The sequence below is a fragment of the Emys orbicularis genome, chromosome 1, assembly GCF_028017835.1.
Source record: "Emys orbicularis isolate rEmyOrb1 chromosome 1, rEmyOrb1.hap1, whole genome shotgun sequence".
NCBI lineage: Eukaryota > Metazoa > Chordata > Testudines > Emydidae > Emys > Emys orbicularis.
In genome coordinates this window covers 288428958-288717315 of record NC_088683.1, presented here as the reverse complement: position 1 = coordinate 288717315, position 288358 = coordinate 288428958, and the positions used below count along the sequence as shown (strand labels likewise).

The 288358-nt window shown below is 42.2% G+C and overlaps 2 protein-coding genes across 5 annotated transcripts; both read right to left on the bottom strand.

Annotated features, from left to right (window-relative positions):
- Positions 1-100907: 100907 nt before the first annotated feature.
- On the bottom strand, positions 100908-257550 carry TBC1D4 (TBC1 domain family member 4). Of its 4 annotated transcripts, XM_065404648.1 has the most exons (21): positions 257080-257550; positions 166771-167361; positions 165223-165312; positions 160483-160587; positions 156136-156268; positions 153610-153701; positions 151863-151973; positions 150454-150573; positions 142624-142698; positions 141259-141485; positions 138857-138994; positions 126994-127154; positions 125849-126058; positions 123116-123118; positions 120401-120559; positions 119386-119544; positions 117789-118033; positions 110368-110527; positions 107232-107401; positions 105203-105379; positions 100908-101141 (listed from the first exon to the last, which is right to left on the bottom strand). In XM_065404648.1, the coding sequence occupies exons 1-21, from the start codon at positions 257548-257550 to the stop codon at positions 100908-100910; spliced, it is 3831 nt and encodes a 1276-aa protein (XP_065260720.1). The 4 variants fall into 4 exon arrangements, with proteins under 4 accessions (XP_065260720.1, XP_065260711.1, XP_065260728.1 ...); XM_065404639.1 differs by lacking the exon at positions 123116-123118; XM_065404656.1 differs by lacking the exons at positions 123116-123118; positions 138857-138994.
- Positions 257551-277819: 20269 nt separating this feature from the next.
- COMMD6 (COMM domain containing 6) lies at positions 277820-286023 on the bottom strand. Its single transcript, XM_065421616.1, has 7 exons — positions 285964-286023; positions 284369-284427; positions 283659-283724; positions 283456-283532; positions 282756-282924; positions 281088-281240; positions 277820-278700 (listed from the first exon to the last, which is right to left on the bottom strand). The coding sequence occupies exons 1-7, from the start codon at positions 286010-286012 to the stop codon at positions 278650-278652; spliced, it is 624 nt and encodes a 207-aa protein (XP_065277688.1). The 5' UTR covers positions 286013-286023; the 3' UTR covers positions 277820-278649.
- Between the last annotated feature and the right edge of the window lie 2335 nt (positions 286024-288358).

Genomic DNA, 288358 nt, shown 5'->3' with positions numbered 1-288358 from the left:
GTTGGCTGGCAGGCTTATTCCTTTTGCTGATTTTAAAACATTATTAAACTCTATAGAGCTGCACAGTTCATAGCTTCTGTAAAATGAGTGCATTGCACCAGGATTGGTTCTAGGGGTGGGCGAGCAAGGCAGATGCTTTGATGCCTTGAGCACCAACTTCCAGGCAGCACCGTATCACCGCTTTTTGTGTTCCACATAATTGGCTAGCTGTGTATTGGGGGTTTTTTGGTTCGGCCACGGAGGATGTGCCACAAAAAGGTTTTCTCCCCGGGCTTGTAAAATGACTTGGGTGCACCCACTAATGGCCCATTTCATCTCTCCATTGCCCCCTTCAAACTCCCTGTATGCCACCCTTCCATGCCCCTCTGTACATGTGACAATGTCTTGCCACTTATGCTGGGGAAATTGGATTCAGCAGCAGAGGAATCCATCAGAGCAGCCACAACAGTTCTGGGCACTGGTACTGATGAGAGGTGAAGAAGTGGGCCTCAGAACATTCTTCATTAAAGAAGAGTATCAACAGGGCAGGGAGAAGGGGCTCTTGCTTCTCCAAGAGGTGGTGACTGGAGAGATTTGGACATCCCTCTTCAAAGATCTGCCAAGGTAACATGACTACAGGTTCAGTCCCCCTCAACTGGGCTGGCCATCAAAGTCTAACTCCAAATGTTTGGATGCTTAACCAAACCTAACATTATTTTTTTCATATTTGTCCATCTCTGCCAATTACCACAGTGTAACAGCACGAAGATGTAAGGAGAAACTGTCCATTTTTTATTTCAAAGAGTGTACTTGAAGGCCAAATTCTGATCTTGGTCAGACCAGCTTAAATCTGGAGTAACTCCACTGAAGTCAGAGGAGCTAACCTAATGTAAAACCTCTATAAGACTGACCTAGAACCCAGTTGGTTACAGCTCTCAGATTTTCTGTCCCAGCCCTGGTTTAGATTAGGGCAGCCTGGGGAATTCACTAACTTCTACCAGCTGGGCATGAACAGCGCATGAACCGCTAGCTGGGGGAGGCTGCCCCCAAGCCCCGCTCCTTATGCCTGAGACCCTGCCCCTTCCTCACCCCCAGTTGGATCCCAGAGCCCACCCCCAACGCTGCACCTAGCCCCGGAGCACCCCCAGCCTCCCCTCCTCAGCCCTGGAACGGGCGGCACAGCCCCAGCCTCCCCAGCCCTGGAGCACCGGGAGGGCGGGCTGCGCTGCCCTAGCATCCCCAGCCCCAGAGTGCCGGGGTGCGGCCCTAGCAGCCCCAGAGCAACGGAAGGGCAGGCAGTGCATGGCCCCAGCCTCCCCAGCCCCGGAGCGCGAGGAGGGTGGGCGGTGCGGCCCAAGCCTGGGCCACCCCGGGAGACTGGAGCTGCACCGAGTGGAAGCGGGGGTGGAGGAGAGGGGGGACAGGGGGCAAAACATGGGTGGGGCCACACCTGGGTGTTTGCGGAGGCACTGCCTACCCCAGCCTATGATACCCATCGCCCATGCAGACTTCATATACCAGCTGGGGAATAGCAACAACACCAGAGGTGAAAGTAAGCCGGTACGGTCCAGTATGGCGTAACGGCAAGAGCCAGTACACCATGCCGGACCGCACCGGCTTCCGCCACAAGAGCTCCGGGCCCTTTAAATCCCACCCGCAGCTCCGGTGGCTGGGCTGGAGCCGGGATTTAAAGGGCTCAGAGCTCCCCGCCACAGCAGGGAGCCCAGAGCCCTTTGAATCCCGCCCGCAGCTCCGGCAGCCGGGCTGGGGCCGGGATTTAAAGGGCCCGGAGCTCTTGTGGCTACGGGCAGCCCAGAGCCCTTTGAATCACGCATGCAGCTCCGGCGGCTGGGCTGGGGCCGGGATTTAAAGGGCTCGGGGTTCCACGCAGCCGCTGGTGCCTGGAGCCAGCCCTGCCCGCACACACCCTATGCCTGTACCAAACACACCTGCTACACCAGACTGAGTGGAAGGAAGCAGATGCTGAGGTCTCCCCAAAATGAAGGAATCACCATCAGGGGATTTGCATGTAGTTTCCAACCCCTTTGCACGGGAAAGGGACAAAAATCTGTTTCCCAAAAGCTTAATTTAAGGTGACTCAGTGTACCCTGTCATTTGCTGCATTTATTTGAATACTAATTTATTTGAAATTTTTAATGCCATAAAGATTAAACATCTGTATTTTCATAATCTTTGTATCTTGGCCCCACAAGCTTTTCTGTTCTGATAGAGAGAAGATCTGATTTCACAGCTGTCAATAACTTAAAGACTCTGTTATTGAAGTCTTTCTTCCCCCCCTGCCCTCCTTCCCCCCCGAGAAACTGTTCATTACAGTGTTAACAAGCACTCACTTAGTAAACTGTCCTAACACAAAGCTAAGGACAAGTTAATGGTGTTATAAATTAGTCGTTATGTTAAATGATCAGTTTTCACAGTACAGTATTATTGCTTTATTGACTCCTACTTAAAGATTTATCACCATAGCTTTTATTGTGCTTACAGGCCACACAGTTGTAATGCAGCCCAGTGTATTTCAGTTTATGCTCCTTTTTATGTTTAACTGTATTACAAACCTGTTGTGAACAGAGGGGAAAAAAGTTGGGGCCACAACGAATGAGAATGCAAGAGCCCAGCTACTGTATGGAGATGATCAGCAGGATAGTAAAAAGTTGGGTGTGGAGGGAGGAGAACACATCCTCCTTTTTCCCATCCCATGGTTGCCTCTGTGTTATTCTTCTGCAGGTCAGTTATATTATTGCCACTTGACAGCTCATTTTCTTGCATGAGGGCCACTTTCAGCTCTCACTACACCAGCATGCATGCAGAGGAGCTCCAAATTATACACTGGTGTGACTGAGAGCAGCATCTGGCCTCAGAGTTTTAAATCCCCAAACTCAACCTGGGAACATAGTCAAATTGTGCTACCCTGATCCATGCAGAGATGGGCCCCTTCATGTGTAGATCTCTTCCCTTCTGTGTGGAAGAGGGGTGATTCATCCTCCTCTGTGACAGCACTGTCCCTTCCCTGGAATCCTGCAGAGGGTGCTCCTTAGGCTGGGATCTGCGGGGAGGAAGGAGACTGAACAGGCTAGGGCAGGTAGCGCACTGTCTTGCAGTGATTGGAGGTGAGGCAGTGGATGTATGTTGTCCCTCCATTAATTCTGCAGAGATGATTTGGGAAAGGAATAGAGCCTGGGGGAAGAGTGGGCAACTCCCAAAGGCAGCCACGTCCAGGGGACTTCCTGAAAGGCACTGCACTGCCAGAGAGTGGTGCAGAATAGTAGGCTCCAGAGCCAGTGCACAGTCACAGAACCTCTTCAGAGATGTCTCTGGCCTCCTATGGATCCCTAGGATATGCAAAGTTGGGTAGATGGGTCCTGACAATCATTTTCGGAAAGGGGAGCAAACCATATTTTCCCAGCTAATGGAAGGTGAGAGAAATTTGACAGGGAAATCACCACTGAGTTTTCCTCCCATTAGCCAACTCCTCTGGGTTTCACTATGTGAGAGGGTGGTCCAGCCTTTCCCTTTTTCTTTTCATCCCTGAGTACTTTTACATGCTGGGGGAGCTATATAGCATTACCATTTATTCCTGTCCATGGCTTGTTTCCCCATTAAGCCCAGCCTGGTTATGTCCCTGTGTACAATGTCCTGCCATCTTGTCAGTGGTCGACCTTGTGACACTATACTTCAGAGTAGCACCCTGAAACCCCCATATTCACCACTGTCATATAATTATAATATGTTTTGTACAAAGTATCACTTGTGAGGTATTATTTTAAAAGTCTTGATCTGTTGAACATTAATATCTTGGCAGGTTTCAGAGTGGTAGCTGTGTTAGTCTGTATCAGCAAAAACAATGAGGAGTCCGTGTGGCACCTTAGAGACTAACAAATTTATTTGGGCATAAACTTTCATGGGCTAAAACACACTTCATCAGATGTGTGGAGTGGAAAATACACTAGAAAGGTATAAATACACAGCATATGAAAAGATGGGAGTTGCCTTACCAAGTGTGTGTGGGGGTCAGTGCTAATGAGTCAATTCAATCTACAACCTATCCTGAAGGACGATCCCTCACTCTCACAGACCTTGGGTGACAGGCCAGTCCTTGCTTACAGACAGCCCCCCAACCTGAAGCAAATACTCACCAGCACTACACACCACACAACAAAAACACCAACCCAGGAACCAAACCCTGCAACAAACCCTGGTGCCAACTCTGTCCGCATATCTATTCAAGGGACACCATCATAGGACCTAACCACATCAGCCACACCATCAGGGGCTCGTTCACCTGCTCATCTACCAATGTGATGTATGCCATCATGTGCCAGCAATGCCCCTCTGCCATGTACATTGGCCAAACCGGACAGTCTCTATGCAAAAGAATAAATGGACACAAATCTGACATCAAGAATTACAACATTCAAAAACCGGTAGGAGAACACTTCAATCTCCCTGGACACTCAATAACAGACTTAAAAGTGGCAATTCTTAAACAAAAAAACTTCAAAAACAGATTCCAATGAGAAACTGCAGAACTGGAATTAATTTGCAAACTGGACACCATCAAATTAGGCCTGAATAAAGACTGGGAGTGGATGGGTCACTACAAGAACTAATTTCCCCCTTTTGATACTCACACCTTCTTGTCAACTATTTGAAATGGGCCACCTTGATTACATTGGTCTCATTTGCACTACAAAGGTGATTTTTCCTCCCTTCTTGTCAACTGTTGAGAATAGCCCACTTCCACCTTAATTGAATTGGGTCATTAGCACTGACCCCCCACTTGGTAAGGCAACTCCCATCTTTTCATATTCTGTGTATTTATATCTCGCTACTGTATTAATATCCTGTTGGATTGTATGTGCTATCATTAAATGTGAAGTATTGCTGTAGGTGTCACTGAAATATGATGTGAGGTTGGGAACACCCACAACCAGCCTTTCAGGTACAACAATGGAGTAGCCAGACAGTGGTTAATGGCTCATCAACATCCATTAAGGAAAGAAGACACTATCCCAGAAACTGTATACAATGGAGACTTCTCAAAGAGAGTATGTATGCAGTGGAGACTGCTTGACCAATGAGGACTGACTGACCTGCATGTCACAGCATAGATCTTTCCAGCAAGCTGGAAGAAAGTATAAAGGAGGAGAAGTGACATCATCACTTGGCCTCTTCCCCCACCCCGCAAACTCAACATCTGGAAGAAATCTCTGAAGGACAAAGACTTTGAACTGGGGAAGGGTGGTCCTGTGCTGGAATGCAGTTTCAGCCTGTCTACTGAGGATCCGTGACCTGTTTGTACCATCTGTCAGGGTGAGACACTGCTTGATTCAAATCCTGTTTAGTTTGTAGAACTTAGACTGAGAACTTATTTTTATTTCTTAGGTAACCAACTTTGATTTCTATGCTTGCTACTTATAATCACTTAAAATCTATCTTTCTGTAGTTAAAAATGTGTTTTATATTTTACCTAAAACAGTGTGTTTTGGTTGAAGTGCTTGGGAAATCTCAGCTCAGTTTACAAAGGCTAGTATGTGTCCATTCATACTGAGGGAGTGGCAAACTGGATAATGAACTTACACTCGCCAGGCTTCTGACCAGTGCAAGACGGTACATTTCTGGGGTGCAATACTGGGGATCTGGGGGGAATTGGCTGGAGCCTCTATATTGTTGGTTGATGAGTGGCTGGGAGATCATTCACGTAACTCAATTGGGTGTGTCCCTGCCTGTGGATGGCTGTGTAAGTGCATTAGCTACCTGAGGTTTGTAGCTTGACATCAGCATCACAGTGTGAGAGGCAACCCAAGTTGTTGGGTTTGAGGGTCTCAGCAGTCGCACAGTCCAGGTTGCACCGCAGGGACCCTGTCACAGGCTTCTAGTACAGACTGACCTTGCTTGTGTTTGCATTATTTTCTTTGGCATCCTATCTTCTGTTTGCGTTCTGCAGTGTCTCCACCATCAACATTTTTTTGATTGTAGCCAATCCTGTACCCCAGTGATTTTACATAATATACCCCTTCTAACTTCCTTATTTGTCTTAAAATTATTCCACTTAACACTTGCCATCTTTCAAAGAATTCTTCTCTCTACTGCCTCCATCCACCCTTCTGATATCTGTTTTATTCAATGCAGTGGTTTTCAGGCCATAGAGTAATGGCTGTAAGTACACTGGTTTAGTTAGTACATTTTCACTTTGGTACCAAACAGTGTTTTTAATCAGCCCATAATTTCTTCAATTTCTGTGCAGAACTTGTAAGGCACATCTCCATTTAACCTCATCCTTGATTGAGCCGTCGGTACTGGTCAAGCTTCGTAGGTACACATAAGAGTATACTTGTTCTATGATTTCATTGCTGCTGCATTTCAACACTTTATCTATTATGCCTTTTCAAGATGCATCCACTTCAAGTTCTTGGCATTATTTGTAAGGCCAAGTTGACTACCCCAATTTTTCCAAGGTAACAAAGGGTATCATCATTAATTCAAACATGCCTGCCAGTTGTACGATGTCATCTGCATAAGTTTAGGAGCTTATCTCTAGATCACCCAAAGTCACATCCTCCAACTCATCTAAAATTCCTAATGTCCAATTTAAGAACATGATTAAAAGTGACTGCCATTTCCCTTTGTCTCACACCAAACTTCAACCAATTTTTATGGCACTGGAGGAAGCTTCAATTTTTATAATTACAAATATCTTATTTGGAACTCCAAATGATTTTGCTTCTTTCAAACCAAATCAAATACCTTTGTGAAGTCGATGAAAACAGCAAACATCTTTAATCCCCATTTTTGCTTTCCATCCCACCCCTCATCAACTGTCAGAATGGGAACATTTGATCAATGCAACTTTGGCCTGGTCTCAAGACACACTGTTCCTTGCCCACTATTTCCTCTAAAACTGGCCATAATTTGTTGACAATTACTTTTATCATGATTTTCCTGGATATAACAATAAGCTTATACCTCTATAATTATACGGATTGGCAGGATCTCCTTTCTTCAAGATTGGTACAACTATTGCCTTTAGCCAGGCATCTGGTACCTTCTCTAGCTCCCATATCTTCTTGTATATTTTTCTGATGCTTTGAAAGCACTTGTTCCACCAGCTTTAGCAGCTCAGCTGTTATGCTGTCTATTCCTAAAACTTTCCCATTTTTAATCGCTCCACAACTCTTTCTATTTCTTCTTGTGATGGTGGTTCAGTGCTGACATCCATTCAGCCTTGCAAGTTGCCCTGTGCACAGGGCCGGCTCCAGCTTTTTTGCCACCCCAAGCAGCGAAGCAGGGGAGAAAAAAAAGAAAAAGATAAAGCCGTGATCGGCGGCACTTCGGTGGCAGCCCTACCGTGCCGCTTCATTCTTCAGCGGCAATTTGGCGGCGGGTCCTTCGCTCCAAGAGGGAGTGAGGGACCCAACGCTGAATTGCCACCAAAGACCCAGACGTGCCGCCCCTTCCCACTGGCCACCCCAAGCACCTGCTTTCTTTGCTGGTGCCTGGAGCCGGCCCTGCCTGTGCATCTAGCATGTCTAAAATGGTTGTATCTGCACATTGTCAAAATGCTCCTTCCATAGTTCCAGCACTTATTTGGCATTTGGCATCAGTTCACTGGTAGCCTTTTCTACTTCTTGCACCATACCCTCCATCCCAAGGTCCATAAAATTAAATGGCAAAAAAACTTTGCTATCACAGAGTTATGGTTCCCAACGGTATCTCATAGCCTTCAAGAATGTCACTTTCAGCACAACATTGTTGTGAAAACCAAGAACTACAGAGTTAAGGCTGCAGGTACCTAAGTTACCTTAACTCTGCTCCCCTGGAGCTGGCAGTAGCCACTGGGGATTATCTGCATCCACTCCAGTTGCATTCACTGTGTTAGGTCTAGCTGTATTGAATGGTGGAAGAATTTTCTGGAGCAGCTTGGAAGAGATGCAGTTGCAATCTGAGTGTCTGTGGCCCGCTGGGAGTGTATGTGAGTTCCTCTTCCTAACCTCTGTGTGTGTGTGATCACAGGAAAGAGGTACATGTGTACCCTGAGAGATTCAGAATCCCTCATTTCAGCACTGCATTGTGTAGGTTGTGTCACTAGAAGGGCACAGACATCTTCGTGCCATGGGGATTGTCAGCAGTTAGGGGGAAGATGAGCAGATATGGTGTTCTTTCTGTGGAGTAGGTTAAGTAACTGAGTCTAGGTAACGCCTGTTGAGTACAGTGAGAGGGATGCTAATGTAGTTCCTCTGGTTATCAGCCCTTTGAAGTCACCCCCTGAAGAGGTTGGCATGTACTAATTCAAACTGCATTCTCTAGGGACCAACAGACAAAGAAAGGATTCTTGGATAAATAGCCTGATTTTAAACAGGCTCATGGCCTTCTTCCTCATCCAGCAAATTGGGGGCCCTTTTGGAAGGGTTGGAAGGACTGGGCCTACTGAAGCCTCCTGGGACTGAATGCTTGTTCTGAACTGAAGCTGTAATGAACCTGTAACCATAAGGAATCCTGTTGGGTGGGCATTTGAGGGACTGCTCCTGCCAGAGCCCATGATAGGGTTGGGATGATATCTGTAAGCTTATTAGCATATGTGTGGGCTCTTTTATAGTTTTTAAATCTGTTTTCTCTGTAAGAATTTTTTTAACCTTAAGAATAAAATAGGCTTGCATAGAAGGAACTGTGTGGTAACTTACAACTGTGGACAATCACTCTTATCAGTCTCTGAAGAGAAAGCAAGCAGGTGTGCTTGGGCAGCCTGTCTCTGCTGGGAATAACACAGTGAAGACAGCAGGCAGGGAACTGTGCAGCCTGGAAATGCCTTGGTCAGAAGGGTGTGAGACACAGGTCTCCAACCAAGCGAGGCAACGGCTTGGGAGCTGGAAGGCAAGAGCAGGTGCCCTGGCTGGACCACTGAGGGGAAATACAGGTACAGTTGTCCTGAACTGTGACACTGAGCACCACAAGCAGCAATGTACAATGAGAAGATGGAAGCTACAGCTCAACACAATAGAAACATCTCTCTCTGTGGCAGTTAATTGGCTTGTGTCTGAAAGTAAAACCGAACATGTGCTACCCTGGCTGTATTACAGTATATACAGTGATAGTGCTTAACTATATACAATTTGCAGTTAACCAACTTCAGTATGTGCAATATTTAAACTATTTCCTATAGTAAGTATAGAAAAGTACAAGGATTTAAGATAAAGGATGTACATGCCTAAGCTGAGTAACTATGTAATCATGTTGCTGTAGCTCTCTTCTTTCATCAACCCATTTTTCTCCCCCTCCCCCCCATCACATTTTGTCAACCTCATTCATGTCAAGTCCCATAAATTTTAAGATCAGAAGGGACCATCATGATCATCTAGTCTGACCTCCTGCACATTGGAGGCCACAGAACCTCACCCACCCACTCCCATAACCTCCGGCTAGATACTGAAGTCCTCAAATCATGATTTAAATAAGTTACAGAGAATCCACCATTTTCACTAGTTTAAACCCGCAAAAACACCAGGGTCTCTGCCAATCTGACCAGGGGGAAAATTCCTTCCTGACCCCAAATATGGTGATCAGTTGGACCCTGAGCATGTGTGCAAGACCCACCAGCCAGACTCCTGGAAAGAATTTTCTGTAGTAACTCAGAGCCCTCCCCATCTATGTCCCATCACTGACAGGTGGAGATATTAGCAGTCACAGATCGGCTACATGCCATTGTAGGCAGACACATCATACCATCCCCTTCATAAACGTATCAAGCTCAGTCTTGACGCCAGTTAGGTTTTTTGCCCCCACTACTCCGCTTGGAGGGCTGTTCCAAAACTTCACTCCTCTGATGGTTAGAAACTTTCATCTAATTTCAAGCCTAAACATGTTGATGGCCAGTTTATATCCATTTGTTCTTACATTTGTAGTAAAGAAAGAGCCTGGAGTACTGGGCATGTTGCAAGATTTGAGGCCTGAGCCAGAGGCTCTGAACCAAAGTCAGGCCATGTGGTAAAACAGATGCTTACAAGTTCACTGTCCAGTACATGAACTTGGCATAGTTGTTGTTAGATTACTAGGCATTAGATATTGATGTAAATACTGTATATTCCAGTTAGTATAGATACATTTTAATCTAGTACAAGATCAGATGGTTTGACAACATGATGAATAGGGATGTTTGGTCCAAAATATCAAGAAGAAGGGGAAGTAACAAGCAGATGGCATGAAATAAAAAGGTGGTGTGTAAGTTGTGTATTCTATTTGTTTGCCTCAGCCTATAAATGTCAGGGTACTTCACCTTAACCCTTTGTCCAGCCTAAGGGGCAGCGGAAAGTCCCGCTGCTGACTGAGCTGAGTCCATTGTAACGAGCATACATCTGTTAGTGTAGACATTGACCCCGGGAGCTAGTACTGTGCTTCACTGACAATAAACCTGGCCAAGCACCTTCACCACTGAACCATGCCTGTGGTCTTCCTTAATAAGTAACATTGAGGTCTGCCGAATTAACGTGCTGCACTATCTACCAATACCATTGGAGCCCCAAGGTCAAAAGTAGTGAAAAACCTAAACAGCACTACCAAGGCAACAATATCCAGCCTCCAGCACTTAACCACACTGGATAGAACTATCGAGGTCTGCTGAACCAGCTGTCTATGCAGAGCTGGTACAGCGTAGGGAAAGAACACACACACACAATTTACAATAGAGTCCACATTGACACTTAAATAACTCCTCTCCCTCCCTGGTATTTATCCCTCTGATGTGTTTATAGAAAGCAATCATATCTCCCCTCAGCCTTCTTTTGGTTAGGCTAAACAAGCCAAGCTCTTTGAGTCTCCTCTCATAAGGTAGGTTTTCCATTCCTCTGATCATTCTAGTAGCCCTTCTCTGCACCTGTTCAGTTTGAATTCATCTTTCTTAAAGATGGGAGACCAGAATCGCACACAGTAATCCAGATGAGATCTCACCATTGCTTTATATACTGGTACTAACATTTCCCTGTCTCTATTGGAAATACCTCTCCTCATACATCCTAGGACTGCATTAGCCTTTTCACAGCTGCATCACATTGGTAGCTCAGTCACCAGTGATCAACCAATACACCCAGAGGTCTTTCTCCTCCTCTGTCACTTCCAACTGATAAATCCCCATTTTACAGCAAAATTTCTTGTTGTTAATCCCTAAATACATGACCTTGCACTTTGCACTATTACATTTCTAGCACTAATCTTCTAGAACCTTCTTCTGGCAGCCTGGCTCCTCATATTATAGTGTACCACACCTCAGCTATTTTTTAATATGTTTTACACCATTGTTCACTGGAGATGAGGTTGAAATTCTATGCCAGGGATCGGCAACCTTTGGCACGCGGCTCGCCAGGGTAAGCACCCTGGTGGGCCGGGCCGGTTTGTTTACCTGCCACGTCCGCAGGATTGGCCAATGGCGGCTCCCACTGGCCGCAGTTCACCGCTCCAGGCCAATGGGGGCTGTGGGAAGCGGCGGCCAGCACATCCCTCGGCCCGCGCTGCTTCCCGCAGCCCCCATTGGCCTAGAGTGGCGAACCGCGGCCAGTGGGCTGCGATCAGCTGAACTTGTGGACACGGCAGGTAAACAAACCGGCCCGGCCCGCCAGGGTGCTTACCCTGACGAACCGTGTGCTAGAGGTTGCCAATCCCTGTTCTATGCTGTGCCTCCAGGAGCACAGGGGAAGAGAACAAAAGGGTATCTTTTTGCTACCTTTGTGCCCTCAGGATTCTGGGGGCTTCTCATTGCTCTAATTTAGAACCTGAGCCTTAGGAAATCTCCATAGACCCCCCATGCTACAGTCCTTCCCCTAGAATCCCCTGTTCTGGGATTTGCAGGGGCTAGAAAGAGACCCAGCATACGGCTGCCTTGCATGGGGCATCTAGAGGCCAGATTGGGGTACAGAATCTGTCCCAGAAACACTGGTAAATACACAAAATGTGAGCCTGCAAGCTGACAAAAATGCAATAAAATAATAAACAACAAAAAAGAATGGGAAGGTTCACATGGACTAGTTTCTCACAGGCATGTGCCCTACACTTGCTCAGCCTTTTGTAGCTGCTGTAATCTGAAAGGGAAATGTTGTGAGAGAGAGACAGTCCATGTAGATATGGCAGCTGATCTTGAACATAAAGCCTTGAAAAATCAGGGGCTAAAGCTTTCACAGACTAAAAGGTTCATACATTTAAAAAAAAAAAAAAAAAAAAAGGTTTTTTCCTTCAACCCCCTACACAACTGCTTTTGCAGGGGGCAGGGAAAAATCTAGCTCTGCATTATTTTTATAGCAATGAATTTTCCATGATGTCATGTTCTCAAAGCAATGGGGGGATTTTTCCACCACTCTGCTGCAGCTCTTATTCTACCTGTATGTAGAGAAATATTGTTCTCTGCTCTTTTGGCCAGTAAAGTCACACACTATTCTCCTGCATTAAATAGATTGGGTGTTGAATTATCCACTGTAGATGATTTAATAGCTATGGCTTATTCTGGAGGACTTCTAAACTGATTTAAAAAGTCATCCAAAGGCATTTTTCACCTATAAATTTCTACATTAACCTAGCCAAAGGCTTGCAGGTCTGCTGAAATTTCTGAGGTACATGGCCTCTAACATCCCCTTGCAAAGAGAAAAATAAAACCTCATCCACTGTATTAGATAGGAGTAGAAACTTGGAAGCCTATCCTTCATTTCCTAAGACCTGTCAAATAAGGAGCCTCTTGGTGAAACCTTGGAAATGCAAAGTTTGAGAAAAGTTGTTTTTAATAGACTGATCCAACACAAATTACACCCAATAATTCACAGTGATAACTAATGACAATCACTCCTCTGGCTACACCTTAGTTTATTAGAGCTGTGACGGGGTGGGGAGACCCCCAACCAGAGAGGGGTGAGTTTACCCTGTCCTTCAAGCTGCCCTCTGTCTCTAGGCAGTGAAACCTAAGGGCTAAAGTAAATAGGGTTTTCAGGGCAGCAAGGCCTAGCAACCAGAGTCAATAAAGTTGTCCTCCGGATTGGGGCTGTATGGCCTAGTGGCCAGAGTCAATAGAATTGCTCTTCAGGAGGGGCTCTCTGGCCTAGCAGCCAGTTGGGGTGTGTGGGCCACAAACTGGGGGAGGGGGTAGCAGCCAGGATAGGAGGACCCAGGCCCTCCCTGCTCCACCAGGTCCCATCCCAGGGGCCTGTCAGTGGTGAGAGTGCCTGCCACTAAGTCAGCAGGGATCCATCTGCAACACACTGACTATCGTCAAGACAATAGCTAGACTCCCCAGGCTGCTTCCTACTGTGATACTTGTGGTGGTAGTTTGTGCATCTTTGGGGTCTCCAGGTTCCTCTGGTGGTACCACTCCCTATAGCTCAGACCTCCCTAGGGCATCCACAGGTAGCTGGATGCCTGCTTGGGTCTCGGCGCCTTTGACTTCCTCGGTCCAGAATGCCAACTGCTCCCAGGTGGGAGCCAACAAGGAGCATCTTTCCTCTCTGGCAGTCAGCCCAGTCTGAGCTGGGCTGCTCACTCTTATACTGGTGCTACACCTGGAGCATGCCCAGTAGGAACCTGGAAGTGTGGCTTCTTCAGCCCACAGTGAGGAGTTAATCCTTCCCCATCCATGCAGGGTGAGTTCACCCCATCACAAGAGCATATTGATTAACAACTGTCTCAATTTGCGTTCACCCTAAAAATATCAACTGAAAAGGCCAGATCACCTGTTGGTCTAAATCAGGGTAGCCAATTTACACCAGATGAAAAATTTAAAATAAAATAAATTAATGGAGATATCCTATCTCCTAGAACTGGAAAGGAGCTTGAAAGGTCATCAAGTCCAGCCCCCTGCTTTTACTAGCAGGACCAAGTACTGATTTTGCCCCTGATCCCTAAGTAGCCCCCATAAGGATTGAACTCATAACCCTGGATTTAGCAGGCCAATGCCCAAACCACTGAGCTATACCCCCCCACCAAAGCTTGTTTTTTAAAGAGCTAAGATAAAATCTCTTAATACTTCTCTTAGAGCCCATCGAAGCCCAGTCTTTGAACTAGAGTGAATTGAAAAATAGGGTTTCTTTCCCTTCCCCAAAAGATTTGACAAAAGTATGTTTTTCTCATTTTCATTGCAATTTTCCATGGCAAATATCAAACACATTTTGGCTGAAAACCAAAAATGTTTGGGTTTTGGGGTGTTTGGGTTTTTGACGAAACATCAAAATTTCCCCTAAGAAGCAGAAACCTTTCATGAAAAATTGTATTTAGTTGAAAACCCAATTTTCTGTTGAAAAACAGTTTATACAAAAAATGTCCGACAAGCCTTAGTTTAGAATCTACCATACAAACTGCACTTTAATAGTCCATCAAATCAAAAATGATGTGTGAATAAGTGCTTTGCTTTTAAACTGTCACCTGTTCCTTCAAATAGTTAACTCATAGTTACAGTGGGGATGCAAAATATAATAGTTAAGTCTGGTGTGTGAGCTTTCTTTTCTTACTTTCACATACCAATGGTATTTTTCTTTTGAAATCTTTTAAGGCTACATGGAAAAGAATGATGGTGTGCTGAGTAGAGTTGGAAATTCTGATATTAGAAGTGCTCTAAATGTATCATTCAAATCATTTTTGTATGAAAAAATGGCCTTTCTTGAGATTTTTTTAACAGAAAATGTTTATTTCTTTCAAAATGTTCTAGTTTTTGTAGAAAAAAGCAAACATTTCAGTTTTCAAAAAATTGAACCATTTCTAGATTTTAATACAAAAACAGGTAAATTTCCTGTTTCTAGATTTTAATACAAAAATACACACACACACACACATTTTTCTTCTTTGGAAATTCTTTGCATAGAATCCATTTTCCTATGAGCTCTAGTTAATGTACAGATTGTTCTTTGTAAATGAACTGTATGAATTGGTATGTGTCAGAACTGCATTTTTTGTTGTATTTATATATTTATTTGGATTGAGGGGAAATGTGGAGAGTAAAAACAACGATAGATTGCAGATATTTGGGCAGATTCTATGCCCCATTCCATTCCTTTTGTGCTGCTCACCTGTGATTGCCCTACCAATTCTCTGCCACTCTCCCTGCAACCCCCAGTGCAGGGAGTATGTCAGGGCAGAGAGCGGGTGTGATTGGAACTATCCCCAGCTGGTGTTGGGTCCCTTGGGAACCATTGCCAGCTGGCTCCAGTTAGAGTTGCACCCTGGCTGTTCTAACCCGGGGCAAAGAGTCAGGACTGAGAATCAGGGAGATGTAACTGGCTCCCTGATAGCACTCTGAATGCAGTAAAGGATGTGGCCCTTTCTCTCATTAAGATGCTGTTTTATTCCCTCTTCTCAAGTATTGTTTCCAGGTTCTATGATACTTTAATATTTTGGATTCTTGCTATATTGTCACCATATCTATGAACCACTAACATTTTTTTTTAAACTGTCTTCTGTTTGCCTCTACAAACTGCAGGCACAATTTATGCCATTTGGACATGTAACTTTCTGATAGGAACAAAGAATGTAGGCCATACTTACAGAGTGGGAGACACTGTCCTGGAAAACAGTGACTCTGAAAAAGTTGTGGGGTCATGGTCACATAAATTTCACAATAATATTATTATTAAATAATATTTCACAATATTATTTATTATTATTATTTATTATTATTAAATTTCATAACAATATTATTGATCAGTGTGTTATTTGTTTTCAAATGATACCTTACAAGGCATATTTTGTACAAATATCATTGCAGTAGCATGTAGGGTGTGAATATGGGGTATCTTGGGTCACAGAAGCATAAAGAGGAGAATATCAACTAGTAATAAAGAGGTTATTTTATCTCTGTGTTTGTCACTGGTCAACTGCTGCTGGAATGCTGTGTCTGGTTCTGGTGCCCACAATTCAAGAAGAATGTTGATCAATCGGAGAGGGTTCAGAGAGGAGCCACAAGAATGATTAAAGGATTAGAAAACATGCCTTATTTTCATAGGCTCAAAAAGCTTAATCTATTTAGTTTAACAAAGAGATAGTTAAGGGGAGACAGTCTAGAAATATCTACATGGGGAACAAATACTTAATAATGGCCTCTTCAATCTAGCAGAGAAAGATATAAAAGCTAGACAAATTCAGACTAGAAATAAAGTGTACATTCATATTTACAAAACTTTTGTAAATATGGTAATTAACCATTGGAGCAACTTACCAAAAGGTCATGGCAGATTTTCCACCACTGACAAAAAATTTAAATCAAGATTGGATGCTTTTTTCTAAAAGCTCTGCTCTAGGAATTATTTTGGGAAGTTCTATGGCCTGTGCTATACAGGAGGTTAGAGTAGATGAACACAGTGGTCCCTTCTGGCCTTTGAATCTATGATATATAGGTGCAGTCAAGTGAGCAAACATATGGGACATTCATTGTTAATTCTTCCCACAAATGTGAGGATGCAAATAGAGGGTTGGGCAAAAGAGATGAGTTAAGGCTGTACTGAAAATCATACCTTATATATAGTTTTCCTTATATATAGTTTTCTATATACCATTTGAGTGATAGTGACATAAATGGCAATTTCCTGCAATAAACTTAAATCAACAAACATTTTCAAGGGTAAGTAACTTTGGAGTCCATTGTATTAAATATATTAAATTATGGCTATGTATTATTGAGGGCCTGGATGATCAAAGTACTACATTAAACAATGTGGCAGAATGGTCTCTTGGGACAATACCTGTGAAGTGGAATTTCTTGGAAACATCTAGGGTGAGGTGAATGCAAACCCCTTCCACTGGTTATTGATAAATGCAACCTTTTGAAACTGCACCCAGAGAAGAGAACAACTGTCTATAATCACCTGTTCCTAAAGTTTGGAGCTCAAAGGCCCAAGCTATATAAGGAAACAGCCAGATTTGCGCAGTCTGGGTGCTTGTTCTGAGCTGAGACTGCTATGAACTTGTAACCATAGAAAAAACCCTTGGGTGGTGTGACAAGGGTTGTGACCCATAACAACTTAACAAGAGGTATTACAATTGTATCAGGACAATTCACTTGTATGCCATTGGGAGCTACGATCAGCCGAATCTGTGGATGCGGCAAGTAAACAAACCGTCCTGGCCTGCCAGGGGCTTAACATGGCGGGCCGCATGCCAAAGGTTGCCAATCCCTGCACTAACCCATTCATTTGTAGTAATAGAATTCAAGGGTAGATGTTTGTCTGTGTACCTGTATCCAGTTAGAAGTTTACCAATATAACCAAATTAACTTTTAGATGCTAAATCCTTTTCATGACTTAATTGCCTTACATTATGTATGTGACCATGCTCAGTTAAACTTAGGATCAAAGATGTGAGACACTGCAGGAAACTAATAATATCTACATTATCTTCAGCTTATCTATCACTGGTATAATGAATGACTGGCTGTTGTCTTATGTAGATGAGTGTAACTAAATTACCTATGTATGTGTAGGAAATTAAATGTTAACTTCAAAGTGGTAGATGACAGTGTGCTCAACAAAGAAGAATTCTCAGTCACATACTGTTCTCAAAATACTTGACAGCCTGCTTCAGCTATAAAAGTGAAACCTCTGGCCTGATCCTGCATCTCTAGTCTGCTGAACTTTAATCAGGAAAAGATTCAAGCCGTAGGGCTGGGATCTCCAAGTAGATACTTGGAATACCCTGTAAAATGCAAGGAAAGACTAAGAGATTTTACATCTAAGCTGCATTTGGATTCTAACCTTTTGGGGTGATTCCAGAGAGATTTTTGCAAGCCAACAAATTCATCCATCACTGCTACAAATCTGATCTTCGCCTACCCCTCGATGTGAGGATGATGTCTGCCAAGGGGGTTCATTGGTGAGTTTTTAAGTGGCTGAGGAGCCCAATTCTTGCCCTGCAGATTTTCCCACATAAGTGACCGGTGTAATCTTGGAGGAGACATAGTTGTTGGCTGGACTGTTGTGCCCTTTCTTTCCTCCTTTGTTGCTTCTCTGTCTCATGAGCACATCTGTTCTCCTCCAAGTGAGCTGTGGCTTGGTGCATGGTGTGGCGCCACTGTGTTCCATTCAGAACATACTTGTCGAACAGAACAAATCTGATATAAGGACCTTGGAAGTATTTGTAATGTATATAATTTTTTAATAATTCAGTAACTCTCTTCTCTTCTTTTATTAATAAATCTTTATTTGGTTTACTAAGGATTGGCTGACAGCATGGTGTTTAGGTAAGATCTGAAATATATATTGACCTGAGGGTATATCTGATCCTTAGGGACAGGTAGAACCTCACATATAGTGAATTGGGTTTTCAGTAATCTCTCACTATATTAGACCAATTTGTTTGGATGGGAACCAAGGGCTGGAATGCCTAAAGGGGACTGTGTTTGGTTTCTTGTTAGCCAGTATGGTGCTACAGAAGCTCTTTTGCTACTGGTTTGGTGAATCTAATTATAGAATAAACCACCAGTTTGGGGGGATTGTCTGCCCTGTTTCTTGAAGTCTGCCCTGAGGTGGTCCATTCCAGGCACGAGTCACAAGGGGTTCAAAGAACTGACTCCAACCAGAGCCCTGGTTGGAGTTGGAGGGTGATCTCTGGTAAGAACATAAGAACGGCCATATTGGGTCAGACCAAAGGTCCACCTAGCCCAGCATCCTGTCTTCTGACAATGGCCAATGCCAGATGCTTCAGAGGGAATGAACAGAACAGGTTATCATCAAGTGATCCATCCCATGTTGCCTATTCCAGCTTTTGGCAAAGAGAGCCTAGGGACACTTCAGAGCATGGTTTTGCATCCCTGCCCATCCTGGCTAATAGCCATTGATGGACTAATCCTCCATGAACTTATCTTGTTCTTTTTTGAAACCTAAGCTTATTAGCATACCTGTAGGTTCTTTTATGGTTTAAGACAGAAAATTAAGAGTAAGGTATAAAGCTTCAGATTTGTAAGAAGTGTCTTATTTTACCAGCAAGGTTACTTGGAACTCTCCCACTTCTTAAATTAAAAAAACTAATTTAGGGGGAGGGATAGCTCAGTGGTTTGAGCATTAGCCTGCTAAACCCAGGGTTGTGAGTTCAGTCCTTGAGGGGGCCACTTAGGGATCTGGGGCAAAAATCAGTACTTAGTCCTGCTAGTAAAGATAGGGGGCTGGACTCAATGACCTTTCAGGGCCCCTTCCAGTTCTATGAGATAGGTATATCTCCATTTATTATTATTATATTATGTTGTTCTTTGCCCTGTTCCACTCTTCTGAAGTAATTTCATAAGGCCTAGATTCAGGGCCGCCCGGGGGGGGCAAGTGGGGCAATTTGCCCCAGGCCCCGGGCACCGCAGGGGCCCCTACGAGAATATAGTATTCTATAGTATTGCAACTTTTTTTTATAGAAGGGGCCCCCGAAATTGCTTTGCCCCAGGCGCCCTGAATCCTCTGGGCGGCCCTGCCTACATTTACCATAATATCAATAAGGGAACCAAGCTTGTTAGGCAAGGTAACCAGATAGAGGTGTAATTAAACAGAACTAGTTGAGAGTTTCTCTCCACTCATTTTCCAAAAGCCATCTGAAGCAAGTTAAAATAAATCTGACAAGACAGAGTGAAATAGTGACTGCCCTGTATTTTGCCAGCATTCCTGGAAACATAGCTCATAAAACACACTGACTCCTATAAAAGCCTTCAAGGGTTCAATAAGGGGCAGAGAAATTAATCTTTTCTTCATTTTCATCTGTTTTACTATAGCGATGAAACCATACTCCTTCTATTCTTCTACAAGGTAAGAATCCTTATTCAAAGAGGACCTGATTCTGAAACTCAGTCTTGTTGAGTAGCTCTTCAATGGGATTTCAGTGTGATAGTTCACATGAGAACGTACCATTCAACATGAATAAGAGTTGCAGAATTGGGCTTTCAGCTTTTGTTGGTGGTGTTGTCATTTGCAAGCTGGCAATCACCCGGAATTTGAACTGTCAAGGAAAACATTTTTTTATCCCCAGTTCAGCAATCCTCTAGAGACTGCATGCCATGCCAGCTTAGGGCAGCCTTTGCTTAACCTAAAAGATGCATAACAATAATACGCTATCCTGTACAAAAATAATACAGGACAGGGCCGTTCACTATTAGAGTATGAGCAAACAGAAATTTGAAAGACTGCATTGCACAAAGCTGCCAAAATCCATCTTCTTGTCTACTGTTAAAAAACAAACAACAGGTATCATTACATAAAGGGGTCCTTTTTGGAGGTCATGTGAGCATTTCCTGACATTTCATCCATCATAGAAGGAATATTGTCATACATTAGAGAGCTTTCTCCATAGTTCTTTGTTTAGAAAGTAAATATTAAATCCTAAAAGCAGACATCAATTATGACCTGAGGTACTGTGTGATAAACTGGGAAATATCTTTATATTTAATGAATATTGTTATGTTCACAGCATACACACAGAGATGTTAGATAAAAACAGAACATATTCTTGCTGGAAGGTAGCAATATAGTACTACTTTATTTCTTAGAATTCAGAATGATAACAAACAAGAACCAAAAAACAGAAAGAGACAAAGCAGGCTGCTCCCTAAAACAGCTAGACACAATTCACCCTATCTTATGCTAGGCTAGCTCTCTTCAACCCCCAAACTAATGTAGAGAATCATCTGCATACTAAGGACAGCGTACTACTTCTCTGTTCAACTCTGGTGAGATGACACCTAGAATACTGAATTTATTTTTTTTGTTCACCTCAGTCCCAGAGAACTGTAGAGAAAAAGTAAGGCGTTCAAAGAAGAGCAAAGGATGATGTTTACCTGTGTGTTTGTACAGCACCTAGCACAATAGGACCCTGATCCTGATCAAGACTATGGCTATCTCAACAGTAAATCATCGATTCAATTTATTTCCACTGTCTCTTCTCTAATTCTATTGGCATTCACAATATTAAAACTGACGAGAATTAACTTTTGGTGCTAATGTGTGTGTCATACAAGATACAGTTTCATAGAAATTCAGCTTTTGTTTAGCAATAATAAATATTTATTACATATAAGCAGCAACTGATATTTTGCATTATTATTTATAATCTCATCAAGCATTTATATAATTATAAGTACATATGTTTATTTAGTTAACAACCTAGAATACTATGTGTAAGTCTTAGCTTTCTAGCCCAATTCTCTCCCTTTTTAATGGTACATAACAGATATTTAATATCCCCAAAGAGTACACTTCACTCTATATTTTGGGCTAAGCATCTCAACATCCACATTACTGATTTGTGCTATTTTTTCCGTTACTGAATTCCAAATCACCACATAGAATAGACTCCATTGCAGAGACATGAATAGCTGTTAATGGATAAATGATTTATACTCTACCACAAGAGTGAGTGAGCATCACATCAATGAATCAATGTGTCCAAGAAAATATATGGCATAAATTACAAACATGATATCATAAAACTAACCCGATTAAACATTTGACACTTCCAAGCAGCCTGCACCAGTACCACTTCCAGTGAGAGGCACTCCACTCCAGCGGAAGTTAGAGGGGATGGCTGGGTCAGAACTGTCGGGCCACTTCAAAAAGCACCTTGTGCTGCATTTCAGGACGAGCTGATCCAAGTTCAAGAGAAAGTAGAAATGTAAGAGGAAAGTAAAATATGAGATGAAAGAAAAGAGAACAGGAGATGATCCACAACAGAGTGGGAGAGGCTTCATTTTTTAAATATGGAACCCTAAACTACAGATAAATAAATAAGGCTATGGGCTTATAATCTGACATGTTGATGTTGTTGGGCCTCTCACACTTTCATATGCTCCCTCATGGCCAAGTGTTTGATAACAGTGGCCTTGCCTCAGTTTCCCTTTCGGTATCAATTCCAAAATGTGGCCTGTAAAGCTTAGTCTCACTTTATGACCCCAGCCCTCTGGCTAGGTCAGTTGAGTCCCCACCCCCTTTCAGAGCAATAAGGGGTCTCACCCCAAGGTCCTAAGGGTCTTGTGATAGGCCTCCAATCATTAGTCCTGGTGGACAGTTGGCTATGGCTATTTTAGTCCATCTGTTAGGAGAATCTATAGAAAAGACCAAAGCAACAGTTGTTCCTGTTACCGTTGTTATAACCATTGGCATATTTCAGCAATTAGGCTGAGGAATGCTTGGTCAGTATGAAGACCAGATTGTGTTCTTAACACTAAAGGTGCGGGCTATTCAGGTCAGAGTTCAGACACACAAGTAGATCGATGTAGTGAGCCTCACATTGTTGCTGCCCAGGATATACCAGTTTAGTGGATAAGCTGAGGACTACAGTTTCCAGCACTATCATAATAGGGGCAGCAAGACTGTATGCAACACTTGGGGCAGGGACAATCTTTTTGTTCTGCGTTTGTACAGTGCCTAACACAATGGGGTCATGGTCCATGATTGGGGCTCCCAGGCACTATGCTAATACAAATAATAAATAATAATAATAATATTTAGCCATCAACTTACTTCTTTAAGGCTTCTGCAGGTCTGGGCTAGGCGTCAAGAAATTTCAAGCAAATTTTTGTCATCTGTCATATTGAAACACTTGACTGATAACTAGAGTAAAGTCAGATCATCACTGTACATTTGTCTCTATTTTTGTGTGTGTGTTTGCACAGCTATTCAGATGAGAAGAAACAAGACAAGGAAGCCAAATTAAATTAAATCAGTTGTTTTCATTTTGTTCAATCCATTTAAGAACAGTTCACATTATACATTCCAGAAACTATTGTGTTCAGATCAGTCAAGGGTCTAATAAACATATGCTATCTTTTAATAATCTGTGAACAAGATGGATAAATCTGCTAGCAAATTTAAATCTGGCAGAAGCTCAAAACCTGTTCATATGAAGGTTCATGTACTTTGGCTTCGAGAAGTGTATCTACAATCTGGCTTTTAGAAATGCTCTCATTGATTATTTCCATGTAGTATACGACTTCTGTATTGCGATAGTGCATTTTTTATAAACTTTGTTCTCTAATATATTCTTTACACAAGCCACCAAATTGACTGGAATCTTGTATGTATAATTGCTCAACATATTATTAAGACTGCAACACAAAACTATGGCATGCACTTACACAGCAAAGAGGGAGTTTTTTCCTAAGCCTTTATTATACTTCCTTTAAAGAAGCTCCAACTACAATTGAAAAGCTTGGGCTCCAATAAAAATGACAACACAAATCAGACAAATAGATATTTGCCATAAAAATATCACTGGGATCAATTCAGCAGAATAAGGCTTCAAAATAACTGCAATAAACAACATGTAAGACATACAAAGAATGTCCATTGATAAACTGCACTATAATTTTAATTAATGTTATCTTACAAAATTGTGAGTTTCTACCTGAAGTACTTTGATTAAGGTCCATCTTCATTTAAGTAACAGAGATGCTATATTTCATGCCTAGATAGCCGTGAGGATGTCAAGGTAACATGTTCTTGCCTTTCCCCGTATGTTCTTATTTTTAAAAAAACAACTGCATTTCCTCCATGAATATCTCCAGCCAAGACACTAATATATTTTCAAAGGTTGTTAGGTTCATTTTCTGATGCTAATATCCCTCAGTGGCTACAAAGAACCAAAAACAGGGTGAGTGACAGAATAACGTTTATAGTGATTTTATCTGTCAATCCCTATTTTCATTGAATATATATAATGTTGATTTTACTATTCCTTATTAGATTAATTTATATTCAGCGTAGAAATTATAGTATAGCCTCTTAACCGAGTGTTTTTGCTATTTAGATGGACTATACAACACGTTGTATGCCTGCAGAATAATAATGTGATAAATATTTGCCAATGTGAGGCTGTTAATAAGGATAATGTCAAATAAGCTATTTTCATTCTTTGGTAAGATGTTGTAAGAAGTTCAGGGAACCCAAAAGTCATATCTCAATTTTGAAAAGGCATTTAGTGCTACATAGTATTCATTTGGTACACCTCCTTTGCCACCTTCCCATTCCTTCTCTGTTTCAATTGCTCTCCCATCTGCGTGTTCCTCCCTTCTATATTTCAGAATGTTTTCATTTCCTCTGTCCTAAAAAAAGGCCCATTTGACCCCTCTTCCTCTCTAACCATAGGACCATTTTCAGTCCCCCTCCCCCAGATTTCCAGACTGAGGTGTCATGTGGATGGTAAAATACTGACGTGCTTGTGTGTGGTTTTGATAGGGTTTGCAATATAGACGCTATTTCTGTCTGTGAGCTCAATACAGAAGCTCAACTTTTCATGTATGAACAAAGCCAGTTTTTCATCTCCAACATATGCAGAAGCTTCAATCTTCTCTTTCAGCTGGGAACATTGTCTTGGTGAACTGTGCCATGGTGAGCTTTAAGATGGATTACTATATTGCTTTTTCTTTGGGGAAATCCTAAAAGTCACTTCCACTGGAACACTGAGAAGAAAGCTGGTAATTGACTGGATACTAAGTTCATAAGGGAATCAGAAAATGGCTGTAAGCAAGGATGGGGAAATGTTAGCTTAAGTGTACAGGGAGGGAATTTACCATGTCTTAGCCTGTAGTATAAACCATATTTTCAGTGGATAAGGTTCAGGAAACCAGTTGTAGCAGAGGCTGCATTCTATTGCCAGGAGCTTCTGGAAAGTGCATTTTCTAGGCATCCTGGGTGAAATTCTAGCCCTCATAAAGTCAGTGGTAGTTTTCCATTGACTTCAATGAGGCCAGGATTTCACCCCATGAGATTTGTCTTTGAGGGGTCATGGAGACACAGAAGCTACGTGTCTGCAGGAGGCAGCAGGGCCTAGAGAAGAGTGTAATGCATAGGAAGAGAACTGCATATGAGGAAAGCTGAATGTGGCAAGAAAAACAGAAGTCAGCTGCAAATAGGTTAGGGCACTGACTGGAGCTGTGCAAACCTGGCCAATAAAGAAAAAGTCACAATTTTTGTCTCTGTTTTGTTTCACATCCCAAAATGTCTCAGTATGTAAAATGGGGATAATGATGTGCCCTTAATACCTCACAGAGAACATGGCCCTCTTCCTTAATACAAAGACACCAGTCAGTTTATTGGTATTTTTTACATTTGTTGACTTTGGGAGGTGTATGGGAAAGACATTTAATCTCACAACTGAGATAATAATACCAACATCAGTTGGGCAACAATTTTTCATCTACACATTGTTTCCAATGAAAAAATGTCTTTTCAACCACAATTAAAAATTTCTCAAAAATCATCATCAAAAATAGAATGTTGCCAAAAAATCATTTTTGAAAACCAAATGTAACTCAGGTTTCAGTTTTTTGACCAGCTCTGCTGTTTTGGGCTCAATGAACCTCTCTAAAATAGACAAATATCATTCCCATCTCAGATGAGTGTCGGGAGACATTACAAATGTTATCTAGTTAAGTGTCATTATTGCAAAGTATTTTTAGAACTGGTCAGTGGCAGAGGTTAGAAAAAATACCTTGGGAGGTCCTGGCTCCCAGTTGTGCGCTTCAGTTGCTGAATACATATGCCAGCCAGGCAGCAGTTGATCAAAAACATCCAAAGTGTGGAAAACATTTACTGCCTAATTTTGTCCAATGCTTTGCAAATGTGAAAACTGCTGCATGAAATGCTATACTTTGGTGGAAGTTTCAACAGGTCAGTCCATTCCACTGAAAGAAAACATTTTGCTATGAATATTTTCCCCAGCTCTAGGAGTGACATGACGTCTCACAGGGCCAAGGGAAAAGCCATCATAGGCCACAAAAAGAGGTTGGAAGGAGCTTATAAGGCAATTCTCTGGAGGCCCAGAGAAGCCCTGGGCCGAGAGATAAGTCAGGCTTGCAGGAAGGCCGCCTCAGTGAAGCTGCAGCAGGAAGCAGGGCAGGACAGCAGACAAGGGAGCTGAGAGCTCAGCATGCATGAGACAGAAAGAGTCTGGGGAACCTAGCATAGCAGCCATAAACATACAGACACACACACTGTATAACAATTAGTATGGACTATGAATCAAACCCATTGCAGAAATCTTTACATGTTCAAAGAGCACATCCATTCATTAGCATAGTGTAGAGGGTCTCAATGGGGTCGCCAGGGCTGGCGTTAAGACTTGCTGGGGCCTCAGGCTGAAGCTGAAACTTGAGCCTCACAGCCCAGGGCCAAAGCTGAAGCCTCAGGGCTTCAGCTCTGGGTGGCGGAGCTCAGGTTACAAGCCCCTGCATGGGGCTGAAGTCCTTGGGATTTGCATCCCCCCAAGATGGCAGGGCTCAGGCTTCACTCCACCCTCCTGGGGTCATGTAGTAATTTTTGTTGTCAGAAGGGGGTCGCGGTGCAATGAAGTTTGAGAACCCCTGGCCTAGTGGATTCTTTGGTTTGCTGAAAATCAGCTTTAACTGACATTTGGTAATATGAAGTTTGCACTTTTTTTCCATGTGAGAGAAATACGCATAAAGGGTAGCTGTTCTATTAGATGCACTTTTCCTTTAAATATTAATGCATACGCACCACAGTACCAGTATTTCTCACATCTTCTTCCAGGCATCAGCACCGGATGCCAGAAATGCAAATGAGCATCTGCCCTTCCCAGCCCTTATTTTGGGTTTTATATAGTTGGGAGAATCTTTAGACCTTAGAGCATATTTATTCTTTGATTTCTTTTGGTAAAACAGTCTGCAGCCTGGGTAAACACTGACGAGGGAATTGAGCCAAACTGTCTACAAAGCATTTTGTTTCTCTAGTTTTCAATAAGATTTACAGCAGAGTTTTTGTAAGAGGGTCATGCACCCTGATGAATCACTTCCATCCCACACAACAAAACTGAAATCAGTGAATGTGCCATCCCACTTCCAAATTCAACCTGTTCAATTGTTCGCACACATCACAATGATGATCTGTGCAAGCTCCTGTACAGTTCAGGCTGTCAAGTGCATTCAGTGCAATCCTACCCACAATAGGCCCAATTCTGAACTCATACCAGTTTCACACTGATTTCAGTGGAGTTACTCCTGATTGACAGCAGTACCTAGGAGCAGAATCACACCCAAGATTTCCATAGTCAATCAAAGAGAGTACCATCTGTTACATCACTCTGCCTTACCAGTAAACATTTGAAAAAGCTTCATTTAGCAAGTTATTTAAAATCTTGCCCTTTAATAAGAATGCTGATATCCTCCACCTTGAAGGTGAGGCTATGTAGATTAGTGATTGAAGCTTGAGCCTAGGAGTCAGGAATCATAGGTTTGAGTCCCAGGTCTGTCATATATTCTTTTGGTGACCTTGGACTGCAGACGTAAGGCAGCGCTCGCCTCCCAAAGCCAACTCTGCTCCCTGACAGGAGCTTCTGGAATGTGCCATTTTTTTGCCATTAAACTTTAAGGGGGCCAGGATTTCATCTCATGGTTCTTGGTTTTGACAGAGGCTGGAAACACAGAAGCTGCAAGCCCCTCGCCTCATTCTTTTTCTGTCCCCCATCCAATGGTGCCAATTAGAGTGGGTTGTGAAAGTGGTGAATGCCCCCGCAAGGTTTTTGCACTTACTCAAATTTCCATAGGCCACAGAGACAGGGGGCGGGGAGGGTGGTGAAGGGGCATGGCATGATCACTTTTAAGAAGAGTTCCTGTACTAAATCAGCATGGTTGCTGACGGAGCAGTCCAAAAGCACTGCTCTGGCTGCTTGGTCACAACACCAGTGAAATTTGACCAGGCCTCCCCCCTGTACAAATGGAGGGGTGGCCAGGCCAAATTTCAGTGAGTGTCATTGTGACCTGGTGTACAGGATCACAAGGCCACTCAAATTTGGCCCGGTTATTCCTCCATTCAGATGGAAGGGTGGTCAGGCCAAATGGTGTTGCAGCCTGGTGCATGGGATGTCTGCTCTTGTAGGGTGGAGTGCAGAGGAGTCTGCAAAGAACTCAACTCCTAGCGAGAGAAGGGAGGCTGGAAGGAAGGTGAGCAAGGACTGCAACAGGTCCCTGCCGGTGGAGGTAGCGGGGACCAGAATTTGCTCTGCCCCCAAGAAATATCTCAATTGGTGACATGGCTCCCATCCCACTCTCTCCCTTCCGCCAAGGTCACCAAGAGGGAAGCAGCGCCCTGATGGTCCCAATCCAACAGAGTGGCACTTCCCTCCACTAGACCTTAGTGGACCTGTCAATTACAGAAGGTGCCTAACCACATCAGACGCCAGAGCCATCTCTGTGCCCTACCTCTTTCAGTTCAATGCTCTTCTCATGACCCACCCAGCTCTGCCACACAACTCCTGATAATTCCAAAAGGCAGTGAAGAACTCAAGCACTTAACACTTTAAGTGCAATTGCCTAGAAAATTTTAAACACTAAGTGATTTAAATTTTAATTGCTAAGTGCCTGGTGGAGATCCAGTCTATTCTAATGAGCATTGTTATATAGAGAACAGGATGGATCTCTTAAGCATCTCTCTATAATGAGGAGGGGAGCTGTGTTATCGGGGAGGGGAGAGGAGTTCAATCTAAAGGACATATGCTGAAAGTCTTGTGCTGCTAGTAGTAAAACGTCCTTGGAGTTAGAAAATTATCATCTAGAATTTTTACAAACAAAAAATCACATCCAAAAGAACATATTATATAAGACCACATTCTGATGGATAAAAAAGAATTGATCAATTTAATAAACATTAGTGATTCTAAATTCTCACCTCCACCTTGTCTATATGCATTAGGATACAGTATATAACTATATAGTCACATACTACTTTTTCAGTGCACAGGAGGGATGCTTACGAGGGCAGAATTAAGGGTGCACAGGATAATGAAAATCATGCACTTCCTAACTTGCAAGTTCTTGACTTTTGCAACCTAATTAATTTTCTGCTAGAGTAGCTTTTCGTCTGTAATGTTCACATATATACCTTTGATATAGCACTCCTGTAACATTGTGCACCCCATTGGAAAGCTGAGTAGCTGCCTTTTCCAATGGCACAAAGTTCCCATATCTAGCTCTGCAGAATTTCAAGATATCTGATATAAACATATCATTGGTCCAGGATTGAATATTGTCTGTGTGGTGTGCTTTGAGCCAATATTATTTTTGAGGGGGGTATGGGGATTCTTCATTTGGAGGAATTAAGAAAACATTTGTGGTAAATTGATTTCTTTATAAAAAATGGCAGACATTGGAAGCTTTTCAGAAGTAGAGAATGTTCAAAGAAGTCCCAGCGGAAATGCATTAGTGGGCAGATTACACTGGTCTACAATTTTTGAGAAGTCGTCTGCTTCAGAGACAAAATGTGCTATTTATTATGTATTTTGATGTGCTGAATTCAAATATGACAATTAAAACAACTGATTGGCTACTGTTTCTAAGATATTTAAGTTTTTACATTTTATGTCTATGTATATTGTGTAGATAGTAGAGTTTTAATCATAAGTTGTAAACCTAGGTCTTTTCATGTGTTTATGGTTGCTTTACATGATAATATTTCACCTGTCCTGTTTATGTAACACTTTAAAAATCAGCAAAAGGGTTATATAAATAAAATGTATTATGAAACAAAAGGCAAAAAACTATTATGTACATAGTTTAGTCCTATTCAGTGTCTACTCGGCGCTTCTTGGCTTGTCTCTTGTATTCATTAAATGGAGCATCTCTTGTCACTGTCCAGCAATAGTCTGCAAGCATTGATGGGCTCCATTTGCCCTGATAGCGTTTCTCCATTGTTGCAATGTCCTGGTGAAATCGCTCGCCGTCGCTCACTGCTCCGCAGTTCGGTGGAAAAAAATCTAGATGAGAGTGCAAAAAATGTATCTTTAGTGACATGTTGCAACCAAGGCTTTTGTATGCCTTGAGGAGGTTTTCCACCAACAACCTGTAGTTGTCTGCCTTGTTGTTTCCGAGAAAATTTATTACCACTAACTGGAAGGCTTTCCATGCCGTCTTTTCCTTGCCACGCAGTGCATGGTCAAATGCATCATCTCGAAGAAGTTCACGAATCTGAGGACCAACAAAGACACCTTCCTTTATCTTAGCTTCACTTAACCTTGGAAATTTTCCACGGAGGTACTTGAAAGCTGCTTGTGTTTTGTCAATGGCCTTGACAAAGTTCTTCATCAGACCCAGCTTGATGTGTAAGGGTGGTAACAAAATCTTCCTTGATTCAACAAGTGGTGGATGCTGAACACTTTTCCTCCCAGGCTCCAATGACTGTTGGAGTGGCCAATCTTTCTTGATGGAGTGGGAATCTCTTGCACGACTATCCCATTTGCAGAGAAAACAGCAGTACTTTGTGTATCCAGTCTGCAGACCAAGCAAGAGAGCAACAACCTTCAAATCGCCACAAAGCTGCCACTGATGTTGGTCATAGTTTATGCACCTCAAAAGTTGTTTCATGTTGTCATAGGTTTCCTTCATATGGACTGCATGACCAACTGGAATTGATGGCAAAACATTGCCATTATGCAGTAAAACAGCTTTAAGACTCGTCTTCGATGAATCAATGAACAGTCTCCACTCATCTGGATCGTGAACGATGTTGAGGGCTGCCATCACACCATCGATGTTGTTGCAGGCTACAAGATCACCTTCCATGAAGAAGAATGGGACAAGATCCTTTTGACGGTCACGGAACATGGAAACCCTAACATCACCTGCCAGGAGATTCCCCTGCTGTAGTCTGGAGCCCAACAGCTCTGCCTTACTCTTGGGTAGTTCCAAATCCCTGACAAGGTCATTCAGTTCACCTTGTGTTATGAGGTGTGGTTCAGAGGAGGAGGATGGGAGAAAATGTGGGTCCTGTGACATTGATGGTTCAGGACCAGAAGTTTCATCCTCTTCCTCTTCCTCGTCTGACTCAAGTGAGAATGATTCTGGTGCATCAGGAACCGGCAGTCCTTCTCCGTGGGGTACTGGGCATATAGCTGATGGAATGTTTGGATAATGCACAGTCCACTTTTTCTTCTTTGACACACCTTTCCCAACTGGAGGCACCATGCAGAAGTAACAATTGCTGGTATGATCTGTTGGCTCTCTCCAAATCATTGGCACTGCAAAAGGCATAGATTTCCTTTTCCTGTTCAACCACTGGCGAAGATTTGTTGCACAAGTGTTGCAGCATATGTGTGGGGCCCACCTCTTGTCCTGATCTCCAATTTTGCAGCCAAAATAAAGGTGATAGGCTTTCTTAACCACAGTGGTTATACTGCGCTTTTGTGATGCAAAAGTCACTTCACCACAAACATAGCAGAAGTTATCTGCACTGTTCACACAAGTACGAGGCATCTCTGCTCACTTTGGCTAAACAGAAATGTGTCCCTTTGCAAAATCAAAACTGACAAATAAGAGAGCACGACACTGTATGATTTCTAGAGCTGATATAGGGCAATTTGTTCAGCAGAGTGCTGTAAGCTTCGTTATGATTGTATCATCCATGACTTCTAGGAATAACATGATGCAATTCATATCATGTATGATGCAATACCAGCTTCAGATTGCATCATTCATTGTTTTGCCTAAAAAGCAAGTACTATCCAAACCCAGTCATAGATTTATTCATAGATCCAGTCAAAGATGTATTTTAGTCATTTCTGGTTTAAATTGAGATCCCTTCCCTTTATAACTCACTTATTCTCCGCCATTCCCAAGTCAAGGGTCGTATATACTGACCCAATAGTCAGGGCCGGCTCTAACTTTTTTGCCGCCCCACGCAAAAAAGAAGAGTGCCGCCCCCCCACGAGCGCCGCGCTGCCGTACCCCCTCCAGTGCCGCCGAAATCCCCGCCCCCCCAGCACCACGCCGCCTGAATCCCCGCCCCCCAGAACGCCACGCCGCCCGAAGCCACGCCCCCTCTGAGCACCGCGCCAGCCCCCGCCCCTCCTCCGAGCGCCAGCCCCCGCCCCCCCAGCGCCGCGCCGCCCCCACCCCTCCTCCGAGCGCCAGCCCCTGCCCCCCCAGCGCCGCGCCAACCCCCGCCCCTCCTCCGAGCGCCAGCCCCCGCCCCTCCTCCGAGCGCCGCGCCGCGCCAGCCCCCGCCCCTCCTCCGAGCGCCAGCCCCCGCCCCCCCAGCGCCGCGCCGCACCAGCCCCCGCCCCTCCTCCGAGCGCCAGCCCCCGCCCCCCCCCCCCAGCGCCGCGCCGCGCCAGCCCCCGCCCAATAAATAAATAAATAAAAACCTGAGCGCCACCCCGGCCCAAGGTGCCGCCCCAAGCACGTGCTTGGTCGGCTGGTGCCTGGAGCCGGCCCTGCCAATAGTATATCTTGAAAACTAGAGCCAATCAACAATTTTAAGCATCATTTTCATTCTCAGTGACCCAGAATTAGTAAAGTTTGACTACATTTATTTCAGAAGCATTTTGGCTGTAGAGCAGTGTTATAGGTGAGGCTGTCAAATGTGCATGATAAGTGCAATGTATCCCTACCTAACTGATAAATTTATGGCTGTTGACACCAGTATATATTTATGTCAAACAGTCTTTGAAGGTAGTAAAATAAGGACATTGCATCTAACAGGTTTATTTCCCTTGTAATCTTAGTAAATATCATGGGAAGAGGGAACCTGTTAGTGCTACAATAGGACCTTCAAATGCACATAGCTTATAATTATCTGTCAAAATTAAATACATATTCTATTTTGTTTCTGGGTGAGTGTGCTTAATACAGTTACTGAAAAGATTCCAGGCAGTGGAGGATAGATAGATAGATAGATTAGATAGATTCCTGCAGGCTTTTTGGCCTAGAAAAAATTAATAAAATAAAAAAGAGCACAGACAGTGCTTTACATGCATTCTATAGAAAGGTTAGATTCATACAAGTCTATTCATTTTCTCTGTATGCATGCATCGCTGGCTATGTGTTGGAATACACGGGATAGCTGATAAGAGAAGTCCTAAGTACTGTGTAATAGATAACTGAAAAAACACAATTTAAATTCTGTAGGACTTTGGGGAAGAGAAAATCAATTTCATTTCATTCAAAAAATATTATTGTAATAGATTTTCTGCAGAGGTAAACTAATCCTAACCATTAGCATCATAATGTCTCTATTTTCTTAAGGCTTTGTTTCTCTGAGTCGTAAAACGAAAGGCTGCTGTATCATTTTCTTTCTGCTGCCTTGGGTAATGTTAAAACCACAAACAGATGATCACAGGAGACTACAGAATAAAATCATGGCAAAACTATCAACCCTGGGATATGTCTCTGTGAGACGCATACTTGAGAGATGCTGTTGGTCTCTCCCTTTTGCTTTTTTTAAGTTTGAATCCACGTTAAGTCAGAAAATTAAATAATTTGGTGTGTGTCAACTTCTCTCCTGGTAGACTACAGCTGTTTCTCAGTAGGCCTGTTCCATTATCATTTGAGAACTTCTGCCAGGACATAAAAATTCCAAAGAATTTAAGACAGACTATCCCAGTGGCACTTCAAAGGGAAATAAGTGCTTCCTCACCTTGCCCGGCCATTGTTCGTTGTTGACAATGAAGATGGCATGCTCCTTTGAAATTATGAATCAATACCACCACTATAACTACTATTATTAAGATTCTTAATAAGGATCTGTCTTCATGAGTCCCAATGGGCAGCAATAGAAGTTTAAATGTGGGCGGTAGAAAAAGCAGACGAGAAGTTGGGAGAAAACGGAAGGGGAAGGTTAACAAGAAGAGGGAGGAAGGGAGAGGAAGAAAGGGGAAGAAAGAAAGGGGACAGAGCAAAAGGCGAAATGACCATGTTAAACTGGAGAGAAACATTTTTAGGGATGGTCTACACCCAGAAATTGCACCACTTTAACTGAGTGGCTCAGATTCTGTTAACTCTGTTTCTAAATTGATATGCTTAAACCAGTGAACACTCAGATTGGGTTAAGAGTGGCTAAGCATGATTTAGCCTAATTAAACTAGATTGACGTTAGCCACTCAAATTGATTTCTGAGTACCAACACAAGGGGGTTGCACTGATTTAGCTACATGAATTTAAAAACAAATGTAAAGTGATACAATTTCTGGATGTAGAGCAGCCCTTACATGCCATAATTGCATATGCTTGCAGCACTAATAATAGATGGCTCTGGCCATTCTCCATTTTCAGTTTTGAAAAAAAGCTGTAGCTTAATGATTTTGAGGAGACAGAACTTGGTTTTTTTTTCTTTCTAATGAAATTTAATCTTTATTTTATTTTCCGTTTTTGCTTAATCAGCACAAATCGTTAAATTTTTTAATGCATTTTTAAGGCATTAAATAGAGAGCCAGTAACATAGCACATGGTTCCATTCTTCATCCTCTTCTTTGGATAGCCATCAGAGAATAACATCTTGAGGCAGAACCATCTGCTTACATGGATACTTCCCTGGGCTTTGGTATTAGTTTGATTGTCTCAAGGTCTGCCATGTACTTAGTATGCTGATAGAGTGCCTGGATTTTTCTACAGACTGATTTTGTGTTTACTATTTTTTAAAATAGCTTCATTAGATCCCTTGTGGGGCATATATAAAACCACTTTGATGGAAAACACTTGCTGGCATAAGCAAAATCCAAAGAATTTGTCTTTTAGGATTTTATTTCTATTAAAAATAGCTTTGTTACTTAAAGTGTGGTTCTGTTCTGTAAAAAAGACTGTGTAAAACTGGCAAACTCTTATTCCATAGATCTGCTCCCTCTGTGCAATCAGGGTCGGGGTTCTTCCCTTTGGTGACAAAAATAAGTTTTTATCACCTTTTTTAACTCTTCTTGGCCCTGCAGAGCAAACACAGAGAAGAGAGAATGAGCCCAACTCTGCTGCTTATTGTGTATCAACAGAATTGTTGGACAAGTTCCAAACAGGTACACTTGTGCAAGCCCAGTGAAGACAATGGGGGTTGAACACATGTCAAAGAGGGCAGAATTCGGCCTGCACTTTTTTTTAATTAACCAGTAGTGATATAATAGTAAGAATGCACACTGTTTGCCTTTCAAATCTCCGGCTGAGTTTGCAGCGTTGGCAGCTGGAAAACTCCACCTTTTAACTCATAAATTGAGCACATTTGATGTGGAAATTAACAAGAGGAAAAAATGTGGAACCACATGGTGTCATTTTTCAAATTAGAACTTCATTTTAAGCCAGAGACTATCACAGGCTATGCGTTCCTAATGGTAAAATAAAAAGGAAAAAACTAAACAATATATGAGCAATCAGAGTATTTGTGAGGTGTTATCACACATATAAGTAGGTTCCTGAAGCTAAAAATTTGTGTTGCTCTCTCTTCATTGTCTTTCTGCTCCTGTATATTTAGCAACAGTTGTGGTACCTTCCCACTCCCAGGGAGGCAAATGAATAGCTGTCTCCAGTGTCCATAGCCATATTGAACCTCAGACAACAAGTTACCCTCCTCTGCTGAGACAAAGTGTAGAAAAAACAAGTTGGCCTGACCTGGCTTGGGGAAGATGACAGAGAAAGAATATTGCTAGCTCTGCAACATACTACCCATTCTCTCCCTCTCCCAGTGCCCCAATCCAATACAAGCTTCTGCACAGGTGTTGCGTGGTGATCGGCATTTTAAAGGGAGAGGAACTGCAGTACCAGCCCCTACCACCAAACCCATAGATCATCATGGCATAAATTAGTTCTGTGTAAACACCAACCAATAGTTTCCATGGGTTTCCCCTCTCTACTATGACTTACCGTACCCCGAGGGGCACTGAGGAAACAGCAACTAGTGAAGGACCTTTCATGAAGGGCATGGGTTGCAGTTTGGAGGCACAGGGCCTCTGTATGAATGGTCGCATTCTACTGTGTATCTCAAGGAATCTGTGGTTTTTGTAGGCTGTACCACCTGCCACACCTGCAGGGGTCAAATCCCACCCTCCTACTGAGGGAACAAAGAAGAGGAAACTCCATACATGAGAAAAAGCTATGCAGGGAAGCTTCGGGACTCTAGGTGGCAATTCCTGGCTATGGGAATGTGAGTTATCTTGGTAGTTAGCTAGATGGCACTAGACCTCATGTTGCTGTAATAATGTGAGTGTTTAAAGTACAATCCTTGCTTTCCTAGAAGAAAAAAGATTGTTTTCCTGTTGCTGTGTCCTAATTACAGTAATTAACAATGGTCTCTGTGATATTCCAAAAGCTGAGGAAAAAGTTCCCTTCTCACAAACCCCCTATCGACAAAGAAAGTACTACTTGCTATTCAGTGGCCTGATTTGAGGATGTGATAATTTGCATTAAAACTGATTGATCATCTGGAGAAAATGGATTGATAGCTAATCTACATGATTAATATTTTTGTACAAATCAACTGAGATTATTTTAAAATCATATTTAAAGTTTTCCCCTATTTAAAATTAGACTGAACAAGGCATTAGAAAAATATACCCAGGGGATGATCCTGTGCCAGCAGGATGATGGACTGCATGCTTCCTATATCTTATTTAAGTTATTCTGTAATTCCTTAGATGGTCATTGACCCTGATGGGAAGATTCTTGCCACACACTGTATAAAATAATTTCCTTCAGAATGATCTATAGAGAAAAAACTCTTCCTTTGTAGTAGCTAAAGACTGTAAAGCAGTGGTAAATGCAAGATTGCTAGAGTAGCAGTCAGGGGTGCAAAGACACACAATGGATCAAAGCTTCACAGACTATTCTATAAAAAGGGGAATGACAATAAATACTGTGTAATCAGGTTTTTCACTTTTATGACTATCCACATCTTAGCCCCTTGGACACAAAACTGCACTATTTAAATGGAAGCACTGGACAACATCATAAAACGACAAGTGGTTTTCAACTGCCTCACATTCCCTGACTGATATTTTTAAAAATAAAATAAAAGAGTTGATCAACATCGAGTGTAAGCTTAGCCTAGCACATTGAAGGCTGAATCGTGATTATTGGCAAGGCATTGCAAAAACCATGGAATTGAATTGTTTTACAGGAAAATCACACACACACACACACAAAATCAGTGAGTATACAGAGGGGAGTTTTGCACCTCAAGAAAGTTTTTGTAAGCCTTATTAAAGATTTTTTTTAGAGTGAGAAGAGGGAACTTGTCATTTCTGCAGTCATTCTTCCTCTCTGAACCCATAACATCCCCTCTGCCACTCCTCCCACAGATATCTCAGTAAATAAAACATGCTTTGTGAGTGGGTAGGATTTTTCTGTAGTCCATCATTTATAACTGCCCATCCCCAAAGTATTGCCGAGCAGAAGAAAAATCTGCAAAGTCTGGAAAGCCCCAAAACAATACATTTTTCAAAATTTCTTAGCTTCATTTTCTCTTTCTCTGTCCTGATATTGTGAAGTATTCAAAAGGAATCTGCACTATGACAACTGGCAGAGTAAAGACTGACAACTCAAACAGTAATATTTTTTCTGTCAAACAGGGAGGAAAAGTTCTCTATGTGAACAGAAATGGGTAATAAACCCCCAATGTCTGATTTTTACTGGGACCTCAGCACTTGGCCCAGATTCTCTACTGCATTCATAACCCCATCACACTGCTCAAGGGGCACTAAGCGGCTGTAATCTGGTCACATATATCCAGCAGAGAATGGCCCTGAAAGAGGGGAATCCCTCCTGGCACAAGCATGCAGTTGTCAGATCCTGTGCCTGTGCCCCGTTCCCCCCCTCTCCTGCAGTGAAGGGGATGTGCTGAGGGATGGAGGGCGAGTGCACACAACACCAACCTCCACTGGTACAGGATCACTTAAGAACTCTTGCCAATGGCATAATTTAGAGCAGCCCAGAAGCTCATCTAAGTCACTTCAAGGCAGAGACAGATCCTCAGACTCAGGAAATCTTAACTGGATCCCCGTTATATCCCTTCTTCCCTCCCCACACCATCCCACCCCACACACACCAAGTGGTGTTCTGGCACTGGAGAGAATATAGCTATGTAATTTTAATTCTTGCAGACACAGCTATTAGTACAGGAAAAGTAAATACACAGCTGGACCAAGGTCTGAAAACAAGGCCTATGTATCCATATGCTTGTGCTGATTTCTGCTAAGATAATGATGTGCTGGAAGGAGCTCATGGAAGCTCCTGGTTAATATTCAATTTCCCCACCAGAAGGAGCTGTGCAGCTTTACACAAGGCCATCAACAGGAGAGACATTTTAAACTCCAGTTCTCTCTACAGAGATGAGGTAATATCTTTTATTGAACCAATTTCTGCTGGTGAGAGAGACAAGCTTTCAAACTACACAGAGCTCTTCTTCAGGTCTTCTCCTCTCTATAGGCCAGAAGTGGGCAAACTATGGCGGCTGGTGGGACCCTCCTGCCCAGCCCTTGAACTCCTGTCCCGGGAGGCTAGCCCCCGGTCCCTCCCCTGCTGTTCCCCCTCCCACGCAGCCTCAGCTCACTGCGCCACTGGCGCAATGCTTTGTGCAGAAGGGCTGCGAGCTCTTGCTGGGCAGCGCAGCTGCAGAGCCCGGCCTGACCCAGTGCTCTGTGCTGTGCTGGGCGGCGCGGCTGCCTGTCCTGCTGCTCTGGGCGGTGTGGCTGTAGCACCGCCAGCCACCGGTGCTCCAGGCAGCGCAATAAGGGAGCAAGGAACGGGGGGCATTGGATAGAGGGCAGGGGAGTTCGGGAGGGTGGTGGTGGTCAGGGGGTGGGATTGTGGATAGGAGTCGGGGTGGTCAGAGGGCGGGGAACAGGGGGGTTGAATGGGGGTAGGAGTCCCGGGGGGGGCAATCAGGAAGGAGGGGGGGTTGGATCGGGCGGTGGAGGGCAGTCAGGGGCAGAAGTTCCGGGGGCGGTCAGGGGACAGGGAGAAGGGGTGGTTGGATGGGGCAGGGGTCCCGGGGGAGCTCAGGAATGAGAGGAGGGGTTGGATGGGGCATCAGAGGGTGCAGTCAGGGGCAGGAGTTCTGGGGGCAGTCAGGGGACAGGGAATGGGGGGGGGGTTGGATGGGGCAGGAGTCCCGAGAGGGCTGTCAGGGGGTGAGAAGCAGGGGGGGGGTCGGATAGTGGGCGGGGGCCAGGTCACACCTGGCTGTTTGGGGAGGCACAGCCTCCCATAACCGGCCCTCCATACAATTTGGGCAACCTGATGCGGCCCTCAGGCCAAAAAGTTTGCCCGCCTCTGCTATAGGCACTGGCAGCTGCTTCCAGGGGCGGCTCCAGGCACCAGCACACCAAGCGCGTGCCTGGGGCGGCAAGCCGCAGATGGCGGCCTGCTGGTCGCTGTGGGGGCGGCAGTCAGGAAGCCTTCGGCGGCATGCCTGCAGGAGGTCCGCCGGTCCCGCGGCTTCGGCGGCAATTCGGCAGCGGTTACGCCAAAGCCGCGGGACCGGCGGACCTCCCGCAGGCATGCCGCCGAATCTGCATTACCAGCGGACCTCCCGCAGGCGCGCCGCCGAAAGCCGCCTGACTGCCGTGCTTGGGGCGGCAAAATACATAGAGCCACCCCTGGCTGCTTCCTCTCTGCCTCTGCTCACCTTCTTGCTAGCTCCTCTGCTCTCCCCTCCCCTTTGCCTTTCACTACAGCACAGCAAGTGTGGAGGTGCTGGCAGAGGGAGATCAGAGAGGAGATAGCTGGCAGCATATGACAATATCAGCTGACCTCAGCTTATCAATCCAGTGTTTGGAGATGTGGGAGGAGGTAAAGTTCAAATAAAGCTGCTCATTAGGTAAGGGATGGAAGAGGGCAGGGGGAGAAACACCCTTTGCCACTGAGAATACCAGAGCCCTAGTTTTTAGCATGTTTCATAAATCAGTTTATAAAGAGTTTACACCTGTCTAGCTGGCCAGAGAAAATGGTGCTAGCTTGCTAGCAACAACTGTATTTAAAATGAGTCTAACTAATGTGAATTGAATTAGAGCACATGTAACCGTAAACTCAGGCGACAGATATTGACCCCTATCATGTCATGGAGGTACATCTTTTTGTAACTAACTTTTGTAAATATCATTCTATTACCAGCATCCCTGTGTGTCACACTTTTATTGCAGTACACAACAATACAAACACACTATTTATTTTCTTGAGAACTGGCCTTGTGCTATGGATCATACATACCCCATGTGGATACTGGTTCTTTGTGTAAAGTATGTATGTGCTTTACTAATGTTCAGCCCAAACAGAAAAGAGGGCTGAATTCCCTGCCTCTGATAGAGCTCAGCAACTTTCTGCAAAGTCGAACTTTTATCGGTGGGTTCATAAAGCTGCTGCTGAAGAGCAAATGGTTTGCTTTTGGAATGCACCATCTTGCAGTTGTCAGCTATTTTCAGAACATTTTCCTGAAGCCTCCCATCCTTCAGTTTTCAGGATATCCCAGGGCCACCCTACAAGCATTTCTCTCTCACACAGCACTTCAACTGACACAAGTTGAGCACTATGCTCTACTTCCCATATAATCAGCATATTTTCTTTTCAGGAACAAAGCATAAACATTTCGAGCCTGTGCGCTTATGGCCAGTTGTTTAAATGTCCTCAGCACTCAGCAGCTCCCATTGACATTAATGGGAACTGCTAGGTGCTGACCCCTTGAAAATCTGACTCAACGTATTGCAAGTTGGTTTTGGCAAGTGAGGTGCCTCCTGGGTGGTTATGAGACAATGTGTTTATTTAAACTGGAAAATGATAATAGAGTCCCAGTCCCTCATCTTTCCTGTCTACAAGCATCTTCTCTCCATCTAGGAACTTATAGCATACCCATCCCTCTGGTATCTGGGTGCCTCACCATGGTATCTGAGCACACAGTCTTAGTACAAGGAAAAGTGTGGCGGGGGGGGGGTTGTATTATTGTTATTTTGGAGGGAAGAGGACTTCTTATTAAAATACTGGCAGCAATTCCCGGCTAGTGTCATGTGGGTTCTGAAAACACAATAATACTTTTGTAGGTCTGGGAATTCCCCTCCCTCTTGCCCTCCACCCCCTTCACTGTTTGGTTGCAGATGACGTTAAAAATCAAAATCTTGCTGCTGGAGGGAATAAACTGTACCTCTGTTCCCAAGCTCAGAAATTACTGAAATCAGATTGTTTATGGCTCTACAAGGACATTTCCTTGTTTTAACAGTCAAAGGCTAATGCCAATGCTGTCTTCTTCCTGTTGTAGCTATAGTACTGCTTTTCCTTTTTATGTTAGAAAATTATTGCACTGCATTTTGGTCAACAAATTAGTAGGATGTATTATGTGGTATAGCTGCTTAATTATGCATATAAGTCTTCAAAACTATACCTTTCAAGTCACAGGTAAGGCTGTTGCTTACATGAATTAGCCTGATGGAACACACTCATGTATCAATATAAGGCAATACTTAGATCACAGTATCACGGCATTCACGGCACATTACATCAGCATGTCACAGTGAAATGTGATGGCAATGCAACAAAATGATGCTATCTTGTAGTGACATTCTATCAGCCCTAAGATTTGCATTCAGCTACATTCCACTAGCTAAGTTCAGGATCACCCCCGTCAAAATCACACTCATCCTAGATGAGTGACAGCTCTAAGGTGCATTTCCAGCACAAGATCATCACCATATAACACTTGTTGGTGGGCTGCCATTCTGGTACCTTAAAATTGTCCCTCTCTAGTAACAGTGAATTCCTGTAAAAAGGTACTCCCTCCCTCTGGTCGAGCAGAATTTTAAAGCTATAGGACTATGTTCAATGGTATAATGGTCTCGGGGCAGTTCACATGGTGAACTGCCATCACAGTTGATATCCTTCAGAGAAGTCCAAACCCAGAGGCCAAAGACTGAACTACCTTCTCACTCATAAATTTGGCCCGCTCACTATGAAATGAGGCATCTGGATGGGATGGTGCATGGAAACTGGCACTGCCACTTCCCGTGTGGTACATGTTCTGAGGTTAGAAGAATTCAGTTTCCAATGCCATCAGTCTGGCATCTTTCACAAATGGCACTGGAGACTGAGTTATACCTATGAGATCTCCTTAGTGTTTCAATTGCCCAAGTTGCACTGAACATTGGAGGGTTACTTGGCAGTTATCAGAGTCCTCCTTGATTTTTTTCTACGAAATGAGTCCATTTTGTTGGACAAAGAATGTTATGCTTCTCAGAAGCAACTAAGTTCTAAATGATTTTCCTTCTTGGCCCATTAGCCTGTTCCTGCTGTTAAGAAAGGACACCCCTGCTCATGAGTTAAATGTCCACACGTGATGAAGAACGCTAAAGAGATTAGCTTGGTTCATCTCCATTTTGTCCACATTTTGTATGAAATTTGATGTCCTTGAAGATGACGAATTACATAAAAGTCCTTGAATTATTGCCAAGCAATGTCTTGAAGGGTGGCCTGTGTGTTGTGTAGCAAGCCAGATGGGCAGGACAAAGGCTGAAGCAGAGAAGCAAGATAAAAATAAGGGAGGGCAGTACAATAGTAGAGTGATAATTAAATAAAGCAGCAGTACAAGACGCTGAGGACTCAATTCTGTCTTTAATTAACATGCGTGTGCATCCTACTGACTTTAACAGAAGTTACACTAGTGCAACTGAGCACAGAATTGGTCCACTGAGTGCAAACAATGGTGTAGTAAGAGTGCCATTCTTCAACTGGCCAGACAGCATCTGAGAACTCGATGAAGTAACCACCAATGGCTTTAATTTAATGAACTTCGTTGTGAGATACTTTGATCACCATCTTTGTCCATCACTCCACTAAATGGCAATAGCATTGCTTTAAAAACAACCACGACCAACAACAACCAGAAAAGGTTTTTTAAAAGATGGGCCACAGCACAAGGCTCAGTTTACACAGGGACCTCTCCCTCCTCCCAGTGAAGAAAAAGGATGGCTTTTAAGAAGCAGTTTCCTAGTGTGAAAATTAAAGACAAGGGTTCCTCCCTCCTACTTCTAAAGGTTTGACTGGGTATGACCTGGTAATCCCGGGTTCAGTTACAATTCACCTACAATTCCAGTATATTTTGGGGGAGACACATTTTATTCACATTTTCTAATATGTGGAAGAGAAATATTTCCTCTTTTTTTCAGCTCTTACGTAAAACTATTTATTTATTTTTCCCTGCTGACAGAATTTTTTCCCCTTCAACGGGGATATTAAATGTAATTGGCCAAATTCTTCTCAGTTACACCACTCTAATAATAAATAACAAATGTGTAAAGCACCCCACCCCCCACAAAAGTGCTCGGGGAGGTGAACAATCATAAAAACAATTTCTCATTAACTAATAAAAAGAACTACCCCAACCTCAACAAAAATTCCAAACAAGGGAGAGTAAACAAAAATCAGTAACAACAATAAAATAGCAACAGTGGTTGTAATTTAAAAACAATGCTGAAAATAATAAGCATTTAGGTATTTGTAAATGTGGGGAGAGATAAAGAAAGCCAGATTTCAGCAGGGAGCAAGTTCCACACTATCAGGGCTACCACAGCAAAAGCTCAATTGTTTACCGACTTCAGGCACGATGGCGCCCCAGGCACCGAGATGTGAGTGCAAAACTGCGTCAGGTGGAGGCTCCAGGAGAAGATCTCAAATCTAGCCAGGGCCATTCTTCCAAACTAGTTTTCTGTTCTTACCATCAAATAAAATCTGTTTATAGCTACTTTTGGATTTGAATCAATCTAATAATCACACTGGTTTCTCCATTTACAGAAAATGAGCACGTTTGATGGATTACCTGACTCTGTGGCCTTCATAAAACACCATTTTCTATTAAATATAGAAAAACCAGGATTTATTACTAAAATTATTAGTTAAGATGCAAAAGCAGATTGTGACTATGATTGCTACTTCCTTGTAACCCTAAAAAACAAGGAATATCTATCCTACTGATAGAAAGAACTTGTAATAGATGTATTCATAATGGACTAAATTCATCCCCAGCGTAACTCCATTAGTCAATAGATTTACATCAGGGATTAATTTGGCTCATAATGTTTACGTATTACATGGATATAAATTAATGTAATCTGACAAACATATTGGTGATTAGCTCAAAGCCTACAGTGGAAGTCCACCATAGCCACTAACACTCTGTAGAAAACAAAAATTAAACAAAACCCATAGCCCTTCATTCTCTCATCGGCTATATTTTATGTGTTTGTGTTGTAATGAATTTTATTTATGGGCCCATCCTAAAAATCCTTATCCCCAAAGTAGTCCTTATTCCTGAATAGTTGCATTGATCTATTGGGATTATCTGGGGGCAAGTTTCTGCAGGATTGAACCATTAGGCCCCAATCCTGCAAATGCGTGACTTCAGTTACACGTGACTCAGTTACTACTCAGATGCATAAAGTTAAGCAGGTGCATAAGTGAAGGACCGGAGCCTTAGTTTATAAGCCTCTAGGAGCAGGAATGTTGCCTTCTTACATGTTTTGTAGAGAGATGAGCACACTATGGGGGATAAAAAATCTTTTATGTATTTCTATGAAAATTTAATAAAGAGATAATGATGTTTTAAAAAAATTAAAAAGAGCCCTCTGTCCTCAGTGAGACTGGTCTGTCATCACTGCACTGCTCTCAGACACACTCCCATGACTCACAAGTAAACTGAGGCCAGTCCTACCTCCACAGCCCTCATCTTATCATCCTATGCTGAGTGCTAGGCAGACAATACATGACACCTTAAAACCAGGACACAGCTATGAGCAGACAGTATTACCGGTTCCTGTATATATATTAGACTGAGACAGAAATCAGTGAGCAGCTTCAGTTAACCCGCAGTGTAATTCATCATGCTGTATAGCAATGCAGCGAAGGCAGAGGGGAATCTGAATTTAATTGCTACAGCAGCAGAGGACCCTAGCAAATAGAGATGAAGGGCAGGGTTTAAATTCATTCAGCAGCACATCAGTATTTAATACCATAGCCAAATATCATTCCTTTACTTCATCCTACCATTCCAGCAAAACAGAGGGTTATTTGTTTTCCCATAAACATGAGCATGGTCCGTTTTTTAAAAGGCAGAAAAATGGAAGGGGTTTAGGGGTGCGGTGTGTGAGAAGCAGTGTAAGAAACAAACAGACACAGTGTAAGGGCCTGATCCTGACATTTTTACTCACATGAGTTATCCTTATATACACAAGTACGTTCCACTGAAGTCAGTGGCACAGCTCTCATGTGCAAGGATTTCCCGCAGGAGTAAGAGTTGCGGGATCAGGCTCTAGTATTTTAAAAATGAAAAACAAATCTCTAGTACATCCCATCTCCTTTCTCTCTCTTACACACACACACACACACACACACACGCGCGCGCGCGTATTGTAAATGCAGGCTTTGTTGCTGCTTCATGTTTTGGAATCACCAGTTTTAAAACCAAACCTACTTTAAATTATTATTTTTTTCAACGCTTGAAGGTATGGTTAAAAATCCTGCGAACCACTGGTGCACATCTAATTATGTACAATAGTTAGTGCTGTGATAGTAACCATTTAAAGGCAATGATGATTCTGTTGCACAGTAGGGGAAGTACAAAAAGGTCTGATTTTCAGGAATACGGAAAGTGCCAAATGAATGTGACTTGAAATAAAATTCAGCTTTAACGCTGTTGGAAGCCAACCCTGTGACCTTCTGTTTTGGAGTACTGCACCACCACACCCATAGGCCTCCATTTCATGTTTCACCCTAGACAGTCCCCAGGATACCACAGCTACAGAATTCCCTCCCATTAGCTGCAGGAATCCAGGATATCCATGGCAACCAGTCTCTAACCCCAGGGAGAAGGCAGCAGAATTGAAAGGCTCCATTCTGTTTCTACATCTACAGCTCAGTAAATTGACAGCATAGTAGTTTCCTAAACTGCATTAGATTAGGATGTACATTTCTATCTTTTCTTTGTTTCCCTCAGCCTCTGCAGCTCTCAGCATAGGGTGGTGAATTCTTCACTGGAGTGTTTTCCTAAAAAGTCCTCATACTGCTAATTTTGCTGGATTGGTTTATGTATAACAAAGCATACTTTTTCCTGACAGTCTTTTCACACTCTTTCAAAATTAGTATTTAATAGGCATGCCTTGCAAATTACTGACAAACATATAGGCTCCAACCATGCCAAGTCTTTTGTAGTGCGGCTCTTATAAACCATGCAGCTACATAATAAATAGGGTTTTATAACACAATTAAATTGCAGGATCAAATAACTGTAATCATTATAAAGTGATTGTTTATGCCACAGATATTTAGACAGGATAACAGATTGCACATTGCTTTCTCTGTCTTTGCCAGTGTAGCCTGAATAGCTAATTTGCACACCATGGCCCTGTGGATTTGCAGCTGAGACCCCAATGGATTTGCAGAAAACCTGTCAGCAATAGACCATTCGGTCCACAGACTCAAAGAACTCACTGCTTTAGGCTTTAGCATTGATTTCTGTTCATTTGTTACATCAGTGGCCCCAGAATAACAGGACTGCCAAAGAATTCTGAACTCTGTTCAGGAAGTTTTTTGAGCTTTTGTTCATTATCTGATATTTTTGGATATCTGGCTAAATCTGAGTTTCATTTAGGATTTGTATTCCTTGAATGGCACTTTTTGTTTCACTCTGTGACACTTCTAGCCAGCTTTTTAAAGAAAAAAAGCAATTTAATGTGAATATAGCCTCACCGAGCAGTCCTGACTCCCTGAGCATGCAGCAAGTGATAACAAACCTCTGTGTTCTGTCAAGGTTGGTTCTGACTTCCGTAATGCATCACTTTAAAGGGGACTGAAAGTCAGACATCTTAGCTTATCCCTTCCGGGGGAGAACAGTGAAAAAGGCTTTTGGAATTACACACGCAAGAATTTGACATTCCTTTTCCTAGTTCACACAAAGTACAGTACATCTATGCATACTTAATGAAGCACCTCTGGTATTAATCAGGGGCAGGGTAGACCATTAAAAAATGTGATTCATGCAGCCTTCCTGTCTCACCCCTTAAAAAGTTATTAACTATCTTCATTATATCTAAGGGTAATGGCTGGCTAGAGTTCTTGCTATCAACTATTTTACTTTGCTGGCACTGCAAATTAGGGCTTCAGGTTGTCAGCAAAAAAATTGGTTTAAGGAGCTTGGAGAAGGAAAGTATTAGATGTGATGTTTGCATAAGAGCTAAAAATAGAATCAGAGTGACAGTCATGCCTGTACAGGGAGCTAACACAAGAGCTACATATCCCAGTTAAACCCTTAGGGCTTATAATTTATTGTGTTATCATTGCCCCTTTTTGACCCAAGCGGCTAGTCAAGTTCAAGGCCCTGGGGATGTTCCAGATGGAAATAGTAGTTGATGGAGTCTGGTATTTTCTTTGATGCAATCTTATTTATGTACAAGGAATTTATGAAGTCCTGTGTCTCTGAACACAGAAGGAGCCAAGAAGAAAAGGAGCAGTTTCTTAGGCCTGGTCTACACTAGGCGTTTATGTCAAATTTAGCGCCGTTACATCGAATTAACCCTGCACCCGTCCACACCACGAAGCTATTTAGTTCGACATAGAGGTCTCTTAAATTCGAATTCTGTACTCCTCCCCAACGAGGGGAGTAGCGCTAAATTCGACATGGCCATGTCGAATTAGGCTAGGTGTGGATGGAAATCGACGCTAATAGCTCCGGGAGCTATCCCACAGTGCAACACTCTGTTGACGCTCTGGACAGCAGTCCGAGCTCGGATGCTCTGACCAGCCACACAGGAAAAGCCCCGGGAAAATTTGAATTCCTTTTCCTGTCTGGGCAGTTTGAATCTCATTTCCTGTTTGGACATCGTGGCGAGCTCAGCAGCACTGGCAACGATGCAGAGCTCTCCAGCAGAGATGGCCGTGCAATCTAATAGAAAGAGGGCCCCAGCATGGACTGATCGGGAAGTCTTGGATCTGATCGCTGTGTGGGGCGATGAGTCCGTGCTTTCCGAGCTGCGCTCTAAAAGATGGAATGCAAAGATCTACGAGAAGATCTCTAAAGCCATGGCAGAGAGAGGATACAGCCGGGATGCAACGCAGTGCCGCGTGAAAATCAAGGAGCTGAGACAAGGCTACCAGAAGACCAAAGAGGCAAACGGACGCTCCGGATCCCAGCCCCAGACATCCCGTTTCTACGAGGCACTGCATTCCATCCTAGGTGCGGCTGCCACCACTACCCCACCACTGACCGTGGACTCGGAGGATGGGATATTGTCCACGGCCGGTTCCTCGGACATGTTAGCGGACGGGGAAGATGAGGAAGGAGATGAGGAGGACGAGGCAGTCGACAGCGCTTGCAACGCTGATTTCCCCGACAGCCAGGATCTCTTCATCACCCTTACAGAGATCCCCTACCAACCGTCCCCAGCCGTTAACCCGGACACAGAATCAGGGGAAGGATCAACCAGTAAGTGTTTTAAACATCTAAACATTTATTTTTAACAGAACAGGAATATTAACAATAACAACAATGTGTTTCTCATGATTAGTTTGCCCTAGGCGCTTAACGTTTCAGTCCTGGGCAGTGCAACTATTCAAAAAAAATCTAACAATGTCCGGTTTTGCATGATTGTTCTGCCCAAGCTGCTCTACTGTTTAGTCCCTGCCAGTGCAGCTACAGTAAAATGCGGTCTACATGTCCGGGGATAGAGCAGAAATCCTCCTGGGACATCTCCACGAAGCTCTCCTGTAGGTAATTGGAAAGCCTTTGCATCAGGTTCCTGGGGAGAGCGGCCTTATTGGGTCCTCCGTGGTATGAAACGTTTCCGCGCCAGGAGACAATCAAGTACTCCGGGATCATTGCCCTGCAGAGCATGGCGGCATACGGCCCTGGTCTTTGCAGGCTTTCCCGAAGCATTCTTTCTTTATCGCTGTCTGAGATCCTCATGAGGGTGATGTCGCTCATGGTGACCTGCTTTGAATTAGGTAGGGGAATGTTAGTATTGGGACTGCTTGCCCGTTCCTTTACAGAACTGTAACCGCCGGTTTACAGCCACGCGGTGGAGGCGGGAGAGGGGCGGCATACAGGGATCTTTCCCTGGGACAGCCGCGAGGGGGTGGGACAGGGGCAGAGTTCATGCTTGCCGGATTGCTGGCAGCAGGGACTGTCATTGCTTTCAATGTGAAAGGAGGCCAGTGCTACTATTAAAGTTTTAAGCAGCCACAAGTCTACGGCTTACCATGTCTGCCTGCTACACAAATTCCGGTGTCCTGCCCCGCTTCTCAGATCTGCAGTGCAAGACCCCAGGCACTGAATGCGAGGGCCGAAAATTCGACCTTGTCCTGAGTGCGCATGTGATAGGTTAGGTGCTGTGCATGGTCTTGTTCACAGAGAAAGACTATGTTCTTTGTTCACAACTAAATTTATCTTTCTGAGGAATTCACTCCCTTTTTCCCATTCCCACAGCCACATCTGCGACTGTCTCCCAACCCAGCCTGGCATCACACTCCCAGAGGCTAGCGCAGATTAGGCGGAGGAAGAAGAGGACACGGGAAGACATGTTCTCGGAACTTATGGGCTGCTCCCGAGCCCAGGCAGCACAGCAGACCCAGTGGAGGGAGAACTTGTCCCAAATGCACAGATCACACATGGAACGGGAGGAGAGGTGGCGGCAGGAAGACCAGCAGGCGACTCAAACGCTGCTTGGACTACTGAGGGAGCAAATGGACACGCTCCGGCGCCTTGTGGATGTTCTGCAGGAACGGATGCAGGAGGACAGAGCCCCGCTGCAGTCTATCTGTAACCGCCATCCCCCGCCACCAAGTCCCATACCCCCCTCACCCAAAGTCCAAAGAAGGAGGGGCGGCAGAGTCCGTGAAAACTCTCACTCCACCCCTGCAGACTGCTCTAGTACTAGAAGGCTCTCATTCCCCAAAATTTGACAAGTCCCTTCCTTCCCGCCTCACACAAGCCCCCGTCCAAGTTTCACCCCCCAGTTTCATGTGTAGTTGCTAATAAAAAATACGTTTCTGTTAATTACTGTTTCCATCATGTTCTTTTGGAGGAGAGTCTGTCTGAAGGGGGGGAAGGGGGTTGGTAATTGGACAGGACAGTCACCTTTAGCAGGGTACAGAGGCGGGGGCAGGTCCAGCAGCAGGGCACATACACAGTGCAGTCACTAGTTACCCTGGTCAGTATGGGAGGTGGTTTTCATGTTCTGGGCGGGGGGGGTTGCTCTGTGACTTTGTGGCGGGGGAGGGCAGTTAGAGATCTTATGCAGCGGTCCTTATCCTGGATCACAGAGCCACGCAGCAGGGGATCTGTAACCGTCCTCCCCCTGCCACAAAGTCACATAGCCCCCACATACACACAGTCCGGATCAGGAGGGGTGGCAGGCTCCGTTGCAACAACCAGTCCACCACTGCGGAGCCTGTCATTCCTGGAGTTTAGAAGCGTCATTTGTATCAGTACACTACACCCGCTCCCCACCACAGTCTGCGTCCCAGGTTTAAAACATTCCCGCGAAAACAGTAATAAAGACAACGGTGTTCATTAACAAAATAGAAGTGATTTTATATTTTTGGAAGGGGTGAAGGGGGTATGTAACTGGAGAGGATAGTCAACATTAACTGGGTAAAGAAACGGGGGCAGGTTCAGCTTCTCTGTACACAAACTGAAAAGTCACTGGTTACCCTGCTCACTCAGGAACCTAGCTTTCAAAGCCTCCCGGATGCACAGCGCGTCCTGCTGGGCTCTTCTAATCGCCGGCTGTCTGGCTGGGCGTAATCAGAAGCCAGGCTATTTGCCTCAACCTCCCACCCCGCCATAAAGGTCTCCCCCTTGCTCTCACAGAGATTGTGGAGCACACAGCAAGCTGCTATAACAATGGGGATATTGGTCTCGCTGAGATCACAGCGAGTCAGTAAGCTTCTCCATCTCCCCTTGAGACGGCCAAAAGCACACTCCACCACCATTCTGCACTTGCTCAGCCGGTAGTTGAAGAGTTCTTTTTCACTGTCCAGGGCGCCAGTATAGGGCTTCATGAGCCAGGGCATTAGCGGGTAGGCTGGGTCCCCGAGGATCACTGTAGGCATCTCCACATCCCCAACAGTTATTTTGTGGTCCGGGAAGTAAATACCTTCCTGCAGCCGTCTAAACAGACCAGAGTTCCTGAAAACGCGAGCGTCATGAACCTTGCCCGGCCATCCCACGTTGATGTTGGTAAAACGTCCCCTATGGTCCACCAGTGCTTGCAGCACCATTGAAAAGTAGCCCTTTCGGTTGATGTACTGGCTGGCCTGGTGGTCCGGTCCCAGGATAGGGATGTCAGTTCCATCGATAGCCCCACCGCAGTTTGGGAATCCCATCGCGGCGAAGCCATCTATGATGGCCTGCGCGTTTCCCAGGGTCACTACCTTTGAGAGCAGTACCTCAACGATTGCGTTGGCTACTTGCATCACAACAACCCCCACGGTAGATTTGCCCACGCCAAAGTGGTTCGCGACTGACCGGTAGCTGTCCGGCGTTGCAAGCTTCCAGAGGGCTATGGCTACTCGCTTCTGGACAGTCAGGGCTGCTCGCATCCGGGTGTCATTGCGCTTCAGGGCAGGGGACAGCAACTCACAAAGTTCAAGGAAAGTCCCCTTCCGCATGCGAAAGTTTCGCAGCCACTGGGATTCATCCCAGACCTGCAGCACTATGCGGTCCCACCAGTCCGTGCTTGTTTCCCGGGCCCAGAATCGCTGTTCCACAACATCCACATGACCCATTGCCACCGTGATGTCCTCGGCGCTGGGTCCCGTGCTTTCTGACAGGCCTGTGCTACTCTCAGACTTCAGGCCCTCACCGCGGTGCCGTAGCCTCCTCGCCTGATTTATCTGCATCTGCCTCTGGGAAAGGTGGATGATAAGCTGCGAGGCGTTGACAACGGCCACAACTGCAGCGATGGTCGCAGCGGGCTCCATGCTCGCAGTGCTGTGGCGTCCGCACTGTCACTGACCAGAAAAGTGCGCGAACTGCTTTCCCGCCGGCGCTTTCAGGGAGGGAGGGCGGGAGTGACGGACGGATGACGACAGTTACCCAAAAGCACCCTCGACACATTTTTGTACCCAGAAGGCATTGGCGGCTCGACCCAGAATTCCAATGGGCAGCGGGGACTGCGGGAACTGTGGGATAGCTGCCCACAGTGCACCGCTTCCAATGTCGACGCTTGCCCCGTTAGTGTGGACTCACAAAGTCGAATTACTGTCCTTAGTGTGGACACACACGTTCGACTTTGCAATATCGATTCCACATATTCGATTTAAGTAAAATCAAAGTACTCTCGTAGTGTAGACATACCCTTAGCGTACATCCTCAAAGCCTCTTTAGCCAACGCCAGATCCTAAAGCTCTTGCTCTCTAGCTTTTTCCAGGGTCACACTGTGCTTACAGGCTCCTGCTTGACTTTCTTGTTTCTCCTTTTCTCTCTGTTCTTGTTTGTTCTCAATTTCTGTGTGAACTGTCTTCCCTGTTACCCCACCCCACCCCCACTCACACATACCCAAAACAATACTCAGCCAAAAGTTACTGGGAAGGTTCACTCACACACCTTTTGTCTTAGGTGGGGGTTTAAGCTTCCAGTTATATTAATTGAAGGGTGAGTGCACACCTATCAATCTCAATGGAGTTCTAACTCAACCCATAACTAGGTTTTGCCCAGCTCAAAATACCACCCCCATCTCTGCTTTGCTCAGCATCCTGATAAGGCCTAAAATTGTTACACCCACCAACCCATCCCAAAACAGAAAGAAAAGAAATAATTTAACAAATTTAAAATGATACAAGATTTACTGTTCACATATATACAGTGGCTTTCTGTCAAGATGTTTTCACATAATTGTGACATACCCAGGGTACAATCCAGACTGAGCAGGTGTGTCACCCCTGTCCTCCAACCTGGGGTGCCAATTACACTGCTTTGCTGCTGTAGCTTCCAGCCTGGATTGCTCACAAACACATGTATGTCACTCCCACTTACGTCTGTGTGCATGCTTCAGCCAGCCAGCCAAACCAAGGCTCTTACCAGGCTGAATTATACTGCAGGGTAGCCCCAACACCAATCCCGGATTCCCCCCCCCCCCAAAAAAATGTATGTCCTCTACTGCCCAGCCCTCTCCTGGACAATACACATTTAAATAGGTCTGCTGTTTCATCAATGGAAAAGGTATGCACACATTTTGCTATCCTCAATGGAGTTTCCTAAACACTTCAGTTTAAACACACTGGATTAGATAAAACAATAAAATTAACCACAAAGAGATAGAGAATACAAGTAATAAAGTGTAAAAGTCAGAAATGGTTACAAGGGGAAAAAAAGATAAAACGCAACTAATTTCTAACTTAACAAACTATGTGGAACTCAAAGCAAAGTTTTCCTCACCACATGCTCTCCATAGTCTTACTGGCCAAATATCTTCAGTCAGGACCCCTTCTTCTGTTAAGCGGCTGCTTCCTTTATCCCTTCACATGCAGTGAACTGATGGACAGAAAGTGAGAGAAGAGGAGGGTTGTCTTGGCGTGATTGTCTCCCTTTTTGTAGGGTCAGTCCCGTCCCCCCCCCCGGAAAACATTTCCAGCTGAGATTCAGGAGATAGAAAGTCTACAGCAGGGTTTGGCAACCTTCGGCATGCGGCCCACCAGGGTAAGCCCCCTGGCGGGCCGGGCCAGTTTGTTTACTGGCCGCATCCGCAGGTTTTGGCTGATTGCGGCTCCCACTGGCCGCGGTTCGCCAACCCAGGCCAATGGGGGCTGCTGGAAGTGGCGCGGGCTGAGGGATGTGCTGGCCGCCACTTCCCGCAACCCCCATTGGCCTGGAGTGGCGAACTGCAGCCAGTGGGAGCCACAATCGGCCGAACCTGCAGACGCGGCAGGTAAATAAACCGGCCCGGCCCGCCAGGGTGCTTACCCCGGCGGGCCGTGTGCCAAAGGTTGCCGATCCCTGGTCTACAGGAAAGGATGCCCCCTGCTGCTTTTCCTCACCTGTTGGCAGGGCCGCCCAGAGGATTCAGAGGGCCTGGGGCAGAGCAATTTTGGGGGCCCCTTCCATAAAAAAAAGTTGCAATACTATAGAATACTGTATTCTCGTGGGGGCCTGGGGCAAATTGCCCCACTTGCCCCCCCACCCCCCGGGGTGGCCCTGCCTGTTGGAGGTTCTTTTGCTTCCCTTCCTGCTTGATGACTCTGTTTACTGCTTAAATGCAAATTAAGAAGAGCACACATTTCTTTCTTTGAGACAGACCTGTTTGCCTCAGTTTGGAACATGTGTTGAGAACAGCATACAGTGGAATGTTATAACTTCACATACAATGTTGCCACACGTTTTATCAGGAGAATATTGACCAGCAAATTATGACTTTTCAGATGATACCTTGCAAGAAGACATACCTTATACAAAGATTATTACAATCAGGTGTGGACACAGGGGTACATTCTGTCACAATCACCAACCCAAAATGAATTTTATTCCCATCTAAATCTCTGGCTTTCTCTCTGTGGATTTCTTTTCAAACAGCCTCTGAGGAGTGACTATTGTAGCTGTGGAATTTGGTGGCTGAGTCAAATATTGATTGCCAGCCTCTGTTTCAGGAAATGGTGCAAGAACATCACTGGAAATGTGCTCCACTGGTGCCCCCACAAAATACTGCAGCAAAGGGCCTCTCTCAGGTTTTTTTTTTGGGGGGGGGGGCTTCTTAGCAATGCAAGCATCACATTTCCTGCACCACTTTTCTACATCCTGATTGTGTTTTACCCAATAGAAATTCTCCCTTCGCTTAGCTTAGGCTTTTGCAACCCCAGAAGTGTTCAGTAGTTTTAAGATCATGACATCACCTTGGTACCTCCTTTTTCAATGTATCTGGTACAACCAGCTGGCACTTGTATTGCTCACCCACTGGTTTCTCCCATCTCCTATATAATATTTCATCTGTGAAGTACAAGTTTTCCCACAGTGACCAGAAAGCTTTTACTGGGGTGTTGTGAGGGGACACTATATTCCAGGGTGGCTGCATTTGTTGACTGATTTTCCAGTCACACACACTCCTGATATCAGGTTCCTCTCTTTGGTTTTTAGTTGATCTGGGATCCATTCCTGCCACCTCATCCACATTGCTTCAGTGGATGGACCAGGACTATGGGCTCTGGGAATTAGAGGAGTGGAGGGACACTTATCCCCTTGAGCATCTAATTCATTGCTTTCTGCTCAAGGAAGTGCTTGCAATTAGCCACCCACAAGGCTGTCTGAACAAGAAACCAGCATTCTCATGCTCATGGCCAGACCTGCAGTTTTTCCAAACACCTGGCAAGCTGTCCCTCAGGATTCCTGAATCTAAAGAGTCATTGCAGGGAAGCATGATCTGTCTACAGATTTAACCCAGGGGTCGGCAACCTTTCAGAAGTGGTGTGCCGAGTCTTCATTTATTCACTCTAATTTAAGGTTTCGCGTGCCAGTAATACATTTTAACGTTTTTAAACGGTCTCTTTCTATAAGTCTATAATATATAACTAAACTATTGTTGTATGTAAAGTAAATAAGGTTTTTAAAATGTTTAAGAAGCTTCATTTAAAATTAAATTAAAATGCAGAGCCCCCCGGACTGGTGGCCAGGATCCAGGCAGTGTGAGTGCCATTGAAAATCAGCTTGCGTGCCGCCTTTAACCCATACTAGGAGTTCCTTTCACATACTGCAATAATTTCTCTCAGGGATTTAGACTTTTGCTATAATAAACTACCACCCTTTCACGTTGCTTGCGTCCTTATGTCAATAGTGCCCCCAAACCATAAGCACTAGCATCTGTGTTCAATATGAAAGGGGGGTTGAAATATGGATAGGCCAAGACAGGAGCAGTCACCAAAGCATTTTTCAAACACTGAAAATGGTAATCACACTCTATTGACCACTGAAATAGTTTCCCTCTCACTCTACCTATGCATTGGTTTTGCAATATTAGCAAACCCAACAATAAACCTTCTGTAATAGGAGCAGAGCCCTGTAAAATGTGAGTGTTTGGGGAGCTGACCAGCTCTGGCCAGCCTCAATTTTCTTTTTCTCAATGGAAATTCCCTCCTCACTAACTGTGTGCCCAAGATAAATTACCTCTTTTTGAAGCATCTCACATTTCCTTGGGTTCAATTTCAAATTGGCTGCCTTCAGCTTCTCACAGACCCTTGGTAAATGTTTTAGTTCCTGCTCGAATGTTTTAGCATGCACCAGATATTACCTAGATGATACAGACAGGCTGAGAGAGGCATGAACGTGGCTGATGTGTTTCACAAGTCCAGAGCCATCACTTTAAATTGCCACCAGCCTTGTCCTGTTGAGAAGGCAGCTTTTCCCTGTCTTTTGGATCCACTTCCACTTGCCAATACCCACTTTTAAGATCCAGCGTGGAAAACCAGATTGAACCTGCTGCAGCATCCAGGCTATCACATATTTGTGGTAATGGATAAGAATCCTTTAAAGTGACTTCATTAAATTTTCTACAGTCCACACAGAGTCTGGTTCTGCCATCTTTTTCTTAATCAGAGCAATGGGTGAGGCCCCAGTTATGCCCTCCTGATGCATTTTCTCGATGGTCTGTAGTGCCTCTTCCCTTTTTGCTACTGGTAACCGTTGAGGTGGATGTTTAATGGGTCTGTTTCCCCCCATATCAATCTTGCCTGGATCAGTATTGTGCAACCTATATCTTTGTTGGATCAAGAGAATAACTGCTGATTCCTAACCAAAAAGTCTCAGACTATTCTGCTGTTCCCCCGTCTGGTAGATGGAGAATGTGTGTGTGTGTGTGTGTGGGGGTGCTCTGCACTTCAACTGTAAAAGAGCCGCATGCAGCTCGTGAACCACAGTTTGGCCACCCTGATATATAATGTTATGAGCTGGGTAACACCTAGTTATGGGTTAAGATAAACCCTTTGAGACTGGTAGATGTGAACTCACCCTTCAATTAACATAATTATAAGCATAAGGTGTGTCTGAAGCTACCCAGGATTTTTTGGCTGAGTATTGTGTTGGGGGGGGGGAGAGATCACACAGAAAGTGAGGCCATGGGGGGAGGGATAGCTCAGTGGTTTGAGCATTGGCCTGCTAAACCCAGGGTTGTGAGATCAGTCCTTGAGGGGGCCATTGAGGGAACTGGGGTAAAAATCTGTCTGGGGATTAGTCCTGCTTTGAGCAGCAGGTTGGACTAAATGACCTCCTGAGGTCCCTGATATTCTATGATTCTACACTACAGAGTAAAGTCAACTTAAGTTACATCTACTATCATAAGTGGCTTTAATTATATTGATTGTGCACATCCACACAACATTCCTTATGTTGGCAAAGCGCATCCACAGTTGGTAGTTTTGCATGTACAGAGAGAGCATTCATCACGGGTAGCTATCCCACTGTGCAACTCACCACTCTTTGCCTCTTGGGAGCTCTGGGAATGGATCATGGTGCATCATGGGGGCATGCTTACTGTCCCATATGCAGTTCTTTCCTGCCCGTCATTCCATGGGCTTCCAACTTCATTTTGTGCCATTTTACAACAGCCCTTGTTCACTGTGCACCCACCATCTCTGCCTCAAAGCATGGATCCTGAACTGCTGACCAGTCTGGTGATGAGCGTTAAGAATACAATGCATCTGGTCCTGCAGTATTTCATGAGCTGTGAATCACAACGTAAATCGGTGGTGCCTGCCCTGCTGTGTTCCATGGAAAGAAATAATTCATTATCGCTGATGGCATTCAAAGGGTAGCTGCACATGGTGGACTGGTGATACTGGGCTCAGGAAAGAAGCACTGAGTGGTGGGATCACATTGCGATGCATGTATGTGATGAGAATTGGCTGCAGAACTTTCAGATGCATAAATCCATCTTCCTGGAACTGTGTTCAAGGACACCAGAATGAGAGCTGCCCTCACTGTGTAAAAGCGAGTGGGCATCGCTGTGTGGAAGCCGGCAACTCCAGACTGCTACCAGTCAGTTGCTAATCAGTTTGGAGTTGGAAAGTCCACTGTAGGGGCTGTGGTGATGCAAGTGTGCAGGGCCATTATTCACATCCTGCTATGAATGACTGTGACTCTCGGTAATGTGCAGAAAATACTTGATGGCTTTGAGGCAATGAGATTCCCTAATTGTAGCAGGGCGATAGATGGATCACGTATCCCAATTTTGGCCCCAGACTATCTTGCGATGGAGTACATCAACTGGAAGGGCTACTTCTCCATGGTCTTGCAGGTGTTGGTGGATCACTGGGGCCATTTCACTGACATCTATGTGGGATGGTCAGGGAAAGTGCATGATGAATGCATCTTTAGGAACACTGGACAGTATAAAAAGCTACATGCTGGAACTTTTTTTTCCAGACCAGAAGATTCAAATGGGGGATGTGGAAATGCCCATAGTGATCCTGGGAGACCTCACCTACCCTTTGCTCCCATGGCTCATGAAGCCTTACACTGGGAACCTAGATAGCAGCAAGGAGCACTTCAACAACAGGCTCAGCAGGTGTCAAATGACCATTAAATGTGCCTTTGGCAGATTAAAAGGGCACTGGTGCTGCCTTTTTGGCAGGTTAGCCCTCAATGAGGAAAATATTCCGATGGACATTGCAGCCTGCTGTGCTCTGCATAACATTTGTGAAGTGAAGGGGGGAAAGCTTCCCCAGTGGCGGAGCGCTGAGGTAGATCATCTGGCTGCTGATTTTGAGCAGCCAGATACCAGGCAATTAGAGGGGCACCGCGTGGGGCTATTCGAATTAGGGAGGCTTTGAAGGAGCATTTTGACAATGATTCCCAGTAATGTGTATTTATGTGATGCATTTGGCCAGGCAATGTTTACTTGCTGCCTTGAATGACCCCTGTAGTGCTTGCTTCCTCCGAGTTAATTATACTGAGCAAATATTCCTGTCTATAGTCACTGTGTTTGAACGTTAGCACTAATTAACGTGTGCATGGCACAAATAAAGACTCATTTTATTTCAAAGACTAAAATTTAATAACAGGACAAAACACAAAAATGTTGTCAAACAGGAGACATGGTAATGAGGAACAGACTGTCAGTTATGGCTCTCACAGCTGTGTGTAACTCCAGCTTTCATTGTGAAACCAGCCCCATGGGTAGAGTGCATGGGGTGTAGCAAGGGACCAGGAACATGCGAGGAATGTGGTCGGGGAGTTTGGGGAGAGCATGGAACCGAGTTCTGTGTTGGCTGCAGGGGGATTTGTATATGGATGTGCTCATACTGCAGTGTAATGAAGGACTTGAACACCTTTGCATGGCCCTCCAGCAGCTTTATCATCTGCTTCTGCCCCTGTGTCCTTTCTGAGCTATCCAGCCTGAGTCATTCGTTGATTGTCTCCCTCCACACTCTTGTTTTGCTATGTGCTACATCTATTGACTCCAGAACATAGATGCTGTGTGAACTGTCCATGATGAGCAAACAGGAAGAGGAATTTCAAAAATTCCTGGGCCTTTAAATGAGGGAGGGTTGCATGCTTGTGTACCTTCAGGGCAGCAGAGTTCAAATTGCTGACTAGAAGCGGTCATGCTGGGCATTGTGGGACACCTCCTGGAGGCCAATTAGGGCAACATAAAGAAGCGCAGTGTCTACAGTGACACTGCATCAATCTAACTTTGTTGCAAAAAGCTCTATGCCTCTCATCGAGGTGGTTTTATTTTGTTGACATAGGAGAGTTAAATTGGCGGGAGGAGCATTGTAGCATGTACATCCCCACTGTTCTGTTGACAAAACTCTGTCATGTAGACAAGGCCTGAGAATAAACAACATAAAGAAAGAGAGGGAGAAGCAAGAAAGTCAAGCAGGAGTCTATAAGCTCAGTGTGACCTGGAAAAAGCTAGAGAGACTTTTTGGGTCTGGTGTGGGCTAAAAAGGCTTTGGGGGCTGTAAGCTAAAAAACTGCCCCTTTTGTTCTTGGTTCCTTCTGCATTCAGACATACAGGACTTTGTAAATTCCTTGTAAATAAACAAGGCTGCATCAAAGAAAATACCAGATTCCATCAATTTCTACTTCCATCTGGAACGTCACCAAGGCCCCTGAACTTTAACTAGCTGCTCGGGTCAAAAAGGGGGCAACACTGTAAAATGGATCCTGCATCTGACACCAAAGAGATAGAGGGTATTCCTGTTGACCCAAGCTGGAACACATAATGGAGGTGCTTGCAGAAATAAAAAATAGCCAGCATTATTTAAAACAAGACCTGAAACACAAGCTGGAGGCTTCACAAAAGGAATTAAAGCAGTAACTGTAGGATTCCCAGAAAGGGCTGAGGGTTGAATTACAGATGAGCATCAAATCTCTGTTGGAGCAACAACTACAAAGAATCTGGACAGGTTGGGAAGCCCAGCTGCAAAGCTCTCAGGCTGGAATGGCAAGACAGTCAAGTTGCTGGTCATCTCATTGACCTGCCATAGGCCAGAAGTTTTTCCATGAAGTAGTGGGGACCAGGTAAGATTTAGCAACCTTGGAACTTGGTAACAGAGATAAACTGCAGCAAGGAGTTAAGGAGCTGAAAATTCAGCTCTAGAAGCAAATCACAGTGGAAGGCAGCTGCTTGGATGAAGAATTGAGACAGGTAGAGGACTAGGGTAAGACTGGACATTTATGACCCTTTTCTACCCTGTTTGTAACCCACAGAAGCCCAGAGGGAAGAGGTCAGGCTGTCTCAGCTCAAATAATGCAAAAACTTGATACCTTTAAGGAAATTCTCCCTTATTCAGCTCAATGCAATATTATAGCTCAAATCAATGGCTGGGAAGATAGACAGAAAGGGGGGTTACTAGCAGTCAACTTGGGTGGCTCAGCTCTGGAGAAGTTATCCCCAGAGAAGAGATGGAGTTATCCAGACCATGTACAAGCCCTTCACATGCGGTATGGAGCTAACCATCAATCTGAGCTGGCCAGGGCACAGTTTAGAGCTAGAAGGAGTGGGAAAGAAGAAACCTCACCCGAACTGGCAGAGGACCTGAAGAGATTTATGTTCCTGGATATCATGAGGTGTTCCAGGATAGACTGGCAATGGACCAATTGATAGATGCTCAGCTGGACTTGGACTTGCAAATCAAGATCAGCAAAAGGAGGCCACAGATACTTTGAGAGGCTTGGTTTGCCACTTGAATCTTTCCCTGTAGCAGTTCACCAGAACAAGAAGCAACTGCTAGTGAGGAAGAGTGAAGCTGATCGCCATAAGCCCTGTAAGTACAGCTCTGTGTCTAATATGTATGATGAAATAGCTGTGTAAGGACCCATGGAAGCAGGTCCTTGGTTTTGGAACATCTTGAACCCAGGGTGGCGGGGACCCTGGGTCTCTAACGCTCCCTAGTCACCACCAAAGGAGATAAACAGAGCAGCACCTCAGGCTTACCTCCCAACACCAGCTCCTGCTCTGACCACTACGTATGACCGCCCAAGCCCTGGTTCCTAACGGGGGAGACAAATCTGGTTCATGACAATTTTGAACTATTAGAACAGATGATAAATTTGGTTTTTAAAACAAGGGAAATTAGTAATAATGCAAAAATTAAAGGAGACAGTTTAGATAATGCTGGCACAATGACAAAACTGGCCACAAAAAGGAGGATTGTAATAAATTGAAGTTAGGCCAAGACTGCCTGTCACAGGCGTCTAGTGAAAGCCACTCTCTCAGTTTGGGAAATGGGGGAAGCTGACGGGGCAGAATTTGGAGGTACAAGCATCAACCCCGCAGTTTTTGTTTAGATCTGAGCGGTTCAACAACAACAATGGGAGTTGGGCTATCGAGTTTGTAATAGGATCTGTGATGTGTATAGGAGATAGTTAACCCAGGCTCAAACTTATTTTTTATTAGACCATTCAGGCTCAAAAGGCCAGGGAACAGGGGATCCAAACCTGAATTGCCTAATTGGTCTGAAATGGAGACAGTGACTAGGGCAGGGGCATCTATCCAGAAACTGAGACAATTGAGTAAGAAGTCTGTGTTACTGAAATAATGGATGAGCTAATAATTGGCTTGGATTTCATTATGGCTAATAACTGTGAATTCAGTGCCAGGACAGGTGTCTTACAAATTCAGTCTGTGGAAATTCCCTTTAAAGATATGGCCCAGGTGAGACACATGGTTTGTAGGCAATTGGTTTGCAATTAAGGAATTTTCCTGCCCCCTAGGGCAGAAACCATTATAACAGCTACATGCTGCGGTAGCTTTCTAGCAACAGGAGTGGGGCTGAATCCCCAAGCAGGTGCTTTCCATGAGCTGAAGCCCCAGCAGGTGAGCCCCAGCTCTCGACCTTCTGAAGATTGTCATATGCAGTTCCATGGGTCAGTAAGTTTGGCCACCCCTGTTATATATTATGTATTAGTCCTTAGAATGGAGAGAATACCACCCTTTGAGAATAACTTACTGACTTGGATGTACATAGCATTTACTCTACCATTGCATTGGATCTCTTTGGAGCCAATGTCAGCATACAGTAACACCTAATACTGGAAACACAAAGTGCATCTAGCTCTAGAACCCTGGAGGAGTCTCTACAAAGGAATTTCCTTGTACAAGAGGAACAGCTATTATCAGATAGCAGAACATGGGCTATGGATGTGATTATTTTTCTGTGCTAGAAACCCAGTTATAGAGCTAGCCCACTTTCATGTTGTTGTTTATTATTTGTATTCTGGCAGTGCCCACTAGGTGTTAGTGTGGCCGCACATCCACAAAAACACAGAGCTTAATTTTCCCCTGTAGCTGAATTCAGCTTTGACACAGGATGGGAGTTTGCACAAGTCTGGTGCTGGTGTGAGTTAGAGCAGCCACAGGACTGCTATAATGTACACCACTAGCATACAGTATAAAAGGGGGGGATCTCTGCCATGCCCTTCTCCACCCCCAGTGTGTCCCCTGTGCTGAAGGTGAAGGTCGGACTGCCAGGCTGGGTACTAGATTCCCAAGATAACTTACTACAATATTTCAGAAGCACTAAGATAAATGAGAAACACTGTATGCTCTAAGTTAACTGTATAAGTCTTGGTTATACAGCAGCTGTACTCAAACTTCCAGCCTCATCTGCCTCTGCAACCTGACCTATGCTATGGCAGTCAAAGTCCTTGGCTGCCTAGAGAAGATGTGTAAAGTTTAGGGATGTAGGAAACACGGATGAACCAGTCTCTACAAGATTAGAATCAGCCTTAAGATTTATCTAAAATTTGAACCTTTGGCTCAGAAGAAACGTTAACAGTCTGGGGGAGGGGGAGAACTAGAAGTGGAAGCACCAAGCTACCACAAGAAAGGTTACTTTCAATCTAGCCCAAACCTCGCCCCTTCCCTTTGTTTACTAGGCTCCAAGCAGCTTGAGGCAAAAACCTGTCATTGTATTTGTCTGTGAAGCATCATGCACACCCATAGCATGGTATAAATAATAGAACACTAATAGTAATAACCACAGTACAAATCCCTTGTGAAAGCCTGTTCTTTGGAGGTTTCTAGACCAAAAAAAGACCAATAAATTTAGAAAGCTTCAGATAACCATCCAAAGGTTTTCCAGGACTTGAGGGATACACAAAGATTTACCAAGCATCATAAGTGGGATTTGCAGACTGGGACAAAGATAACAAAAAGAATACTTTTCGCTATATATGTAGCAATTTGATTTTGACAATAAACTTTCTATTTTTCTCCCCACTGTTTTGGAAGGCATTGATGTTCTGTAAAAAAGTTTTCCCTGCCCAAAACTGAGCTTCTTCTCCTGCTTGATCCTGCAGTGAAGTCAGCATAATCCATTATTAGGACACCACAGTCTGTTGCCATGAAAATGATCACAGTGTCAAATTCAGCATTGTAACTTCACTGCGGAATGAAGGAGAGGGTGACAGGGCTGTCAGAGTGAAAGCAGTGGATGAAGCAAACAAATCTCTGATAATTAGCCAGAGGGGCATGAAAAGAAAAAGATCAAACCTATGAGAAGGTGTGCAGTGACACAGGTCAAAGTTGTCCCCAGTGTGAAAGACCTTTATGAGATGACTTAGAGCATTTAAGTCACAAAAGACATGTCTGCACAAAGGGTGTAACATATGGAAATTTTTGCTATTAATTAGGGTGTGCCCACGGCAAGACCATTACAGTTGGATTTGCTTCATTTCAGAAACATTCAGTTCAGCATGCTGTCTGTGAATTCAGAACAGAAACCCAAATGCATTTCTTCAGTGGCAGGGCTAGCAGAGCCATATGCACCCCGGGTAACAGTCAGGAGGATGTAAAATGAGACAGGAAAGATACTTCTACTTCCAAAAATTTTGGGACTAATGGGAGGCAGCATTGTTTAGTGTAGAGGACATGGAGTCAGGAGATCCAAGGTCTGTCTCCAGCTTTGATGGTGACTCCATGTACCTCAACCTTGCTGTGCTTGGACCTAATGATACTTATTTACCTTTATGAAGTGCATTGAGATTGGCAGCTAAAAAGTGAGAAGTATGGTTTTCTCCATTTTTGCCAGCACTCCTTTATCAAGGTATGAATCTAAGATGTTTGGTTAGGATGCCATAGTTCATAATAAAGTGAAATTAAGTTGCCCATTTCAGTCCATACAAAATGCTGCCAGCAGGATCCATTCTTTGTCCATTGGCTTCCTTTCATCTGTTGTAAGAAACTCAAGCTTGGAGTCTTGCCCTCAAGCAGGGCTGCCCAGAGGGGGGGGCATGTGGGGCAATTTGCCCCAGGCCCCGGGCCCCGCAGGGGCCCCCATGAGAATATAGTATTCTATAGTATTGCAACTTTTTTTTATGGAAGGGGCCCCCAAAATTGCTTTGCCCCAGGCCCCCTGAATCTTCTGGGCGGCCCTGCCCTCAAGATCCTGAATTCTTCTGCCCCCACCCTGCTCCTTATTACATTGCACCCCATGAGAATATAGTATTCTATAGTATTGCAACTTTTTTTTATGGAAGGGGCCCCCAAAATTGCTTTGCCCCAGGCCCCCTGAATCTTCTGGGCGGCCCTGCCCTCAAGATCCTGAATTCTTCTGCCCCCACCCTGCTCCTTATTACATTGCACCCCATCCCATCTGCTTTGCCAATGATGCCAGTCTCAGCAAGCTGATTGTCCCCTGCTTCATCAAATATCTCTGTACTTTCTTCCATGCTCTCCTCTACTTGTAGATCATCCTGCATATAGCCAATCCTCAAGGCCAAGGCACGCTTCTCTTCCAAATCCCTCCTACAGAACCACTTCAACCATGATGCCTCTAAGTAACTAGCTATCCAATAGCACCATGGTAGAAATGAGTTGGAGTAGCCTACATAACTTTATACATTCTATGTAAACAAAACCAACCAAACCAAAAGCCATGTCTTATTTGACATAGCCAATCACATCACCTTACTTGTTTGTTGTTCCCTTTTCCTCCACCAATCATCTCCATCTTGCTTTTATCTTTTCTAGAGTAGCTTCTTTGGTGCAAAGATCATGCTATCTTTCTGTAACACATTGTGGGTAGTCCCAGAAACAATAAAAATCAATATAATCCAAAATATGAAACACATTACACAGTGGAATAGTCTTCCAAAGGACATATTGAATTCTCAGTTGCTGGAGACATTTAACTATTGAATGAAATGCACTGGTCCCTGCAAAAAAAAATAATAATAATAATATTGTATTGACCAATCATGCACTAGATGAGATAATAAAACTTTCCCATATTTAACTTCTTCGAGTCTATGATATACTCCAATGAAATTCCCGGTAGTTAACTGCTAATTAATGCAAGGTCAGAACATATGGATAATATAAATGATAATTTTGTCCCTTCAGTGACATCAGGAGCCTTGCACAATTTTATTTTCTTCTTCAAGTTCAGCTTTAATGAGAACTAAAGCTCTTCATACATTTGTGACTTTATGAGCTACTTTATGGGCCTGATGCAAAGCCCAATGAAATCAATAGACTTTGGATTTTGTCCAGTGTGAATACATCAGTGGTTAAAGTTTCTGCATGGCTCATATCATTTTCAAACTATCCATCATGTATCTTATGGCCCTGATGGGATGAAGCAATATGGTGCGTGGGGGCCAACATCCCCAGAAGGTTAAAGACCTTCAACTAGCCTGCAGATTTAGCAACAGGGAGGGAGGTCTATGAAATTACATTCTAAGCAAATAGCCATTTTAATTGAACCCCATCACCTGAGCTTGAATTAGTCCAGATTAACATTTTAAATGAGATAATTTGTCGCAGATCCAAGTAGGTGATCAATCACACTTTATCTCAGTCTTTCCAGGGAAAGGGGGTGAATGAGGCTGGGGCATCAATAGAAAGAACAAAGAGAGAAACTAACAGAAGTGCCAACTTTGCTTACCTGAGCTCCTGAATAAAGAGAGGGAGACTTTGGAGAGTCTCCATTACAAGGATATGCTCCTTTCGAGAGCAACCTTTGCCTATAGCTTGTAGCTTTCAGATTTGCCATGATATGAGAGGTGTGAATCAAATGAGGCTAGGGTGCTCTGAGATGTTCCTATCTGCCAGGTGCAGTCAACAGCAACAAAGGCCAGGTTCAATATCCCAAGATTCCTCTTAATACAAAAACAGAACTGGCTTGAATCCCCACCTAGTAATCTGGGAAAATGTAATCCTACCCCAGGGCGCCCCTCAGGCAATGCAGACTCAGTGCCTGCAAGTGGGGAGGTGTGTAAGAAAAGGGAGCTTATTAAAAGGGAAAGGAAACCCAGCATTAATTTGGGAAAACACCACAACCACATTCAAAAGCATCTGACCATAAGCAAACCCAACCCCACAGTGAGTTGGGCAGTGTCCCTTTACCTCAGTTTCCCACCTTGCAGTGGGAAAGTCCAACGAACAAACATCCCTTTAACACATCACTCCTCTCTCCCTCCACTGCACCCCATTCACAGTTAGCTGTCCTTGGTTAGTGAAGCTCCAGAGTTCAAAGGTGCATTCCTGGGGTTCACCTTCCACCTGGAGGGGGCAAGCGTTGAGCAATGTCTCTGCAGCTGTTTCACTGCTGCCACTTTTCTCTGCTGCTGCTTCTCTGCCACGACTAGCCGCCGCCGCTTGTTGCTTCCACAATGTCATGTGCCGAGGTTCCATCACTTAACCCAGCTCTCTGTGATTTCAGCAGGTAGCGGGGAACCTCTGTCGTGGAAAAAGTCACCCACGCATTGATTTTAGTTCACAGACTCAAGCCTGAGGCTAGTTTATTGCCATACAAACCAACGTTGGGGTGATCAGTCCGAGAACTGTCACACCCAGCAGCAGCTCGCAGGCTGCTTTATTTCGTCAAACCGCAAGCATAGCACAAACAATACGTCATTTATACGAATATAAGAGATGGGGTCTGTCCTTTTTCCTGGTAGCTTCCCTATTATTTTACGAGAATTGGGTGCCTACTGGGTGAGGGGTTTCTTGGTGGTTTCCGCCATGGGTGGTACTTGGCACCAGTTGGAATGCTTTTCTCGTCAAAGTACACATTATTTTCCTGGGGTTTTACGGTTAAGGGCATAGGGGTTTATCACAGATCGCCCAAAGAAGAGATATGATTGGCTGGTTTGGCAGCTAACTGGAACTATAGGAGAAGTTGGCCTTTACTAGAAGTGGTTTCTTCATATGAGCGGTTATTATATTTCATAAACAAGCGGTTATTATGTTGCTAAGGCGGTTATTAGGTTGCTGAGGCCTTTTGCTTTGTTTTTCTCCCCCTCCCTCCTCTGATCATAACCCTTGACCGAACTTGGCAGGGAACCGTGTATCTTAGTTTTGTTTAGGCTCTGGCCTGTACTGCTTTCTATAAGGACAGTCTGTGTATCGAGCTTCTGTTAGAGGGCCTGAATTTGGGCCTTCGTCACTATCTTGTCTGTCATAAAGAAGGCTACCCAGTTCTTTTTCCTCACACCTCACAGCCAGTGCAGTCTCTATGCTGTCTTTCACTGTCCCCACACAAGCTCAGCAGTGATGTCAGCTCTGGGAATCACCAAGCAGAAACAAGAACTCTCAAGTGAGTCCAATCAGCTATGTCATTAAATGCTAGAGAGGGACCTAGGACTTATTGGCCAGAGTCTACACCAGCAAGGAGGAACACCTGTCTCACCCACATTTCTCCCCACTAGGATTTGGCATCCCTATCCCCCACTTAGCAAGTGAGGTTTGGTGTAGGGTGACCCCCTCATTCAGGGCATGCTAAGCCCAGTCTGCTGCCCTGTACTCGTACAATAAGGATAATATCATCTCATTACCCCTTGTGATAGGGCCACTCACCTCACAGGAGAGCCCCTCCCAGCCGGGTGTGTCTGCACCTGCACTCTCTCCTTGCTGTGACCCCTGTTGATAGTTAAACTTCTTGAGCAGGTTTTCATTGACTTGACCTTCCAGCTGACTCATGCACAGTCTGTAGGTGTACAACAAAACAGACCTCTTCCGGGATACAAAATCCCACAGTGCCCTCTGTAACATCTCAGTCCATAGCTCTGTCTCTAGGCTTGGTTCTCAGTCAGTCTAACAGGGCCTATCACAGCACCCTGATTAGCCTCAGCCCCTCCTGGGCTAGCTTCCAAACTGTCCCCCCAGCTTCCAAGGTCCCTCCCGGGTGACACTTTGCTCTGTAGCAAGCCTTCCTGACCCCCAGCTCTCCAGCTGAGTCACTAGTTCAGTTCGATCCCCTTGCGAGGTTAACACAGTTCAATTAAATGCTGACCCTCTTCAGGGTCTTCTGCCCCCTTATCTGGGTTTGGTTAAGCTCCCTTCCCTTGGCTCAGGACACACTGCCTGTAGCCGGTGGGGGAGGGGGAAGATAACCCGAGCCTGTCCACTACTCTGGGTCCCAACCCAGGGACCCTCTATGTAGCTCCGACTGGCTGCTTCCCTTTAACTACTTGCTGCTGTGCTTCTCTGGGCCACTTCCCGTCTTAGCCCCAGCACTTTCAGCTTCACCCTTACCTTAGGGCTCAAGTCTTGCCTGAGTCCCAGTCATCAGCCAAGGACACCTTCCTTGCTCCTCTGGCTTCAGCCAGCCACTGCTCTGTCCAGGTACTGCAACTCCAGCACCTAGCCAGGAGCACCATCCTTGCTCCTCTGGCTCTAGCCAGAACTGATCTGCTCTGTCAAGCAGCTTTTTATATGCGCCTGCTGGGCTCTGACTAGTTGCTCCCTGCAGCCTTTCTGTGATTGGCTTCTTCCCCACAGCCTCTCTAGGCAGCTTTGAGGACCCACCTCTACTGCTCTTTCCTGGGACGTGGTATGGTAGGACCACAAGGCTTCCAAAAGGGGACCTCAAAGGACCTGATACACCCTGCATTCAAATACTAGAGTGATTTGTAATGCAAAACCAGCCAAAATTGGTCATTTTGGCAAAGCAGCTCTGTCTGCTGTGCCCCTAGACAGACTAGGCATGTTTATGCAAACATGGCCTGCTCCTGAAGTCTTTTCCCCCAGTTCATCCCTAGATGCCAGGGGAGAGCTCATTCAGACCCCACTTAATCATGATTATCTTGTATATAGCACACACACAGTAATTTAAGAATTATTTGAGAATCTATGCTATTTAAGTGGATCTGTTCGTCCCTGTTAGTTGGGTATCCAGGACAATGCTTAATACAAACTCCAGTGCAAAACGTTTGGTCTCATTACAAGAGGAGATGTGGAGACTGCACAAGAGGCGTGCAACCCCAGTATATCCAATAAGATCAGGCTGAGTCCGATGGACTAGATGAAGACATCACTATTTTCTAGCAATATTGCAATTTTGTTGTTGTAATGATTTAACAATGCAAACCTTTGTTAAGTTGCACAAGATCTTCCAAAAATAGTGTTCACTGATAAAAACAGATGTACTTCCATACCTTGTTATATCTCAAACACCATCACAAATACAAATAATGGACATTATAGGCTGATCTCCAGTCTATATCTCACCTCTGTAGTGCAGCCAAATACACACAGTTAAATTCATTCTGTGGGCACACATTATTAAACATGGGAATCCAGAGAAAGACACTTACACTGATCTCAGGAAACAGATCAAGGCAGCAAAGATTATGCAGGCAAGCAACTACTGTTTTTGATCTGATTAAGAATAGTCAAAACATTTTTTAAATATGGTAGTAACAGAACTTTTACCACTTTATATGTATTATAGGTAGGGCTGTCAAGCGATTAAAAAAATAATCGCAATTAATCGCACTGTTAAACAATAATAGAATACCATTTATTTAAATATTTTTGGACATTTTCTACATTTTCAAATATATTGATTTCAATTACAACACAAAATACAAAATGTAGAGTGCTCACTTTATATTTATTTTTTTATTACAAATATTTCCACTGTAAAAAAAACAAAAGAAATAATATTTTTCAATTCACCTAATACAAGTACTGTAGTGCAATCTCTTAATTATGAAAGTTGAACTTACAAATGTAGACTTATGTACAAAAAATAACTGCATTAAAATATAAAATAATGTAAAACTTTAGCGCCTACAAGTCCACTCAGTCCTATTTCTTGTTCAGCCAATCGCTCAGACAAACAAGTTTGTTTACATTTGCAGGAGATAATGCTGCCCGCTTCTTGTTCACAATGTCACCAGAAAGTGAGAACAGGCATTCGCATGGCACTGTTGTAACCGGCATCGCAAGATACTTACAAGATTCATATGTCCCTTCCTGCTTCATCCACCATTCCAGAGGACATGCGTGCATGCTGATGACAGGTTCTGCTCGATAACAATCCAGAGCAGTGCAGACCGACGCATGTTCATTTTCATAATCTGAGTGAGATGCCACCAACCGAAGGTTGATTTTCTTGTTTGGTGGTTTGAGTTCTATAGTTTCTGAATCGGCGTGTTGCTCTTTTAAGACTTCTGAAAGTATGCTCCACACACCCCATCCAGATCAGATTTTGGAAGGCACTTCAGATTCTTAAACCTTGGGTCGAGTGCTGTAGCTATCTTTAAAAATCTCACATTGGTACCTTCTTTGCATTTTGTCAAATCTGCAGCAAAAATGTTCTTAAAATGAACAACATGTGCTGAGTCATCATCCGAGACTACTATAAAACATGAAATATATGGCAGAATGCTGGTAAAACAGAGCCAGAGACATACAATTCTTCCCCAAGGAGTTCAGTCACAAATTTAATTAACACATTATTTTTTTAATGAGCATCATCAGCATGGAAGCATGTCCTCTGGAATGGTGGCCGAAGCGTGAAGAGGCATATGAATGTTTAGCATATCTGGCACGTAAATACCTTGCAATGCCGGCTACAAAAGTCTCATGTGAACACCTGTTCTCACTTTCCGGTGACATTGTAAATAAGAAGTGGGCAGCATTATCTCTCGTAAATGTAAACAAACTTGTTTATCTTAGTGATTGGCTGAACAAGAAGTAGGACTGTGTGGACTTGTAGGCTCTAAAGTTTTGCATGGTTTTGTTTTTGAGTGCAGCTATGTAACAAAAAAAATCTACATTTGTAAGTTGCATTTTCACAATAAAGAGATTGCATGAGGTGAACTGAAAAATACTACTGTATTTCTTTTGTTGATCATTTTTACAGTGGAAATATTTGTAATCAAAAATAATCATATAAAGTGAGCACAGTACACTTTGTAATCTGTGTTGTAATTGAAATCAATATATTTGAAAATGTAGAAAAACATCCAAAAATATTTAATACATTTCAACTGGTATTCTATTGTTTAACAGTGCGATTAAAACTGTGATTAATCGCAATTAATTTTTTGAGTTAATCGCGTGAGTTAACTCTGATTAATAAACAGCCCTAATGATATATATTTCCCACACATACATACAATAAAATTATATACAGCATATGCCTTTGAGATATCCAGTAAGTGCAGAAAAAGTATATTTCTTCTTAACTACTTACTTCATCCTCTCTTTCTACCATGCTTCAGTTAGTCTCTGATTTTGAACAGTTTATTCTAAGATCTAGTGTCACATGACCAGAAAAAAACAAATATTGTGATGGGCATGTGACAAGGGTTGGAGGTTTCATTCAGATAAGGCTGGAAAAATACGGATATTTATGAGAAACTTATCTAAACTTTTGGGTAAAAGTAGATATTGGAGACAAAAATACTTTAAAAAAATCTATACTTTCAAGTTTGCCTTGTACTTCTGCCACTAACCACATATTCTAAAGAACTCAAGTCTTTCTGAGAAGACACTAGACAATTAATGTAGTGTATTTATGTTCATTGCCACCAATACTAAGCAAATGATTTTTCTCTGAAAACAAATTAGGCAAAGAAATGTTCATTTATGGCAGGGTTCATTTCTGATCAATAAGTATGCAGCACGGTAGATTAAGAACAGTGGTTCCTCCACATTTGACCCTATGGGTGTATTATTTTTCAGTGACCATCAATTGATTTCTCATTGTCCGCTGCTCTGTCTACAGGGGTTGGTCAATGCTGAAGTAGTAGATGGGAATCTGCTTCTCTGCTGACTCCATGCAGGAGAAAGAAAAAGAAAGGAGCTGCTCATCTGAAAATAATACCCCGCTTCCTCAGTTACAATGTCTACAGTTCTCTTTTGTGTTTGTAGGATCAACTGATCAGCAGCTGTTTGTGGTAAAGAGTTGCTCAAAGCAGGATACTTTTGCTGCTTGTGTTCCCACTTGTTTTCACCTCTCCCTCACACCCATAACAGATCAAACAGACACTGTAAGCCTTGCATGCAGCTTTGTGGAAGCCCACTAAGGTCTCCTGCAGAGCTCCTCCAATTCACTCTCCCATTTTCTTTCAAGGGAGTTATTTTTTTCCTCAGGCTGCCCCATCTTTCCTCCCTGCCCCCAGTCTGCGCCACATTCTAAAGATACACAGATACTTTTTTCTCCCCCAATCCAGCCTCTGCTATCAGTCATTTGCACCTGAGCAAAGTGGATGTAAAATGCTACCATGTGTGGAAGTGAGTGGAGGAATCTCGTTTGGTGGTGGTTGTACACTCTCTTTGCATTCACTCTGTAAAGGTGTAAATGACTACACAAGGGGTAATGCCGGCCCTTTCATCTAACCCAAAGAAGCGGATCCTCATTTTTTTTTTTTATTTGAGTGATTCTGAAAATCTCATCATAACTGTGAAATCCAGATTGCCTATTGTTCCTAGTGGGCTCAGTCAGAACATCGGGTTTCTGATAAAAGTAAATCCAAACAGATGATCAAGTATCTCCCTTGGCAAGGTCTCACAAAGGTAGAGTTCTTGATATCAAGGAACAAAAAATATGCTTTTCTATTGATCCAAAGACCAGGACTAGGGAGGAATTACCACTACCAAAATAAACAAGCTTGGGAGGTAGAAGGGGTCATATGGTACCCTAAAAGATTTCTGGTTACTATTTGGATAAAACTACAACACAGTGAGAGGATTAAATTCTAAACTAGATCCACCAAGCTGCACCCTGGACTTCCATTGGGCTTCACACAGGCACAAGGCCGGTGCAACCATTTAGGCGACCTAGGCGGTTGCCTAGAGCGCTAGGATTTGGGGGGCGCCATTTTCTTCGGCAGCGACCGCGGCGGCCGGATCTTCAGCCGCCCCGGTCGCCGCCGGCATTTAGGCGGAGGGAGCTGGGGCAGTGGAGCGCGGGGAGGGCCGCCTGCAGTGGGGGGGGGGCAGCACGCAGGGGAACACCCCGCCCCAGCTCACCCCTGCCCCGCCTCCTCCCCGAGCACGCCGTGGCTGCTTCACTTCTCCCGCCTCCCAGGCTTGCGGTGCCTAAGCTGATTGGCGCCGCAAGCCTGGGAGGCGGGAGAAGTGAAGCAGCCACGGCGTGCTCGGGGAGGAGGCGGGGCAGGGGTGAGCTGGGGCGGGGGGGGGTGCCTCAGGGTGGGGGGTGCGGAGCTGCCACGGGGGGGGGCGCCTCAGGGCGAAGGGGGGGAGCTGCCACGGGGGGGGGCCTCAGGGTGGGGGCTCGGGGACGGGGGCGCAAGGTGGAAGTTTCGCCTAGGGTGCAAAACATCCTTCCACCGGCCCTGCACAGGCATGCCCCCTGCACATCTTGAACTCACTGGTGCATCCAATTTCTGGATCTAGCCCAGGTATTGTACCACAAAATCCCAATGACTACTATACGAAATTGGATGCAAACATGACTAATAAAATTAAAATGGAAGAAGTGCATTTTCCTCTCCCAAATCCACTGTTTTATGATACCACAACACATACAAAAATAAGTTTTTGTTCAATGAATATTGTGACTATGCATGTGTGACTTCAACATTAGTGACTTTTGCAATGTTCTTGAATTGAGCATTCATTTACCTGGTTGACATCCTCAGTATCATAGCTAGCCACTCTGTGGATTATCATAGTGATGTCCAGTGCTGGTAGCTTCCAGCTGCCAACATCAAAATGGAATTATATTCCTGCACATTTTATTTGTTTGAGTCATTCTAACAGAGTGATATAAGCTACTTCATTAATTCTGAGACAAGCAACAACAATCTTTCAGTGATCTGTAAATAGTGAGTGTATCCTGGAAAAAAAAAATAAGTGAAGGACTGTAGAGGAAATTGCAGCAGACAAATTTACACTATTTTAATACAAGGATATTTCTTAGTCCCCCCACCACACTGTTAAAGTTCACCAAACGTTTTCAAGGCAGATTAAAATCTGAAGCATACAAAGGGTACTTTCCATCCAAACATACTGAGTGTGTCCAAGATCAAGTGCAATATCTATTTAATACAGATACATTCTTTACCAAGGGACTATAATTCTGCACTTGCAGAGAGATGGATTCAGTATAGCAGGTCTTTTCCCTCTGTAACTTCTGTCATCCTCTACATCCCAGGTGTACCCAAACATGTTAACCTCTCAAACATTAGGCTTCAGAAACAACAGGAGAAGATTTTTTTTCCAGGACTGGACACAGCTATAAATATTTACCCACAAGGGAATGCATGTTAGAAGAAACATAAGATAGAATAAGAGAAACAAGTAAATTCACTGGATGCAGTGAAGAATAAGAGGGAGGGGGATTTAAAAACAACAAAAAACAAAATCTGCTGATTTTTCAGGAGTCCAACCAATAACTGCAGTGAGAAGACAAAGATAATTGAGCCTGAATTGTTTTAGCCGTTCTTTCAAAAGGGAATAACAGGTCACAGTGACGTGTTCCATAGAAGATGTAGTTTCTTAATATTCTCCATGATATCAAGAGTGAATTCCCATAGAAAGCCATGCCCTTGTAAAAAGGCATGAAATCTTCTGTTTAATATTTACATCTTTACAGAGCGGTAATATGGAAAACAAGCTTGGGGAATGTAAAAGCAGGCAGCTTTGGGAATACTCTGAACTAACTGAAACCAAGCAACTGAAACCCTACATAGAGACATGGAGCCATCTACAGGCATAAAATGGAATTCAAGAAACAGCACCGGTTTCCCAGAAGCTGCCTCGATAGCAATTCATGCCCCAAATTAAACAGCTTTGCTTGACACCAGACTATTCATACTGGCCAACATCAGAACAAACCTGTCTCAGCAAATATATGTTTCTTCTCCCCGCTAACATGTTCACATAGCATCCAGAAATAATCAAAGGAAGATGATTTTAGTAGAAGTATATGATGTATAGACATGTTGGAGGTTTTCAATTTCCAATTGTGAAATACTCCCCCTCCCCCCTGCAAATGTGCATAGTTGAATTCACAATGAATCCCCACTGACCAAAATGCAAAGAATTCTCGCAATGAAGGACAGTTAAAGGACACCAGCAGTGCAAATTGGAGCAATGGGATTACACTGCAGGTAGCCAAATATCATATTATATGAATACCACAGCCTAAGATAGATCTGAATAGTGCCCACCTGGAATGAGAAAAACAAAAGCCTTCCTTTGTGTTGTGCGTTTCTGCAAAAATCAAGCACAGCTCCCCTTTGTGGCAGACCAAGGCTTTCCCCAGGAACAGGGAGGAGACAGCAAGCTCTCCAGGCTGCCCCCAGGGAATGGCCTATTTTAAGCCTGCCTGCAAACATCTCCCGTGTATGCGCTGTACTTTCACGGAAGAATAATTTAATCTTCATTGCCATCATTAATTTTTGACGGAGGACACGGTACAACATCCTGTTTACAGCCCACTAAATCTCTATTATGTAGCCCGCGCTTATAGAAAGAGGAACAATTTGAAGAGCTGTGTTAACTTTTATGATACATTCCAGCACTGAAATACAAATGCATGATTAAAGTTACCCCCAAAAAATTAATAATACTGCATTAGCATTTTGTTATACTGCTACCAGAGTCCCAACCAGGAAAATCTTATCTAAATAAACTGTGTAATGCAGCAAGTGCCATTAAAAATAGTGTCTAACATACCAGGATTTATCTTTACTACAATATTTACTGTATTGCCCACACTTCAAATGGGAGGTATACCAAGGGAGTGGTAAGTGTCCAGTACTTGAGAAGTGGCCATTATAGCAAAGCAAACATGCTAAAAGAGATGTGGAGGGTTCATCCTAAAGGAAGGGGTTTTGCTAACATTTACTCCTGCTCTGATTCCTGTACATTCACACTCAGAGTTCTGCACCTAATTGCTGGTTCTGTCATTCAAAAAAACACAGTGAAAACTTCTGAGTTTCATCTAGTTTTACGTGGGGAAAAAACACATATAGAGCCATGAGTGTTTGCTACAGCAACATAAATCATTCTAGACCATGAGCAGGGCTTGTGAACATTTTGACAAATCCAGTCTGAGGCCTTCTGTACATTAAGGAAATTTGTTCCACTAACTGCATCTGTGTAGCTACATCAGTGCAAACCCCTGCACTGACACAAAGAGGGCTTATACTGCTGCAGTGTCATCTGCTCATAGGCCAGGACGGTGTTTACATCTGTATGTTTCCCGATTAAGCGGCAGCATTGTCAGCCCTGGTTTTTGTCAATGAAGCATGTCCACACTAGATATTTGTGCTGATGTAATTACACCAGCGCGAATTTCCTTAGTATACAAGAAGGCTGGTTTTCAAGTTCAGAAGTAAACTTGATCCCAGAGGAGTTTAAGTATTTCCAGGCTTATTGAGAGCATGTCACGTCGGTTGTTCTCCATAAGGTCCTGGTCCTCAGAAGTGACAAGCACTTGCAATTCCATTTGTTACAGGAGAAAATGGAAGTCTGTGGATAGGAAGAGCATCTCAGAAGTGTGAATTATTCCTGTGGGAGACAAACCATCTCCATTTTGTTTCTAAATTTTACACTGTTTTTCAATCTCTCCTCCTAAGTGGTTTTAAGTCCAGGCCCTTTCAGCAAGAGCTGAAGGCACTGGTGCCATTTCCCCCAAACAATCCTATTCATAGTTTTAAATTATGGGTGGCCATGCAATTTTGTACATCTAGTGTCCTATTGTCTTGTTATGTATTCATTTTATTTCAGAGGTTTGTGAGCCTTTTCTTATCATGGACACCTCCCCTCCACATTGAGAAAAAACGTGTCAGTTTAATATCTGATATATCCTCTGTCTGGGGACTCTATCGTTTGTTTACAGAGCATGGACTCAGTTATGTAGCAGGAATATTTAACCATTGTACAAATCAATGTTTTTGTGAGTTAGACATTCAGACCCAGTAGATAGGTCCTACTCTATAACACAGAAGGTATGCAATACAACATTACAATTCCCCTCCACAGCCCCATCACTTTCCTTTCCTGCACACAAGAGCACATAATTAAGGGTTTGGCTAGGCTACCTAGTGGCTAGGCAAGTGGCCAGTAAGTAACTGAAATCTATTTTTGTTTATTTCTTATAGTTAAATTAAAATAATAAAAATGTTGAATGAGCTAAGACTACCTACATGGACATATAGCTAGTCTCTATAACCATGTTCTTAACCGGTAACACATAAATCCTTTTGTTTACTTGTTTGTTCGTTACAACTACTTGTTGCATCTTGCCTTAGATATGATTGTACTTCCTCAGGCACAACATGTCTCTTATTCTTGGTTTGTACAGCACTCCGAACGATGGGGCCCTGATCCTGACTGAAGCCTCTGTATACTACTGCATTGCAAATAACAAATATATCCTGCAAAGTTCACGTTTGCCAACTAGCACGTGAAACAAGGCACTGTAATGATGCTTTCTTTTCTCTGGGTGCCATGGTTCATTCAGGTGGTACTAGAAAAGATAGGATCAATTTATTGTGTGGAATAAGTGGGACAGATGTTCAGAGGCCAAAAATACTCATAACTTGGCAAGGCCGCCTATTGTTATTATGCTGTTTGATATATCCATGCAAATGAATCAGTCAGTCTAACACCAAAAGTCCTTATGCTTTCTTATGGCTTTTCCGCCCTATTTCCATTTTTTCATCATCACCATAACCAATTCACCCACCCCAACCTTTCCCCACAAACCAGGAAACAAAAGTTTACTCTGGTGCGGTCTAACCATGGCAAGCTCATTTTCACTGAGCGATGGAAAAAAGCACCACCACGGAGTGGGTTAGTTAAATTTGCATCAAAATCCTGGAACTTTAACAGGGAGCCAGCTGTCGTGCATATAGAGCATCATCTTCTATTGCTTGTGTGTAAACTCAGCATGAGTATGCCAACTATCCCTGAGTAACTGACAGACAAGGATATCTGCCTCTTCATAAGCGGGGCAGAAATTCCAATGCCCAGGGTGCTGTCAGAAATAGAATTCTCTGGATGCTGGATGTGTTCTATTTAGAGGTGTCATTGTGCTCCCATAGTAGGAAGCAGGTAAAGTCAGCACAAATCAAAGAAATGGCCAAAAAACCTTGGCTATTCTAAAGCTTTCTTTTCCCAGCCCTTCTGAAGAAAAGGAGAAGGGGAAGGCTGCACAATTGGGGAGCAGCTGTTCCAGAAGGGGGGAGGGGACCACTACAGACACACAGAGAGCAGGAGAGCTGAAAGCAAAAGATCAGGAGGCCAGAAGGGAAAAGGAGATAGGGTCACAGGAGAAAGGACAGAGCATAGAGAGAGCAACAAGCTGGACAATTGGAAACAGAATGGGAAATAAATTGAAAAAAAAAAAAGACATGAAGAAATATTTGACTTTCAAGAAACAGAAAAGCAAAGACAAGCTAACGGGGGGGATAAAGGAAAGGAAAAATAGAAAAGTACAAATAAATACTGTTGAAATAAAGCAGATGACGACATCTGAGAATGGAGGAATTGGAAAACAGGGAAGAGAGGGACTTGTAAGTTAGTACATTTTATTTTGTTTGTACATGTCAGTGAGGGGAAGAATTTAGACTTTGATCAAACCAAAGAAAAGGGAGTTGGGAGATTGGGGGTCTATCCCTGGCTCTCCCACAGACCGTTCATAACATAAGTGCCCCATTTCCCCTAGCTATACAAATGGGAATATATATATACATGTATATACACATACACCTACCCCAAGGGGGTGTCATAACGTTTAATTTATTAACGTTTGTAATGAGCTGAAAGGAGGTTTTGATTTTTTTCCTCCTTAGTATTTGTGAAAACTCCTTCCTTTCTCTTAGGTCCCCTTACTCAAAGCTTTAGGCATCTCAGCAGCTAAAATAAGTGACTAGAACCTTTCCAATTGTTATTTACATAAATATGTTATACCAGAAAATAACTTGGTAGATTCTCTCTCATCTGTATTTACCTCAGCATAATGCAAGCTGCCTCCACAATTTTTCTCTCAACATTATTAATGTGCAACAATAATCGTAGGTCCACCCACAGCCCATCCATTTCAGCAAAGTGCAGAAATAGACATAAAACCTATAAATGTCAGAATTTATCTTCATGGCAGGCATTAACATTATTTAAATTAGGCTTTGAATGGTGTTCCCTCAATGCGATACCTTTCAAAATGGTGGTATATTGCACATGACCTGCCCTAGACCTGCTTTAAGCATCTTCAGCCCATTAGTCGTGGCCATAATTTGGTGCTCTCAGGAATGCAAACACATCATAAAGTAGACATGGTCTCTTTGCTTATGTCCAGAAGTCCCCAGGGAACCACTGATGCCATAATTACCTGAGCGTGAGTCGAACATTATGGCTTTGTTTGGTAGGCAAACATGCATCTCTCTCATCATCCAGACACATTTAGTCATAGCTGTGTCTTTAGAGTTATAGCAATTGAAGCAGCATCTTGTTACCCTGAATGTGTTTCCTGCCTTTTAAAACAGATGCAACATCCAAAGCCTGTTCTTTTTAAAGCTGAGAATAAATTTAAATTGTAAAACGAAACTGGCAAGTGTTGATTGCGCAGTGGTCTCATGAAAAAGGGTCGGGAGGAAATTCCTAGATTTTGCTCTGATCAGTGAAAATGACTATGAATTAATGAAAATAAAACTTGGGGAGAATGCCCAACTCTTTGAAAATGTTCAGTACCCCCTATGTGACTCAAAACAAAGGGAATCCCACTACAAGTAGAGCCTATGAATGTAAGTGTTCTAACGGGAAATTACATTGTTAAAAACCTGTGTAAGGCCTTCATCCTACACTATAGAAGTCAGTTGGGGGCTTTGTCATTGCTTTCAGTAGGGACAGTAGGGACAGCATTAGCTCCAATGCCATATTTTTTCCCTCCTCTGTGGATTCCTCATTTCCCTTCAGAATACAAAGCTCTCATCTTAATTCATAAATATTAGTGAATTGGAAGCTAACTACCTTAGAGGCCACCTCATTCTCCACGTCTCCACAGGGACAGTGCAACAGGAGATACCAGGTTCAGAGTATTGGTTGCTGGTGGAGAACAGTGTTATCTGTAAGAGGACCATCTGTATACAACTCCTTGCCAAAACACATCAGGTTGAACCCAAGCCTGACTGTGTCTAGGTCCAACTGTAAAGTACCCTCTTTCTGGAAACCCTTCCCCAGGAAGTTCCTATTAGCAAAACAATTATTTGACCAATAGAGCCACATTGTACAGTATTGTGATAATATAAATAAAATGTTATATCCATCATACATGAAAATAAATGGAGTGTCTTGTTTAAAGTGGAATCTTGGTGCTCCGTAAGCACAATATGTGGAACAGTAACTAAACTAAATTTTCATGAAAAGAAAATAAAGGAGACAAGGCAGGTGAGGTAATATCTTTTATTGGACCAACTTCTGGTGAGAGAGAGAGTTTCAAGCTTACACAGAGTTCTTCTCCAGCTCTGTGTAAGCTCAAAAGCTTGTCTCTCTCATCAACAGAAATTGGTCCAACAAAAGATATCACCTCCCCCACCGTGTCACTCTAATATCCTGGGACTGACACAGCTACAACACCACTGTGAACATGAAAAGAAAATGTCATAAGTAAAAACAACAGTGACACCTAATGGCCAATTTAGGGATAAAAACTAGTTTGAAAGTACTTTATGGCCCTCCCTTTGTACCATTTATTTTTGCTGAATTTTCAGGATTCATTGTTAGGAAAATTTTGATAATACTGCAGACACCTAGGTAACCTTGTCTACTAAGGCAAAATTGGAAAGTTTAAGGACAAGAAGCTAAATTAATAATGTTAGTTGTAAAATACATTGCTAAATCATTAATTCCAGTAGGCAGGCTTAAGAGAACTAATTTATCCAATTGTCTTTGTATAATTGTACTCATTAGAATGATCTAGAAATATGAATTTTAAATTCCCCATTATCAAAATTTGGGACCATACAGCCTAAATAGCTTCCAAATCACTGGACTTGTTACTGTGGGGGAGTGTGCTGAAACTGTCTGCTCTCCCCGATAGTCCAAAACACCATCTCAGAAATCCAATGCATGAATCATATTTTAGGATAGAGATCAATATTTGTAGTACATAGAAACTGTGGAACTGTAAAGAGATTTTATTCTGGTACAGGTTCACATAGACCATGAATGAGCCTCCATCTTGGCAAAACTTGTTCCCACACTGGCTGGAGCATGCTCAGTAGAGTCTTAGGGTTTCTGAGGGTATGTCTACACTACGAAATTAGGTCAAATTTATAGAAATCGATTTTCTAGGAAGCAATTTTATACAGTCGATTGTGTGTGTCCCCACTAAGCACATTAAATTAGTGGAGTGCGTCCACAGTACCGAGGCTAGCGTTGACTTTCGGAGCGTTGCACTGTGGGTAGCTCTGCCACAGTTCCTGCAGTCTCCACCACCCATTGGAATTCTGGGTTGAGCTCCCAATGCCTGATGGGGCAAAAACATTGTCACAGGTGGTTTGGGGTACATGTCGTCAGTCGCCCCTCCCTCCGGGAAAGCAAAGGCAGACAATCGTTTTGTGCCTTTTTTCCGTGTGGGCGCCATACTGCTTTCAGCAGACGGTGCAATAGGACTGTTAACCGTCGTCATCGAACGACCGCTTCCGCTGCCACTCTGCTCTCCTGCTCTGGCCGCAGACGGTGCAATAGGTCGGAAAAACTGGTCTTCCAACCACCGCTTCTGCTGCCACTCTGCTCTCCTGCAATTGTCTCGATCAATAGCGAATTTCTCCCTGTTGGCTGTCATGGGTTCCCACTTCCACTGCAACTCTGCTCTCCTGCTCTCATGAATCCACCTCGCAGGTCCTCTCGTCGTTCTCTATAAATATCTATTCTCATGGCATCTCTCTATAAATATCTATTCTCGTGGCATCTGTCGTCAGCCACCGCTTCCGCTGCAACTCTGATCTCCTGCAGACGCCATAGCATGGCAAGCATGGAGCCCACTCAGATCACCGCAGCAGTTACGAGCATTGTAAATACCTCACACATTATCCTGCAGTATGTTCAGAACCAGAACCTGCAAAAGCAGGCGAGGAGGCGTCAGCAGCGCAGTGACGAGAGTGATGAGGACATGGACACAGACTTCTCTCAAAGTACGGGCCCTGGCAATTTGGACATCCTGGTGGCAATAGGGCAGGCTCATGCCATGGAACGCTGATTCTGGACCCAGGAAACAAGCACAGACTGGTGGGACTGCATAGTGTTGCAGGTCTGGGATGATTCCCAGTGGCTGCGAAACTTTTGCATGCGTAAGGGCACTTTCATGGAACTTTGTGACTTGCTTTCCCCTGCCCTGAAGCACAAGAATACCAAGATGAGAGCAGCCCTCACAGTTCACAAGCGAGTGGCGATAGCCCTCTGGAAGCTTGCAGCACCAGACAGCTACTGGTCAGTGAGGAATCAATTTGGAGTGGGCAAATCTACTGTGGGGGCTGCTGTGATCCAAGTAGCCAACACAATCACTGAGCTGCTGCTATCAAGGGTAGTGACTCTGGGAAATGTGCAGATCATAGTGGATGGCTTTGCTGCAATGGGATTCCCTAACTAAGGTGGGGTGATAGACGGAATGCATATCCCTATCTTGGGACCAGACCACCTTGGCAGCCAGTACATGAACCACAAAGGGTACTTTTAAATGGTGCTGCAAGCACTGGTGGATCACAAGGGACGTTTCACCAACATCAACGTGGGATCGCCGGGAAAGGTACATGACACTCGCATCTTCAGGAACTCTGGTCTGTTTGAACAGCTGCAGGAAGGGACTTACTTCCCAGACCAGAAAATAACCATTGGGAATGTTGAAATGCCTATAGTTATCCTTGGGGACCCAGCCTACCCCTTAATGCCATGGCTCATGAAGCCATACACAGGCACCCTGGACAGTAGTAAGGAGCAGTTCAACTATAGGCTGAGCAAGTGCAGAATGGTGGTAGAATGTGCATTTGGACATTTAAAAGCGCGCTGGCGCAGTTTACTGACACGGTTAGACCTCAGCGAAACCAATATTCCCATTGTTATTGCTGCTTGCTGTGTGCTCCACGTTATCTGTGAGAGTAAGGGGGAGACGTTTATGGCGGGGTAGGAGGTTGAGGTAAATCTCCTGGCTGCTGATTACGCGCAGCCAGACACCAGGGAGATTAGAAGAGCACAGCAGGGCGCGCTGCGCATCAGAGAAGTTTTGAAAACCAGTTTCATGATTGGCCAGGCTACGGTGTGAGAGTTCTGATTGTTTCTCCTTGATGATAACCCGCCCCCTTGGTTCACTTTATTTCCCTGTAAGCCAACCGCGCCCCCTCCCCCCGATCACCGCTTGCAGAGGCAATAAAGTCATTGTTGTTTCAAATTCATGCATTCTTTATTAATTCGTCACACAAATAGGGGGATAACTGCCAAGGTAGCCTGGGAGGGAAGCACCAGGTGGGGTGGTGGAGGAGGGGAGGAGGGAAGGACAAGGCCACACTTCACTTCAAAACTTATTGAATGCCAGCCTTCTGTTGCTTGGGCAGTCCTCTGAGGTGGAGTGGGTTGGGTGCCTGGAACCTCCCCCAACCCCCCGCATTCTTGGGCATCTGGGTGAGGAACTTGGGGAGGAGGGTGGTCGGTTACACAGGGGCTGCAGCAGTGGTCTGTGCTCCTGCTGCCTTTCCTGTAGCTCAACCATATGCTGGAGCATATCAGTTTGATCCTCCAATAGCCTCAGCATTGCATCCTGCCTCCTCTCATCTCGCTGCCACCACCTCTCCTCTTGCTCCCACCACCTTTCCTCTTGCTCATCCCTCCTGTCCTTGCGTTCATTTTCTGCTTTCCTGGACTCTGCCATTGTTTGCCTCCATGCATTCTGCTGAGCTCTTTCAGTGCGGGAGGACTGCATGAGCTCAGAAAACATTTCATCACGAGTGCAGTTTTTTCGCCTTCTTATCTGCGCTAGCCTCTGGGACGGAGATGATAGGGGGGGCGTTGAAACATTTGCAGCTGTGGGAGGAAAAAAAGGGAGAGTATTCTTTAAAAAGACACATTTTAGAGAACAATGTGTAGACTCTTTCACGGTGAACCAAGCTGTTAACATTACATAGCACATGTGCTTTCAGTACAAGGTCGCATTTTGCCTCTTATATTGAGGGCCTGCTGGTTTTCGGAGGGGCTGCAGTTTTTGGGTTAACGTGCAGCACAAACCCAACTAAACCGCCCCCCCCCCCCCACACACACACACACAATTCTCTGAGATGATTGCTTCACCCCTCCCCCCACCGGGGGGCTAACAGCGGGGATGATTTCTTTTCAGCCACAGGCACACAACCCAGCAGGAATGGCCACCTCTGAATGTCCCCTTAATAAAATTCCCCTATTTCAACCAGGTGACCATGAATGATATCACTCTCATGAGGATAACACAGAGAGATAAAGAACGGTTTTGCTTGAATGAATTCCAGTAGCTGTACTGGCCGCGAATGCATCCCAAGTCTTCAGGGCAAATTAATCATTAAACACGCTTGCTTTTAAACCATGTATTATATTTACAAAGGTACACTCACCAGAGGAGCCTTCTCCACCTTCAAGGTCCGGGAACCTACCTTGGGAGGGTTGGGAGGGTATTGGCTCCAGGGTGATAAACAGTTCCTGGCTGTCGGGGAGAACGGTTTCTCCACTTGCCTGCTGTGCACTTCCCTCCTCCTCCTCCTCCTCATCCCCAAAATCCTCATCCCTGTTGTGTGAGACTCCCCCCTTGCAGAAGTCCACAAACAGGGGTGGGGTAGTGGTGGGGGCACCCCCTAGAATTGCATGCAGCTCATCATAGAAGTGGCATGTCTGGGGGTCTGACCCGGAGCGGATGTTTGCCTCTTCGGTTTTTTGGTAGGCTTGCCTGAGCTCCTTAAGTTTCACGTGGCACTGCTGCGGGTCCCTGTTATAGCCTCTGTCCTTCATGCCCTTGGAGATTTTTTCAAATATTTTGGCATTTCGTCTTTTGGAATGGAGTTCTGATAGCACGGATTCATCTCCCCATACAGCGATCAGATCCAGTATCTCCCGTTCGGTCCATGCTGGAGCTCTTTTGTGATTCTGGGACTCCATGGTCACCTCTGCTGATGAGCTCTGCACGGTCACCTGTGCTGATCAGCCTGCCACGCTAGCCAAACAGGAAATGAAATTCAAAAGTTTGCGGGGCTTTTCCTGTCTATCTTGCCAGTGCATCTGAGTTGAGAGTGCTGTCCAGAGCGGTCACAATGGAGCACTCTGGGATAGCTCCCGGAAGCCAATACCATCGAATTGCATCCACACTACCCCAAATTCGACTCGGCTATGTCGATTTCAGCGCTAATCCCCTAGTCGGGGAGGAGTACAGAAATCGATTTTAAGAGCCCTTTAAGTTGACAAAAATGGCTTCGTCGTGTGGACGGGCGCAGGGTTAAATCGATCTAACACGGCTAAATTCGACCTAAACACGTAGTGTAGATCGGGCTAAGAGTAAATAGCTCTTCTCACCTTGGCCATCAGGTCGTGATAAGCATAACAGAACTACTTACAACATTACATTCCTCCCCCTTTAAATTATTAGTAATCCTAAACTTTAAACATCAACAAAACAAAATAAAACATCCTAACTAAGAGGTTGGGGTAAACTACCCTAATCCACAGGAAATTACAAGATTAATCTGCCCTCTCTAGCATAATTGTCTTATTACTACAAATCCAATCTGTCTCTAGTTTAGGGAGATCTTCTGAAATGGCACAATGGAAACACGTGTGGTCCTTGATCAGGTGCAGAAGGGCTCTCTGATACTACAACCACTTCTACAGCCTTATCTTCCAAGTCCACTGTAGTGGTTTGTATGTGGTCCTCCACAATGTCACTATTACTGGATGTAGCAATTGGGTAGTCTAATGACTCCGTAATACCTGGTATCTCAACATCCAAATGAGAATTCTCTATAGGCAATTCTTCACGGTACCACAGATGAACCTGATTCTGTTGCCTTTGAATGTGCCTCCCCACCCTCTGGTAACTCAGTCACCCAAAAAAGTGGTCCCTCATGTCCTGCGATGCAATCTGATAACCAGAGCGGGCCATAGCAAAAATTAAGAGCATATACTACATTACTTACACCTGATGTTCTTGGTGATGCTCGTACTGCATAATATAACTTTTGGGCTGCCTGATTTTCCCTCACCTTAGCAGCTTCATCAGGGTGTAGAGAGTCCACATAAGTTCTCATTAAGAGTTCTGTAGGTGACTTTCCTGTTGTGGACTGTCACAGCAAACTAGAAAAGAAGCCTGCTCAGGTTGGCTTCTATGCTACCATGTGTCGTCATCTTCATTCCCTATTTTATTATTTGCACAGCCCGCTGTGCTACTGCACATGAAGAAGGGTGGTATGGCTCAGTTCTAACGGGTTTGATGCTGGGTTTTTTCCATAAATTCTGAAATACAGCATCAGTGAACTGGATACTGTCTCAGGCAAACCAAAAATGGTAAACTGCAACTCACATTTGCCAACTGTAATCTCAGCTGCAGTAGAGAGCACTGTTTGCACCTCAATCCATTTTGAATGGAGCATCACTTATTAAAAACGTAGTCTTCAGGGTCATTTAAGCCACTGCCATGGGTGCAAAGGAACTTTTAGTGGAGCATGGCAGCTGGACTGACAAACCATTCCCTGTCACACAAGTCTTGATTTCCCAATCTATTCCTGGCCACCCCACACAACTGCATGGTAGCCCCTTCATGCATACAATGCCAAGATATGCTTCATGTAACAATTTTAGCACCATCAGTCTACTTACAGGAGGTATGATCACCTGGACACTTAAAGACTTGTTTCAGGAGTAATAAGATTGGAATTCTGTACTTACCCTCTCTGACCAGCCATTTGTAACCATTTGTTGCACTTCAAACAATAATGGGTCTCTCTCTCTTTTTAGCTGTGCAGCATCAGTTAGAGAAGTAGACAGTAGTTCAATAAGGAGGATGGCTTCTGCAGGCTGAGGTACTTCTGGGGGTTTGCCTAGTAAAGGATTACTAGTCAGAGCACCCACATTACCCAGTGCTTTCCAGGATTATAATCAAATTTGTAGTCATAAGCTGATAAAAGTGAGAGCCCATCTCTGAATTCTGGCAGATGCTATAGCAGGTACAGACTTGCTCTCACCAAACAGACCTTTAAGTTGCTTATGATCTCAATGTAAAATAAAATGCCTGCCATATAGGTAAAAGTCCCAAAAGTACAACATCCCAACAGTCTCTTGAGTCCAGCAACCCAAAAATCACCCAAAAGTCCAACAAGTCTCTGTCCCTGGTCAGTGCAGCCCCAGAGTTCAAAAGTTTATCTACAGAGTTTTACCTCCCAGCCTTGGTGGAAATGGGGGGGGGGGGCGCAGGGGTGTTAAGAGGCACCTTACGTGGTCCAAGGCCGACTGCCCCACCTCTCCGTGGGGTTCTGCTGCAGCCTTCACTGAGAGCCGCTCCGCTCCACCAGCCATCCTGTGAGCCGCTCCAGCCATCCCGCGAACATGCTCCGCTCCGCTCCGCCAGCCACTCCGCTCCGCTCCACTCCAGCAGCCATCCTGTGAGCCACTCCAGCCGTCCCGCAAACTGCTCTGCCAGCCACTCAGCAATATATCTTCAGGGGCCCCCCACAGCACTCAGCGATTTCAGCTCTTACTAATTTTAGCTCTTTAGTGATTTCAGCTTGTAGTAGGGGAGCCTCAGTGCTGGTGCACCATTGGCCCAAAGTGAATTCAGCTCAGCAGCCTGTAACTAGACTCCTAATGGAATCAAAATTAGCTCTGATATTCCACAGTGGAGAGAGGAGGAGGTGCAATTGGTGTTTCAGGCCCTCAAAAGGGGGTCCATACCATCAAGTACACATACCTGTCCCCGGCCTCTCTCAATTTACTGGGTTTTGGAACCCATGTCCCTTGTCTAGCGAGTGCTACTTAGTTGATGGCGAGTCCCTCTGTCATAAAACAGTTCCACTGTCCTTGATCCACATAATCAGGGTAACAACACTTTATTCTTCCTGCCCCAATAACAGAGAAACTGGGGATCCCACAGCAGCTCAAGTGACCATTTGGGCTGCTGTGGGCTCATGCAGGGTGAGTGTGCCTATGCAAAGAAGATCAGCCCCTGAAGTTCTTTTCCACAACTCGCCACAATTCACCACCAGGTGTCAGGGTAGAGCTCATCCTGACTCTGCTTACACTATTTTTTGTTTTTGACCCAACTGGAGATTTTATCCCTTTCTGTAACAGTTGCGTAATGGAGCCAATACGGATCCCAAGTTGGTTAAAATTTACCATAATAATTTAGCAGGCCTAGAAAGAATTTCAGTTCAGACACTGACTTTGGTGGTGGCGCCTCAGGAATGGCCCATGCCTTCTCCTCTACTGGTTGTAAGCCAGTTGCACCAATTTTGTGTCCCAGGTAAATGACTTTGGCAGCCTGCAAAATACACGTCTCTCTCTTAAGACACATACCTGCATCATCCAATTTTTGTAGTACCTGGTCCAAGTTTTGCGGATTCCCCTGTAATCAGACTATCATCAAGGTATACACAGACATGCGGCATGCCTTGGAATAAATTGTCCATCACCCTTTGATAAATACCTGGAGCTGCTGACACTCCAAATGGGAGACAGATGTAATGGAACAACCCTTTCATATAATCATAGAACTGGAAGGGACCTCGACAGGTCATCTAGTCCAGTCCTCTGCACTCGTGGCAGGACTAATTATCTAGACCATTCTTGACAAGTGTTTGTCTAACCTCCTCTTAAAAATCTCCAATGATGGAGATTCCACAACCTCCCTAGGCAATTTATTCCAGGGCTTAACCACCCTGACAGTTAGGAAGTTTTTCCTAATGTCCAACCTAAGCCTCCCTTGCTGCAATTTAAGCCCACTGCTTCTTCTCCTATCCTCAGACGTTAAGAACAACAATTTTTCTTCCTCCTCCTTGTAACAACCTTTTATATACTTAAAAACTGTTATCATGTCCCCTCTCAGTCTTCTTTTTTCCAGACTAAACAAACCCAATTTTTTTCAATCTTCCCTCATAGGTCATGTTTTCTAGACCTTTAATCATTTTTGTTGCTCTTCTCTGGACTCTCTCCAATTTGTCTACATCCTTCCTGAAATGTGGCACCCAGAACTGGACACAATACTCCAGTTAAGGCCTAATCAGCATAGAGTAGAGCGGAAGAATTTCTTCTCGTGTCTTGCTTACAACACTCCTGCTAATACATCCCAGAAGGATGTTCGCTTTTTTTGCAACAGCGTTACACTGTTGACTCATATTTAGCTTGTGGTCCATTATGACCCCCAGATCCCTTTCCGCAGTACTCCTTCCTAGGCAGTCGTTTCCCATTTCATATGTGTGCAACTGGTTGTTCCTTCCTAAATGACATACTTTGCATTTGTTCTTATTGAATTTCATCCTATTTACTTCAGACCATTTCTCCAGATCATTTTGAATTATAATCCTATTCTCCAAACCACTTGCCACCCCTCCCAGTTTGGTATCGTCTGCAAACTTCATAAGTGTACTCTGTATGCCATTATCTAAATCACTGATGAAGATATTGAACAGAACCGGAACCAGAACTGATCCCTGCTGGACCCCACGTTATGCCCTGCTAGCATGACTGTGAACCACTGATAACTACTCTCTGGGAATGGTTTTCCAACCAGTTTTGCACCCACCTTATAGTAGCTCCATCTAGGTTGCATTTCCCTAGTTTGTTTATGAGAAGGTCATGAAAGACAGTATCAAAAGCTTTACTAAAGTCAAGATATACCATGTCTACTGCTTCTCCCTAGCCACAAGGCTTGTTACCCTGTCAAAGAAAGCTATCAGGTTGGTTTGACACAATTTGTTTTTGACAAATCCATGCTGACTGTTACTTATCACCTTATGATCTTCTAGCTCAGGGGTTGGCAACCTTTGAGAAGTGGTGTGCCAAGTCTTCATTTATTTACTGTAATTTAAGGTTTCGCGTGCCAGTAATACATTACATTTACAGGGGCCGGCGGACAGAACCCCAGACTGGCAGTGGGGCTCAGCCCGCTGACAGACTGGGGTTCCGTCCATCCAGGCCAGCAGCGGACTGAGTGGGGCCAGCGGCCGGGATCCCAGCTGGAAAGTGGCTGGCGGCCGGAACCCCAGACTGGCAGCTGGCTGAGCAGCTCAGCCCGCTGCCCATCTGGAGTTCTGTCCGCCGGCTCCTGCCAGCCGGGGTCCCGGCCGCCGGCCCCACTCAGCCCACTTCCGGCCTGGGGTTCCGTTCATCCAGGCAGGCAGCAGGCTGAGCGGGGCAAGTGGCCGATACCCCGGCTGGCAGCAGAGTGCCACTAAAAATCAGCTTGTGTGCTGCCTTTGGCACACGTGCCGCAGGTTGCTGACCCGTGTTCTAGATGTTTGCAAATTGATTGCTTAATTATTTATTCCTTTATCTTTTCAGGTATAGAAGTTAAGCTGACTGGTCTGTAATTCCCTGGGTTGTCCTTATTTCCCTTTTTATAGATTGGAAAAGGGCAAATATAGTGCCAGTCTTCTGGAATCTCTCTCGTCTTCCATTACTTTTCAAAGGTAATCGCTAATGGCTCAGATATCTCCTCAGTCAGTTCCTTGAGTATTCTAGGATGCATTTCATCAGGCTCTGGTGACTTGAAGACATCTAATTTGTCCAAGTCATTTTTAACTTGTTCTTTCCTTATTTTAGCCTCTTCTGATCCTACCTCATTTTCACTGGCATTCACTATGTTAGACATCCAATCACCACCAACCTTCTTGGTGAAAACTGAAGTCATTAAGCACCTCTGCCATTTCCACATTTTCTGTTATTATTTTCCCCCCTCATTGAGTAACGGGCCTACCCTGTCCTTGGTCTTCCTCTTGCTTTTAATGTATTTGTAGAATGTTTTCTTGTTACCCTTTATGTCTCTAGCTAGTTTGATCTCATTTTGTGTGTTGTCCTTTCTAATTTTGTTCCTACATACTTGTGTTTTTTGTTTATATTCATCCTTTGTAATTTGACCTAGTTTCCACTTTTTGTAGGATTCTTTTTTGATTTTTAGATCACTGAAGATCTCCTGGTTAAGCCAGGGTGGTCTCTTGCCGTACTTCTTATCTTTCCTTTCTTGTGCCCTTAATAATGTCTCTTTGAAAAACTGCCAACTGTCTTCTATTGTTTTTCCCATTAGACTTGTTTCCCATGGGATCTTACCTACCAACGCCCTGAGTTTGCTAAAGTCTGTCTTCTTGAAATCCATTGTCTTTACTGTGCTGTTCTCCCTCCTACCATTCCTTAGAACCATGAACTCTATCATTTCAAGATCCCTTTCACCCAAGCTGCCTTCCACCATCAAATTTTCAACCGGTTCCTCCCTATTTGTCAAAATCAAATCTAGAACAGCTTCTCCCCTGGTAGCTGTCTCCACCTTCTGAAATAAAATATTGTCTCTAGTACATTTCAAGAACTTATTGGATAATCTGTGCCCTGCTGTGTTATTTTCCCAACAGATATCTGGGTAGTTGAAGTCCCCCATCACCACCAAGTCCTGTGCTTTGGATGATTTTGTTAGTTGTTTAAAAAAGCCTCATCCAGCTCTTCTTCCTATTTAGGTGGTCTGTAGTAGACCCCTACCATGACATCACCCTTGTCTTTAACCCCTTTTATCCTTACCCAAAGATTTTCAACAAGTCTGTCTCCTATTTCCATCTCAACCTCAGTCCAAGTGTATACATTGTTAATATATAAGGCAACACCTCCTCCCTTTTTTCCCTGCCTGTCCTTCCTGAGAAAGCTGTACCCTTCTGTACTAATATTCCAGTCATGTGTATTATCCCACCAAGTCTGTGATGCCAACTATGTCATAGTTGTGTTTATTTACTAGCATTTCAAGTTCTTCCTGCTTATTCCCCATACTTCTTGCATTAGTATATAGACACCTAAGATACTGATTTGAGTTCCCTCCCCCCCCCAGTTCTGTCTTGTCTCTCCTTTATCCCTGCTATAACATCCCATGCCCCCCCTCCCCAAATTCCAAACCTTCTCCCAGGTCTCCATGTTCTTGACTTACCTATGAGCTTTGGTCACCTGCCCCCTTCAAACCTAGTTTAAAGCCCTGCTCACTAGGTTAGCCAGTCTGTATCCAAATATGCTCTTCTCCTTCCTTGATAGGTGAACCCCATCTCTGCTTAGCAGTCCTTCTTCCTGGAACAGCATCCCGTGGCCAAAGAAGCCAAAGCCACCCAGGCGACACCATCTTCACAGCCAGGCATTCACCTTCAGGATGCATCTATCTTTGCCTGGGCCCCTACCCTTGACCGGAAGGATCGAAAAGACCACCACCTGTGCTCCAAACTCCTTCATCCTTACTCCCAGAACCCTGTGATCTACTGAGGGTCATACCGCACAGTATCATTAGTGCCCACATGGATGAGTAGCATGGGGTAGTAGTCAGAGGGCCGGATGATCCTCGACAATCCCTCCATAATGTCTTGGATACAGGCCCCTTGCAGGCACCATACCACCCGGGATGCCATGTCAGGGCAACAGATGGGTGTCTCCATCCCCCTCAGACGAGAATCACCAACCACCATTACCCTACGTTTCCTCCTGGGAGTGGTGGCTGCGATCCTCCCATCCTTGGGGGTACATGGCTTCTCCTCCTCCTCCTCCTTTGGGGGTGATTCCTCATTGCTTATTGCCAGGGCAGCATAATGGTTTTCCATCATCATGGTGGATGGGTTTTGAATAGTAGTGGAGCACTCTCTGCTGCCAGAAGTAACCAGCAGCCAGTGTCCTTCCTGTACCAGAGCCATATCCTCCTCCCCCAGTGGTGTGACAGCAGTCCTCTGTAGCTGGATAGCTTCCTCAGCCTTGGATGTCTCCATGTGAATACTCTTGAGGAATTTCTCCTGGGCACAGATGCTCCTCAGCCTAGCCACCTCCTCCTGTAGCTCTCCCACCTGCTTCCTGAGAGATTTCACCAGCAGGCACCTTTCACACTGGATGGTCTCACCAGCCTGGCTTTCTGAGAGTGGGAAATGCAGGCCACAGTCCCTGCAAGTCCACACCAAGAACTTGGTAGAGGCATCCATGGTCAGGTTGTTTGTCTGGATACAAGCACAGGTGGAGGAGACAGGAGCAGCATTAGCACTGGAGATGCAGCCCTTCCTAACCATAGCGATTATATTACAACTCCCTCCTACAAACTTCCTCTCAAACTCCCATTTGCGGTCCCCTGTTCACTAGGTTTGGGAGTATTGATTGTTACACAGGGCTTAGAGCTATTGTGCAGAGGGATTTGGAGAGATGGATTACTTCAATCAATTTTTGTGAAAGTTATTCCCCCCCAAATAAGGTAGTGCATAGGTCTTCAATCCTGGGGAGTCGAAACATACCTAACTTGGTTACATGGTTGACTGTGACCTTGTGGTGTATTGTCTGTTGGCCACAGCTGGTGATAAGTAACCCGACTGATTATTAGAGACATGTGGTGGATGAAGTAATACCTCTTATTGGACCAACTTCTGTTGGTGAGAAAGCAGATTTTGAGCTTACAAAGACATCTTCTTCAGATCTGGGCTGACTATAGACAGCGAAGCTCCTATATCAATCTTTATGGATATTCTTTGTCCATTAATTGTAACATCCACTCAAGGGGATTTCTTCTTTTGGCTACTGCTAGTAACATTAAACATAATGGGGGAGGTCTAGGTTGGATATTAGGAAACACTATTTCACTAGGAGGGTGGTGAAGCACTGGAATGCGTTACCTAGGGAGGTGGTGGAGTCTCCTTCCTTGGAGGTTTTTAAGGCCTGGCTTGACAAAGCCCTGGCTGGGATGATTTAGTTGGGAATTGGTCCTGCTTTGAGCAGGGGGGTTGGACTAGATGACCTCCTGAGGTCCCTTCCAACCCTGATATTCTATGATTCTATGATACACACAGTCTTCAGCTTTTAGCTTCTCTTTCTCCTCTGCAATATGATTAGGGTGACCAGATGTCCCGATTTTATAGGGACAGTCCCAATTTTGGGGTCTTTTTCTTATATAGGCTTCTATTACCCCCCACCTCCATCCCAATTTTTCACACTTGCTGTTTGGTCACCCTAAATATGATGTACCTCTCATGACCCACATTTTTCCTTCCATGTGTCTGTTTTTTTATGGTGCACATTTACAAGATGACCTCACTTCTGGCAAACCCAGCACTCAATATCCTTGTATGGGCAGGAGATATAGTCATGTTTCACCCCACAACTAAAGCAGTTGTGTGTTCTTAAGGTGGTACCTCTGTTAATTTAATGATTCATTTGCTCTGTGTGGAATGCTGGATAGTTGTGCATGGTACCTGTAACTGGCTAGCTAGGTGCTGCTTAGTGCGTCTGTGTAACTTTAAAGCATGCTATGCAGCTACTTCCATGCTTTGTGCTATTTCCAGAGCTTTTTTAAAATCTGAGGTGGATTCTGCCAGCAGACATCTCTGAATTCTTTCATAACTGATACATTAAAAGCCGTGGCTATGGTATCTCCAAAACCACAGCACTGCGACAAATGTAGTTCTGGTACAAAAACTGACACCAACTTTCCAGGTTGGTGGGAGAAACTTAAATTTTAAACACTGCACAATCTCAACTGGCATTGGGTTATGATGGCGCATGACAACTTTAATTAGTTCAAAATATTTGGCACTGAGCTTTCTAGTGCCACCAAAAATCTAAACAAGCTATGTTTTTGCTCCACAAATACTCAAAAATGGCATGTTTCTTTTTATCATCCTATATATCATCTATAATAAAGTTCTGGGAGAGTCTCTGAGTACTGAGTCCAGTCCTCCTACTCTGCATCATATGCTTTCATTTTTCCATATGCAGCCATTTTTCTTTGCAATAAAAAAAAGTTTGTCACTTACGCACACAGTAATGTAGAGCTTGCTGGTTGTTGTTTATCCTTGTTGCCAACATAGTATACGGAGACCCAAGACCGATTAGAACTGGAAAAGGAAATCTTTTATTCTGGTACAGGTTCACAGACCACTAATCAGCCTACATCTTGGAAAAACTTCCTCACACAATTGTTGGAACAAGTTCAGTAGAATCTTAGGGCTTCTTAACAGTAAATAGCAATTCCCACCTTGGCTACCAGGTGGAAATAAGCATACCAAAAATACTTACAACATTATAATATTCATCACTGAACATCTCCACATTCACCACACTGGCAATTCCTAACTTGATTGCTTAATTTTGCAATCTTGCAGTTCTTTAATATCGTAGTTTTATATGTAATTGGCCAAGCATATGGAAGCCCTGCACTCAACTTGATGGCAAGTCTCCATCAGTATGTAATGCAATAACTTTTGAACTTTGCAACTGATCAGTTCCAAAATTGGAAATGTTCTAGGCAGCAGTAGGCAGAACCTTACTGATTTTGGTGAAAATCAGAAAATGAGAAGGGGGAGGTGAGAGATAAACAGTGCCTCTGGCATTGGGTTAGCAGAGTCACCTCAACCAGGATGGTATCTGTACAGATCAAAGAACTGATTGAAGGTAGCCATTAATACTTTCTAGGATAAAACGCACTCCCCTCATTTTAGCTTTGCCCATTGACCCAGTAGAGTTTAAAATGCTGACATGCTGAATGACACATCTCCCAGGCAAAAGAAATAATGGGAGTGAGGGATAGGGAGAAGAGGGCACAGAGTCCCTCCCCGACCCATCCACAAGCTCACTCGGAGATTAATATTGCAAGGGAGATGAAGCACCATCATATACTGATGGGTTCAATAGCTAGCATCAATATTAAAATCTGAACTAACTACAAAATGTAGGATCAGTTACAATCCTTTAAGTTACCTAAAATCAAATTTAGTGCCATCAAGGGAGTGTGGATGCAGAAATCTTCAGGCTTCTATGCAATCATCTTTAATAACCTGATGCTGAACCAAGCTGAAGGGGACAGTGGGCACTCAGAATTTGGACTGTCTCAATATGCCCAACTTAGACAAAGTTCTATATCTAATGTCCATGAAGGAAAGACACCAAGCTGAAGGGATGGTGAGTTGGTTCATTATGATGTCTGGTCCAGTGGCAGACAGGAGTGGAGGTGTCTTCTGAAGATGCTAGATTCTTTTTTAGAGTTCTAGGCAAACAGAGGCAATTTTTCATTCTTAGCTGGGATGCAGCATTTGCTAAGTATGCAAGAATGTGAAGTCCTCATTGTGGACAACTGGGTGCTTCAAAGTGCTGGACCTCAGAACCTCTATTACATCCTAGAATACCTCCATTTAGGCAACTCTGAGCAACCTGGGCAGCATTGCAGTGAGGAGGTTAAGAAGCAAGGAAGCCTGTCAAATGCAATAGAAGGGATGACCACCACGCTTAAGTCTAACTGAAGATAACAGGTCACTATTCCTGTTTTCAAAGAGGCCCTTCTTACAGCTGGTTGAAAAATGCCAATGTTATTATTTAAAAATTTTACTATTTGTTTTTCAACAAAAGTTACAAAAAACAACTCTTTGGGTTTTTCTTTTGGGTAAAAAAAGGTCGGTTTAAAAGACTTTGGCTGTCAGTTCCATTCTTTTCCCCTAAAAACTGAAAAAAGTGGTCAAAAAGCAAATTTTTTCAACACAAAAGGTTTTTTAGAAAATTCACCCAGCTCTAGCTCTTTTCCAAGATCCCACCTGGTGTAATTAGAATCCTGGCAAAAGTAAGTAGTTTTCAGTTATAGCTTGTGAGCTAAAAACATTTAAACCTTCATGGCCCTTTCAAGGAAGCCCTCTGCTATCTGAGGTTCAAGAATTTAGAGTTAGCTCCTCCTAGGTGCTGCATGATGTAGTGCTGAAGATACAGTAGCTGCATTCGTCCTTCTGACCTGCTCTCAGTTAGAGCCACAACATAGTATTTGCAAGCACTCTGCTACTTGGGCTGCCACATTTCAGGTAAGATGTAGAAATGAGGTTCTGATTACTTGCAGTCAATAAGGATCCCCAACACTTTTCCCAAGAAGGGGTAAAATCCAGTGCCTGTTCGTATTATATTAGCACTCCCAATGTGCTACATGCTTTCCAGGTATATAGTGAGGCATGGTCCATATCCCAAACTCTTTGGCAACATTCATCATTGACAGACTGAGTGGCAGGATGGAGCACCTTTTCCAACACTTCTTACCTTAACTTCCCCACACCATCAGTTTAAATTGCATAAGGCATCATTCACTTCCTGTGGATTGGTGTGCATTGATCAATAGTTTCAGAATTTCATCTTAGGAGGCGTGTGTGTGTGTAACAGGTGAATGTATGTGATAGGTGAATGTGGCATATAGGTTCTTTAAACTAACAATAGCTTTACACATGAAAGTAATAAACTGTACAGACATTTGTAAAAGGGATGCTGTCAGATTAAAAAAATCAAGGGAAAATGCTGCTCTGCTACATTCATACAACATCTTCCATTGTTTTGCACACATGTATCAGAGTGGCATTTGATTCCATATATTTTAATAAGCAAATTTCTTATCTGTGTAGCTAATACCTTAAATTATTAAAACTAAAGAAATTAAAAAAAGCTAGTTAATTTTTTGGATTTCCCTCATTTTATGAAAATGGCCTGTCCATTTTTACATTTCTGATCCTCATGCATTAGCTTTGCAAATACTGCAAGGAAATGTTTATGCAATATGCTCAACCCATTTATTTTTTTTCTGCAAACCAGGAACACATTTTTATTGGTATTAGGTTTTATTGTTTATTTCAACTCATCTACCTTTTGGGCCTAAACTACTAATTAGATTTTTTTTTTTTAAATAAAACAAGAATTGATAAAAAACTAGGGATTCAGGATGTAAACTATCACATATAGTGATTTGTTATAAATATATATACATACAAACATCCTGAAAAACCTGTAACTAAAAGACAAATTCAACTATACTTTTGATTGTTATTCATCTTAAACAGATCTTTGTAGGTTTTATATTTGAAGCAGGCCACCCCAGAGATACATATGTTACAAATTATGCACGTGTGCAGAACAAAGATCATGATGAATGTCTCATAACATAGAATACATCGTGAAAAAATGGTTTGTCACCACTTGTCTAGGTTTTTCAAATGAGGGCACAAAAGGCTAGAGAGATTCAGATTCCTTCCTCTGAATTAAACAAATTCCCACAGTTATCATTCCTAACATGTCTGTCTATTGAAAGTGAACAGATAAAAAAAGGGAATTCAGGCTTTGAAATTTTGAAAAATATATTGTTTGTATAGTTTAAATGGTCATAATTTGCATTTTTCCTGTGTCCTTTTGCAAATCATGTTTTTCCACACAGAGAGACTAAACAGATTCCTTAATTTTTCCATGAAGACAGCACTGTTCCAAGTGAGCAACTGGTACTAGAAATGTGGAGAAATGAAAAAAGCCAGAAGCCATGGGAAATGCAGCAAAATTACATTTATTGGAAATTCTCCAGGCATCACATGAAAAAAATTGATATAAGTGAAACAGAGAATAAAGCACATTCAGTGCATCTTAAAAAAAAAAGAAAAAAAAAGTAGTAGTAGTATGTATCTGAATACCCTTGATCTTGTAATACACTGTACTGCAGTTCCCTGGGATTAGTTCCGTATATACATATTAGCTAAAATTTACTTTGAACAAACTGCAAAGAATTGCCTCTTCACTTGGCATTTTTCCATCTGGTGCAATGAAACATTATTGAAATACCAAGTCAGATTCCATGTAATTTTATACACAGTGTAAGAGCTTGCACCCGACTGTAATAAGAAAGATAAATACAGTGATTGAATGAGTACTACCAAATAAGAAAACCACCGTGGAAATAAAACTAAACCCTGCAGCAATGAGCAGCAAAGCAGTGATTCTGTTGCTCTTTTTTTCCTTGAAATTAACATAAAGCATTGTGACATAGAAAGCAGTTACATTCAACATTTGCTTTCCAATCCATCTTATGCATAAATGACACTTTGCTGAATTTGGCACTTGGCTTGATTTTTATTCTTAAAAAACAAAACAAAAAAACCTGCCTGGAATATAGCATAAATGGTAAGATAACATGATCCATTTTAACATTCAAGTAACAACTCTGACATGAATTCCAAAATACATGTCTACTACATACAAATAAACCTTCTTGCAGATTTACACTAATCACAACTGGCTTTTTCAAATCTGTAGGCATCTTACTTATTGTCCTTTGGTTGACATACATACACTCTAAGAAATGACCTGGACTTACCATCCTCTGTCTAGGACAGATTCACTCATGACAGGATAATTAAAATAAGTTTACAAAGAAGTGGTGGTAACAGAATACAGGAATAGCCCAAAAGCATTAAGCTGCATTTATAATACCTCCTTTCAAATGTGTGTTTCAAACGGATGCTTTAAATTGAAAGGTACATAACATTTAAAGTCTGGCTAGCTAATCCTCTTCCTATACAGTTTCACAGCACAAGCCTGAAAATTATCTGATGTATGTCTTTATCACGATGTATTTGGGGATTCAGAACGTTTAGAAATCCTAGCTCCCCACTTTATCCAGTGCCCCATTACACCTCCCACCCCCCAAAAATTAGCTATATAACTGTTGGGGGAATCAGTGAACTGCGTGACAACAGAAGGTCTTACAAGGTTTCTTTTGCAATTTGAAAACCGTGTCCAGTTTTAAATACATTACCACAACATGTCACCTGTGGGAAATTAAGCTCAGAGTGCAGACCACTCTGCAGCCCTATTTCCTTCCTTCAACTTCTACTGTCAAACTCCTGGGGTGGGAGAGGCAGGAAGTGAGATAACAACCACTTTTCTGAGTCTTGCTTTTTCCTGGGTTTTCAGTCTTGAGTTCTTTAGGCATAACTGTGACATAATGCCTGTCAATTTCAACGGGTATGCGGGAGTAACACCCTGACTGGCACATTCCAGGCAGCATATGGCATTATAATTCTCCCTCTAAGAGCCACATGGTGACAGTCAGCCTTAGTTATTGTTATATACACACGTCAGTAGAATTAATGACAGACACAGACACACAAGTTTACACAGAATTCCACAAAACATGTGAAACATGCTGTTCTTTGGAGGAAAAAAATACATTCATCTTTTTCAAGTATTATACAATTTATATATAAAAGACACATTATCCTCATTTTGCTACAAGACAAAAGATATGCATCTAGAATCAAATTTTAATTTACCACCACTTTGGCTTTCATTAATGAAGTTCTGACCTTTTCCTTTAAATCAACTCTAAATATACATCTACTTGTCACAATTAAATGCAACAGTCCTTTATTTCCCATTGTGATATATGTACACAACCATTACAAAAAAATCTATTTTGATAACCTGGGATTTGCATAATGAGAGTGACAAGGCCCATCTGCTGCTATGAGTGTCCCAGCACTGGTTTTAGGCAAACCACTACCTGCTGCCTTCTGAGTTCTTTTATAGCAGCATACATATCTTTGCTTTCCCTTCATATCTGAAATTATACCGCCTGCAATTCTTACTTATGGCTTATTTCCTTGCTTTGTTCTATTGTTTGGGTTGGCATTTACTTCCTTCAGGAGCAGTTCACAGTCAGACAGTGCTTCTGCTGGCAGGTATTTTCTTATTTGCTCAACAGTCTTTTGATATGCCATCTTCTCTTGTTCCAGCGACTGGATTAAGCTCCGCATTTTGTTCTCTCGGGACAATATGTTTTCCAGGTTGGATTCCAGACTCTGAATTTTAGCATGAGCTATCTGTAAGTAGTAGTAAGAATATCAATTTACATTACCTTCTAAGAGATTCAGATTAAGACCTTTATTACCATGTGTGGTTGTACCCATTTGCCTCCATACAACTCATGGACATAATGTGATGATCTGTACAATTGTGTGAGATTATGAATTTTCTGTATATATCTTTACAAGCTGCAGGTTTTTGTTTATTCTCCCTTGCCTTTCACATGCTAGACTGAAATTCCAAAGGGGAGGGATATAGGGCTGCTAATGAAAGGTCATTAAATTGGGATGGTCCTCTATTCAAATACAAGCATCCTAGACAACAGACTGGCTCCACCCAGGAGAATTGGTTTGCCAAGAGAGCGGTTGCCTGGTAAGAAAGACACCTGCTAAAGGCAGGTGATCTGGGAGTCACCTGACAGAGGAACTGGAAGGTTATAAAAGGGAAGGAACTGATCTATTTAAGGAACTATCTCTGCAGCGTGGGGCACGGGTCACTTGCTGGAATAATAATAATAATTAATGGAGATATCCCATCTCCTAGAACTGGAAGGGACCTTGAAAGGTCATCAAGTCCAGCCCCCTGCCTTCACTAGCAGGACCAAGTACTGATTTTGCCCCAGATCCCCAAGTGGCCCCCTCAAGGATTGAACTCACAACCCTGGGTTTAGCAGGCCAATGCTCAAACCACTGAGCTATCCCTCCCCCCCAAGATTCTCTGCACCTTGAAGTCTTTAAACCATGATTTGAGGACTTCAACGGCTCAGACACAGGTTTGATACGGAAGTGGGTGGGTGAGATTCTGTAGCCTGCGTTGTGCAGGAGGTCAGACTAGATGGTCATAATGGTCCCTTCTGACCTTAAAGTCTATGATTCTATGAGTCTATTTGGGGTTTTCAGCTATTTGGATTAGCTCAAGCAGAGGGAGGTTACTGCAGGAGTCTGAAAAGGCAGTGGAACCCTACCCACCTGAACGTAGATCATTCTGCAAAGGAAGGGTGACCTAGACTGTTTGTGGTTTTCTATATAATCTGAACACTGCATATTTCTTGTGTGATTAAGCAAAGAGCAAAGGTATTAGAATCCCTTACAACATGTCTGTGAGATTCATCTGTTAAACCTGGCAGCTCTCAGAGGGGGATGCTAGACAAAGGATCTGCATCTTGAGTGCCTACAGGCCCCAGACAGCATTCAGATTCTGGAGGCTTAAAACACATAGGATCCAGCTGCTGGATCCCCTCACAGTAGTCTGGTGAGTGGCCAAGAGGGGGTGCTCAAATGAACCTGCCACACCTACTTGTACAGACGCTGGTTCCATCTCTGAAACAGCTAATTTTAAAAATATTTATCTACGTACCATGGCTTCTTCCTAGCCTGACACTGCCCAAGGAACAGCTCAGATTCTAAGGATTCTTTGAAAGCTCTCTATGGGGGGTAGGCAAACAGAGGGAACTCAGATGAATGACTGTCGATAACAAGGAGTTGCAGCGGCAACAGATAAAGGCCCATGACTCAGCAAATTCTGTCCACAAGGAACAGACAGAAAGCAAATGGGAACTTTCCAAAATAGTACCAAAGGAAGAGACGGACATTCTTGGCTTTGACGGGTCCTAACAAGCGAAGAGACTTCTGTAAAAAAAATTAAGTAACTGGGATAAGAACAGTTACCAAGAGAATCTAGATATCTGATATGGAAGCCGCGTTCCCTTTTCCAAGTGAAGATGGATGAGGACTACATGTGTGTACAGTGTAAACCAGATTCCTTCATGGAGGAAAGCACAGGACCATGAACAGTGGTGAATGTTTCTGGGAGAAATGAAGGAACCCTAACCAGATACTGTGACCAAATGCATCCCTGTATTCACACCCTACACACCATTGTAATAATCTTTGTACAAAATTTGCCTTGTGAGGTATCATTTGAAAACTAACAACTCACTGGTCAATAATATCATGGCAAAATGCATGTAGCAACATTATATGCAAAGTTATGAACAGAAGCTGAAATTATGACTCAAGGTGTTTACCAGACAAATCAAAGGAAGCAGCCACTGGACTTAGGGAGAGATCCAACCCAAAATTTGGTTAGCCCCATTGCTGGGAGCATGCGGTAAGGGATTTTACCTTGAGCCAAGTCTAGTTTGTTAAGTTTTAGCACAAGAAAGCATTTTATCTTTATTTCTCTTGTAACCAGTTCTGATTTTATACTTGTACTCACTTAAAATCGCTCTCTTTGTAGTTAAATACATATGTTTTATTCTTTAATTAAAACTAACCGAGTGTTGTGAATTGTTTAGGTAACTCCATTTCAAGTAGAAAATGGTTGGATATTGTTCTGTTACAGGAGCAACAGACCTAAAATATCTAAACTGCCCAGGAAAGGGCTGGACAGTGCAGAACATACATTTCGGGGGGAAGTTTGAGACTGGGAGTGTGTTGGGGTCACCCGAAAAGTGGTAACCAAGGCTGATGGAAGCCAGAGTCTGACTGGAGTGTGCTGGCAGGCTGCAGTTATACACAGACATGCAGGCAAGCTGATTGTGAGTGATCCAAGTTGGAAGCTACAGCAGCTAAGCATTGTCAGGCCCTCAACATTGCAGGGCAGGGGTGACAGACCCTCATTGGTCTGGATTGTACCCCAGAATGTCATAGATACTATTTATAAAAAAAGGAAACATCAGAAACGTGACAGATCTATAACCATCCTATCCCGTGTATAGAGGAACAAGAAATCAGATGGAGGAATGTTGTAATTAGGTAGAATAGTAGAGATATGTAGAGGGAAAACATCTATGGAGCCTGCCAAATCAGTCACCAAAAATAGCTATTCTACCCTTTTTGGAGGAGGAAGAGCAGGAACAGATTGAGAACATGCCAAAGACAGACACTAGTCCAACCAGTAACCAAAAACCAAACTGAAAAAGGACCATCACAAGAAAAGAAAGTGCAAGTGATCCCGGTCAGCAGCTCCACCAGAAAAAAAAAAAATAAATAAAAATCAGGGCTGAGACAACAATGGCCCACAAAAAGGTTCATAATAAATATCACAATAAAGGTGCATGGTAGCTAGAAAAATTGTGGGGATTTTCCACTGAATAGTACACCTGGAAACAAATAAAACCAAGCAAAAGAAGATTTGGTATCACAGAATCATAGGGTTAGAAGAGAACATAAGGGTCATTTAATCTAACCCCCTGCCAAGATGCAGGATTTGTTGTGTCTAAACAATCCAAGACAGATTGGTTTCTAGCCTCCTTTTGAAAATCTCCAGTGAAGGAGCTTCCACAACCTCCCTAGGCAGTCTGTTCCATTGTCCTACTGGTCTGACAGTTAGGACATGAATTTCTTCAGTGATCTGAAAATGGAAATAGAACTGAAGATGAGGCCTACAGGTGAACTTCTGAGATCCTTCCAGTGCTATATGAAAATTAATCTTTAGTAGCGATCTACTTATTTACTGGTCTGGGACCATGGAAAGAAGGGTATTGTATTTTGTAATAATGCAAGATAATACAAATGGGGAAAATAATCAGAATCCAGATAGCCAATGGGAGGTATGAACTTAGAATGAAATCATGCTTTAGAATTGATAGGGAACATCCAATTGTATTTAAGTTTGCGAGGAGACAGTCAGCCAAAGCCCAGTGTGATACAGAGTATGGATGAGCCAGATATTTGCAAACTGAAGAAAAAACAAAAAGTGAGGGGTCTGGAGGAACTGATTTATGAGAAGATAAAAATGTTGAAGATGTACAAATTATCCAAGAGATAATTAAGAAGGTGAGGATGGTCATAATCCACAGGTATTTGGAGAAAGTAAACATCAAGAAGGAAGAGGAATTATTTAAATGCGTACAGAGGACTACAAATGGAGTAAAAGAAAAAAATTACATCTAAAATACAAAACAAGAACTTCTTGATCACGAAAGCTATTAGGCTGTGGAACAATCTCCCAATACCAAGTTTTTAAAAACATTAAAAAAATCAATTTCTTAAATGACTTTAAAAGAAAATCCCCTGTTGGCTGAATTTTAGGAAAAAGTTAATGCCTGGTGATCAAATTATCTTTGGCTATTTACCTGTAGCTTCTCCAACAAGTCCATATTTTGCCTCTTTAGCTGACTGTTGGCCCTCTCCAATTTATCCAAAGGTTCACCATCATCACAGGGATTCAAACCTTCCTGCAGCTCATCCTGTAGTACATGGTATTCTACTTCATAGGCATGAAGCTGTTTGGAAATATCCATCTCAAAAACCTACCAGGAGAGGGGAAAAAATAGTTTTGTTTACAACAGAGACCATTAACTTCTTTTGATTAATTGGCAATTCTGCTTGGTAATTAAAATATTAAGTAAACCATCTAGCATAGACTTCATTGCCCTGACTAGAAAGGAATATTATTCAGGGAGATTTAATTAGGTCAATTATTTTATGAGACTACAGCTGTTTGGATGTCAGGTTTTCAGACCCTATAGAATTATTCTGCTGACTCATCCAACAGCCAGACCATATGGGTCTTATCAGTTCTAACTCAGAAATATAAGAGGTGAAGAGAAAGATATTCAAAGATACAAGTGGGAGTTAGCTCTCATTGACTGTACAGACCCTCTCCTGTACAGACAAGAAGGATGATCCAGTAGTAAGGGCAGTAGCCTAAGACTTGGGAGATATGGGTTCAATTCCCTGCTCCATCACAAACTCCCCATATGACACTGGGCAAGTCACTTAGCCTCTCTGTGCCTTAGTTCCCATCTGTAAAATAGGTGTGATAGTATTTTCCTCCTCAGAAGGTTGTTGTGAGGATAACTACATTAAAGATTGTGAGGCACTTGCACATTACAGTGATGGGGGCTATATACGCACCTAACAGATGGACTGCCTTTCTGAGCCTTTGAAATATGGCTTTAGAGAGGCTCTAAAGGAAGAGAGAGACAAAGGCTAGGGTGACACCAGCCTTGCAGGGGAAAATCTTAGAAACAGTCAGCTCAACAGAAAACTCAGGCTCGGATTGACGTTTGCTGTTTTTCAGGTGATTCAAATCTAAGCAACTCTAGATTGTGTTCATTACTGAACACATACATACTGAGCGACTTCTCCCTCTAATTTAGAGTTACACTTAATTCCTGATAACCCAATGAAGTTAATGATGATGCATGTTACTATTATGTCTTATTGTTTTTTATCATATATTGTTAGGCATAGTAAGAACCACACATACCAATTCAATGTCCATGGGGATAGTAAGGCTCTAACATGGTAATCCCAACCAGTGAGGTCAGGAATTTGAGAACCATGTTTAAAAAAGCATACTAGAGTAAAACAGATAGGCTGAGGTATGGGTTGGCTAGCACTGTTTTCTGGAAAAAAAATCCTTTCCCCATTGGTCAGGGAAACTGCTAGCAACAGCCACGTCTGAATGGGTTGTTGCGAACATGATTTTAAGCATAGTGCTAACTGGGTCATAAGGATTTTCTAAAATTCTCCCAGTGCTTCAACTAAAGCTGCTCTGAGAAAAGAAGTTAGGGCTTGTTGTTAAGATTCGGTACTTGGACTGAGACTCCTTCCCAGCTTTATCACAGACTTATGATGTGACACCTCTCAGCCACAGTTGCCCTTTGGTAAAATGGGAATAATAATTCACAGGGTGTTGGGATGATTAAGCTTAAAACGTTTTTTAAATTCTCAGATGCAGCCCATCTAAATCCCTAGATAAACGAAGTCAGAAAATCTTCAGTTTAGATACAGCCTCTCTCTCTCTCCTCAGTGAAGGCTGAATTTTTCCAGTGACTTGTCTGAGACAGGAGAGATCATTTATTATAAAATACCTTTTTTTTTTGGCCACTCACCCTTAGTTAGTGATGGATTTTTTGATCAGAGTAGAGGCCATCAAAACTATAAAAAATTGATCTGACCTACAGATTACAAGTATAGTCCAGAAAATGACTCCTTGAATTTAGCATCATAGCAACTGAGAGGGGATCTAATTGATATTGTATAAATTGAAGTAAGTGACTCATCATTAGCAGAGACCCCTGTATTCATCTTAGGGTTAATATGTTATAAATAAGTCACATGGAAAGAAATAAAGGGGAAAAAACCCAACCTTACCTGGGTAATAATCTTTTCCATTTGAAGCTTAGTCATGTCTGGGATAGTGCCTTTAAGGAAATCAACAATATTCTCAAAGCTCTCACATTCCATTACAAGTGCTTCTTGGCTGCTAAGTAGACTCAGAGCTACCTTAAATATGACTTCAGTTCCTTGAAGAAAGATAATGTCTAAAACAGAAAAAAAAAATGGTAAATACATTGAAAATAAGGATTAAAATTATTTGGGTTAATTTTTGTGCTGGGATACTTTCCTTTGCCTTTCTATATTTGAGCAGTAGTCAATTGTGGAGGGAAACGAATGTAGGGTCCATCATATTTTGACTATATTATTTTCATTACTTAGAAGATACCACTATTTCAGCATCAGCTTAATAAATGAAAAAATGTACAAAAAAATCTTTTACTGCCCTTTTACAAATGCAGTGCTTTAGGGAAAAGAAGATTGTACGCTTGTTGGACAAGCACACTCTGAAGACCTATGAAGTGTGAAAGGCATCTGAGTATTGTTATAATGTATGTGATATTAACCATATTAGGAGGAATGTATATTGTTAATTTAAAGTAAAAAAAATAAACCATACATTTGTTATTGGGAGCTGATCATTAAATGTAATACAGACTGACATAGTTAAGAAATGACTATTTTATCCTACTGTTCGCAAGGTAGTAAATTGCTACTTCATTACTGGAAGCTATAGAAGCTCTTTAAAAGGCTAAAAACCCTACTCATGTCTAAAACCCATAGCAATGCTTCTGTTGTCTATAATTTAAGGCCCTAATACTGCAATCTGATCTGCTTGGGCAGATCCTTATGCCCAAATGGGGTGATGTCTTAGCCCCACTGAAGTCAATGGAATTTTTGCCACTGACCTCCACAGAGCCAGGATTTCACCCAGGGAGTCTCATTAAAAGTAAGCTGGGCTCTGCAAGGGTTCAGGAGTCTGTGTGAACAGGTGAGATTGCAGGGGGACTAAAACACAACGTTTCTGGTGTAGATCCAGATGCTGTACCTTGCTATATTTATTTAGGGAACAACCACCTATGATCCTCCCTCCAAAAAAGGCAACTCCCTGACTTCAAAGTCTATTGGAGCAACAAAACATGAGAATAATATTTTTAAACAAAATGCAAAATAAACCAGAGTACTTATTTTTACTATTTTGCTTCTGTAAAGACAAGCACGAATATAATGAATGAAAACAAGAATTTAAACACTCACAATCATTATAGAGAAATAAATGAACCAACACCTAATTTTCTAAACTGGCCCCAAAATAGGAAATAAAATGTAATTAAGTCAATTTTTGTTCTAAAAGCAAAAAGAGAAAAAAATATTAATGTGACTTAGGAAAAAATAATTCAAAAACAAACAATAGGATAGAAATTAAGCAGCCACTTTGAATAATGTAGAAATTGGAAAAAAAAAATTGAGAGAGAGTGCAGAAACACTTCACAAATGCTACAAAGGAAAAATTGAAAGCAACTTACTATTGATTTAAGAGATATCAAAGTATGCGATATATTTTTCTCATTTCTTGATAACTGTAGTATAATACAGTATCTAGATATCTGTTGTATTTTTGGACAAACTCCCACAAAGTTGCATGCATAAAAAGTAATTTTTGAAATGAAGAAATTTGAAATTATTATTCCTAAGCTATTAATAAGATGCAGAAATTGCTAACCATCAATGTGATCCTATAAACACTTACTACCATGAGTAGTTCCATTGAAGTTATTGTAGTGAACACTGCCCTGTAGTGCATCAGACCCTAAAAGGTTATTTAAATAGAAAATGAAATGTACTAAAGTTGAAAACTGTTTAATTTTAAATAATACCTGAATAGCTAAAATATTCATGAAATCAAAACTGAGTATAGTGTTCAAGTTACTGGATTCAATGGCTTACTTTAATGAAATCTACAGAAAGAAATGCAGTGCACTGAAAACCTATTGCATCATACTTTTCTCCATAATGATACAATTCAGAGTTTAGAAGTCCCAAAACAAGATTGTACTTCTTGAGATATACATACTGCTCTTGAGTAGTCCTATGCAAAATAGGTTTAATACCTGTATCATCACTAAGGCTATGTTTTAGTCAGGGGTATTTTTAGTAAACGTCACAGACAGGTCACGGGCAGTAATCAAAAATTCACGGCCAGTGACCTGTCCATGACTTTTACTAAAAAATACTTGTGACTAAAACTTGTGTGGGTGTGTGTGTGTGGCCTGGGGCGCCGCAGGTGCTGGAGGAGGGCGGCGGTGCACAGCCCAGGACCCCTGCTGGTGCTGGGGGGGGGGAGGGTTGACGAGGCCAGCAGGCTTCCTACTTGGCTCTGCACCTCCCAGCCCCCAGCAGCAGCAGCAGAGTTTTGGTGTGGGAGGGGGCAGGGGGTTGGGGCACAGGACAGGGTGAGGCGGGCTCTGGGCAGTGCTTACTTGGGGAGCTCCCTGGAAGCTGCGACATCCCCCTTGCTCGGCTCCTAGGTGGAGGTGTGGCCATGCAGCTCTGTGTACTGCCTCCGCCTGCAGACACCACCCCTGCAGTTCCCATTGGCTGTGGCTAGCAGCTGAGCAAGGGAGATGTCGCCGCTTCCGGGGAGCTCCCCAGGTAAGCACTATGCAGAGCCTGCCTCACCCCAATCCCCTGCCCCCATCCCACACCGAAACTCTGCTGTGGGGGAGCAGCACACGGTGGCCCAAGACTTCCCCGGAGGAAGCAGCCGCTGCAGAAGTCATGGAGGTCATGGAAAGTCACGGAATCCATGACTTCTGTGACAAACTCGCAGCCTTAATCATCACTGTTAATGAGTTAAGTTTCTGATGTCTACTTGACATTTAAAAGTAAAGAGTTTTTTTTTTAAAAAAGTGGTAGTACAAGTGACTAAAAGCTTCAGCAATTAAGTCTCTATACCGTAACAATTTCCTGTTGCCCGTTTTTTCCTTCAGTTTAACAGCTTTCACTCTGACTTTATAAAAAAAAAAAAAAAATTGTGGCTGACAACTGGAACAAGTTATATGGCATTATCTATTAGTATATAAAACAAAGTGCAAAATATTCCCATGCATGTTTTCCCTTACATTATACAGGATATTGTGTTGCTTATGACTGCGATAAAACACTCTCTTACCAAAAACTCTGGCTACAAATCCTAATGGAAACTGAGAAGCAAACAACGTGAGAAACCAGGGTGCAGCATAAAGACTGGGGCTGATTTCATTTTCTTCAAGATGATTATAGAGGTCTCTGTGATAATCATGGAGGAGTCTTGAAAGTTGATACATCTGAATCTATAGTAATTTTTGAGAAAGAGATTAAAAAAAAAAAAAAAAGTTGAGCTCTTCTCCAAATTTTTCAATCACTTCACAATGCACTTCAGGTGAAATCAGCCCCAGCACAGAAGGCCCAGTAAAGTGGAGCTTAAGTGAAGTATAGGCCCTGTGTGGATCCTCTACCTTTGGGTGAATTTCAGTCTCAATGAATTAAAACCAAACACTTGAAGTAAGAAGGAGCAGTTTGAACCAGACCATTTATTATTGAAGTATCATCTAAATTCACAGATTCTAGATTTTAAGGCCAGAAAGAACCATTATGATCATCTAATCTAGACTCCTGTATAACAGGGCATAGAACCTCATCCAGCAATTCTTGCATCAAATTCAATTACTCCAAATTACCCTCCAGGTCAGCCCTCTCTCACAAAAACAAACCCCACAGAGAAACCACCCCATCCCATTATGGATAATAGCCCAGTGGTCAGGGCACTCACCAGGGATGTGGGAGAGCCAGATTCAAATCTCAGCTCTGTACGATTTAGAGCAGGGACTTGAACCCAGCTCTCCCACACCCCAAGTGAGTGCTCTAACCCATGGGCTATTGTCTATAGTGGGGTAGGTCTCACTCTCTCCCATTGGAGCTGTTGCATTTTGGACAAATAGTTAAATATTCTTTGTGCCAGAGTGAGGGGGGGGAAAGCGAGCGATTGACTACAGCCCAGTGGTTCAGGCACTCACCTGGGATGTGGGAGAATCAGATTCAAGTCCTTGCTCCAAATCAGGCAGAGTGGGGATTCAAATCTTGGTCTCCCACATCCCAGATAACCACTGGGCTACTGGATAGACTGGGATGGATGGACACACGCATGCCAGACAGACCCCAAAATTCTCACTCCTATCTGTCTTTTGTGTGCAGCCCAAACCAGTAGCTGTGCTCAGAGCATGCCTACTGGATTGGGTCCCGCATACAAAATAGGTGGGGGAACAATTAGTTTGAGAATCTTGCTGGGGCTTAGACGTGAGTAAGGGCTCTGAGCAGCTCGTTAGCTGGGGAGGCAGTGCCAGAATTTAGATGACTTTGCACATAGCTACTGACAGAAACGTGGGTCCCACGGGTTAAGCAGCAGCTGAACAATGGTTTTGAGAATGTCAGTGGCACCTTAATGTTGGACTTAGGTGCCTAATTACCTCTTGGAATCTAGCCCTTAGGAGCCTAAATCCAACAGGTTTTCAATGAGATATAAGTCCCAAATCCTGATGTCACTTTTGAAAATGGGATGTAGCCTATTTAAGGTGCTTCTGAAAATGTTACTCCTTGTTCTTTCCCAAGCAAGAGATGCATTAATCTAGAACTCCTAGAATTCAATGGGCAAAGGAGAATAATAAAACAGTTAGCAGAGACCTATAAATCCATCAATAATTCTTTCTATGGGAAAAAAATATTGTTCACATCTTAGTAAAGCCTTATGCACTTAAACTATGCAAGCTTTCTAATCCTGCCCAAAACCAAATGGAATTTGGTTTTAACTACATGTTCCGTTTAATTAGCTTTCGATCCTCTAGCTAAATCATCTTCTATAATCTCTTTAGCAGAAAAAATGTGTGTATTTTTGTCTAAAATAAGCTATTCACCTAGAAGCCAGTTCTGGTTATCAAAAGTCATTTTTCTTTAATAGATGGAAAACAAAGCTAGAAATGATAACACTTTCCCATTAAAAAATAAGAACATCCATGCTCATTCTTGTTTCTTACAAAAGAGGAATTTATGGATATATGTGCATCCTATTTGACTCCATCAGAGTTCAGACCACAGAAGTTGCAATGGATAAAGTACTTTTCCCAGATAAAGTAATTCTTTATTTCTTTTCACACTCTCTGCTTCATTATAAGAGAACCAGCCTGTAGTTTAAAAATAATTTGTCTAAGACTCAAAAAGGAGAAATACTCCTCTTATTTATTAAATGGTACAAGTCCTATGACTGGGGCCTGTCCTGCCCTACCTCACCTCTACCTCCTGCCTCCTCCCGCCCCGCCCCAAAAATGGGTTAACTCTCAAAGGTATCTACCAATGGGTTGCAGATGAAGGGGTAGGGGGAAGATATTAACCTAAGTTTTGACTATTGTTTATTAGATGGCCATTGCCAGCTATATATATCTGATCGCCAAGCCACTCAGTCAAAGGCTGTCTTCTTCTAGATCTGCCACTTTCATACTTTGCTGAAGTTACACAAAACAAAATGGAAGTTGGTTTTGTATATCTCTGAGCCTCTATTTTCTCAGTTGTGAGTCAGAAGTGCAAACCTCATGTGGTCATTATTTCTGATTGCTGTGTATTTACCACCTGCTCCCAGGGTCTCCATATTCTAAAAAAACACATTCACTGAGTCAGAACAGACATGGAGAAGAGATATACAGTGTCATCAAGCATAAGCCTCACACTATGGTCTTAAATTCCTCCTGCAGAAATATGGAAAAGACAACTCTCTCTTAATGTAAAATTGGCCCAGTCAAACACATGCAGTGCAGGAGGAAGCCCAATTTGAAACTCAGACTTTACAGATTTGTGTGTGTGAAAAGGTTGAAAATATGACTACATCTCCCGGTCTGTGGCTCAGACAATTCAAACTTTAAGGAGAGAATAGGGTTTTGCATTCACTAGTTAGAGCAGCATTCCATGAAATAAAGCACTGTAAACACCCAATGCTTTCTCTTTTTGAGCCATATGCAGAGACAGTTCAAGGTTAACTAGGGCCCATATCCACCAGGATGTAGACTAAATGGGTGAGTCAGGTAACACAGAGACAGTTAGACTAGATCCTTTTCATGAGTCTCTGAAGCAAATTTGTAAGTGAAGGGTCTAACAGCATGGCCCTCCTACTTTCAATACAGCAAATCCATTACTGGAAATAGCCATTCCAGGAAAGAAAATAAATGCATGAATTGTCAGACTTGTCTGAGAGCATATAACATATGACCTGCTGCTTTTCATTCAACATTGAATAATGGTTCAATTTGTTATGTTCAATAATGAATTATTTCTAATGCAAGCATATGATACCAAATAGACTCAAAGTCTACTTAGTGGAATTACTACACCAGGTTTCAGTTTTTAAAGTGTCACAGAAATTCCTGTTTTAGAAATCTAGTAGTCCAAGGTACTCAAAGACAGCTGCAGGGTTTTTTTTTAAACTCATAATAAAAAAGGATTATCAAATTTAGAATACTACAATTTACATAGATTACACAGAAGAGGGCTCTTTCCTAAAGAGGGGCTGAATTTTGGATGACTAGTTGTTTAGTACGTTTTTAAACTTTGTAGCCTAAACTTTACATTTTTCATTGAAAATGTATAATATCTATGTGAATAATACAGAAGTGTGCTGGTTATAGCTTGACGATTACACATTTTCGCACATTTCTTCTCTCTGCCATTTTTATTTCAGAAAAAAATCAGTGAATTGATATATCATTTAGAATAGCCAGAAGAGATAATGTCCTATCAGTAGCCTAACTGACCACTGGGTGTCACTGTTGATCTAATTTGAGAGAGATTTTATTCTGAGCGAGTTCTAGTATAAAATGCTACAGCCAGGTATGACATGGGCAGGAGTTGTGCATGTTTTCCCATATAGTACAGTTGTGATAGAGCTCATGAGTCTTAGCTCACAATTCCCTTACAAAGAACTTAAGCCTCTCAACTGAAGACTGCCAATCATGCCAAATTAGGTTGTGGCTTCAAGATGCAGGCAAATATCTGCAAAAGATTGAGATGAAACCAAACCCACGTTTGCAATGAAAGCAGAGTTCAGATCTCCATTTTCTAAAGGCGAGAGCCAGTTACTTAATGGCCATCTAGCCTCCTTTAAAAAGGGTCTAAAATTTATTCTATCCAGGTGGAAGCCAGAAATTGAGACAGTTTAGTTGAGAGAGGAGATAAATTAAAAGAAAACAGGCTGGAAGAATACAAAATAAATTAATAGTACAGAGAACATAGATCAGGCACTTCTGTTTACTCTGTCTCACATTACAAGAACAAAGATATGTTCCATGTAATTGAAAGGCATCAAATGAAAAACTGATAAAAAGAAAATTATTTTACGCAATGCACAATCAGCATGTGGAACTTGTTGCCCAAAGTATGATTAAGGCTAAGAGCTTTGCAGGATTCTAAGAAGGGTTGGATATTTTTATGGCTAAAAAGGAAGAATAAACAGAGTTACATTAGTAAGGATTTTTCTAAAACTGAAATGATATGAACTCTCATGCTTCTAACCATAAGTCAAGCTATAACTGAGGGTTAGGAAGAAATTCTGTATGGGCAAGACTTCTGTAATTACCCACTAAGAGGTTTCTTGCACCTTCCTTACAGAAATCTGGTACTGGCCACTGCCCAAGAATGAAACTTAATGGGAGAGCTTCAATTTAGCATCCAATACCCACTTCTTACCAGAAATTCTTGATACAGGGGCACTGCCTAAACATATGAACTAACGTAGTACCCGGGGAATTACATTTCTAACAGTGGTCAGCATTTATGAGGCCTATTACCATTACTCTATGTGGGAACCAGTATATTTGAAAAATAGTTATCTTTTGATGAATAAGCTGCAGTCTCAGGCCTATAGTTGTCTTTTTAACATTAGATACAATTGTATTCCATTGGGTCGGAGATAGTTGTGTATCCAAATCTCTATTCCAACTCTCAAATTGTCAATCTTTGGCAGAGTTTTTTTGGGCCATAAAATTGTAAAAGGACATCACTGGCCAAGAAAATCCAGGAACTTTCCTCCAAAACAATAAAAGTTCTGGAGCTCCCAATGCATCCTGTCCAAACACATTTGTAAGTAAATGCTTTAAATGGAGATATTTCCATAGTCTGGAACAGGGCAAACCAAATTGTTGCTGAAGATCTACAAATGGTTTAAATTAATCATTGTCCGTTAGCTGCAACCAAGTCATAAATCCTCTCTCCATCAAATCTTTCCACATTAAGGTTTTGCCACTGATTTTAAGAATAGGACTGCCTCTACATGGATGGAAGCAGAGCTTTCTAGCTAATTTTGACCAAGCTTACCCCACCACCGTCGTTGTGGGAGCTCTGGAGCCATCAAATCCATAATAATTCGATCCTACAATGCCTGAAAGGGGGAGAGGGTATACCAATTCTTGTTCAATCTGAACACAAGGTGTGGTCCACATGGTCATATTTAACAGCCACAAAGATGCCTGGCTTAACAAAAAGGATATATGATAATTTTCCAAGTTGGGAAAACAAAATTCTCCCAGACATATTTATTTTACGGATGTCCTGGAATGTTTTTGGTGATCAGTATCCATAAATATTTCATATAAAAACATTGCCATTGAAAGTCCTAATTTGAAAAAAATGCCTTGGTGGGTGTATTTGTTAATGCATAAGATTTCTGATTTCCCCCCAAATTAATTTTATATCCTGAGAAAAGTCCAAACTTATTAATGGTGTTTAGAAGGCTAGGAATGGTAACCTTGGACTTAGATACAAATATAAAAGCATCATTTGCAGACAGCGTAGTTTTGTGCTCCGTTTGGCCTACCCTGATACCATGAATATGTTGATTTCCTTGGATGGCAATGGCTGAAGGTTCTAGAGCTAAATCAAATGGAAGAGGAGAAAGGGGGCAGGCCTGCCTCATACGTCTCTGTAATGGAAAAGGGGCGGAAATAATACTATTGGTAACTACCTTGGAAGTTGGGTTAGAGTATAAAAGTGTAATCCAAGCAATAAATTGGTTACCAAATCCAAACTCTGTTAACACATGAAAAAGATAGGCCCAGGCTATGTGGTCAAAGGCCTCGCAAGAAGTGACAGCTAAGGATTCTTTAGAATATCCCGAAGCAGCAATATCATCAATCAGTTGAAGCAAATTATCTGAGCTATGTCTGTTATGAAGAAAGTTACCTGATTTATGTGTATGACGTGTGAGAGACCTTTGTCCCGTCACATAGCAAGAGCTTTAGCTAAAATCTTAGCGTCACAATTGATTAAAGAAATAAGCCTGTAATTACTACATAGTCCAACATCTTTCCCAGATTGAGGAATAACTGAAATTACAGCTTCTCTTAGAGCAGACAGGAGAGTTTGCTCATTCTTGGCCTCATTGAATATTCAATAATCTAGGTGTTTAATTCAATTGGGAACCCATCTGTGCCAGGAGTCTTTCCAACCTTCATTTCTTTGATAGCCAGAGTTAGTTCTGCGATTTCTAGAGGGGCATCTAAAAGTTCCTTCTAACAGCCAGGTCTGTGGCAGAGAGAATCCACTAAAAAGGTTATCTAGGGCATCTTTACGGATTCCCTCCAGGTAAATATAGTTTTGAATAAAACTTTTGAAATTGTTTATTAAGGTCTGTGTTGTATATAATTTATTGCTACTATTGCGATTAGCAGCAATCTTATTTCTGTAAGCCTTTTGTTTAAATCTATATGCCAACAGCTTCCCAGCTCTCTCACCAGATTCCCAGTAGTTTTGCTTCAAACAAAATAAAGCAAACTTAACCTTTTGGGACGGAAGTTTGTTGATTTCATATCTTAGATTGATGAGGGATCTGGAGTTTCTCTGGGGAGGCTGCACAAGGATAGTTTACATCCAAGACCTTAATTTCCTTCACAAGGGTATCAATTCTATGTTCTCTCCATTTCTTTTGAAAGGTGGCATAAGAGATGATACAGCCTCTGATGAAGGCTTTAAAGGCTTTCCAAAGTGAAGCAGCAGTGGGAGCACATTTTTTAAAAATTCTAAATCCTTCTGGATAGAGTTAACAAATGATGTAACAAAACAACAGAGAGGCATTTAATCTTCACCTTTTAGTTGGGGGTGTCCTTATTTTTATTCATTCTCTGCATGAAGGCAGGGGCAAGCAGGCAGATAAAAATGATCATGGTTTATATGGGGTTTGGGGAGTGGTTGTTTTTGCTTTCTTTTGTTTTGTTTTTTTGAGGAGAGGGCAGAAAAATGAGCAGGAAAGGAAGGGATGAAAAGAAAAGGCACAGTTTCCAAATGGAAGAGTATCAGGGTTTGTGATGGGAAGACATTTACAACTCTTAAGCTTCTATATTGACTTCTAAATGAGAAAACAAGACAGATGTTTGGCAAGGAGAACTATATGCATTTTACTCACTTCTAGCACTTATCATCCTAACAAACTGCAACTTTCCAAGTATTAGAACAGGCACAGCCTCTTGGAAATCCTACAGCAGATTCAAGTTTAGTTTGTTTTAGGAGAAAGGACCAACTTACCTGTAGTGACAGCATGTCTGGCCTGTACTGTTTACGGAAGCCAAGATCATACATGAGGAATTTCAGCATTTCAAAGGCTTGCTCCTCACTCATGTGTAGAAGCAGTACTCCAGCCACAAAACTGATACCCTGGCAATAACCCACTTCCTTGTCCAGCAAAGAATAAGCTTTCAGGAGATTAAAAAGTGACAGCTGCCCTGCTCCCAGCTGGGTAGAGAAGTAAGGATGTGTAGGGAATGTCCTGCCTGGCGTAAAAATAAAAGAGAGGCATTTAATTCTCAGTTCTCTTTTCTAGAGAGACAGAAACCCATAAAACTCCTCTCCTCTGTATTTGCAGAAGTTTCTCTTATCAAGCCTTCCCAGAACATATCCTTAGAATTGGATTTAAATTATAAAACAAATTTGGATAGTTGGTCATACTTTCTGACTACGGCAATATGAAAGTTGTACTGAATAAAACCGTATCTTGGGTAGTTCTAGAGCACCCATTGCTGTTGTACCTAAGCACTGGATAATTGTTTGTTATACACTTTTTTTTCTGGAAAAAAATAATAATAATCAAGAGAGGTTCTGGAACCTATTATTTTTTCCCCAAAGTTGTACTAGATATACTTCAGGTTAGGGCTAGGTTCAAGCTGCAGGATCCAATTCTGCAAACCTGTGTTGCAGCGACAAAGCCTGGCTCTTTAGCTCAACTGTAGACCCTCATAATTTCCCTCTGGACGTTTCCAGTCTAATCCCTGGAGTCAGCCCAGATGAAGACCATCACACTGACTCACACATGAATTTAATATTTCTAGTTCAGTATTACCAAGTTTCCAATCCGGATCAGGCCCCATTGTGCTAGATGCTATACAAACACACAGAAAGATAGTCCCTTACAATCTAAGACAAGTAACATACGAGAGGGTGGGAGAGAAAAGAGAGAGGAAGAAGATCAATTACATGCATTTGTAATTAAAAAAAACAAACACAGAATAAATAAAGTAACACTTGAATTCATGTTCTCCAAGAATAATTATTCTTAAGGTTACCCTGATCTCCTCTCTCCCTTTTCCCCTTCATTCTTATTTGCTTTTCTGTCATCTCCCTCCAACCATTACAGACTGTTCCATGGCTTTCTCATAAGTCAGCCAGCATATATAGCCCCGTCCTCTCTTCCCATTGCCCTGTTTTTCTTTTCACCCTTCAGGTGAAATCCTGCCCCCAACTGAAATCACAGTGAATTTTACCACTGACTTCAACAGTGCCAGAATTTCACCCTTCAAGTTCGTAGTTCACTCCTGCTCCACTACAGTCCATTTTCTTACCGCTCTGCAGTTAGCCTGCAAAATTGCACTCACCAAATTCATGGGTAAGTGTCTCCCATTGCAGACATGGTGTGCATACAGCACAAACAAAAGGAGCAGGAGTGTTCAGCAAAGACAACACTGAAGGCAGCCTAGACAGAACGTATGTTCATGTACAGTAGCATCTTTGTTTCTGTACCAATAGGAAACTCAACCCAAAACTTAAACTAAAAACAACATTTCCCAGTCACCTCAGCAATAGGACACAAAGTACACGTTAGAGTATCTATCAGCCACCACAAAAGTACCTAGATCTACAAGGATAGCATGTTGCTGAGCTGTCAGCTGTTTCAAGAGTTCTTTGTATGAGATGTCAGGAGGTTGTTGTTTGCTTGGCAGTCTATGTCTTACGCGATGTTGTACAGCTAGAAATTGCCAAATTTCTCCCCGGCGGCTTTTTGGTACACCTAAAATCAGAGGGGAGAGAAAACAAATGCCCTGAGCAGCTGAATATTCTGAAAGCTTTTTATCTATAATAGTGACTTCTGTTTGATAAAGATAATGTCATACAATGCATTATAGCTAAGGTTCCTAACTTGAAGGCTGAGAACCACAAGACTTAATCTACATGTAACTCACACTAATAGTGTAGTCGTTTTGTCGCCATGTAATGGCTAGTTCACATAGAGGTTTATGAGTCTACTACTGACTTCAAGCTAATGGACTTAGCCTTTGTGCTTAAAACAACAAAGGCTCATGATTTTAGGTCCAGATATCTCAGATTCAAATCCCAACTGGGGCATTGTGTTACAAGGGGTAACCCATATGGGAATTGTCAGGGTGAGCTTCCCCAGACAAATGTATAACCCACACTGATGCACTGTGGCCCTCTGTCCCCTGTCTAGTGACTAGTCCATGTACACAGGTTTATGAGTCTGCTACAGCCTTGAGCCAAGGAACTGGGTTCTTCAGCTCAGAGAGTAGAAGTTCATGCTTTTAAATCCAAAGGCCCTAGGAGAAATCCCCACCAATGCTAACCTATCTGGGGACATCACCTTACATACAGGAGTACAAATATGTAATCATTCACTTGATCTTTCTGCAGCACTGTCTCAATATATTGTAGGCATAACAGAATCAGTATATGTTTTCATTGCAAAATAGTTGGTGTTTGGGGGGAAAAAGGCAACGGGCAATTTTTACCGATTTGGTGCTATTGGAACAAGCTTACTGAAGGTAGATTTGGTTTAAATAACCTTAAAGACTGAACAAAAAAAAGTCTCCCAAATGTCCCAGCCAAAACACATCATACATAATAAATACCTTCTTTCAGAGTGGTATGAATATCCTCCATGTCACATCTGATTTTGGCTCTGCAGTTTAATAACTTCTTATCCCAGATATTTATGACATCTTTCTGACATGTACCAACTTCAAGGTAGTCCAGTTTAGCTTTTCTTGATTGGAGTTCATCTCTGCTTGCTGGAATATAGAACATGAGGGAGAGTATATGAGAGATCATATCAGAAATCAAATATCTCAATACAGCCAAGGTAATATCCAGAATCTCTCTTCTGTTACTGCATAGGACACTTCGAATGAATGGATAAATGATAGGAGACTGACTTTAAATGAACTGCTGGGCTATACCTCTCTAGACACATATGACTCATATTGCTGAATAAAGAACATGATAAAGTCACAAACCAACGTACAAGAAACATAAAAGAAAAAAAATCAGATGTGTTTCCTCCCCTTCCCACAACTGCGCCTTCTCTTAACTTTAGCAAAGCTTTGCTGAGTGAAATGAATATTCTGCAACAGAATCCTTCTAATACTTAAACCAATGTCAATGGAATGAACAAAAGGATCATCTCTCCATATTTCAAAAGACATGATCCTGAGTTCTGCTGATGATGGAGAGGTATTTATCAGTTGTCTTTCTGTGGTTAAACGTTGACATCTCAGCAACAAACAATTGTGCAAAGCAATTTATCAGATAATTTTTACTTTATGTATATTGCACATTAAAATAGCTTCACTGTGAGAAATCTCAGACTTTGAATGCTCCTTCTGGAACTGCAAGAGCTTTGGTAAAGTCTTTTTAGGAAACTTCTCTTTTAAATGACAAAGTCGAGATCATTATCATTATGTGGTCCCACCAGCTACACTGTTCATAGTGGTCCTAATAGATCAGGGGTGGCCAACCTGTGGCTCCAGAGCCACATGTGGCTCTTCAGAAGTTAATATGAAGCTCCTTGTATAGGCACTGACTCCGGGGCTGGAGCTACAGGCGCCAACTTTCCAATGTGCCCACTGCTCAACCCCTGGCTCTGCCACAGGCCCTGCCCCCACTCCACCCCTTCCCTTCCCCCTCCCCTGAGCCTTCTGTGCCCTCGCTCCTCTCCACCCCAGAGCCTCCTGCATGCCACAAAACAGCTGATTGGGAGGTGTAGGGAGGGAGCGGGAGGCACTGATAGGCGGGAGATGCTGGGACCAGTGGGATGGAGCTGAGGGAGGGCTGCTGACGTATTACTGTGGCTCTTTGGCAATATACATTGGTAAATTCTGGCTCCTTCTCAGGCTCAGGTTGGCCACCCCTGTAATAGATCATGACAGTTTCAAACAGATGCTTCTCACCGCAATGGGGTTTTTATTTTAGCATCTTTTCCCCTTAACACCATTGCTCAGAGTCACAATGCAGGATAGCAGAAAGTGGTAAGAGTTTTTAATCTCCCTGACTCTAAGGTGCACCATTTGCTAAATCCAGTCTGATGCTCTACCACCTACTCTTCTCATTAGGTCCTGCCTTTTGCTCACTTCTTCTAGCAACTCCTGGAGACTCACTTTTCTAAAACAACTGTCAGGTAATTCTGGATTTTCATGGAGGCCTAATTTCGATTTCGACCTGGGAATGTCACAGTAGCCCTTTTACTGTGCATTTGTTAGCAAGTGGAGGGCTTAATGCACACACAATGCTACTGACGTTGAGATTTAACTCACATGCAGTTCCAGAGTCCAATTGTTGCAAATAGAGTCTTTGATAATCATGTGAGCAGGTTACATACTGCATTATTGCACAATATGATCCCTCAAGGATTCCTATAACTCTAAGTCTCACACATTTACCATGATCACTGTTGGAAGTAAGTTTACATGGTTCACTGAGGAACCATGATTCTTTAACTGTTTTTTCCCCAGATCAGAATGATACAAACCAACACTGGGGATTCTATGGGAACATAGGACTTGCAAAGCCAAATCAGACCTTCTGTCCCTCAACTAGCTACCCTATTTCCGGAAATGGCCAATACCCGACGCTTCAGCAAAAAGTGGAAGAAACCCATGACAAGCCTCAGTTAATTGGGACACATACATAAGTGCATGCAGGATCAGGAATTAATGTCTAGGCCATTCCACAAGTCTAGTTGCTGAGTATCCCCAAGTGCTTTATAATTTATCATCTTTATCTGACTGATGAGGGCCCAATAAACAATTCTTGTTATTATTTCTATTGTGGTAGTGTCTAGGGGACTCAGTCGCTTTGTGCTAGGCACGAAGCATTTAGGAGAGCTCCTACTTCAACGAGCTTCAATCTAAACTTGGATATTGCCCCTGGATTTTTTAAAAAAGTTATCTTTAGGGAACAACGGTTGTTCTTCAAAGGCAAAAAAAAAAAAAAAAAAAAAAAAAACACAACTGATTTTTTTTATGCAAACTGTTGCATAAATGCAAGACCATAAGAATGTGAAATTCCTGTACTGCCAAAAAGGCATTCGATTCTGGCACCCTTATTTACATTGAGTGGTACTCTGCTCCAAAACTAACCCCACTGAAATCAGTGGAACTGCATGTGGAGTAAGGCACTGCTCAGCGAGAATAGGGCAGCAAAATTAGGCTTTTTATAGATTTAGTTGCTTGCTACCATTCTCTTTAAATTTTCCTGTTGTGAAATCACCTAGAAATATTGTGTTTAAAAAAGTAGCCTTTAGCCACTATCAAAATTAAAACAATAGGTATTTGCTTCACAAATCTTACCTTCTGCAGAACAAATAACTATTAGCATTCAAGTCTCCTCGAAGGCACAAAGAACAATGGGAGAGATTCTGTTAATATTTTAATCAGTACATTTAATACAACACATTAGCAGATAAGAACTGCTGAGAGCTATTTCATAAAGGGGTGGAAATTGCACATCAAAAACAAAGCAATAATAATCAGTGATGAATATACAACTAAGAATCAGGCTGCCACTAGAGGTTTCAGCCCCTTCTGGGTTTACGTTTACATTTTCTGAAGTCTGTAATGGACTGTAGTGTTGGGAGACCAACCACCATTTGAATCAAGGTGTAATAATGAAATACCCTGCTCACTTCAAAGTGCGTCAGCTTTCAATAGGTGCTTTCCACACAATACCACACGTGCTTGGACTATAAATATGCCAACCAAACAAATGCAAAATTTATATGGAGACTGGGAAAATTTCCAGAACAACCTATACTTTGTCTCAAGTCATCCTGTCTCCTCTAACACTAGATAACCAGTGCCTAGGTTCCTTAAGCAAAATCACCTGCGTTTACTTGGTGAGATTAAGTCCAATGTATTGGCAGCAATGCATTCTCAGCTGATAAAACTCCACAAGTCAGAGAACCCAGTGGGTTCAAAACTGGAATGCAGTTATACAAGCACCCATTACTACACTGTTATTTTCTAGTTTTCACCAGAGAGACCAGACATGCACATTTAGTGTTAATCATTAACTAAGAAAGAGGCATTAGCTTTATGTTCTTTACTCTATAAACCACTTATTTCTTTAGCTGTTTTATCATTTGTTCTTGTAGAGGTCAGATTAGTTTTAAGTGTCTGTGATACCTACAAGGTTTGAGATTTCAAGATACAAACAGCCCTTGCTGAAGTACAAAGAATCTAAAGGAATAACCAGTGCTTATTCATTGTGGCCTCTTCTCTTCCCAAACACAGACTGGCAGGTTGCTAAAAAAAATAGCCAAGAATAAAGGATTTGGTTGGATTGGCCATTCTTCAATGACTAAATAATCAGTAGATGTTCCCTACAAACCCTATGTCGTTCAAACTGGGAGGGTAACACACTATGTGCTAAAGCAGTGTATTCAAGGGCATGGGTTTGCAGTCACATGGAAAGGCTCCTGCCATTTTTTTCCTTCCTCTCCCCTAGTATCCTTAGCATGGACTGGTGCCTATATGGTGCACTAAAGAAATGGAGAAATGGGAGGTGGGCATGAGACTTTCACAAATGAGGATGGTAAGGATTTCTATGCTGAAAGAATGAGACTGCAGCATAATGCCAGCCTCTGGAAACTTAAAGACTGCACAGGACAATATATGCAAATTACCATTTGCAGTTTCTTTAGGGCAGGGGTAGGCAACCTATGGCACGCGTGCCAATGGCGGCACGCGAGCGGATTTTTCAATGGCACTCACACTGACCGGGTCCTGGCCACCGGTCCGGGGGGCTCTGCATTTTAATTTAATTTTAAATTAAACTTCTTAAACATTTTAAAAACCTTATTTACTTTACAAACAACAATAGTTTAGTTATATATTATAGACTTATGAAAAGAGATCTTCTAAAAATTTTAAGATGTATGACTGGCATGCAAAACCTGAAATCAGAGTGAATAAATGAAGACTCGGCACACCACTTCTGAAAGATTGCCGACCCCTGCTTTAGGGTAAAGGCACTAAGTGTAAATTAAATCTTTTTTTATTTCTACAAGTTTTACATTTAGACCAGGATGTTGACTACTACCTTTTGTAGAAGGAATCCTGAATAACAGTAGTAAGAATCTTGGCCAAAATGTTGATAAATGAATAGAGTGCGTGTCCAACTTCAGACCCTTATCAGGACCTGATTTTCATAAAGTGCTGAGCACTCGTCTTCTGAAAAATGAAGCACCTTTAGGGTATCTCAAGTTGAGCACTCAAAAAATTGAAGCACCAAAATACTAATTGCTTTTGAAAAATTCATGAAAAATTTAGGACCTTAATTACTTCTCTGGTAGAGTAGGAAAGACTGGAAAATATACAAGAAACATTTGTTGGAACATCATATGTTTTTATGATGTATAACACCTATTGGGACAGTGCAATAGAAAATCATTCACTACCCTGTTGAAATGAGGCATGAAGGGAGCAGTTCACTGATGATTTAAGTATTCATGCCAGTTTGCTATAAAATGAAAGAGGAATAAATCCTGTATGGTGGTATTCCAGAATCTGGTTGCCCAGGATATGTACAGCAATGGTTTATACTAAATAATATATACACACAAGTATGCGGAATCTTACTCTGACAGAAAGCATGTTTTTAAATTGCAAAACTGACATATAAGCGTGTACTTTTATAAAGAAGGGGAACTTGATGGAGAATGTACTGCAGTATGCTATATCTTTGCTCCACCTCATGAAAAGAGTGTTTAAATCATGGAAGATTTTGCATCTATGCCTTTTTTGAAACGACCAGAACAATAATTCATATGCCAGCTGTGTCATCCTTTAATTTGCCCAATCTTTTCAGGTATTTTAATCACTAAATCAAGGAAAAACTGCAAGTTTTGCACGGAACAGCAGCGCTTCTAAGATTGTAAACCTCAGTCTTGCACCAATTCTATTTCTGAAACTACTGCATAACCTATAATAGCACTGGCCCTGATTTTCAGTTGAAGTCAATGGGAGCTGCTTGTGGTCTGGGCCTCTGAAAACCAGGCCCAGTTGTTTCTCTGAGTGGCTAACCTTCCAGCTTCTGGTTTTCTTTTTCCATCCGAAGCAGTAGGATTTGTTGATGGATAGCTTTTCTCCACAGACTCTGCAACTCTTCCGATTTTTTTCTCCCGCCAGCCTTATCTGGGGCATCCTCATTTTGCAATATCAAAGAAAGAGGGTCCTCCTCCAAGGCTGGAGCAAGAGGGGACAGTGGCAACAATTCATTCCCCTCAAGCCCATCTGCAAAGAATCACATAACTATCACTGGAAATCCAGATTACATTGGCTATACATGCCAGCAATGAAGACAGCAATTTCTACTATCATATTCAGCAACAATACACTGATTATAAGCTAAAAACCACACTTTTCTAACAGTGGAGGCAACATTTTAAATGAAGCTTTAAGGTCAATGGCTATATTGAGCACCCTTCCACAAACTTCCCCCCAAATTACAAAGGGCAGCTTAATAGCTGACCACTCCCACTGCATCCTTATTACCTCTTTCTAAGCTTGTTAACTGCCATAGTTTTCTATACGTTCCACCTAGCAGAGATGCCATGTTTTTCTCTCTGCTATCACACAGTACTTGTGCAATAAATCTATCAGTTCGTCTACAATCGCTGAATCTAGAGAACTTCTGTAGTGCATCCACAGCTGTGAAGAGTGATATAGGAGCCATATTTACTAGTCAGAACTTTGAATTTTTAGAAGCAATTTCATGCATTAGTGCATTTAGGAGACCAGTAGATTAACATCTAGAACTAAAAAAGAAAGAAAATAGGGAAGGGTGCTTAACATCCAGATCGTGTTCTATTTGGGACAGAACACTGTCAAAATGCTCTCTTTTTAAAAAATAAATATTCTTGTCTCTTATATAAGCAGGGTGTGGCAATATTTGCTGACAGATATTTTGATCACCTAAAGGCAGTTCTTGCAGTTTCTTTGCCCTTGCCGGCAACTATAGCAAAATGCAATTAGTTTGCGTCTACTGCTAGAAACACCAGTTCAAAACAAAGACTCAAAGCCAACCCAATGAGACATTTCCCAAATCTGGTTCAGCAAGTACATTACAATGTTGCATTAAGTTGCTTTTTGTTAAACATCTACTTTTCTTTCCAGGAGTAATAAGCAATAGCATGTGCACGGTTTGCCCTCTTTGAAGCCCCACGGACCTTGATGCTGCATTGTTGAGGGAGATTTGTTCATGGGTGAAGCAACCCGCAGGAAGATTCGCTGCCGCCAGGAGATGCGGCGGGGGGTAAGAGTGACCCCACTGGCATTTAGAGACTCATTGCTGCAGACAGACGAGGTCCTTTTCCTTCCCTCCCCATCACTGGAGGAAAACAAGCAGAGAGTGCAACCAAAAAATCAGCTTGAAAACAAAGTTGATAAAGGTACACCACAAAAAAGACACACGCATATGCTGAGTCAGTGTTAGGCAGATCATGATCACAGACCACAACCTGAACACAATTGCCAAATGATGCTGCGAAATTCACTCCAGACAGCAGGTAGAGGGAGCATTAGTATAGAGACACAGTGCTTAGTCTAATGTTCAGAATTAAAGCTTATCTTTTTTCAAAATTCCATTTGAAAAACTAAGACATTCAAGTGCAGGAAAATAAACTAATATTCAGCCTTCAAATGGCTGCAATTTGTTTTCCTTTCAGCCTAAAGAGGATCTGATGCAACACATCAAAGTGAGGACATCGCTTGAGCACAAAACCCAACAACTCATTTAATTGGCAGGACAGACTAAAAGTAAGCAGGCTCATGAGCCCAAAGGGGGAAGTGCTTATAGCTTCAGGCAACCCCCCTCATGCATCATTCCCTCTTCCCACTCTTCAGGGAGACGGCTGACAGTGACAGGGAACAAGGGGATGACTAGAGAGTGCTCCCCCTCCACTGCCTCACACTAAAGGGGAGTCTGCATTCTCTACCAGCATTCCCAGCAGAAGGAGCAGAGGCCAGGAAAGATAGATCCTGTCGCAGTGCTCCAAAGGAGACTGATCTCACCCCCAACTGGCACGTAGAAATGGGCCACAGGAAGCTAGTTGAGCAGATAATACTGATGGAGGAAGAGGCAGCAGAGAGCAAGGAGGAGCAGGAGATTAGAAGGAAACTTTCCCCTGTGAGGTACAGTGTTCCCTCTAATTTTTCCCACCCATGTGCAGAATGAATTTTGTTATGTGAACCAATATGGAGGTGATGTGTGACATCACCTCCATATTGGTGCACATAATAAAATTCATGTGGCAGGGTCGGGCCGAGGGAGTCGGAGTGTGGGAGGGGGCTCAGGGCTAGGGCATTGGGCTGAGGTGCAGGGGCGTGAGGACTCCGGCTGGGGCTGCGGGCTCTGGGCTGCGGTGGGGCCGGGATGAGGGGCTTGGGGTGCAATGGGGCTCCCTGGGACTACAGTGAGGAGGGGGGGAGAAGTGCCTGTCTCCTGGCTGCGGCAGGTCTGGACCGGGCTGGGTCGGGGTGCCTGTCCCCCGGCCGTGGCAGGTCCAGGGCTGAGCTGGGTCGCGACTTGGGGAGGGGCGCTGCGGCAGGTCCAGGTCTTGGGCAGAGGCATCTCTCCCCGTCGCAGCCCTGAGCGTCTGCGCGGCACTTAATAGGCAGTTGCGCAGCTGCACAGCTTAGAGGGAGCTTAGGAGAGGTAGTTATATTATAATTGTCCACTATGGTGCTTAAACACCTCTCTCTAAAGCATCTGGCACTGGCCATTGCTGGAGAAAAGGGGTAAAATTTTCTAAAGCACTTAAGTCAGGTAGGAACCCAAGTCCTGTTGAGTTTCATTATTTGAAAATTTTACCCAGGACACTGAACCAAACAAATCACTGGTTGAATCCATGAGGGCATCGAATATATCCAGTGTTCCTATGTTCCTAAAAAAATCTTGGCTGACTCTGTTGCAACTGATCCTTCCCTGCACTCCTTCCATGGCTCAGCGCATGGCAGTTACACTGGCCTGCAGACACCCACTGCTTTATTTGCCGAAGGCAGATGTACAAGTCAAACAAATCTTTACCAATCCTAAGTATTTAGGCAGAACACTGCTTGGACAAAGCACTTGCAGTAGCAGCTGATAAGGACAAATAGCACCAGCCATCCTCAAATGGACTAGAGACAACCCTTGACCACAGAGATGTGACTGCACTCCTGGAATAGTCTGCTGGAACTCATTCAGCAGAGGAAGAAGGGGTAGAATGGACCATTCATCTCAAAGAAGTGATGGGGTTTCTGTACAGTATGGAAGTCCTCTAAAAGGGGGATGCCAGAGATTTGCCTGTGCTTGTCACAGGATTACCGTGTACTCCATTAGGGTTCTGTTGCAGCACCTCAGAGTAATCTGAGCTATTCTTCCCTAAAGAAGGTGGATGGCACTCACTGGAGTTTCTCGAAGAACACCTGCATTGGACTCTGGGTTACAGAAAGTCTGCAGTCCTTTTACAGTGCTTTACCCCACACTGCCATCTGGGGAAAGAAGACAACCAAAGCCTCAATACTAAGATAAAATTAAAAGGGTGTATTTTAGAGGTTTACAAAATTAGCAGGGCAATATCACAGGTAACTATCATTGCGCACTCAACCAGTGGGATGACAATGCATCAGGAAGACAGGTTGAAAGTGTCAAATGAGGAATACTGCAAGGCTGCAACTTTATCATGATGGGTTGTCAGGACACTACAGAACATTGCATCTACAGATGCAGCCTTTGGCAGGAAAGTTCTAAAAGAACCAGAACTTTTCATGCCCCCAGGACTTACAGTACTTATATAATTTTGTTAATCCTCCATGGATACTGCTGCTACAGACTCTTGGATCTATAGAAAAGGGAGGGCTGACAGGTCAACAAGTGCTCGCTATAATATTTAGGAAGTAAGTCTGAAATGGAATGTTACAACAATTTGCCAATTGTAATCAGCATCTCTGACCTCTCAACTGGTAAAAAAGAGAAAGCATGCAAGTGAGCTAGACCATGTCATATTAAAAGCTACAGTTATGTTAGCTATGTTGCCCTAAGCAACATGCTGAACCAAGATCACAAATATGTACCTTCATCAGAGCCAGTTCTGGTCTTTGGAAAACTTCAGTTTACTGAACTTTAAAACAGAATGATTATGCGGTTTATCATCTGAAGAAAAGGACCACAGTAAGTCTGTATGTACCCAATCTATCCTGTTTTTTGTTTTATCCGCCCATTCAAGGACTGCAGGTTCAGTAGAGATTTGGGCAACTCTTGTATCAAATATTGTAAGCTGAACAATGATCCATTGTAAAAGCTAGGATTGATTTTTGGATTCGCTAGTGTCACATCCTACCAAAACACTGAAAAATCCCAGTTTTTAATCTTTCTATGGCCCAATAGTTGCCTTACACATTTTCTGTGGATAATAAAAGAAGGAATACTATTTCTATTATATACAACTACAGAGAATGTTATGTGAATACTAATCTAAATGAGTTGATGAAAAGAGTAGTCTGAAAATCATGACATGTAACTGCAGAAGATACAATTCATTTTCGGCCAAAATCTGCTCACTTCATGAGAGCGTCAAAGAGACAAGTCATGGAGGTAAAGCAATAGGATTTGGGTCTATTTATTAATTTGTTACAGAGGGATTACTAAGGATGCAAACTACCACCATTTATTCAAATGTTTGCATCATGCATTAGAACATAAAGCTAAATCATTACAAATCTTACAAAAATGTAACCTTGAGAACAAGAAAAGAGAAGCATAACCCCTTCTTTTTATCATTCTTTATACAAATAATAAAAACAAAGCCATTATTCTAGCGCAAGCACTCAAAAGGGGGATGCAGTTTGGGGACATGCAATTCTGGGGCAAGTGACTGCAAAGAAAGGTGAAACATCACCAGTGTTTTATTTACAATATTTAACATGCATAGAAAAATTAGAGGTGGAGAGGTAGCTACCGCACATTTTAGTCTATGGTTTAATATCGCACCTTTCTGACCTTCAGTATGTACAATGTGATGAGTTACTTGTGCTTCACTAGTTGTTTCTCTGTAGACAAACATGGCTACCATTATGCACTTCACACAATAAGTCTCACATCCTTGGACACTTAAGATAATGTTGGTAATTATGCATTATCTTCCAAAATTCCCCTGTAATTCTGAATGACTATCTTAGTTCCTCATTTCCTTTTCCAAAAACAATTGACTATTGTAGAGGTAGTTGGTGTCAGACTTATGCACACAGCTTGAAGCATACAATGGGATACAAGTCGTTATTTAAAAAAGTGTAGAGTATTTTTTCTGATAATACCTCAAATAAAATTTTAAAAAAAAAAAAACACACAAAACATAAAATAGAGTGCCTTGGAATTTCTTAAATTCTACGTTGATAATTTGCCTCTCTGAGCTAAGAGGACCTAAAATTTAAAATCTGATCTGAAAGGCATGTAAGGATGTATTATAGGGTAACAGGAAAAGTAAGTAACCCACACCTCAAATAAATATTGAAGTTATTTATAAGCTCCACCACTAAAATGAGCAGATGGAACCAGAAGCTGGCCAAGCTGGGTGCAGAAATGGTCATATCAGCTCTACCATATTTTCCCAAACTTTCAAGTATGTGGTGATAGATTTCTATACAACTATCTTAGGTATTGCTAATAACGTTCAACTCAGTATCTAGGCCTAGTGGGCTGGAATCTGCTCTCAGTTACACTAATGAAAATCCAGATTAGCTAACTTCAGAGGAGTTACTTCAGATGTGTACTAGTCCAGCATTTTAGTACCTAGGTTAGGCAGGTGCATGCTGGAGGTCAGAAGGATCAACACCACTATAGTCACCCCACTCTGAACTCAGTGGGCAGCCAGACATTAACTCCCAGCTCCCCTCAGAGGGAGAAGTTGTCCAGGCATGGACATAGATGCTAATGGCTAGGGCCCTACCAAATTCATATCCGTGAAACATGCGTCGCAGACTGTGAAATCTGGTCTTCCCTGTGAAATGTGTCTTTTGTGTACTTTTACCCTATACTATACAGATTTCACAGGGGATATCAGCGTTTCTCAGACTGGGGGTCCTGCCCAAAAGGGAGTCATAGGGGGGTCGCAAAGTTATTGTAGGGGAGTCATGGTATTGCCACCCTTACTTCAGTATTGCTCCCTGGTTGCTGGAGAGCAGTGGCTGTTGGCCGGGTGCCCAGCTCTGAAGGCAGTAGCGCAGAAGTAAGAGTGGCAATACCATACCATGCCATCCTTACTTATGAACTGCTGCTGGCAGTGGCGCTGCCCTCACAGCTGGACTTCCAACCAGCAGCCACCGCTCTCCAGCTGCCCAGCTCTGAAGGCAGCACCGCTACCAGCAGCAGTGCAGAAGTAAGGGTGGCAATACCACGACCCCCCTACAATAACCTTGGAACCTCCCCCCAAAAAACCTCTTTTGTGTCAGGACTCCCACAGTTACAACACCCTGAAATTTCAGATTTAAACATCTGAAATCATGAAATTTACACTTGTTAAAATCCTATGACCATGAAATTGACCAAAACGGACCATGAATTTGGTAGGGCCCTACTGATGGCAGTATGGCTCCAGAGGCTGCTGCCATGGGGGTAATAACAGGCCAGCCACCAGCACAGAGAACTGAAGCACCAGGTTTTTGCAGCTACCAGGGTTGGGAAGCATTATCCTTATCTCTGTGATCCATCAAACTGCATGTCAACCTGAGGGGAACATTCAAAGGAGTCTTCCAAGGCTTTATCACAGGAGGGTACCATTGGGCCTTACAGGGCAAACATTTCTACAGGCTGGAAAGCTTATTCAGGTTCTACTAATATCCCTCCTGGTAAAAACACCAAGGGTCATCACTGTAGTTCTAATTTCAGATTATGCTTAGTCAATAAGCATGTGTTAGGAAGAAACTTTTCATAGGACACAGGGAGAAAAAAAAAAAAGATTTGTTGCATTTTTCAACGTGAATTGAAAACAAGTTGCTTCGAGAAGGGGTATTTTATAATTGCTTCAAAAGCTATGAATTCCTTCCCTACCCTCCCTCTACCCCCAGTTCTTTTCGTTGTCTCATAACATGTGCACTAGTAAAACTAAAAGTACAACTGCATGCTATGTAATATTAATAGCCTACCCACACTTAGGCACGCAGGGATTTATACAAGCAATTAAAATACCTACTTATGTTTGAAAATGCACTGTAATATCTGACAGTATAAAATGTTAAACAGCCAAAAAGTAGAATCGCTAGAAAGGAAAGGATTGAAGAATAGTGCAAACAGCTGAACTAAAAACGTGGATGTTGTTGTGGCACCTGAACAGTTTTCTCATTAAAAATGTTGAGCATGCATTCTCATAGTATAGGTTCCATACATAAAGATCTCAGTTTGGAAGTCATGAAAATGCAACGAGATCCCTAAAAATTTAACTGACTAAAGTAAAATAAAAAATTTTAAAAACAATTCTGATATGTTGACTCTTTCTGCCCCCCCTGAAAAACAGTTTTGGATTTTGCTTATAATGGTCCTTTCTGTGTCTAGCAAGCACAAACAAGGCTTCTGGCAAGGTGAAGCATGTTTGTATGTGTTTGGTCATTGCCTGCTAAAACATTTTCCCTAAAGCATGACTTAAAGCTCTGGTTAATATACAGTACAGTATTCTACATTCTGTTTCTACCAGGCACTCTCTTCACAGCTCAGTTCTAAATAAAAATGATTATTCTCAGTAAAGCTGCTGAACAAATATACTCTTTGATCCTTAATACTGAAATCCTTTGCATATATATAACCCAAAAACCGAAATTAGAAATACAATGAAATGCCTCAGACATTTATCAGTTTGTACTTTAACTCTTCAACAGCCAGAACATAATGTGAAGATAGGTGCCTTGTAGAAACAGACTGTAGAATACTGTATATTAACCAGAGCTTTAAGACATGCTTTATGGGAAAATTGTCAAGTGTTTGTCTGAAGGAACAATAACCCAATTTCTCATTTTGGCAAACTCTAACTATATTATATTAAAGCACACCAGTATATCTGCTACCTCTTTTTGTTAGGTACTACATGCTAGACAGTACATGCTATGTTGAAAACTAGACAGCTTCTTGAGGCAGCTGTTATGTATGACACATTTTGTAACTTACTGCTTATTTTCATTTAACTGCAAATACAAACTGTTCTTCACTTATCTAAAGCTTACTTTCAAAATAAATCTGTAAAGTATCCTCCCAAGATTGCTCTTCCAAGAAATAAGATCATGTTGAATTACAATACTTATCTGAAATTTTTTGTACTTAAATCCCTTCATTACGACTGACCCAGGAGTAACTCTTTACTCTTGCTGTTCATGTCAAGATTTGCATTTTCTTCAATTTGCTTTCACTTCACTTCAACTTCTGCTTTTCTGTGATGCAACTAACTAAATAGTAGTTGGGCAAATAGAGCACCTGCTTTGCCGTTTGAAAACTAAATGGACAAACAATCCCAAATCCAGTACAAATGATCACATGGAATTTAAATTCTTGTGACTTGGGCTGGCATAAGGTTAAGAAATAAAGTATTCCTCCCTCAGGGGACCAAAAAAAGTTGGTTCCCACCAGTTTCTCTCTCTTTTGGTTATATTTGCTGTCAGTTATCTTTATTCTGAAAGATTATTTTTCTGCTGCTATTTTGTTCAGAGACTGCTCCTAAATCCTTTGCTTTTCTTAGTTCCTAGAGCACTAATAATTTATTGTTAGCGATTAAATATTTCAAAGATTTGGAAAGCATACTAACTAGAATTTAAACACTGGTAACTCACTGGTAGCCAGTCAAAACAGCATGCTCCAACTAGGACACAATTTAAACTGGCGAGCTCTAAACTGGAACTAGCTTCTTTCCTTGTTGCAAAGTCCATGTGATTATTCATATCTGGTACAGAAAAAATAAGAATCCACGGCAATAGTCTAGCCATCAGGAGCAACACTACAACAACAAACCAAAGATTCCGGAGATGAAGGAAAGAAGATTTAAACGAAAAACCAGATTTTGCTTTCAAGCTTCAAAGGGGTTATTTTAAACAGTCAGTTAAAACACCCCCACACAGTTAACACCTAAAAATGGTCTTAAATAAAAAGAGCTCAGAGTACAAATTCCACCCTAAACTTGCACTTGGGCAGAAAGCAGTTTACCACTGCAAGCAAAAATCTTTCCATATTGAATTCTGAGAGGTTCCAAGCACTAGCAACTTCCATTGACTAAGGCAGAGTTGTGGGTGTTTGTTATCAATCAGGAATTGTCTCTACAAAGCTAAGACAACTGTTAATGGACAAACCCTGTTAATAATGGGGAAAGTCTGAAGAGTCTTACTCAGTCTTCTAATGAAACCAAGTTTGAAGTATGCTGGAATAAGACGTGGATAAGGACCAACGGATTTGTTCTAATGATGGCATTTTAATACAGTACTTCCGATAACACAGCACATTTTATTCTAAAAGGGCCAGATTTTTAAAGGTATTCAGGTGCCTACTGAAATTTTCAAAAAAGTGTTAGGGCAGTGTTAGGCACCAAGGTGCTTTTGCAAATCTCATAAGGTGCCTAAATACCTTTTAAAACCTGGCCCAAAGTGCTTAACACACACTAATGTTTTTTGGTAAAAGCCAATAATTATCACCGAGATACTTTCACAAAGAACACACATTGTCCAGCTAAAAGGAGATATATGTTTGTTGTGGGAAACAGACATTAGGTCTCTAATACCTCGGTAATTTTTTTTTTTTTTTTAAATTGACCACTGGTATAGCAATGAAGATGTGAAAAACGAAATACTCAGAGGATCACATTTGTGTACCGCCTAAAATAGCTGCACAGTTTAAGCAGGGCTGCTTTTTATTCAACAGCTGTACAGTTTAACTAGTATTCATTGTATTTGAATAAACCCATCCAACTACTATAAATCAAACATAGCTGTTAAAATTAGCTCTGTGAAAAGTAAGCTGACACACACTCCTGCTGCCCATTAAGATTTGCAGTAGAACTGCCAGTAGCACAAAAATGTTAAAAATAAATAAAAAAATAAATAAATAAATCAAGCTACATATAATTTACATGTAACCTCACATTGCAGAAGGGGAAGACTAACAAAAATTTCCCCAGTACCATCTACATTAACCATGCCGTCAAAGGTTCCAAAAACTGTGGCAGAGGATACTGCATTTTCTCAATATGGAAAAAGGTGTCGTGGGCCAAGATATACATGAAAAACTCCTATTGATCTTTGCAAGGATCTCTCTTACTAAAACAGCCAGGTTTGTGAAAAGATACAAGTGCTTTGAAGTTATAATTAAGGGCCTTAGAAGTTCAAACAACAATCTACAGCTTTTTGCCTTTCGAAGAACTCTTGTATTACACTACCTGTTTTATTTTAATATGAAGTTTCCAGCCATCCCAGTTTAAAAAAAAAAAATTAGCAGACATTTGCTATGTGAATCTATCAAGACAGAAAGTGGTCAGCAAAAAATATATATATATCAAACCACAAGAAAGATGTGAACTTCCTCTTTCATGCCTCAACCTGATGGCATATTATGGTGGTTTCAGTAACACATTTGCAATGTGAATCAGAAAACCTAATCTAGGAAGAGAACGCCATTTGGATGATACACTTAATTCTCTTTAAACCAAGCCAAATTATATGGATTTGAATGTTTGGGCGACTGCTGATTATTACATAGCTACTTTATCATCACTCAGTTTTAACTGCATAAACACTAATATCTCATTTTCACAAACACACTCCAGATCAAAAAAGGAGAGGACTAGAAAGAACAGGATGTGAAATGTTTTGCAGAGCTCAAAGTAATGCAGATGAAACACCATCAGTACAGAATTTTCTAATAAAACCTCTGCATTTTTCCCCACTGTCTATTTATATTAGATAGATCGATAGATCCTGTTGCTAGTATTAACCACTAATTTTCATTTAGAAACTCCACACTACAGTGAACAATATCCTTAGCTAATGTATTCTTCAAAGTGGTGTTTTACAAAAACAGATTTTGAGACAGAGGGCCACATTCTGATCTATTACACTAGTGTAAATCTGAAACAACTTCATTGACTTCAATGGAGATTTTTACACTGGCATTATTGAGATTAGACTCTGGCCCACAACATAACAGAAGAATAAAAACTGACTTCTGGCAGTGACCATATCTCACTCTGTGTAGAATTAGTATTCACCTTTCCCCAACCTCCAGAAACACAGATGCTTATCCTTAGTAAGCCTAGGGCAGGCCTGCATTGTTGTTTACATTTAAATGGCCCTGCCTTTCTGTCTATGAAGTGATAAACAAATACGTCCAGTTTGTGGTAGAACTGTGGGATTTATGGAGACTCCTCAGCATTAACCAAAAGTAGATGGAGGATAAAAGACTGTTGACACCTACTAACAAAGTTATAACTCCCAAATCAATCTACCTCAGTGAACTAGAAGTAGGATTCTGAGTCCTAGGAGAAGAGGGCACTTCCTTCATTTTTAATTAACCTAATCAATATATTATTGGAAAACTCTATGCTAGAGTAGAGTAAACGAAGGTAAAATGATGGCATTGTAGTCAGTATTGTGAAGCTCCAATCAGGATCAGGGCCTCTCTATGCAGGAACTGGATATGCAACTAGATAGCGTCCCTGCCCCCCAGAGTTTATAACCTAATATAAATGAGTGATTGCAAGTTCATTAGAAAGCAAGTGGGAGGATTATTTCCTTTAGCCACCCCAAAAACTTTAAAAGCAATTTCCCCTTACACATCACATGACTGGGCATTAATGCATAAACATTCTGTCTGCAGACTGAAATTTCAAATTGGGATTTGACAATAAACCATCTAAGACAACAACTGACAGACATTAGTGCCTGTGCAGCGGAGGAAGGTGGGGGATGGACAGTCAAGATAGCCCCTGTTTTGGTCCCAACAGGAGAATGGTTTCTTCCCCACATCAAGGAGAATCAGCAGTTGTTGCAATAGTCTGCAGGGCAACAGAAGAAAAGCCAATAAGTAATGGAATGCACAAAAGGCTGATTGGAAGTAGGGTGACCAGACAGCAAGTGTGAAAAATCGGGACAGGAGGTCGGGGGGGTAATAGGATCCTATATAAGAAAAAGACCCAAAAATCGGGACTGTCCCTATAAAATCAGGACATCTGGTCACCCTAATTGGAAGAGAGGGGACTGGGAGAAGAAAAGGAGTCAGTTTAAAAAAGCAGCTGCAAAAATCATGGAATCAGAGTGCGCGACCAACATCTCAATCACTACAGCTCTGATTCAGGAAAACACTTAAGAATTTGCTTAAATGCTCTCCTGAATCAGGGCCTATGCTTGCAAGCTTAAGGTTTTGTTTGGCCTATCTAGGTACTTATGTGGCCTTTTTCACCGCTGCATTGAAAAGCCCTGCCCACAGCATTCTCTTTTTGCCTCTTTTAGACAGTAAACCCTTCAGAGCCATGATAAGTTTATGAAGCATCTAGTAGTGAGTGATCTGATTAATTACTAATGAAACATTGTTAACAACAAGGTATCCCCTTTCCTACCACAAATATCAAGGCTGCGTGTTAGCAAGGGACTAGCATATTACACATGTTTCGTGGCTCTCTCCCCTCATTTTAAAGCTTTACAGAATGATTCATGCTGGTGGTTAGCCAAACATAAAGACACTTTCCATGCTGTCCCACATAGCACAGAAAGGAGAAATTAATTGGTGAAATGCTCACAAAAAGCCTTATGTACTGGTATTACAAATCAATACAGTAGTTTTGTAGCACTACAACAACTGTAACTATGTGTGGTTACCCCATGGAAATGGATGTGCTTTTTTACTTTTAATGAGCATTTCTATAGTCAGTTCATCAATTCAGATCAACTATTTAGAAAACCTGTTAGAAAAATGTTAGCACAAGAAGTGACATGTTTCAAAACACCAAAATGCCATTTAATTGACAACTCCATGTCATAAGCCAGCTGCACCGAGGAACACTCTGCACTGCAGGCATAAGACACTCCTCTCACCTCTTGGAAAGGTCATTTTCTGACTGCTGGAGCGGCCTGCCTGAGCTCTGGTAAAAGCTTTTCAGGAAAGAGGGGGCAGAGAAGGAAGAGGGAAGTCCACTCTCACTACCATATCGTCGTCGAGCTAAAGGCACAGGACTGAGTGCAGGCAATAAGACAAAATGGAGCAAATGTGTTTAAGTGTGCTGGTTACAACAATTCAAATACCTACAACTGTTATAAATACTGGGCCAGCTGCTGCCTTAACTTACACGGACTGTGTCCCCAACACAGTCAATAGAATTGTACAGGATACAAGTTGGGGCAAAAAATAGCCTAAGAAATTAATCAAATTATTGCATTATGATGAAATTAAAGAGACATCAAATGAAATTAAAGTATAGACAGCCAAGAAGATCTCTTATTTCTTTAGTCTTAGTTAATCTCAACAAGACAGAGAAATACCCAGTGTTTGTAATGTACTTCAGTGGTTCTACTTTTATAGCAAAACTTGCTTTGATAAATACAATATACCAAGAAAGATTAGAGTGGGAATGAACCAGAGTAGTGAACACATTATAGTGAAATTTAAGAATAATATTTTCTCATCATATTTAAAGGTGCAAACTGTTTTCAAGAAAATTCAAGTGCAAGGTTATTGTAGAAATTGCTACTTAATTACTCAACACCAATTTCAAAAATTTTGGAAAACGGTCTTCCTTGTAACATATATGTAGGATTTCAATCACAACACATTTCAATAATTAAGGAAAAAATAAAAACCTATTTGAAGACATATTAGAATCATTTCAGTTGCTTTGATATAAATATTTCTAGTTGATTACTCATTCTGTGACAGAAAGGAAGAACAACCTAAGATCAAGTTGTTGTGAAGCTGTTGTTTTGATTGGAAGCTTGCTGATCATGCAACTTAAGTCAGTGACATCTTGAAGACTATTGTAAAGCAGTGAAGTCAGCAAGTCTTTAAATACTAATTGCTAAGGTTTCCTGTTTGCACACACCATCATCTCGGTCAGTGGAAAAAAAACAACAAAACAAAAAAAACCCTAAAATTATCTGCCAAACACAGGGATAACATTCTGATGAAGTCATTTCAAAGCTTCTTTTTCTTGCGCCCCCCCCCCACCTCTATATGAAACAGAATCAACTTGATAAGTAAGAGAGTCACTTGTGGTGTTAACCTCCTCATTTTAATAAGCACTTTGAATGGAAAAAAGAATTGCTAGCATTTTACCCAACATGATTTTTTAAAATATATTTCTAAAAATAGTGTAAAATGTAGAGGCCACCTCAGTAGTTTGGGAAAAGAATGTTACCAGGTAAGAGGAATCAGATTGTAGGGCAGCGGTGGGCAACCTGCAGCCCATCAGGGTAATCCGCTGGTGGGCCACCAGACAGTTTGTTTACATTTGCACAGCCGCCCGCAGCTCCCAGTGGCCCTGGTTCGCCCTTCCCGGGAGCTGAGGAAAGTGGCGCGGGCCACAGGGATGTGCTGGCTGCTGTTTCCCGCAGCTCCCATTAGCCGGGAACAGCAAACCACAGCCACTGGGAGCTCCGGGCAGCCGTGCAAATGTAAACAAACTGTCTGGTGGCCCTCCAGTGGATTACTCTGATGGGCCGTGTGCAGCCCACGGGCCACAGGTGGCCCACCACTGGTCTAGAGCCTGAGCAAATAAAGAAAGACTGAGTGATGTTGAGCTTGTATGCTCGCTCCTGGACATGGGGAGAGTAAAGAATTGTGGCAGCTTCTTCTGACCAAAATGAAGGAACCATGATTGTCTCCAATGGGAGCACCTTCCAACCATGCTAGCTGGAGCAAAGGTCTCCAGAGTAAAAGGAAAAGAGTTTAAAAGGGAGACATTTGGGAAAGGGCATTATGAAGACTAAAAATGCTATCCCCTCAAAAAAGTTAAATATAGCTCACAATGTGGTGGTAGTATTGAATTCTTACAACTCTTTCCTCAGGAGGTTTAACTGACCTGGTGGGAGACAAAGGAAGGCACTAGAGCCTTGTCTACATTAGAGCTCCTGCAGTGTGGCCACCTGTGAAGCTGAACTGATGGGAATTTTCCATCCCCTAAAATTCTCTAATGCAGACACAGCCAAAAAGGTTAAGTGGTTTGCCCAAGGCCACAGAGCTGAGATGAGAACTGGCTCTTTGGTTAGTTAATTATTGTCTGTGTATCAACTGGGGTACAGCAACAAGTACTTTTGCTGTAAATAAATTTTCTGAATATAATTATTTAGAAAAATCTAAACACTGCACAAGCAGCCTATGTGAACATTAACAACTGTGGCTTAAATGCGTGGATGGGCATAATTTATATTATTCATTTCATTCTATTTTTCCTTATCAGAAAATCTCTGAAAATGCTTGTACACATTTGAATGCCCAAACTCACCTGCTCTGCTCTATAGAATTCTGTCTCAGAAGTGGAGACTTAACACTCTGGGACCTCCCGTCCTGGAAAGTAATCCTCCTCTTGGCACTGGACGTTGGATGGCTGAAAGTATGTGCACGCCTTCTAAACTGAGGAGAATTGGAGTCTTCTTCGGGAAATGGCTGCCAGACCGAGGACACGGGGGAAGCTGGAGGAGTGGCCGGAGGAGAATCCCCGGGTGAACAGTCCTGAAAGGAAATCAGATAGGAGTGACACTTTCCCCCCTGCACTGTACAACTGGTAACGTAACTGAACAAATCCTACAGCTCATCAAAGGTCTGGAAGAACTAAAGCCTCTCCCCTTCTTGGTCATGGCCTATTGTATGCTAATTATCAGCTGCGCAACCAACGCCAGACATCCTTTGATAATTAGCTCTGAAATAGCAATGTCCTTTTTAAAGCAACAAAGACGGTGTACACAAAGCATTCATAGACCAGTCGCTCCTCTCTTGAACACCCTTTGGCTACTAACAATTGCAACTGATAGACTTCTAGCTTTCAGGAAAAATAAAGTATGGAAAACGATCACGGCCAAAGCTGGTTTATACTAGCTTCCTCGACATATCATGAACATATTTCCTGTACTGTCAAAGCAATATCCTGGAAAAAAAGATTATTATTACACAGCCAGATTCCAAGTAACAGCAGCAGGAAAATCAAATAATAAAAGCTGTTATGGATCCTCCTTCTCCTGGGAAAAACAATCGTTCATTCAAATATTGTGTGAGGTAAAAGGAAAGACATTAAAAACAGGAAATAAAATGAAAGTGAACAACACTGGCATTACACATGGGGTTTTCAACTACTTAAAAAAAGATTCAAGCTTCTCTTTTATTCAGTAACAAATAATTTGTGTTTCAACATCTTTATGTACTTTTTTTTTTTTAAACAATGGTGACTGTTAGCTGGTTTTACATCCACAGTTTGAACGTGGTAAAAGCAGCTTTTTTTACTTGTGTTTTCTTTTTAGTTAAAACATTCCTCTGAAAAGTTATGAAGCAGAAGCAGACTATAAATTCCCTTGTTTAGTTTGATCACAAAAGCAAGTTAGGTGAAATTTAAAAAATAAACAGCCAGCATAAATGAAAAAGAGCCAGCTTTTCTTTAAGTTTGAGCTTTAACAATAATGTGGTTTAGAAAACTGAAATAAGATACCTACAATTGCCAGGGAGGATTATCCTCCACTGTAGCTGTATCTTACTTGAACTTTGCAAAATACATTTGTTCTTTATGTGGCCACTTTGAAATCAAAGAAGGGGAGTTGCTGTGTTACTGCTTCAGCATTAGCCACAGCACATTCCAGGTTTACTTAATTTTGTTACATACCTTGTCAGAAGTAAGGCTGCTGCATCGTTCAAAGCTGTCCATGCTGCCCAGACGGCCTCGCATTCTGCTAGCTCCCTGCAGGAATGAGAGTGTTCCATTTTATCCCAAGTTTTGTTCTTCATAGTAAGATTAAATAAATTGTTTAAGAGGAGACTGGAAAAAAACAGCAGTGATCCTGCAGGTAAACAGTGAGGTGCTATAAAGGGCTATATAAAAAAGTCCACATAATAACTGCATGTACTATGCATCTTTATCTAATTCAATCTATCCTTTGATTTCAGAGCACTAAATTCACTCACTGATTTTTTTAATTAGTATGCTATGCAATGGATTTAAATATTAAATAAATTTATTCGCAAGGAAAAAAACATGAAATTTTATCTTAAATTTTGATGGCATTCATGGATTATAAAATAGAAGCTATAAATGTTTGGGATTTTAATACACATGCATTACATATATTTTTACATTCCAATCCAGCATGGCTGCACCCAGAGTAAGCCTCAAATGTAAAGTCTATCACATGTTTACATCTGTATAGTACAGTTCCATCATCTCAGAGTTATATAGTGAGATTTACAGTCCATCACGCCCTCTCTCCATTATGGAAAGTGATCACTGGTCTTTTTTTCCTGCGGTGAAGAATGGAAAGATTTTGAAGTGTAAAAATCTGCTGCAAGGAGAACTGCCTGCTTCCACGTCAAGGTTTTTGACAAGGAAAAATAAGCTCTCTTGGCAGAGACAAGGAAGAATTTCTGCATTAGAAATGCTATCCCCGGAAGGGAAAAATACAACAAACTTTAGGAAGAGGCCCTGATCACAGTAAGGACCAAATAGGGATATGCTCCAAATAGGGGCATACCTATGCCTCGTCTTCCTGAAGGCAGTACGTGTAGTGATTAGCAACTTAGTTTAAACATGCAAAGTCACAAAGAGTTGTTTTGAAACACATGACCTACTGCAATCAAAAACAATTACCAGAAATGAGATACAATTTTTTTTAATTGGATTCCTGTCCATTCAAACCCACAGAATCTCTCTCCTAATCATTAAGACGTTTCTGGGACCTGTATCCTGCCCTCATGTCTTTCTGAAAGACACTTTTCCTATTTGACAAAACATTCTATATGTTCCTCAAAATTTATCAGACTTAATTTGTTCCCCACCCGCTCAGAACCTTTAACAAAGGTAGATTCTTCTCATACAGGGCTTCCTCTTCCATTCCCAGTCCAACAACCCTCTGGAACAACCAGACTGCACCTATTTCCCTGACTCTTCAAATCCTGTTTTGAGAATGATAGATTTATTAGAGTGGATTTGGAGTCACAGACCTACAAATTCTACTGCGGGTCTCCCACTTTTCCCTGGGCGTAAGGGATTCCATCCTACACTTGTGTAAGGTACCTTTCTTTTCTTCTACACACCATTTACAGTTGGTGTTAGCATGATCTATTGGAGAACAGAATCATAGAACTGTAGGGCTGGAAGGGACCTCAAGGGGTTATGTAGTCCATCTCCCCTCTACAGGAGGACCAAACATATCTAGATCATCCCTGACAGGTGTTTGTCTAATCTGTTCTTAAAAGCTACCAATGATGTGGATTTCACAATCTCTTTAGGTAATCCGTTCCAGCACTTAAGTATCCTTACATATAGTTAAACGTTTTTCTTAATATCTAACCTCAATCTCCCTTGCTGCAAACTAAGTCAATTACTTTTTGTCCCACCTTCAGTGAACATGGGAGAACAATTGACCACTGTCCTCTTTATAACAGCACCTTCTACTTCTTTGAAAACTTATGTCCCACCTCAGCCTTCTCATCTCTAGACTAAACATGCCCAATTATTCCATACTTTCCCCTAAGACATGTTTTCTAAACCTCTTATTTTTGTTTCTCTCCTTTGGGCTCTCTCCAATTTGTCCACATCTTTCTTAAAGTGCCATGCCCAACACTGGACACAGTCCTCCAGATGAGGCCTCACCAGTGCCAAGTAGAGCAAAACAATTACCTACTATGTCTTACATGTCCGGTTTGGCCAATGTACATGGCAGAGGGGTATTGCTGGCACATGATGGCATATATCACATGACACTCCTGTTAATACACCCAGAATGACATTGGCATTTTTTGCAACAGTGTCAAACGATTGATGACCCTCTATGACCCTCACATTCTTTTCTGCAATTCTGCTATCTATCCAGCTATAACGACAGTATTTACTGAGAATAGTCCGTGAACACTGCAAGCCTTTGGGTGAAATATACTATCAGAGTACATTATGTTACATTGTTTTATTATCTGATGGAAATGGCTATCCCTCAGCTCCTGAAGCATGCTACTTTGATACTTAATCAGACACACAACAGCAAACCCATTTGCTTTCTCCCATGCTGCTTTTCACACCTGAGAGAAGCACCCCACAAACACCCACAAAACTAACTCACTATCCTTCTTCAAAACATTCCTTTTTCCTGCGATGGCTACAAAACTGTAACAGTGATTAGGCTGCTGGTGTGCTGAGACCACAGTCTATCATGCTGACCAATATTGTCTCATTGTGGTTTTTTTGTACTGCCCCATCTGATCTGACTATATTTGTCTATTATCTCATCTTATATGGAGATTGTAAGATCTTTGGGACTGTCTTCTTGTTCTGACTGTATAGCACCTAGAACAATGGGTCCTGACTGGGCCCATAGGTGCTACAGTAATACAATAATAAATAAATATTTTATAGAAATTGTTGGTAGACTTAAGGCACAGTTGCTCCTCTTGCTGTACTCACAGCCGTAGGTAACGTTTTACAATGTCAACAATGTTAAGAATTGCTTCAGGTTACTTTTTCCTGCCAGAGCTTTAGTCCTGAAAACCACTCTCAGTGCCATGGATGCGAACACTACCTCCTAAAGCCGGGTTACCAACAGAAAGGAATGCTGGCCCTGAAGCATCTCTCTTCAGTGGCATATCATGTAACAGAGATATGAATGAAAATTCTTTATTTTAGTTTAAGGAAGGGTCATGTTATGCTTTTGACATTAAAAAAAAAAAAGACTACTATAAATATTACATTTTTGAGCCAGAGAAAAACCTTTGTTTTCTTAGTCTGGTATGTGTGCTAGGACCAAAATTCAAACTGTATTTATGAGGTCTGAGGTCACAGGTTATATTTATTTTTCTGGGATACACAGCTATGAAGCCACAGCTTGTTTTCAGTTCAGCCCTGGCAACTTTCAGAACATTTCAGCAAAGTAAGCAAATGAGAAAGACACATACTTTTGAGATTTTTATTTTTAATTAAACAAATAGGCTTCTCATTTAGGGTTAGAGACTGTAAACCCTCTACTGACATTAGTGAGCACTTACTCACTCAAGTAGTGCCATTGATGCCAATGAGACTATCTGGGCAAGTAGCTGTTCACAATCCTGTTCTTGTGTGTTGCTTGAGTGCTTTATAAGTATATATTTCTTAATCCATTATGACGGAGACTTTATAAGTGCATCTCTTTAAAAAAAAAAAATATGAAAACTTTGCATGTACAATCAGAGGACGAAGAAGGATTTTACATTCCATGGATTTCTTGGTCTTTCTTCTTTCATGATCTACTAATCAAATATGTGAACAGATTTTCTGAGACTACGAACATAGCAACTTTCTGAATAGAAACTTTGAATTTGTTTTTGTGACAACTGCACCAATGTCCTGTATTATCCTGGACAAATCTTACTGAATTAGGTTTAATATTTTTGGAGATCATTGCATTAAAAATGAAAAATGTTTATGTATTGCTGTGGGATTGTATGGAATTTCTTTAGCAGGAAGACAGGATTAATGCAATCTCTGGGAGACATGAGGAACTTCAAAGGATTTTTAGTGACAACCTTTGTAAACTGGATATCCTAGGAAATACCTGGGGGTGAATCCATCCTTTTGAAGCTATGCCCTGGGGAGAAAGCTCAATTCTTTGCTAATTACCTTCTCCTGGAAACTCCAGATCAAAGACCCCTGAACTGTACAAAGGGTGGACTTAACATGTCATAAAGCTGCTTGTTCTGAGCTGAAGCTGTGATGAATGTGAAACCACAAGGCAACTCCTTGGGTGGGGGTTTTGAAAGATTGCTCTTGCCGGAGCCCATATTAGGGTTGTGTTGATCTCATGCAAGCTTATTAGCATGCATGTAGGTTCTGTTACTGTTTTTAATGTGTTTTCTATGTAGCGCTTTTACCTTAAGAATAAAATAGGCTTGCATAGGAAGTGCTGTGTGGTAACTTATTAACTGTTGGCAATCATTCTGTTATTAGTGAACAGAAGGCAAGATAAGATTGCTTAAGGCAGGAAACTGTTCAGCCTGGAGATACTCCAGTCAGAAGGGGGGGGGGGGAAGAGAGAGAGAGACACACACACACACCTCCACCCAAGAGAGCTGATAGCTTGGGAGCCGGAAGCCTGAGAGTAGGTGTTCTTGCTGTACCATAGAGGGGGGAAAAACAGGTGCAGTTGATCGGAACTATGACAGTTTTCTTTCCTGGTTATAAAACTACATAAATCTTTATTTTAAAGTTTTAGTAATCAAAAGAGGACAAGTGATGTCATCAGTTTTTACATCATGGTGCAGTTAAATGACTTGGACTTAATAGGGCCCCATTGTGTAAGACACTGTAGAAAAACCACAGAGAGATATGTTTCCTGCCCCAGAGAGCTTACAATCCTTTTAAAAGGTAGATGGCAAAAAAGACACAGATAAGTTACAATTTATTATTTTGTATATTTTTTATTACAGTAGTGCCTAAAGGCCCAGCCCTGGATCAGGGCCCTGTTGTGCCAGGCACTGTACATACACAACAACAAGTCCCTGTCCCAAATCCAATTAGATGCAATGTCCTTATCAATCTTGTAAGATATTACTTTTCCAATTCTTGCATTAATGAAGCCATTACTGGAAGTGCAAGGAAAGGATTCCCTGTGGACCCATTTCTAGTTTCTTTGCAAGATGCTCTGTGACAAACTGATAGTTTTTAATCTATTGTAGTTACATACGTGATACATTTTTGGCACCTAAAATTTGCAGTTTTATTTGGTCATGTAATATACTCATCATATCAGAAGATAAATGGACAAGACTGGACATGTGTAGGTCCAAACTACCATATGGATTACTTTATGCAACCCACAGACTCCAGAAAATTCATTCTGCTATATACTATGCAAGGCACTGCTTTATGTCACAATGACCATGATCAGAAGAGAGACATACCATATTCTAAATGGTGAAATAAGCCATCATGGAGAAAAATGATCTTACTTACAGAGCAATTCTCACCAGTGGTTTCTGTATCTTTAATAGACCAATTAGAAAACAGCCTACTCACTCCTTGTACCAGTGTAGTGGAAACAATTTCTCACATTGTGAGCTACAAAATGTTAATGTGCCCACATACCTGACTGAATTATGAAGTAAAGCAGGGTTTCTCAAACTGGGGTCACCGCTTGTGTAGGAAAGTCCCTACACAAGCGGCGACCCCAGTTTGAGAAATCCTGCAGTAAAGACTACGTTTCATAATATTTATTGGGTCATTCCTAGATTCACATTCCATCTCCAGGACATGTGTCTGTTCAATAGCAGCATCCCCTAGTGAAGCACTGAACTATCAGAGCCCAGAGTATTTCCCCTCCCCGCCCCCCCTAGTCATATACTCTATGGGCATTAAACATAAAAATAAAAGATTCAAAGCACAAGGCATTGCTGTCGCTGTCACTATCTGAGGAGATTTCTAACTGCTGAAATTACTCAGATCTTTCAAGGGTCATTCCCCCATACTCAGGTCATGGCTTCTAGGGTGTCACAATTGCTACTTAACTTTCCAAATGTCGTCAGATTAATCTGATCCAAGAATTAATAATAGGTATGGCCCCAATTCAGCAAGGTTCTTAAACCCATGACTAACTTTAAACACAAGGACTACAATGGGCTGACTCATATGCTTGCAGTTAAGGGCTGAAGTACCTTGCTGAATTGATACCTAAGTGTCTCCCATTTGTAGTCCAACTACTTCTGATGGCCCAGGCAATACATTTAGGCATATCATCATCAGCACAACAGTTACACCTCACTAACACAGTCCATCAGGATTTACAGCCCTCAGTCCAATAACTCCTAGACCTTCCTTCCTTGTTCCTCTTTACACCTCTTCTCTCAGTCTGAGCTTAAATAGAATTTTAGAACACCACACTGTGGGGGGGAAGGGGGCTGAGGGGAGAGGAGAGAAAATACTACCATGCTATATACCTTTTAGAATTATTCAACTTTTCCAATTATTACTTTATTTTAATTGCACATTGCACCTTGGCTAACATTAATAATGAAATGAGATGCCATTCATCATTATCTGGGTACCTCTTATTGTACATAATATAGCCATAACCTTAATATTTCACAATTTTTGCAACTGATCGTGACAGAGTGCGAGCTGTAGCACCCAGGTCGCTTAGGTAATTGTGTGACAGGGAAGATTACAGGCTTAATTGGAGGCAATTAACCTGTCATGGTGAGATTGTTGACATATGGGGACAATGATTGGGCTAATGAGGTAATTAGATCAATAAGGGACGATATATATTTGGCAGGAAAAGACAGTTACCTTTTCTGTAACTGGTCTTCGAGTGTTAATGAATGTTGTCACAGTTCAGGGCAACTGCACCTGTATTTCCCCTCAATGGTCCAGCCAGGGCAACCACTCCCAGACTTCCTGCTCCCCAGCTGTTGCCTTTCTTGGGTGGAGATCTGCATCTCACTCCTTTCTGACTGGAGTGTTTCCAAGCTGCACAGTTCCCTGCCTTCATTGTGTTATTCCCAGCACAGACCTGCTGCCCAAGCACAGTTGCTTGCTCTTCAGAGACAGTTAACAGTGTGACTGCCCACCACTGTAAGTTACCATGCCTGGTTCTTTCTTAAGGTAAAAAGTACTACCACAGAAAACGTTTAAAAACAGTAAAAGAACCTGCAATAATAAGAGCCTTGTGGCTTCCAGTCCATTACAGCTTCAACTCAGAACAAGCCCCCAGCTTATGGCATCTCAGCAAGCCCAGACCTTCCAACCTTCCTTAAGGATTGGGGCCCTCAGTGAACTAGGGATCCTGTCCGTCTGCTGGACCACAAGACGATTCCGAGCCTGTTTAAAACCAGGCTATTTATCCAAAAATCCTTTCTTTGTCAGCTGGTCCTTGGAGAATCCCGTTTGAACTAATATATGCCAACCTCTTCAGCAGATGGCTTCAAAGGGCCGATAACCAGAAGAACTATATTAGCATCCCCCTCCTCCTAGAGGAGTTGCATACAATTCCACAACAACAATGGCGTTTTAACATAATGGACCCCAAAAGGTATTACCCCTAAGTCACTAAGTTTTAACTTAGTTTAGTAAAGTTTATTCCATAAGGTTTGCCCAGGATATTGGTCAGTCTGTCACAAACTTAATGCAAAATTACGATTAAACTACATTTTATTGTGTCTCAAAATATCTGTAAATCTTGCAAGCTTAACTTTGTGCACTACTTGCTGTTGATGGGAACTCAACCCATTTTCAGAAATATTTGCTAAAAGACGGTCTTTCCGCTTCTGTGCATGTGTGCTCTTCCTGCATTTAACATCAACATAATCCAGCCAAATTAAACCCATAGGAAGCAATTAAGTTTCATGCATATGTTTTTAGTTTGTCTAGTTTTTAGTATAAATCTGAACTGTTGTTAAATATGAAAACAAACAAACACTGTATAACCTTATAATTAACGAGATCTGCAAGAACTGTTGACAAATGAGCTGTTAATCTTACCCTTGAGAAGATATTTTCCAGAGAACTAGTCAAGGATTTCTTGGCCTTGTTTTTCAGAATGTCGAGTTTAAACCGGCCACCGCTGGCAGTGTTTTCTGGGATTGCACTGTTTGAAATGTTCTGTTGAAGTAAGCAAGAACACTTTTTAGCTTTGGTAGTACTCTGGGCAATTGAAGGCCTCTGAAAACTAAAGCTAAACCTGATCACAGAACAAGCAATGTGCCCTTTACTTAACAAATCTAGCCTATAGGACAGGGGTGGGCAAACTTTTTGGCCCGAGAGTCACATCTGGGAATAGAAATTGTATGGCAGGCCATGAATGCTCACAAAATTGGCGTTGGGGTGTGAGAGGGGGTGAGAGCTCTGGTTGGGGGTGCGGCCTCCAGGGTGGGGCCAGAAATGAGAAGTTCAGAGTGCAGGAGGAGGCTCTGGGCTGGGGGTGGGGGGGAGGGCTCGAACTGGGGGTGCGGGCTCTGGGGTGGGGCTGGAGATGAGGGGTTTGGGGTGCAGGAGGGGGGGATCAGAGCTGGGGCATGGGTTTGGGGCATGGGGAGAGGCTCAGGGGTGCATGCTCCGGGCGGCGCTTACGTCAAGTGGCTCCCGGAAGCAGCAGCATGTCCCTTCTCTGGCTCCTATGCGGAGGTGTGGCCAGGCGGCTCTGCACACTGTTCCGTCTGCAGACACCGCCCCTGCAGCTCCCATTGGCTGCAGTTCCCAGCCAATGGTAACTGTGGGGGCAGTGCTTGGGATGGGGGCAGCGTGCAGAGCGGAGCCCCCGGCTGCCCCTACAAGTAGGAGCCAGAGGGGGGGCCATGCCACTGCTTCTGGGGCCCCCGACCCTACTTCCCAGCTGGAGTGCCGGAGGGGGGCCATGCCGCTGCTTCTGGGAGTTGCGTAGAGAGGACTCCGACCCTGCTCTCTGGCTGGAACGCCAGAGTGGGGCAAGCCCCAGACCCCACTCCCCAGCAGGAGCTCGAGGGCCGGATTAAAACGGGCTTCTAAGATCCGCCCACCCCGGCTAACTTTGTTTTTTGTTATTTATTTAAAAGAAAGGAAGCATATGGCCTAAAAAAGTAACGTTCTGTATATTCACCCCTGCACCACAATTATTTCTTACTGTGTTTAGGCTGGCTAAGGTTTTTCTGGCATTGCTTATATTGTACTAAAATCTGCAACAAAAATTACCTGTCTGCTTTTTCCAAATGAACAGAAAAACAGAAAAGCAACCCCAAACATAAACTTTAATCAGACATGCCAAAGTGAATCAAAAACAGTATAGTTATGGAAAACAGATAAGGAGTCCTCACTCATTCACAATATAAAAGGCTCAGTTTTCACTGCTGTACTGTAGCCTAGTGTTATCTAAGGTTGTATTTGAATAAAGAAAGAAAATAAAGTATAGGCTGTACCAATGGTGCCTCGCCAATATGGACGTGCGTCTTTTGTTTTGTTTCACACAACTGTCGCAGATGTAAGATCACAAGCTCATTTTCTTCCTGGTCACTGACAGGCTTCATTTTCTGTCAAGAATAGACAAATAAATAAAGCATCTCTTTCAATACATCATTTTTGCTTTGATTTCTGATCAGAAATACTATGAATGTTCTAAAGTTAAGCTATTCCTGATGCTCTAGATGCCAGCAATTTAGAATATGCATTGCATATACACTATCAATATCATTCAACTACTTCTAATAACAACTTGTACAAAAGTGTATGTAGCACCATACTTGCACTATACAAGCATAAAAGAAGTTTACAAGTACAATTTTCAAAAGCACCTAAGTGGCTTAGGACATGGCTTAGGCTTTGGTCCTGCCATGAGGGCAGGGGACTGGACTCGATGACCTCTCGAGGTCCCTTCCAGTCCTAGAGTCTATGAATAAGTCCCATTTTCAAAAGTTGCCAGGTGCTTTTGAAGAAACCATGGAGGTGCCTATCTGCACCCTTACCTCAGACTTTTAGAGGTATTTAGGCATTGCTCCAATCAGGATAACAGTGCTTAACAGACTTAGGAGCCTTTGTCTCATTTAAAGTCAATGGGACATGGTTTAAGTACCCGCGTTACTTTTGAGAAAGAATTAGGCATTGCAGAGTCTCATTCTCAAAAGTGACGCAGGTACTTAGGAGCCCATGTCCCATTGACTTTAAATGAGACTTAGAATTAGGCATTGCAGAGTCTCGGTCTCATTTTCAAAATGAGCTCTACGTTTGTTTTGAAAACGAGACAGGCTCCTAAGTCAGTTAGACACTGCAGCATGGAGTAAAGCAATGACTAAATATCTCTACAACGAAAATGGGACTTGGGGTAAGATTTTCATAAGTGCCAAAATGCTCTTACACATTGCACCAATTCTTCATCTGCACATTAAATATACTTGCTTATAGAGTCCTGAAGCAGGACTGGGATCCCAGGGGTTCTGCAGGACCTACTGCCATAATAACGGGAGTAAAATGTACTTTGTTGCAGGTGGGATTGGGTGGGCAAAAAGTCCCAGACTGTGGGACAGGAACGGGATTAAAAAAAAAGTAGCCTCGCTTATACGATGAGCCTCCAGAGTCAATACTCATGCGTAAATACTTCTAAGAGGAATTTTGGAACCATGTATTATTTTATCTTATACTAGAATCACTTTATCTCTAGCCTTTTTTTATTGCCCCCATCACTTCATTATTTGAACATCTCATATACCTCACAGAACTCAGCCCCACATCACCCCACAAGATAGGGAAGTATTGTTTTCCCTATTTTACACATGAGGAACGGAAGCACAGACCGATTAAACAACTTTGCCTATGGTCACATGAGAAGTTTGTAGCAGAGTTGGGAACTGAACTGTTCCCATACCAGCACTTTCTCAAATCACTTTATTGTACTACAATAGTATACTCCAGTCTAGTTTTGAGAAATGAATTAATGTAGAGTATTAAGTCCATGCAGATGACTATAAGAAAGAAAGCCAAATACAGCTGAAAGGAAGAATGTGGGTACTTCCCAATTTAAAATATAGTCCACTGACCACAGAAAAAGTCAGCAACCTGAGCACAAAACTTTGCACACACGCGCACATATGCTAAAAAGATTTCCAGAATATGAAAGAAGTCAAAACCTACATAGATATGTGAGGGACGCAAGAACTGCGTTGACTTTATTACCTGAACACGTTCAAAAATGTCAGCTTGCTCATTATCAGTAAGTGATGACAGGTGTCTCTGAATTACAAGTTTGGCTCTTGGTGGGTAAAGACCTTCAGGAAAAAAAAAAATTAAACAGAGCCTTTGAGAACTACTAAAACTAAATTCATTCACCAGAGTACCCTATGATTCCTATCTATGCTGCTATAAAAACTACATAAATAGAATATACTTTTAAAATAAATGACAGCTGAGATATTTTAGAAGGCTTTCAGTTAAAAAGCTATTAACATATTTACAAAAGTACTTTTCAAATTCTATTAAAGTACAAACCTTTTACTTTGTCTACTCTTACTAGATCATACCAAGGTAAGAATTCAGTGCCTTATGGATAGGGAATCCCATCTGGGAGGGATTTGAATAGAACACAACAATGATAAGCTCTAAGACCCTGTATAGAGATGCAAAGCTGTCCCCCTTCCTCCCCAACTTGCCCCTGTCCCCATCTACTCTTCTACATTCAAGTCAGACTGCTTCCTTCTTCCCCTCAATGCTTTCTGAGTTCCAGAAGGGGGATCATTCAGGAGAAACAGTCTATCCACTCTCAGTTCCTGGACCACAGCAACTTCAGCAGCTGGGAGTAACAACTTTAGCAAAAGGTCCAGGGCACACTATGCTCTGTGAAAGCAGCAATTTTCAGAGGTTTATAACCCAACCAAAATTGGGTGGATTTTCACTTGGGAGAAGGCGCAAGACAACCTCCATGCCCCTGCTCCAAAGAATAAAAGCACTAGAGCTTCTTAACTTAAAAAGGTAAGAATTTTTAACCTTGGCCAAACACCACATTTCCCCCCAACTTCATTCTTAAGCCGCTGAACCATTTTATTTGAAATTTTAAAAAAAATGTTTAGACTGGTGCAGACACCCAGCATGGAGGATTTCAACCTGAATAGTTCAAGTTTGGCAGAGTTATAAGCAACTGAATATTGGGTCTTAGAACAATTGTTAGGCCTCCCCTATAATAAATCCTTTGGTAATATGATACCCCTTGGTTATGTCTGAAGCCCACCAGCCTCAAATATATTAAAAAAAAAAGAAAAACAACACTGTAGCAAAATATTTTACAATTACTTAGGGAAAGATTTTCAGAAGTGACTGGTGACTGAGTTGCCCAACTTGATATACATACACCTCTACCCCCATATAACGCTATCCTCGGGAGCCAAAAAATCTTACTGTGTTATAGGTGAAACCGTGTTATATCGAACTTGCTTTGATCCACCGGAGTGTGCAGCCCCCCCCCCCCCCCCCCCCCGGAGCGCTGCTTTACTGCGTTATATCTGAATTCGTGTTATATCGGGTCACGTTATATCGGGGTAGAGGTATATTACAAGGCCCTGATTTTCAGATGGTCTATGTTCTGTACTTTTTAAAAATATTGGGCTCTCAATGTGTCTCAAATTGGGGTATCCAAAAAGCTGAGGCATCCATTTTGAAAATCTTGGTGTTGGCTCCTTTTCACAGTCCTTCCATGCATAACAGTGGGACGAAACAGCAGCTTATGCATTTGTAGCTTTTCATTGAGAAACGGGGAATTTCCAACCAAGGTTTGCCACTTCTGAACACTCTAGTGCTTAACACAGACATTAACTATAAAATTGTCAAAACTTCTCATGCTTTTCACGCACCAGAGGGAACTAATAATTCTAAGTGATAATCATTTTTATTTAACAAATACAAGTTTTGTGGCGTTTATTACAATACCTCATACAAAAACAGACACGTTTTTGTGTAAACACACCACTACTTTTTAGTGAATAGAGCATATCATACTTGATTATGTATGTTGGTTCCATCTGCCAGCTTATGTCATTTTTAATAACCATCCTGTCAAATATTAAAAAGCCATACTGTGGCATACTTAACTGTCGTTGAAGTCAGAGCTGTGTGTGCAGATCTGAAGTCAGGCACTAGCCCTAAATTCTTTATTATCCTTGTTCAATTTAATATTAACCTCATATTTTATTAACATATTTCATGTAATAGAACAAGGTAATGAAGTACATAAAGCAATCAGCCCCATGAGAAAAATCATCATCAACAAGATTACAAAATAAGAAAAAGAACAAAAAAAGAAAGGCTAAAATGTCAGTTCCAGCATTACTGTCCCTTCATTTACTACCATCTTTAAAACCTTCTTTACAAAAGTATGGGTTCCAAATGTGTTCAGAGCACTACGTTGTGAATTTCTGTACATGCTAAAATAATAGAGCAGAAGGAAAGACAAAAACAAATATTTGAGGAAAATGTAATATTTATAGCAAGAGCTTTAAGGGGCTAGTTGGAAAATAATTATTGCGATAGCTACCACTTTACTCAATTTATTGGCCATTTATCATGGTCATGAGAATTTTTTTCTTCTTTAACTAAACTGAGATTCAAGCAATTAGGTAGGTTTTAATTAAACTAAGAGCTGATGCACTGTGATGATTCTGGAGTGAAAACAGAAAATCTTCTATATGAATTTAAAATAAACGGAATTGCTACCTTCAATTCTTTCACAGAGTTTATGCAATGAGTGCATAGGACAGGCCTCACACAGTTTAATCTGAGTCTTGGCATTCTGTAGAGCTGCAGCAGTGCTAAAGGCTTGTTTCAGGGTAAGCATTACCTCATCAACCTAGAAGGAAAAGAAAAAACAAAACAGGCTATGAAAAGTCTGGGTGTTTTACAAGACAGTATAAAAGTGAAAATATGTCATATACATCATATCAGACTTTTAAGTCATTCCACGATTAAGTGCTTTTTTATTAGGAATGTTGTTTCCTGTTCATACTACATACACTGATCTATCATAAAAGTTCAGTAGTCTAGTGGTCAAGAGAACAAGGTTCTATTCCTAATTTACTACTGATTTCAAGAGGATTTTAGACAAGGGACATTGAAATCAATGGGAGTTAGGCCCTTTTGAAAATACCACTAGGCACCTACATGACTAGCTACATCTTTAGGTGCCTAAACACCTTTACAAATTTGGCCCTTAGGCACGTTTGAAAATTTACCATACAAGTCTCTAGATCCCTGTGGGAATCTAGTGGCCTATTTCTGAAATGTTGCACATTCACAGCTCCCACTGAAAACGACAACCCCAGGGGGGGAGGGGGAGAGGGAGGAAAGAGAGAAATCAGGCCATAAATATGTAACTTTAAGCACTCAGGCTTGAAAATTGGGTCTCTTATTGCGCCCAGAGATTACAACTTTTTTACCTTCCAGTAGCTGCAATGAGCATATGAGCACCTCCACTTCTGCCAATTTGCTTCTATGCAATTTACATTTTAGCTTGGCTGGGTACATAACTTGCAGTAGTGATCCTAAGAGTAAGGGGCCTTTATTGCCCCCTCTCACAGAGAGAGTTATGTATGGCTTTTTTCCTAAAATAGTTTTCATTTGCCCTGATACAAGTCTCTATGAACAAAATGCTTTTGATCTGTTGCTGCAGTTATATCCTGTTGGTATGTCAGAAACTTTAGGGACCAGCCTATTTATTCTCTTGGTCCTTCACTCACTTGGATCAAAAGATTTGAAAGACAAGCTATAAGTTTCTTTGTAACCAACAAGTAATCCTTATGTATTGTTTTTCAGACTCCAGTCTATGCCCTGCTCTTTCCTCTCACAGCATCACAAATACAGCAATGCAGCGTTCCCACACACTGCAGCACTGGGTAGGGCCAATCTCTATTTTGCATGGGAAAGAGGTCAGAGGTGATCATTTTCTCCTCAACTGGGATAGATATTCAAATGCACTTTCATCCTTTGTAGACAGACTTCTCAGAGTCTCCTTCCCCCTTATGTATTTTAAGGACACACTGCTATTAAAAGCAAACAGCCCATTTCCGTGTTTCAGCCTGGCAGAAGAAAATTGTGTTGAAATTTCTTGTTCAGTTCTTAGAGGGCTTTCAAATATTGTACTTTAGATCTAGTCCTTTGCTGCCATCTATCACTTTTCTGTGAAGCACGTTTGTGAGGGATGGAACGTGACTGCATGTTCAGGTTTCTGTCTACAAGCAGTCTGCTAACATTCAACGTAGGATTATAAAAGTGTTCTGTAGATCATCAGGTCTCCAGCATAATTGTTCAAGCAAAGCTTTGCATGGGCATGGAAGCTTGAATTAGTTAGTTTGTGTGCTGTGGCATGTCATTTAATTTTGTTAAATGAAAATTATTTGATTAATGTTATTGATAGTTTCTGAGTGGGTTTCTCACATCTCACAATTCAATTTATTCTTGTCCTGTCACTGTAAGATTTCACGAGGCTCATGGAATGCAGACATGACTACAACAGCAAAGCCTACTAGTCGGCTTTTCCAAATGGCAGGGCTCTTTTCCATGGCCTCTGCCCATTAATAATATTACACTCAAGTGGGTATTTAACTCTTAAAATAGGTGAGGGAGTTGAGGAGAAGGGTTTTATTTCTTTGTAAACCACCTCCTTTCTTTTAGGTCACCTGTGGATTATCAGGGATCAAATTAACCAAAAGGTCAGATGAAGGCATATTTTTCTTTAAATGACATTCTCCTGGACATTCAATAGGTTCTCGCTCTCTCTCTTCTCAAATTTTGACAGTGGGTCAGATCCTCAGTTGGCGTAAAGCAGCATAGTTCCATGGACTCCAATAAAGCTATGCTCAGAAACCACTTCAAGCCAGAGGTGCTGCAGCACCCCCCGGTGCCCCTACTTCCAGCACCTATGGCAATGCTGGTTTCCACCAGCTGAGGATCTACCCCTACATCAGGGATTCTCAAACTGAGAGCCTGGACCCCTGAGGGGGTCGCGAGGTTATTACATGGGGGAGGTCACGAGCTGTCAGCCTCCACCCTAAACCCCGCTTTGCCTCCAGCATTTATAACGGTGTTAAATATACAAAAAAGTGTTTTTAAATTTATAAGGAGGGGTCGTGCTCAAAGGCTTGCTATGTGAAAGGGGTCACCAGTACAAAAGTTCGAGAATCACTGCCCTACATTGTTTGAAGCGTTGCTAAGAATGCTTAGCCCCATAACTGCTGTGGTCCTCCATAATGCTCAAATAATTAGGCATTGTTTAGTGCTCTGAGGTGAGTTAGAGCTGGTCAAAATTATATCTGTTAAACATATTGATCAAAAATTTGAATTTCAATGAAAAAATTTTAACAAACATTTATTCAATTTTTGTTTTTCAGACAGCTAAAGAACTGGTTCAATTTTTTTGATTTTTGAAAATTGTTTAAAGTAAAAAAAAAAAAAAAAAAAACCTTGAAAAACATTTTAGAGGGTCCCCCCCACTTTTCTTTCTTTTTTTTTAAAACTAGCTCTAATTATGAGCAGTTAGGCCCTGCTTTATTAGGGGAAACAGTGCATCTCTTCTATAAATTCATGGCATTTTACCTTTCACTTTGAAGCATTAAGAAGTTAGAAAGCCATCAGTTAATATGGTTTCTTTGTACCTGACATTATGAAAAGAGCTATGTGCAGCTTGAAAGCTTAACTGTTTCACCAACAGAAGTAGGTCCAATAAAAGTTATTACCTCAACCATCTTGTTGCTATATTTTCTGAGGGAGAGAGCGAAGACATTACTTTATATATGTCATAGCTAACAATTGAGTATGCTGAGTCTTATAATTACAATGGCTAATTGACTGACATCTTTTATATCACACATTTCAACTGTCCGTTATGCAGAACAATTATAGATCTAAATTTCAGCTTCAAACCTGACATTCCTATTTCATTTCTCAGAATAGTTAGGAATAAAAAGGAGAGCAACCACATTTGGAAAATGGGAGGATGTGCGTAGCACAGGCAAGGATTGCGACGACTTAGTAGTAGAAGCATGGACTGGAACTCAGCACATCCAAGTTCTATTTCCAGCTGTGTTACTAATTTAGTAATTTGGCCCCAGTTCACCAAGGTACTCAAGTACATGTCAACGGTTATTACAAGAAGGAGGGAGAAAAACTGTTGTCCTTAACCTCTAAGGACAAGAGGCAATGGGCTTAAATTGCAGCAAGGGAGGTTTAGGTTGGACATTAGGAAAAACTTCCTGTCAGGGCGGTTAAGCACTGGAATAAATTGCCTTGGGAGGTTGTGGAAACTCCATCACTGGAGATTTTTAAGAGCAGGTTAGACAAACACCGGTCAGGGATGGTCTAAAATAACACATAGTCCTGTCTTGTGTGCAGGGGATCAGACTCGATGACCTCTCAAGGTCCCTTCCAGTCCTATGATTCTACGTCTCAATAGATAAAAATGTGCAAGTTACTTATGGTCAGATATTCAGCTAAGCCTTTACCTAGCTCCCACTTATGCACTCAAAAACATACACCTAAACTTTGCCAGTGTAAACATCTGTGTCTGCAAATTCTAACACCTGGACATGTCCAGATTCTAAGTATAGCCACGTGTACTTGTACCTGTATATAGGTGTGCATTCACAATAGAGTGCAGAGACTGAATCGCAGAGCCTCAGTTTACCCATGTGCAAAGTGAGGACAACACTTATCTACTTCATATAGCTGCAGAGATTCAGGGATTATTAAGTGTTTTGAGATCCTCTGATGAAAGAGGTTATCAAAATGTGAAAAACGGAGGGCTTATCTACACTTACAGTACCGCAGTACACGGCAGTGCCTAGTGATGACACTACCTACACCAACGAGAGAGCTTCTCCTGTCAGTGCAGGTACTCCACCTCCCCAAGAGGTGGTGGCTGTGTCTCCAGGAGAAGCCATCCTGCTGACATAGCACTGTCTACATTGGGGGTTAGGATTTTCCACACCCCTGAGCGATGTGGTTATACTGGCATAAGTTGGTAGTGTATACTAAGCCTAACTGTTTATGTAATTTACATAAATTACTTACCAAAGATTCACTTGCACACTGGAACACGTAGCAAACATACTGGTTTATCCCAGGTTCAATAGATTCCCGACAAATAAAACCAAAGTGATCAACATGTTGTATACCCTGAAAATTTTTTAAAAAAGCATTAGTGAAGTATTTATTTTAAAATGTATTTTAAAATCAGTTCAGAAATACAGTGATAATTGTATTTCAGTTCTTGCCAGTCATCTCTGAGATACCACCACTTTCCCCATACTGAGAATTTGTAGTGAATAAGAAAGCTGCGCAGTCGCAGATATCAAGTATGGTAATTCTTTCTTTTTTAATGGCTGCCACCATCTATCAAAGAAAAGTGTAATATGCCTATAAGTCATAGGACTTCTTCACACACACACACACACACACACACACACACACACACACACACACACACACACACACCACACACCAAAAACAAACAAAAAATACAAACCCTAAAGCAACAGCAGTGAATAAGGCTCAATTTCTTTCCTCATGAAAAAATTTGACCTTAGCTACATTTCTCTCTGACTTATTTTGTTCAGATCAGCCCCTATCTTCTCATCTTACAACACTGGGAGGTAATTCAAACCATTTCCCCTGTGACAGCTCAGGACCTTAAATTCATTAAGTAGGAAGGGATAGATTTTATACATACGAAAGGGCCACCATTCTGACCTTTATTTTGGATAAACTCACATATTTTCTTAAAGTGAGTCCCTAGCAGGCCAGTCCCCAGACTCAGCATAAACTGTTTTAACACAAATCTAGGAAGAATTACAGCAAAATCTATTGCTGTCTTCTGAATTTTCTCGTTTCCTTGCATAGGGGAAGGTGTATGAGGGAGGTGGGATGACACTTGCGTCACTGTACCTGAAAATAGCACAGCAAGCTTGTCTGTTAACTGTACTCCCAGCACTGTTCTCTAACAGGGCGCCTCGACTTGTCATACCAACAGGACATGTGACGATTGTTTATTGTTCTGGGTTACCCACAAGGTCAATGAGGCTTAACAAGAAACCCACACAGCTGTCTGTGACACTTAAGATTATATATTATACATACAGATATATAAAATTTTATCATTGATATTTGTGGCTTGGTCAATTATACAAATTAAGGACATGCATTTTCCGGTCTGAAATGAAGCACCCTAGCATACTCATGCCACAGAAAAGCAACACATTTACTAGGGCAGAAGTAAAATAACCCTAAATACACTCTGGAGAGATTGTTGCTCTCTTTCATTTCATATCAATCTTAAGCTCATAAGGGTAAATATTCCAAGCTTCTTTTTTTTTTGGTTTGTTTTGTATTTTTTAAACCAACTCTTTCACTAATATGCCACAGATGTTTTGGAAACACAGAACATTTTGTTAGCACCTATTCAGTTTAGTTCTCAACAAGGCTTTTATTTTTCCCCACCCACTCAAGTTATGTTCTAGTGAAAGACTACATTAACACCAGCATGAAACATAGTCTGAAGTGATTTATTGCTTACAAATGCCCAGTTTGGAAGAAGTTGTAGATGTCTCTCTAATATCCTGGGTCTGACAGGGTTGAGGCGGGTGAGGTAATCTTTTATTGGACCAACTTCTGTTGGTGAGACAAGCTTTTGGCTAGGTCTACACTGCAGCGGGGGTCCGACCTAAGATACGCAACTTCAGCTACGTGAATACCGTAGCTGAAGTTGCGTATTTTAGGTCGGCTTACCTAGCGGTGAGGACGCGGGAAAGTCAACCGCTGCCGCGCTGCCACCGACTCCGCTGCCGCCTCCTGCCGAGGTGGATTTCCGGAGTCGACGGCAGAGCGATCAGGGATCGATTTTACCGCGTCTTCACTAGACGCGGTAAGTCGATCCCCGAAAAACCGATTGCTACCCGCCGGATCGGCGGGTAGTGAAGACAAAGACTTTGATTTACACAGAACTCTTCAGGTTTGGGAAAGCTGTGACACTGAGTATCTAAGTACAAGGTCGAACAGATAGTTTAGCATAAGTAGTTAGCACATACATTCAGACTGTGTGCTATGTGCTAACTACTTATGCTAAACTATCTGTTCGACCTTGTACTTAGCTGTGATGCTTTGACTGAGTTTCCCAGACCTGAAGAGCTCTGTGTAGCTCAAAAACTTGTCTTCCTCACCAACATAAGTTTGTCCAATAAAAGATATTACCTCATTCACCTTGTCTCAGTTAAGAAGAAAGCAAGAACAAAGAGGACTGTCTAAGATACTAGGTCAGTTCCTACCATACTTTAAATATCAGTGAAAAGAACAGGAGTACTTGTGGCACCTTGGAGACTAACAAATTTATTTGAGCATAAGTTTTCGTGGGCTACAGCCCACTTCTTCGGATGCTGTAGCCCACAAAAGCTTATGCTCAAATAAATTTGTTAGTCTCTAAGGTGCCACAAGTACTCCTGTTCTTTTTGCGGATACAGACTAACACGGCTGCGACTCTGAAACCTGTTAAATATCAGTGACTTCACTGCCAGTGTTGTTCTCCTGAGCTGCCCATGGGTTCACCTGCTGTCTACCAGGACCCTCATGGAAACTAGCAGCTGCCACTCATGACATTGCCCCGGTAAACAAAGATTTTGGACCCAGGGCATCCACAGGTTCTCTTCTTTCCTACCTCTCCTCGTGTGCCTGCCTGATCTGTGATTTCATCTTTATCATTTGCCTATGTAGGCCAGATTTCCCTATTCCTCTTGCAGTCTCCTTTTCCCTCCATTGGAAGCAACAGTATATGCTAATCCCAGTTTTAATTTGCAAGCTATGTAGCCATGCAACACAGATACAAGGGAAGATTTTGAACGGTGTAATTTTAACATCTGAAAAGAGTGCTTTGGATCAGATGCTGGTCTAAGAACCCTCAGAAAATGCATTTGGAGACCTTTAATAGCTCTTGTGCTGACCACATGGAATTCTGCAGAGGCGGATTTATCATGAAACAAACAGGGTGGTGGCATGGGGCCCCCAAAATGCAGGACAAATCCCACGCTGCTCCCAGAAGCAGCCAGCTACTGGCACATCTCTACGTGCCCCTGGTGGGGGGGAGGCAGCTCCGCGCACTGCCCCCGCCCCAGGCAGTGCACGGAGATGCGCTGCCCAATCCCCCTAAGGGGCACACAGAGACGTGCCAGCAGCAGCGCAGCAGGACTAAGGCGGCTCCCTGTCCGCGCTGCCTCCCTCCCTCCACGTCGCACCACACCCGGAGGCGGCCAGCACGTCCCTGAGGCCCCTGGGGTGTGTGTGTGTGTGTGTGTGTGTGTGTGTGTGTGTGTACCCGTTGCCCCTGCCCCGAGTGCCAACTCCGCAGCTCCCATTGGCCAGGGGATGCGGCCACTGGGAGTTGCGGGGGCAGCACGTGCGGGCAGCGGCACACAGAGACACCCTGGCTCCCCCCTGCCTAGGAGCCACTGCCAGAGGGGTATGCCGGTCGCTTTGGGAGCTGTGTTGCCCAAGGTAAGCGCCGCCCTCCTGACCCCTCCTGCACACCAACCCCCTGAGCCTGCACCCAAACTCCCTCCCAGATCCCAACCCCCCGCACCCCCCCAGCACCCCAACCTCCTGCCCCAATCAAGTACCTCACTTTACTTTCATTTACTTCCTATTACTTATAATATAGGAGGAGGATGAAGAAAAAAAGAATTAAATGGGGGGGGGGGATAAGAGAGAATATTCTTTTTCTTGGCTGGGTCGCAAGGGGGGCCCCCCGAAAGTGAAGCTGCGCATAGGGCCCCACTAACTAATTCTGCCACTGGAATTCCCAACTTTAGAGTTGCTGCTACTACTAAATTCTCCAAATGAGGCAGAAACCATGGCTCTGTCCCAACCTCAGCTGCAGAGCTAGTCCCACATTGGGGAGAGGCACACTTTGTATCCTGTCCCAAGGCAGCAGAACAGCTGTACTCCTCTTACTCGCAAAAGCCCTCACTGAAACACAATGTCCCCACCGTAGAGCACCTCCACACTGGAGATTTCAGGCTGACAAAATTGAACCGAGTGGTCTCTTTCCTTAAGTTAACAAAATTCACATCTAGCTACAGGTGAATGATGACCAGAACTACCGCTACAATTCACAGAAATTCACTGGTTCTGTGTACGTCTTTAGATTGTGAGCTCTTTGAGGCAGGGACTGTGCTTTCCTTTATGTTTGCGCAATTCCTAGCACTTTGTGGGAGCTAAAACAAACCAGTAAGTGGCATTTGGAGGCACAGAATTTCTACACTTTGAATGACTGCTGCCTGATCTATTGCCAGGAGGGTCCACCCCTGTCGTCTACAATGGTAGCAACTGGATGATTGATCAAATTTTAAAATCCATCTTCCTCCAGTGCGGTCACCAAAACTATACTGCGGTTTATCACTTCTAAACTGTAGCATGTGTTGTTCTCATTCAAAATAGGATTACCTCAAACATCACTCTATATAGATTATATTTAACATTTCCAAAGTACTCTGGTGGGGACGAGTGGGCACAGAATAGCTGTCTTACCATGTTTTTATTAGGGTTCTATAGAGAAAGACAAAATCTAGTTATACAGGTGTTAACTAAAACAAAGGTATAATTGTTTAAAAAGAGACATATGATGTACAACCACTATGTTTAAGGATATTCTGTATTGTGTTTTCATTTAATCTTCTATAATCAACAAAGGCTTTGATTGCCTCTTTCTGCTGCCCACTGACTAAAAAAAAAAAAAAAAGCCATCACAGCTACCCAATAAATACGTACCTGAGAACATGAGGAGATATCTTTAAAATTCTTTTCAAGCACAACAGATTTGGTGTCTGGGCTGATGAGGTTAATTTCAAATCGTCCAACCTTGAAAATAAAATTTAAATCAGACTGTTTTATAAGGCACAAATGAATAATACACCAAATGAAGTTCAATAACTGGTCAGATTCTGCCATCTTTGCTTTAGCTACTCACGTTGAATAGTAGCTTACTCAGTGAACGAAGATGGCAGAATTTAGCACTTATGGAAAAAGGCAAATGAGGGAGGGGAATTGCAGAAAATTTCAACGAAATGGCAAAATATTCAGTTTGGGGGGTAAAACAAAACAAAAAAAGATTGCAGGAAGCAGACAGTTCATGAAAAGTTTTATTCCATCAACAGCCAGTTTTTGACCAGCCCTAATTAAAGCTCTGTTAGACTGACCTGAAACAATCAAGGTAAGTTACAAGCCTTATTACACCAAAAATAACTAACTATCCAGATGAGTTTTTTAAAATTCAAAAAACAACAACAGTTTGGGTCTTCAGTTCTTTGCTGCTGTTGTTTGTTTGAAATAAAGGTGATGCATTTAGCCTCTTTTTAATCATCAACAAGAACAGATTATTTGCTGCAGTGAATTTCCCTTCCACTTTCTCATGATCTGCTCTCCTATGGAGCTTGAGGGGTATTTCAGCTAAGACCTTTTCACCACCAGTGATGGGCTGTGGGTTTCTAAATGGCAATATATTTCCTCACATCCGTTAGTGTTTCTCAAGAGGATGAAAATGCAAGTCTGTTCTCTAAAATAGGGGGAAAAGAAAATTCCTAAGTATTTAGCAGCCTATCAGTTTAAAAAGCAAAAGATCTTTGGGTCACCTGTTCTAATAATTTTCTCTTGTTTCCTTAGCACATATGCTCTGAAATATTTAAATGAACTTCAGGGGAGAGAAAAAAGACTAAAGGGTTTGGGGATGAAGCTATTGAGCTGATCTTAGAAGTATAATTTTTCAACAGACTATTCCTATTCTGGAAATGAGAAACTTCTTAGCATCACTGAAATTTACCATAAAAAGAGAATGAGTCAAACTGCACATTATTTTTCACAGCTTTAACTGCTTGTTCATTTTAATAACACAAAAGGGAGATTTTGTTTGCTCTGTTAAACAATGTTATGGATAGAGAAATCAATCCACAAAAGGGCTTGAAAAAAGTCTGAATACAAGCATCAGATTTTAAGACAAAATACATGGTTCTCTTAAATATTACGTTTATATTGTCAAATTAACAGATAAGCAATTATATTCCCTTCAAGTTTACTAACTTATATGATTTAAACTTTAGCTTCCCCCAAAATAATTGGGATACAAATTATTCAATATTATTTAGAGTTTCCCAGTATGGTTTCATGTATTGTAATACAAAATAGAAAAGCAAATGTTTTTTGGCTTAACAGAAATTGTTTGCATAAGAAGTTTCAATATGCAGCAGTGACAATAATGGTGTAAGTCAAGCTCTCCTAATTCTATTGTATGCATGAAATTGCAGGTACTGCTATATCACCTACCTGAAATAACATTGTTCGGTTCTTCTCAGAGTCTGAGGGTTGAACATGACTGGGTGCACTTGCATGTCTCCTGCGTGGCTGTGTTTTCAGGCTGGTATCATGAACCCTCCTTTGCATAATTGCAGTGACGCTGCTGCACCGGGAGCGGAATTCCTGATGCTCATCAAAGCCAGAATCCTCCAAAATTCGCTCGGGGAAGGAGACACGGGTGCCTGCCAGGTTGGTCTGGCCTCCAATTGTAAGGATCCCAGTGTTCCCGATGGTGGTGCTCGTGCCATCTAGCTCCTCAAATGGACTATCTGACAGAGCTGGCACGTCTCCTTCATACAAGGTTAAGTCTGAGCTGGAATCTGTGCTCCGCTGCTCACTCAACAGTTTCAGGCGCTGGCGCTCGTGTAGATTGAATTTCTCAATGCACTCATCAATTAGAGTGGAGGGGGCTTTCTTATGGGCCACAGTCACCTTTCCACAGTACAAAACCTCAAATTTTTGGGAATTGTAGAAGGCATCTTCACTATCCTTACCAGGCTTGGTATCCTCTTTCAGGGCTGCTTTGGACACTTGCCTTATGCTGCTGATCACATCAGGAACCTGGGTGACAATTAAAAATCTTCATTAAGGAAACCAGAAATTAAAGACCAAAGCCACAAATGTCCAACATGCAAGGCCTTTAAAAAATGGATTAGAATTCAACTCTGAATAATAGAATGTCAGAGAAAATCATTATCCTCAAGTGGATTTGGCAGAAAAGGCTTTGTTAGCACAGCCCCAAGGATGTTCCCAATAAGATTTCAGTCTTAGACAACAGAAATATTCATGCCAGTAACAGTTTAGCTACTGCAGTATGTGCCACCAGCTTCATGCCTTGAAATACTTAACTAGTCATTCCTGAATCGTGTATGCACCATTTCAGATGGGTAAACAATGTCAAGTATTTTTCTAGAGCCTTACAATTAAGCTACTAACAAACCCTTTAATACAGTAAGTCAGGCATACCAGCTCCAAAGTCTAATTGTGGTGCTTTGTACAGCTACAGAGAAAATTGTGGGTTTGATTTCCTTGGGAGCAAGGTGTACAGTGCAAACCTTCACGTACACAAGGCAACAGTGCAAGATGCCTACATTTCAGGGATATTGATCATACACATGAATTTTGTAGTCCCTCAAAATGCTACCCTGTTAATCCTATCAGTGCATAGAACTAGTGGGCTACATTCACAACGTACATTATTGGCCACAACATAATTAACTACACTGGAGTTGCAAGTGCTTATCTGAAAATCCTGATTTTTTCCATCAGTTACTAAAACCTGGTAGCTTTACTAACTAGAGTGAATTTTCCCCCCTTCAGTATGTTAATTTCTTTGAGTGCTCCCAGTTATGTTTTGGCCTCAAATGTAATATGAGCAATGTATGGCAATGGTATTCTTACAGAGATGTTTAATTGTGGAACTTGCTTCCTATTTCTATTCAGAATGACCCATCTGTTACTTCTTTTAGTATAGTATTAAACGCTGTATCTCATCACCTTTGAAATTGTTTCTCTACATCAGGGGTCGGCAACCTCTGGCACGTGGCTCGCCAGGGTAAGCACCCTGGCGGGCCGGGCCAGTTTGTTTACCTGCCGCGTCCGGCCGATCGCGGCTCCCACTGGCCGCGGTTCGCCATCCCAGGCCAATGGGGGCTGCGGGAAGTGGCGCGGCCGAGGGATGTGCTGGCCGCGGCTTCCCGACGAGCCACGTGCCAAAGGTTGCTGACCCCTGCTCTTCATTATGGTTTACTGTAAAAGCCCTCTGACACCCTGATCTAAGCTTTCAGATCATGAAGCATTAATCTAACTCTTGTCGTTTCATGAGGTACCAGCTGTTAAAATTTGGAGCTGCAGGGGAGGATGGGGGGAGAGGTTGATGACAATTAGGCAAGATAGTAATCAGAATAAAAATTTAAAGGATCACACTTCTCATCTAATTAGTTAAAGTTATGTTTTTTGTATTGATAAATCCTCTCAAAAATACTTTCAAATTTAAATAGGTTTCCAAGTGTAAGATGACCTACAATGGACAAATGAAACCAAGTGCCTAAGCTATTAAGGAAATGGAATATTTTCTATGCTTAATTTCATAGGGCGGTTGTAGCTCCTCTTGAGCCCACAGAAAGAAACTACTTATGACTAGGTCTCAACTGACCTTTCGGATTTCCTTGAGGGGAATGTTTCCTCATACTCCAAACAGCATTTATTTAAGTTACTTAAAAGTACTATACTGACAATATTACTAAATTACTTGTCAGCAGTGCTTTTCAGTCCACCAACGAAAATAGTCAATAGACCAGTACAAAACTTTCAGGGCTAGAAGTATGTCCTAGCACTGGTTCCAGGGTCAATCTATGGTGCTGAACTTGGTCATCAAATAGACCATACTCTAACAAGGATACCCATCAGAGAAGGTATCTCATGAAATTGCAAGTCCTTTGAAACACTACATGTTAACTGGAAGTAAATTGAAAAGCTATTTGTCAAGAAACTGAGCTTCATGGAATATTGGGTACAATGATAAATTGCATAGAAATGGAGACTGAACAAATAAGCTTACTCAGATGTGTTGTAATGGAGAAAGATCATTGTCTGTGCGCTAATACAAAAATGACCTCATGTCTAAACTGGTAATATGGACTTTGAACACTTTATAATATCAAAATACTGCCAAGTAATAAAGGGACATAAGCCAAAGGGAATAGGGAGTAAGAGCTTCAATGAGAGATGTGCCAGACCAACCCCAAAATGTTCACCCGTCAGCATGAGTGCAGGAACAGGCACATAAAAATTCAGTTTAAAACTTTTAGTCTTGTTTAGCCAGTCTAAGGGTATGTCTACACTACCCGCCGGATCAGCGGGTAGCGATCTATCTATCGGGGATCGATTTATCGTGTGTAGTGTAGACGCGATAAATCGATCCCCAATCGCTCTCCCGTCAACAGCTGAACTCCAGCAGTGCGAGAGGCGGAAGCAAAGTCGACAGGGGAGCCGCGGCCGTCGATCCAGCGCCGCGAGGACGCGAAGTACGTAATTTTAATTCGATCTAAGATATGTTGACTTCAGCTACGCTATTCTCATAGCTGAAGTTGCATATCTTAGATCAATCCTCCCCCCCTCACCCCCCCTAGAGTAGACCAGGCCTAAGAGTATTATTTTGAGTGAAGCCCTGCGAGCTCTTAGAGAATATAGAATAGGTACGCTGTATTCTGCTTCATTTATTTGCTTTTCTAACTTGCATAAAGCTGGATGTAAGATCATTATCCTTTGGAATTATTGACAGGTTATTTGGGGATAAGTGCTGAGAGCCATTCTTCAAAGTCTGGAAAACAAGACTCAGGAGTCAGAAGTCTGACTAAGAACAGAAGATACATCTCTGGAAGCTGTGTCAAAGCAGTGGCCACAGAAACTCTGTCATCAAGGACTGGGGCAGGATGCTATATTCCTTCAGTTGGTATGTGAAGAGCAGGGAGAGACACAGATCAAGATGGGTGGAAGATAACAGAGATGTAGTCCTCAATGAGAACAAAGACCTCTCATACTTTTGAAAAATGTTGGTTTAGAGATTAAGTTAAAGATACTGTACTGCACATTACCACAAGTGCAGGCTTCAAAAAGCGTACAGTGAAATTTAAATGGCCATGTTTCACTGTATGGGGGTCATGCTGCATCTGATCAACATATACCAGAATTTGATAGGCAAAATACCTTTAAACTAAAAGGGAGGTGCACTTTTAAACCTGTTGGTATATGAAAGGATTTTAATAGTCTATAAATATTTTATTAATTAATCCACTACATCAAACTGGGTGTAGTTGCCAGTGTTCGAGTAAGGAGAGAGGAGCGGTGATGTTTTCAGTATGCTGATGATACTCAGCTCTGCATCTCCCAAGGTCTGCATGAGACAGCAGCTTGAAAGCAGGTGAACTGGCTGCAGCTCAGCCCAGATGAGGCAGCTCTGAAGGCCAACCAGAAGAAATTACAAAAGTTTAATCAGGGGGACTGCTGTGAGGACGTGTGACTGCCTCTTGTAATGCAGGCTTCACTGACAATTTAGAGCTCATATTAGAGCCGAGGCTGCTGCTGGATTCACAGGTAGCAGCTGTTGTGAAAAAGCACTGTCTCACCCCTCCTGCACCTAGCAAGGCAAATATGATCTTCCTATGGGATATGGATCTTGTAGGCTACTGCAATGCACTATCTGCAGGCTGCACTTTAAAACCATATACTGTAGAAACTAAAGCTAGCATAGAATGTGGTTGCAATCTCCCCAATGGGAGCATCTGACACCAGTGCTCCACCTGAGCCAGAGGCCAGATTTATTAAACATTTTGGACATGCTCCAAAATATATCTTTGTTCGTGGGTGTAAGTGTGGAAGCAGGTTGAGAGAGAGAGCGAGAGCGAGAGAGAGAGAGGGGGGGGGCTATTACAGGCCTTTTGGAATGGAGGGTAAATACCTTTTTTGTGCAGAAAGTATTATAAAAGGTGTACACACACACACACACACACACTTTATAGATAGATCAATAGATGATTTGTATTTTGTATACTTTTAAATGGAGAAGTTCTCAAGAGCTTTAGATAGGTACTTTAATCTATTTATTTAAGTAAAAGTTAGGAATCAATCTGTGCTTTACAAATATGCTTTCATGCTGGAATCCTTACTTATCCCAGTTTAACTACCCATTATGGTATTCGATGAAAGCATATGATCATTTTAAAGACAAATATGGTGGGGAAAAAATACATGTTAAAACTTACTGGCAGGACTTGCAAACAAGTTCAAGTAGTGTTTGTGAAAGTTTTAGCATAGGTGTCTAGCATTAATATCATCAAGTATATAACAGTTTTGCTTGTCATTTTTAAAGTGGCAGAGCTGATAAAGTTTGGACTTTGGAGGACTACCAGTTTTGATAAATCATGCATGCTGCAGCAAAGACAACAGCACAAAGGAAAACCATTGTTATGGTTTGTGCCTAGAATGGCACAAGTAACTCCATGGCAACATTGGATCTGCTCTTCAAAAATACAAGCTACAAAAAAAGAGTCCTAGTAGACTATTCTCCCTTCAGTATTCACAACTGCATTCACGGAGTGGAAGCATGGACCCCAAAGCAAAATATAGTACAAAATCAGAAAAGGTTTCCAGTTTCCTCCAAAAATTAAACTACAAGCAGGTTATTCACAAGATTTCTAAAAGCACAAATTCATACTTGCTTCATATTGGCATAAAAACAACTAAATAGGTTTTTAGATTTCACTGTGACATATATAGGGAAACAGTAATGCCTTATTAAATTGATTTCTAACTTCATAAAGCTTCTAAAGGGAATTTAAACATCACGAAGGCAAACTGTCCCAGTTTATTTAAAAAAGCAAAACAGAAGTCCACTATTCTTACGATGTGTAAGAGACTTACAACATAGTAATACTCAGTCAGGTTTAATGTATTGAACACCTTCTGTTGCTAGTAGAGGCCACTCAGCTCTAAATTAAACCACACATACACACAGAGCTTTAACTTTGCATACAAAATATATCTGACATACTAGTAATGTTGTTGTAGCTATGTCAGTCCCACAATATTAGAGAGACTATGTATTATGTGGGATAACCCACCTTGTCACAGACCTATTTTGAAAATACATAGGAAGCAGAAAGAACACCATACATCAACATTCAAAGAGTGGTACCTTCGGGTTTGGATCCCAGTTGAATAGCTGAGGCATTCTCAAGGTACACTGAAGTAAATGACAATGTTTTTAATGAATAGGGGGTACTTAATAATAGATTTCTGCTATGAATAAAAGTACAGAAAGTTTCTCCCACTACAGGAGCTGGGAGTAATTTCACGACATTTCCTCAGACGAACTGAGTTCATTATATCATACTCCAGCCCGTCACGAGGCTTCTAGACAGTAACCGTTGGTGCTTCAAAAGCCAAGTGTTTCCTGATTTGGCACTGGAACCACACAGGCTACATAGGATTTGAACAGCCACATTTTTATCTTAAAAAACAAACAATACATGTTCTGTTTACAGTTAACAGGAACAGAGAAAGATTTCTGACATCTACTGATTGGGGAAATAATAATCAAAATCATATTTTTAGGGAACTTGTACAGACATCATATTTACATAACACTTATGAGAGTCTTTTTATGAGGCTTTCAACCTCTGACAGATTAAAAATTCACAAAATAATTAAAAAACAAGAGAGTGCCAGTATAAAGAAACAAGGAATGAATCCATATGATCTGCTGAAGCTAGAAAACTTTCAAAAGAATAACTGGTGAAGATGTGAAATTCTTTTGATTATGTTCATATTCATAGTCTGCTGCACAGAAGCAAGTGAAGAAATTTTACAACCTAGGGCTAAAGCAGGCATGGGCAAACTTTTTGGCCTCAGGGCCACATCTGGGTATGGAAATTGTATGGCGGGCCATGAATGCTCACAAAATTGGGGGTAGGGGGGTGGGAAAGGGTGAGGGCTTCGGCTGGGGGGTGCGGGCTCTGGTGTGGGGCCGTGGATGAGGGGTTTGGGTACAGGAGGGGGCTCTGGGCTGGGATCAAGGGGTTTGGAGGGCAGGGCTAGGGCAGGGGTTGGGGTGCAGGGGGGTGGCTCAGGGGTGCAAGCTCCAGGTGGCGCTTACCTCAAGCTGCTCCCAGAAGCAGCGGCATGTCCCTGCTCCGTCTCCTAAGCGGAGGCGTGGCCAGGCAGCTCTGCGCACTGCCCTGTCCACAGGCACCACCCCCGCAGCTCCCATTGGTCATGGTTCCCGGCCAATGGAAGCTGTGGGGGTGGGGCTTGGGACAGGGGCAGCATGCGGAGCCACCTGGCTGCCCCTACGCATAGGAGCTGGAGGGGTGACATGCCGGCTGCTTCCTGGGAGCCGCATAGAGACACAGCGCATGCGGAGCGGGGCAAGCCCTGCTCGCCAATGGGACCTTGAGGGATGGATTTAAAGGTCTGATGGGCCAGATGTAGCCCGTGGGCTGTAGTTTGCCCACCCCTAGGCTAAAGTCTACTCAGTTACACTGGTGCAACAGAAGATAGAATTTAGTAAATCAGACTTATCTAAATGAATCTTATATAAATTATGCAGTAATAAGGAAAGCCACTTTACGATTTACAAGCTACAGCTTCATTTCAAATTTGAATCTGCATGCTAATAAGTAGAATTGAGCAAAATTATTATTCTTTTTATTTCATGGCTAACCACAAAAATCTGAAGAAAGTTTGGTTCATTTAGAACCCAAACTAATTTTTTTTCAATTTCTCACCAAAGCAAAAAAAAAAAAATTGTTAGCCAAAAGGTAGCATGTAAGGTTTTTATTGAGAGCCCTCACCCCACTAGTCATCATAACTGGAAAATGTATGTAAGGATATTATTTTAAAAAAGTTATGTATCTATACTGTGTTCTTAAAGTATAAGAGAGACAAGGTGGGTGTAGCAGTATCTTTCAGTGGACAATTTCTAGGGGTGTAAAAGACAAGCTTTTGAGCTTCACCGAGCTCTTCTCTGTGAGGCTCGGAAACTTGGGACCAACACGACTACAATATTGCAAACAACATTCTTAAAGTCTGTTAGTTAAGATAGGTCACCTGGAGGTGGTAAACAGGTTCTGGTCAGGCAGGCGGTAGTAGATACTTATCACCCTGGCTGGTTATTGTGTGTCTTACAATGCAAGTCTACTTGCAAAGGAGCCACCAGCTGATCAAGATTGCAAAGCTGACAAGAGATCACAAAATCTGAAGGAAGAACACACAGCAGGAAGGGTGTCCTGTTTATGACTAAGATCAAAAAATTAGTCTGGTGTATCAGGACAATGCAAGGAGTCACATGATATCCTTCACCTAGGGGACAAGCTGCCAAGCTGTCTTATGAACAGAGGATCACAGCCAGCTTGGCTATTACATTTTGGGAGAAAGACTTTGGGTGAGCTAAAACTTCATGACACAGTAAAATGTCTCGTTAGTTAAATCTAGGCTCTAGAAAGTACTTCTAAAATCTCTATTCTTTGTTCATTAAAGAACTACCCGTTTTCACTATTAACAAATCTAAGTGCTGCGAGTTAGGCAGAGCAGTAATCCTGGGGTGAAGCTGGTAAGCTGGGGGTACTGTTCCGTTGGGAGTGGCGGATCTGTGAATTCTGTGAGTGTCCAGTGGACCAGGGGCTGGACACTCCAGGGGGATACTCGGAGGATTCAGGGGCTGGACTGTGCCAATTACTAACTTGCAGAGCCTGCATAGGCTGAGAGGGGAGTGCTTGCATTGCCTGTGAAGTCCAGGAGGTGACCCCTAGCCGGAATGGACAAGGCTTCTTCATGCTAAGAGCAGGTGGTAGCAAAGTCCCTCACAACCCTGGGCACCCCCAGGAAGCATCAAACCCCCCCCCCCACCACCACCCCAAATGCATTTTTTGGCAAATGCACTAGTCACCAAAAAACCTTCACCCAACTCATCTAATAACCCTATTGGCAACTGGACTGAAGTTATTCAGTGTAATTTTCTGCTTGCTGCCTGTGGTGCAGATATAACTCTTCAAAATACAATTCCACATAGTGAGCATTCAAGTCCTTTGGAAGTCTGAAACTACAGAAACCTGCTATACAAAACCCCCAAACACGCTCTGGTCAGTACTCAAAGTATTGCTGCTTATTACTAATTGTGCTGCATTCTTTGCTAATAGCCAGATAAAGGCCTAAATACAGAATTGGTTTAAATGTTTTAATTACACATTACAGTAATTTGGTGTAATTTATGTTGAGGGGTGGAAAGGTGAGGTTGTTTGAGGAGAACCAACCAACAGGAGAGTGGTGAAGGATGACTGTGTTAGGTGTTGGTTCTGAAGTCTTCCTCTTGTTTTTTGTACAATCTTACTCTTCTACTCCTCATTATATGAAATACAGATTTATCAATATGCAAGTCTCCTTTTATATCATACAGGAATTTGGCCAGTATCTGTGGTACAAATCAACAGAAACAAATACAAATCAGAACAAGTATCAAGAAATGTTTGCCATCAACTTCTACTTTGTTCTACTGTCAGTTTGGACTGACAGACAGAAAACCTAAAATGCAGGACTTGTTAAAGAAAGAAACACCAAGGTGCAGCATGAAAATCCAAATGCAGAGAAAAAAGCCCAGGGACTGGGGGTGTGGGTTCTCTGGGATGAGGGGTTTGGGCAGGAGTGTGGGGGCAGGGATGAGAGTTTTGGGGTGCAAGAGGGGGCTCCAGGCTGGGCCAGTGGGTTGGGGTGCAGGGACCCGGTGGCACTGCAGCGCCAAGGAAGCGGCCGACCAGAGCTGCCAGAGTCCCTTTTTTGACGGGGCATTCCGGTCGAAAACCAGACACCAGGCAACCCTACCTTTCCCCCTGGCTTCAAATGGATATGTTTCCATTCAGGTCTTGACAAAACTGCTTCTCAGTTGTGGGCAAGAACTGTTACACAGAGGCTACGTCTTCACTACGGGGTGGGGGTGGGGGAGCGTCGATTTAAGATACGCAAATTCAGCTACGCGAATAGCGTAGCTGAATTCGACGTACCCGAGCTGACTTACCCCGCTGTGAGGACGGCGGAAAATCGACCTGCGCGGCTCCCCCGTCGACGGCGCTTACTCCTACCTGCGCTGGTGGAGTACAAGCGTCGATTCGGGCATCGATTGTCGCGTCCCGACGAGACGCGATAATTCGATCCCCGAGAGATCGATTTCTACCTGCCGATTCAGGCGGGTAGTGAAGACGTAGCCAGAGATGTATGTATTCATTATACTACCAATGCACACTCGCACATAGTGAGATTCTACATACGAAGATAATACAGTTTATTTCCAAAAGCAGAGCTGAGTACTTCTACAATGCAAAGGGGAAGGGGAAAGAAACATTTTAAACAGGGAAGCTAGAAATTTTAATTGTCATGAAATACTTATTTTAGCTCACTTTAGAAATGACTAATGCATTTTGATTTTAATGCAACTCTGAGCATAGTCAGACAGTAATTGCTGTGTAATATATAAATCAGACAACAGTATTACATGATTTGCCTCTGGAAACACATGTAAAGCAGCTAGCTTATTTTGAGTGGACAAAGTAAGGCATGTTCCTTCCTCAGAGCTTTTAATCTAAATAGACACCATAAAGTATACAGACAGTAAGAGAAGGAAGTCAACAGGCAAAAGGGATTATTAGGGAGGAAAAGAATACATAGAACAGGTGACTACTTGGCTGGTTGAGTAGACATTGGGTTCTCTCTCAAACTATTTAAGGAGGTACTGTGGCAAACACTATATAGTCCAGGGGTCTCAAACACGCGGCCCGTGGGCCGCATGCGGCCCGCGAGGTAATTTTCTGCGGCCCACGAGCTCTCCGCGGGCACCCCCAGCGTTTACCTAGAGCGGCTCCAGCCCGACGCGCACCGGGGGCAGGGCAGGCTCCGTGCCTGCCTGCCCTGCCCCCGCACCGGGAAGCGGCCGGAACCTGGGGAAGAGGGGGCACATTGGTGTGTGTTGATGTTGCTTCAGGCACCGCCCCCAGCAGCTCCCATTGGCCGCGGTTCCCCATTCCCGGCCAATGGGAAATGCTGGGGTTGGTGCCTGAAGCAACAACAATACACACATCCCGGAGTGGAGCGGTGCGGGGGCGGAGGCGGGGCAGACAGGAAGGGAGCCCACCCTGCCCCCGGTGTGCGCCGGGCCAGAGCCCGCCCCCTGAACCCCTCCTGCAGCCGAACCCCCTACCCTGAGCCCCTTGCCGCACCCTGCACCCCGACCCCCTGCCACACCCCTCCTGCACCCCAACCCACTGCCCTGAGCCCCCTGCCGCACCCTGACCCCCGCCGTACCCTGCACCCTGACCCCCTGCCCTGAGCCCCCTGTCGCACCCCCACACCCCTCCTGGATCCCAACCTCCTTCCCTGGGCCGCCTGATGCACCTCGCACTCCTCCTGCACCCCTCACCCCTCCTGCATCCCACACCCCAACCCACTGCCCTGAGCTCCCTCCTGCACCCCTCACCCCTGCCCTGACCCCCTACTGCACCCCTCCTGCACCCCACACCCCAACTCCCTGCCCTGAGCCCCTGCCACACCCCACACCCCTCCTGCACTCCCTGGGGGCAGGGAGGGGGCAGAGTTGGGGTGGGGATTTCGGGAAAGGGATTGGAATGGGGGCAGGGAAGGGGTGGGAAGAGGTGGGGCAGGGGTGGGGCCTCATGGAAGGGTTGGAGTGGGGGCGGGGCCGAGGGCGGCGGGGGGGGGGGGAGGTGTCAGTAATCCGGCCCTCGGGCCAATGTACTAGTCCTCATGTGGCCCTCGTGATCATTTGAGTTTGAGACCCCTGATATAGTCCAACATACCTAGATACATTGTTAATAGTTTTCAACTCTTTACAAGGAATATATACAGAAATATTTCCTTACTGGGGATTCTCTCAATTCTTCCCTCAAAAAGTTCCCTCAATTTTTCCACTCAGTATTTTGAAATTGGTAGCCAGTGTTTGAAATTCAAGTTATATTACTCTCCGTTCCTTCAAACGGAACCAATCTTCCTTTAAGCATTGTATAAATCAATAGAAAAATCATGTGTCCCACTGGAACAGAAAATGCCTATAGTATTTTAAATACAAGCGTCATATGAGCACGATAGCACTATTTAAATAAGTAAACATCTAAAACTTTAAACTATTTATTTTGAGCATATGGAAATAAATTCAGGATTTGATTTCCAAAACAGATAAACACTGAAACCTCTCCTTTTATAAGGGTTTAAGAGTAGCTCATTCTACTTGAAGTTTCATACTGTATCTCCTCAGTCTTATGTCCTCCATTTCTCCTTCAGTCTTTGAAATTTTGTGCTTTCGTACCTTACACTAGATATTAAATATACACATTGCTAGTGAAAAACAGAACTTTTATTATTGTCCTTTTGACCAAAGATGCAAGTATGTCATGCTATTTTCAGCCCTGTACCACTGCTAGCATGTGTGTGCTTCTTTAAAGCCTTACCTTTTCAGAGATCAATTTTTTTAAAAATTGATCTCCTGAATGGCTAATGCATTCGCTGCATTCCAAGTCATAAATTTTGCAAGGGAATGATAGATCCCACTCTGTCCACTGTTCATTACATAATAATGGTACTGTATAGCCAAACTTTATTGAAGTTGTAGAGCAGGGGTTGGCAACCTCTGGCACGCGGCTCACCAGGGTAAGCACCCTGGCGGGCCGGGCCAGTTTGTTTATCTGCTGCGTCCGGAGGGTTCGGCCGATCACGGCTCCCATTGGCCGCAGTTCACCGCTCCAGGCCAATGGGGGCGGCGGGATGCCGCGGCCAGCACATCCCTCGGCCCACGCCGCTTCCCGCAGCCCCCATTGGCCTGGAGCGGCGAACCACGGCCAGTGCTTACCCTGGCGAGCTGCGTGCCAGAGGTTCCGACCCCTGTTGTAGAGTAAGCTAACTAGGCATGCCAGACAGACCAAAAGATGAATTTTAATCAGGGTCTTGATATAATGGATTCATTATAAAATAAATACATCTTTTTACATGAAAAATTGGAAGGTGAGGATTCAAGATAGTTCCTGAAAAGAATTGTATCAAAAAATTCCCCCCCATTCAAGGTAGGCATGGATCTTATTTCACTCATCTCTCTCTCTCCCCTCCTCCCACTCTTACAACTAGAATTTCATTAGCATTCCAAGTAAGATAGGTCTGAGACAAATTCACCCCTTATGTACGTGGGTACAATTCTGACTTCAGTGGATGCCATCAATGATTTGGTGCCCTTGCATCTTACTCATTATTCCCCTCCTGACAAAAAGGATTAATGTGAAGAAAAATGTACCATGTGAGTATAGCAAGACCCTCAGACTCCTCATAGTCCTCCGGGGATCTCACTAGGCCAATATATTAACCTTGGAGATGCTCCATGACTATAAAGATGGCACTAGTACAAAGCCTTAAGTAGATAAGAGGACATTCTCCAGTTCCCACTGGAAAAGTTTCTGACTTTTCTAGTGGAATCATTAACTGTGAGCCTCCACATCAGGCTAGTAATTCAGCAGTGATTAGTAAAGAATTTGGATCCCCAATCCAAAGAACAGTTTCCTTTGACTACTTTACCTGCACTTGTAGAAAGTGAGTGAAATCCTTCAAAATTCATCAGTACGTGGTATCATCAGAGGACCTGCATTGCTATTAGGCAAAGAAGTTATCTACCAGGAGGGAAGCAGAATGTAGAGAAAGAATGCTAAGAAGCAGATGCAGACTCTTACTGAAACACTCACATTTTCAACTTTATATTATGAACTGCATTGCCTAATGACCTTTAAAATAACTTCCCTCTGTCAGGTAAAGTATGTTAACATCTGCCAGTATTTTAAAAATCTCCCTATGTACAACTGTGACACAAGCCCTCACCTATCAGAAGTTGAGATGATCCTGTAATGTTAAAGATTTATTCAGCTACAAAGTTAATGGCTGAATTATTACAAACATCATAGATGATGAGAACATGATAGTATAATTTCTTCTGAAACCACTAAAACAGATAGCAAGTGATATATTCAGTGTCAGCATAAGCCTTGTACTGTAAACAAAGAACAAGACAGCTATAAAGTTGGTCTTGAATAAGGCATTTTGAGCCACATGGGTTCTACTAACAAAAATTTATATACACATATATATATTTATTACACACACACACTTTTAGCAGATTCTTGCAAAATAGCCTGAAGTGTTAGAACATGAACATAAATATTTGAGTGTGCCAGTTATTTCTCACTAGATTGGAATTGCTTCAACAAAACCCTCAATGATTGTTGAGTATCTGTCAGAGGCAAAGGAAAAAATCAAATTAGTGATAATGTGCCGTTATTCAATCTGTGATGGAACACCAAAAGCTAAATGATCTCATTCAAAAACGTGATAATCTAGTTACAGCCTTCAATCACTGATTATTATTCCTAAGGCTACCATATAAAGACTTTCTGAATTGCTCTTAAGTTAATTGTGAAAGAAATTTTAGCTAATACATTTAAAATGAGTTTGAAAGTTCAAAATTACTTCAAGCAAATCTGCTTAAAGATTTTAAAATAGAGAAATATTGGTTTTTAAATGGTTTTTAGTGATCAAAAACTTGGCCGTGATATCATATAATTTTATTTCGTTTTGCTTCTTTCATGGAAGATAAATTGCAAAATAACTTTACAGGGTTACTGTAAATCAGTTAGAGAACTGATCAGCAGGAAGAGGAAATGAAGAGTTATATGCAAAGGAGAGGTGCTACATCTATAAAAGAGTTTTGAAATGAAAGGAGTTGATGAGACAGACACTAAGGTCATTCCACAGAGAAAGAGACCTATAGGAGAAAACTCTTGCACCAAGTATGAGGAGTTTGTGGATGGACAGAGGATATTGATGGATAGGTGAAGGAAGTGGGGTGAAGAAAGAAGCGGGATAAGAGGCAAGTTCCTGGAAAGTCTTAAAATGGAGCACTACAATATTCTGAGACAATTGCTTATGCAGTACTATGACAAAAAGTTGCACCAAAGCAAGAAGCATTTGTAGTCAGCATTCTGTAGTAAATACTAGTCTAGGTGAATATTCAAACATTTAGTGCACAATAGTTAATACTGAACTCACAATTGCACAATACTTTAACAATCTATAGGTCAGCACTCGCTATTTCAGGCAGTCTGGTCTCCTTGTGGTTCAGAGATTGACAACCTTTGGCACGCGGCTCGCCAGGGTAAGCCCCCTGGTGGACCGGGCCAGTTTGTTTACCTGCCGTGTCCGCAGGTTCGGCCGATTGCGGCTCCCACCGGCCGCGGTTCACCGCTCCAGGCCAATGGGGGTTGTGGAAAGCGGTGGCCAGCACATCCCTCGGCCCGCACCGCTTCCCGCTGCCCCCATTGGTCTGGAATGGCGAACCGGGGCCAGTGGGAGCTGCGATCGGCTGAACCTGCAGAGGCGGCAGGTAAACAAACTGGCCCGGCCCGCCAGGGTGCTTACCCTGGCGAGCCTCGTGCCAAAGGTTGCCAATCCCTGTTGTGGTTAGTTCTCCACACTATCATGAAAGATCCAAACTTCTTCAAGCTTCTGGATTTAGTCATGCTCCCTAGTTCTGCCAGGGATCAGATGGCTGCAAAGGTCGAGTCCTGAGAGTTTGGTGAACCAGTATGCCACTGATGTAATATGACAAGTCCCATGTTCCTGTCTAGACATGGATCTAAAAATCCATTTTCCAAAACAAAAAATAGTATGTTGCAGTTGTTACGCTAGATTAAACAGCAGCAATTGCATGACATTTCAGTGTGGTCTTTATTTTGAAGCACGCTGTAAATGCCCTAGACCTCAAAGGAACACTCTCTGCGGGCAGCAGGGTGGTGGTTGATAAGTTTTTCAGAATGACAACTGATGTAATGGTTTTCACACTACCCAGGCAGTTACCTCAAGTAACTTAAGATGTCAAAAATAGATGTGTGGGTTTTTCCAGTACAAGCCACAATCAAGAAATTATTATAATGGTTTTCTTCCTATAATTATTATTATTCAGTTTACCTATAGTGTCACTTTGGATGCTGAAACATTTGGCTTGCTGGTCTATATCATGAACATTGGGATGAGGTAACTTACTTATTCACAGACTGAGAAATTACTATGAGAATTGAGCCATTTATTAAAATGGGAGAACACAAGAGAAGACGAACTTGACGAGATCTTAACCAGCAGAACGTCATCAGAATTTTCATCCTGTGCATGTCTGGAGATCCTGTTCCCATTGAGGTTCTCACTGACTTTTAGCAAGCATAACTGGGCCTTTAGTAGAAAGATTCAAAGACTGAAAAATAAGGTAGAATGTCAACTGTTGTCTCAATGAAAGTGAATGAACTCTTTCTAGAACAGTCAAGTTATGTTTCAGAAAGTTACTTCCTAACTCAGTTGGCACAAAGGAGAGATTATTAGCATTAGCTGATAAAAAGTGGAACTCAAGCATGCATGTCTTCAAGTTACAGCTGTGACACTGCCCAGAGGCCCCCATAAACAAAACCAAGACTTTTTTGTGATTTAATGTAGTTAGACAATTACCAACAACCACTAATACACACACTGCAGGACACTGAACTTGTAGCCGGGGGTGCGGGGGGGAGGAGGAGAAGAGAGAGACCTACAGTACTTAATTAGCTGGGTTTCTAATACTTTACTCCTTTACCATATTTGGCATACGCCATGTGTGTTCTAGTATCTGCTTCTTTCACAAGTCTCAGGAATCTGGGTCTAGCCCAACACAACCTAGGGGAGTGGGTTCCTACACTGTCAAAATAAGAAATGTTCTTTCACAGGCAGCTGAAATATTACTCTCATACTCTAGCTAGCTTCTTAAAGGAAATTACAAAAAACATCAACTGAGTTTAACAGTTTAACAGCATTACAGTTTGAAGTGTTGTTGTAGCAGTGTCAGTTCCAGGATATTAGAAAGACAACGTGGGTGAGGTGTATCTTTCATTGGACCAACATCTGTTGGCGAGAGAGAAAGCTTTCGAGCTTACACAGAGCTCTTCTTCAGGTCTGGATATAGAAGAGTGCTGTGTAAGCTCAAAAGCTTGTCTCTCTTGCCAACAGATGTTGATCCAATAAAAGCTATTACCTCACCCACCTTGTCTCTTTAATGCTTAATATTAATCAAACAAATCAGCAATACTGAATAAATCTTCAACCATTAATGATCCCAACTGGAAAACAAAAATCAAAGAGATAAAAAAAATGAGGTTAAGTCTAAGAAATAAAAGGAGTGTAAAGATTCACAATCTGCAGAAGGAACGTGAGGTGTTTGACAGCAAAGGTCTATATCAATGCTACATAACAGCAGTTCTTTCTGCTTATTAGTCAAATGCCATGAAATGCACATCAAGGTCAATTCTAGGCACTTTACAGAATTCCTACTCCACACACATACTTGTGAAAACTACTACTTTTTAAAGGTTGCAGACTAGCTTGAGTTCTTGCAAAAAAGGGTCATGGCTCTATGCTGTACCAGAGAGCAAAATTGTGTTTCACTACGAAGAGACAGAGACTTTCATTTCCCCACCACCATCTCCCCAACCGTTTTTTTTAAGTGACAAGTTTTAATCTGTTCTTTGGCCTATTCTGTATTTGTCTATAAAAGACAAATATGCTGTGTTCATTGACTTTATTGGGATCCATGATCCTTTCACAACCTGTCACAGTACTTTAAATTAGATGCCAGATCTGTCAGAACCTGTGGCATTAACGATCCCAGGATCTTCCTACCAAACATGTGATGATTCAAAGATTCAGCATGTGTTAACATCATGAATAGCCTGACTTAGGATTGCCTAAGGATGCAACTGTGACAGGCTGGGTCACAGAGACCCCCTTGGGACTGTCACCTGACATGCTGAAACTACCTCTGAGCCGGTTTTCCCTGCCGGCTTGGGACTCCAGAACCCTGCCTTGTTGAGCCAGACACGCTACTCCGCTGCAACACGGACCCAGGTCCGGTCCACGCCCCCAAAACTCCAGACTTTAACCAAAAACTACTCAAATGACCTATCTCCAGCACCCAAACACTCAGTTCAAAATGGGATCCAAACCCCAAATAAATCCGTTTTACTCTGTATAAAGCTTATACAGGGTAAAATCATAAATTGTCCACCCTCTATAACACTGATAGAGAGATATGCACAGCTGTTTGCTCCCCCAGGTATTAATCACTTACTCTGGGTTTACTAATAAACAAAAGTAATTTTATTAAGTATAAAAAGTAGGATTTAAGTGGTTTCAAGTAATGACAGACAGAACAAAGTTACCAAGCAAAATCAAACAAAACACGCAAGTCTAAGCCTAATACATTTAAGAAATTGAATACAGGTAAATCTCACCCTCAGAGATGTTCCACTAAGCTTCTTTTACAGACTAGATTCCTTCTTAGTCTGGCCCCAATCCTTTCTCCTGGTACAGTTCTTGTTAGTTCCAGCTTAGGTGGTAACTAGGGGATTCCTCATGATTGGCAGCCCCCTTTGTTCTGTTCCACCCCCTTTTATATCTTTGGCACAAGGCGGGAATCCTTTGTCTCTCTCTCTCTGGGTTTCCATCCTTCCTTCTAAATGGAAAAGCACCAGGTTTAAGATGGATTCCAGTATCATGTGACATGTTCACATGTCCTGTGAGACTTCGTTACTCACTGGCTGGCACCCATATATACAGGAAGACTTACAAGTAAACAGAGCCATTTACAGAGGTGAAAGTAAGCCGGTCCGATCCGGCGTACCAGCAAGAGACGGTGCACCGTACCGGACCTGCTTCCCCAGGCCAGCGATTTAAAGGGCCTGGGGCTCCTGGCAGTGTCCGGAGCCCCGGGCCCTTTAAAGTGCCACCAGAGCCCCGCCGCCAGAGCCCTGGGGTAGCGGCAGCAGCCGGGGGCTCCAGCAGTGATTTAAAGGTCCTGGGGCTCCCAGCCGCCGCTACTGCAGCGGCACCCCGGGCCCTTTACATTGCCAGAGCCCTGGGGGATCCCGGCTGCTGCCGCTACCCTGGGGCTCAGGGTTCTGGTGGAGATTTAAAGGGCCCAGGGCACCACTGCAGTAGCGATGGCTGGGAGCCCATCCCTTTAAATCACCTCCGGAGCCCCACCGCCGCTACCCCAGGGGCTTCGGCAGAGGGGCTCAGACGCCGATTTACAAGGCCTGGGGCTCCAGCCGCCGCTACTGCCCCGGGCCCTTTAAATCACCACCAGACCCCCGCTCTCCCTTCCCCCCCGGCCGCTGCTGCTACCCCGGGACTCTGTCAGCAGGGCTTTAGCGGCGATTTAGAGGGCCGGGGGCTCCCCACAGCGGCTGGAGCCCCGGGCCCTATAAATTGCTGCCTTAGCCCTGATGCTGGAGCCCTGGGGTAGCAGTGGCAGCAGGGCTCCGTCGGCGATTTAAAGGGCCCGGGGCTCCCAGCCGCCGCTACGGCAGCCAGAGCCCCGGACCCTTTCAATCTTGATTTAAAGGGCCTGGGGATCTAAAGGCCCCGCCTCCTCCGTTTGAGGCCATGCCCCTTCCGGTTGAGGCCCCCCCAGCTCAGAACTCTGGCATACTGGTAAGTCCTTTAAGTTACTTTCACCCCTGGCCATTTACAACCAATTGTCCTAGTTAATGGGAGCCATCAAGATTCCAAGCCACCACTAATGGCCCACACTTTGCATAGTTACAATAGGACCTCAGAATAATACTTTATATTTCTAGCTTCAGATACAAGAATGATACATTCATACAATTAGGATGAACACACTCAGTAGATGATAAGCTTTGTTATGATACCTTACAAGAGACCTTTTGCATAAAGCATATTCCAGATACATTATATTCACATGCCAAGCATATTTTCATAAAGCATATGGAGTGAACATCACAGCAACATAGCTTGGGGCTTTAGATGGTATCTCTTTTGAAGCTAACCAGGATGAGGTGAATTCTCTGTTTTTCCCCTCACCACTTAGTAGAATAAAGGTCAGAAGATTCCCCATATTGCCTTGGTATACATTAATGATTGTAAGTGGCTATTTTTCACCTTTTACATATTGTGGTCATAGGATTGTAAAAGGACATATTGGCACCTTAGGACTTGATTATTGAATTTTAAGAAGTATTTGCCTAATCTTCAGTTCTCCAACAAGCTATATTTTTACGTCCCAAAGCAGTATTGTGCTGACTGCGGAGTTTCTCTGCTATGTTGGAATACAGTACGTTTTCGACATGCACTTCATTTCCACCACACTTTGCTGTTGCAGCCTTTTGAAAAGCAGCAAATATTTCCTCCAGAGATAAGCAGCAACTGTGATTATCCATGTTAAGCCATATTTCTATGTCCTGGCTGTTAGAGTACTGGAGTGTATACGTGGCCATACTTTTCCACCTCGTCAGCAGCAATTTTGTTGTCGTTGAAGAAAAAAAAATAAAAAAAATAAAGTGTCATTGGTTTCATTCTCCCCAAAAAGAAACCAAATAAACCAATCAGCAAAAAACTCCACTTGAACAACATCTACTCCTTTGCTAAGAAAGTACCAGTAAATGGAATTCCCAGGAAAACAGGTCTGCAGACCTGTTGACTGAGGCAGCTACCAGACTGACCAATCTGTAGGACCAAAGGCCACTTTTGACATCAACCAAAGAGGAAGGCACTTATTGATTCACAATCAGACAAGTACACATTTTATTAAGGATCATTTGAAAAAAACCTCAAAGGAATAAAAAATTCCTAGTTCGCTGATAATTGAGCCTTGGGGCTTAAATTAAATATCAGATTAATATTTGTCCATTGTATTGAAATATAAAGCACTCTATGTGCAGCAAAGTAAGAATATGAGTATATCACCTTGAATGTCTTGGAAAAATCTAGGAGCAGAGCTCACACATCACTACAACCACGACTGTTGGCTCTACAAACTAACTTCATTCTTAATGACAGTACTGTGAGTTTCTGGAACTCCCTTTCTTCCATTCATTGACTGCTTCCTGATGAGGAGCACACAGACCAAAACTTGTCAGACCATTAGCCACTGCCAAATTAGACAGATGGTGGACTAGGTTGACAGAACTGTTCTTCATGAAAGAGAATACAGTTTAGGTGTCTGTCAGGAGGGGAGGAGACTATTGTGAAACATTTTTCAGCATGGAACAAGGGCTACAGGAAAAAAAACAAAACACATCAAGCCTTACAGAAATTAGGGATGAAAGTGTTATACTTAGTACGAATTTGAAGATTTACAGTCTAGTGGTTTAAAAAAACAAAAACAAAAACAAAAAAACAAAAAAAACAGTCAAACATCCCTGGGTTCTGTTCCCAGTTCTACTGTCTTACATCTTCATAATATGGGGGAGGGGGATAAAAACTTCACAAATGAATTTGCCATCAGAATATAGTTGCTGCAAAGGAATGTTTGTGAGACTCAATAGTTGTAAAGCACTTTTGAGATTCAAGTGACAGGTGCTCTGTGCATGTACAAAATATTATTCCAAGGGTGTGAAAGTAGTAAAAACGTAAGTTCTCTGAATTTTACAAAAATAGAGTACAACACCACAAGATGAAATGCCTCATGAGAGGTGCTAAAATATAATCCCTGTGTTAAGGACTCACTAAAATGAGTATTTCTGAAAAGAAAAGGAAGATCATCAGTGGGTTTTAGTTTTTAATTTGTGCAAGTTACTGGATTGATAGACCTGGAGTCTGTAGCTGTAATCGCAGCTAAAGTAACTTTGCACTCTTTCAGAGTAAAGATTTGCAGAAGAGTGCTAAGCCAACTTCTTAGCTGGTTAGTGGTCAGCTGTTCTGAAAAATCAGGTGGCTAAAAGGATTTAGGAGCCTAATTTTAGGCATCCAGATTTGAAAGATTTTAGTCCTTAATAGTTCTGATAGTCAAAGTTTTTATCTGTCGTCATCTGCATCATGGCTAAAGTATTAACAGGGTACAAGAACAGAGAGCTGAGGAATATGAAATAAAATAGAACTGAAATATGTACATTGTTAAAAAAATCTTCTTTATCCAGACCTGAACACTGACATGATTCAGGCCCCATGCTACCTGTTGTTGCCTCCAACTAACATTTCTATTTGCTTTTTCTTCTGCAACTACCATACAGGGATATGAAATGGAGACTGCAAGCATTAAAGTCAGAATATTGGGATATTATTTCAACTGTAAAAAGATAAATTTCTAGTAAATTATTAATTAGACAGCAGGCTACCCTCAGAGGGAGATCACTCTGGCAGGGAGCCTTTCTAGACTTTCCGTAAGATTAATTCCTAACTATGCTCATTTACTTGTTGCAAGTTCCTGATTGGTTGGTTTAAGGATTTCCCATGAAGATGTGGAAAATTTACCACACAAAACAGACTTTTTCCTAGTAAAATTCAGGATGCTGAATTCCCACACTCCAGTGTCCATAAGAAAGTTCCATGTTAGACCAAGCTATCAGACCCTTTCTGATTTCTATCAAAAAATATCCCAAGTTTTGTAAATGTCTACATTATGATTTAAACAGAGAATTATTTTGGTGTATTATCACATACAGTATACGAGATCTGTCTATGACACGTTCTGCTATGGAAAGACAATATATTTCTTTTATGATTTATAAACATTCTGTTCTTTCCATTTATCCTCTAGGAAAGAAAGAAACATAATCAGATCTGGGTTTTGAGACATTATTTATGTACTTGCACAAGAATTAGAGATTCCCCCCTCCCCCAAACAGTACTTATTTATATTTTATAACCTTTAATAAACCTGTCTGTGAACTTTCTGGTATTTCACAGTAATGCTCATTTACATCCACGCTAATGGGAAACAAAGTTGACAGATCTTTTAAACTAGGAAAAGTGGTGGGTTTTTTTTGTTTTGTTTTTTTATAATTAAAAAGGCAGACAGAGAGAGGTGGAAAGAGAGAGAGGGGGGGGGCAGAGAAAGCAAGAAGATGATATTTGATGGAGGGAACAATCCTCCTCCACCTATTTCTACCAAGTTATTCAGGTTTCTGTTTAAAGTTTTAACATGCTGTGACAGGGTATATAAACCCCACACTAAGAGTGAAAGGGTTAAGGAACAACCCCACCATGCCACCCCTGCAGACCATGCTCCAGGTGGAGGTGGTGCTTAAAGCTCAGAAGGGGGCTGACCAGGCAGGGAGAAGGACCTGCCGAGTAGCTCCTGAGGAAGGATGCAAAGCTGTTCCATTGAGAAGACAGGAACCGATCCACCAGACTGACTAAAGGCACTGCGTTTGCTCTACATTAGTTCGGTTACAGACTGAAAAGCTTGAACTACAGAGTAGAGGGTAGAAAGTGGAGGACGGTCTTAAGATGCACCTGGGTCCCTGACCTTAGCTTCCCCTCATAGGGCCCTGGGCTGGAACCCGGTGGAGCAGGAGAGCCCAGGCTGCCCTAATGCTCCCTAACCACTAGGCAACACTTCTGTCAAGTGCCTACAGTTACACATGCTACACATCTTGTTTTCTGGGATTAGGGTAAAGGTTATGGGACAACTAAATAGACTCAGGAGGACTAAAAGCAGTACAAAAAGTTACTTTATAAAACACACCACCCTCATTGGGAGGTTGACTGAGCAAACAACAGACACACAAATCCAGGACAGAAATTTTAGTAAGAACCAACTATGACCTAGTTAAAGTCAATCTATATCAACAGAAGGGTCACATACCATGATAAAAATATGAAAGGCAGAGAGAACTTTGTGGATTCAGCAGTTCTCAGAGTAGGAAACTGATCTGAAATCTTAATTCAAGCAGTCAACATAAGTTTAATAAAATACATTTTAAAGTTGAGAAACACTGAAATAGAGAAGATATTTAAAAAGCATATAATATTCAGATATTGGCTTGCCAGCGAGTTTAAACAGCTCCAGTCCCCAGAAATCACACACACAGAGTTAGAAAAGGCAAACTTTATGTAGAGGAAGACCTAAATATTATTTGTGAAATAAATCTACTGGGAGGATGAAAGAACTCAGTGGTTAGGCTAGCAAATCACACTGCTGATAAAAGTTCTCCTGCCTCTGTGCTTCTAGGTCAGGCCAGAACCACCCGGGCATGTAGGAAAATCAAAGCAGACAATGGAGGACACGTTTCATGCTTCAGAATGCAAAGGATGTGAAAAACAAGACTGGAAAGCACCGGACATAAAAAAAGAAAAACCAGAAATACAACATGGGTTGGTTTCTCCTTCCTCTGCCAAAATCCTCCCAAATGAACATCACCCTTACTTTGAAAGAGTTTACCTTTAGACATGAGATAGAATTTTTCTGTTGGGCTACAAATGAAAAACTGATAATCAGACTTCACTCGAAGTTGCCACCTGGCAACTTTTCGATTTACTTTTCTAATGTTTCAGTATGACTCACTTTGAGGATTTTTAATATTTCTGGATATAAATTCTCATATTTATAGTTGGATATAACATGGTTCCCTGGTTTGTCAACTTTTACTGGGTTATGTCAATACCTATACATCTAAGCCATCTGGGTTAATAGCTTGCTAAATAATATTTAATTGAGGTACCAGTGTATACGACTCAAAGATTTTTTGAATACTTAAATTTTTGTTGTTTTTAAATTGATACAAATCTTCCACCTCCACCAAACGAGTAACAAGGAAATATAGCCAAATGCTATGTTCTTCAGTTTATTTTGTTACCATGGTACAGAATATTAGCATTTTATTCTCACTGCCTTGTTTTGCATTATTTTAGCATTCAAAACAGTAAACTTGAAAAAAGAAAATCACTCTTAAATTTAAGCTCAATTTCATCTATGGTAATATTTATGTAATTGCTGTTTACACCCAGTAGTTTATCAACCATTGCCTCCCACCTCCAATTATTTGGCTGGAAACTATTACGGGCTCCAATAACAGTTCTACCTTAAAATGGGGCTTGCAGGTTAAAGGGAGAATACAGACTGCTATTTAGAAGTAGATAGCTTTACAAGCCCTGCGTAAAGGCCAGCTTTTCAAAAGCTGCTTCAAAAAATGTTGATTAAATTCTGCAAGGTTATTTTTTGAGCAAGCATTTACAGAGATGTCATTGGCAGGTTTTCCCTACACAAAAACTTGATGTAAAACTATGGCCATGTAAACCAAAGGCTGCTTTGAAAAACTTCCCTGAAATACTTGTTTCAAAATCTGAATTACAGTATCTAAAGATTTTGAGATTAATGTCACACTGAACATTGGAAAGATCTGTTCTACCTTGCACAAGAGTCCCCTTTCACCATTCCTTTAAGAATGAAGGTGTATTTATTACTTCACCGCTTATCTGAACTCTACCCTACATTTTCTAGCAAAACATGCACTGCTGTTGCATGATAAAGAACTCAGCACCAACCTGTGAACATGTTGACTGAACAACTTTAAACCCTCCGGCAACACAGTAATACAAGCTGTTTTTTTGAACTAATAAATGCTGGTTAAACTCAAAATGAACAAAGAGAAAACAAAAACCAATACACAGAGCTGAGAAGGTAACTCACCATATCCTTGGCTCTCTAGTTCAGGGATGACCATTTGCAAACAAACTCTTCTGCCCACTATGCATGGCATGTATATCTAGAGAGCTCCTAATAACTTCAGCAAGAGATATTTAAAGTTTCTCATTTAAATTAATAGTCTAGCATAACTGCATGCAAGGAGGAAAAAAGTCAAGAAGAGGGAAGTAAACTCCTCCAAGATCAATTTACAGTACAATTCACTCCCAAACTTTCAACCCAAGAACAACAGCACAAATGAAACCAACATAGGAAGTTAAAATAACAGGAGTACTTGTGGCACCTTAGAGACTAACAAATTTATTAGAGCATAAGCTTTCGTGGGCTACAACCCACTTCTTCGGATGCATATAGAGTGAACCATATATTGAGGAGATATATATACACACACATACAGAGAGCATGAACAGGTGGGAGTTGTCTTACCAACTCTGAGAGGCCAATTAAGTAAGAGAAAAAAAACTTTTGAAGTGATAATCAAGATGGTTCAGTGGACTCTCTCCTCAGACCCTACGCTACCAGCACTCCTAGCTATCTTCGAGATACTACTGACTTCCTGAGGAAACTAGAATCCATCGGTGATCTTCCAGAAAACACCATCCTGGCCACTATGGACGTAGAAGCCCTCTACACCAATATTCCACACACAGATGGACTACAAGCTATCAGGAACAGTATCCCCGATAATGTCACAGCTAACCTGGTGGCTGAACTCTGTGACTTTGTCCTCACCCACAACTATTTCACATTTGGGGACAATATATACCTTCAAGTCAGCGGCACTGCTATGGGTACCCGCATGGCCCCGCAGTATGCCAACATTTTTATGGCTGACTTAGAACAACGCTTCCTTAGCTCTCGTCCCCTAACGCCCCTACTCTACTTGCGCTACATTGATGACATCTTCATCATCTGGACCCATGGAAAAGAAGCCCTTGAGGAATTCCACCATGATTTCAATAATTTCCATCCCACCATCAACCTCAGCCTAGATCAATCCACACAAGCGGTCCATTTCCTGGACACTACTGTGCTAATAAGCGATGGTCACATAAATACCACCCTGTACCGGAAACCTACTGACCGCTACACTTACCTACATGCCTCCAGCTTCCATCCAGGACACACCACACGATCCATTGTCTACAGCCAAGCTCTAAGATATAACCGCATTTGCTCCAATCCCTCAGATAGAGACAAGCACCTACAAGATCTCTATCAAGCATTTTTAAAACTACAATACCCACCTGCTGAAGTGAAAAAACAGATTGACAGAGCCAGACGAGTACCCAGAAGTCACCTCCTACAAGACAGGGCCAACAAAGAAAATAACAGAACACCACTAGCTGTCACCTTCAGCCCCCAACTAAAACCTCTCCAGCGCATCATCAGAGATCTACAACCTATCCTGAAAGATGATCCTTTACTCTCACAGATCTTGGGAGACAGACCTGTCCTCGCTTACAGACAACCCCCCAACCTAAAGCAAATACTCACCAGCAACCACACATCACTGAACAAAAACACTGACCCAGGAACCTATCCTTGTAACAAAGCCCGATGCCAACTCTGTCCACATATCTATTCAAGTGACACCATCATAGGGCCTAATCACATCAGCTATACCATCAGTGGCTCATTCACCTGCACATCTACCAATGTGATATATGCCATCATGTGCCAGCAATGCCCCTCTGCCATGTACATTGGCCAAACCGGACAGTCTCTACGCAAAAGAATTAATGGACACAAATCTGACATCAGGAATCATAATACTCAAAAACCAGTGGGAGAACACTTTAACCTGTCTGGCCATTCTTTGACAGACCTGCGGGTGGCTATCTTAAAACAGAAAAACTTCAAAAACAGACTCCAACGAGAGACTGCTGAGCTGGAATTGATATGCAAACTAGACACAATCAACTCAGGGCTAAATAGGGATTGGGAATGGCTGAGCCATTACAAACATTGAATCTATCTCCCCTTGTAAGTATTTTCACACTTGCTTCTTATCAAACTGTCTGTACTGAACCATCTTGATTATCACTTCAAACGTTTTTTTTCTCTTACTTAATTGGCCTCTCAGAGTTGGTAAGACAACTCCCACCTGTTCATGCTCTCTGTATGTGTGTGTATATATATCTCCTCAATATATGGTTCACTCTATATGCATCCGAAGAAGTGGGTTGTAGCCCACGAAAGCTTATGCTCTAATAAATTTGTTAGTCTCTAAGGTGCCACAAGTACTCCTGTTATTTTTGCGGATACAGACTAACACGGCTGCTACTCTGAAACCTGTCATAGGAAGTTAAGTTATACTGCCACAGACCACATACCCTTTATCTTGCCCTTTCACTGTTCCCATCCACCCCATCCTCAATCAACTTTCAAAATCAAAGCAGTTAAAGAAGCTAGGAAAATAAGATGTAGGCTCTCTTAAAATGTTTGTCCTAAGTAACTTTAGGAGCCCAAATCCCATTTTCAAAAGTGACATAAGCCTTCGGAAGCTTACATGTGACTGAGGCAGTAGGACTAAGAGCTTAAATTCCTACATCACTTTCAAAAATGGGAACCATGTTTTTGAAAAATTTTAACCATATATATTTTCTCCTTTAAAATATTTGTAAACCCTCCTGTCCTCAAATATAGAGCCATTTCTTTTTTTATAACGAACAGTGACATCCATTCACTATTACGCATTCTTCTCAATATTATTTAATTTATTGAATCCTGTTTTTTTGGGGGGGGGGAGGAGGAAGGGGGAATGAAACCACTGCTGCAAGGCAAATCTGAAAATAAAGTCCAGAGCACTCATATTTCCTCAACCTCCTCCAATCTGGATTTAAACCTCAATATATAGAGGCTATACCGGTCTCCTTTTAGTGATGGACAAAGATTAAGTGTCCCTATGGTTTCCTTTTAGTTCTGTGACATACCTTTGATATGGTTGACCATCAGACATGTCTGTCATCTACTCTGTTTGGCTTGACCCATGAAGCCCCACCCTCAAAGAACATTAACTGATGCAGAATGCAACAACCTGACAGCTACTTAGCAGTGCTTCTTGCAACGTTACCCTACACTTTTGCTCTATGAACAGCACGGTATTTGCTAAGGCTGCTGATTTGTTTCTAGATGCACTTCAGTGTTGGTTGTGCTCTATGCTTTGGGTCCTAGCTAGCTTTTGGCCTCATTCCTCATGTTTTATGCTGACATTTGTGATTACCTGAAGTGTTTGAACTCATAATAGCCCCCACATTTAAACAGTTTGGCACTGGCAGTGAGATGTTCTTTGTGACTTCTCCAAAACTGAAAGGAAAAAAACAAAACAAAAAACCCACTACCTTCTCCCCATCCCCTTGCCTAACAGCCTCCAGATCCATTGTCCTTCAGTACATACCTCAAGTCCATCTGTTTACTAAGTATTTTACCAAGAGAGTGGCTTAGCGCTTAATGAGTTCTTGGGCTGGTTATTTTGGTTTAATTAATTCATACCTGGTTTTTGTTATTTTGTGTATGTCCTGAAATACTGTTTGGTATGTGTATATTATGAATAAAGATGTTAAATATGTTACATATCTATCTAGAATTTTATCCTTTGATGAAGAACAACAAAACTGGACTTAATCATTTTAAGAAGTATTATATTAATGGATATAAATTAGCAATTCCCTTCCTCAGTAAGAAATTTAATTCAGTGGTTCCCAAACTTGTTCCTCCGCTTGTGCAGGGAAAGCCCCTGGCAGCCCACTTCCAGCAGCTCCCATTGGCCTGGAGCAGCGAACCGCGGCCACTGGGAGCCGTGATGGGCTGAACCTGCGGACGCGACCGGTAAACAAACCGGTCCGGCCTGCCAGGGGCTTTCCCTGCACAAGTGGCGGAACAAGTTTGGGAACAACTGCTTTAATTCATAATCAATCTCTTCAAACGGCCTTTAAAAATTAACTACAATTAACACTTCCTAGTCCAGGTGTTTTCCTCATGGATATTCTGTTAGGAAGCTATGAAGAAGGAACAGAGGATGGAAGATTCTGCTCCCTTTGGGAGAGAGGGGAAGATGTACAAGGACCCCAGTACTATGGTAACAGGCACTTTACAAATGAATGTAGCCATTTCTCTCCACACATTCCCTGCTCAAGAAAAATCTAGTTAAAGTTTATAAAAGTAGCCTTTTGAACTAGTCTTCAAAATTCTACTGTACATGTTAAACCAGGATAGGATGAACACCTAAGTGCAATACATAATGGAGCTTGCTTACCAACTATAGCCTCAATCCTGAAGTTGGATTTGTGTGAAAAGGACCCTTGTTCAAATATGAAGCTCAGCTGACTAGTAATAGTCTGCCAGTGCAGCTCTGATTGTATCACCAAAACAAACAAACAAACAAACAAACAAACAAGTGCGGAAGAGGTTTAAACAGGAGGCATTTTACTGCTTCAAAGGAATTCTTTACTTTGGGCAGCCTAGCCAGAAGAGGATGTGTTTTGCCCATGTCTGAGTTGTGGTTCCAGGCATGTAAGATCAGAAAAGGGCTCAAGAGTTTACTCAAAAACTTGACAAGCTGAAGTACTTTTTTCTAGGTTATAGAAAGAGGCTGGGCCGGCTCCAGGCACCAGCCCAGCAAGCAGGTGCTTGGGGCGGCCAAGGGGAAGGGGCGGCACGTCGGGCTGTTTGGCGGCAATTCGGCTGCGGGTCCCTCTCAGAGGGAAGCACCTGCCACCGAATTCCCGCCGAAGAAGAAAGCGGCGTGGTGGAGCTGCCGCTGGCGTGCCGCCAATCACAATTGCAATCGCGGCTTTTTTTTTTCCTACCGCTTGAGGCGGCAAAAACCCTGGAGCCGGTCCTGGAGAGAGGTCTTCTTGTTAAGCAAGAAGTTTAGCAAGTACTTTGGAACACAAAGGCATTTTATACTTCCAACTAAGCTCTCAGTTTTATACTTTCTTTATCAGAGCAAGCCAAACAATTAGAGGCAAATCAGTAAAAAACATCCAGTTCTCCCTACCTCATTTTTTTTTTTTAAATAAACAATGAAGGAGTTAAGGTTTTTTTATATCCAAGCTGACAGTAAGTGACTTACCAATTTTTATTCGGTTGTTAAAGAGAGACAGGTAATTATTTCTTAATATGGTATTATATGCAACTTTATTCTATAATATACTAATAGTTCTACTAGATATAATCAAGCTATAACATAAGCTTTCGTATTTTCCCTCTGTCTTCTTCCCTCTCCCCAAAATATTTGATTCTCCTTGTTTTCTGTGGTTCAAATATTCTCCTTTAAAATAAAGATCACAAAAAAATTAAACAGTAGTGGATTATTTTCTTCCATTCCATCAACCAATTAAATTCCTTTGTTCCAAATAGTTTAAGTTACCTTTAGTTGCATGTCAAGGTTTCCTCAGGCACCATAGTTCTTGCCAAGCTGCAATGGCTCAGACAAGAGGGCTCTCTTGAGTCCAGTTTAGGATTATTATAAATCTTAAAAAAAAGAGTTTACAAATCACTCACTGGGGATTACAATTAAAAAAAAAAAAAACCACCAACAACAAAAAACACCTCACAAAGTCAGAGATGTGGATCGAGATATGCCATACCTCAAAGATTTCAGTGATGCAGAAAGCCAACATCAAAGTCAGTATGTTTTAGGCAAGCCTTACTGAGTTCGTGCACAAACTACTTAAAACACTGGAGATGTGAGTCGGAACAGTAACTAGAAAGCCAGCAATAAAACATGCAGTTTCCAGAAAGGATTCACTGCAAAATGGCACCTGTAATATCTGCCAAATATTTTCTCCCTGAATGCTTGAAAATACTTCCAGAAAGTATAGTTCTCCAAGTTCCTAGACATTACCTTAAACACGGACATACTATTGTACTATAACCTCTCCAACTGGGAAGCTAACATTTTTGAATATGTTGGCCTATTAAAAAGATTACGGATATGTTTGTGATATAAAACAGCATTCATTTGGATTGGTGTGATATACAAAACAGGAGTACCCTGATTTTGCAATTCCTTTTTAGGGGTGGGTTTATGGGTCAAATTCCCAAAGGGAAACAGTTTCTGGAACAGAAGGTATTAGTGCGTAGACTGCTTTATCTCAAAACCACACAGTCTCTGCTTCTTAAAAGGCGGTGTTTCTTTATTTAGTTGGGTTAAAAAAAAAAAAAAGATTCTACTTTGTTTTCTGTTTTGGGCACTGCATGATGCATTTTCTGTTTCAATGAGCTTTCACTTTAATGCAAGAAATAAAAATTAAACCTTTCACCTCTCTCTCTCTCTCTCTCAAAAAAAAAAAAAAAAAAAAGATTTAAGTATGGTTGTCTAAATTTGGTCATTGGGATTACTGGACTACATCAGCAGGAGATATTTTCTTGTTTACAGTTTAGTTATAACCTCCAATTCCTAGCACATTTAACAATTCTGGTGTGAAAAAGAGAATGCCTGTGGTAATGGTGGCTTCCACATCCTCCACCACATAAACTCAAGTTCATTTTCGAGGAAACACTGCAGAATTTTCAAATTCTAATCTGTTGGCTAGTTCGATTTTATCGCTTGAGACTGGGAAATACAGCAGACTAAGACCCATAAACAAAAGCCTCGTCTAATCACATAAAACAGTGGGAGTATTTGTTCTGTAACAATTCAGACCTTTAATTTCCTCAAAGGAGAAAAGCAGCTTGTTTAGTGATACGCTTTATTCTTACAAGGCCATTCAATTGAACAATATTTCAAACACTAACAATCACTTCTCCCAGTACTTCACTACATCCCCTTTTAAGGAAACGAAGGGCAAAAGAACTGTGTTTAGATTAGTATTAAAGCATGTTACACAACATAATATTAATCATGTTTTTGAGAGATTGAATTTTTGTTCTGATTTAAACATTCCTAGTAGTGTCTGGATTTGCAAACACTGCAGCATTATGCTAGTGCCTGAAACCCAGACAACAGCACAAACAGACCACTCTAGTTTCAAAGTGTGAGCTGAGGGAGATCTAAAAGTAAAACAAGCAGCATGAACTGTGAAAAGATGATCAGATATTTTAAAGGTTTCAGAGTAGCAGCCGTGTTAGTCTGTATCTGCAAAAAGAACAGGAGTACTTGTGGCACCTTAGAGACTAACAAATTTATTAGAGCATAAGCTTTCGTGGGCTACAGCCCACTTCTTCGGATGCATCCGAAGAAGTGGGCTGTAGCCCACGAAAGCTTATGCTCTAATAAATTTGTTAGTCTCTAAGGTGCCACAAGTACTCCTGTTCTTTTTGCAGATATTTTAAAATGGTTCACTTCAATAATCTAAAATATTATCAAAAGGGCTATTATTAAATATTCCTATTACAATAATGCTCAGAGGCACCAATTCAAATGAGGGTATTAGGCACTGGCTGTACACAGTCCTGATCCTGAATAGTTTACAATCCAAGTCCCCAACCCCACAACTGACTGCACATAGATGGATCCTTGCACTGGTGCAGAGCCCCATTGGAGTAATTGAGTGGGTCTCTGAGCTCAGCACAAGGGTTTGACAAAAGTAAACATTTACAGGATTGGGGCCTAAAATATCATTAAGGATGAGAAGAGAAGGAGACAAATGCATACAGTTTTCACATATATACAGACACATTGTTTATTTTAGCAACTTTAATTGAGACACACAAGTCCCTTCCAACCAAAGAAGTGTACAAAAGTGAGTATCCATGTTCCTGTACCTGAAATCTTCTCTTATAATTAAAGACTTAGTATAGATGAACATAGGCAATGCATGTTTTCCCAAAGAGACTACCAATCATTGCAAAACCTTGACAGGAAACCCTGAAGAGAGGCAGCACATAGTCGACTGCAAAATAAAAATCACGCTGAAACCCTTACGAATAGAAGGCTCAAGCAGAGACTAATAAGTTTCTGAGCATTGGGGGTTCTGCCATGTTAGTTTCAGAATTAAACATCCATCTTGGTATCGGCTAAAGAACTCAGCTCGTGATTAATCATGATAAGACAACATGCTTTAAACATAACCTGTTCTTGTCTATAGTTGGCACCAAATTGTATTTAACATCAGACTAGCAAGCATTAATGTGTGTTAACAAGACATTTTCCCACAGTGTAGGCATGACCTCTGAATATCACATTCACAAAGTGGCTATATATTTTTTTTTAAATGAAATCTTAGGTTCTGGAACACAAGATGGCACCTCTTTCACAAGGAAGTATGAGAGCACCAAGCCACAACAGTTCAACTTATGTATATAAGGTGCTTGGTTTTAATTTTCATATTTTCTGACTTCTAAGCATTTAATTTGCAAATGTAATGTTTCACTAACGTATCTATAAAAATACTCACACTTCCTTCCACTAGCAATATTTTAAAAGCAGTTATGTTACATCACAAACTGAAGCATCTGCTAGGCACATCTATTATTTATTTTTTATTATTTTGCTTTCAAAACAACTGCAAGGATTAAAAGCATTAAGTGTTTGAGGAATATTAACCATAAAGCTTGTATGCTCTTAAACACAACTCTATTAATCTTTGCAGAGTCAATAAACAATGTTTTTCCATCTACATCATAGCTAGCTGAGATATAGCTGGACACAAAGCTCCAGTATAAAGGGTGGAATTAAACAAAATAACTACATTGAGTTACATATTCACCTTCCAAAGACGGTATGAAAAACAGAACATGGTGGAGCAGCTAAGTGGCTCATAAGACATAAATGGACTAGTACAGAATTTGGAAAAATATTCAGTGGCCCAGAAATCCCAGATTCTTACATGAAAGAAGCTGTGTGAGTGCAAAATGGCTGTGTAGGTGCAAATTGTCTTAATCATCCATTGACATTTTTGGTAGGGTAGGTCAGAAGACTTGGTCCTTCATGTTCGGCACATTCTAGCAATTGTCAGATGTTGAACTGGACGTTGCTATATAAACAGAGTCAGATTATTGTGTTTTGAGGGGGAATGGGGGAGCTTGAACAAAAGCCAAGGATGAATATCCCACTGATTCATTAGGCATATGAATCAGGTACTATAATCTACTGGGGAGGAAGATGGATAAGCACTTATATTTATACTAGTGAATGGAAAGCTGTTAAGAAATACTTGGAGTCAACAAAGCAGCAATATCTCCATGGGAGATTAGGGAGATGTTTGGAGGTACCCCAGAGAGTCACCAAGAAACAAACCACTAACCCTGCAAGAGAATTTTGTAATAAAAATATCTCAAGTTAACCCATTGTTTTGAACCCAGGACTGGAGTGCCATACAAAAATGGGTTACAAACATTTCAGAAGTCCAGACATTTTAAGAATACAATTGGTGGTTATCAGCTTGTTGAAACCATCTTTTCCAAACAAATTTGATATATTTGTCTACCCCGTCTCTCTCACCCTTCCTGCCCCCTACCCTCATTAAGGCCAGAACATTCAGGAAGTGGCTTCTACTTCTGGGTGCCCAACATGAGACACATGGCAAGGCCAGCCTTGGGGCAGGCATCACCCTGGGTGCCAGCTTCCAGGGTCATCAATTCAATACCCGAGGGGGTTGCGGGAGGGAGGGCAAATTGAGTGCGTGTGTGGGGATTTCTTTTTTGTTCAGCTGTCTGGGGGAGAAAGGTGCCAAAACAATCTCTGCTCACGCATGCCCTCCCCCAGTGGGAAGACACGTAGGGCCAGCCCTGCACCATGGCCCTGATTTTCAGACATGCGAGCACCCAAAACGCCAATTTAAATCAACAGCTATGCATATTGCAGGATATGCTATGTACAACTGCCTAAATGGACTACCAATTCCTACCAACAATATACCTTTTCTTATTAAAAAAAAAAAAAAAAAAAAAACTAAAATTCAATTGCAAAAAACAAAACAAAACAAAAACACTGTTAACGCAGAGTTAAAGTTGCTGGGTGGTATGTCATCCCCTTGCAGAACACAGAGTTGAACAACACTTCTGAAAACCAGGAAAAGCACAGTTAAGGTTGCTGAAAGTATCATGGACTGGGTACCCAAAAATTAAATGGTCCAGTCAGAATCAGAGGACACTTTTGAGAAACTGTATGTTAATATTCAAGGAACCTCTTCAGCATGAGACTGAAATTTCACCACATTACAGGCTAGGTTTATCGGCTAACCTGTAATGAGCTGTGCATTTATTCACTACAGGAGTTTTGTGTAAGTAAATGTGTTGGAGTATTTATCCCCACTTTGGAAAAAAGGGACAGAGGAATAAAAGTAGTGTTTACCTGTGTGTGGTTTAATAAATAACCGACTTACACTGAACTGAGGCCCCAATCTAGCAACTACTGAAGTCAATAGAAAGACTGATATTTACTTTAATGAGCACTAAATCAGCCTTAAATTGTTAAATCCAATATATATTCCCAGTGATGTGGAACAGGTAACTAAGAGATGTAGTTAAGACAACTTCCATTACTTATAAATATAGCATTCTCTACAGAGTATTTTATATTACTTTTCTTCTCTGACTCAGGTGTTAAATATTCCTATATTGCTGTTTACAAATTTGGGATTGAAATAAACTGTTTTATTTCTTTTAAAATGTATACTTTATATAAAAGATTGTGTATATGACCTTGTAAGACTAATGCTCGGATTTCAAACCTGATATATAAACACAAATGTACCACTTCACCTCCAGTATTTGTCTTTAGGTGTAACAGCATTCTAGTGGTGCAGCGGTGCCACTACACTTAAGGAAGGCATCACAATGTCTGTTTAAAGATCATCCTCTAAAATAGACATATTGAGTCATATTCCTTTCAAATTTGGTGTGCCTCAGAAGGGGACAAGGTAGGGTTATTGAACCAAATATGGGGTCAGTTGAGCTAGGTATTGGAGATATAAGCCCCCACCCATCCCTCAAAATAGTTGTTTTTACAAAACGTTTCTAGGTATTTCCCCCCCGCCCTTTTTGCACAGAGTTTGAGATTGAAGTATTGGTATGATGAGGGTCAAAATGGTCTCAATCTGTCAAGTTTTACCCAAGGTAGTGCATGGCACCCACTAAATCTTTGGGGGACCCAAATTGAGAAGGATATTTAAGAACATGTACACTTCTTTGCTTGCGCACATGTATAGTCTGGAAGGATTACACTGCGCAGGCACCAAGAAAGAACAAAACATGAGAGGGTTTCTGTGCAGCCTCTTTACGTTTGCCTGGGTAACTGAGGGAATGTGCTGATGCCATAGCCCCGGTGAACACCTCACCACTGATATTTTTAGTACAAAATCTTTGTGCACCTGCACAATAAAGATTTAATATCTCATATTGCTTGTTACAAGTTGTCTCTGCTGTAATAGAACAGGTTTTTTATGGAATGTGGAGACTTACTGTGAACACAGCAGAATAGGCAGCAGGCAGTATAACCAAAATGTTTGTTATATTGGAGGGGAGGAGCTGGACAAAGGACTTTGTGGGGGTGGGCAGAGAATGGGGGGGCGGGAAAAAGGGTAGGGATTGCAGCTGCAGAGGGGGCGGGAAATTAGGAGGGGTGGGAACCAATCCAAGGCTTGTGTGTTTGAGAAAAATCTGTATTTTACTAGCCCCTTGGGGAAGGGGGTGGTAAGTGGCAACTTCCTGATCGCAGGGCATACTAACGTGGTGTTTCTAAAGACAAAATGCAGAGCACAGGTACCTTGAGCGCTGAGAGAAAAATAAATGTGTGTGCTGCCAGGGTTACCAATGTGTGGATTCCGGGCAATTCCTGGATCACGAAATTGCTGAGGTTTGTGGGAAAGCAGATAATACACCATGGCGTGGTGATAGCGGACTACAGGCTGATTTGGGTGGAGAGAGCTGGCTGACTTGGCATCAAGTTTTGCCCACTCTGCACAGTCTAACTGGTGACTTAAGAGGTTGTGATCTACCAGATACTGTGCTGATTCACTCTGGCAGAAATGAACTGGGCCTTCTTCCAGGTGTATACCTCATATGGTGTCTGACAGCAGATTTGGATCACATCAGAGATTTGTGTCCATGAGTTCTCTGAGTTGGCTGAGCATCTGAATAATTACTGCAGTGACCATATAAAAGCTATTAATAAAGTGCTGGAAGAACATTAATCAGGAAATTGGAGGGTTCATGGCTGACCAGAACATGTATTCTGTATGACACAGACACCTCATTGAATTGATTCTCAGAAATGTGGTACATCTATTGGATAAGAGTCAGAGGATCTTTCTTTCAGGCATAAAACTGTCAGTATTTTGGAACAGAAACTTAGTCTGTGATTTCTCTCACCGGCCCAACCACAAACTCCACCCTCCAACCATTGTGAAACACAAGCAGCAATGCTATTCCACTGTAACAGAGTTGTCCTTTGCTCTGGGCACTTCAGGTGAGTTGGGTTATAGGAGGAGGGGAAGCAACAGTACTAGAAACCCTTCTATACCAGGAAGTGAAGACTTCATTACATTCTGTGCTGGTGGGGAGGAGGGAGATGGCTGGGTACTGTGGTGGGAAGGGGGCCAGGCTGGGAGAGGGAACACAGTAAATGAGTTAGAGGCATGGTGCCATGAACCAAAGGGGGTTCATGGCACCCACCTGGTGGCGGAGGAGGCAGGTCGACTGGCTGGCTGGGTATGCATATTGCAGGACATGCTATGTACAACTGCCTAAATGACTACTAATTCCTACCAACAACATATATCTTTTCCTATTAAAAAAAGAACTGAGAAATTCATTTGCAAAAAACACACAGAGTTAAGGTTGCTTGGTGGTCTGTCGCCCCCTTGCAGAACACTGAGTTGAGCAACACTTCTGTAAACCAGGAAAAGCTAAGTTAAGGTTGCCCATGCAACCTTAACGGTGGGGTTGGCAGAGTAAAAGGTACATATGTTAAAAGGGCTCATTGGGACATTACTGAAAGAGGTCAGAGTTAAGGTTGCATGAGCATTTCCTGGTTTTCAGAAGTTTGAGTTTTGCTCAACTCAGTGTTTTGCAAGGCAACCACATAACACCAAGCAACCTCAACTTGGTGTTAACATAGATTTTTGCTAATGAATTATAAATTATGGTTTGGTCACAACAGAACATAAGAGCTTACACCATGGTATGCTTCTTTTCCTTGATCTTCTGTTCTCCTCTTGCTTCCCACGCCTTTGCTGTTGTCCTAGTGGAGGAATTGTCACATCAATGGGATGTGTGGGAAGCGGTGGCCCAACCCGCGCTGCTTCCCGCAGCTCCCATTGGCCAGGAATGGTGAACCACGGCCACTAGGAGCTGCGAGCAGCCGTACCTGCAGACACTCAGGTAAACAAAGCGTTTCGTGGCCCGCCAGGGCTTACCCTGAACAAGCCGCGAACCAAGTTTGGGAACCCCTGATCTAGGTGAAAGTGAAAGCCAGTCAAGAGTTTTCTTTTGTGAAAAGATGTATTCTAGTTTGGAAATTAACCCTGTGATTTGACATACAAGTATAAATGTAAGCATTCTAAAGGTGATACCCAGTTGATATAAAATAAATTTAAAAAAAGTCATTAAGACTCATTAAGACAAGAAGTCACCTATTCCCTGTAGAGACTGCAGTTTCCTCAAAGCCTTGTGGACCTGCACATACATATTATATACATTATATATATATACATTATATATATATATATATATATATATATATATATATATATATATATATATATATACATACACACATACATACATACAATATATATTTTATCAACATAGGTTTACCAGATAGCAACAGTGAAAAAATGGGACGGGGGTGGAGGTAATAAGCACCTTTATAAGAAAAAGTCTCAAAAAACGGGAGTGTCCCTTTAAAAATGGAACATCTGGTCACCCTATATAAACACACACACACACACACACACACACACACACTACATAAAAATACTGATATAGATATATATATATAAAAAAATAAAATGGAGGCTTAAAATCATCTTAACTAAATGAACTGAGAGTGACAAATATTTTATGCAAAAGACCTAAAATCAATTGTGCTTTAGGATTAACCAATGTCCCTTGATGTGACAATTCCTTCCTAAATAATGAGTTGTCGTTAGGACAACAGCAAAGGTATGGGAAGCAAGAGGAGACCAGAAGATCAAGGAAAAGAAGCATACCATGGTATAAGCTCTCAGATGGATACTGGTAGGCAGGGTTTCGATCTTAGTTAACCAATTTAAGTACAACTTAAGGTAAAACTCAGCCATCTCCCTAGATTTCATGCTTGCAGAATTAATGGTTCACATAGATATGGTAGACAACCAGAAGGGATGACCTGAGCTAGCACACACAGCACGATCTCCCATCTATGGATCAAAGAAGCCTCCCCTGCATGACAGAGTATGCTCTGTACCACCTTATCATGTAGCCAACGACTTTGTAAAGAAAATAAAGGAAAGATTAGCTAAAAATCATATTTACACTTTCTTGAAGCGTCACACGATATCACATGTTGTGATGAGTCCTTCTTGTGTCATTAAGGTATCAAACAGACTTCTATTGCGCACACAAAAACTATGTTACAAGAACATTAAAGATGCAAAGTAAAGCACTCATAAGTTGGGAAGTGCCAGAATTAAGGATGTGATCATGTAATTAAAGACTGTATCGTACTGCATAAGCATATGCAAACCTTAATTCTGGCATTTCTTACACAGTCCCAGTCTCCGCTGTAATCAGACTAGATGGATGATCTAATGCAGTGATCGGCAACCTTTGGCCCATGGCCCGCCAGGGTAAGCACCCCTGGCGGGCCGGGCCGGTTTGTTTACCTGCCGCGTCTGCAGGTTGGGCCACGTCCGCGGGTTGGGTTTACCCTGGCGGGCCATGTGCCAAAGGTTGCTGATCCCTGATCTAATGGTTCCTTCTGGCATAAAAAAAAACAAAAAAAACACAAAAAAAACCCATCTATGAATCCTCTGTCCTCAGCTCTCAATTACATCCACCCCGAGGCTTCTTGATCCAATCTATTCCCCCCGCACTGCCACACCAATCTTGCTCCCTCTGCACTGAAAATCAGGCAGTTTCTTCCTCCTCATTGCCTGGACCCACCAGGATCGGGTGAGGTTTGAGAACACAGGAGATAAACTTTCTCGGCTCTCAGTTCCAGTGTCTCACCCCACCCCAGAGCTTCAATTGCATGAAAAGTACATGCTCCAGCCTGGACAGATTCTTCAAAAGCTTATAACTTGGCCAAATATGGGCACATTTTCATGGAGATGGCAAAAAGCAAACCTCTGACGTAAAGGCATCCTCGCCAAATTTCCAGCCTCTGCTCCACAGCAGGAGGGTGCTAGAGCTTCTTAAAGAAAAGGTTGCCAGAGTTTAGCATAGCAAGCAAGGGGGAGGGAATGTATTTTTCACCAGCCTCATTCTCAGAAACTGCTAAAAAAATGGTTTTGGTTCAAATTCTCCAAAAAATTTCAGCCTAAGGCATACACCTTGCATCTGAAAACTGGGTCTTATAGTAAGAAGTGTCTGGCCACTAACAATAACCTAGAATATGGGGATTTTTATGAACATTATTTAGGAAAGCATAATGGTTACTAGCAAGCCATTTAATGTAAATACATTACAATGTATTTCAGTGTAAATCATTAGTTCACAAATTACACAAGTTAGACCTTCATGGCTTGTGAACTATTTCATGCCATAGCAGCTGTCGCAATATAGGCAAAAAGAAAAAAAAAATGTTTAAAAATAATGGAGATATCCTATCTCCTAGAACTGGAAGGGACCTTGAAGGTCATGGAGTCCAGCCCCCTGCCTTCACTAGCAGGACCAAGTACTGATTTTGCACCAGATCCTTAAGTGGCCCCCTCAAGGATTGAACTCACAACCCTGGGTTTAGCAGGCCAATGCTCAAACCACCGAGCTATCCCTCCCCCCTGTTTTGGCTACAGATTCACAACACAAATGTAATAGTTTCAATATGAACTGATTTTTAGCAATACATTTGTATAAATTTAGTGTTCAGCAAACGTACCAGACTTATAGCCCTGAAGTCTTACTTCTTCTATTCATCTAGTACCTCTGGCTGAGCCAGACATATCATAAGAACAGCCTCTGGTGTTATTTCAACACTTCAAGTGCAAACTAGAACCAGAACTGCAGCTTCAATTTACTTATTGTTATAATCCGAAGGCTGTTGGGAGGCCTTTCAGCCACTAGCAATGAATGCTGTATTCAAACCAAGAAACTATAACAAAAAACTACATATTCCATTACCAATCCAGAGGTTCTTCACATTCTTCATTCCACATATCTTTTCCAGAAAAAAAAAAAAAAAAAAAAAAAGAGCTCTGATAACCAGTCTATCACTTCTTGGTCCTCGAAATATCTCCATCTATTTCTACCAAGCTCACCACACTAGTATTGGAACACCTACGTTTCAAGGACTCATTCTGCAGAACACCAGGAAAGGTTACTTGGACCACTGATGATCCACAGACCATAATCTGAGAACCACTCCCCTGAGCCTCAGCAGTTCTGTTTTACTTTTTTCAAGAGCAAGATTCAAAATAAGGCCAGTAACATGCCAAGTTTGACTGGCAGCCACATAATTCCTATGAATGTCATTCAAAAACAAACACTTTTTAGCTTTCTGCATTACACATGATTCACGTTAGGATTAATAAACCACACTGTAACTAAGAGACAGATAAAACTGAAAAGCAAAAAAGCAACTTTTTGGATGAACAAATGTTGGGTGGTAATGTATTTTTACTTAATTTAAAATAGAATTTGATACAAAATTTTCCTGATCAGATTTCTTTAAAAAAAATCTAATTTGCCAGAAGGGCATGTGGGGGGGGGGGGGGAAATCTACCTTTCATTATAGCTTTCTTTTTTAAAAACATAAAACTATCAGAATGTAGGAGTTTTTAAAAGCAAGAGCGTGTTATTAAAACAAGAATTCATATTATGCAGTCAAATGTGTGAAATGGGAAGATCAAAACCTGAAAAGTAGTTGAATATGGCTTTAAAAAAAGAAAGCAGAAATTCCATGTTTAGGGCCAAGTTGCAAAAGGGATTTCAATCATCATCAGTTGTGGATGCAAAATTGGGGCAATCTGACCCTTGATTTGTTTTAACAATGTTAAAAAAACCTCTTCCTTAGCTCTAATGAAAGAAGGATGGTGAACTTTTCACAATTCAATAAAAGGTGTTGAGAAGCAGATTAAATTAGCTCACTTATACTACAACAGGATTTAACCCACTAATAGAAAATTATTGAAATCTAGCTAGCTAATGTGCAAATTTTCCAATCTTATCATCATTTAACAAACAAAATATATCTTAAATTACAGATAATATTCCCACAACAAATTACTTGGTTCTTTGACTAACAAAGCCTGTGTTCAGCAGGATAATTAATTTGATGTATTACATTTCACCGATTTAACACTTTCCTGTACGAGCTCCCAAGAAATTGGTTATATTAAAGGGGGGGAAAGCTAGTTAATTTTCCCCATCAATAATTTTATATACATAAAAAAAATCCTTACCTTAAACACTACAGCTTTGCTATATAGAATAAGCTCTATCAGAAAATATCACATGAGAAAAGTCCACACGACACATTCTGTGCAAACAACCTTAACAGACTTAGAACTACACACAATTCTCTTAACTATAAAGTGATTTAGACTTTCTGAAAATGTAGTCTTTCAATAACTATGGTTATGACAGGGGTCACCAGATGATGATGTTAAAAATGTTCTGAGAAATTTCCTTTTGTTGTTGTTTTTTTTAAGCATGCAAGCAAATTTTCAGTCTTTGAAGAAAACTCTGTGTTTTTCATTTTTGGGTGCAGTTTCTTTGAGGGAGCTGTGTAAGAAGCAAAAGGTATTTGCTCTTGGCCTTAATCTCTCTAACAAGAGTCAATTCTTGTGGCATTCCCTGATTCTCAAGGAGCAACTCTGTGCTTGCTCCGAGATCTCTGAAAAAGGATTATCTGCATGCTGTTAATGGCCACCTCTTTTCAAGGACTGGACATATATATAGCACAGCTTTATCTTATTTTACAATGTGTATACCAGAGTCTTAGCCACTTGTTTCTCTTACAATAGGATACTGACCTGCAAGGCCTGCTGACACCTGCTGCTGCTCAGCAAAACAGCAAGTGTATTAAGTCAGATATAGTGAAGTGTTCAGAAATATTTCTACAATTAACTGAACACTTCACAACAGATACCATTTCAGAAGAAGCTGTATGCAACACTGACATTAGCTGCCACCAGAGAATTACTTGCCAGATTTTGCTCTTGAAAATGATAAATTGAGGGAACAACTGTCTTGCTGTACTGTGATACATTACTGTTGCCTCAGTGATTCACATTCTGGCTCAGAGATCTCTGTAGCACTGCCAACATTAAAAGAAAAAAAGAAAGAAAATCTTGCTCATAAAGTAGTAGTGCTGATCTAGGTATTGGACATCTTGGCTTCAAGTACAAGAAGCTTGATAGCAGGACAGAACAACCTTGCAAGAATACAAGGATACTTTAATTTGCCCAGAACAGGAATCAGGAACATTTTAAAAGTTTTTTTCTTGTGGGTGGAGCGCTCATATTCGACTTCTCCTGGCATGCTGTAGACTCAATCTGTCAACATGCTTAACAAACTTCATATTGGGCAGGAAAATTAAACCAGTGCATCAGCCATTCAATGAAGTAATCGTATGTAAAATCCTATAATGATGAGCCATGCATGGTGTCTTCTAAAGCTTGAAAGGAAGTATGCAAACACTTAGGTGAGAAATAAACAGGTTTTGGAATACAATATTAGCTCAAAACAAATGCTGAAGTCAGACAAGAGGTCAAGTCAGAAAGCTAAGTCACATAGGGTAACGATGCTTGTTATTAACCAGTTCCTAATCAAGAAAAGCTATATTTTTTCCCTGAACTGGACTATCTTACTAAGGAATCTCATAGTGGTTTAAAGCTTTAATACAAAGGGACTGAAGCATTATTTTTAAAGTGACCATTAGAGTGGCCCAAAGGCAGAACAAAAAAAAGTCACACCTGGGTCCCAAACCCTGACCTAACACTGGTCCTTCACCCTAAGAAGTGCAGGAGGAGTCAGCCAGGTTCATCCCAAACAAGGTTGAAAGCCCCATGAATTGCTCAGCAATGCCTTCTTCTTCCTGCAAAGCTAGCTGAAGAAACGGAATTGACAGGTCATAAAGAGCCAGACTCACCAAAGGTGGTTCTCTGTGTCAGGAACGTTCAAGCCTGGGAGACAGTTAAAAAATAAAGAGGGAATGGAAAGGGGAGTCACTAGGGAATACAGCCTTCTCCTGACAATAGAATAATAGATTATGCCCACCTTGAGGGGGGGGGGGGGGGAAATCTCAAAACAAGTCCACCGCACAGGTGATTCCCATTAAGCATAGAGAGATTTTTCACATATAAAAGAAAACAAATATATACCTATTTACTGAATGACTGCCATTGTAAACTAAAGAAAATCCATAACATCTGAAAGTTATTTTGTCATGTGTTTCCACAAAGTCACTCCCTTGGGTCTGGAAGAGAACACTGCTCCTTGAGAAATGTATCTCTGCTGTATATATACACACACACACTGAAAGCTAACACTGCATGCATATAACTTGCAAAGGAAAAATAAACATCAGACACCAATTTGCAATCCATCACCAAACCAGTTGCTTTGACCAAAAAAATTCCTGGCCACCTGCCAAGGCACTGCCAAGTTTTTTTCCTCTATTTATTTTTTTCAATACAATTCAAAATAACTATTTTAGCTCCTACTGTTTGTCCTCTGCTCACCATGGTGAATGGCTGTTTTTCTTGCTGTGCTATGAACAATGAGATCTACACTTATGCCCAGAGCAGTATTTGAGTCTGAAACTAAACTCAGTTTTCAGCATGAAATTAACTAGATTCTGTAGGATCCTGGACAGAGAGAGGGCACAGGAGCCTCATTGAGCAGGAAGGAGGACAGGAGACACTGGATGTGGTTTAATTAGGCTGCAACTTTAACCTGCTGCAACATTCTCATTTCCTTTCTTGTTCTCTAGATGACATGTTGCCAATAAAACTTTGTTCACATAACTGAACTAAACAGACTTTTCTGTACATTTCAGGAAAAAAAAATCTAAACCAGATCTAAAACAACTCAAGGCTGCAGTGACCAGCAATATGTTACTGTTCTCTATTCTTTACACTTGTATTGAAATGCTGTAACAGTGCAGTTTAATATTTTATCAGGATGGAGATTCATCCGCTTTGTCTTACTGTACTTTTAGATTTAAGGTTTACGGTTATAAAATGCTAATATACAGAACAGAATATATTTTCTTAACTTTATATTTTCATAGTTTTATTATGGCAATAGTAGGAAAGGCAGCTATTGCACGGTCATCAGCTTTTTGGTTTTGTACAAGGATTTCTGATTATTCAGTCATTATGAATATGATTTTGCTTCATGACCCAAGTTTACCAGTCCATCCTTGTCTGACAATCACTGTTTATACACTCATACTTTGCTCATTTTAATATTTTAGAGTACTCATCGTGGTGGCAATCATTCTTTGCATCAAAGTAACACTACAGTCTACAGATAGAAAGTTTGTTTTATTTATCTTCAGTAGTTTTACCTGTTCAAGCATATAACTCTTTAGAGAGATTAGGTCCTAGTGAGAGGAGGAGGGGAAAAAGACGACGACAAAATGGGGAGCACAACAGGCATATAGGAAGATACTAGAAACATGCTTCAGTCATTTTAACTCTGCAGTCTAGTGAATTAGGGAAGACAGATGACAGACAGGCAGTGTGGTCCAATGGACAGGACACCTGATGAACTGAAGACACCTGGATTTTATTTTGGAGTTGAGATCTTGGACAAGTCACTACATCTCTTTGTGCCGCAGCTGTTCCTTTCACACTTTGTCTATTTAGATTGTAAGCTCTTCAAGACAGGAGTCATCTCTATGTGGTTGTACAGTACCAAGCACAGTGAGACCGTAACCTACTGCAGCAGGGCCTAGATGCATGAATAATAACAACAGAAATGAAATACCAAATAAGAATATAATGTGTAACTTTTAAAAAAAAAAAAAAAAAAAAAAAAAAAAAAACCACCAACACATTGAAGCACACAGTTAAGCACAAAAGCATGCCACTCACAATAAAAAGTTTTGACTATGTAACTAATATATAGCTATCTGTAGTAGTTAAAATGTAGCATTTTTCAGAAAGAAATTTAGCACTGTTGACTGTATTTGGATTATTACAGGTCAAAACCTTTTAATTTGATTAAATCACTTACAATATCATTAAAATGTGTTACTTCAGGCTAAAGGAAATTAAGTCAAATAAATCTAATGGGTTCATTTGCATGTAAATATCTGGAATTTCATAGCAGTGCTGTTTAGACCTTGGAAGACAAGTGAAAGGCTGCGTGCTGTGCTTCCGACATGGATACATTGTTTTCCTGTATGCTGTGGAAATAAGGAGATGGAAAGTAGGTAGCATGAAGGCTAAAAATGGAAACAGCATTTTGAGACGAAGACTAATTTTTAAGACTAATTCTGATCAGGCAGGAGGCAATGCCTCAGGAGGAGCCAAGTCAAAGACACTGAAGTGATAGGAATGGACTGACGGAAAATAGGGAGTAAGATACTTTTACATTATAACACTTTCATATTGCATCCTTCTAAAATTTTGTTAGATCCTTACCTCCCCAAACTCATAGGATACAACACCTACCAACACTTCAGTTTTTCATGTGACATTTATTTTTCCTCGCCCTCCCCGTTTTTCATTCTAAGTCACTTGTAGAACTAGCTGTTAACTATAGGCTTTGCTACTGGACCTCTTTGGAATCTTAGCAGCCTTTAACTATTCCTTTCCTGGACTCCCATTTACATTATTTTTAGTGTGCCAATCAGTATGACCTCTAAGCACCAGGTATCCTGAACTGTGCTACATCCCTCAAGTGAAGTGACTCCCTTTCCTCTAATGTTGTGTTTGAAATGAAGGACCTTTAGGCCCACTTAGTAAAATAGGCAGACAGATTAGAGACCAAGCCATGATCGCAGAAAGTCTGTGCAGTGCTCGACAGGTAGTCTGACCTCTAGACTGCCTGGGCTATGCCCAGCCCCTTCAGGTTCACTATGGCAAAATTCAGAGAGGATATAAAATGATGGTGTAAATCGGTGTAAGGTATGGAAAGGTTGTAGCAGGAAAAAAAATAGTAAACAAGAGATGGCAAAGAAGGGGTATATGCATTAATTTTAATATTTTCCTGCTACAACTCCACTCTCTGCATGTAATTTACACCAACATGTAATTTACACTACCATTTACGTCATTGAACTTCAGTTTGGATTCTATGCCCTGCCTCTAAAAAGAGGGCCAAAAAAGTGCAGGCCCTGAGCGACGCTGGGGAGGTTGAGGAGGTAAGCTACAGCAGGCTATTGAAATACTGCATAGCAGAAAGTCAGACTCCTTTTGCAAAACACTGAGAAAGTACTGAGGTATTAATCTTTGATGAAGAGTCTCATTTTTCAAAAAATGAAAAAAAAGAAAAATCATTTTCTTATTTCCTCAGAAGAAACATAAGAAGCCTATATGAAGTCTTCAACTGCCCAGAATTAATATTTCTTATTTGTTGCAGTCCTCCTATCAGGGATATATGAATCTGTCCCTCTGGGGACATTAAAAATGTATAGTGTGGAATCTGATAGACCATCTGGTACAGACAAGACCACAGCAAAGTGTTTTGTCTTGCCACAGCACAATTGCACATTTGCCATAATTGCAAGATTACCTTTTTGCAGAGCTAGAGCTCTATTTGTCACTGTCAAAGCCATAGGGAACTCCTCAGCAAACATAACAAAACAATCTTGGAGGAACAAAAATAAAAATGCAACAGAAGAATGGTTTAGGTTCCTGTGATCTACAGCGGCTGTTGCTATTACCATCTTACAATTTTGCTTAATCCACGCCAGGAAAATCATTTAGATAGCTAAGAACAAACAAAAAACCCCCACAAAAAATAGATATAGATATAGAGACATTTGTCTTCAATAAGGGCCAATCCTATAGTTCTGCATGAAAGACGGCTGCAGGATAGGGCCTATTGGTTCCAGTTTATACACAGTATCAGGTTCCTCGTGATTTCGGAGGTAATAGCGAATATACTGTGGCAACAAAGAAGATGAAAATTGTATATCTGATGAAAACTTGCCAACTTGCATTAAATTTGGTAGCCTATCGAAGACGCATTTTTATCATAAAAGTTTACTGTTAGTTTGAGAAATACTGATGTGAGGTCTCCGCTTGTGTAGGGAAAGCCCCTGGCGGCCGGACCACTTTGTTTACCTGCCCCGTGCGCAGGTCCGGCCAATTGCGGCTCCCACTGGCCGCGGTTTGCCACTGCAGGCCAATGGGAGCTGCTGGAAGCGGCGGTCAGTATGTCCCTCGGCCCGCGCCGCTTCCAGCGGCCCCCATTGGCCCAGAGCAGCGAACTGCGGCCCGTGGGAGCCGCAATCGGCCGGACCTGCAGACAGGGCAGGTAGGTGGGCTGGGCCAGCCTGCCAGGGGCTTTCCCTACAAAAGCGGCGACCCCATTTTGAGAAACACTGTGTTACATAGTACTGCTGGCATTATAATTGGGAATCCAGTTTTTTAATCTTTTTATGACAGGTCCAGTGGCAGTGAAATAAAACTTCTCACGTTTTCATACTATGTTGAATTGAAAAGATCAATGAAATAAGAAATATTTCAGTGAGACAGAGGATAATTTAAGTTGTTTTTAAAGCACATAACTTGACATAACCTATGCAAAAATAAAAGTGCAATTAAACAGAAAAAGATTACTGATTAATACGAAACACATAATATAAAAGCCTTAAAGCAAAGAATCAGAAAAGGTTTAAGTGCCAAAGTCTGCCTCCATTACTCATGTGAGTGGTCCCATTGTATTCAATGAGTGAACAAAGGATTTGCAATATTCTAAGTCGCTTTTGCAGACAATTTTCTGATAAAAGCAAAGCTGGGTACCGGGGTGAATTAATAATGGAACACAATGTAAATCAATGGAGATGCCAGTCAGATAAGTATGCACTGTGCATATACCTCCCTTAGAGTATTACATGCAGTACTCTATTCATACTCCAATTCAGACAAGAACTTGCAAAAGCCTTATGTCTGCATAGTTTTTAACTTTGTAATAGATAAAAAAAGCTTTCTAAATACAGATTAGCTTTCTTTACTCAGTGTTTGTGACTTCATCTGGTGAGAAATGGAACTGCTTTGCTGAAAGGACTGAAAAAAGGTTTCTAGATTAGGTACTGTATTACACCATAAGATTCAAAACCATTTTCTGACTTCGTAAAACAATATTCCTCATTGACTCACACGCAAAAATGCCTATTCTTCTTATAACAGGGCTCCATGAGCCACTTCCCACATTTCCCCCCCAAAAAAGTGGACACCATAATCACAATGCTGTCCAAATTAGAGTACTGCTCCTTTCTTCACTGTTACTAAGCAGTCTTGCACTGTGCAGCCCTAAAGAGACCTAAGTATACTTAAAAGGAGGCAGAATTCCAGACCTCAAGGACTAAGGATGTAAAGAAAGACTTATCACAAGGTAATGATTTATCACTAGTCCAGATTGTCCTGTGGAAAAACAACAGGTGCCAAATAGTCAAAAAGCTTCTGCTACTATTAGAAGTGAAGGAGACATCTCTGAGACAGTGACCTTCTAAACATTAGATGAATATGGAAGGGAACGGGGGAGAAGATGATGGAGGAAATGTATACCTATGCTAGTAAAAAGGATTTGAAAATACTTCATGGGCAAGGGAAGAGGCTCATGAAAATGAATGTCCTGTCCAATGTAATTAAAAAAAAAAAAAAAAAAAAAAAAGATGGCTTTACTATGCCAATTCCACAAGTTAAACATTAAATTGAATAACTTCTTAATGTCCCTTGCCTGGAATATAACGTATTAAGAGACTTTATTGATGCAGAGATATTTAATTCTAGACTGAAAGATAAAACCATCACAGGAAAATAACAGACAATATAGGACATGTGAAAAATGTGGGAGATATCTGTATTAATTGTACAAATTTTATATATGTGTATCTATGGACTTGGGGGTCACTGTGTTGTGACTGGCTCTATGGATCCCTATGGGTTAATTCCAGCTGGCACTCTCCCCAGATATCCAAGGACCCAGCAATGACTAATTCAATTGCCTGGCGCTCAAATAGACAATACAATGAATCCACTGTTTGAAAACTACCTGCAACCCCCTCTGGAGAAATTCCAACCAGTCTGATCAGGTTCAGGAACTCTGTTTGAAACCTCAGGAGATCTTCACGCAAGAACTCATGAACAAACAAACAAAAAATTGAAATGGATAAAAAGATAGGCTGTGACCTGAGGAATATTCACTGTCAGACTGTTAGAGATGCTGTCTGTCTCACCCAACTCCCGTGCAGGGGGGGCCTGGGTCAGGTGGGACTAACTTAAACAGACATGGAAGGCTAAGTTTAGGTAAGACAATATGCATGTAGGCTTTTGTTTTTTTTAAACCCTTTTTTCTTTGTTATTTTCCTATGGACAAATAAATAACGCTTGTTTTGAAAAAGCTATGCTGTGTCAGTACCATTTCATACTAGTCACAAATCCCTGGAGAGAGGCCTTTAGCAAGGGCCAAAGCCAGTTGGATCTGTTGAGGTAATACAGTTGATGAACAGGGGGTGCTGTTACCTGGTCAGTGCAGTCTAAAATGGGTTGAATCATAGGATTCCACTAAGAGACGCAAAAGGACAGGCCTGTCACTTGGAAAGAGTGCCCAGAGAGAGAAAAAAATCAACAGTACAGCTCACCTCTGAACTGTAGTAGAGTGTTGGAGAAAGAGAGCTCAGAGAAGTAGTAAGCAGCTAATAGATTTTTAAAAGCATGGTGGTTGATGTTCAAGACATTACAAGCTTTGTATTTACATGTCAGTGTTGTGAGGGAACCCCAGGTCTACCCATAAAAATGCTGTTACTATTGTTCATTATGAAAAACAACCAAGCTGTCCCTTTGAATTACTTTTATAACAGTTTAAAGCATCATCCATTTTCGCATCTTGAAATTCAATTTCGTTCTGAGGAAGAATGAATAATCCAGCTCTATAATGTATGATAGGGTCCTAGTTTTGTCTGTAAATGAACTTTGGAAGTGTGAATGAGTTCTCAAAGCATGTGAAGTTAAGCTGTTAGTCATAATCTGTTTTATTATTTATGTAATTAATTTGTGATCCATAAAATGAAGTCATCGACGTCTGTGGCTTCTTTACTGCATTCTGTCCAGACAGCCAAAACCCTGATGTAGGTCCTCATTATCCACATCTTTATCACTGTAAACTCCTTCCTCTCCAACCTCTTGACACACATATCAACTCCCACCAACCCACTCACAACACAGCTGCTGAGATCATGTTCCTTGCCTGTTGCTTTGACTACTTCTCCCCCTCTTTATGGCTGCCCATGCATCAGGTTCACACTTGTCCTTACCTTCAAGCTTCCTCACGTTTGTCCGCTCTTCTCTTATTGTGTCACACCCCCACTTCCTCTACTCACCAGCCTCACATTCCCATTTGGCAGCTTATCATAAATGTTTCTTTGCATTCTTCCATGCTACCCTTTATATATGGAACACCCTCCCTGAACTGATCCATAAGTAATTACATTCTGATCCTTCAAATCCCTGTTTAAGATCCACCTCTGCCACAATCCCTGTAAGTAGTCGGCCAGTTATCGATGGATAGATAGATGGACATACAGAACTATACTTTTATTTAAAATAGCAAATAATTGATTGTATTATTCTTTCCCCTCCTCTCCTGCCCTCCCTGCTGGTTCCCTTTTTGTCTATCACTTGCCTTCTTAAGTTGCAAGCTCTTCAGGGGAAAAGATCATGTCTCCTTTTGTGTTTGCATAGTACCTAGTACAATGGGGCCCCTGATTTCAACTGTGGCCTCTGACTGCAACTGTAATACAAGTATTAATTATGTAATAGGATACTTTGGTCATAGCAGAACTGGTCTCAATTTGCCATTCAAGACAGCACCTGCAACACCTCACGATACAACCCACCAGAGAGACATCAGGCATGTGCTACCATATACTAACATAAAGCCAATGTGTTCTTGGCTTTACACCTTCAACCTCTATGGTGCCCTATGCCTGTGAAATGTCTTGACATGCTTTACAAGAATTAAAAAAACAAAAATCTTTTTTAAATGTATTCAGAAATTTTCTTTTCACATAATAGTTTATAGGGGAGAGAGAACTCAGTAGGCAAGGGGAATTGTAACATTCTGAATTAAATAAATAGGAATGTATGACTAATCTTCAATCTCTGTTGGTCCTTATAATAGGTGCTTTTATGAAGGCTTCACACACCATGCTAGTAAACATTTAAGAGTTACTATGGCTCAGGGGAGGACAGCATTTCATGAAATAGTTAGCATTGTTTTAAGGTTTTTCACATTTGGTTCTTATAGCACAAAACACACTCACTATATTTGAAAGTCCAGCTTTAATGAAGACACTGACTATGTGCTCTTGGGATCGGAGATGGCAGCAGACTGATCAGCTTTAGAGATAGAAAGGTATTAGCTGCATTCAATTATTAAAGTGAGTATTGTCTAAACTAGTTCAAGGTTTTATTTCCCCATGAGGTAGGACCCTAGGAGTCAAGGGAACCTAGTTCTATTCCCAACCCTGGTGCTGACTCTAGGACTATAGGCAAGCTAATAGAATGAGGCTAAGAAATTCAACAGTCTGTAAAAAGGGGATTACATCTGCATGCTTTAAGCTCCTCAGACCCTTTGTGACAGTGAATTATTATTTCCAAGTGTTATCTGAAAACAAAAGATGAAACACCCCAACTTTGTTAGTTGCTGAATACCCTGATGAACATAGTAAAAAAACATGTCAATGCATTTGTACTCCAAATATGCTTTTCTTCCCAGATATGTTTGTAGACCATTAAAGAAACACTTCCACAACAATGACTTCTAGCTCCATTACATGCCTCAGCATAGGTGACTTAAGCACAGTGTAACAGTCATCAGCATTTGAACAATGAGTTTGTCTGTAGAGGCAGAGACTGAAATTTGGGGGTGGGCTTCTACATACTCTTTGTTTTCACACACATACTCTTCCCACACTTACTGCGTTTTTGAAGTTACCCCACAGGGGACTCCAACAAAAGAGAATTGTTCCTATATTGCTTGTTTTACTATTATTCCTATGCTGCTGGCTTTGCCTAGACAGGGAAATTGACTGGTAAAGCTATTGCAGAATAGCTCCTCCTGTGCACACTGTATTCCAGAATAAGTCACTTTATTCTCAAATAATTAATCCACTTTTTGAGCAATCACTCTGTAATAGTGTCTCCACAGCGGGACATGTGGGGAGCTATTGCAGAATAGCTCATTCCACAATAGGTATTTAAATAATTTCTCCATCTAAACAAAGTCATAAGGACACATCAGCAGCCCTAGCAGGCGAACAAACAGGTGACTGAGAAACAGAAATAAAGAGAAAGGTAGAGAAACAAATGGGGATGGGGTTCTAATTCCTTGTTCAGCCATAGATCTCCTTCAAGATCTTGGGGAAAGATCTTCTTCATGCCTCCATTCCGTCATAGGACTTCTATCCTTCACAGGTGTGTTGCCAGACTAATATTAACTCTTTACAAAGCACTTTTAAGAACTTTGCATGGGATGTGGCATAGAAGTACTAAAAAGATGGAGGCAGATGAAAGCAGTGGGGAAGATGTCCCACTATTCTAGTGGTAGCTCATAACCACTAACCAAGTTTGATCCCTGCTGCTTGCACCAGCAATGGGAGAGGGAGGGTTGTCAGAGTTCTGCAGAGGCAGTGTGCATAGCTCTGGAGGTTAAAAAAAGAAAGCTATACTTTCAGTTAGCTAGTGGAGTTGCTGAAGGAGTAGCACAGAGAGGCTCTGAAGGAAACAGCTTCCAGTTCACTCCTCCAAAGGAAAAGTCATTGTTATGAAGAAGAAAAGAGAGGGAAAAGTAACAGATCCTGGCAGCAACCACTACAATGGAAGAGAATTAAAGCATGAACAACAGCTCTCAAACTAACAGGTGGGGGAGAATGCTGAAATGAGAAGAGGCTAAAAAAATACATATAAAGTAATGGATAAAGGGAAAACTAGACATTCACAGAAAGAAATTTTTAAAAAGTGCTTAGAAAAGTGTATGCAAGTGTCTTGGATACTAACCTCCTTAGTCATTTGGAATAGCTGATTTCTCTCCTCTTTTTTAAGTCATACATGGTAAAGGGAAGGGAAAATCCCACTGAAGTTAACAAGATGAATTGTAAGGAAGCATTCCCCAAATAGTCAGCTATTTTGCACTTCATGTTTTTATTTAAAACAACATTAAGGGGGGGAACATGTATAAAGCTTTGAAGCTCCAAACCAAGAGAAGTTAGAACTATATCAATGTTTTATTTATTTTGCAGCTAACAATAGCAGGCTTTGGATCAGGTTGTTGGGAGGTTTTTTTCTTTTTTTCCTTCCCCTCTTTCTTTTGAGGAAGGGGGGGAGGGTGCATCCATATGAGAGTAGAAGACAAATCACACTGAGGTGGTGTTATTCTTTATCAGCTGTAGTTGATAAAGGATAAGTTAATTAACAAGAAAAGTTCCAGCATTAATTTGCCAACAAGCAGAACACTTTATACTAAATACTTGCTCAGCTGAGATGACTACCATAAACTGATACATTTCCCCCCCCCAATCTGTATTATCCCTCATAGCTTTATAGGTATCATACTCAAACATGGGATACCAGAGCAAGTAGATATTTAAAAACTTACTTTAGGGAAAGCTCTTCTTCTGTTTCTGGTTACAAACTGAAATATAGCATAAGCTTCCATCTTATTCATGAGGATAAATAAATGTAGACAGGCTCCTTTTTATGGAAGTTTACTTTTACAGAGCATGCCCAATAGGTTCTCCATGGTCTTCTGTGGGAATGCTGGTACTGGACAGACCCTAAAAGAGGTGGAGCTAGGGTCCTATATATACAGCACCAGGCAGCAAGTCCCACATCAGTGTAAAGGTAATATGTGAAATAAGAGAAATTGATGTTTTGGTTAAAGGAAGGCTTATGAAAAGGGAGATCCCAATTTTTCTTCCTGTATGCTGTGTATTTTTACATTTGTTGTATGTAGTTTTCTAGATACTAGAGTTATATCAGAAACAACTGGTCCCTCATTCCTTAACCTGACCTGCAAGCTTATTACTTAGTGTATTTAGTCTTCATGCTTATGTTACAAAAACACAAAACTACTGTTGCTTTTGTGGATTTTACTGAGGTTTCCTTCTTAATGTTTGGATGACTGCAAGTGAGAGAACTTACTTTGCTTCCTCAGATTTTTGTGCAGATGCCATCTAATACCCTGATGCAGTAAACTACTTCATACTAATTGGTCCTTAAGTTTGCATGAAGTAATTTGCAGTATAAGGGCCCACCATTGTCCCTAGAGATGGACTAAAACTAGTGTTAGGTGTGAAAGTCCTAAATCCATGTCTCTCTTAAAAACACTAATTCTTACTACCTTTAAAAATGAGTGTGTCTAAACTCTGAATAATACTTGCTCATCTGTAAGAATCCGTGTTCAGGCTCTGGTTCTCTATGACTTCTTGTTTTATTTCTCCATATCACCCTAAACTGCCTCCAGCTTCTACAGTCAAGGTTACAAGAACTCCAGTGTCTTAGCTGGTTATACTGCTCTGAACAAGCCTCTGTTGACAATGAATTTATGTAACAGTTTTATTCATGTTATCCAAGACTTTGCTTGGCCTTTTATCTAGTTGCTTATGAGACATGATTTGTAATATTGCATATATGGTTATGTTCGTTCTCTGTTTTGGCTGGTCATTGGAGCCTTTTGAAATAGGGGTCTCTCAAGGGAAGGGCCAGTCTTAATTTTTTGCTTGTGTGTGACCCCACTGAACAATTACTTTCTTAAATGTACTTTTAATCAGCGTTCATTGGTTTGATATGATTTTGTTAGTATTGTTAAAACACTGTTTTGTGCCTGTAATAACTGCACTGTATAAACTTGAGTGATAATGAAAAAACTCAACTTCTAACAGCCTAAAAGTTAGAATAACTCTAGTTTGCCTTTTTCCCAAAGGTACAATGTTGTTTAGACCAGGGGTAGGCAACGTTTGGCACGCGGCTCACCAGGGTAAGCACCCTGGCGGGCCGGGCCAGTTTATTTACCTGCTGACGCGGCAGGTTCGGCCGATCGCGGCCCCCACTGGCCGCGGTTCGCCGTCCCGGGCCAATGGAGGCGGCGGGAAGCCGCGGCCAGCACATCCCTCTCCCGCGCCGCTTCCCGCCGCCCCCATTGGCCCGGGACGGCGAACCGCGGCCCCTCGGCCGAACCTGCCGCGTCAGCAGGTAAATAAACTGGCCCAGCCTGCTGGGGTGCTTACCCTGGCGAGCCGTGTGCCAAACGTTGCCGACCCCTGGTTTAGACCAACTGATTTAATCCCCATCTTGATACATAAGACCCCAATCATGCAAACAGTTTGTGGCATGCTCATATTTACTACCATAAGCAGTCCCAATTATTTCAATAGTCTCTTGTCTTGACTTCCATCTCAGGAAATAGGTGGTCACTGATTTATACTTGTTTGTATTATCATAGTTTAGGTAATAAAAAATGGACACTTCAGGGTTAAAGAGAGAACCAGGCCTAAGATTTGATCATTATCTTACAGAAATTTTACATAGAAAAATCTAGCTTTGGAAAATTGAACAACTATGGAACAGGATTGGTAAATGTGGTGTGGTTTTTTGTTTGTTTGTTTTTTTTTAAGATAAATTAAGTATGTATAAGCAAATTGTTAAGTCAGACTTTTAAAAAAAGTAACACTAATGTTTTGATTTTTCAGAATTGTTGACCACCACAAACCCTATGAGTCAATGGAAACTGGTGCAAGTCTATTAAAAAAAATAAACCTGTATTATTTTGTTTTCTTAAGAGTTTATTCTAACATTAAGCAAGAGATGGGAAGATTTTAATCACTTTCAATCAAAAAGGCAGGCTACAGCTTTGACACTTCAAATACAAATTCAAGTTTCCATAACCTACAGTAACTCTAAATAAGGATAGTTCTGGCTCTAGTCTCATTCAATTTTATACAGCAGTTTCTGAAATGGCTTCTCTCAATTTAGAGGGAAAGAAAATCATGTAGTCCTGATGGAAATGAGCTTGATTTCTTCGGGGGAAGGGAGAAGGCTTTTTGTTATCTCCTATTATTTTTGCTCCGCTTAGTTTCTGTCAGGTTCTTCCAACTACTGAAAGATCCACCTTTAGGATCCTGCAATGAGCTTGTGACCCCCAGAACCTCTCAATGCCAACGGGCAAAGGGTGGGTTCACTGTTCTAGAACAGCAACTCCTATCAGACCTGACAAGCTCATGAACATAACACATTGCTCTCATGGCATTTATCCACAAAGAGGGTCATGTAAGATCTTAAATGAAAGCCAAGAGCATGCTGGTCATTAATATCATTGCACAATGTATGTACAGATATATGAAAATATATCCTGAGAATCTATATCAAGGTACGAATCACCAGGAGAGACAGATTTTCTCTCAGGCTAGTAGTGTTTGTCCATACAGTGAACTGACATGTAAATTAAGCATTGTATTGTTTCACAATGGGCCTCTCATCACTGTTTTGAACTGAATGCCAATAAAGATTCTCTCACAGGGATGTGAAGTCAACATGAAAAACAAGCAATGGAGGAGAAGAGATGTATCTGGAGGTGCACTTAAAAGGTTTGCTGGACTATAACTGGGGGACAGGACATTTTGGGATCCATTTACCAAAAAAAAAAAACCACACCCTTGAAGGGCATGGGTTGTTTATGAATGCTTGGATCCTGGTTTTGACTGAAAACCAGCACCTCTGTCAAAGAATACTTGGGAAAAACACTACTTTATTAAATAGGAAAGGTAACCACTGATAAGTATAGACCCAGGATTGTGTTTTGTTTTATGGGTGTAATCATTTGTTTCCATGTATTATCCTTACTCACTATCTCTTAAATCTTAACCTTTGATGATAGACTTACAATTGTTTCAATATAAATATATTTGTGCTGTGATGTTATAAAGGTCCTGAGTTGTACCAGTGAAGCTGTGAATACACTGTTCCTTTGGGAACAGCTTACCTGGTAATTTGTGAGTGTGCAGTGACAGGATACTGCAGGGGGACACTTCAGAGGCGCTCGTGGGTAGGGATGCCCCTAGTGTTAACCTGCAAGACGATCTTAAGGCTGGTATAAGCCCAGTGAAGACTGCTTGAGTGACTGTGACAGTGTTAGGGAGCTCATACTTAGCTGCCACAATAAAGATTCCCTTTTTCTGGAGACAAGGTGGTAATAAGGTGACGAAGTCCTGGGCGCCCCAGGAAAGCATCATAGAGCTCTGTTTGCCCCAATATACAGCCACACTGGCTTCACTGGGTCCTACTACTCTAACTACAACCTTAAAAATTCAAAGAAAATCAAAATTGCTCTGCTGTATTGTAAAAGATCCTGTTTCAAATACTGACCCCTAACAGCTAGTCTAAATGACCTTTGAACTTAAAATGATAAACTATGGAGATGTAGCTCACAGATTTGTTTCCTAGAAATGCACTGAAAATCTTGGGATATTTTCTAGTATTCAACCACTAGATTTAATATCAGAGGGGTAGCCGGGTTAGTCTGGATCTGTAAAAAGCGACAAAGAGTCCTGTGGCACCTTATAGACTAACAGACGTACTGGAGCATAAGCTTTGGTGGGTGAATACCCACTTCATCAGATGCATGTGGGTATCCAATACATCTGTTAGTCTATAAGGTGCCACAGGACTCTGTAGATTTAATAGTGTACTGAACTGCTCCACTTCAGCACTGATAGGTACCTGCCACACTACTTCATAGAGATGAAGTGCCAATTTATATTAAAATCGTATGCATGCTTTCGTCAGCAATGGATCATCTAAGAGTTGATTTTACTTGTCAATTACTCTTCAAGAGCAGCTATATTCTGAAAAATGGTTCTGTAAAAATAGCATGAGTTGACTCTCTGTAATTTCAATATGGAATGTACTCTTCTTACAAGTCAGGCTGTTACTTCTAATTGCTAATCCTGCAAACTCAACCTGGGATTTAAAAGTCAAGTTGTGGTGTTCCTGGCTTTTATATTTTATTAAAAAGAAAAATCTGCAGGCAAACTTCTGCTTTCAATTATATCTGTACCACCCTCTGGTCATCAATTCTACCGTTAGTCATGTATTTATTATCTGTCTTACTACTGCAGCACCCAGGACCCCATTGTCCTATGTGCTGTACAAAAAGGACCAAAAAAAAAAAAAATCAGTCCCTGCCCCAAAGAGCTGACAATCTAAGTATACTAGGACAGATACATAGACAGACGAGTAGTACGAGGAAACAATGAGACAATATTGGTAAGCATGATAGGCTGTGGTCTCAGCACCCCAACCATTGTCAAGGAGAGTTTTGAAGGAGGATAATGAGGTAGCTTTGCAGATGTTTATAGGAAGCACCTCACAAGCATGTGGGACAGTATGGGGAAAAAGCATTAAGGTACCTGTTTGAAAATTTAATAAATGGATGTGATCATTGACAGCTTGATAACGAATGAGAGATGATCCGGGGAGTGGGGATAGACCATGAAAGGCAGTGAAAGTGAAGACAAATAGCTTATGTCTGATGTGATATAGAAAGTGTAATTAGAGTAGAACTAGGCCTTGCTATTTGAATTCAGCTAATTCTGCTGATCTGTGCGGGAGAACTGACTCCAACTCACTCTCCCACAGCTTTTTTGGCTCTTTGTTGGCTAACTGGAGTAAAATAAAAAAGTATATTTGTTTTTGTCACTAAATAAGCACATAGGCTCTAAATACACACCGGGAGCAGATCAGTTGACTGAACTGGTGCTATTTTTCCACGGTCACTTCCTCCAAAGTAAAACCACATTTTCAGGTTTCCATGATCTCCACCAGCTAGCCTCCTGAATAAATGCAGCGGTTGTGAGTTGAAGCGTTGGAATATAATTTAAACCAAACTGTTTCTATCAGTGTCCTGTAGTTGTTAAAGACCTGATCAGTGTGACCTTAACTTCCATCTGTGAGAAAGTACTGTAGTTGATCAGGGCCTGGAATGGAACTCCTAGACGCAGGATTCTATACCCCGATCTCTTTCACTTGATGTCAGACCTGGAACAGGTCAAATCCTGCTTCCCCGTTCAGTAAAAATAAGGAGCAAAATTTCTTGTTCTCAGGCTACATTTTTTTTGTTTTTAAAGCACGTTAGGATCCTTAAGTCTTCTGTCAACCTAGCTACCGTCTCTCGGGGAGGTGGATTACCTACGCTAGTGGGAGAATCCCTCCTGTCGGCATAGTGTATCTATACTGAAGCACTACAACGATGCAGCTGTGCCACTGTAGCGTTTTAAGTGTATATATACCCTTAAATGAGAGGTGCTATGGTATAAAAGTAAAGTTTTAAGCTTGTGGTTTAAATCATTGATTTATGTATTGCAGTGTGTTTAGGAGGTTTCCATATCTATCAGCAATACAACATACTGTAAATTACAAGCCATCGTGGTCAGGTTACCGCTATAAATGAAAATGTCTTAGGCACTGGTAATTGGAAAAGCCACACTCTCTCTAGCTCAGTTATCTGAATCTGGCCCAGATGGGGAGGGACAAAGTAATTCTCATTGCAGGTTCGCTCATCTACATGAAACAAGCTGATCTCAGTCAAGTTTTTTGTGGATAAATATTTACATCTCTCCTTTTCCTCTGAGCCTCAACTCAGAGGCCACGGACTGAATGAAGTTAAAGAGGTGAACTGACATTCTCTCTGTCAGATTTGAGGTACTGCGGGGTAATGTAGGAAAGCTGATACAGCTGCTGACATTCTACCGATTCTGTGGACAGAGGATTTCAATCTCTAGAACTACAGCACCTTTTTAGGAGCACAGAGTTTATTTGAAAATGAGGGTCTTGTACAGAATGGATATTTACCTCGCAACATTTTGTCATTAAAAGTGAAGCGAACAGGGAAAAATAAACATTCCTTGTTTTTGTTTTGGGGTAACTAATAAAATGCACATCTTGATTTGAACTTCTTCAGTAAGTTACATGGTACACCTCTACCTCGATAGAACGCTGTCCTCGGGAGCCAAAAAAATCTTACCGCGTTATAGGTGAAACCGCGTTATATCGAACTTGCTTTGATCCGCCGGAGTGCGCAGCCCCACCTCCCCGGAGCACTGTTTTACCGCGTTATATCAGAATTCGTGCTATATCGGGGTAGAGGTGTACTTTGCATTATAAAATACCTGTTAGCTCACTAGTTTTGAGAGCTACTTTTTAAAAATATTTCTTAATCTAGTATAAGAAATGTGTTGGCGTAAACTCCTTTGAACAAGTAGTCTTCACAGTTGCAGAGACTGAATAGGGAGAAAGCTTTTTACAATTTTATCCTGCAAAACACTAACAGCATGCATTCACATGCAAGCCCAGATTTTTCAGAAAACTGGTTGTTTCTGAACAAATAGCCAAAAATTCACTGTAGAGATCCATTTCCCTTAATTGCAGTTTAAATATAGTTATGTTATTTTTCCAGGAACTAATATCAATATAATATTGCTAAAGTATTGCGTGTCATCTTGTAGCTGTATGCAGGAACTTAAGTTGCAGCACACAACTAAATATAGAAGCGAATTGAGTATAAATAACTTAAATGGAATTATTTTACCAGAATCATCTTGCATACTGGGTATGTCTCAATTTGTGCTTCTTTGATTTAAAAAGAAGGCATTCTTTACATTTATTTAGCTTAAGTTTTATCTAGGCAGGAAGATGTTCTGATGGTTCTTGAACTTGTGGAATGACAAGTGAAAGCCAAAAAAATGAAGAGGGGAAGAGATCTGTACCAGATGCATAAAAGTTACACCAGTTTAACAATTTTTTTTTTTTTTTTTTAAAGATTCTGTTAAACTTTTGCAACTCTAAGGCCTAAAACTTTGATTTTTTTAAAACACAAATTTAACTTCAAACAGGTAAAATTTTGGAGAAAGGAAATCTTATTTAAAGAATCCGCGCCTTGCCCCTTCAATGAGGGTGGGAGAGCTAACATATATCACTTGACACTGAAAGCTCTGCCAGGCAAGCCCAGACTTGGAAATATTAATAATTTTAAGGTTGCTTTGGTCTCAGAACAAAATGAGCCTAAGCCTTTTTTTTTAAATCTTTTGCATGTCATCGTTTTAAATTAGACATCTCAAAAGAACTTTACAATGACCTAATCAATGTTTTTCCACGGCAAACTGAATTACTAACAATTTAGTCCCTATACATCTAGTTTAAAATGTCTCTATCAAAATTGTGCATGCACTGGTTTGCAGGGCTCCTTGAGAATGCTGTTGGTTTTTTTTAAGCAAACACACTGATATGTTGAAGAAACCATAAATTACATGGACTTGTACATATACTAGTAATATGAAAAAGGCAGACTAAATTTTGGTCCTCCTAGTGTCCAGTTAGTCTTTTAAAGCACCAAACCGATACAAAATATATGTCACAAAATAAATATATGTCACAGGATCGTGGCATCTAACTTGTAGCTATGATGGAGGAAACACTTTCATTTTAATCCTTTATCATAGATTTAAAACTTGGGGCAGGCGATGAGTGTTTGAGCTGAAACTTTTCTTTTTTTGTTCTTTCCCTGAAGGTGGTGAAATTTTGTCCTTGATCTAATTGCCTAATTTGAGATTATTGCTTAAAAATGGTTTTGCCTATTTAAAAATGTGTGCTGTTTTTATGCTGATAACTCAAACAGCTTTTTAAAATATCATTCTCTGTACTTAGTTCTCAATGCTTTTGACTTCTGAAGAAATGTGGCTTAGAAATAAGTGCACTTGCTGACCAATTATATGTTGTGATGTTATTGCTTGTGTGTGTGTGTGTGGGGGGGGGGGGGCGGATTTTCACCTTTTACATGAGAAAATTTCAAAATTAGAACTTTTCGACCAGTTCTATTTCTTACTGTTACTCTTCTTCACCTTCCTCCCATTTTCTCCTATTTTTACACTCATTTAATGCATCTTATTTTAAATTACATTGAGTTTACAATGGGACCCTTATCCTGACTGGGAGTATAGCGAGCTACCACGATGCAAACAATCAAAATGAAAAAAATTCCTTCAACCTCTGGACTTCTCTGGTGTACATGAAAGGGTATTCCAATAAATGGCTATGTGTTTTTTCAGTATTTTTCTGTTTCCTGATTAATGGATGTTTAAAATTTCAAATATAGCAATACATTAATAGTCCCCGCACCCTTTTTTTTTTTTTTTAAACTAAAGTTTGTAGTATACTCCTGGAAATTCCACACTGAAATTGTCTCTGATGACTGAGTAATTACATTTGCATAACTTTTTCCAGCATTTCTTATGGAACAAACTATTATGGCTTTTAACATTCTACTTATGTAGTACCTTATGGTCTTAATCCTATGACAAGTTGTGCTTGATTGGTCTCCTGCACCTGTGCTGAGCCCCAGTGGTACTCTGTGTATGCACAGCAGTCCACTCACATGGAGTTCTTTGGAAGATCAAATGCTTAGTGTGTGTTCGTGTGTGTGTGTTGCTATTAAGTGATTTCAAAAATAAATGCAGTTTATGCCCAAAGGAGTTTTTATTCTAAAAATGTACCATGCCAAGCTTGCCATTCCAAAACATCTCTATCTACTCATCATCTTAATTGATAATTGTTGCTATGCAACCAGCAGACATGCAACAATGGTAGGGTGGGGGTTGGGGGGTTAAAAATAAATAATTGTAATGAGGCAAATCAAATTTCAGAACTAAAAACCACTTACTTTAAACTCCAAAGCAATTTTAAAAAATATTCCTCCTCTTACACTAGGCTTTATGTGCCAAGTTTTGGCCAACAGCAGATTTTTACAGCTGATTCAGGAGCTCTCACAAATAGAAGTAAAAACCAAATGCTGGGAAACTCTTAAGGGTAAACAGAATTTTTATAAACATGTGAATACACAACAGGCAGAATTAAAGGGGATTCCAGGGGGGGGGAAAAAAACCCTACACAACGAATGGATTCTCCATCGCACTATAAATTCCCTAATTGGGCAGCTCCGTAGTTGTTGATTTCTCACTCACAGGCTTCTTAGCACACAATGGACCCGTGACAGGTGTAGCATCAAGAGAGAGCTCAAATGGAGGCTGCTTGATGAAGAGAAGGGAAGAAAGGCGAGTGAGGTTTTAGATAATACTGATTACATTGCTCATACTTTCTTCTTAAATGTTTTGTTTGATAGAATATTTTAAGTCTTTATTAATAACAGAGGTACCAAAATAGTCACATTTTCTTTTAAAGTCTTTTATTCATATTTGGTGCCAATGAAACCAGTTACTACAATATCCATCAGAACCAAACAAGATAAATATGCAAATTTCAGAAGGGAGGCAATATAGAGTGAAATGATTATGAAAAACTATACAAATAGGTGGATTCTGAAATTGATCATCTGAAAATATTTTTTTTTTAATATTTATTAATGGCCATAAGCACATAGCTGTCTTGGGACTAGAAGAATGAAGAACCCTCAGTTGTGGGCCAGGACTCTATGCTGATAGGGTAGGGCTAATGGAGAGAGACCGAAGTCTGCTGGAGCCCATCAGTCTGTCCCTTTCAAAAACTCCAGGCTAAAATTCTGGAAGACAAGCTGTCAGTTGCTGGGAGCATCTTGAAAGTCAAGACAGACTACAGAGAAATCTTAAGAGAGATTTTGGGTTCCTTTATATTTTTTAAAATCCTGCTGAAAAGGAATTTGGGACTTACTTTGATTCCCTCTTTTCAGGGTTGAGCTCAGCTTTTCTTAATCATGAGACAAGTGGATTTTGGGAACTCTTTCTCTAATTCTGAAGAGGAAACTTTGGGAACGTCACTATTAAAGACACACACAACTTATATTTGTTTGGTTTTTTTTGTTTTCCCATATTGGTTTGCTGGGGATTCTTTTCATATGCAGAGCCATTCACCCACTGGACTAATGCATTAAGTAAGGAGGAAAGAATAGTAATTTGTACTTATGTAAATTACATCTACTGGAAGCTAGTACAGAGTAACTGAAGATATCAATACATTTAGCAAAGGTTCTATCGAAATACTGCTCTTCCATGAAAGAGCCTACTCCCTTGTCCCAACCTTAACTCAAATGACAGTTTCTAATGAGGAAGCAGAGTGCTCAGTTTCAGAAATACACTGAATCACCCAACAAGCTTCTATAATTTGAAACGGGGAGTCTGAAGTTTTCCCTACACTGAAAGGATTTCTAAAATGTCAAATTCTGCAGCACATCAATGTGCTACTTTATCATCAGGACAAACACAATTAATTAATTTTTGATAATTCTCTATGGTCTATTCTTTAGATTAATATCTGAAATGCAATTTCAATAATCTGCTCTATAGAAAAGGAGCTTGCTGTGTGAGAAAGTGAGGAGATGCATGTTTTACTGCAATAATTTCTCCACCCACTGCTATAATGGAAGTATTTAGAATATTGCTTTTCAAATTCCAGAATAATGCAATCCCAGACAATAGTGGGATACAAAAACTAAACATGCCACATGTATAGGATATAGCTGCATAGGTTCAACCACACACAAGCCTAGTGTCTCCCTAAAACTAGAATGACTAGAGATTCATCCTTTACTATGCTAGTCTCCAGACTATGCTGCACTATCTAGGCATATCTGATGAGAGAGGAATTGAATTCAATTTCACCTCTGAATGTTCATTTTGTTAGTTTAAATTTGATTTTTTTTAGGCATAGTTCAATGTTGTAATTGTAGAGGTTTGTAAGAAACTTCACTCAAAGACCTGAATAGCTTAATTAGAACTGTTGGGCAAATCATGTGTTTTTTAAAAGCCCAAGCCTAAAATTGGCTGTGGTCTATTGTATAATGTGTACCGGAGGAGTCAGCTGTGTACATATTAACATAGTCAAGCTAAACTCTAAATATTGCATTAGAAATCCACTGAATGACTCAGAACTAGAATATGGACCATTTTATCTGTTCATTGTTCAAATTCAGCCTTAGTTACTAGTAAGTAAAAGCTATTAGATTCTGACTGCTCTGTAACGTGTGTGAAAATAGTGACTGGTCTCACACTTGATAGTGTACATATACTCACTTCAAACACTGCTGGCAGTTTAAGTAGGAAAAAGACTGAATGTAGAGATGACTAAATTGCCCTCTCACCACTACGGGTGATCACTCAAAGTCTGAACTGAAATATTTTTACAAGTTTAAATTGGAAACTTTGCATGGCTGCTACCTATGTCAACCTGTGTTGTGGATAAATGGAGGCTTTAAGATCTGGCAGTCCAGCTCCTTTCATAAGAACTAAATTTAACTTTTTAAAAGATATAGGTATATACACATGCACACACCTGCTTTTTAGTATATATTAGGCTAAATTCTAGGGAACTAAACTATATAGACTTGTTTTATATTTAAAAATATACTAAACACAATCTTTTCTTTTCTGACCCTCTGTTTGCAGCATGGAAAACTTTTCTAGTCACATTGGAAGGATTTAAAAATGAAGTTTGTAATGTAAATGCTAATAATATGTAAAATTGCATTTAATATAATTATTTAAAGTTTGTTTTGCCTTGAATGTAAAATTAAGATGCTTTGGTAACGGTAGCGATGCATTGTCTAGTAAACCTGCCAGCATATAAAATTTAACAGCTCTACTGTTGCAGAAAATACATCAAACATGTGTGTGTGTGTGTGTGTGTGTGTGTGTGTGTATAAAGAACTGGGGGACACGATCTTACACATTTAAAATATCCTCTGAGCCCTCAACATGAAATCAGCTGAGTGGGGACCCTTGCACCTGGCGCTCATCATCAAACCCATATCGCCTACTTTTCATTCATAGCTGAATTTTTAACTAGGGCCTACAACAATGGCTCTTTAGAGGAGCTCACCCACTTTACATGCAAGTTTTCTTGACTGCATAGAACAAGTGCTGAGATTACTTTGCCTTTGATCCATAGTTGTAGGCCACAGCTTGAGTTACAGCTTCACTAGGGATGACACAAAGACATATGGTGTTGAAATTTGCTCTACAACATGGAACATTTGCCTGTCCTACAAGGTCCTCAGCCATCTACTCCTTGTTCAGCAACAAGGTAGAAGGCACTTTACCCTCCCCCTCCCTGGAGATGTTCTCACCTGGTACAAAAGCCTCCATTCTTGGAGCCTCTCCTATCCATTTGGACAGTTTTTCTTTCCCAGTCAATCTTCATGGTCTGTCACTCCCGGTGGCTTGCTGTCTGCAGAGGCTATAAGCTGTCTTGGCTGAAAGCCATCGTTATTAAGTGTGAGGTGGTCACTGCTTGAGGTGTCTCCAGAGACCATGAAGCCTTTGCCTGAAAGAGTATTACTGGAAACAATACTTCTTAATAATGACATGGGAGCAGTGCTATCTGCTCAATGTTTAGAGAAGATTGGAAGCAGCTCCTCCCTGTTGTACATCGGTAATTAACATGAGGGAACTGTAAGATTGCCTCTATCACCCACATTTAGGTGGTGTGTGTTCAGATGACAGTTCTTTCTGCTGCCTGCTAGTTCAAAAAACAGAATCTAATCACGGATAAGTGAAACTTGGTAGCTGGGAGTCACTGGTACTGAAAGGCTTTGCCTCTTGCGTGAAAAACAATGTGGCTTTTATTCCCTTTTTTTCTGTTCATCTTCAGAACAGTTAACTCTGAATGAGGTATACAAAGACATTTAACCCCCAACTCTTCTTTATCCAAAGGATGTTTACATATATTGCTTTCCCACAGTTGGGCACACATATCTAATCCTCTAGGCTTTGGCAAAGGTAAATTGCTACTTTCCTTTTCTTGCAGAAAGAGGACTGCTTCTGTGAACCAATGCCCCAGGAGAAAAGCCAAAAAGATAAATCACACTTCCTTCTAATCTGCCCTACTGTCTTTCCACAGGACCCTTGCCTCATTCAGTACACAGGATGGATATTGCTCCCTTAATTAGCCTATTCAGTATTTTGGTTTGTTCTCATTGTTCAGTGTGTGGCCCCTAGGCCTTATTTACTGCACACTACTCGCACACTGTTCTGAAAAAAATAATTTTCTCATTTCCTTTTCAATGTCACTAATTACTATTGTTCACAAATATGAATTTCCATGAGATGTGAGGTGGTATTACCCCTATTTGTACAGATATGGAAGTAAGGCACAGAGATTATGGTCAAAATTATCCACTAACTTTGGGTGCCCAATTTGAGATACCTAGGACCTAATTTCTAAGAGTACTTAGCATTATATAGCACTTCATATATACAAAGCACAGCTCCCATTGACTTCAGATGCAGTTGTAAGTGTTAAGCACTTCTGAAAAGTCTGGTTTAAATGACTTGCCTACCATCACATAGGAAATCTTTGGCAGAGGCAGGGATAGAATCCAATTCTCCAGGGCAGCATTCTACTGCCTTAATAATTAAGCCATTCTTTCTCCTCCTACACTCCCCTGCCTCAGTCACTACACACCTTCTACAAGCTGTCGAGGGTTCTCTACTTAGTGTTCCCTGATTTCTACCCTATGACCTTCACTCCCATCCCTGTTTTTTTCATTTGTTGTCCTCACAAATCAGTTGTAGTCTGGGTTTGACCCCATTAGCTGATGTAGGGGAGCTTTAGTTTTGGGCAGGCGTAGACTTGCCTGCCCCAATACTACAAAGAGTACATGCCTGCCCCAATACTACAAAGAGTACATACCTTCTCCAAGCCGCCAGGGATTCTCTACTCCATGTCCCCTCTGGGTTCCCTGATTTTCTCCCTTTGACCTTCACTCCCGACCCTGTTTTTTCCATTTGTCCCTATTTATTATTTGTGGTTTGGGCTCAATGTTCCCTTCCACTCATTTGAGGGGGAGGGCCTTTAGCTTTGGGCAGTCTTAGGCCTGCTATCTCCTGGCAAATACAATAGGTACACACCTTCTACAACAAATGAAGCAGGTGTCCTATAGACAGTTCTCTTTCACTACGTAATCTTGATTCATCCTCAGCATATGTCAATCCTGTGCACTGAGGCAGTGGTCATGTAATTAACAGCACATGTACAAGGGAACTTATCTAGATTCCTGGCATTTCTTAATTTGAGTACATTGAGATTGCAAACTCAAGCTCTTAACAGTTGTGTGTGTATATGTGTTTAATTAGTTATAGAATATGGAGGAAGTGAAATGTAGGAAAATTTTTGTCTAGCTAAAGTTTTATTTCTATGAATGTTACATCTTTGACTCTTCTCTGCTTGTTTTGCAATGAGGAAAGGGATTTTCAGTACAAGTGAGCATGACAATGTTAGTATAATCAACATGAACAAAATCAAAATATAAAACATACTTCTAGTGTGTGTAATCTCAAAAGCTACTAAAACTGTACAATATCATTGTATACAACGACACATTTCACAATGAAGAGCCCAATGCAAGATTAGGCACAAAATTAGATCACTGACCACGGTAGGCAAGTCAGTTGCTCATTGCCAGGAATGAGCAAGGTGTTCATAGCATCAGATAAATCATCAATTAACAGCATTTTTTTGGAATATTTTTCATAATTAGTTGAATGCAGGACTACATAATTAAGTGAAACACATTTCTTATTCAGTGGGGGAGAACGATTCAAGAAGTGTCCCCAACTAAACCATGTTTCAGAACAGCTGATAAATGGATAAAAACATGAAAACAGAGATCGATCTTCATGTAGACTCCTAAAAAGTTTTGCCTAAGGGAGTTAAAACTGGCAATAGCATGTCTTATGCTTTGTAAGACTCATCTAATAACAGTAAGCTCATGTGGAAGTTCATCTTTTTAAAATTATTCCTCAGCAAAATTCTAGCTTTAAGCCTGATCCTGCAAGCCATATTCGCATGTGTTACCCCACTGAACATCAATGGGACTAGCTGTGCAAGTAAAGCTTGACAGCTCAGGCGCTGACTTTTGTTTTTGCCAGTGGGTGCTCCTCTCCGCCTCGTCCCTCTCCGTGTGAGCAGTGGGTGAGGTTTTGGGGGGAAGAGGCCAAGCAGGGGCAGGGCCTTGGGGCAGAACAGGGAGCAGGGCCATGGTCCGGGCACTTGGGCCCACAAAAGAAGCTGTTCATAGGATACAGTAAGTGGATTTAAATACAGAAGAGTTTGAGTATGCATTTCAAATAATTCTAGGTAAAGAATGCACCTAGGTTTGTAGTAACATGCTTAAAAAATCCTGGGGTGTACACGTAAGGAGATCTGTGCAATGATTTAGTAACCTTCTGCTATATTGAAGTAAACTGAAACAATAATCAGAACACTTTTAAGGATAAGTATTTTGAATTTGTAGCAAGTTGACCAGAAGAGGAAAAAAGAAAAGTTAAACTTCAGCTGCTTTTAAATGAGCAAGGCAAAACTAAAATGTCTTCTGAAATAAATTCTCAGGCCTTGACATTGAAAATCAAATCAAACTGGCTTTTTAATGTCAAGGAACAAGTCTGCACAACTAAGCTGTGTTGGCTTTAGGGTATGTAGCTGATCCAATTAAACTTTCCAAAGATTAAGAGTATAGTTATCTTCGTTTGCTTTTACACAGCAGTTCAATGAAGGTTCTGGGAAGCAAAAGCAAAACAAACTAGATAACCAAGGAAACCACCAGATCGTTCAATTACATTCATGCAATAACTGGTATCTTTTAGCAGCTCTTAAGTAATTTATTATTGGCTCAATACCAGTGTTTGCCAATTGCAGTAAAGGATGTAACAAGTAATTTGTTCACATTACAGTGCATTCCTCCTCTGCAGAAGGTGGCTTAATATCAGATTTTTTTCCACGAAGTAGAAGTATTTTACTTACTTTCTTTCCAGAGTAAAAGCAAGATGGAAGTTACCATTGTTTTCACTTTGTAATAAGTTATGAATGGCTGTATGGAGGGAAACTAAATTTCAGTTATCTGCTTTGCATAATGTTGACTTAAAATTAAGTCTAAAAGTAACTTAAAGTAAAGTCATGTGATTAATTAAACCAAAAGTGGTATAGCCTGACCAATACTCTTTTAAAAAATGTATATTGGACTTTGAATATTAAGAGATTTTTAAACACATTAATAGAGCATCTTTTTCTCTATTAGAATTGAAATTCACCATGACTGTGTGCGTAAGCTTTTTACACACAGTTTAGTAAACATATACTTCAACTATCATTCAATTCAATATTCAATATACAGCTGTTACCAAATCTCAGATAAAAAGCAAGGTCAATAATAAGAAAAGGAAAGAGGACAGCAGTCTATAGTCTCAAGGTTATGCTTCTCCAAAATATGAAAGCTTACACTGGGAATTTGAAAATAAGCTAAATGTTAAATTGATGCTTTCAGATAAGCCTTACTACACAAATCACAACTGTGCCTAGTGAGCCCACTCAGGGTGTCATTGTGCTAGGTGTGGCAGATAAACAGTGTTGCCAACTCATTTTATCACAAATCTTATTTGTTTTTTTTCTTAAGGACCCGGCTCCTCACATCATGTGACTGTGAGATGCTCATATTTCATTCATTAAGAAGGTTCTAGCCCTGAGGGTTTCAGGAGAAACTTTTAAGTGTGAACCCTACAGGCTGAAAAACAGATTAATAAAAAACCCAAACATTTCTTAAAAAAAAAAAGTCAATCACATGATTTTGGGGGGCCTGTCTCATGACTTTGAATAGTTGGAGTTGGTAATATTGCAAGAAGTAAGGAGAGTCTTTACTCCAACAAGCGTACCATCTTGGGTTGTGACAAAAGCAAAAAGGTGGATGAACTAGATGGGTGGGGAAAAGAGAGGATGACAAACCAACTATATTTTGCACAGTAAGCAGTCAGGTATTTGATACACATACCTGAATAACAAGATTGAAAAAGATTCCGAGTGTTCTGCAGACATGCCATAAGAAAACTGTAAAATCCCTCCAACCACACCAAAACTTCTAACTTGCCCTCTGACATCTCAAGCACCAGAAATGTACATGACCTATTGATGATGCTGGTAAAAATACTTACAGTGGGCAATCAATTTCTTAATGACCATGAATGTTTGCATGGAGATTTGTCTTTATAAAAGATAATGGGTAGCAGCTTGTGGTCTCCAGCCTTATTCACTTTCAGGTTAACTCATTATCTAAAAAATGCGTAGGAGTAGAACAGATAAGCTCTCAGTCTCCTGAATCCCAAATTCTCCATAATACAAACTGGCTTGACCTCAAATCACCACATCATTTGCCCATAACAATATGAACTTTACAAGCTTCCAGAGAATCCACTTTCCATGGTTCCTTCTGCTTTGCACACTCATCAATAGTGTTCTTCATGTTTGTGGATTATTTGAAATTCTCAACACAATGCTCCCTGTTACCTTTACAATAATGTTTCTGTTAGCTTCCAGGTGTTTGGTTTCATCATGCGTCCTCATAGCTAGAGTTCAGGAACCAGATATAGCATTCAGTTGAAATGTCTTTGCCATGTGTACCAACTGCTCACTTTGAAAACAGAGCAGGCCCATCTGCATTCCAACAGTTGCAAGATTGAGACACATATGTTCTTAGATTCTCTGCACAGTTCCAGAAAGCACTGAGTGGCATGTTCAGATTCAGTTAATCAGGAATCTCTCATACCTTTGATATCAAACTACTTATTAAGTAGAGTGCCACAGAAGTTGGTAGATGGTTAGACATTTTTAAATAGGCATATCATTACAACAAAAGGTTACAGGTTATTATTTTACTAAAACAGTTCTAGAATATCCTATTCCATCACACAGCAGGCTATTCTAGGATTAATAACTGACATATAACAGGCTGACAGAATGTGCCTGAAAATCCCACCCCGTTAGTCCCTGGTGATCCTGCTGAAAAGTGGTAAATGGATTCTCCTGATACACTGTTGCAGCTGGCTTCTGACCCCACCTGAGTGGCTTTCTAGAGAGAGGTCACAGAGTGTAGACTGGGCAGTCCTTAGAGGAACCCAGAAAACAACTAAACCTCAATAGAAGGCTTGGACTGTATTTTTTTTTTTTTTTTTTTTAATAGCTTCATCCTAAACAACCAACCAGGGCCGGCTCCAGGCACCAGATTGGCAAGCAGGTGCTTGGGGCGGCCACTCCGGAGAGGGGCGGTAGGTCCAGCTATTCGGCGGCAATTCAGCGGATGGTCCCTCACTCCCGCTCGGAGCGAAGGACCTTCCGCCGAATTGCCGCCGCAGATCGCGATCGCGGCTTTTTTTGCTTTTTTTTTTTTTGGCTGCTTGGGGCGGCCAAAACCCTGGAGCCGGCCCTGCAACCAACCCACCCCTCCACAAGAAGTGTAAGTTTTGATCCAGTACAATTTGCACGAACTGTCTTTGGAGTGAGGTGCAGAACCCCCTAATCAAAGTATGCCAAAGTAAATTTAGCTTCACTCCTGGAATAGGAAAATATGAAATCCATACTTTGGTTCCATAAAATTAGCCCACCACAGTGTGGTCATGAGGGTGGCAGTGACTATCTAGAACAAATTATGTACAGATTTAGCTCCCAATTACAGATGAAAGAGAAATATCTGCACAACTAAAAAGCATGGACTAACCATTCAATGCAATTTAGGAAGTCCTGGGTTTTGGTTTCATACAGACTGTAGAACTTTTCACATATTCAGTAACCTAACCCTATTCAAATGCATTCAATCTGATGCAAGCATACCTCAAAATTATCACTGATAGGGTGCAACATGTAGCAAATTCAATACCAAAAAGCATATTGGCAAAATGTGCTTATCCAATGTAAATGAATAAGTCCTGTGCTGAGCATATGCACACAAGGTGTAGTACTGTATTTCCATGATGAAGACAATTAACTGTTTCTGGGATTCAAATGAGTATTTTTAGTTTTTTGAAATGCTAAGCAAGCATGTTGGTACTTGATCAAATTATTCCCAAAATTTGTAGTTTTCAGCTGATGGCATACTGTGTATGTAAACAGAGTGCAAAAAGAATGTGCAGCACGATGTTGATAGTTTTCACAGCAGCAGGATTAACTACATACAATCAAGTACCAGAGGGGATTTTTACATCAAATCAGTTTTAAAAGGCTTCTTCAAATTTGTCTAAATAAATTGGACAAAATGCACAAATCCTATTAGGAAAACATTTGGGTGAAATTTCAAACTTTAACCAGGGTATTTAGGTTTAATTGCAGCAATTCCAAAATGGGATTTTTTGGGGCGCATCATGCATTGTCATAGTGCTTTGCTGGGGATGTGAGAAGTAATAATCCAGATCTACACAGCCTGTTTGAGGCTTACATTTTCAGAAAGTGCTGAGTACCCACCCTCCGGAAAAAAAAAATCAGGCCCCTTTAATCTGTCAAGATGGGCACTCAAACTGCAGCACCCAGAGTCACCAGTCACTTTTTGGGGGAGGGGGGGAAAACTTAGGCTGGAACATCAAGAAGCTATATGCTTTTCAGTGCTGAAAAGAACAAGAATGAAAGTAAAGAGTTTAAGACTAGGATTTATATATTGGTTTGATTTCAGATTTAGCATTAAACACATTTTTAATACAGATTAGACCAATTATTTTCACTACATGCAAATTTCTTAACAATAGGGTATTTTATACTACTGTATTAATCTGTCTCCAAAAGCACCCAAACAATCTGAATAGAGAGATGCATAAGATAAGTACAGTCAACCGTAGAATGTTGGGGATTTCAATGTCCCACTGTCATCCTCAATGAAGAATAAAAGTAAAAGGATGAGATGGTAAGTGATGTAGATGAAATGCAGAACTGGAGCTGAATGCATGCAGGCAAACATTTATTTTCAGTGAGCAATACCAGAAGCATACATTTACTCTTCTGGGCAGGAGTCCATATTTCTCAATACTCCTGAGTATAATGCAGAAATATTTCTAAGTAAAGAACAAGTTGGTTTGCCTTGCTCTGGCCTGTTTTTCTAGGTTATCTATAGAACTGCTCCTTATACTTCACAACACTTCATTTTCTGGAGTACCTTCCATCAAAAGGTATCAAAGGACTTTAACTCATTGTTTGTAAATCTCACAACAGCCCCGTAAAACGTGGGCATTATTTTTACCTCCCTCCTCTCACATTGTACAGATGGGGAAAATGAAGCACACAGAGACTAAGTGCCAGGATGTAAACCCAGTTCTCCTGAACCCCCATCCCATGTATTAACCACTATGGCTTGCTCTGTCTCTCAATCATTTTAAATAAGTTTCCTCAAAGTTGCTTCATATTGCACATATACTCGTTGCAAATGTTTGCAAACTCCATGTGTATGTTTTCATGAAGAATTCAAAAAAAAAGCATGATGTCCTGCTCCTAGTGAAACCATCAGTTGACTCTTTATTTTGGCAGGATTTACCCCAAAAAATGCTAGTTAACAGTAGCCACGCTCTTGCCTCTATTTATAGTAATGTTAGTTCACTTCATAGGGCTCAGTCCTGCAGTCCTTCTGCAGGGAAAGCTGAATGACTCTCATTGAAGTTTTGACTGCAAAAATCAGGCTGTATGTTTTTACAAAGCCAGAAATTTTAAACAAGTCTATCTTTTAAAGAAAAGAAACCCTTATTCATAAACCTAAGCCAGAAAGTAAGATCTTACAATAGCAAAATAATTATTTAGATGGAACTGATAGAGCAGTACTTTCTCCTGAAAAGAAAAAAATAAATACAGGATCCGATTATGAATTATTAGGTCCTACAATATAGGATAGACCAATAGGCCACTATCTAAGGCCATGTGTACACTTGGAGCACTTTACCAGTATACGAATATTGATATAATACACTGGATGCAGCTATGTCAGCACAGCTGCACTTTGTGCTGATATAGTAACACCCCTTCCCCCACGCATGAGTGAAACAAATTATGCTGGCAAAAAGTGCAGCTTTGCTGGTATAGTTGCATCTACGCTAGGGGCTTCTGCTGGCCCAGCTATGTCAGTCAGAAATCCAACCTGTTCACACTCCTCACCAACACAGCTATGTCAACAGAAGTCTGTAGTATAGTCGTGGCTCAAAGGAAGTTCACATGGAAACACAGTTCTGGCTGCTCACCTGTGAACTGATATCTTAACACTTTTAGATTACCACAGTGGTATTCAGTGCAACTTTGAGTTAATTTATGTAGCTGGGAATAGTAGTCCTCAGAATCCACACTCAATACTATCCCTCTAATCCTGATGCCAGTAATAATGAATATAAAATTTACCTCCCAGGCTGTGTCTACACTTACGGTGGCATTTAGAATCCAGGCACTACACATGCAGCTACACACCACAATGAAAAGCTCTGGCAGCAGGAAAAGCCTCTGGCAGTTCCCTGCTGCTGGAGCCTTTGCCTGCTGCCAGAGCCTTTCACTGTGGCAGGGAAAGGCTCCGACAGCAAGGAGGCAGTGGGAAGCTACACTGCTAAAAATAACAGTGTAGCATGGGAGCCACTACTTGGGTGTGTAGAGAGCCATGTAGAGTATACATCCTGTGGTTCAGGTGTGTAGTGCTCTCTACTTGCCTAAGCCATGTCTCACCATCTACACTGCTATTTATACCCATGTTAGCAAGGCATGCAGTATCCATAACCTTATATGCTGTGGTAAGTGTAGATATAGCCCTCGACTAAGGCCCTGATTCCACAAAATCATGTGCACAGGTTGACCCCAGTGCCTGCCTGGAGCCATGTGGACTTCAACCGGGCCCCAAATGGGCGTTGAGGTCTGCCTGCACAAATCAGCTTCCAGGACCAGGGCCCGTATCAGTATGTTACTCAAATGTCACATGTGAAAGTTTATGTAGCTAGAATTTCTCATATGCCTTTGTCTCTTCCTACTCTAGCAGCAGACTGACCAAAAAAAGAAAGGAAATGTCAGGCACATGTAACTATTGTTCCTTTCTAGCAAATACAGTTCTTCAGGTCTCATCTAATTTCTACTTTTGTTTAAAAGTCATACTGTAATTGAGGGTCACATACAGCTTATAAGTATAACTCTGAATCCAATGCAAGAAGTGAGCTCTAATCAAACATTATTCATTATATATGACATATCTTTAAACCTACCAATGTTTCATGATGTTACTACATGTTTAGTGTAGCTTTAAAGAAAATAACCCACAGAGTACTAACTATTCCCAGAGAGGTCCTGGGAGAATTTTTTTAAAAAATGTATATAACAGGAAACCTCAAATCAACGTCACTGAGTACATGAAGTGCAATTAACATCAGCATTAAAAAAATAGAAATATTTATTAAAATCCTGCTAGAAACAGTTATGAACTATTTTGAAAAGCATCACTAGTATACCCCAGAGAATAACAGTTCTATTTCTCATTAAATGTTTTTAGACACTTTACAGATCACTCTTTATACAATATGGCTTTAAAAATTTCTGATTCCATGTGTTATTGAGCACAGTGGTAATGAGGTTTGTTTCATTTTTTACTTAGCATGAAGTTGGTTGGTCAGATAGAAACAAATTGCATGGCTAGAAAATAAAACCCACTGTTAAATAAAGTAACCAAAAAAAGGAAGCCTTGAAGCCATACCCGGGGTGGAGAGCAGAATTCTTTTTTTAATATTCCAGTTTTACCTAAACTAGCAGCTTGTAGATTTTTTTTCATACTGTTCTATAACTCAGTGAGGTTTTTCTTTCACGACTGTTTAAAATTAATTTAGTGCTTATGAAAAGTGCCAAATAACCAGCCCTAAAGACTGAAGTCTTATTTATCTTCACCAGATACAGTATGGGCAGAACAACGAAGCCTTTACCAAGCTACCCTTCCAACGTTCCCTAATACAGACCAGGAGGGATCATTACCAAAGCTAGGTCTAAACTAGCTTTTTTTTTTTAAAATAAAGAAAGAGAAATCAAATCATGGACACTATGCCAAAGCAACCAAGGAATTAGCTGCAATGAAGACACTTTGGCATTAGGAAGTGGGCTAAAGCTACCAATTTATTTCATACAGCACCAACAAGCTGAAGTGTGGAATGACTTTTGGTTACTAGGCAAGATTTGAACATGGTACTTAAAGTTGAAAGGCCCTGCATCCACTGATTTTAATTCTTTCATTTGTCCTTTGTTGCATCAGTTAAAGTAGTGTACACCACTGTACTGTACTTAGCATTATGGGGCCCCTATCTTGGTTGGGGTCTCCAGGCACTACTGCAATATGCTTCTGCTGTATCTATTATTTGTATGGGACACTAAGGGAAGGAGTGTGGTATAAGAACCTAAATAGAAAAGAAAAATGACTCATTTCATTTTACCTTTTGTGTAGTATGAAGTTAATTCAGATAACTGAGACTACTCTTAAAAAACACTGCATTACTTATTCCCTGTGTAGATCAACCATCTTCACCAGTATTTGTGTTCTCTAAAGCTGTTTCAGAACAATACAGTAAATGACGACAGGTGAAGCCATATGTTGTACATAAGACAAATGAAAAGCCATCTTGCAGCAGGATAATAACGTTACCTTCCTTCCTTGTTTCTGAACTTGAATGAATATCAGAAGTGTCAAAACAGCAGCTTGACCAGGAGCAGTGCTATGAGATAACTGTCAAACCATGCAAAATAATTCAGTATGATCAAGTCTTCCTCGGCAGCCCAAAGCAGGCTGATCATAACAAATTGCATCTAATGAGCCACTCCTCACTTTGCAGAATTCACCACTTTACATAAAGATAAAATGGGGAGGGGGGGAACTACAGGAGAGGAAAATGGAAACAAGTACTGTATATGAAAAAGGGAAATAAGTATAAATAGCATGCACTAGAAGCTACTCTATCTGCTAGGGCCAACAGATGTGCAAGTAGGGTGATGGGATGAGGGAGCTGTAGAGGAAGTTAAGAAGTCATGCTCTGATTCTGCAGGGATGGTGGGTAATGAAATATACCCTCTTTCATACCCTTTAGTGACCACTGGTCAGTGGCATTTCAGACAGATTTTTACCATATTTAAATCCAGGCTGTTACCTATTCCAGTACAAGTTTTTTTAAACACTTTGCCCCATCTGCACAGACTGGCCAAACCTTGCTACAAAATATTCCTTTCAACTGAAGAGGTCTTCTAATGTGTAAAAAAAAAAGCCAGTGTAGACGGAGTCTCCTCCTCAGGAGGAGGCCAAATAATAGTGTACACAGAGCTAATGAACCTACACTATCTTTCTTCATATGGCTCTATTTTCTAGTAATTTATATTACCTTTAAACACCTTCCAGGAGCATTTGATCATTCTACCAAGTCTTACCTATGAAGTTATCCCTTTTTTCCTTTTTAAATATAAGAAGTCTTCTTTTCAGTGACCCTCCTTCCCTTCCGACTGACAATTAGATGCTAGTGGGGAATTGGAGAGGGGAAAATGACAACTGATGATGGCAGCAGAGGGGAGCTGGCTTTAAACATTTTCCTTTCTTGTGCAAGCTGTCAGTAGACATACCAGGTTAGATAGCAGTAGGAGCAGCTGGGATCTTATGTGAGGATTTTTAAATATTTTGTTTAACCACCTTTTTGGTATTTCCCCCATTTTTCTGTCAATGACAAAGGTGACGAAGGCCGCGATCTTTAGCCACAGGACTCTAAAACTGGACTCCTAAATCCATATGTAGGCATCTGTGTGATTTTCAAAAGTAATTAATTCAATACTTTTGAAAGTCAGGCAGGTACATAAATATGGATTCAGAAGCCTAACTTTATGTTCCAATATTGAAAATCTTAACCAAATCTTTTTTTTCAAACATAAAAATAGTTTGCCACCAGACTGTCACTTCACTCTGCAACTGAGGCTCTCTCTCTAGTTAAACACATGCTTTTTTATTTCTGACAGGCTGCAAGCAAAATGTTGTCTGGCAACAGAACAATTTTTCACTCTGCCATAAGCCTCCAGTGTTCATGTTTTGTAGTTAAGGTTCTCAACTTCTCTTCTTGCATCTTCCCCGAACTCAACACACCTGAAAAAAACCCTTCCAATTTTGTCAGTGAAAGCAAAGTTAGGGTGAGGGGCACCAGGGAGGCCACACCATTAGTATGACAGACCTCTTCTTTCCCCCAACCCCTGTCCCAAGCACACTCTGGGTGTGTTGACAATGCAGCTGGAAGGTGTAATTCCCAGCTCAGGCAGGCATACAAGCTCTAGCTCTACTTGAGTTAGTGTGCTAAAAAATAGCAGTGTGACCATGGCAGCCTGGGAGATGCAGCTCAGACTAGCCACCTGAGTATATGCCTATCATCTCAGATAGGGTGGTACTTAGGCACCTGTCCCAATCCACTGCCCATGCCACCACGGCCACACTGCTAATTTTTAGTGCTCTAGCTCAAGCAGAACTAGCATGTGTACATCTGCAAGAGCTGGGAATTACAACTCCCCGCTGCAGACAAAGCCTGCACATAAGTGGCTTATCACAGTCTACTCAACAGTTCAACTATACATCTTACTTCAGGAAGAGCCCTTCAAAGCCAAGAACAACCTGTTTGTCATGTGTACAAAATCTAAATCCAGCTTCCAAAACTCAACATTAATACTAACCTGTGCAACATTCAGTCTCACTTGATGTGAACTTACTTTCCAGGTATTTGCTTTGATGCAAGCCATAGGATGTTTTAAGGTGAGGATACAGAAATCAAAGTGACAACATACAAAAAAATTCTAAATTTAAGGGTCATTTTCCAATATAATTACAGCTTCATGTTTATTTGTTTTGATAAGAAATGTCAGGGTAAAGGCCTCCTGGGGTTAAGATAAAAGCAAAGGTTTTGTCCTGACATTTAGTTTCTCAGCATGGGCCATCTTACAGAATTGTTCTAGTGCAGTGCCTTTTTTTTTTTTTTTTTTAATTCTATCAGGGTATGTCTACACTACGAGAGTAGTTCGATTTCACTTAAATCGAATATGTGGAATCGATATTGCAAAGTCGAACGTGTGTGTCCACACTAAGGACAGTAATTCGACTTTGTGAGTCCACACTAACGGGGAAAGCGTCGACATTGGAAGCGGTGCACTGTGGGCAGCTATCCCACAGTTCCCGCAGTCCCCGCTGCCCATTGGAATTCTGGGTCGAGCCGCCAATGCCTTCTGGGTAAAAAAATGTCGAGGGTGCTTTTGGGTAACTGTCGTCATCCGTCCGTCACGATGGGATTCCCAAACTGCGGTGGGGCTATAGATGGAACTCACATCCCTATCCTGGGACTGGACCACCAGGCCAGCCAGTACATCAACCGAAAGGGCTACTTTTCAATGGTGCTGCAAGCACTGGTGGACCATAGGGGACGTTTTACCAACATCAACGTCGGATGGCCGGGCAAGGTTCATGACGCTCGCGTTTTCAGGAACTCTGGTCTGTTTAGACGGCTGCAGGAAGGTATTTACTTCCCGGACCACAAAATAACTGTTGGGGATATGGAGATGCCTACAGTGATCCTCGGGGACCCAGCCTACCCGCTAATGCCCTGGCTCATGAAGCCCTATACTGGCGCCCTGGACAGTGAAAAAGAACTCTTCAACTACCGGCTGAGCAAGTGCAGAATGGTGGTGGAGTGTGCTTTTGGCCGTCTCAAGGGGAGATGGAGAAGCTTACTGACTCGCTGTGATCTCAGCGAGACCAATATCCCCATTGTTATAGCAGCTTGCTGTGTGCTCCACAATCTCTGTGAGAGCAAGGGGGAGACCTTTATGGCGGGGTGGGAGGTTGAGGCAAATAGCCTGGCTTCTGATTACGCCCAGCCAGACAGCCGGGCGATTAGAAGAGCCCAGCGGGACGCGCTGTGCATCCAGGAGGCTTTGAAAGCTAGTTTCCTGAGTGAGCAGGGTAACCAGTGACTTTTCAGTTTGTGTACAGAGAAGCTGAACCTGCCCCCGTTTCTTTACCCAGTTAATGTTGACTATCCTCTCCAGTTACATACCCCCTTCACCCCCTTCCAAAAAAATAAAATCACTTCTATTTTGTTAATGAACACCGTTGTCTTTATTACTGTTTTCGCGGGAATGTTTTAAACCTGGGACGCAGACTGTGGTGGGGAGCGTGTGTAGTGTACTGATACAAATGACGCTTCTAAACTCCAGGAATGACAGGCTCCGCAGTGGTGGACTGGTTGTTGCAACTGAGCCTGCCACCCCTCCTGATCGGGACTGTGTGTATGTGGGGGCTATGTGACTTTGTGGCAGGGGGAGGACGGTTACAGATCCCCTGCTGCGTGGCTCTTTGATCCAGGATAAGGACCGCTGCATAAGATCTCTAACTGCCCTCCCCCGCCACAAAGTCACAGAGCAACCCCCCCCCCCACAGAACATGAAAACCAGCTCCCATACTGACCAGGGTAACTAGTGACTGCACTGTGTATGTGCCCTGCTGCTGGACCTGCCCCCGCCTCTGTAGCCTGCTAAAGGTGACTGTCCTGTCCAATTACCAACCCCCTTCCCCCCCTTCAAACAGACTCTCCTCCAAAAGAACATGATGGAAACAGTAATTAACAGAAACGTATTTTTTATTAGCAACTACACATGAAACTGGGGGGTGAAACTTGGACGGGGGCTTGTGTGAGGCGGGAAGGAAGGGACTTGTCAAATTTTGGGGAATGAGAGCCTTCTAGTACTAGAGCAGTCTGCAGGGGTGGAGTGAGAGTTTTCACGGACTCTGCCGCCCCTCCTTCTTTGGACTTTGGGTGAGGGGGGTATGGGACTTGGTGGCGAGGGATGGCGGTTACAGATAGACTGCAGCGGGGCTCTGTCCTCCTGCCTCCGTTCCTGCAGAACATCCACAAGGCGCCGGAGCGTGTCCGTTTGCTCCCTCATTAGTCCAAGCAGCGTTTGAGTCGCCTGCTGGTCTTCCTGCCGCCACCTCTCCTCCCGTTCCATGTGTGATCGGTGCATTTGGGACAAGTTCTCCCTCCACTGGGTCTGCTGTGCTGCCTGGGCACGGGAGCAGCCCATAAGTTCCGAGAACATGTCTTCCCGTGTCCTCTTCTTCCTCCGCCTAATCTGCGCTAGCCTCTGGGAGTGTGATGCCAGGCTGGGTTGGGAGACAGTCGCAGATGTGGCTGTGGGAATGGGAAAAAGGGAGTGAATTCCTCAGAAAGATAAATTTAGTTGTGAACAAAGAACATAGTCTTTCTCTGTGAACAAGACCATGCACAGCACCTATCACATGCGCACTCAGGACAAGGTCGAATTTTCGGCCCTCGCATTCAGTGTCTGGGGTCTTGCACTGCAGATCTGAGAAGCGGGGCAGGACACCGGAATTTGTGTAGCAGGCAGACATGGTAAGCCGTAGACTTGTGGCTGCTTAAAACTTTAATAGTAGCACTGGCCTCCTTTCACATTGAAAGCAATGACAGTCCCTGCTGCCAGCAATCCGGCAAGCATGAACTCTGCCCCTGTCCCACCCCCTCGCGGCTCTCCCAGGGAAAGATCCCTGTATGCCGCCCCTCTCCCGCCTCCACCGCGTGGCTGTAAACTGGCGGTTACAGTTCTGTAAAGGAACGGGCAAGCAGTCCCAATACTAACATTCCCCTACCTAATTCAAAGCAGGTCACCATGAGCGACATCACCCTCATGAGGATCTCAGACAGCGATAAAGAAAGAATGCTTCGCGAAAGCCTGCAAAGACCAGGGCCGTATGCCACCATGCTCTGCAGGGCAATGTTCCCGGAGTACTTGATCGTCTCCTGGCGCGGAAACGTTTCATACCACGGAGGACCCAATAAGGCCGCTCTCCCCAGGAACCTGATGCAAAGGCTTTCCAATTACCTACAGGAGAGCTTCGTGGAGATGTCCCAGGAGGATTTCTGCTCTATCCCCGGACATGTAGACCGCATTTTACTGTAGCTGCACTGGCAGGGACTAAACAGTAGAGCGGCTTGGGCAGAACAATCATTCAAAACCGGACATTGTTAGATTTTTTTTGAATAGTTGCACTGCCCAGGACTGAAACGTTAAGCGCCTAGGGCAAACTAATCATGAGAAACCCATTGTTATTGTTAATATTCCTGTTCTGTTCAAAATAAATGTTTAGATGTTTAAAACACTTACTGGTTGATCCTTCCCCTGATTCTGTGTCCGGGTTAACGGCTGGGGAGGGTTGGTAGGGGATCTCTGTAAGGGTGATGAAGAGATCCTGGCTGTCGGGGAAATCAGCGTTGTAAGCGCTGTCGACTGCCTCGTCCTCCTCATCTTCCCCGTCCGCTAACATGTCCGAGGAAGCGGCCGTCGACAATATCCCATCCTCCGAGTCCACGGTCAGTGGTGGGGTAGTGGTGGCGGCCGCACCTAGGATGGAATGCAGTGCCTCGTAGAAACGGGATGTCTGGGGCTGGGATCCGGAGCGTCCGTTTGCCTCTTTGGTCTTCTGGTAGCCTTGTCTCAGCTCCTTGATTTTCACGCGGCACTGCGTTGCATCCCGGCTGTATCCTCTCTCTGCCATGGCTTTAGAGATCTTCTCGTAGATCTTTGCATTCCGTCTTTTGGAGCGCAGCTCGGAAAGCACGGACTCATCGCCCCACACAGCGATCAGATCCAACACTTCCCGATCAGTCCATGCTGGGGCCCTCTTTCTATTCTGAGATTGCACGGCCATCTCTGCTGGAGAGCTCTGCATCGTTGCCAGTGCTGCTGAGCTCGCCACGATGTCCAAACAGGAAATGAGATTCAAACTGGCCAGACAGGAAAAGGAATTCAAATTTTCCCGGGGCTTTTCCTGTGTGGCTGGTCAGAGCATCCGAGCTCGGACTGCTGTCCAGAGCGTCAACAGAGTGTTGCACTGTGGGATAGCTCCCAGAGCTATTAGCGTCGATTTCCATCCACACCTAGCCTAATTCGACATGGCCATGTCGAATTTAGCGCTACTCCCCTCGTTGTGGAGGAGTACAGAATTCGAATTTAAGAGACCTCTATGTCGAACTAAATAGCTTCGTGGTGTGGACGAGTGCAGGGTTAATTCGATGTAACGGCGCTAAATTCGACATAAACGCCTAGTGTAGACCAGGCCTCAGACAACTAACATACATCTAAAGTGCTCTACCATTTTATCTACAGCCTGTACAGCGATTACAGAGCAAGGATCTGGGTCACAAGTTGGCTGCCTCAGGCTCCTGACTTTGCCAGCCTACCCACTATAGTTCTTATCTCACCCTTACTTTATAGGCAAAATGCTCCATTATTTCTGCTTTGCCTTAGGCCAGTCTACTCCCATTAACTCACAGCAGCAACAGAACAACAGAACACTGAAGCTACTGATCACGCTACACTATACAGAGGGCTGTACAATGGAAAATTTCCTTCTTCCCAGCTGATACGGTCCTTGGGTTATATTTGAAATGCTGGAGAGGTGCACACTTTGATCACTCTTCACAAGGATTTTTAAATGAAACCTAAAATGTATGGTAACATTTTTTAAAATGTCAGCTAAGTACTTGTCTAAGAAGGAACGCCATTGTGTGCAAGAGTCTTCACTAATAACTATCAATCATAACAATCAGATTGTTTACAAATCAATTGTATTTGGTACTATACAAGTTACTGGTCTTGTTCATGTTTCATGAAGAAAATGAGAGTTCTAATTCATCATGTGAAATAGCAAATCAGACCCTGAACCTTTTCCTAAGGAAGAAGTATGTGACTTAGGAAATTTAAGATGTTTGTCATATACCATTAAGATTTATATTCAGACTCCACATCTAAAACAAATATGCCTGCTTTGTATATTTCATTTTATGAGCTCAGGTGGGGCTTGAAAACTTTGCTGATCAATGTGAAGTTTTCCTAGATGATGAAAAGAGGGAAGTAGGGGTTAAACCATCAATTTCTGCAGATTCTAGATTCCATTCATTTTATTTTTTTGAAAGCTTCTAGTTTCAGTAGTTGCGAAGAAAACATTCTAAATATAAAGTGAGACAGTGCTGTCATCTTAAATACTCAGACTCCATGCCTCCTAAATTATTCCCAAGTGAAAGCTGTGTGAAACTAACAACTCTGCTATTCAGTAGCCAGCACTGAAATGAACAAGAATCCTAGTCTATTTCAGTCAGCTGTTGCTTTGGAAAGTTATGAGCAGTAGCAAGCACTGCAGCTCTTCTGAATGAGAAGAGAAGAGCAGCAGATTTTTTCCTTCCCAAGCCCATCAATCAGAAAGTTCTGGGACTCTTCCCCCTCCCATTTCCAGCAGCCCGAGAGCAAAATACTGAGACCCTGCACAGAGGCCAGGGACAGAAACCCTGTAAAAATCTCAGTATTCACTGTCATGCTGACAGCAGAGAACTTCTGGACTAGGCTTCTTGCTAGAGTACTATCCCCGAATCCAGGTAGAGCCCTCCCTCCACCCCCATATTTTTCAGATCTGCCTAAGACTAGTAGGTGTTTCAAATGACACCCAGTGACATTTTTCAAGATCTATCTTTAAATTTTCAGCAATGTAAATAACCTTGCCAGATCTCTGCTGCAGTATAGAACTGGCCTTTATGGAACAGGTGCTTATGGCAACATTTGTTACAAAAATAAAAGGAAGGAGAAAGAAAGAAATTGTACTAGTGGTACTGTACTTCTGAAATGGGATTCTGAGAGTTGGAAAAAAAACTTCACTGCCAGAACTGGGTGAAACTGGCAAAAAAACAAAACAAACAAAAAACCTTAACATGTGATTGTGCACCCTGAAATTTAATTTGTTTGTGTGGAATTTCTGGACCATTGGTGCAGGTGAAAAATCTAAAAAGGCTATGTATTCAAATATACACTCTTTTGAACATTTTACTGTGAGTGACAGCTGTTTGTTACAACATGGGGGTGTGTGCCTGCACCTCCGAGGGCAGGGCCAGCTCCAGCATTTCTGCCGCCCCAAGCAAAAAAAAAAAAAAAAAAAAAGCCGCGATTGGCGGCTGCAGTTCGGCGGCAGGTCCTTCGCTCCTAGAGGGAGTGAGGGACCTGCCGCCCCCGAATTGCCGCAGGTGCTGCCCCTCTCCCTTGGCTGCCCCAAGCACCTGCTTGTTAAGCTGGTGCTTGGAGCCGGCCCTGTCCGAGAGGCTGCATGGTCTAACTAGTGGACTGAGCAACAGGCTGGGAGCCACTAGCTTCAATGTTCTGTTCCCAGATCTGTCATTGTTTGGTCTTAACTACAATACTAAGCACTGCCCTCTTGAAAGTCAAAAATTACCATTTTACCTTTACAGTTCATAGAAAATTGGTTACTTGACTACACTAGTGGAAAGACTACACTACACTCTGACTCCCTTCCTCCACTCCAGAGTAACTTGACCTGTTGTTCCCACTAACAGTCAAACATTTACAGCAAAAGCAAAGAAGTCTTGAAACAGGAGCATAAAAAACTGTTTAAGGTAACATACACCATAAATACCACACAGCTCAACTACTCCAGAGAACTGTGGTTGTATATTCTACCATCTTCTGATAATATCCTTGCGGTTTCTCAATTGTAGAACTTGTAATTCTAGGAGGAACACTGTGTTTTTCCAGGTCAGCAACTCACACCTCATTCTGTTCGCTCAGAGCTACGGGTTAACTGCTTAAGACCTGCACACACTTGGCAAATAACATGTTAGCCCAATCTCTCCCACTGGCAACAGAACTGGGGAGGGAGACAGCTTTCTGCCTGATCTCTGTCACGGCAGACTGAAGTCATTAACGTGCTTGGAGTCCCACAAATCATAAGACTGGCCCTGCGTCTAGGCCAGTTAGTTTTATTCTTTGTCTTCAACGCCAATACTAAGTAACCTCCAACTCCAATGAGTTTTATTTTTCATTAAGTGATAACTTACAAAAAAAAATCTTACTTCTAGGATATATCTTAAGATGATACATAGTCAAAAGTGAATAGGTGTTTTATAGTAAAACTTTTGTTTCTGTTAATAACTTCCTCCCAAATTATCCATTCTAATTCCCTAAAGTAAGAGTGCTTTGCCTATATATATAAATATATATATATATATTTATTTAATTCTGTGTTTTCTTCTGTGGAGGGCAGTGGAGAATCTATAGAGAATGATCAATAAAAAGTAGCATCCAAAATGAGAATGAAAGAAATAAGATCCATGGATACAAGGAATAATACTGAATGGATATTTTACAACCCCCTTCTGTCCCCGTTATTTCCCTTCTGTCCCTGTAATAATAGGACCAGCATGGACCTATATAGGAGAGGCACTTAATGATTCTGATTTAGCATTCACTCAAGTCAAAGGGAATCTTTCTGTTGACTCTGATGTGTGCTGCATCAAGCCCTGTATATGAATTAGTATCATGTATACACCTACACTACTCCACTTTAATCTTGAGCACTGAATTTGCTGAAACCCAAGTTAGTATTCTAGAATCTTGGCAGTCAGTTGGTTTACACTCCTCTTTCTCTCACCCCCTTGCTCCCTTCACCTCAAAAAAATCTGTTCAGTAGATCTAGATGTGTTGATTAAATGACTTTGATAGACTCCAGTGCATATAACCAGTCATATTCCCTCCACCCCCATATATCTGTGTAAACCTCTGGGGGAGCTGCTCATGTTGCTCAAATAAAATACTATCACTGAAAGACTGCTTTCCTGCCATTACCATATTAACATAATTATTGGCCCTGCTTGTCAAGGTTGCTGTTCCCCACATGATCAGCATAGCCAGGAGAAAGGAGTCCTCTGTGCATTAGATGCAACAACCAAAGCCTCCTACAGACAGGGCGGGTGCAACCATTTAGGCAAACTAGGCGGCCGCCTAGGGCGCCTAGTGGTTGGGGGCGCCTAAAAGCCTGCTCAGGCGAGCAGGTGGAGTGGAAGTGAGCTGGGGCGGGCTCCCCAGGCGGGGTTAGCTTCTGCGGGGGGGGAAGTCTCCCCAGGCGGGGTTAGCTGCCGCAGAGGGGGGGGCTCCCCGGGCGGGGTTAGCTGCCGCAGGGGGGGGGGGGCTCCCCGGGCGGGGGGGAGGGTGGAGGGCTCCCCGGGTGGGGGGCTGGGTTAGCTGCTGCGGGGGGGTGGGGTTAGCTGGGTGAGAGGGGGGCGCAAGGTGGAAGTTTCGCCTAGGGCGCGAAACTTCCTTGCACCGGCCCTGCCTACAGAGCCTGCAAAAATACATACTTTTAGCTAGCTCTTTCAGCTGGCACCCGTTCAACAATGTTCCCTCCCAGATATAACTTCTTTTATAACACTCCTGAATGTGCCTGGCACAGCCAGGTGTCCTTACCATGACTTGAAAGTGAAATATGGCCCTGTTGTGGTTTATGGTGGTCTGTAAAGAGCAGACAGGGCACATAGTGCTGGCTATTCTGCTTGTTTCCAATGGCTATGCCACATTAAGGACAATTTAAAATACATTAAATATTTTTACTTCTCTTCAGAAGCAATCGCTGTGGTTACCACAATGATGTTATGTGATCATGAATGAGACCAGGTGGTCCAAGAGAAGGAAAAGGTGGAGATGGTACACTCTTTGCATGTCCTCATTATGAAAAGGTTGAGAAGCCCTGAACTAGCTCATGGGCATGCACTACATTATGGAATAAAGTAGATACAAAGCGTTCTCCCAACCACCCACAACATTATGAAGCCTACTGCTCACCTCTGTATTAATACCCCCCAGGGTGAGCTTGGTGTAAGAACCTGAACTATGATTCACACACACCAAAACGCAGAGTTAACCAGAAGCTTTTGTGAACAGTCTGATATTCTTTCCACTTTAGACACCGAAGCCTTTGAAAAGACCCTCTACCCACAGCCCCCTGGAAAACCTCCCTTTTCCCAGTCCCCTCTATTGATCCCAGGGACGCCACTCATAATACCACTCCCTAGATCTCAAAGGGCTTCGCAAAGAAGCCATCTCCATACCCTCCTTTTCTCTATTATCCTCTTCAACAGTCAAAGTGCCCATATACTAGTGGCCCCTGAAGGATCCCCATGTCTATAGTCTCTGAAGAGCAGCCTCTTTATTCCCCACCACCACTGGGAGGGGGAAAATCTATATATCACCTACGTTCCCACCACCCTATTGTCCCCCGAGAAGCCTCCTACTCTGGGCAGCCCCAGCACTTGCCTGGTTGGGGTCAGTGGCCCGGAACACGTGGCAGGCCACCTGCGACTCGGGGTTGTCGGGCTGCGCCTTGATCAGGTAGGCGAAGTAGGTGAGGTCGTGGCTGTTGTGGATGAAGCGGGAGATGTGCTGCGCCTTGTGCTCGAAGATGAAGACGGCCGGGTTGGCGCTGCCCGGGCTGCCGCTGGAGGTGGCGGGGACGCAACGGAGGTTCGGGGAGCCCAGGAGCAGCAGCACCTCCCGGGCGGGCACCGAGCTACCCAGGGGTCCGCCAGGGTCCTGCCTTTGGCTGCGCCTGCGGATCTCGGCCATCAGCCAGGGGAGCATGGGCAGCGTGGTCCGTCTGTCCAGGCAGGACCAACCCACATACCACAGCTTGAAGCGCTTCTCCCCCATCGCCCTCCCCCCGGGCTGAGGCTGCGGCTCCGGCTCCAAGGGGTGAGGGAGCGGCTCATCCTGGCCCTTCTTCGCCATGGTAAGTCCCCAGGCAGCAGCCGGGGAGTGCAACGTGCTGCGGAACAGCCTCCAGCCGCTGACCCAGGCAAAGGGAGAGCGGCCCCCAGGTGCAGTCAGAGGGGCCTAGGCAGGCACAGCTGATCCGGGAAGCGGGGACCCCCTAACCGTGCATCCTGCTCGGCTTCCCCCCGTTGCACTCGCAGGGCAGGACTCCGCGGGAGCTGCTACTGCCCCTCAGCCTTCCTGCGCCTGAGCTCGCGGCTGTCACACCCCCTCCGCCCCGCCTGGGCTGCTGCTGCTGCAAGGTCCCCGGCGAGACCCGCTCTGCAGGCAGCGACGCGAGCAAGCAAGCGCTGTTTCTCGCTGCTGTCCCGCCGCCACCGCCTGGCTGGTGCAAAGCCTCCGCCTCCCTCCCTAGCCATGCGGGGTCAGCACCAGTGCGAGCGCAGGGGAAGGAGGAGACTAATTCTCCCTCTTCCTAGTGGCTCTGGGGGCGGAGGGAGGGAGCTACGCTCCAGCCGGGGCTCTCCACTCGCAACCCCAGCCAAGGAGGCGGGAACTCGCCCGCCCCAGTGTCAAAACAAAACCAAACGTGGCCTGACCACTCCCACCCCGCCGCCGCCTCCGGGCGCTGCGCTTCCGCCCGCCCTGCCAGGTGTAAGAGCAGGCTCCGCTCCGGCTCCGAGCGCACCCTTCCTGCTTCTGCACATGCTCGCGCTCCGCGGGCAGCCCAACGAGCACGTGAGAAGGGCCTGCACATACCCACCAGGAAGGAGAAGCTGCTGCCTCTTACCAGCGCTGTACTGCTCGCTCAGCTCTAGTGAGGCTCGGCTTCCCTGAAACCCACAGGAGCAGGATGGCAGGGCCGCGGGGGGGGGGCGGCGAGTCCCGGCGGGGGCTCCGCTCTCCCGCCGGGGGGGAGGGCGGCCGGAGCCCTGGGAGGAGGGCGGCGAGCCCCGGCGGGGGCTCGACTCTCCCCCCCCCCCCCCGCGGCCAGAGTGCCGGGGGCAGGGCGGCGAGCCCCGGCTGGGGCTCGGCTCTCCCCCCGGCGGCCAGAGCGCCGCGCCGCCCCCCTCCAGGTGCCGCCCCAAGCACCAGCTTGGTTGCCTGGTGCCTGGAGCCGGCCCTGCAGGATGGGAAGGGAGGGACAGGGAAGAGATCAGTTGGGGGAGCTGAGCTGTGAGGGAACGGAGCAGATCTGAGAAGTTGCAGGGAATAGAAGAGAAAGATTATAAAAAGATGTATAGGCTTTAAAATCTGGATCTCTATTTCCAATACTGGAACCGAAAACATCGAGAGCGATAGAAAAAGTATAATTAGATTCAAGCCCCAATGCGGCAAGCTGAGCTGTTCGGGAGGATCCCTGAGCTCTTATGGATCAGGACCGTGCTAACTATCTCCTTGTGCCTGAACAGTCTCTCTCCCCCCCCCGCCCCATTAATGCGACTAATTGTTTTGTTTGCAGTATTGTTGTAAGACTTTCCTTTGCACACCCCACACAGTAAGAAAAATATTTTGTTGCAAAAACGAACTCAGCCAGTAAAGAACGGTACATAATACAGCAGCATCTCACTGTTGAGTGATTTTCAGGTTTTCAGATTTTTTTTTCTTATTTTCATTTTTGCAAGTGTTGGATTTTTTAGGCTTATTTTTCTTGTTATAATGATACCTCTTTTGATGTCAAATTTGCCACCTACTGCAAATGTTTATTATTATTTTTTACTTGAAGACACATATGGACAATTCCTTTTCAATCCCATACCACCCATGTTCATGACACTGAAATATTTTTCTTGACTATTTCCTTTTGTACACATTTGTGGTATCAAATAGCAATAGCTTCAAGCCCTAGTTAGTTCATAGTAATATAGTGTAATGGTTATCATCTTGACCAACACAGTTGCTTGAACCAGGAACTTCTGGAGCTGAAAGCTTAAGTGTTTACAACTTAAGCTGAAGAAGCAGTCTTTAGTGCTGGGGAATTCAACAGCCTTACATCCTCTGTGACTCGAGGACATGTAACACACATTGAGCAGTGGATTATTATTTATTATTTGCATTACTATAGTGGCTAGGAGCCCTAGTCAAGGACCCCTTTGTGCTAGGCACTGTACAAACAGAACAAAAAACAGCCCCTGCCACAAAGAGTTTGCAGTCTATAAGACAAGAGACAACAAATTAATACAGCTAGAGGGGAATACAAGGGAACCGTGAAACAATATTGAACAGAACTACAGCTAATCAGAAAGGGAGAAGGCAGTGCTAATAACATATATCAGAGGCGTAACCGTGTTAGTCTGGATCCACAAAAACGAGGAGTCCGGTGGCACCTTAAAGACTAACAGATTTATTTGGGCATCAGCTTTCGTGGGTAAAAAACCCCACTTCTTCAGATGCATGGAATGAAAATTACAGATGCAGGCATAAAAATACTGACACATGAAAAGAAGGGAGTTACCTTACAAGTGGAAAACCAGTGTTAACAAGGCCAATTCAGTCAGAGTGGATGTGGTCCACTCCCAATAATTGATGAGGAGGTATCAATACCAGGAATGGGGAAATTGCTTTTGTAGTGAGCCAGCTACTCCCAGTCCCTATTCAAGACCAAATTAATCGTGTTAAATTTGCAAATGACATATGAATCTAATAACATATGAATCTCATTGTTAAAATATAATTCCAAAAGTTGCTGAGATTGGAAAAGGTGCCTCCTCCAAGCAGCAGCAGCAGCAAATCATACTTCCAAGAAGCAAGAAGGTTTTTCAATTGGGAAAGCAGAAACTGCAAATCATTATTGTTTACTGGTTTTCCCAACAAAATAGCATTTTGTATTTTAGATACAATTATAGATAGGGTGTGCCTTTCATCTCCTAAGGACATGCTCCAGTTTTATGGAATGTTTCTCTAAAGCAGATGGTGAAGACATGAGGAAAACTAAAAATATGTGAAACTTGAGACTGAAATTCTGGGGTTTATTCTAATGTGTGTGTGTGTGTGTTGGTACAGCACCTGTAAAATAGCCAGAGATTTCTCTTTTTATTACTGTTGCTGCCCACTTATGTAAAGCTATTTGGTTTAATGTTTCATTTGGTTGACTTGCTTAATGCGATGTTAGATTTGGTTATTTTGATCCACCCAATTTATTTTTAGTGCTAAATTCTTTATAAACTTATATACATTTACATAAACGTTAATACTTTTGAGATAATTAAGTTCTCAACCTTTAATCCAGCTACCATAAAGTTTCAGTTTTCAAAGCCAGTCCTCTCTCGTCTCAACTTCATTCTTTTACACATCTTTTAGCATCTAGCCAGGCCCTTTCCTGGGCTTCACCAATGAATGTTTAGATGGTGCAGCCAGTGATGCAATGGTGAGTGACAGGTGCCACTTAATAAACCTGTCTCTCCAGGAGAAGCTCCAACGGCTTCAGGCAGAGGAGTGCCTATGGGTTGAGTAGTAGAACCCCTGGGGGAAGGAAATGTCCCCAGAAAAGCAGATGAGCCTGAATTTTGTTGGCCAACGGTATCCACTCTATTGGGACCATACCCATCCAAAGAAAAGGTGCAGCTGCGGATGACAGAACAAGGAGCAATGGTCTCAAGTTGCAGTGGGGGAGGTCTAGGGTGGATATTAGGAAACACTATTTCACTAGGAGGGTGGTGAAGCACTGGAATGCGTTACCTAGGGAGGTGGTGGAGTCTCCTTCCTTGGAGGTTTTTAAGGCCTGGCTTGACAAAGCCCTGGCTGGGATGATTTAGTTGGGAATTGGTCCTGCTTTGAGCAGGGGGTTGGACTAGATGACCTCCTGAGGTCCCTTCCAACCCTGATATTCTATGATTCTATTCTATGCAATAAGGTGGGTGCTTTCTTCAACTCAGAGCAGTGTTCCGGCTAGAAACTGCAGCAGGCCTTGTCCTTCATCTTGCAATTGGAATTCTATAATTCTTGCCGAGAGAGAAGGTGGAGGGCCTATAGCAACCCCTTCCTTCTTTGTTTTGTCTAGCCGTATGCGTCGGGGGTCTGTGTTCAACGGTTGCTCATTTAGGTGGAGAAGGACCCAGGTTGTGGCTCAGATCTACAACCAGCCCTATTTGGGGTGGCCTGCTTGCCCCAATCTGGGGAAGACATGAGGAATGGTGAGTTAAAAAAGCTCCCTTCCAACTTCTTTCCAGGCTCTAAACTAATCAATGCTTGCAGACTAGAACTGGAAGATTCTGAACTTCAGAAAACAGCCATAACTGATAGAGAACTACATCAATCGGACATTGATATTGCAGCCCTCAGTGAGACAAGGCTTTCAGAAATTGAATCAGAGAAATTATCACTTCTATTCATCTGGGAAACCTGACAATGAACCAAGGATACATGATGTTGGATGTGCTGTCAAGAAGTCTGTCCTCAGTGCATGTGCCCCTCCTCACCTATCAATGAGAGGATCGTGCAGCTGGATACAAACACAAACTCAAGAACCTGTCTCTTCTGTCCATTTATGGCCCAACACTTGATTATTCCAAATAGCAAAAAGATTAGTTTTATTCTCAGCTGGAACAAATAATTAAGAATGTTTTTTCTGGGGACAGACTCGCCCCCGTGGGTGAGGATTGGGAGCACAGGGGACACATCATTAGTCAATATGGCACAGATAGCCTCAACAAAAATGGCCAGCTGTCCTTGAGCTTTGTGCCTTTTGTGAGCGGATAGTCTCGAACACCTATTTTGCTGGCAGGTGGCAGCAGCCGCAGAAAGGTCACATAGAGGCACCCTCACTCAGCACATTGGCATCAGCTTGACCTCATCCTGATCCGTCGCAGAAACATTTGCCAAGTATTGCATGTTTGATCAATGCATAGTGCTGATCGTGACAAGGATCATGCTCTTTTGGGGGCCAAGCTCCAACTGCATCTTAAAAAGATCTGTTATGCAAAGCGAAAAGGTAAACCTTGCCTCAACATCACTAACATGAAGGATTCTGATACTTGTGCAAAGTTTCAATCTGCGCACAAGCTTGTTTTTGAAAATGATCCACCTGATTCCCCTGATTTTGACATCTTGTGGGAAAATTTTAAGAATAAGACAGTGGCTACTGCCAAGGATGTCTTTGGCACAACAAAGAAAAAATATCTTGATTGGTTTGCAGCATCTGAGCATCTGCTGCTCCCACTTACGTCTACACTACGAGGGTATTTCGATTTCACTTAAATCGAATATGTGGAATCGATATTGCAAAGTCGAACTTGTGTGTCCACACTAAGGACAGTAATTCAACTTTGTGAGTCCACACTAACGGGGAAAGCGTCGACATTGGAAGCGGTGCACTGTGGGCAGCTATCCCACAGTTCCCGCAGTCCCCGCTGCCCATTGGAATTCTGGGTCGAGCCGCCAATGCCTTCTGGGTAAAAAAAAAGGGTCGAGGGTGCTTTTGGGTAATTGTCGTCATCCGTCTGTCAATACCGCCCTCCCTCCCTCCCTCCCTGAAAGCGCCGGCGGGAAATCAGTTCGCGCGCTTTTCGGGTCAGTGACAGCGCGGACGCCACAGCACTGCGAGCATGGATCCCGCTGCGACCATCGCTGCAGTTGTGGCACTTGTGAACGCCTCGCAGGTTATCATCCACCTTTCCCAGAGGCAGATGAACCAGGCGAGGAAGCTACGGCACCGCGGTGAGGGCCTGAACTCTGAGAGGGGCACAGACCTCTCACAAAGCACGGGACCCATCTCCGAGGACATCACGGTGACAATGGGTCATCTGGATGTTGTGGAACGGCGATTCTGGGCACGGGAAACAAGCACTGACTGGTGGGACCGCATAGTGCTGCAGGTCTGGGACGAATCCCAGTGGCTGCGAAACTTTCGCATGCGGAAGGGGACTTTCCTGGAACTTTGTGAGTTGCTGTCACCTGCCCTGAAGCGCAATGACACCCGGATGCGAGCAGCCCTGACTGTCCAGAAGCGAGTGGCCATAGCCCTCTGGAAGCTTGCAACGCCGGACAGCTACCGGTCTGTCGCGAACCAGTTTGGCGTGGGCAAATCTACCGTGGGGGTTGTTGTGATGCAAGTAGCCAAGGCAATCGTCAAGGTACTGCTCTCAAAGGTAGTGACCCTGGGAAACGTGGAGGTCATCATAGATGGCTTCGCCGCGATGGGATTCCCAAACTACGGTGGGGCTATAGATGGAACTCACATCCCTATCCTGGGACCGGACCACCAGGCCAGCCAGTACATCAACCGAAAGGGCTACTTTTCAATGGTGCTGCAAGCACTGGTGGACCACAGGGGACGTTTTACCAACATCAACGTCGGATGGCCGGGCAAGGTTCATGACGCTCGCGTCTTTAGGAACTCTGGTCTGTTTAGACGGCTGCAGGAAGGTATTTACTTCCCGGACCACAAAATAACTCTTGGGGATGTGGAGATGCCTACAGTGATCCTTGGGGACCCAGCCTACCCGCTAATGCCCTGGCTCATGAAGCCCTACACTGGCGCCCTGGACTCTGAAAAAGAACTCTTCAACTACCGGCTGAGCAAGTGCAGAATGGTGGTGGAGTGTGCTTTTGGACGTCTCAAGGGGAGATGGAGAAGCTTACTCACTCGCTGTGATCTCAGCTAAACCAATATCCCCATTGTTATAGCTGCTTGCTGTGTGCTCCACAATCTGTGTGAGAGCAAGGGGGAGACCTTTATGGCGGGGTGGGAGGTTGAGGCAAATAGCCTGGCATCTGATTACGCCCAGCCAAACAGCCGGGCGATTAGAAGAGCACAGCGGGACGCGCTGTGCATCCGGGAGGCTTTGAAAGCCTGGTTCCACACTGAGCAGGGTGACCAGTGACTTTAAAGTTTCTGTACAGAGAAGCTGAACCTGCCCCCATTTCTTTACCCAGTTAAGGATGACTATCCTCTCCAGTTACAGACCCCTTCTACCCCCTTCCAAAAAAATAAATTTAGTTTTATTTTGTTAATGAACACCGTTGTCTTTATTACTGTTTTCGCGGGAATGTTTTAAACCTGGGACGCAGACTGTGGTGGGGAGCGGGTGTAGTGTACTGATGCAAATGATCCTTCTAAACTCCAGGAATGACAGGATTCGCAGTGGCGGATTGGTTGTTTCCATGGAGCCTGCCAGCCCTCCTGAGCGGGACTGAGTGTTTGTGGGGGCTATGTGACTTTATGGCAGGGGGAGGAGGGTTACAGATCCCCTGCTGCGTGGCTCTGTGATCCAGGACAAGGACCGCTGCATAACATCTGTAACTGCCCTCCCCCGCCACAAAGTCACAGAGCAACCCCCACCCCCACCCCACGCACAGAACATGAAAACCACCTCCCAGACTGACCAGGGTAACTAGTCAGTGCACTGTGTATGTGCCCTGCTGCTGGACCTGCCCCCGCCTCTGTAGCCTGCTAAAGGTGACTGTCCTGTCCAATTACCAAGCCCCTTCCCCCCCTGCAGACAGACTCTCCCTCAAAACAGCATGACTGAAACAGTAATGAACAAAAACGTATTTTTTATTAACAACCACACATGAAACTGGGGGGTGAAACTTGGACGGGGGCTTGCTTGAGGCGGCCAGGAAAGGACTTTTAAAATTTTGGGGAATGACAGCCTTCTGGTGCTTGAGCAGTCTGCAGGGGTGGAGTGAGAGTTTTCACGGACTCTCCCGCCCCTCCTTCTTTGGACTTTGGGCGAGGGGGGTATGGGACTTGGTGGCGGGGGAGTGCGGTTCCTGATAGACTGCAGCGGGGCTCTGTCCTCCTGCCTCCGTTCCTGCAGAACATCAACAAGGCGCCGGAGCGTGTCCGTTTGCTCCCTCAGAAGTCCAAGCAGCGTTTGAGTCGCCTGCTGGTCTTCCTGCCGCCACCTCTCCTCACGGTCCATGTGTGTCCGGTGCATTTGGGACAAATTCTCCCTCCACTGGTTATGCTGTGCTGCCTGGGCTCGGGAGCAGCCCATAAGTTCAGAGAACATGTCCTCTCGCGTCTTCTTCTTCCTCCGCCTAATGTGCGCTAGCCTGTGGGAGTGTGATTCCAGGCTGGGTTGGGAGACAGTTGCAGATGTGGCTGAGGGAATGAGGAAAAGGCAGTGAATTCCTCCGAAAGATAAATGTAGTTGTGAATCAAGAACCTTGATTCACAAGAACATAGTCTTTCTCCGTGAACAAGACCATGAACCACACCTATCACATGCGCACTGAGGACAAGGTCGAATTTTCGAACCTCGCCTTCAGTGCCTGGGCTTTTGCACTGCCGATCTGGGAACCGGGGCAGGACACGGTACTCTCTGTAGCAGGCAAAGATGGTAAGCCGTAGACTTGTTGCAGATTAAAACTTTAGGAGTACCACTGGCCACCTTTCACACTGAAAGCAATGCCAGTCTGTGCTGCCAGCAATCGGCCAAGCAAGAACTGTGGCCCTCTCCCACCCCCTCGCGGATGTGCCAGGGAAAGATCCCTGGATGCTGACCCTCTCCTGCCCCCACCGCGTGGCTGTAAACCAGCGGTCACAGTTCTGTAAAGGCACTTGTTGCAAGCAGTCCCAATACTAACAGTCCCCTACCTAATTCAAAGCAGGTTGTCATGACCGACATCACCCTCATGAGGATCCCGGACACCGAGATCCAGAGGATGCTTCGAGAAAGCCTGCAGAGACCGGGGCCCTATGCCGCCATGATCTGCAAGGCACTGATTCCAGAGTACCTGCTTGTCTCCTGGCGCGGGAACGTCTCTTACTTTGGAGGACCAAGTAAAGCCGCTCTCCCCAGGAACCTGATGAACAGGCTATCCCTTTACCTGCAGGAGAGCTTTGTTGAGATGTCTGTGGAGGACTACTGCTCTATCCCCGGACATATAGACCGGCTTTTCATATAGCTGCAGTAGCAGGGACAAAAGAGTGGAGCAGCTTGGGCAGCACAATCATGCACAACCGGACACTGTTTGATTTTTTTATAAATACTTGTTACTGATTATTTAAGCGCCCAGGGGGAAGAAATCATGAATCAAAGATTGTTATTAGTATTAATATTCAAGTTTTGTAAAAAATAAAGGTTTATATGTTTAAAGCACTTACCGCTTGATCCTTCCCCTGAATCTGTGTCCGGGTTACATGCTGGGGAGGGTTGGTAGAGGATCTCTGTAAGGGTGATGAAGAGCTCCTGGCTGTCGGGGAAATCAGCTTGGTAAGCGCTGCCGACTGCCTCGTCCTCCTCATCTCCTTCCTCATCTTCCCCGTCCGCTAACATGTCCGAGGAACCGGCCCTGGACAATATCCCATCCTCAGAGTCCACGGTCAGTGGTGGGGTAGTGGTGGCGGCCGCACCAAGGATGGAATGCAGTGCCTCGTAGAAACGGGATGTGTGGGGCTAGGATCCGGAGCGTCCGTTTGCCTCTTTGGTCTTCTGATAGCCTTGTCTCAGCTCCTTGATTTTCACGCGGCACTGCGTTGCATCCCGGCTGTATTCTCTCTCTGCCATGGCTTTAGAGATCTTCTCATAGATCTTTGCGTTCCGTCTTTTGGAGCGCAGCTCGGAAAGCACGGACTCATCGCCCCACACAGCGATGAGATCCAAGACTTCCCGATCAGTCCATGCTGGGGCCCTCTTTCTATTCTGGGATTGCACGGCCATCTCGGCTGGAGAGCTCTGCATCGTTGCCACTGCTGCTGAGCTCGCCACGCTGTCCAAACAGGAAATGAGATTCAAACTGCCCAGACAGGAAAAGGAATTCAAATTTTCCCGGGGCTTTTCCTGTGTGGCTGGTCAGAGCATCCGAGCTCGGACTGCTGTCCAGAGCGTCAACAGAGTGGTGCACTGTGGGATAGCTCCCGGAGCTATTACCGTCGATTTCCATCCACACCAAGCCTAATTCGATATGGCCATGTCGAATTTAGCGCTACTCCCCTCGTTGGGGAGGAGTACAGAAGTCGAATTTAAGAGCCCTCTATGTCGAACTAAATAGCCTCATGGTGTGGACGTGTGCAGGGTTAATTCGATTTAACGGTGCTAAATTCGACATAAACACCTAGTGTAGACCAGGCCATAGAAAAGAAAAAGCAAACTCACCTAACTTTACTTCAACAACCACCTAAGACCAGAACTCTCAAGTTTAAAGAGGCTAAGGCTGCGGTTCAGAAAACCACCAAAGAAAGTGCCCAGAAGTATTGGCAAGACCTGTGCAGAAAGATTCAGATCTGCTTTGAAATAGGGGACCATTGTGCTACCTATACTGGAATTAAAGACGCCCTTGGTTCATCTTGTAAAAAGACCGCAAACCTGAAAGCGAAAGATGGTACCATATTAACTGACAGGCAAAAATTACTTGACTGATGGACTGAGCATTACAAAGACCTCTACTCAAAGGATGTCATTATCTGTGACACTGCCTTAGGGCAAATCTACCTGTACACTGCTACATTGGCTCAGCTGCACTGATGTAGCTGTGCATCTGATGAAGATGCAGTATGCTGACAGGAGAGCGTCTCCCGCCGACATAGCGGTGGTGTGGACAGCACAAAACTTGTCGCTCGACGGTGTGTGTGTGTGTGTGAGAGAGTGTTTCACATCCCTCGATGTAAGTTATGTTGACTTAGGCTGGAGTGTAGACTTGCCCTTAGTTGCCATTCCCCAGTCTAGGCCTGGCACCTTGATGACGCTTTCACCAAAGCAATAATCACCAGCTTCCCACAATGTAGGAGCTGGACCAAATACCAACTCTTGAAGGTGTAGAGAAGGCTATCAAAGAGATTACGCCTGGGAAAGTAACAGGCACGATCGGATCCCCTGCTGCCTTTAGGAGCTCCGGAGCTAGGAAGCTTACAAGTCACATCTATGCACTTCTCTGCACCTGTTGGGAAGAAAGCCATATACCCCAGGATCTGAAAGATGCAGAGATAATTACTCTTGTGATGCTGGGCCAAAAAGGTTTAAGCAACTTGCAGGCTAATTGACCCTGATTCAACCTTTAGTGACATATTAGTAGATGTTTTGTGTGTTTACATGTATATTGTTAAGAGGTTAACAATGTAACCAAACAGTTCCTGTCTATAGCTGTATTCTGTTAATTCAGAGATCAAAAGCAGATGTTAACATTTAAATGTACTGATATCATTGTCTTAATTTCTCTTTGAAGTTTACAGCAAATCACCTGCATATTGTGGGAGATATGCGATTGTTTTATGTTAATCCATGTAGCTAATTACCAGTGATGCTTAGGAAATAGGTTGCTTCAAAAGCCTACTATTCACCCAAGGACTGGTGCTGTCAAGAGGCTGCAAACATCTCTATAAAAACCTCATGTGACTTGATTCTTTCATTTCAGATCTGCTTAAGCTTTATTTGGGGGAAATTTGAGTCATAAAACAGATCTCCAGTCCCATCTGGATTTTCTATTTCAGATGGGAAAATTCAATATCTTCCATTGTTTGTAGTGATATTGATCCCAGGATGTGAGATACAAGGCAGGTGAGGTAATATCTTTTATTGGAGCAACTTCATTTCGACACCATTAAGATGTCTGTCTTCTTTCTGTTTAATGAAGCAAATAAGTTCTGATGACAAATAAGAAGATTCAGCCAATCCCTCATTAACTCAATATGCTAGGTCTTCACATGACACTACATCAGCCATCTCCATGCATCAGTCTTAGGCTTGGTCTACACTAACCCCCCAAGTCGAACTAAGGTACACAAATTCAGCTACGTGAATAACGTAGCTGAATTCGACATACCTTAGTTCGAACTTACCGCGGTTCAGACGCGGTCCACACGCGGCAGGCAGGCTCCCCGTCGACTCCGCGGTACTCCTCTCGCTGAGCTGGAGTACCGCAGTCGACGGCGAGCACTTCCTGGTTCGACTTATCGCGTCCACACCAGACGCGATAAGTCGAGCCCAGAACTTCGATCCCCAGCCGCCGAACTAGCGGCTGGGTGTAGACCAGCCCTTAGATTTCCACTTCCCCAAAACCACTCTCGCAGAACTTGATCTTGCAAGGTGCTGAGAAACTGCATTCGGACTGACTTAAATGGGACCAAGCCTTAGCCAGCAATGGTTATGTTTTTAGCTGCATTTTTAAGTGTGGAAAAAAGTATTAAGTAAGAACTAGACAAAGATGTTTGTTTATACTCCTATATTTTATGTATTACCATAATACACCTCTGACCAGAATACCTTAATTCTGTGATATGTCCATTAATAATAATTGGGATATCTCCTTATCTATCACCCATCTAGAAAATAGCATCATCCCTCAACCCACATGTATTCCAGAGTCCAATCATTTATTTGCATTATTTTGAACTACATCAATTTCATTTTTAGATGCATGTTACATTCAAGTAACAGCTAAGATCCTGGACATTTTTTTCACTGAACTTTTTATTAAATTCATCATCTGATCTTGTTCTAAGAGACTGATAGGCTGTCTAACTTTGGGAATGATTATTCCAGTATCAGAGTAAGCCTGTGCTCCCAATCTCTCAGTCAGGGCATTAGACATGAATTGTGTTGCTGGAGAAAACTGTAGTGCCTTTTCCGCAGTTCTGACAAGGCAGATTTTTAATCAATATGTGAAACATTACTAGCAAAATAAAATCAATCATGTTGAAGATGGGTATCATTATTATGATTTAAGACATGAGTACAAGTGTTGAAATTATACTTATATCAGCATTCCACAAGTCAGTATACTCAGTTTACCATTTGAACCACTCAACATACATTTGTTCAAAATAAACATGATGAAAAATGAATCTGATGGAACTTTTATTGCACAACTGACACTCATCTTGCATGATAACATTATGATTTGTTCTGCCAACAAGAACCATTCCAAAGGAGATTTAGGGGAACAGGAATGACCAAAAGTTATAAACCACAAGTAATTCTCTTTGGCTGAGGATTTTACAAGTCTCTAAAGCCCCAGGGATCCCAGTTAGGATTTCTATGTTCAATGTATACACAGTCAATTTAAAATAACACTAATGAAAACAGATGGTTATCACATTCAAATATTAAATGTTTGCTTCAAGGAGGCATTTGATTTAAGCAGCAACAATGTTTTCTGCCATTATTTAGTCAAAGATGGCCCCATGAGCCACATTAACAGCGCAGACTTTGAGGCCACCAAAGATGAATATTAGCTTTTGTTTACAAAAGAAAGTTTCTAGTAAATACAGCCTTAAAAATGTAAATCAATGCAAGTTAATTATAAGGGCTTAAAGGAACAAGTAGCTAGACTATTTCTGCAGTAGGAGGGTGAGGAGGACCAAAACATCTCCCACTCCACAGACACCCACCATACATAATGTGAGTCATTTATGTTTAGAGTAGATTCCAGAGAGTCTTCCCACTAACTCTCCCGAAAATGTTTAGCCTGGCCTTGTGCACGCAGCTGTGATCCTGGTAGATCTGCTATGTCTGTGGAGTGGGAATGTGGTGAAATGCTGTTTTTCAGTCCCTCCCTCCAAAAAAATGTTAAGGTTAGCTTTGCTCGTTAAAATTTTCAGCCCTCTCTGCAGGGGCGTAGCCAGGTGGAGGGAACAGGGGGAGTGGGAAAAAAAAAAAAAAAAAGGTGCCACCGGCTGCAGTGCTTTTACTGACGGGGTGGCACTCCGGGTCAAACACTGGGAAAAATTCTAATAAGTAACCTGTTAGACTGAGGAATAGTCTCCCAGAAGAAACAAGGAGAACTAAGTAAGACATTTATAAATAGTGTGATACGTTCTTTCAACACCAGTGTCCCCACCGTTAACATCAACTTTGCCAAATAGTAGCAGAATTGTGGACCCCTACAGAACAATTTCCCAGTGGAGGAGAAATCAATGACATGGAGTCTGGGTATATTCCAAATGTAACTTGCTTTATTTGCGTCTGCACACTAGTCTTGTAACAGGTAATTACAAACAGCATGCAGGCAATCAATCCCTTCTTCCAGAAATCTCAGCCCAACCCCACTCAGCTTCCCAAGAAGCTAGTCTATCTCAGGAAATGCCTCCACCCTATAAAGAATAAAGCAGAGTGAACTCTCCATTGTCTGCTACAGCATCTCTCAAAGCACTACTGCACTGCAACACCAGCACTACAGTACTTATTCAGACTCACCCGTTTACATAAGAAACATTTCTTACACAGCACCACCTAGTGACTGCTACCATAACATGATGCAAGCATATGCAACATTATGATGTAGCACCACAGCAAGTGGACTAAAACTAGTGGTTTCCCCCCCATTTTTTTTTAAAATCAAAAAGTGTATTAAAAACTCATTCCTTCAAAATTGTATGCTATTTAACTGGACCCTTGCACATACAGTATGAAGTTAATAAAATATTTCCATTTTACATTACAGCATGCTATTGTGTATATCAGGGATCGGCAACCTTTGGCACGCGGCTCGCCAGGGTAAGCACCCTGGCGGGCCGAGCCGGTTTGTTTACCTGCCACGTCCCAGGTTCGGCCGATTGCAGCTCCCACCGGCTACGGTTCGCCGCTCCAGGCCAATGGGGGCTGCGAGAAGCGGCAGCCAGCACATCCCTCGGCCTGTGCCGCTTCCCACCACCCTCATTGGCCTGGAGCGGTGAACCGCAGCCAGTGGGAGCCGCAATCGGCCGAACCTGCGGACGCAGCAGGTAAACAAACCGGCCCGGCCCGCCAGGGGGCTTACCCTGGCGAGCCGCGTGCCAAAGATTGCCGATCCCTGTTCTAGATGCTTAAGCTTTTTGAGATCAGGCCTCTCGCTTAGATGCCTAAATAAAGATTTAGAGTTTAGACACCCATTTTTTAAAATCTTACCTACTGTAATTTAAGGAGGGAATGTAGAATTGGACAGTAAGAAGACTCATTAAAAAAGGGGGGGAAATGGAACTAGTTATTCTGAAATTCAGAGGTAGTTTCTTTTAAAGTGTCTTTAATAAGAAAAATAAGGGAAGATTGACAGTTAGGAAGTAAGAACTTCCTAAACGTAAAATTTTTATAAGGAACAGGTAAGGGAATATAAACCAGTGTGTCCAAAGAACACACATCCAGGATTATGCTCATTAGCCAATAGCCTAATTGAACCATAGACTATTTTTTAAAAAGTCCTGGAGAACAAAGGATTTTTCAAAAGACTGAAGAGGAAGTGGTGTCAATCTGCTAAGGAGAGAAAGTGATCCTAGAAGTTACCCTCCACAAAGTTTTACCTCAATCCCTCAAAGTAACCTGAAACATACTTAAAACATGATAAAAATCTGAATTTCTAGTCGATTAGAGTCAAAAAATACTAAGTAGATTAACTTCCTTAAGAACAAGTCTTCCCAGACATGATTGCTTTTTTATTTCAGAGAATGTGTGGTAGCAACACAGATTTCACTTATTTTGCTTTTAGTAAAGTATGTGGTAGATCTCATGACATTTGACTCAAAATTAAATCAAATTGATTAGGATACAATTACCACATGGATTGAAGACGGCTGAAGGACTGTAAATAAAAGGTAATAACAGGCAGTTCAAGTCCCCCCCTCTGCCTGAGGAGAAGGGATTTGAACAGGAATTGCCACCGCTCAGGTGAGTGCTTTAACTACTGGACTGTAGAGTGATTCTCACTCTCTGTAGCCTAATGACTATTTAATTATTAAATGATTTAATTGAAATAGAACAACTTCAATAGGAAAGACTGAGAGGGACCCACATCAGAATATCTCACAATCCAGTAATTAAAGCACCACAGATCCCAGTTTAAATTCCTTTTCTCATCAGCAAAGTACCTTTATGGATCTGGGCCCTACTAACTGAAGTTACAGTGGCTAACTAGAAGAACTCTGCACTCCTATGCAAAAGATTAAAAACTGTCCTTCATATTAGTATCAGGAAGGAGAAATTAAAGAGAACTAGAACGGTTAGAAAATATGAGCAGAAAAGTTTATCAAACTTGGAGGATAAAATACAAGCTAGTACTTCTGAAGAAAAATAATCCAGAAGTCATTCAAGCAGCAGGAGAAACCTGGAAAGAGGAAAGCTAAAAAAAGCCAGGAGCGATTTCAAACATAACTATCTGTTCACAATGCAATTTAGAAAGAAAGGCAATGCAATTTTGGGGACCCTGACTAAGACCAAATGGAGCCATATTTTTGATTTGGCCAGGACTGGATGAAACTGGGACATGCACAGGAGCAAGTGGGCAGAAGGGTAATCTAGGCCTTAATGCAGATGTTATTTGGAAAAATATCCTCACTGTCCAATAAAAGAGGAACATTGTTTACTTTCTTTACAACAGCAACGTTTCTCTTCCTCCACCCAACCACATTTCTTTCAATACTCTTTGACTTCCTGTTTCTTGCATAAGACTGATATTCCCTGCCCTCCCATACAAAACATTAAAGTCAGACAAGAGTTGAACAATGATAATGTGGTCTTTTATTCAAGTCCAATTAAAAAATAATAATAAATCTTTAAATGCAGACCCTGTTAATTTAGGTCTCCTATGCCTCTCCCTTTTCCAGCGGTGCTGTCTTTCTTAGTTGCCGAGGGGGGGGGGGGGGGGGGGAAAGAGGTGCTCGACCCCTGCTCTGCCTCAGGCCCCACCCCATGCTTCCCCCAAGCCCCCACCTTTTTGTCCCCCACTCCTACTCCTCCCTTCAAGCACCTCCTGTACACCCCTGAACAACTGATCATGGTGGGCAGGAGGCGCCTAGAGGGAGGGGGAGGCACTGGTTGTTGGGGCCTGCCGGCAGGTGGGAAGCACAGGGATGGTGGGGGGGGGGGGGGAGAAGAGAAGCTGATTGGGGGTGCTGCTGGTAGGTGCAGCGCACCCACTATTTTTTTCCCCCCATGGGTGCTCCAGCTCCGAAGCACCCACGGTGTCTGTGCCTATATCATTTTCCAAGCTCATATAGTGCATTTCCAACATATTTATTTCTCAGTGGTGTAAATAATCCTTGTAGTCTTTGTAATTTAGCTTTGAATTCCTCCATTCCCCTAATCATTTCAGTGTGAGATCAGCAAGATAAACAGATGGAAGAATTTGGCAAGTTTTACCTAATTCAGTATGGAAAGAAGTTTAGTTAGAAGACTACCTGTCTTTTGTTCTATTTAAAAAAATTAAGTGTTTGTGTCAAGGGAATCAAGATAGACTTTCATGCAACAAATTTAAATAACCAGTCATGAACAAATATAGACGACTTTTAAATTTGTTATCCAAATATTTAATAACTTTTAGTTTGTAAACATACAAAAATATGCATGGTATAGAAATCTGTATTAAAATGGAAAGTAATATTAAAGACAAGATGGGATTCCTTATTCTGGTACAAATCTGGTTCCACAGACACAATAGTAAAAAGTTGCTTTTGTCTAACTTGCCAGTATCACTATTCCACATAATTCAATTTCTAAAACAATTTTAATTGAGCATTTAATTGCTCCATTGTCTAATGCTGTAATTTTTACAGATGACTGAATAAAACATCTGGAATTTGCCTCAATAGCCAACTTTCAGTCACCACCTATTTAAAACAATATAAATCAAAAAGGTGTTCATTGAGATTTATCAGAACAGTCATACCAAACACAGGCTTCTGGGGTTCTTCCAGCACGTTTCAATACCCTGGCAGGCAGGGACATTTCACAAAGTATTCATTAATGTTTCTGGCATTATGGTCTCAGGTTGCCATAACATGACAGTTTTAGACTCAGACTTTAAGGTCAGAAGGAACAATCACGATCATCTAGTCTGACCTGCACATTGCAGGACATAGAACTTCATCCACCCACTCCTGAAATATAACCTCTAACCTCTGGCTGAGTCACTGAAGTCCTTAAATCATGGTTTAAAGACCTCAAGTTATAAAGAATTCACTATTTACACTACTTTAAACCTGCAAGTGACCCATGGCCCATGCTGCAGAAAGTGAAAAAACCCCAGGGTCTGTGTCAATCTGACCCAGGGGAAAATTCCTTTCCAACCCCAAATATGGCGATCAGTTGACCCTGCATTTGTAGGCAAGGCCCACCAGTCAGATACCTGGGAAAGAATTCTCTGTAATAACTCAGAGTCCTCCCCATCTAGTGTCCCAAATTCAGCTGTTGGGGATTTTTGCTACTGGCAGTTGCCGATGGGCCACATGCCATTGTGGGCAATCTCATCATCCCATCCCCTCCATAAACTTATCAAGCTCAGCCTTGAAGCCTGTTAGGTTTTTTGCTCCCACTGCTCCTCTTGGAAGGTTATTCCAGAGGCTACTCCTCTGATGGTTAGAAACCTTCACCTAATTTTGAGCCTAAAGTTGTTGGCCAGTTTATATCCATTTGTTCTTGTGTCAACACTGGCTAAATAACTCTTCTTTCTCCCTGGTATTTATCCCTGCAATGTACTTATAGAGAACAATCATATCTCCCCTCAGCCTTCTTTTGGTTAAGCTAAACAAGCCAATCTCTGAGTCTCCTCTCAAGGCAGGTTTTCCATTCCTCTGATCATCCTAGTAGCCCTTCTCTGCATCTGTTCCAATTTGAACTCATCTCTTTCTTAAACATGGGAGACCAGAATTGCACATGGTATTCCCAATGATGTCTCACCAGTGCCTTGTATAATGGTACTAACACTTCCCTGTCTCTACTGGAAATAGGGTTACTGCAAATTGCTCCAACTGCACAGGTCTGCCATATTGTGAAGAGAGGTGAACAGAACGGGCAACCAAAACTCTCAATCTTCACTTGAAGAAGCTGCTATTAATGCTAGTTTAATGTTTCTGGACAAAAAGGCATCAATAACCAAAGTGTCTTTTCTCCACTCATGTTCCAATGTCAGCACAAACATTATCAGCTATACAAAGTCTGACTAGAGTTTGTAACAGCAATTTAAGTATCAAGTGTCACACTAAAATTTGTGGTTCAACTTGTTATTTGTTTTTTATTTTACCTTTCTGTCACCTATGCACATGTCTAAGAACAGTCCCCAAAACTCTTAAATGCAGTCACCTAAAAAAACAAAACAATAGGTTCCAATTACAAACACCAATTTAGGCTCTTCTAGAAATCCTTCGACTGACCATGTGATGAGACTCTCTGTACCATCTCCCTGAAGGCTCATAAAAAGTGGACTTTGTAGTATGCCCAGGCTGAGACACCCAGGCTCTGGCAGAATGAGGGAGGGAGTACATTCTAGAGGCCATGCCCTCTCCCAGAGAATGTTCTGCAAGCAGCCTCCTCTCATTTTCAGATCAATCAAGTGCCACTTGTGCACACCTACTGATTTGAACTGCACAGACAGTCCCTCAAGTAAGGTTCCAGGTCCCAAACTATTTAGTTTTAAAGGTTAAACCCATCATCTTCCAGTTCATCTGGAATCCGGTGCAACTCCGAGTATTGGTGCTGTGCTCCCCTCATTATGCTCAAAGGAGCAGACACACTCTGCACAGCCTTGAGTTTGAATGGTTCCAGAGTGCACCCACAACACAGAGTACATTTCAATCATATTGTCCTGAGGTGACAAAAGGCAGGGATCACGATAGCAAAAGCTGCATTAGAAAGAAGAGCTTGAACTCTTCTAGCTATATATATAGGCACTGCTACTTGATCTTCTAAAAGCAGCTCTTGTTACAACCACCTTCAATATTGTGAAACTAGGTCAAATGGTGGATGCAGCCCCTCTGTCAGTAGCACATAGATGACTGTTGCCAATTTTTTCCCCATTGCTTGCCTCAGCCTATTTTCATCTAGTCTCATCATCAAGACTAAGCCTGAGTCTGGTAGCCCTCATCCATTCTGTTTTCATACAGGACTTATTTGCTCCACTGCACAAGCAAAGCATGATCTGATTTGAACACCAGCAGCATACTTATGTCAGAATATTTTGTTTTCAGTATGTCTAATTCTATTTAGTTGTAATCTTCCATTTTAAATTATTCTGTTTATATGAAGACACTCAAAAATGGAAACCTGGATTATTCCGTATTTGAAGTTACCCTTATTCTTGATCACAGATGGCCACTAAGTCAGACTCTTACTGCTGACTGACAAGGACAACTGGTCTCTGGACAGACAGCAATGCAGTCCTGTGGACTCCTACCAGAGAAAGTACTGCAGCTAAGAGACTGTCAGACTCTTAATATTGTCGTAAGTGATGTGTTTAGCTCAGGCTGACCTTAAGTTTCCATTTCTTGACTTCAAATTTCCAGTTCAAAAGACCAAGTGATGCAACTGCATCAAGCTTCCAGTTTAATTAGGAAACAAAATCTGCTGATCAGAATAGTAATTAAATGCCACAAGTTTAAAGTTGGATTTACTATAGAACATACATAAGCAACAAAATAATGTGCTATCAACTGTATCTATTCGCTTCAAAAGTATTTTTTGAACACACGTTCACTTTTTTAAAATTTAAACTTCCCTATAAATTCTGCTTAGTCAATGTTATTAGTTCTGTGCAGGGAAGTTTTTAGGTCTCTGTTACTAGAGATATTTACTGCAATAGGAGATGGTAAATCCAGATTTATGGAAATATTTCAGTGATACTAATCTTACACTGAAGTAACAATCATTTATTAAATAGAATGATGGAAGATGTCTCCAATAATTAACAAAAGGGAGTAAATATTAGGCTTCCAACCTACTTGATAGAACTGGAATTTATCAGTTCGGTGACAACACTATTCTTCATGGCTAACAATATGCTTGCTGACTGTAATTTTATGTACTCTACATAGCTAATGATATAATTGATTCCATGTGCACATCAATGGCATGATTTTATAGAGAAAAGTGTAAACATGGGGTTTACACTTCTTCCAGTAGTTTCCTCAGTTAGCATTTTCATAGGTGTTTCCACATTGCAGAGTTTATATACAGTACGCAGCTTCCGCTGTTGAACAGTAGGAAAAGTCTGAGGTTGTGACATGTCCTTAGCTACGTAGCACAATCTTCTGCCTGAATAGAGCTAAATACACTTTTACTCAGATTGCCACCTTGCAAGAGTTTGTTTTTTCATATATTTAGAAGAAAAGTTACATAAAAAAAGCTTTCAGTGTGAGCCAAAAAAAAGGAAGCTATTGGAAAATATTCTGACAAGACCATGAGAATACATACCTTCCTTAAACATTGACACAATTACTTGTGCAAGATAGGAAGGCTTATTTGGATCAAGTAAAGTGTGTCTTTGAAGTATTTAAACTGTTTCAAGAACAGCTGCCATTTCCTTGAAATGTCTGAAGAAGTCCTGAAAAAGAAGAGGCAATATTAAACTGCACTTTAACAATTTGCATTGTAGTTAAAGCCATCAACTTCTTGTTGGAATTTTTTCCCTATGTTTACAAGTAGCACCCAAGATTGTAGTATCTGAAATATGAGAACTTTATTCCAGTTTGCTTTATGCATTAGTCAGCACTTTGTGTAAAGTCACTTTCACTATAGTCTAATGCCATATTTGGGTGGTTTTGTCTGATGCCTTTGGGAACAGGAGAGAAAAAATGTTTTAAAAGTAGGAAAATGTGGTTGTAAGACCACAGAAATTGGCAGGAGTAGTACCTGAAAGTACTTTTATTCCCAGTTTGAAATAACCTAGATATTCAGTTTACAGTGTCCCTTTCACATAGCAATTGAACAGCAAGATATTAAATAGTTTCCAATCTACAGAACTGAGAGACTAGCGGATCTATATTCAGAAAAATCACCAGTCATCCCTTGCCTTTTTAATACATTTTTCACTAATGGGTTTATCAATCGTTAGGCTTGTAGAAGTTTAGTTTCAAAACAAAGGGGGGTGTAATGACCCTTTAACATAATTGAACTCTGATAGCTAAACAAAAGCTCTCACCACCCCCCCCCCAAGTTTGCAACTGTAAGCAAAGGAATTAAGGACCAGCAATCATATGATTGCTGTGTGTGGGGGGGGGGGGGGGGGGGAAGGGAGGGAAATAGTATAATTGGACTAGTGTGCAGGTATGCTGTGACTGAACAGAAGATATAGCAATAGTAGAACACAGTGGGGCACCAGAGCTGGAACATTTTTGGGGGGAGAAAACCACCAGTATCATTACTGCTATTAAACCAAAATAAAGCCATCCTTTAATGGCTGTTACAGTAGGTCCACAAATGCCAGCAAAAAAAGGAGTGTACAATATTTTATGTGAAGAGCCAAGATTTTTGCGCTTTACAGGAACAAAATCAACTTGACTAGTCATTTAAGAACATTGTTTCAAGTATTACACCTGCCAATTTTTTGGCTTTACAGCCACATTTTTTTACTACTATGTTACTTGGTTGTTGTGTGAAAGACTCTCACAATCAAGCAAGAGAATATGACTGACTACCTGATTATATGGGAGACCACAGTGAAACCAACTACACATATGCTGTTGCCAAATACACAAAGTAAACAAACCAAGCAGACACCTTACCCCCTCGCCCCCCCTGTCCTTGTTTTTTTTCCATTTATAGCATTAGTAACAAAAACCAGCACATCCCCCTACCTCAGAGTGAAGTGCTATTTTTTAAATGGCATTGTTCCTAGTGATTTGTGCTACTTTTTTACTTTTACGAATGTAAGCCTGTAAAATGTAAGCTATATAATCACACTGAGAGGTCGCTCTGTTCAGCATTAGGAAGTCCCTTGCAGCAAGCTCAACCAAGTGGAAGTCCACTTTCACCTCTCCGTGTTTATTGCATGGGCAAGGGAGAGCAGCAGGAGAAGAGACTTAATTAGCGGCTGCTGTCAGAAATGGTTCCAAAAGTTAGTGTACGTTCAGCTATGATGATTCAAGTGATTTGGAGATCCATGTTTATTTTGAAGAAGCTAGAAGAGTGGAACAATTTAATTTTATTTTTTTTATAATTAAATGACAATTCCACTTCATGAGGAATATGTACAAGTCAGTTATGTTTAAATTTGGGACCATCTCACCAGATTAAACTCTCTTAAAGAGCAGCTAATCCTCTGCCTCTAAGTACCATAAAAGAACCCAGAAAACTCTTATTAGACCCAAGACTAAAGAAATGCAAAACAATTTTTAAGGTTAAGGATTTATCCTACACTAGGTCCTTACCCATTTGACCCTGGCCACTTTAGATGATCTCATAGAACCCTCCAAACTCCCAGCAACCTGGTTGCTGGCACTGACTATTGCTCTAAGCATTAAGGATTTTTTTTCTGAAAGGTTTGTTTTAGGCTTTAATTCAAATTTCAGTTTTTAAGGCTGGAGCAGTCCCACAGACCTCTTGAGCTTCAAACACACTCAGTGATTTCAGGAGAGGCAGCTGGGTAACAAACCAGACAGAACATCAAGTGAGTTAACATACTAAGAGATCTCGTAGTCTTTGGTTACAATTTTACTCATTGAAACGGGATGGTTTTGATAAGGGCAAAGCAATTTTAAACTTGGAATTCTTAAGTGAGAGTTCTTATTAAATTAACAATGTTTGGGTTCAGTTGCTTAAGCAAATAGATTTTTAATCTGAACCATATGTAGACATCTCATCTTTCCATTACCACATATGTAATTAAATGTCACAGAAATGTGCTGTCCTACATGTAAACATTTGCATTTCTATTAAGAAAGCAGAGTTGTATGCAATTCTTTTTGAGAAGTATGAAACGGGATTACAAACCTGGAACTGTGGGATTGTCATTTCAAAAGACTTGCTCATTATCTGGCCCGAAGGCTCTGCCACTTTTAGCGTCATTGTAACATAAGGGTACTTAAGAGACCTACAGCTGTCAGAGCTCACTGCCATTCCCAGTTTCCACTGAATATCTATAATCTGCAGAAAAGAAAGAGCAATCAAACGGTTTTTAAACACTTCCAATCAATCCTATTGTCACTATACTATACTCAGGGTACACAGAGGTCTTCCAGGGAGTACATCAACTCATTTAAATATTTACCTAGTTTTACAACAGACTATATAAAAAGCACTAGCAAGTCAGTATAAACTAAAATTTCATACAGACAATGTCTTGTTTATACTGCTCTATATACTATACACCAAAATACAAGTACAATGTTTTTGTAAATAAATCTTCTCCTTGGGCTGCCACCTTGACATGGTGGAGAAGCTTGCATATACTTAAGACCCTAAGAGTGATGGCGTTGGGAGTCCTGTACTCCTGGTAGGGTCACTCATTGCAGTAAGGTCGAAGGCAAGGTACCAGACAAAATGCAGCCCAACTCAACACAACCCAGTATAAGACCTCAATGGCAGAGCAGGCAGATGAAGCACGATCACTTCTCAATGGCTGCAACAAAGGAGAAACCCCCAGTTGTCTTGGACTTCTTTGCCACCAGACACAGGTGCCTCTTCTGCCAAGATCTGTGTGGCTGTTGGTGCACAACGGCTCCCCCATCACGCACAGCATATGTTTCTGAAAGAAGTATTCTTAGCTAACTCTAGACTACCTCCTAAATTCTTGATGAAGCCATGAAGATTACAAAGAATGCAGCCATAGCAAAAAGGTTTCATATAGGCATTAGTACAGGGTCTTGTGTCTCTCATCAGGGGCTTAGGCATGATGTTACCTTGATTTTCTTTATCAATTAAAGCTGGGTGGGTAAAATCCTCCTGCCATGAAAAATTGCACTGGCAGCAGAAAATCTGCATTAAGGAGTCAGAATTACTGTTTTCTGATTTTTGTGCATGAAAGTCCATAACATGACCTTAGCAGTTTATATAAAGATCCTGCATAAGTATTAACGTCATAATTCATATCAGAATGTTTTGCATAAGTACATGAATGTCAGACTCTTATTGTGCTATACACTAAGTAATAACAAATGTTATTAAAACTCATGGAAGTTAAACTATTAGAGCTCCGTTTTAACTCACCAACAACTGTGAGAAGCGTGGTTTGAACAGACTTTGTCACTTTTAATTGTATGAATATCAAAAAGACAACACTTTTTTGTAATTAAAAGTGCCAAGTGTGTTTAATGCCAGTCACGTCTTTCAAGGTATAACATATATATTTTAATTAAAACCTATATACAACTTCAAGTAGAAATCTATTTATGTTGTCAGAATGAAAATGCAGTATTAATAGAAGTCTTCTAAACTTGTTGGAAAAATATTTAAACCACCTAGCTCTATATGTTTCTTAAGCATTTGTAACTATTTATAAGTATTAAGGGGAAACTAATATTAGCCAGGTCTCATATCACAATGTGAAGGCATCCAACAGTCCATTAAATATATTATTTGCCACTTTTGCAGCAGCATCCACCATGAAGTAGACATTTTTGGAAAGTTAATGCTATTGAATCAGAAATCTGAGCTAGTTACCTGTCCCACTGTTGCCATATTTCTAGCATCTTCTGACATAATGATAGATTTACCCTGTTCATTCCATATATGGCGAATAACCTGAGCGGCATGTTTTGGCAGCATACTGATTGCATTACCCAGACCAGTGGAGAGTTCTTCTGCAGACAGGTTGTTTTTGGCCGCTGTGCTGTAGATAGATTTAAAACAAACAAAATCTGTAGGTTTTTGTAAGAGTGATGTTCAAGAAATCCAGGTTTGTTTTTTTAAATAGGCAAACATTTCCATTAGTTTTCTCTGTTCATGAATATTATTTTACATTGTAGTAACTGTGTAATGCAACCTACACACTCTTTTTGCAAAGGATTTTACTTAATCTCCCCCAAAGTAAGAATTTGCATGCAAGGTCCCCACAAGGGAGCAATTTCCTCTCATTTATGTATACCCCATATATTTTTAATATGCATAAATATTCTAAGTGGAAAAAAAGATTTTTTGTTTCTGATTTATGAATTAATTTAAAAAAAAAAAAAACGAGTTAATACGAGTTTTCAAGCTCCTTTAGATCCCCTGACGTACTCAAAGTCAAAATTTTCTGGCTCCTCCTCAGCCTTAATTTATACCCTTCCACCTTTTATGATCCCCCCCCCCCCATTTTTTTTTATTCTATAAAGAAAGAATAAAATTAAAAGACGTGTAGAGAGGATGGGTTCTTGCTTACCCAAATAAAAAGGAAACAACATTAATTATCTTTGCCAGGTCAGCAACATTCATTTCAACTCCAGCTGTTTGAAATCTCTGGAAACAGAATGGTTGAACACAAACAAATGTAAGTCTTATAAACATTCTATAATTCACCTGACATGTAATATACAATGAATGCAAGTGATTTGCTTTTGGATGACCACTAATCATAAAACTTACCTGGCATAGTTCTACTGTATTTACACCTGGGATCTGACAGTGAAGATGCTGAATAATTCGCTCACACTACAAAAAAAAAAAAAAAAAGTTACATGAACAGCCAATCACTAGTAAAATTATTAAAATATCATGCTTTAAAAATATCTGTACAGCGGGTGTACACCTGGAGTCATGTGGTTTCAATACACAGTGGCCACGCAAACAAGCCTATTGTGGCAATATACAAATAGTCTGCTACACCACTTTACATATATATTGAGTGAAGAGGAAAAGGATGTATTAAGTCAGTGGCGGCTGCTAAAACTATATTTAAATACCATCAAACTCACAAGAGTGAAAATACATGTTCAAAATTTTTAAACCACTAGGCTACCTGCTTTGCACTGCTTACAACACGGAGCTGCGACTAAGTGATACAATCCAGCACTAAGGGTGCATTTTTCATGATTTCATAGAAAACATGAAAGGGATTGTTTGCCAGGCTAGCTGTTCCTGTGTTCCTCAAAAGCAAAATCAGTATTTTGTAAAAATACAAAATTGATTCAGTCTCACTAATCACTAGAGGATGTGGTCCACTTACGTAAAGGTGGGGGACATTACTATTACCCTATCAGGGAAATTTGCACTCAAACAGCTAGTAACATAAACATCACTTCAAACATTTTACACTACACAAAAGCATAAGGACTAAATATAGAAATATTACTTACTAGCTCAGCAAATAGATCCTTAGGTATTAGTTTAATAATATCAGCAGTACTGCCAAAATCTAAAAAATATAAACATTATTATTTAGCTGTGAGCCCTTAAATAAAAAAAAATCCTCTCAGCTCATGGGAAGAATCTCAGGTCAGCCCCTCTGCACTGACACTGTTTGCATTTTAAACAAGATCTTCGGTCAAGATACCATCATAGGACCTAATCACATCAGCCACATTATCAGAGGCTCGTTCACCTGCACATCTACCAATGTGATATATGCCATCATGTGCCAGCAATGCCCCTCTGCCATGTACATTGGCCAAATCGGACAGTCTCTACGTAAAAGAATAAATGGACACAAATCAGACGTCAAGAATTATAACATTCAAAAACCAGTTGAACACTTCAATCTCCCTGGCCAATTACAGACCTGAAAGTCGCAATATTACAACAACAAAACTTCAAAACAACAAAACTTCAAAAACAGACTCCGACAAGAGACTGCTGAATTGGAATTAATTTGCAAATTGGACACCATTAAATTAGGCTTGAATAAAGACTGGGAGTGGATGGTCCATTACACAAAGTAAAACTATTTCCCCATGCTTATTCCCCCCCCCCCATCCCCCCCTCCTACAGTTCTTCACATCTCCTTGTCAATTGCTGGAAATGGGCCATTTTCATTACCACTACAAACAGTTCTTTTTCTCTCCTGCTGATAATAGCTCACCTTAACTGATCACTCTCCTTATAGTGTGTATGGTAACACCCATTGTTTCATGTTCTCTTTGTATATATATCTTCCTATTGTATTTTCCACTACATGCATCCAATGAAATGGGCTGTAGCCCCGAAAGCTTATGCTCAAATAAATTTGTTAGTTTCTAAGGTGCCACAAGTACTCCTGTTCTTTTTGCGTATACAGACTAATACGGCTGCTACTCTGAAACCGGTCAAGATACAGGAGTTTATCGCCAGATTTCTGCTTCATGAACAAAAACTAACCCTAATCAAAAATACCTAGTGACAGCATTAAAGGCAAAATTTAATAAGTGAATCCACAGAAACATAGATTTTAAGGCCAGAAAGAACCATTATGATCTCTAGACTGACTTCCTGCATAACTCTCAGAACATTATCTGGTATGTCTGCATTAAGTCAATACCTTGTATTTGAGCTACAGCACTTTTTAAAAAAAAAGATCAGTCCTGATTGAAAGACTGAGAATCTACCACCTCGCTAGATAAGTTGTTCTAATGGTTAATTACACTCACCGTTAAAAATCTGAACCCAGAATTATTCGGTTTCTTCAAAGAAGTGATAGCCCCATAATGTCAAGCTCAGAGATAGTCTCGTGTGTGTGTGTGTGTGTACACACAAAACTCCAGCCCCATCTCCACCTTGTGCCCCACCCAACTCCCCCTCCATATACCACCCTAACTCCCTCCCCGTTGCCCCATATAACACCCCGCTGCCCTGTGCTCCCCTTCCCTTTTGCCCCACCAACTCCTCCCTCCCCACACGCATCCCATCAATCTCTTCCCAGCCCCCAAGACCACCTCCACCCATCCACGTGCCCCACCAGCCCTCACACCCCTCTCACCAAGGGGCTCCAGGGACCGCGCACCCACCACAGCAGCTCTGGCAGCCATCCTTCCGCCAGCCACCCGGGGACCCCGCCAGACTGCTTCCGCTAACAACACCCGCGAGCGGCCACCCTCATTGGTTAGCACCTACAGACACACCCTGCGCACCTCCGCTGTCCAATCATCAGTCACCTTCCGCCACACTTCGCGCTTATCGGCTGCTGGGCCCATGGTCCGCCCCGCTCCCGAGCTCTCATTGGTTGCTCGTTATGGCGTTAAAATCAAGCGCAAGGGGGTGGGGTCGGCACCAACCACGCGCCTCCGGAGGAGGCGACCGCACGGAGCTAAGACCCCGGGGCGCTTGTCCGGCAGCTGCTCGGGTGTGTCTAGCTCAGCCTGTCTCGCGGGGCGCCTGGCCTGGGCCTCCTCGCGGGCTCCCACCCTGTGTCCTTCACCCTTGATCTGTGAAGTCTTCCGTTTCTGGCGGCGTCCCGGGGTGAAAGGGCATTTCTTCCCACACACGTTTAAACCTGTTGTATGAGACTCCACATTTTCAAAAGGGCTCCGAGAGGGACTTACTACTTACAAGATATATGCTACATGTAGAGGGACTGTCGCCGAGCTCCGTCCTGCAGCAGAATAATTTCTTCATCTTGCGTGGTGTGGCAGTATGGTGTTCTGGTCCTGCACTACACGTGCAACGCGATGCTGTGGCACAGTCAAATCACAGCGCCGTTTGATGCACCGGGAGGCATGTTGGTGTCACGAAGCTGCATCAGTGTCAAACCGAATTTGGGACCCTTAAAAATATGTCACGCCTGGCCTACAGGATATGCGGAAGACCTACCCAATTCAGTACAGTATTCCCAAAACCAAGATAGGTCAGAACCCTGGTTATCTCCTCGAAACGATATGTCTAATATATATGGAATAATCTGACATTAGATATTCCTCGTGATGCAGGTTTTATAGGTGTTCCATTCGCAATTTGCTTTTAATATTACCATATTACCATGATCTCAAAATAATGAATTTGAGATGATTTGTTCATATTGAAAATGAACTGATTGGTAAAACTGTAAAAGGCTGGCAGTGCTGGTTAATCTGCATCCCACAGTTTTGCATCATATTTAACTAAAGCCCGCTTTAGTCAAACTAGATATAATATTTTGCAACCCCAGTCCTAGGTTTGCAATTATTGTGCAACATTATGTACTTGTTTATTGTTATTAATAAGAAGCACTATACATATATGGGTCAGATTCCTGTTCGGTCTTGCCATCTCCCTTCCCAATTATATAATTATTTGTGTTTATGTTATAGGAAGGTGGAGATTACACACCTCCATAATCTCATGGTTATCAAAACACCTGCATTCAGGAAGGTTCTCTAATTCATTTTAAAACCATTTGGTCATTGGCTCAGATTGCTGATGAATTGTCACTTTCCCCATTTTTAGTTCAGAACTCTTTATTCTGACTGTGGCTAGGAGTCCTGTGTCCTCTGAAGTTTGTTATCCACTCTTGCTGAGTGAGAAGGATGAAATCACTTGTTCTTAAATCAGGAAGAACCCCAAGTAGATGCTCTGCTCTCTTTGGTAGAGACAGACTGGGATGTGAGTTTTTGCTGATGCTTCCTGTTGCCAAGCGAACAGGGGAAGCGAGTGAAGATGTGTCCTTGTCTTGATTCTTTCTATTTATTTCCCTCTTACAAGACTAACAAGACTGGGAAGAAGCTCTCTGCCTAGCTTCCTGCCCTAGCCATCCACTTCATTTGATCCCACTATCTTTGCGTACCAGATATCACCTTTGAATTCAAAGTCAATGGGATTAATTCAGTGAATAAAATTAAGCATGTGTGTAAATCTTGGAAAGATCGAGGTGTAAAATGACCAAAAAACAAAAACAAAAAGGGAAAGGTGTACAACATGTAAGCAGAGAGATGACAGATTCATGTTATGCTTTGTTCTGTGTGTTTATTTTTAATACGTAAATATTTGTTTTATTTCTGGTACAAACACTTAGTTTTAGGTTTTTGGGGTGAACACTCTGGTTGAAGATCAGGGAGAGAAAGGGAGTGTTCAAATAAGAAAGGGATCTGTGTGTGTATATATGTGTGGTTCTGTCAGGGCATCAGTCATTGGGTTTGTGTGGGGCTGTCAGTCACTGAGATCTATGTCAGGGGTCGGCAACCTTTCAGAAGTGGTGTGCCGAGTCTTAATTTATTCACTCTAATTTAAGGTTTCGCGTGCCAGTAATACATTTTAACATTTTTAGAAGGTCTCTTTCTATAAGTCTATAATATATAACTAAACTATTGTTGTATGTAAATAAGGTTTTTAAAATGTTTAAGAAGGTTCATTTAAAATTAAATTAAAATGCAGAGCCCCTCGGACCAGTGGCCAGGACCCGG

Coding starts and splice junctions, on each gene's coding strand:
- COMMD6 (XM_065421616.1), bottom strand. CDS start 286,012: ATGGCTGCCAGAGCTGCTGTGGTGGGTGCGCGGTCCCTGGAGCCCCTT. Junction 283,533..283,658: donor ATACAGTAGAACTATGCCAG/GTAAGTTTTATG, acceptor TTCTGTTTCCAG/AGATTTCAAACAGCTGGAGT. Junction 282,925..283,455: donor GTTGTTTCCTTTTTATTTGG/GTAAGCAAGAAC, acceptor ATCTATCTACAG/CACAGCGGCCAAAAACAACC.
- TBC1D4 (XM_065404648.1), bottom strand. CDS start 257,550: ATGGCGAAGAAGGGCCAGGATGAGCCGCTCCCTCACCCCTTGGAGCCG. Junction 110,528..117,788: donor CAGACATGCTGTCACTACAG/GTAAGTTGGTCC, acceptor AAATTACTATAG/ATTCAGATGTATCAACTTTC. Junction 101,142..105,202: donor ACTTGTTGGAGAAGCTACAG/GTAAATAGCCAA, acceptor TACTACTTACAG/ATAGCTCATGCTAAAATTCA.